General features: G+C 44.3%; 2 protein-coding genes across 14 annotated transcripts; both read left to right on the plus strand.

The window, feature by feature from the left end:
• The first annotated feature begins 318 nt into the window (after positions 1–318).
• Frmpd2 (FERM and PDZ domain containing 2) lies at positions 319–116303 on the plus strand. 3 transcript variants are annotated; one of them, XM_052733925.1, is made up of 31 exons: positions 319–421; positions 26792–26917; positions 28348–28505; positions 32819–32884; positions 34947–35138; positions 35382–35514; positions 36928–37012; positions 37921–38056; positions 39391–39462; positions 40788–40962; positions 44581–44728; positions 45305–45443; positions 50778–50933; positions 56547–56732; positions 62198–62354; positions 70638–70842; positions 76584–76678; positions 78471–78563; positions 79695–79802; positions 79894–80010; positions 83200–83351; positions 85813–85914; positions 89029–89122; positions 90095–90180; positions 91891–92032; positions 93995–94209; positions 97489–97587; positions 104100–104264; positions 104355–104443; positions 110149–110406; positions 115598–116303. In XM_052733925.1, exons 1-31 carry the CDS (start codon positions 400–402, stop codon positions 115599–115601), a joined length of 3975 nt encoding a protein of 1324 aa, XP_052589885.1. In that variant the 5' UTR covers positions 319–399; the 3' UTR covers positions 115602–116303. The 3 variants fall into 3 exon arrangements, with proteins under 3 accessions (XP_052589885.1, XP_052589884.1, XP_052589886.1); XM_052733924.1 differs by having other exon boundaries at positions 104100–104443; XM_052733926.1 differs by lacking the exon at positions 115598–116303 and having other exon boundaries at positions 104100–104443; positions 109185–110260.
• Positions 116304–128419: 12116 nt separating this feature from the next.
• On the plus strand, positions 128420–218390 carry Ptpn20 (protein tyrosine phosphatase non-receptor type 20). Of its 11 annotated transcripts, none has more exons than XM_052733932.1 (10): positions 128420–128518; positions 162757–162854; positions 169573–169609; positions 172595–172692; positions 195966–196114; positions 198956–199046; positions 207811–208145; positions 209830–210045; positions 215954–216016; positions 216837–218390. In XM_052733932.1, exons 2-10 carry the CDS (start codon positions 162824–162826, stop codon positions 216900–216902), a joined length of 1086 nt encoding a protein of 361 aa, XP_052589892.1. In that variant the 5' UTR covers positions 128420–128518; positions 162757–162823; the 3' UTR covers positions 216903–218390. The 11 variants fall into 11 exon arrangements, with proteins under 11 accessions (XP_052589892.1, XP_052589895.1, XP_052589898.1 ...); XM_052733927.1 differs by lacking the exon at positions 169573–169609 and adding an exon at positions 155670–155761 and having other exon boundaries at positions 128425–128649; XM_052733933.1 differs by lacking the exon at positions 128420–128518 and adding an exon at positions 128531–128649.
• Positions 218391–288358: the final 69968 nt, after the last annotated feature.

Raw genomic sequence — 288358 nt, forward strand, 5'->3', positions numbered from 1 at the left:
CCTGTCCCCTCCTCCTTGCGGGGATCTTTCTTTTATTGGACCAGGTGATAACGCAACGTCATGGTAAAAGCCTTCCTGAGCCGGCTCCCACAGCCTTCAGTCCTTCAGAGGCCCCTAATCCGGTTGAGCTCTTACTGTTCTCTGGGCCCACTGGCCTTGAGAAGACTGCTGGGTGGCTCTGCCTGTCACCCGTCAGAGAGGAGAGTGGCAGGAGAGTGGCTGGACCTTGTTGACTTACTCACTGGGCAGCCAGTGCTTAGTGACAAACAGTAAACAAAGGCAGCCTGGGCTGGGCTGGGGCTGTTCCTTCTGGAGAGAGACTTGCCGGCCATTGATCCTGTGTATTGCTGGGAAGTTTTGCTAAGCTGAAGGCCTAGATCAGTTTGCGGAGACATCTGGATGCAGCCCTTGAAGGACACAGGTACCGCTGGGCACGGCTCTCTCTTCCCCTATAAATCTGAATCAGGGAAAGTGTGACTCTATGGCAGAGGTGGCTGGGGGAGTTAGGGTGATACATCCGGGCCCAGGCCTGCATCAGTGATTCTGGGGGCATTATTTACTCCAGGCCTCTGCTAGGGCCTGGTAATATGGTATTTGTTTTCTAAGCAGAAAGGAAGAACTCAGAAAAGAAGACATGAACTGGAGTCAGGTTCTTCTTTCTTTGAGTTACTGCCTTGCTGCTTGGCCTGTCTGCAAATTGAAACAATGTTAAGTTTCCCAAGACTCAGTTTCCACATCTGCAAAGTGAGGACAACAGCAGCCACATTACAGCATTTAGTGTGTGCCCTCCCAGTAAGCAACGGCATTTCTGTTTCCCAGAAGTGACTGTTTCGGTTCTTGCTTTAAAACATACCTCTTTCACCTTCGTGTTCATGGATGAGAGTTTGGGTTGGCAGGAGCCAGAACAGTAGACCTGAGTGACAGCTTAAAGTGATAATATAACTTAGTTAATTAGAGGTTTCTATACTTTTTTTTTTCTGTAATGGATGTTTTTAACAGTCAGCTACCAAAACTCCTGGCATTTTGGGCTGTGGAGACAGATGACTCAGTTGGTTTGGTGCTTATACACGCATGAGTCCAAGTTTGGATCCACTCTACCACCCTAAGAAGCCAAGCATGGCAGGCAGCGTGTACCTACAATCCCAGCTAGAGGCAGGCACAAACAGTTGGATCCTTAAGGTTTGTTGGCCAGCCAGTCAGGCTGAATCAGCCATCTCTAGGTTCAATGAGAGATTCCACGTAAGACACAAAGATGGAGAGCAATAGACATCCGACACAGGCCTCTAGCCTCTACCTGCATGCATACACAAGTGTATGTTGCACACATGCGTGTGTACACACATAATCCTTCCTGGGGATAGAATGATTGGCTTCTACTGGTTCTTCAGGTTCCAAGGGACTTTTCCAAAGGTAGAAGACAGTGATGAGAAAGTGATGAACTGGGACAGGGAGGGGATGTGCAAGGGGAGATTCCGAATAACCTCTCTCTTTTAGGTCAATGATGTACCTCACCGAACAGCTGGATTCTTTGAAAAGCACACGACAAAAAGATGATTCTGAAATTAAAAGTAACCCAGGTGCTGAGACATGAAATCCTCTTAATTAGGAAGCCAAGGCAGGGGGATTGTGCATTTCAGGCCAGTCTGAATGGCAGAATGAGAACCCCTGTCAAAACAAAGAAAACCCAACAACAGTAACAACAAAAACAGGAAAGAAACACAAAAATAATAAGAAGAAATTAAATAGTAGAGGAAGTTGGTGGCTATTCTCTTGAAGAGAACTGATTGACCTTTCCCCCACCAGCAAATCCCTGGTAGGGGTAGGGAGAGGAGAGCTGAGACCAGCAAATCCCTGGTAGGGGTAGGGAGAGGAGAGTTGAGAGCATCTCTGAATTCTCCTCCTCTAGACCTCTGAGTCTGCCATACCATGCTTAGGACACATTACTTTCATGAACTGAAATACGCAGTCTCACAGGATTTCCCTCAGCTAATTAGTCAGCGTTCTTTCATCTTTACTGCTGGCTTTGCCCTCCTATAAAAATGAAGATATTGCACCTTCCTAAAATGTGTATTATATACCCAAAGCATATGTGCAAAGTGGTACAGACCTTCCTGGAGAGTCTAGGGCACTCTCTTGCCCTTTCTTCCCCTCCACCAGCTGTACGTCTTCATTTATGGTTACAGGAGCTGCAAAGTGGTTTGGTAGGCTAATGGAGTCTGGTCAGGCTCACAGTCTGCAGGGGAGCCTGTGTGGAAAAAGCTTTGAAGACTTCTCCCCTCCTCCCAGGTCTCTTTAGTCTCTGACCCTTTCAGCCACTCTCCCACCACATCATCTCCTTTTCTGCAGATCCATTCTAACCTCTGATGCGCATGGTCATATAAGCCCTCTCGATATTAGAAAGTTTGACTTGACTTCCGTCCTAACTTCCTTGTCTGATGAATCCTGTAAATTTCCCTCTTCTGACCTAAGAAAACAGTTTCCCAGGTTCTATAGACCACTGACTAGTCCTGGTTGTGAGTCTCCTTGAATACAGTACAGCAATCCTATCTCCAAATTCCAACTGGCTGCAGCTGGCTCTTCCTGGCTGGAACAGGTTCTTTCAAGCTCACCACTGGGACTTCAGAGATGTGCCACCCCGAACTTTTAATATGCAGACGAATCCCTAGACAGTTATGATTCAGGTTCTGACTAGCAGGCCTGGGACACCTAGCGTCTGAATTTCTAGCAAACATTAGATGATGCCACTGTGGCTGCTCTGAGTTGAAGGGACAAGGACAGGCAGCCTGTGGGGCCCAAGGCCACCTGCAGCCTTCTCTTGCGAAGCCATTTCTGGTCTCAAGCCATGGTTTTGCAGGTTTATACCTGTGCCGTTTTCTGTGCTCACCCATGCCCAGTGTTAATAACATAAGAAGATGGTGTTTGTCGAGAAATTAGCATACGCCCGACATGGTGACTTATTGTACAAAGAGAATACATAGCTTTCCTGAAGTGAAGCAGGGTCTCCTTCCATGCTGACCTCAGAGCTTAGCTAGCTACTCTGTTTAGCGATTCCCCGTTCCTTGTGAGTGTCCATGGCCTTGCGATTGCTCCGGCATAACGGCTTTCCTCTGCAGGTGTCTTCTCTGGGGACCGTCTGGAAACTTGGCCTTCATTTTACTCTTGGTTGTTTCCAGGTGTTATGAATTGTCTGCCCAGCTTTTCTTGCCTTGGCCATAGATCTCTTTATTCTTGTATCTCCAGGAGGTAAAGTGGTTGTGTTTTCCAGGGTTGTTGGAAATAGTGCAGTTGGTGAAGGGAAGTGAGTAGGAGGGGACAGAAGAAGGTAGGAAGTGCTTAGGGAGTGATGGAAAGGTCTAGTCCTGGTAGTCTGGCACCAACTAAATAGCAAGATTTTGAGACTCAGCTGTCAGAACTTGCTTTCCCACAAACAATGTGGTATAAAATAGTGTCTGAGCATTTCAAAAAGTACCATCTAAGCATTTCCTTCCTTCCTTCCACCGGCCCTTCCTCCCTCCTTCCTTCCCTTTTCCATTCCTCCTCCTAGGAGTTTTGATGGAATCTTATAGTCTAGGTTGGCTCCCGCCTCAGCCTCCTGTCAAGTCCTTGGATTACAGAATGAACCACAACATCAGGCTTTATTTATCTCATCATTTCTGGGTGAAATACATCCACAGCGTAGAAACAGCTCTCAACATCCTCAGCAATTTGCCCAGGGTTCAAGCTGGTGTAGCAAGGACAGGAAAGAAGTGCGTGTGAAGACAGAAAAGGTTGTGGTGACAAGGGAGACTGCTGGAAGGACGGGCCTGAGGTTCCTAAGCCTTTTTTCTGCAATGTTGATGTGAACAGATCCTGTAGAGAACAGACAGTAGCTGAAGGCCTGAACACGGAGGCTCATGAGGTTGGATTTGGGTTTCGGGAATCAAGGACTCTGCAGGATAGAGAAAAGATTGGAACATCAGCAAGACTGTGTTGAAAGAAACCATTTCGGAGGACTGCAGTGAGCACTCAGGGAAGTGCTCATGGCTGAGACTGCAGTGGTGCAGGAGGACTCCAGGGAGCACTCAGGGAGGTGCTCATGGCTGAGACTGCATTGGTGTAGGAGGACTGCAGGGAGCACTCAGGGAGGTGCTCATGGCTGAGACTGCAGTGGTGCAGGAGAACTCCAGGGAGCACTCAGGGAGGTGCTCATGGCTGAGACTGCAGTGGTGCAGGAGGACTGCAGGGAACACTCAGGGAGTGGTGCTCATGGCTGAGACTGCAGTGATGAGGAGGACTGCAGGGAGCACTCAGGGAGTGATGCTCATGGCTGAGACTGCAGTGGTGCAGGAGGACTCCAGGGAGCACTCAGGGAGGTGCTCATGGCTGAGACTGCAATGGTGCAGGAGGACTCCAGGGAACACTCAGGGAGGTGCTCATGGCTGAGACTGCAGTGGTGCAGGCTCTCAGTGCTTGAGGGAAAAATGGAATTTTAGAAAGATTTGAAAGTGGATGGGGAGTTGGGGATGGGAAGACAATAATGATGCCTGAAGGTTTGGCTTGGGTGCCTAGAGAGGCAGTTGTCTTGTTCTGTTTGTAATGCTGCAGAAGAATAAATGGAGACTGTGTAATATATAAAGAGCAGAACTGTGTTTTTAACAGCTCCACTGAGATGAAGTCCAAGGTGAAGACGCCAGTGGGCTGTCTGTCTGGTGATGGTCCAGTCTCTGTTTCCAAGATGACACCAGGAGCGCAGTGTCCTTTGAGGGGGAAGAATGCTGTGCCTTCAATTGTCAGAAGGTAGAAGGGCATGAAGTTCAAAGGGCACCTAATTCCATCCACGAGGGCAAAGTCCCCAAGGTGATACTTCCAAGTACTGCTCGGATCCTATTCCAACATGAAGGCTAGAGGGACAAGGACATTCAAGCCATAGCAGCGGGCACGCCATGTGTTTGGATAAGGAAGGACAGAGGAGGAGAGAAAGAGAGTTCACTCTTGAATAGCCAAGCAAGGATGCAGCAGCTGTAGACACAGGGGGAAGGCTGAGCTTGAGACAGAGCTGTGGACATGATGGGGTGACAGTTGATAACTTCAGAGCATGTGGAGTGATTCAAAAGGAGTTGCCAGGGCAGAACGTACCCCGAGGGCCACCAACATTTGGCTGTTTGTCCTTGGGACAGTGTCAAGGAAAATGTCTGTCCACACACTCCTTTGTCAATTACATCCGTAGCATAAATTCTCAGGAAGGGAGAATGCGATGGCAGATGTGGACAGTCCTTGGCACATGCTGCACACTGCCAAATTGCTGCATAGACTCCAAGAGGCCAGCATCTCAGGTCTCTGCGGGCAGCAGCCTCCGGGAAACTTCAGAGTGCTGAATGTCCATCGAGGAGCTCACTTGGTAAGCAGAGGAGCAACCTCATGGCGGTTTCTGCTTACATCTCTTTTGTTTCAGATAAGGGTGGACAATTCTCCATATTTTTAAATAATGCATTATAATTTCTTTATGCCTTCTCTTTTTTTTTTTTTTGGTTTTTCGAGACAGGGTTTCTCTGTGTAGCTTTGCGCCTTTCCTGGAACTCGCTTTGGAGACCAGGCTGGCCTTGAACTCACAGAGATCCGCCTGGCTCTGCCTCCCGAGTGCTGGGATTAAAGGCGTGCGCCACCACTGCCCGGCTTATGCCTTCTCTTTTTAAAAAAGGTGTCTGGAGGCTGGAGAGATGGCTCAGTGGATAACTGACTGCTCTTCCAGAGGACCCAGGTTCAAGTCCCAGCACCCACATGGCAGCTCACAGCTGTCTGTAATGCAGCTCCAAGTGATTTGACACCCTCATATAGACATAAACGCAGGCAAAACACCAATGCACATTAAAAAAAAGACGTGAGTGCTCCTGCATACGTGTGTGTGTGTGTGTGTATGTGTGTGTGTGTGTGTGTGTGTGTGTGTGTGTGTGTGTGTGTTTGAAGAAGATGTTGAATCTCCTGGAGCTGGAGGTACAGGCAGTTTTTAGCTGCCCCATGTGGATTTTGGGAACTGAAATTATATGAGCAGTGTAAGCTCTTTACTGCTGAGCTACCTCTCCAGCCGCAGAATGACTTTTCTTTAATCTCAATATCTTGCGTATTTATTGGTACTGGGACGCCCCACGGCCCTTTCATCTTTAGCTGCTCAAGTCGAAGTCACTTTCAAGCTTGGCCTTTATCCCTTACCTGATCCGGCTGTGTCTATGCACTGCAGTTTGCAGGTGCCGCAGGGAAAAGCAGCTTCCCAATTCCAGGACTGAAGAGGCCTGTCTTGGGGTGGGGGTGAAGCGCAGGAGACAGCCTAGCACCTTCTCTTCCAAAGCCTTACAGCATGGAATGCTGGGAAATGCCTCCGTGGCTCCCACTCTCTGCTCTCACACTGCCTGCCTGGGCAGAAGTGAGATCTTTTGCACCAGCGGAATACACACAGTTAAGCTCTTCTCTAGCCATGACTGTAATACTCTACTCTGGATGGGCAAGTTTGGCTGAGTGGGGTAAGTGCAGTTCTGGAAGAAGAGTTTAAAACAAGATTTGATTTGTGGGGTTTATGACGGGGCGAGAACTCACTTGAGCCTCTGTTCTGTCTGTGTCCCCTCAACCAGAGATTCACCCCTCAGCTGTTGCTGCAGAGGGAGGGGGGATTATGTTCTCTGTGGTGGGGGGTGTCTGCCAGAGCTGCCTGGCCCTGGCTTCTGCAGGAATCTGCCCTTCAGTATGTGTTTATCTTGCTTCTGGGCACTCTGCATCACATGTCAGTGACACCCTCCTCTTCATGTTGCTCTGTGTAACGTTTAGCAACGTTCTGTAGGTGATGATAAATCAATGATGGATTTGAAGGATTATATTTTAAATTTTAATATATCACTCTAAAAAGTCCAAATAAATTTAATTCCCAGATTAAATGGGAGTTTAATGAGAGGGCCCAGTCTGCAGCCCCCATCCCGCTAACACATTCTTTAACTTATTACACAATACGTGATCATTTGAAACTGGCATATTTCATTTGGCTCCATGTGATCCATCCACATTGCTACACATACCACTCGTTGATTTTTATTTTCCAGAAGTATTTATACCACAATATCCATTTACCAGACAAAGGATATTTCAGTTGTTAACAATTTTTTTTTTTTTTTGGTTTTTCGAGACAGGGTTTCTCTGTGTAGCTTTGCGCCTTTCCTGGGACTCACTTGGTAGCCCAAGCTGGCCTCGAACTCACAGAGATCCGCCTGGCTCTGCCTCCCGAGTGCTGGGATTAAAGGCGTGCGCCACCACCGCCCGGCCTTGTTAACAATTTTTTGATGTTACAAATTAAGTTTATATTATGAATAAAATCAGCAATTATGTATAGGTTTTTCAAAGTTTTGATGACTGAATAATATTTCGTTGTATGCACATTGTATATTTTGCTTTTCTATTTATTGGCTGATAAAACTATGGGTTGTTGGTTGTGTTTCTTTGTTGCTGTTGTTATTGTAATCATGCTGAGAAAATTCCTTTTTATTTCTGATTAGCTGAGAAATCATGTACGGGGCTTGGAGTTTACAAATGCCTTTTTTTGTATTATTGGGTATGATCAGATGATTCTTCTTTAGCTTGTGGAAGTGATGAGTTATATTAATAGATACTTTTGAATGTTGCGTAGCTGGATTAAACTTTGCTTGCTCATGGTGCACGTTTGTGCTTATAGATGGTGGTTGGATCTGATTTGCCAGTATTTCCTGAAGATTTTTCTTCTTCACTCCTGAAAGACATTAGTGATTTTACGTCATTGTCATCTTTTTCTGGTTTCCGTCTTAGGGTAATTCTAGCCTCAGAATATGTTACTGAACATTAGCTTGGCTTTCATTTCTGAGTGCCGAGAACGGATGTCATCTTTCTCTTCAGTGTCTGATAGGCCTCAACACTGAAACCGGGTTTGCCACTCTGTGTTTCATAAACGAAGGCTGGAACTCACCAAGTCACTTATTAAATGGATATAAGCTATATCTCTGTGTGAGCTGTGTATACACGTGTGTGTGAGAATGTGCACGTGTGTGTGTGTGTGTGTGTGTGTGTGTGTGTGTGTGTGTGTGTATGGGGGTGCATGTCCACGCGGAGGTCAGAGGTCCAAGCTCAGGTGTCACTTTTCCGGAGACACCCACCTTGTTTTCGAGACAGAGTCTCTCATTGGCCTGGAGCTAACCCCGTAGACTAGCTGGGCTGGCTAGCCGGTGGCTCCAGGGACCTGCCTGGCTCAGCTTCCCAGTGCTGGACTTCCGGTGTGCGTCACTCGGCCTGGCTTGGGGGACCAGCGCTTGTTTTTTTTTAATGTGGGTTCTGGGATTGAACTTGAGCCTTCATGCTTGTATGGCAAATATTTTACTGATTATGCTGTTTCCTCGGCCTTCTGTCAAGGGATCAATTTCAGCTGAGTTATTCAATTGTGGCTGCAAGCTTGTTCATATTATTCCTTTATCATTGAATAAGAAGTGACGGCTCTTCTTTCATTTTATGATTTGATTATTTGTATCTTCTCTTTTTTCTTGGCTTCTTTTGCCTATATATTCATCAATTTTATTTCTATTTGAAGTTACAAACTTTTGGTTTCTCTGTTGTTTCCCTGTTGTGATTATAATGACTTCTACCGATTTTGTGATTTATTCTCTTGTTCTCAAGTTCACGTTGCTCCTCTTGCTGTTGTATGCTACACGGAAGCTACAATATGGATTCAGATCTTTCTTCTTTTCCAGGCTGCGGATTCAGTGTTAGACCCTTCTGTGTAAGCACTGCTTTTATTGCATCACACACATTTTCATTTAATTAAAATACATTTTAGGGATGGATGGAGAGATGGCTCAGCAGTTAAGAGCACTGGCAGCTCTTCCAGGGGACCCAGGTTTGATTCCCAGAACTGACATGGCAGCTCACAACCATCTGTAATCCCAGTCCCAGGGAATCCATTGCTTTCTTCTGACATCTGTGGGTACCGGACACACACACACACACACACACACACACACACACACACACACACACACGGTACACAGAAGTACAGATAGGCAAAACACCCATACGCATAATAAGATATACAAAGAAATCATTTTAAATGTTTTAAAATTTTCTCTTGGGATTTCAGTTTTGCTCCATGAAAGACTTAATATTCAAATAGCTGAGGATTTTAAAGATATTTTTTGTGATTACAGCAAGTGTGTGTGTGTGTGTGTGTGTGTGTGTGTGTGTGTGTGTGTATGTGTGTGTGTGTGTATGTGTGTGTGTGTTTGTGATGTCTATGTGTGTATTATGTCTGTTGCATGTGTTGGGGCACGTTTTTGCATGTGCCTGTGGGGGATAGAGGCTGACTGAGTGTCTTTCTCAGTTACTCTCTATCTTGTATATTGAAGCAGGATCCTCACCTGAACTCAGAGCTCACCAATTTGGCTAGTCTAGCTGGAATTACAGGCAGACTGCCATGCCAGCTTGGTACTTACATGGTGCTGGGACTCTGAATCCCATCCCTCCTCCTTGTACAGAAAGTGATTTTACCTGCTGAACCATCTCTCCAGCTCCTCTGCCACTGACGTTCAGGTTAATTCCACTGTGAATGGATTTGTTTGTTTTCTGTAAATTTGTTCAAGTGTGTTTTATGGTGTACAGTTGTGGCAGATCTTGGCAAAAGTTCCATGTGAGCCTGAAAGGAATATATAGTCTGCTGGATAAGGTAGTCTACAGATGTCAGTTGGGTCCAGTTGACGGATGAGGCACTCAGTTTAACTACATCTTTATTGATTTTCTGCCTGCTGAATCTGTTAATTACTGGTAGAGACGTGTTGACATCTCCAGCTGCAGCAGGGCATTGTTTATTTCCCACTGCAGTTCTGCCAGTTTTTGCCTCATGTATGCACAAGTGTGTGTGTGTGTGTGTGTGTGTGTGTGTGTGTGTGTGTGTGTGTGTGTGTGTGTATTTAGCATACAAAGTAATGGGCTTCATTATGACATTTTCGTGCATGTGTATCACTGTTCTTTGCTCATATTCACCCCCTCTACTGTCCATTTTTATTCCTCCTTTTCCCTCCTGCTGGTCCCCTCCTGCCTCCTAGATAGTTTCCCTTCTGTCATATATAAAACTAGATTTTAAATATCACAGAAAACATACATATCTGTCTTTCTTTCCCTCGTTGCCCTATCGTCTTGCCCCTCTCATCCAGATTATTTTGCTTGACCTTATATATCTAGCTTCATCTACTTTCTTTCAAGTGACATCATTTCATTTTTATTTATGGCCCAGTAAAACTTCATTGTGTTTCTATACCACATTTTCTTTACTCATTTATCTGTTGATAGGCATCTGTACTGGCTTGATTTTGTGTGTCAACTTGACACAAGCTAGACTCATCAGAGAGGAAGGAGTCTCAGTTGAGGAAATGCCTCCATGAGATCCAGCTGTAAGGCATTTTCTCAATTAGTGATCAAAGGGGGAGGGTCCAGCTCATGGTGGGTGGTGCCATCCCTGGGCTGCTGGTCCTGATTCTATAAGAAAGCAGGCTGAGCAAGCCAGGGGAAGCAAGCCAGTAAGCAGCACCCCTCCACAGCCTCTGCATCAGCTCCTGCCTTCAGGATCCTGCCCTATTTGAGTTCCTGTTCTGACTTCCTTTGGTGATGAACAGTGATGTGGAAGTGTAAACTGAGTAAACCCTTTCCTCCCCAACTTGCTTTTGGTCATGATATTTTGTCGCATAAATAGAGACCCTAACTAAGACTGTATCTAAGTTGATTTCAAACCTTGGCTATTGGCTATTGCAACACTTAGCAATAAACATACGTGTGTCCATATCACTATGGTATGCTGACTGAGATGTCCTTGGGTGTACAGCCAGGTGTGGTATAGCTGTATCATACAGCAATTTTAATTTTAGTTTTTTTTAAAGGACCCTCCATATTGATTTCCATAATGGCTGCAGTAACTTATATTCTTCCCAGCAATGTACAAGGGTTCCTTTTGCTGTTTGTTTTCTGATGATGGTGTCTCAAATGCTTTGATGCTCTGCTGTCAAATGCATACAAAGTAGGATTTTTGTGCCTTGTTGGAGTACTGACCCCTGTCATTATGCAGCGTTCTTGACAGTTTTCCTTGCTCCGAAATAATGATTACTACAGCTTTCTTTTATTTGTGGCTAGCATGATGAGTTTTCATTCCTTTTCTCTTTTTTGATTTAGCTTTGTCATTTCTTTTGACTTGTTCTGCTATCTGTTCCTTTATGTTTGAAGTGTGTTTCTTATAGCCAGTATAGTTGGTTTTTTAAAAAAAGTCATTTGTCAGTTTCTCTCAGTCCTGATCAGACCGTTTATATTTGAAGTGACAATTTACACACTTGAATTAACAGTGACTGTGTTTATAACTTTGCTATCTCCTGTGCTTATCTTCTTAAATCTCCCATTTTTGTACCATTGCTAATTATACGTGTGCATTTTATAAGGTTCCATTTATAAGGTTCTATCCCCCCATATCAATTATATTTCTTTTTGCAAATGTTTCTAGTGGTTGTGCTAGAGTTTGCAGTAAAAATTTATGGTGTGTCTGAATCCACTTTTAAACAATAAAAGCGTAGTTGGGTGCCAATATCAGGTAATTTTAGCCTATCTTGATGACTGGCTATCACTCACTTCATTTATTCACAATGTATAATGAATGGCCAACCCTTTGTTGCCATTATCATTTGACCAGTTCATTTCACAGATCAACTGAGAATAACGGAAATAAAAAAGTTTAAGATCTGAGTTGTTGGCATTTATAATTTTCTTATTCTTTTTTTCTTTCATTTTTCTTTATTAAGAAATTTTCTACTCACTCCACATACTATCCCCAGATCCCCCTCCTCCCTCCCCCCAGCCCTCTTTCCCAAGCCGCCGCACATTCCCCCAAATCGAGGTCTCCCATGGGGAGTCAGCAGAGCCCGGCACACTGAGCCTAGGCAGGTTCAAGACCCTTCCCACTGCACCAAGGTTGTGCAAGGTGTCACACCACAGGCACCGGGTTCCAGAAGCCTGCCCATAGACCAGGGACAGATCCCGATCCCCACTGCCTGGGTGCCCCCCAAACAGTTCAAGTCAAACAACCGTCTTCTTTTAAGAACTTAAAAATTCCAAGGCAGATCTTCTGGGGATCAATTTTCTGTTTTTGCTTATCTGACAAATTTATCTTCTAACTTTTGAAAAATAATATTTTTGCGGGATACAGTGTTGTAGGTGGGTGGTCTTATTTCAGGACTTCAGATATTTCGATCTATTATCTTTTTGCTTGAGCATTTTTTTGTAGGGAACTCCAGTATAATTCTCATCCTTTCCATCGTAGGTAAGCTGTGATTTTTTTCCCTCTGGCATTTTCCAGGATTTTCTCGTATTGGTTTTCCAGTACTTTCTGTGTGACATTTCCATGTGTTAACTGTGTGTCCTGATGAATGTTCTTTGAGCTTCCGGGGCCTGTGTTTGGTATCTGTTACCAGTTTGGGAACTGCTCAGCTCTTCTATGTTAGTACCTTTGTTCTGCTATTGCCGTCTTCCTAAGAGAGCAGAGTTTCTGCTATTGTCCACAGTTCTTGGATAACCCGCTCCACATTTACATTTCCCCCTTTATCCTTGAGTTTCAGTCCAGGAAAGTCTGCTGATTCTTCCTCAGCACCATTGACTCTTTCTTCAGAACCCGGTCAGCCCACTGAACGCAATCTTCATTTCTCTCACAATGCTGCTGGTTGTTTTTTTCTTGTTTGTTTTTTGTTTTCGAGACAACATTTTACTACGTGTCCCAAGCTTTCTAGAACTCTCTATGAAGCTCAGAACAACCTTGAATTCCCAACTACCCCACCTCAGCCTCCTGAGTGCTGAAATTCTGGGTGTTGTACCACCGTGCCCGGTGCCACATTGCCGACAGCAAATATTTCTTCTTTATTTTTGCTTTTAGAATTTCTACCTTTCTGCTTATATTACTTAGACATAATATCCATGTTTTAAACGAGAGCCCTTAATATACTAGTCAATTTCTTTTATCTCTAGTATGGTAATTCGAAGACGTTTTCTACACCCTGCTCGTTGCTTGTATCGCTTGCTTTGTTTATTCCGACTGTGTATTTTCTCTTGTTGTTATACACAACTTGTACATTTTCATCGACAACCCTGCCTGATGTATTTGGTAATATGAAAGGAGATGAACAGGCCTTTAGTGTGGGCATTTATGTTTGTCTAGCTAGTCTTTATGCCGTTTGCTGTTTGCTGTAGTTTTAGGTATGCAGTTTGTTTGTTTTTTTAACTCTTTGAGGGCCCGCCACCCAGCTCCCAAATAAATACAGAGACTTATTCTTACTTACAAATGCCTGGCCTTAGCATAGCTTGTTTCCAGCCAGTTTTTCTAATTTAAATTATCCTGTTTCTCTTTAACTACGTTTTGGCTTTGGGGTTTTTTACCTTTCTTTATTCTATATACCTTTCTTTCCTTCTTACTCTGTGGCTGGCTGTGTGGCTGGCCCCTGGCGTCCTCCTCTACCTCTCTTTCTTGCTCCCCCCTTCCCTAGATTTCTCCTTCCTCTTATTTTCTCTTCCCACCAACTCCACCTATTTTTCTCTTCTGCCTTGCTATTGGCTGTTCAGCTTTTTATTAGGCCAGTCAGATGTTTTAGAGAGGCAAAGTAACACAGCTTTACAGAGTTAAACAAATGCAACATAAATGAATGCAACACATCTTTGCATCATTAAACAAATGTTTCACAGCATAAATAAATGTAACACATCTTAAACTAATATTCCACAACATAGGTACAACAGTTAATTTTGTGCATCAACTAGGTTGGGCCATTGATGATTAAACATCACTTGGGCTATGTATAAGGGTGTCTCCACTGGAGTCAGAGGACTCGGGGAAGCAGGTGGCCCTTCCCAGTATAGATGGGCCCCACCCTGTCAATTGAGGACCTGGATAGAAAGTATAGCAGGGGAAGAAGGAATTCAAACTCTTGCTGCCAAACTGCTTGAACTGGAAGATCCCACCCTCTGCTTCACGCAGGAAATGATATGATCCATTCTCTTGGTCCCCAGGCCTTTGTACTTGGACTGGATTACCACCACCAGGTTTCTGGTTTGTAGATGGCAGATCATGTGACTTCTCCAACCTTCACAACTGCGTGAACCAATTCCTCATAACAAATCAGTTTCACATATAGACACACAGAGACCCACGCGCGCGCGCGCACACACACACACACACACACACACACACACACACCATTGCCTGTTGGTTCTGTTTCTCTGAGGGCCAACTAATGTCTGAGGCTTCATTTTCTTTCATTGTTCTTATTCTTCTCCTTCCTGCTGTATTTAAGTTTCTCTAGAATTTCTCTCTCAAGTGGAATCTGAGCCTTGCTCTTTAGAGAGCAACGTTTCAACAGACATGAATCAGCTGAACTTTAATCAAAAACCAGATGTCATGGTTCTTTTCACATAAATCACTAGATGGGTGGAGCACAGTGTTTTGACGCTTAACTCAAAGGCTCAATCCACAACCACTTTTTAACTCACAACTAAATAAAGTGGTTGGCAACTTAATCGGGGGTAGCTCGAGCTAGTCTTGTTAGCTAGTTTATCTCTCCCTCTTAGAGCCATGCGACTTTTGTAACTATACAGCGATTAAATCTCACTTTCCTTGTCTGGAGAAGGGACCATTTTTTGCCTTGCTTGGTTTAAAGTGTTTTCACGGAAACTGCAAAAGTTTAAGAAAACTCTGAAAGCTGTCAAGTACTGTATTCCCCACAACTCATTACCGTAAAGTGTGACAGCCCAGGGTTCAGCCAGCTCATGCCGAGGACGCGGGAGGAGTCCCGCAAGGCTTCGGAAAGGCTGAAGGGGCGCCTCTAGATGGGCAGGCAGGACCGTTTGTGCGCAGGTGGAACAGAAGCGGTATTCATAATCTTGAGTTACATTTTTGACATTTTACTTTAAATTTTTCAGATAATGTCAGGAAGACAGTATGCTTAGAACCAAAGGCTTTTCCCATTTCTCAACCTAATTGCTCCTTTCAAAAGAAAAGACCAGACCCCAGGCTCAGCGTCTCCGGAGTATATTACCTGTCATGAATTCAATACATTAAAAAAATGGTTATAATTTCCTTCTCATTACGTCGAATAATACGAGTTTCTCATTACAATAGTAACAAATGGTTTCTTCAGGAAATAAATGCATTAACATGGGAGAGACTTCTTCTTAAGTGAATGAGACTATAACAAATACAGGAGAGAGTATGTAAGAGACTTGGGGATGGGAGACATGCCACCTCAGATGGCTTTAGATTGTACCTCTGGATGGATGCCATTGGCTACGGTACAGGTGAGGGGCCATCCACCTTGGTGCAGCAAGTGAAGGGGGGACTTGGGCATCACTGGCTGCCATTCTCACCTGAGCTAACTCCATTTGTCAGGTCAACCTGCGACATAGGGACTGTCGTCTTGGCCTTACGGATGGGGCGATATGAGTTCAAGAGTGTCCGTGCTCAAAGTCACGTGATAACAGCGCTGTCTCCACAATGTGGATGGGTCATGGGGTTTGGGGCTTGGAGGGCAGAAAAGAAAAGATACACGTGGAGAAGCAGCAGTGATGCAATTTCAGGCACTATATACTTTTTATAATATGAATCTGGAATGTTCTCCAAAGGCTCATGTCTTGAGGTCTCATTCACTGACGGGTGGGGTTGTCTCAGAAGGGTATGGAACCTTTAGGAAGTAGGGTTTGGCTGGCCTAACTAGGCCACCAATAGCAGGCCTTTGAAGGTCATGCCTGTCCCTGGCTCCACCTCTCACTCTGCTTCCTGTCTGGCCATTGTCTTAGTCAATGTTCTATTTCTGTGACGAGATGCCATGACCATAGCAACTCTTATAAAAGAAAGCATTTAATTGGGACTTGATTACTGTTTCAGAGATTTAGTCGATTATTGTTATGGTGGGAAGCATGGTGGCAAGCCGACAGATATGGTGCTGGAGAAGTTGAGAGTTCTGTATTCAGATCTGTAGGCAGCAGGAAGAGAGAGAAATTCACTGGGCTTGTGTGGTGGTTTGTGTGGTGGCTTCTGAAACCCCAAATCCCACCCCCCATAGCATAATTCCTTCAACAAGGCCATACCTACTCAAGTAGAACCACTCCTTAATGACTAAGCATTCAAATGTATGAGCCCATGGAGGCCATTCCTATTCAAACCACCACAGCCACCATGGGAAGAACTGCCATCCTCACCATGATGGAGAGTGTCATTGAAACCAAGATGAAGGAAATCTCACCTTCTGTAAGTCATTCCTGTCATGTGTTTGGTCACAGTAATGCAGAAGTCACTGCAGAGAGTTCTGGAAAAGCAGAGCCCTGGTGTCTTTAGTTTTTTGAACACAGGCATGAATGGAACAGAAGACTCTTTTCCTTCTCAGAGTGGGGACACAGCTTGTCTTGTGACAATCTGCACTCAGATCTTGATTTGATGTGGATGGATGGTTTCCAATGACTCTCCAAAGGCACAAGTTGGGAGGTGAGGTGGTGTTGGTTACGGAACAAAGAATGGGGACAAGATTGTTCTGCAAGCTGTAATTCCTTGGGATCCCTACACCCTCCCTGGTTCCTTCTGGGGTGTCTATTTAGGGGGCCTTGAGATTGTTGAAGCATTTCACTAAGGTTGAAATGGGATGTTTATATAGCATGTCAGTCCTGGCAGACAGATGGAAACAATTAATACTGTATCTTCAAAGTCATGGAAGCTGCTCACAGTCCTGATGCCACAGTCTCCTGATGCTTAAAAGCCCTGTCTGGAGGGTTGCAGCAGAGACGGAAAAAGACAGGAGTTAAGAAGAGCTTGGCTCCTTTTCTATTCTGAGTGCTTTAATATATTCTCAACAGGTCTACCGTACAGCAGCTGTTGAGCCTAGTCTTCAGATAACAAAACTGGGGCTCCGAGAGGTTAAGCATACGCCAATGCACAAGGTCACACAGCCACAGGGTCAGAAAGCTGGGGAGTCAATGTCTAAAGCTCAAGTCACTTCTTTTTCAGAGAGAGAGAGAGTATCGAATGAAAGCAGGGCCTGAGAAGGCCTGAACACCCCTCCACAAACTAAAAATAGGGAGATCCACACGCTCAGTTTGGAAATCTGTGACTGTTACCTTATATGGCAGGAGAGACCATAGATGCAGTTGAATGACAGCATCTGAGATGGGAGCGCATTCTAGGTTATCTAAGTGGATCTTAAACATCTTTGTTCTCACAAGATGGGGGCAGGTAGAAGAGAAAACTGTGACTCTAGAACAGATCCAGGAATGCTGACAGTCATCAGAAACTGGAAGAAGCGGGGAATAGATCCCCTTAGAGCTTTGGGAGGGAATGAGGCTCTCACTCTGATTTCAGCCCCCCGAAACTGATTTCAGACTTTCGACCCCTGAAACTATATGACATTGAATTTCTGTTGTTTTAAGTCACTGAGCTTGTGGCAATTTGTTATGACAGTCATAACAAAATAATAGAGAAAATAAATGAAAAAATTTTATTTAAAAAAAAAAGAAAATAATATAGGGCCTGAGAGCGCATCCTGAAGGCCGATGCTTCAGAGGATGTGAGAGGCATCACAGATGCCGAGAAAGTTAGGAGGAGAGGGAGCCAGAAGGAACAGAAAACATCTCGAGGAAAGAGTAGGTCTGGCCACCTGTCCCCGTGAGACCAGGTGGTAGGTGCACGTTTGGCTGCATGTTTACGCCTTTATTTTGTGGGCATGGGTACCCTGAACCCCAGAGACAAGAAAAGGCCCTAGAAACCCGGGTCCAACTTCCCTCCCAAGGCATTCCAGAGGGGTGCTTACTTCTCTAGAAGCCATGGGCCAAGGTCAGAGTCCTCGATGAAGTTGGAGAGGGGACTGGGAAGTTCTCAGAGTTTCACTGTTCAGGCCCATTACTCAGTCAAAAGACACTTGGGGCCAGCAGAGACTGTCACCTCTTGAGAAGCCAGCACCTGGCAAACACTGCCCAATAGCTTGACAGCAAACACACATGGAATTTGCCGGGGTAGGTGGCCTCAGTCACAAGCAGCCACCCAGTGATCATCACTCAGCGGCTGTCTAGCACACGGGGATCAGGGTTCTTCCTGGGGGCGGGGCAGAGGCAGATGCGAGCCTCGTCAGTGATGAAAACCATGCACTCACATGACTGGTGAGGCCCAGATGTCAGACTGACACGTGTTTGAGTGCTGAACTTCCCTCAGTCATTCGGCCGCGGGCCTGGGCACAGCCGCCTCAGTCAGCCTTTGCTCCAAGTACGCTGCACTTGCTGTACGCTAGCAGCTAGTAACCGGCCAAGCTTCCCGGGGCTGCCAGGCAAGAACGCGCACTGTTCCTGCTCATCTCTGTGACTGCCTCCAGACTCTGCCTTCTGTTCCCTCATCACCTTCACCATGCAGGGCTTTCGCGTTCGTTTGTGAGCTCTGTGAAGCCCGAGGGTATTTGCTCCTTGCCTGAATTCCTCGCCCTTGAGATCTTTCCCAACCTCCGAGACTCAGCTTGAATGCCACCTCCCGAGATTCCTTTCCTGATATTCTGCTAAAGTGCCCCCTCCCTCACCGTAACTGTATGCTGGAGCACATCAGCTTGCCTCGTTTTCTCTGCAGCCTGTCATCCTAGGGGGATGGTGTTATTTGATTTGCTTCCCATGCCTGTCCCCAACCCTCACAAAGGCAGGGTGTTATGCTGGCCACTTATCTACTCAGAGAGCTTGAAATATACCACGCCCTTAATAAATATCTGTTAAATAAAGGATGGCTCCTATGATAGCAGTACCAGGACAGCCTCACAGGTGACGTTCTAGCTTCTGTCTCTATGGCCCATGTGAGAAGCACTAAAGGCCACAGAAAGCAGAATATGTTAGCTTGAGCCAAACTAGGTTGAGGGCTGCTGGAGGCTGGAGGTTAACCAAAATTAATCTTGGCAGGCAGGATGAGCAACAACCTGGAAATGCACAGGGTTGGGAGTATGTGAATGCATATAAGGAGCCTAGGAAGGAAGGAAGAATCTGAGGTTTTGAGGGGACTCCAGAAGTCCTCAGATAATAAGGTCCATGGAGACAAGATACAGGGAGGTTGTGTGTGTAGGCCAAAGCAGCCCCCACTGGCTTCATGCTTTTCCAGAAAATTTCCACCGGCTGACTGACCAGACTGATCTGTGTAATGTGATCCTGCGTTCTTTTAATAGTTAACAGTACCCCATTTAGTTCATCGCACAGCAGTACCTTGCCCACCAGACCATTTAGAGAAACTTGGAGAGAAGCCCAGAGGCATCATGGTGTGATGAAAGGCTGAGGACTGTTTTCCAGCTCCAGACTGCCACTCTCTAAGGTGCTTCATGCCATCTCCACAGCCAGCAGAGTGTGGAAGAAAAGTGCATTGCCCTGGAGATCAGGAATGTGAACCCAAACCCAAGCCACGTGACACTATCGGGCCAAGTCGTTCTGTCTCTGCCCCTCACTCCCCACATCTGTAAAATGGGCCAGGCAGCAGCACCATTTATATTCTGTAGTGAGGCTAAATGGTTGACTCAGTTAACACACTGAACCCTGGTTGACATCTGGTAAGCATGAGGGAAGTGTGATCTTGTTCAGAGGAAGTGTCAAGTTGCTCAGAAACCACATTTAAAAGAAAGGTAACCCTGACTTCAGGTTGTTCTTGAGGCCTGGCCTGGGGTGGTGTCTGTGAAGTAGACACACCAGGGCTACTATTGTCCCCACAAGCAGCCCATATGGATCGTGGCTAAGGGCTGCCAGGGAATACAGGACTCTGGATGGTTCTAGGCACCAGCATTCTCCTCTGGCTCCCACACACCCTTAGGGCAGGTCATAACACACTACTGCAGCCCTGGAGCCAGTCAGACAGGGAGTTCGCACAGAAAAGTGGAATGTGCCCATTCCTTCCTGCAGAGCCATCATGGCTTTGGAACAGGTATTGGAGGTGGGCACAGGGCTTGCATTCAGTGTGGATGCTGTGATATTGACACTTTTTATAAGAAGACCACAGCTGCAGGTCTCAAGGGCCTCTTAGCCTCAACAACAAGAGAGGTGCTTGTTGGACACATAAAACATGTGTGTGGTCCTCTTCAGGTTGGATGCTGTTCTTCTTTTTAAATCAAGGGTTGTGATTGACCGTTCATGTTACCTTTACTGGGGTTCTTATTTCTCATGTGGATCTGCACCACTGTCCAGTGTCTGATCATCTCAGTCTGAAGACCCCTTCAGTTGTTCTTGGAGGGCAAACCTACCAACAACAAGTTAATGTTTTTGTTTATGTGGGGATGCCTTGATTTCCCTTTGAGTTTCCTTTTTAGACTTATTTATTTGTTTTATTTGTGTGTATGTGTGTCTGCTTGCCTGAGTTTATGTGCACTGCATGTGTGCAGAAGCCCGTGGAGGCAGCAGAGGGTGTGCTAGGTCTCCTGAAACTGGAGTTACAGGTGGTTGTGAGCTGTCATGTGGGTGACGGGAACCAGACATGGGTCTTCTGCAAGAGCATCAAATGCTCTTGACCGTTAAGACATCTCCCCAGCCTCCCTCCTTTAATTTTGAAGGGCTGCTTGTTGGGTACAGGATTCTTGACAGCTTTTTCTTTCCCTGCACTTTGAATATGTCACGCAGTTACCGCCCTGCACCAGAATGGGTTTAAATGGCAAACCAGCTGTGTGTATCTTACTGAGGATTGGCTGGCTGTTCCTCTTTACCTTTTTGCTGCTTTCAGTGTCCTTTAGTTTGTTATCCAGTGCTTAGTTAAGGTGGTAGGTAAGCTGTGGATCGGGCTGAGCAAGCCATGGATCTGGCTGAGCTGATCCTCCTCGGTCTTCGCCAAGCTTCTTAGACATGTAGCTTAGTGTTTTCCTTACGTTCAGGGTGATTCTGCGCATCACTCACCCTGCTCCTCTTCCTCCTCTCCCAGGAAGTTAGTGAAGCTGACAGTGTCTACAGATAACTGAGCGGTTGCTCAGCTTTCTTCATTATTTATTTCTTCTCTTTCCCTAGGCCCATCATCTCCATCCCCCTGTTTGTGAGTCCCTACTGTTGACGACATCAGCTGTTGGGGTCCTCTTCTGAGTTTCTGTCTCGTCACTGCTGTTCTCTGCTTCGTGAGGGATCTTTCCTCTGCTTTCCCTCAGTTGTTGGTGTTCTTCCTCCTCCTCTCCCTCTTCTTCCTCTTCCCCCCTCTTCTCCTTCCTCCACCTCTTTCTCCTTCTTCTTGGACACAAGGTCTCTCTATATAGCCCTGACTGTCCCGGAACTCACTTTGTAGACCAAGTTGGCTTTGAACTCATATAGACCCACCCACCTCTGCCCCACAAGTGCTGGGATTAAAGGTGTGCACCACCATGCCCAGTTTTCCTTCTGCTCTTTAGACACAGTTTATGTTGACAGTGTGAATGCTTTTTAAACAGTTAATAAAAAGTCTTTGTCTAGGAGGTCCAATATCTGGGTTGCCTTAGGAATAATGACTTGTCTATTTTTTGTTCTGTTTATGGGCTGCTTAATAAAAGATTTATTTATTTGTATTTTATGTGTATGAGTGTGTTATCTGAATGTGTGTTTGTGTACCAGATGAGTATAGTGCCAGTGGAGTACAAAATATCCCCTGGAACTGGAATTACAGATACTTGTGAGCTACCAGGTGGGTGCTGGGAGCTGAATTCTGGTCCCCCACAAGAGCAGCAAGTGCTCTTAACCTCTGAGCCTTCTCTTTAGCCGCTATGGGAAACTTTTCTTGTTTCTTTGTAGGGATCGTAGTTTTCTAGGGTGGATTGAAAATAAGCTTTTGAATAATATGGTATAATGAGCACTTCTGGACAACTGTCCTCCTGCTTTTCTCCAGGGCTACCACAGTTCTTCCTCATCGTTCCTACTTGTATCTTCAACTACTTTCCAGAACTTCCTGTCCAATCTCTGCGTTCTCTGTCATGTGTGGCCACTGAGGCCTCCACTCAGCTTAGTTGTCACTTAAGGTTGGGGAGGGATGTCTTTAAATGCCTGGGTCTTATATATCTTCCTAGCCTTTGCTGAGGGTCTTTGTAGAGGTCTCTGTAAATATCAGGGCCATCAGAGTGTTGACCTGAGTGAGGCAAGAAGGAAATCCATGGGGCTCAGCATGACTCAGTAGCTGGTGTTGGTTCAAACTTCTAAAGTCAGACACCAGGCAGTTTATTTTAGGCATATTTAAATACAGTATAATTTGGAAAAAAGTTTCCTGGTGTAACACAATCCCCTGTGCACAAGCACTCACAATTACACCAGAACTCTTCTCAAAGCACCTGTCACTTCTCCCATGAAGATGTATTCTAGAGATAGGCTTCATGTATTATCTTAAGGGCCTAGGGGAGGCTCTGGTGTGGTCTCAGTCATGCAAATAGCATAGAGGTCATTTGGATTATTAGCCATCTCCAGTCCTGGTTATGGGAGCTTGGAGGAGGCCCTGGTTATAAAGATAACACAAAGGTCACTTAGATGAGTAAGTATCTCCAGTCCTGGCTGTGGGAGCTTGGGGGAGCCCCTGACCATACAGATAATGCAAAGGTCACCTAGGCTCTTAGCCACCTCCAGCCCTGCTAGTGGGAGGTTGGTATGGCCTGGTCCTACAGATAGTACAAATCTCCAGGTTATTAACCACCTCCATTCTTAGCCTTCTGTTTGGGAAAACAGGTTATACAAATCTCTCGTTGAAGGAACAGTCCTGCAGGTTTGACATTCCTGGTTTCCTTCATGCCTATCTTTGAGCACAAGGACCTTTGTGCTCCCAACAGGTCTTTGAGTGATGCAAAGACATGCCTTTATCCATCTGCTGAGAAGCCCACAAATCTGGCTTAGCCTCTACTTCCTACTTGTTCAGTGTCTAATGGGGAGCAAGAGGTAAATATTTAGAGCCTTTGTAAGTATTCCAGAGCACATGCACCATCCTGAACTTGGACATAGTTCTACAAATAAAAGTGACTTTCCAGCTTCTTGGAGATGTTTAAAGATTTTCCACATTGGCTTTTGTCTTCTTACTCACCAGCCTTTCTGTGGGTTCTTGATTCACTTGTTATCTGTACAAACATTATCATAATCACAGACAGCTGCAATGTTAAATAATTGATACTGATTATTTTTTAAAAATGCCTCCATAGAAATATCTGTTGTCACTGGAGGAACTCTGAATTGGGCCAATATAGACAATAATTTGTTTGAAGCTAGTTTCAGAATTTTATTTTTTTTAAAATTATGTGTTCTTTTCAAGAACAGTATATACTCTTAACTGCCAGGCTATCTCTCTAGCCCCAGTACAAATAATTCTTGTGAGAGATTTCCAGGGATGACAATGCCAAAGAATGGGATTAGAAAGAGCCACAGCTGTGGTCTCAGCCTGTGTCTGAGGGAGCTGCCCATTTTGTCACTGCTTTTCTGGATGGGAAAGTTTGGGAAGGTTCTTACTTAGGCATTCCCTCCCTCCCTTTGCTCTCTGTATATCACGTCTTTGTTGAGGACCCCAGTTGTTCGACCTACACATTCCCCATTTTGGATTTTGCAATTGCATTTCTGACAAAGTTCAATGTGCCTCTTGGGTGGCACCGTGGCCTTTGTGCAGGGATGCAGTGTTAGGAACTGTACGCAGTGGGATCCCCCAGATGCAGCGACAGACTGGTGGGTGGCCCAGTCCATGTGGGCACGGCGGCGGGGCGGCAGGTAGAGATACACAACCCAGATGCTGCATCTGCACGGAAATGGTTTATTATAATAGAGAGATGAAGAGGCAGGAAGGCAGAAAGAGGGAGACACACACACACACACACACACACACACACACACACACACACACACACAGAGAGAGAGAGAGAGAGAGAGAGAGAGGTTTGAGAAGTGCACACCTTGTGGGAGGAAAGCAGAAGAGAGAAGAGAGAGGAAGGGGTGGAGTTTTCCCTTAAGAATAGGCTTCTACATCAGGGCATAGGGTGGCACCAAGGGGCAGGATCAGAATATTAACATGCAGTGTTTGAATTTTGAGATTGTCTCAGGCCATATATGTGTATGCATGTACACACACATTGTGTCTGGGGCCACCAACTCCAATGAGTGCCCTTGAGCAGAGTATCCACACTTAGGATGGTACCCAATTGTGTGTGAGCATGTGTGTTTACATGGATATTCAGATTTACCTGTTCATGCTAACTGTTTTTCCAAGGTGGCTTGTTGAGCCAACTCACAGGTGGGTTTTTGTGGGCATGAATTTCTCTTGTTCTTTTATTAAATGTACAGGAGTGCTGTTGCTGGGTCATATAGCAACGGCATGTTTAATTTTGTAAGATACTAACAAACTGTTTTCCAGTTTGTGGACCTGTCCACTTCACAGTCTCACTGGCAGGATGAGGGATCTGGCGTCTATGCATACTCACCAGCATTTGGGGTTGTGACAAATGTTTATCTTAGTAATTCCAATGGGTATGCAGTATCATGTCATTGTGGCTTTAATTTGTATTTCTCTAATATCTAATGATGTTTAATATATTTTCATGGGTTTAATTTGGTATCTGTGTAAATATCTTTGGGGAAATGCCTATGTCATTTTCTAATTATACTGTTTATTTTCTTGTGGGTGTTTATATATCTGAGCAAGTGCTCATGTGGGTGAGTGTGGGCATGCACTTACCCTGGCATGTGCAAATAGGTCAGAAGATGACTTTAGCAGTGGTCCTCAACTTCCTCCTTTTTGAGGTAGGGTCCACACCACCCCAGACGGTGCCGCCTCCCTACACCAGGCTAGTTGTTAATTTTAACTCGCGGGTATTTGTCTGTCTGTACCTCTCATCAGGCTACAAGTGATCGTAGACTCGTGTGTTACAGTCAGCTTTTACACGTGTTCTGAGGATCTGAACTCAGGGCTTCATGCTTGGGCAGCAAGAACTTTTGGCTGCCAAACTCTCTCTGAATCTGTTTTCTTATTGATGAGTTCGGAGGGTTTAAAAATAGACACCCTAAATATGTGTGTCTTTTCTGATACGTGATTTTAAAATATTTTATCTTAGTATAATTTGCTTTTTTCATACTCTTCATGAGATTTTTTCTCAGAGCAAAAAAAAATCAATTTCAATGATGTCCTACTAATTAATCACTTACACATCCTTTCGTAGAGCATGCTCTTTGCATCAGGTTCACAAAACCTTTGCCCAGTCTTAGTCCCTGCATTTTCTCCTTTGCTTCCCTGAAAGTGTATCGTTTTGTGCACTATGTGAAATCTACGAGCCACTTTGAACTAAGTTTTGGAAAGATGTGAGATTCAGGCCATTGCTCAGGGCTCCTAGGAAGGACCCATGGCTCTTTGCTGAAAGCTGTCCTTTCTCCTCAGAATTGCTGCAGCCAAGAGAAGGTCTCAAAGAGCCGCGACCTGCAGAGCAGGCTCACACTGCAGTTGTTTTTCTTCTTCTTCTAGTCTTGGCTCCCTCTGGGATTTTGAGGTTTTCTGTCTGAGAATCAGGGTATTTCTCCCTTTTCTTTGATAAAAATCATTCACTGTGATTACAGAGTTAGAAACATATGGCTAAACGGGAATCTTTAGTCCACAGTTCTATGACACTTTTAAAAGGAGAAAAGGCAAAAGAAAGAGAAAATAATGGAGCAGAGAGGAAAAGAAAAAAGGGAGGAGAGGGCCTGGGCTGAGTCCTAATTAATCTCCAGGAAATTTTAACGGATACATTTAATTATAAATACGGGTACGGTGCGATTCTGATGAACGCAGACAGCATGTGTTATCAACTGAGCATAACCAGAACACCTCAGATATTCACCTGGCTGCTGGGACTGCTTTCTTGTCCGTGACTGGAGACCTCAGTTGCCCTCACAGACTCCTTGTGACAGATCACAGCTCGCAGGTCAAATGTCTTTAGGAGCCAGGTGTCCAGGTGAAAGAATCAGGAGTCTGCCTCCATGCCCCAGTGCTGAGCCGCTGGTGAGGAGATAGCTTTGCTTAGCACCAGGGGAGTGGGGGTGCCTGTGGGCTCCCTACTCAACCCACCTGGTACACCTACCTTCCAGGCTCTGGCTGTAGAAAAAGCTCTGCAGCCATAAACAGATTAGGAAAAGCTGCAGCCTGGACCTTCCAGCTGCCTCCAGCAGGGCTTGGGAGATTAGTGAGGGCATCTTTGTGTGTGTGTGGGGGGGGGTGTGGGGGGGGGGTGTGGGGGGGGTGGGTTGAAATGTCAGCTTTGGTTTAAAGGATCCTTCTAGAAGGAAAGAGAGCCACTCTCCTGGCGGTGGCACCTCCTCCAGCTTCCCTGTGTGTCCTTCCTGCTCTGAAATTCAGGCTCTTGTTCTCTTTGGGGGGATTCTCACTTGTTCTGCAAGAACTGACAGAAGGGCCTGCCCTGGTATTGCAGCCAGCTCCGTGGTGGCAGCTAATGACTAAAGGCATACTCGTGTGTCTCAGGCTAAAATGGTTGTCCATCTGGTTTACCAGACAGAGATGAAGAGCAGGCATTGAACATTCCCTGGTGTAGTGAGCTCTCCTGGAGGAGGGGTACTTGCTATGTGCCACTTGTCTTTCATCCATTTCTTCAGCTTTTCATCTGATAGCCGATAGATGGATCCATTTATTTGCTCATCTACTGAGAAGCCACTGGCCTGCCTGGCTAGGTGCAGGGAACACTTCTAATTCTCCTATCTGCTTGTCCTGTGCTTTGGAGGTGCAGGCAATGGGAGCAGCGTGAACACGCGCTACCATGTAGCCGGAGAGACGGGGCACTGCAGAACTCTGTCTTCACAGGCATGAATTCGGCTTCTGTGACACTTGCCAGCGCCCTGCAGGTCCGGGGTGAAGCTCTGTCTGAAGAGGAAATCTGGTCCCTCTTGTCACTGGCTGCTGAGCGGCTCCTGGAAGACCTCCGTAATGGTAAGAGGACAACTGTCCTGGGAAATTGAAAGTAAAGTTTCTTAAACAAACTTCCTTCTGGCAGCTTCTTGGTCTGTGATCAATCCTAAGCTTTTAGAACAAAAGAACAAATGGTCCCCACCAGGCGGCTACCGAGGGGTGGCCCGTCTCCAAGGCCTATGCCATGCAACCAAGTTGAAAGGCTGTGCTTCTGCTTTGGGCTTGCATGGTGCTTACAGAGAGACCAGTGACATCCATCCCTGGGATGTCCCCACACTCCGTCAGTCAGATGCTCTACTATTCTGTCCCATCCGAAGGCAGCACCTACACTGTGGTCTAAACAAGGGACGTTAGCTTGAAAATCACTAAACTGTAATTTGGAGATAATGAAGATGTAAGAAAATCCTATATGGACCCCTAGCCGAGGACAGGTCCCCAGTGAGGGACAAATCACTCCTTGGGTTGGGTTTTGTCCTCATGGAGGAGCTGTGTGTGTAGCTCATGATGATGAAGGTCTCTAGATGACCTGGCCAGAGGTAGTCTACAGTCATGGCCCAGCAATGAGGCAATTGTCAGGTGATGGCTCAGAGGACCTGGAAGTCAGGAGTGATCCTTTGGAATGTGAGCACGCGCAAGTGAACAGGCTGATGGTGTGTGGGCAGGAAGACTGGAGCCTGCAGCTCTATGTGGACAGGTCCATGAGAAAGTGGTCACGGGGTGAGGCCAGGACTTGAGGTATCCAAGGGCTTTCATGTCCTGTGGCTGAGTCCAGGACAGAGGTGCCCCTGCCTGGTCTTTTTGTGTTCATACCACTGGCTCCCAGACAGGGCAGGAGAGGCCCTGCTTCCTGCAAGGTCTCTGCAGTGCCTCTTCTGAGAAGAATGTTCTAGTGCTGACAACAGAGATGCTTAAAGGAGCTGGGATGGAAAGGCAATTTGGAGCTGTGAGGTGTTCTGTCGGCAGGTGAAGTAAACACAGAGAGTCTACACTTAGGTCTTGACTTAGCAGCTGCAGTCAGGGCATGTGAGAGCACGTAGGCTCCCCTGGGTGCCGGGTCCCAGCGTCAGCCAGTGGAGGCAGGCTGCACACCTGTGCCTTAGCTTCTCTTCCTCCTGAGCCCCCACTCCTGTCCCCTGCTTTGGGGGATCTGAACTACTGTAGAGCCGTGCCCTGACCCAGCTGCAATGAACTCAATTCTGCACCCGTTTCCAGCTGGTCTTGACCTTTCTTGATCTTTTACTTTAAAGTTCTTGGTCCTTGAAAGATCCAGACGCAGGTGCTAAATTCTTGTCCACAGTTACAACTATCTTTTGCAATACACATTTCTATGTGCTGGGTGGAATTTATTCTGCTCTGTGCCGCTATAGGCCTTGGTCAGAATCAGTCCTCGAAGCAAGTGCCTTCTGGCACAGTGGCCCTGTTCTTATGCTCCATCATTGCCTCATTTCCAGATTCCTCGGACTATGTGGTCTGCCCCTGGTCACTCCTGCTTTCTGCAGCTGGAAGTCTTTCTTTCCAAGACCACGTTTCTCACATAGAGGCTGCGCCATTCAAGGCTCCTGAACTGCTACGGGGACCAAATGAGGACGAGCAGCCCGAAGCATCCCAGGTAGAATGCGTAGCATCCCGCCTCCAGTACCCTGGGGAAAGCCTTTCCTGGGGGAGGCACCCCGAACTCCCTGCCCAGCGCCAGTTCTGAGGCTTAAAGCACGTTCTTTGCAGGCTTTCTTGCCAGCAATTTACCAGCTCTTGGATAAGGCAGTTCGATTTCCCTGAGCCCAAGTTTCTCAGTCAGTTAAGCGAAACAAATATAATTTTGTGGATCAAGCTTTAGCAGCACTAAACACAGTGTTGGGGGCTGGGGAGATGGCTCAGTGGTTAGAGTGCCTGCATGTAAGCTGCAGAAAGCCAGGGGTGGGGAGTGCATACCTATAATCCCAGTGCTGAAAGCCGGAGAGAGGAAGAGTCCAGGGCCTAGCTAGCCAACTAGTTTAGTCAACTGGCAAGCTCCAGGTCCAGGAAGAGATCTCAAAAAATAAAGTGGGCATGATAAAGAAAGGCACCCAGCGGTCAGTCTTTGGCCTCCACGTGTGAGTGTGTGTGTGTGTGTGTGTGTGTGTGTGTGTGTGTGTGTGTGTGTGTGCATGTGCACCACTGACACATGTATGTATACATACCACACACACAGAGAAACATAAAGAGAGGTGTTGGGGAACACTGTGGGCAAACGGTCTTCATAATGTGGCCACTGGCAACATGAAGCAAGAGCCTTCCAAAGGCCCCAGGCAGCCCTCCATAGGCGTTTATCCTCAGGCGGGCTCAGGTGGCTTTAGCTGCAGAGGTTCTTGGTAGTGTACTGTTGACGTCATCCGTGAACTAAAACAAAATGGATGGCAGTGAAGTGTGGACAGGAGAAAAGATGGCACTCATGTGAGATGCCGAAGTTTGTTTAGTGATGTGTGTGTGTGTGTGTGTGTGTGTGTGTGTGTGTGTGTGTGTGAGAGAGAGAGAGAGAGAGAGAGAGAGAGAGAGAGAGAGAGAGAGAGAGAGAGAGAGAGAGAGATCATAAAACACATATAATACATAGTGCCCTATGCTGAATGGCAGCATCAGTGGAGACTTTGGGATTTCCTCAGTGGAAAAATGCTTTCCTTCTAAACAGCAACATGTTCCAGTATTTTCAGTTAAAAGAAGAAGAACTCAAATGTCAGAGTGCTTCAAGGCAGCTGCACAGTGCTGGGTGGGCACAACCCTTCTTCCTTGGCCTTTCATGGGGAACCTGCAGATCTAGGGTGCTACTCTTCCCAGGATGACCCTGGAATGCTGCCGCTTTCCTTTGGGCTCTGAGAAGAGTCTGGGGCCTCTAAGGTTCCAGGTTTGGTTCATCAGGGTCCGTGTAGCTCCAAATGCTGCCGTAGCAATGGAAACATGGAGTACCCACTGCAATGGCTTCTGTCCTCTGGGCCTGCAACCCTCCGCAGCCGTGAGATCCCCGGATGAGCCACCGGGTCTCTGGATGGGATAGACATGGCTGCTTCTCAGACTCCTATCTGGATCTCTAGCTTCATGCCCCACCTGTCATGTTCTGGACTCACTGAACATGTCACACTGACTCTAAGCTCTGGCTTTCTACAAGGACACACCAGTGTGATATGCAAACTCAAGGGAGCAGAAAAGGGCTAGTTGCCTATAGAGAGAAGCCCCAGCCAGCAGTGGGCAAGAGGGAGGGACTGAGAGGGTAAATCCTAGCTCCTCTTTCCCCTTATGGGTGGAGTCAAAATGTGCGGTCTCTGCACACCTACTGGAGATCCCTTCTGAGATCTAGGGAGCTATGTCAGCCGTCCATCCTGTTGGGCTGTGTCGCAGCATGGTGGCTTTGTGTGCCACATTCGTCCTTGCTTTCTTTCCCCCTTTCTCCTAACTCTCGTTGCCCTGGGCTTGTAGCTTCTAAATGGAGTGTTGGCACCTAATCCTTGCCTCCGGCTCTGCTTTTTAGAGGCCTCGAGCTGAGATAGATAGTGAGTGCTGCTGGGGACTTTCCCGGGGTCCTCCAGCACTTGCTGAGAAGGCTTTACCCTCCCCAGGGTAGTTTGACTTCCATTAGTGCCTTGGGGGAGGTCTGGCCAGTCCTTTGCCTTAGCATCCAGAGCTCCCGGAGACAACCCAGCTCCCCCTGTTTACTCCTCCAGTAGAAGGGTCAGGGCCTAGGGAATTTTAGGGCTAGAAGAGGCTGAGCCCAGAGCTGGGCATATGTGCTGCTGAGAGGCTAGGTAGGAAAGAGTGAGACAGTGGTCTGGGTCACAGAGAGCCAGTGCGGGGCCGGGCTGAGTCTGATCCAAGTCTGACACTGGTTGGCTGCTTAACCCTCTATTCTGGCTGGCCTCTGAGTGCCTCCAGGAGGGGCTGAAGGCAGTGTCCTCAGCCCCTTCGGAAGAAGTGGGCAGAGTCACTTGGCCTCTTGATCTGCTACATCTGAACAGCTCTGATGACCACAGCTCTCTTCCATTCACCACACCAATTCTCCCTTCATCCAACTTGGCAGAAGGTTGTGCGGGAGATCTGGGAAGTTAGGAGCGTGAAGGTCCCAGCAGGGGCTGTACTTAGGACCCTCCCCAGCCCTGGCTGCATTCTGAGACTAACATCTTACTCCAACCAGTGCACTCAGCACCATACCCAAGGCTAGACCAGGCGCAGGGGGCAGGTGTGGGCAAGTCTCCAGCTGGGAGTCCCTTGAGCAGCCTTGCCTCAACTTATCCTCCAAGCAGGCTGTTGATATTCTTGCTCAGAGAGCCAGCAGCTGCCTTCAGAAACCTTCTTAGCCCTTTGCTTTTAGGAAGATGAATTTAGGATTTGGAATGGAGCCTACTGGGCTCAGCTTGCCTCCTAGAACATTTTTGGACAGAGCCTTGAAATCCATGAAGAGTTTTGAGAGTGAGTGGTGCCTCTGGCTGTGCCCGGGATCCCACTTCTGCTCAGGTCACTGCAGCTGTGCCCGGGATCCCACTTCTGCTCAGGGTCACTGTTGTGAAGATGCAGCTTGGGAACTTTCCCACACTGGGTCTAGGGGTGGGGCTGGATTATAGGGGTGCAATTTCAGGTAAATAAAGAGAATGATTTACAGGCACAGGTGATATTGGACTCCTCATCCCCATGATGTGGGACCTCAGACCACCTGTGTTAGTCTAACGTGGGGGGAGTTGGGTTGACTCTAGCTCTGGATGCTAAGGCAAAGGACTGGCCAGACCTCCCCCAAGGCACTCTCTGAAAGCCAGACTACTCTGGGGAGGGTGAAGCCTGGGGAGGACACTGGAAAGTCCTCAGCAGCACTCAGTAACCAGGGGTTTAACACACAGTTTGTTACTTCAGGGGCTTCTCTTGCACAGTTCTCAAAGTATTTTCCTGAGAAGGATCTTCAAAAATTTGTCTCCTACAATGAAAGCCCCCCCGGCATCAACAAAAGACTTTAATTCATCTGAAGGCCATAGCTATGGGGCTCAGGGCACCAGCTCTAGGGCTTAGATTCAATCTCATGTTTGGGTCTTATTTAGGCAAATTCTGTAGTTTCTCCCTTTCTTTGCTCTGGTTTCCTCTTATCTAAAATGGGGACAATTACAATCCTGCCTCAGAGGGTTGTTGTGAAGACCAAATACATTCAAATAAGCAAAAGGCTTACCATAGGGCTTGGCCTGATGATAATGACCACCCCCAAGTGCTTTTGTACTCCATCTTTAGGAGGGTTTGGGCAGAGGACTCACTTTTAAAATCCTGGAGCTTCAGAGAAGTCGGACCACGCTCTTCCTGTTGCACGGTGTCATTTTCTGACAAGATACAGGGCTTTGCAGTAAGACTGACCCAGAGGGTGGAGTGGCTGGCTGGCTCTGGTTACAGGAAACAGAAAGTCTGAGCTACAACAGCCAGAGCCACAGGTAGTCATTAGTTACTTAGGGAGCAATTTAGCTATGGGTAGTAGCAGCACCTCAATGATATCAGCAAGGATTCAGGGTATATATTTCTATTCTAGTCCCTGTGCTTATCTCCGCAGGGTTGCAAGATGGCTGCTGTGACTCCACATGCCATATGGTATTGCAGGTAGAAACAGCAGGGCAAGTGTGGGCCCAGTCACATGCTTTTGTTTTTGTTTTAATAAAGCAAAAGTTTCATTTTGTTTTGTTTTGTTTTTTTCTTCCAGAAGCACCCTAACAGATGTTCCTTCTTATTTTTCACCAAACTGGGAGTCATAGTTACAGCTAGAAAACGAATTTCTAGCCTGCAGCGTGGGAGGCAGTGAGGGTTAAGGAGGTGCAGATGGTGCCGGGCTAGCCGGATATCCACCCCTTGCTTGCGGAGACTGTGCTGGGCTTCGCGTGCAGGGCTGTGGAGTCACATGCCTGACTTCTAACCATGTGCTTTTCTCTTGGGCAGATGCATGTCTATTCCCTAGGGATGACTCTCTACTGGTCAGCAGGGTTTCGTGTTCCACCAAACCAGGTCTGTAACAAGAATGCCTCACAAATTACCAGGTCATCCCTCTGGATTAGCTTAGGAGCTCTCCCTTAGGCTGGACCACATTCATTAAGTGTGGCTGTCACCACCCTTCTGTGCAAAGCTTTCTACAGGTTTTGCCAGCCGATTGCACAGCTCCTTTCCCCGAGTCCATGAACAACTGCAGCGTCTCCTTAAACACTCCGAGCAGACGCAAGTGGAAACGGGCAGTGAAGATTCACTTGTCCTCTCTGACCACAGGAAGTGGCAAACTAGAGGACTTCATATACAACCAAGACAGTTATTTGTGTATTCTCCCAAATGTTTTTAGAATTGGCCCTCCCTGAAGTGAACTGCTGCCCTGAGAAAGGGGTTCTGTGCTCAGTAATTGAGATCAAATGCACCCTGCAATGTCTCCTCAGGAAGAGGTTCACACTAGCTTGTTCCTGACTATGGCAAGCCTCAAGACACAGAAGCTTTATGGAGCAAAGCATGTTGCACAGTTCGACTGATGAGCGTATGCACTGTGTGAATGCACACATTCGTATATATGCCTGTGTGTGTGTGTGTGCATGCACACACATGCGCGTGCATCTATGTATGTGTGTGACTGCATATTTTCATCTGACATCATAAGAATCCTTTAAACACTGGGGCTATAAGAAGCATTGCTGAACCTGGCCATGAAACCCTCCCCTGCCTCACCAAGCCCCTCTCTTTCTCCCTGCCTCCCTTCCTCACTTTCTCCCCATCTCTTAAGCAGAAAACTATTTACAACTCACCCTGCTTGAGGTGAGACCCCCACTGCTACCTACTGCCCATGGTTATATTCGAGCATCTCACCAGGACACACGGATTCCAGAATTTGGCCCCTGCTGCTGTCGGCTGGGTCTCTGACATCCCAGGGCTTGTCTTAGGGGTGTGTGACTTGCAATCCTGTGCCTGACTTAATGCTCTGTCATCCTCATCTTGTACCCAGTACTTTGGGGCCCCACACTGTCGTTCTGTCACGGCCCCTTCTGTAGCCCTTTCCTTTCAGACTCACACACCAGCTCTCTTCTCCCAGCTCACCGGCACCTCTTCCTCTGTGCACATGCACAGCACAAGCTCATTCTGTCTTCCCAAACCCCTGCTGCTGTTTGAGGTCGGCCTGGGTCAGGCTTTTGTCTGTATACTTGTGGGGTCCCATGCTTGCTGAGGTCAAGTCCTTGCCATCTTTAAGGCAATGAGGATGAAGAGCAGCTGTGCTGGACACAACCCTTAGTGAGCTGTGAAAATAGTCGACACAGTGGCCTGGCTGCTGTGAAGACAGGCTCCTGAGAGCATGAAGAGACTGCTTGTACAAGACTACTTTTCCTTTGGCCTGGTGTCTGTGTGGTGTAGAGTTCTACCAAGAGTGACTGTGACTGAGCCCTTGCCTGCTGCTCATGGCTCTGCATGAAAGGCCACTTCAATTTACAGGTCTGATTCCCTTGCACTCATGTTCCAGGGGGAAGTCCTCATGAGATAATTGCCCCCCCCCCCCCCAATCAGGTAAGTATAGGAAGCACTAGGCTACCAGGTCAATGTAATGGTGTGTGTGTGTGTGTGTGTGTGTGTGTGTGTGTGTGTGTGTGTGTGTTCTAGTGGTGATGAGTGTGTTTCCTGGAGTCTCTGGGGCATGTGGGTCTTGGTGCCCTGTCTTGTTAGGGTTTCTATTGCTGTAAAGAGACATCATGACCATGGCCACTCTTATAAAGGAAACATTTAATTGTGGTGGCTCACTTACAATTCAGAGGTCCAGTCCATCATGGCAGGGAGCATGGTGACATGCGGGCAGGCATGGTGATGGAGAAATAGCTGAGTGTCCTACATCTTGCAGGCAACAGGAAGTCAACTATGATACCTAGGAAAACTCGAGAAAAAGAAACCTCAAGGCCCGCCTCCACAGTGAACACACTTCCTCCAATAAGGTCACACCTATTCCAACAAAGCCACCCCTCCTCATAGTGCCACTCCCTTTGGGGGCCGTATTCTTTCAGACCCCCACAGTGCCCGGCAGCGCTTCTCACCAGTGTGTGCTCTGCAGCCCCTGCAGCTTCGAGAACCCGTACACGCCCTCCTGCTGGCCATGTGTGAAGACCAACCTCGAAGACGGCGGCCACTGCAGGCCATTCTGGAAGCCTGCCGGGTTCGTCAGGAAGAAGTGGCGGTGTACCCAGCCCCTGCCAGTCTCCACGTCAGCCGGCTGGTGGGCTTGGTGCTGGGCACCATCTCCGAGGTCAGTTATAGAACCCATCTTTCCCGCTGGGGAGCCACCAGCCGTGTGTAGCTATTGGAATTTAAATCAGCCAAATTTTAATTAAAAGGAAATTCAATAAAAAATTCAGGGGCTCCGTGTTAGATGTCTGGCAGATGCCCATGAGGAGTTAGTTAGCCTGGCAGGTAGCTTGCTTGTGTTGGTATCAATGTACCTGTCTGACCTGGTTGCTAATACGCGTTTCCATCAATCTCTTCTACCCAGGTGGAGAGAAGAGTTGTAGAGGAAGGTGCCTGTGAGCAGCAGAGCAGAAGCTACTTTCTCAGGAGCAAGCTGCATCGGGCTGGCAGTGAGAGCCCTGGTGCTCGGGCCTCTGATGGTCTGCAGCCTCGAAGAAGTGAGTGAAGGCTCGGAGCAGTCCCGTTCAGGCAGAGGGTACTCAGAGTGACCATTCCATTGTCTCCTGCTCTGAGTGTGGACATCCCTGCTGTGTACACAGAGAGCTCCCATGCAAGTGCTACTCTCCCAGGAAGTGCTAAGGGCCCTGGCTATGGCCACTGTGCCTAGTAAAGTTTCAACAGTTGAATAGAGTTAATTATATTAAATACCAGCTGTTTAAATTGGAGTCTAGTTTATCCAAATTGATGAGAACAAGTTAGAAAAAGCAAGAAAAAAGTTTTATTTTATTTTATGCATGAGTGTTTTATCTGTTTACCATGTGCATACCTGATGCCTGTGGAGGCCAGAAGAATGCATCCGATCCCCTGTAACTGGGGTTTCAGATGGTTATGAACCCCCATGTAGGTGCTGGGAACTCAACTCGGGGCCCCCAGAAGAGCAGCCAGTGCTCTTAACCACTGAGCCATCTCTCCAGCCCCCAAACAGAAAAAGGTTTTAAAAATAACCTTCTAAGTGGAACGACACACAAATAAGTCATAAAGAGCTGTTTTGTTTGTTTGTTTTTACTCGAAGTGTGCTGAGAGAGTGGCTTTTCCATTAACCTTTATGTGCCTTTATCTGCTTCTCAGCTATCTGAACTTGAGTTAGTTGTACTTCCTTTTCTTGTTGTGATGAGGAAAAAAACAGACAAAAGCACCCGGAGGAGGCAGGGTTCGGTTGTGTTCACAGTTTGAGGACATAGTCCACGATGTAGGAAGGCATGGCGGGAGGAGTGACAGGCAGCTGGTCACAGGGCATCCGCAGTCAGGAAGCAGAGAGCATTGGATGCTGGTTCTCGGCTCGCTCTCTTCTTTTCATTCGTCTGGGAACCCAGCCCGTAGAATGGTGTGACTCATAGTTAGGGCTGATCTTCCCATCTCAATTACACCGACAGCAGAAAGTCTCTTAAGACATGCCCAGAGGTTTCATTCCAGATCTCGTCAAGCTGATCAATATTTACCATTGTACCCTATTTATTTACTTATTCATTTTGAAACAGAATCTCGTAATACAGCCTAGAACTCTTGATCCTCCTGTCTCAACCTCTGAGGACTGAGATCACAGGTGTGCACCACCAAGCCTAATTTTATGTGTTTGTTTTTCCTGAAAGTTGCTCATTGTTCCTAAATCAAGGAACTACTTAGCCTTTTGTCGTTAGGCTTACCCCCACCCCCAACACTCTTCTCACCTCCCTACTTTTGGGATTGTCATTTCCATTTGCACTGTGAGAATACAGACTCAGAGATGGTTAGTGATTTCACCAAGGGCGCACAGCTGATGAGTTGTGGCGGTATCCACACTCCGGGCTGCTTACCCTCCAAAGCCAAGCTGTTTGTTTGCACTTCCCCTACCCACCATACTGTTTGGTTAGTTTCAGAGAGAAGCACAGAGACACAGAGCTCCTCGGAGCGACGCGGGAGCACCACAGCACACAGTCGGTGCAGCTTCGTTAATGGGTGAGTCTCCTGCTCTCGAGCACTGTGAACTTGGTGTGGGAGTCTACACACCCTGACTCTTTGCTGATTAGTGATGAGAAGCCCATTTGTCAGAAAATGACATTAGTGAAAAGCCAAGGTATGCGTTGTTTGCTGGCAACAGTCTGGTCAGGAACCCCATATCTCCCGGGAATCCCGTTCCGGCCCAGAGATGGAACAACCCGGGCACTGGTATTTTAGCCGCGATCCCTAGGCACACCCTGCCTGCTACACAGCAAACAACCCCAAAGCACAGTGGCTACGGGCCACAGTCACCCAGAGCTCATGCCTGGGGCTTGCTGATTTCATCAGGGATTAGTCAGAATTCCTGGCCTCTCTGGTCATCTTCTGCATCTGTGACCAGCTGAGTCACTGACTGTGGAGGCTTCACTCCTGGGGAGTGGGTTTGTTACCCCAGCATCCCCATGAGTCCCTGACATGCTGTGCACGCTGTGATGACTTCAGCCTCTCTAGGTGGCTGGAGTTTGCTAGCTTCATTGTGTCACAGGACCCCTGTTGCACACACAGTTGGTCTGCTGTTGGCCAAAGCACCAGTAGGTGGTACGTGGACTGTTTATTGTCAAAACAGTTTGAATATCTCAAATTTCAAAAACAAAGTCAGAGCCATGATCTATTTAGGGAATATTGGGACCTTGGAGTCAGGGTGAACACAGAGGCAGAATCCTGGGGTGGCAGAGGAGGGGTATGTGTGGTCTTATACCTTAAGAAGTTCCCCAGCCTGTGGTTGTATAGTCTTAACCTCTGCGGGTCTCAGCTTCAACAGTGGAAGATGCTGTGTTCTCTCTCATGATGTGGGAAATAACAGGAGGTGGCAGCTGAGTCCGACGGCTACATCATCAAGTGCTTTATCCTTCCTCACTCTTGGCCAGTGCTTTTGCAGGTGCGGGTCCCTGTGACTGTGAGGAAGGCCTGCAGTGTGGCTCAGGGCCTATACTCTTGGCGGAAGCAGAAAGCTCACAGCCAGCAACATCTTCTCCAAGGAATTTCCTACAAAGAAAGGGAAAGGTGAGCAAGGAGGTCCGGAGCTGGGGGACACTGTCAAGAGTGGTCCCAGCTGGGACCTGTAACACAGAGGGAGGATACAGGCAGGGGCTTCAGTGCTCAGAGACCCTGGGCTGGGGCTCATAGACCTGTGCTGACAGAAACCTGAACCTGGCCAACTGAAGCTGGGTATCATCCATCCCTCTCCCTGACCCCTGGACTGGCTGTACAGTAGATGCTGTTTAGGATGTGAGGTCTGTTTCAGGCCGACCTCTCCTGAAGTTTGAGGCTCTGTGTGTGGAACAATAGCCCGGTGTGGCATGTAAGAGAGATGACCAGACAGAGTGCACTTGTGAGAGGCCTTTTGGACAGACAAAATGCAGGGGCATGTCTGGGATTGCAAAGTGGCTTAGCTAGGAAGAAGTTCTCCTTTCTTGTTGGCAAGTGTGTGTGTGTGTGTGTGTGTGTGTGTGTGTGTGTGTGTGTGTGTGTGTGTGTGTGTGTGTTTGTTAGGATTGGAAAAATCTGGAGGACTGGAGACCAGAGAGCAACCACACCAACTCACCCAGCCTTGAAGGCCCAGTTAACAGGACATACAGACAGGGAGTGGCCCCTGTGGTCTATTTATACCTCCTGTGGATTTTTCATAGGCAGATAGAAGAACTCTGCTGAGGTCAGTTCTAGGTTCATATTCAATTGCTCACCACCTTTTTTTTTTTTTTTTTTTGAGGCAGGGTCTCTCATCGGACCTGGAACTCACCAAATTCCGTTAGACTGCCCCTGTCCTCATCTCCCCAGTGCTGGGATTATAGGTGTAACTCCACTGTGCCTGGCTTGTACACGAGCTCTGGGGGATTGAACTCAGGTCCTCATGCTTGCCCTTGGCACTTTACCGACTGAAGATCTCCTCAGTCCTCGATTTCTTTTAAGTTTTTGTTGTTGTTGTTGTTTTGTTTTATTTTTGGTTTTTGTTTTTGAGATAGGGTCTTACTCTGTAGCTCATCACATTTCCGATGCTCCTCCCTCAACCTCCTGAGTACCGAGGTTACAGGCGTGTTTGCCTCTAGACCCAGCTTGTTTTAGGCTTTTGATACACATGAATAGTATGTACAGCTGGGTAAATGTTAACCTCTAACGACACATCCAGGTAGAGCCAGCATGCTGTCAGTCTCCTACACCTCTCGGCTGAGGTGGACAGCAGCAGGGGTCTCTGCTCGTCATCTCTGTCTTGCCGAAAGCTGACAAGGGCTTTTTTGAGGGGTACCGGGCGGCAGAGGGCTGCGGAAGGCGGAGATGAGCTCCAAAGCCTGGGACCCCTTCTTTCTTCCATCTTTGGTTATTCTGGATGTTTTTCTCAGTTCTCCAGACCAGAGTTCATTCTGTTGGCTGGCGAGGCCCCGGTGACCCTACATTTGCCTGGATCCATTGTGGTAACTACGGCTTAGCCTGGGTGGGATGGGAAGGAATCCTCAAGTCGAACAAACTCAGGCTGACTGGGTCTTTCCAGGGGACGTCTTGGTAGTCTCCCTGCTCTAGGTCCTTCTCCCATGAGCCCTCATGTCTCTCTCCCTCTCTTCCTCCTATTTCTGCTCATGCTGCCTTCTCAAAGCTGATTAAAGATTAGCGTTCTCCTTTCCATCCACTTCGGCTTCTCCATCTCTCCCGTCCCTTCAGACCCCTGCCAGGGCGTGGCCACGCTACTCCTGCCTCTCCTTCTCCACTCCGAGAGGAGCTCCTTGTGGCCTCCAGTTCTGTCCTCACCCCTAATCTCAGCTCAGCCCCCATCTCCTCCCTCAGCACAAATGCCAGAAGCATCTCCACGGACTAGGTGCTCTGCCAGGTCCCACTCTATGCTTGGGTGAACAAAGTCCTTTCGTGTGAGGCCTACGGTCTGGCAGGAGGAGGAAAAGAGAGACAAAAGCATAACAGAAAAGCAGGCCAGGTAGCGCTTTGTGCTTTGAAAACATTGAGAAGACATGTAAGGATGGAGGAGGGTAGAAGATGACAGGTGAGGATGGGGACGGGACTCCAAGGAGACAGGAATGGAGGGAGAGAGACAGGGGGATTGTAGGAAAAGGGTCTGGCAGAGGGAGAGCACTATCTGGGGGTGCTACCCAGCTCAGCCAAACACATGGCCTCATGCTTCATGCCCAGCTTGGGGGCGTGAGGTTCTCAGCTAATGTTGAGCATTTGGGAAGACGACCTTCCCATTTTTCCATGCTCCTAGAGCCAAGAGGCCTGTCTGGCCAACCCTGTCTGGCTGGGCTGCCTTTTGGCTTTAGGTCTTTTGGAGGCAGGGCTGTGGGAAGCCTGGGCTGGTGTCTTTCTTTTCCCAGGTTCCTATGCCATCCCTATGCCTGTCTTCTCTGTAGCTCAGAGCAATGTAAATAAACACTAGAAAACCCCCTCTGGCTCAGTCAGGGGTGCATGACTCATGGATGAATCTGAAGGAAAATTGGGGAAAGATATGGATCTTATCTCCCCACATTGCAGACCTCATAGGTTCTTCAGAGAGCTCAGACTTGGGTCTGGCTTCTCCCTCTTACCAACTGTGCAACCCTGGGAAGGCCCCTCATTGTCTCTAAGCCTCAGTTTCTCATCTGATAATGGGAAGCAAAACTATACTCCTTTCCTAGTAGGTAGACAATTAAATGAGGTAATCCATGGGACATGCTTAGCCTAGTTAAGACCAACCCAGGTTAAAGACTCATAGTCTTATCTTAATTGTGGTCATTGGTACTATTATTGTTTTCAGACCAAAAAAGGGAAATCCTACTTGGCTCTCAGAGACCTCTGTGTGGTCTTGCTGAGTGGACAGTGTCTGGAGGTGAAGTGTGACATGGAGTCCACAGCAGGAGTTGTCTTCAATGCTGTCATGTCCTTCATCAACCTTGAAGAGACCACCTACTTCGGTTTGGCTTATGTGAAAGGTAGGCGTTTGCTGGGGACATTATTGACATGAACTTCTGGGAACCCAGGCACATGGGTACCTGGTCTCTGTTCCTCCTGAAAAATTACTTGATCCTGGGACGCCTAACCTTGTTTACCTCAGCACAAGTTATCACAGAGGGTGCTCTGGGTACCTGTGTGAAAAGCGTCAAGTGAGCACAGATTGCCATGAAAGCGTCGGGGTAGGATATGGGTTTGTGGTTTACTGATCAGTTATATCGCTCTGAAGTTAGACAAACAAATATTAAAAACATTTGTAAATTATCTGAGGTGCTGCTGGCATTGTGCACCTTGGCCTCCAAGAACCCAAGTTAATCGTTCCCCAGAGAATGGTTTTCAAACATTTTTTTCCCAAGTTTCTCTTTCCATGAAAGGCCTTTCCCCCTCCTCTCCTGCAAGTACTCCTGTATGGTAGATGGAGTCCCTCAACCTCAGTGTAGAGTGCAGAATGAAGAGGCTGAGAAGATTTCATGGGACTTCAATCTGAGCTCCAGGCCTCATCTGGGAGGTATTAGAGTCTTGGTGTTCCTCATTCTCCATTTTCTAAAGAGGGGCTTGTGAGCTCTTAGTGTGTCACAGTGGGGCTGGTGGCAGTGTCCTTGTTTCCACAGAGTTCTCATCAGACCCCACCCCCCACCGCCACAAGGACACCACTTCCAAATAGAAAGAACAGCCATTCTGTATTGTGATGTAGGTCATAATCAGTGGAGTTTAAATTTTGTAACATACAAATGGAAGCACTTTTTAGGAAGAATTTTATTCTTTTTAAGTGCCTGCTGAGTACCAAAAACTATTCAAATCACTTTATTTAAAAAATGCATTTTAATTAAAATATAGTTATATCACTTTTCCCCTCCCACTCCTCCCTCCAACCCCTCCCATGCCCCGTCTCTCAAATTTATGACCTCTTATTCATTAATTATTATTGTCACATGCACATGCTTGCACCCCCCCCACACACACACATAACCTGCTGAGTCTGTTAGTATTTAGTGTTGCTTGTATGTATATGTTTTCAGGGATGACACTTGGTATTGGATAACTAATTAGAGTGCTCATCTCTGGGGAAAACTAATTGTCCCTTCTCTCTCAATAGTCATTAGTTGCCTGTAGCTTTTCGTCTAGGGTTAGAGCCCTGTGAAATTTCCCCTATCCATGTTGGTATGCCAATTGGCATTGCCACTATTCTAATCTTATTTAGTCAGCTATACTATTTAGATTTCATGGGCGTGGCTTTCCTGCCGTATCCAGAAGACATAACCTTACTGCAGACTTTCTGATCTCCTGGCTCTCACAGTCCTTCTGCTCCCTCCTCTACCATGATCCTGGAGCTTTAGGTGCAGGAGTTGTGTTGTAGACATACCAGTTGGGGTTGAGTGCTCCATGGTCAGTTGTTCTCTGCATTTGGACCAGTAGTGGCTTTCTGGAATGGTCTCTGTCTTCTGTAAAAGAAGCAGTCTTTGATGAGGGTGCAAGCTGCACTTTCTGCCTGGGTAGCCCACAGAAGACGTGGCATTTTATTTATTTGCAATGTATAATCCAAGTAAAAGTCAGGCTTGAGAGACAGCTCAATTGGGAAAGTGCCTGTCTTGTAAGCAGGACGACTTGAGTTTGATTCCCAGGACTCATGTACAAAGGAAATCTGAGTGTAATGGTGTCTCATTGTAATCCCAGTGCTGGGGAGGCAGAGACGGGCAGATCTCTGGGGCTTGCTGGCCTGCCAGTATAACCTACCTGGGGAGTTACAGGCCAGCTAGAGTCCCTGTCTCAATAAAAAAAAATGGTGGGTGGTGTTGGAGTAATGGCATCCAAGATCGTCCTCTGGTCTCCACAGGCACATGTATGTGAATGCTCTCATATATACGCCAACGTGTACATATATGCTCAAAACTCTAAATGGACAAATAAGTAAAATCTAGGTGAGCACAACCTCTACCCTCCAATCAAGGAGATACTTGTAAACCCTTCTCATGGGAATGATTCTTGGATTTCTGGAGCTGCTTAGGGAGGGGCCTCCTGGAGAAATCATGAATCTAGATAGAGACCATCTTGGGAGGGTTTGCCAGCCAGATTGTGTTGGGAACTCATCCACCCCTTGGAGAGAATCCATCTTAAGGGAAAGTCAGTATGGTGTGGGGAGCCAAATTCAGCAGCAAGGGTGGAGGGCTGGGGGTGTTGGGTGATGGCCATTAGAAGTACCTGGACACCTACCTACCTTTGCACACATACCTCCCCAGGCAGCAAAGGCTGGATGCTAATTTTAAAGCCCTGCCTTGTAACTGTGGTGGGAGCTCACTCTAGACAAGTCACTGTCCTACACACTGAAGTGGGAGGGTGGAGCACAGGAGCAGACAGCTTAGGATATGCAGAGTGTCAGAGAGGGGCAGACCTGCAGAAATCCCGGGAGTAGCCTATGATGCTCAGTCTGGTTGAGAACAGCTTTCAAGGGAGCAGAGGGATGGGGGCAGTGTATTCAGAGGTTCCGACTGATCTAACCTTCTCCTAGATGGGCTGGAGGATCAACTCTGCAAGAGTTGAAGACCCGAGCTTGCAAATGAGATAGTTATTATCAAGGACTTGGTCCTTTCGGGCTGTCACTACCAAGTGCTGTAGCTGGGTGGCTTAAACAGTCGCCTTTCCACCCTCAAAGTTGGAATCTTCAAGTCTAAGATCAAAGTGTCAGCTGTTTTATTCTTGGTATAGGGATCTGCCTTCTGTCTCACAGAGGAAATCCTTCTCCCTGAATCCTCACATGGCAGAGAGAAAGAATGAAGAAGGGGGGAAAGGAGAGCCAGATACACACATAGCAAGGGAGAGGAGGAGGAGGAGCAGCAAGGGAGGGAGAGGAAGAGAGAAATTCAGTTATAAACACCATTGCACTGCATGTTTGGGTTCACTGGGTGAGGGAGGAGCATGCACACATTTAGTAGGTAATGTGTCTGTGACTGGGAGGAGCAAGACGGTTCAATCGATGCAGAAAGACCTGACATGTGGCAGGGACTCCATTCCTTTGTCATATGATGACAGCAGGAAAGCAGATGCTAAGTGACAGCTCTTCATCATAAATGCAGTTGTCACTCAGCATCCACGGGAATCGGATTCTAGGACCCCAGCAGACACCCAAGTCCACAGAAGTGCATATATATATATATATATATATATATATATATATATATATATATATATAAAACGAGGCGGTGTATGCATGCACTTTGTGCACTCTCTTGTGTGTCTCCAGAGTACTCAAATCAGTGTGAACGCTATCTACACGGGTGCCACACTGTATCGTAGAGGGGACACTGACAGAAAGGTCTGTACATATTTAGTACATGTAAAGTAAGTATTTCAATATGTGGTTGGTTGAATCTGCAGACACAGACTGTGCATATGGAGAGCTAGCTGGCTGTGACTATGTTTCTTCTTGATCATTTTCCTTTGTCTCCTCTCAGCTCCTATGGCCTGTGCAGGAGTCCCTTGTTACCAGATACTGAAGGGACCAATGCAGCTTGCACCCCACCCCTCTGGGGAGAGCCCAAGGGATGAGTCTGAGGGTGGGGCACTCCCTATCATTCTTCCTCCAAACTCTATTTCCATCTCAGGTGAAGAGTTCTTTTTCCTGGACAAGGACACCAGATTGTGCAAAGTCGCCCCAGAAGGCTGGAGAGAACAGCACCCGAAAGGTTCCATGGATACTTTGACTCTCTTCCTGAGGATAAAGTTCTTTGTCAGTCACTATGGGCTGCTCCGGTGAGTGCCGCAGCCTGTTCCTAGGATCATTAAAGGTAACTGGCATTATGGGTAGGGGATAGGTAGAGTCCTGGAGAATGATATATTGCATATAAAGGTCAATTTCTGTCCATGGGGTTCTGATGAATCAAGAGGAAAACTAGTCTTTTAGGGTGGGCCCTGATCAAAATGAGAAGTCATTCCCTGTATTTCAAACATAGTCCACTCAACATCAGGTTCTCTTTTCCCTAAATCCCTGCCAGGTACAGCTCCACAGCTCAGGGTTCCAGGGGAATGCATTGGCTTTGAAGTCAGCTCACCATCTCTGTTTTCTGCTGCTTACTAGTGACACCACCTAACTGAACATCAGTTTCATGTCTTGAACTACATCCCTATGGGTGTTAGGTGAAGTATCTGGTATAGAGAAGCCCCGTCAGGAGGAAGGGGCATGGTGTGGGTGGAGGAGCCCACACTAGTCTCTCTGGTTCTATTCTCTGGGTTCTGCTGGGTTGTATCCATTTCCCCAGACTGCGAAGCCCTCCAGTGTAGCCCTCTCCCGACTCTCAAGCTGTCCTTATTCCTGTGTTTCTCTGCTAGGCACAGCCTGACAAGGCATCAGTTTTACCTGCAGCTTCGGAAAGACGTTTTAGAGGAGCGGCTGTACTGCAGTGAGGAGACACTGCTGCAGCTGGGGGTGCTTGCCCTGCAGGCTGAGTTCGGCAGTGCTCCTAAGGAGGTAGGGGTGCTACCTGGGCTCGTAAGGAGGTAGGGGTGCTACCTGGGGTCTTTGGGTGGGATCACTGGAAAGACGACTTTGGGAGGAGGAGGTTGTTAGGAGTAGAGAGAGAGGCTTTGCTTCTGAAGTGTCGTTAGCATCTATCACTGAGATTGGGGTAAACTGTATCCATCCATCCACCCACCTACCCATCTACCTACCCCGCCATTTATTAAACAAGCATTCATTGAATACTTTTCCTATGTTCTGGGGTATATATATATATATATATATATATATATATATATATATATATATATATATATATATATATATATATACTAAGTTCAGACATTGTAATGTAATTCCAATCCAGCACACCCCTCTTTATATCAGTCAGTTTGTGCTACTACAATGAAATACCCAACACAGTTAATTTACGAAAGAGAAAAGGTTGTAGGTTTAGAAGCTCAAAGTTCAAGATTGGGCCACCCCATTGGTTTGGCCTCTGATGAGGGTGCTAGGTAGCAATTACCTCACAGTGGGAATACATGTTGGGGGGAACTCATGATGCCAAATAGGAATTCAGAGGGAGAGAGGATAAGATCCCATGGTCCCTCCTGAAGGAAAGCCTCCAATGATTTAAGGACCCCCATTAGCTCTTCCATGAGAACTCCATCATTTTCCAATAGAACCACACTTGAGATCAAGGCTATGTACACTGGACCCTTTGGGGATCACTCAGACCAGAGCGAAACCATAGTAATGTACACACTTACTGAGTTTTTATCACCACCAACACCAATATCAATAACCAATCTTTATTAAGAGATCACTCTATCTGCCATCGACCAAAACATCTAGCTCACATAAACATTGCAAAGTTAACATCACTTCTTCTAGACAGACAATCTGTAAAGGTATGGATTTAAAGGGCAGATGAGGTAGTGGAGGGGGATTTGGGAGGAGTTAGGGGAGGGAAACTGTAATCAGAATATATTGTATGAAAAAAATCTATCTTCAATAAAAAGATGTCAATAAACTTTATTTTTAAGGGCAGTGTTAGCTTTACAGTAAGATTAAGTGAAAGATACAGAGATTTCTTGTCTCCTATTTATAGTCTCCCCCCACAAACAATATAACCCTCCTGCTATATTTGTTACACTCAACTGACCTGTCCTATCATCTAGACTGACACACTGCTATCATCTAGAATCCATCGTTGCGCTTGATTTTCTGTGCATGGGCACTTCAGACAGTGTTAGGGGAGTGCACTAGATTTCCATCACTGTAACAAAATACCTGTGGCCATCAACTTATGAGGAGGAAAGATCTATTTGGCTCACGGCTTCAGAGGTTCTCATCCATGGTCATTGGCTCTGTCACTTTGGGATGTGGTGGCACCGTAAATCATGATAGAAGGGAAGACAAAGGCTGCTCACCACAAGGCAAACAGGAGGGATAGGAGAGGAGACTGGGGTCCCAATCTCTCAAGGGAGTGCCTTTAGTGACTCAACTTCTCTCATGTGGCTACCTCTTAAAGGTCCTATTTCCGTCTAATATTACCAAGGGCTTTGAAGTCACAAGGCCTTCAGCAGATATTTAACATTCTAACTACAGTCAGGAGGCTTCCAAAGGGACAGCCCTCTCTGTGTTGTTAGTGGGCAGGAGGAAGAGGCTTCAGGTGTGTCATGGGGTGATGAGGCTGGGTAGGTGGTACGTGTCACACTTGGGAGAACTTAGTATGCCTTGCTAAGGGGCTTGGATTTTGTTTGAGACGTGCTTCTGGTGGTGGAGGAAGAACTGAAAAGCACTGCTGTGAAAGATGGGAGCCCCTGCAAAATTCTGAGCAGGGAAGTAACATGATTACATTTGCATTTTAAAGACGGAGACAAAGGCAATTTGGTATAAAAATAAATCTCCTTAATCGCACCATCACAGCAGAACAATATTCCATGGGCACAGACTCTTCCAGCCTGATCACATGTGGAGATTTTATAGTCGTAGATATGGCTGCACTCCATCTGGCACTCTCTCTTGTCATGACCTGTGGCCTTCCTGAGGATGCCATGGAGCTGGAGTGCTTGCATGTTATGACTCCATGGGACTGGCACTTCCTTCACATGTCCCATCCCTTCTGCTGGGCATTCCCTGATAGTGCCATGTAAGTGATAATTATGATTATTGTCACACCAGTTACACCTAAGCGTTCTCTTTTACAAATGCCACATAGATAAAAAAAAAAGTTCTTGTGCCTGGACCTTTCTAGGTCTGTGTTGACTTCTTCTCTTAGGTATGTTCTTAGCAAGAAATGCCAGGATAAAGATCCTATATGCCCCTTTTCCCTCCCTAAATGTTTCAGTAAACTTTGTTTTTCAGGACACCCATTAGTCAACTTTCTGTCACTGTGACAGAATACCCTAGATAATCCACTTAAAGGAGGGAAGCTTCATTTTGACTTCACAGGTCTTGGCGCATGTTTGCAGACTCCCTCATGTTAGGTAGGCCGAGTTGAGGCGGCAAACCTCAGGAGTAGAGCAGAGCAAAACTCATGGTGGATCATGGTAGCCAGGAAGCAAAACAGCAGAATGAGAGGACGGGGCTTGGGTCCCAGCAGCAACATTAAGGAAAGAACTCAACTCACTCCCTTCCACTGGATCCCACTTCCTGAGGGTTCTCCAAACAGTGCCACTTGCTCATGACAGCCTTTAGCATATGGACCTTTGGGGGACTTACGATCCAAACCACAACAGAGCAGTTAGGTTTACAGCAAAGCTGAACGTCAGGTGGGAAGGTGAGAGATTTGCTGTGTCCCTCACCTCACAGTGTCCCCTGGTGAACAATATAATCTCATACCAGAAGGGCCATTTGTTACAACTGATGATTCGATGATCGTCGTCCCCAGAGTACTTGGTTAACGGAGGGGTTCACTCCTGGTGTCATATAGTCTATGGGTTTTGACAAATATGTGATGACATGAATCACTATATATAATGTCACACAGAGTGGTCTCATTGCTCTAGAAATCATCAGCACTCCCCTCATCAGTGTTCTGCCTGTCTGTCCCCTGGCAACCCCTCATCTCTTCACCATGTCTGTAGCAGGAGAGCTCATATTTGGAGATGGTAGGCAACCTTTCATATAGGTTTATGCCACTTAGTAACATAGACTTAAGCACCGTCACATCTTTTCCTTGTTGGCTCATTTAGTTTTTAGTGCTGACTAGTCCGCCATTGGCCAGATGTACCATTGTTTTTTCCACTCACTCCCTGCACAGCTTTTGCTTCTAAGGTTTGGCAATTAGGAGGAAAGCCGCTATTAACAACCATGTGCAGTGACTGATTTATTTTCAGTGCTGGCCATCTAACCCAGGGCCTCCTACAAGCTAGGCAAGCACTCTTCCCTGAGCTACATTCTCGGCTCCATGGTAGGTTTTTCTGCAGGCATGGGTCTTCAAGTCTTTGGGGTTGATTGCCAGGTTCTCGGTTAGAGTCTGTTTAATTCTATACGAGGTTGGCCAACTGTCTTCCGAAGTGGCTGTATCATTTTCCACTCCCACCCACAATGAATGTGAGTTCCTGTTGCTTCTGTTCCCAGCGGTACTTGGTGTTGTCGGTGTTCTGAATTTTGGCCAAGCTAGCATTTTTTTTTTTAAATGCACTAGATTGCTGAGAAGTTTCTTTCTCTTTGGGCCTCTGATCTGAACCCTGACTCAGCCTGGGTCACCTGGAGAATTCTGGGATTCTCAGTCTGTGATGATGTGTAGATAGGCCTGTGCCATGGCATGAATGTGGGGTGTAGTGGACACAGTGGTGTGCCCTTCTGAACCCCATCAGACTGACTCACCTACCCTCTGAATAGGGGTCAGATTCACCCAGCCCTCAGCTGCCTTCTTTGGGGTAACTACCATCTGAAAGACCCTAACCCTTCAGGCTTTACACCCCCAAGCCCCAGGAAATAAGGAACTAAAAAGAAAACTAGTCCAAGGGCCACCTGACTCAGCCACTACTCAATCACCCCTGTAACAATGTAACAATGTAAAAGGATTTCTGTTAAGAGATGTGCTCAACTGTGACTGGGATAGTTGCAGGTGTTCCAGGAAGGACCACTGTGACCTTTGTGTAAACTCCACTCCCGCCCTGGTACCCCCCTTGAGGTTTCAGGAAGAATGTACATGCGGACGTGACTGTACCCACTCTGTGATCAGACCATGATCTTGTGAAACAAAATTGTATGGGAATTGTAATCTTATGGCTTTTGTGGGTTTTCCCTTTAAAAGCCCCCATGGGGCTGCAGTAAGATGTGACTCTTGCTCTTTGGAGCAGAGTTTGCCTGACTATACAGCCGCAATAAACCTCTTGCTATTGCATCAACTGGACCGGAGTCTGGGTTCTTGGGGTGCCCACTCGAGAAGATAGTACCCTGGGTCTGGGGTCTATCACATCAAAGTTGGGGGGACAATGATTTGCCCCAAGGGTAGTGTAGTAGTACTTTCTCATAGGGACCATCAGCCAGAAATAATGACATTGAGACTTATTATTAATTATGAAAGCTTGGCCTTTAGCTTGGGCTTGTTTCCAACTAGCTCTTATAACTTAATTAACCCAGGTTTTAAAATCTACCCTCTGCCACGTGGCTCTTTACCTTCCTCAGTACAGCTTGTCAGACTTGCTCTGAGTCTGCCGGTGAAATCCACAGCCTAGATTCCTCCTCCCAGTTCCTCTCTCTGCCCGGAAGTCCTGCCTATCCTCTCCTGCCTAGCTATTGGCCATTTATCTTTTTATTAAACCAATCAGAAGGTGACTTAGGCTGAGACACATCTTTACAGTGTACAAAAAGATTATTCCACAACAGGATAGGCAGGCAGGGGTGCCTCAAGATCGGGATAGACTGAATCAGAAATACAGATGTAGGGCAAACTCCCTGCTACCCCATCCTTCCTTCCTCATTTTTTTGCAGTGGATCTGCAGATTGTACCTTCATGAACTTCACCATACTTCTGTTTGTCCCCAGGTCTGTGTTGAGGAAACCCAGTACTAGGCAACACTGATCAGCCTCTCCTGAGGGGCTGCAGCCTCAGCTTCCTAAGCAGCAGACCAGTTGAGATCTGGGTGGGGACGAGGGATCTGGTCTCCTCAGACATGGTCTTATAGAGGGATAATGTCATATCTGAGACTTCCTTGTTATTTGGTTCCACTTCTGATACCGAACACAGCACTATGTCCCAGAGGCACCTCAAGGGAGTATCCTTGTCCTGGGGCCTGCTAGGAGTATGATTCCACACACATTTTTCTTCTATTCAGAACTGGCTGGAAGGCTTCCTGGATAAACTCTTCCTCGACATGTTCTTTCCAGCAGGTGGAGAGTAAAGCATATTTCCGAATTCAAGATTACATCCCAGCAAGGCTTATTGAGCAAATGACAGCAATCCGGGCCCAAGTAGAAATCTCCGAGATGCACCGGCTCAGTTCTGCACCTTGGGGAGAAGATGCTGAGCTGGAGTTCTTAGAGGTGAGGCCTCTGGGGTCCTGAGAGAGGTGTCAGAGTCCAGGAAATGTAGTCAGGGTTCTCTCTGCAGCCGGATCTAGGGACTAGAAGGGATTAAAGTTGCAAGAAGGTGTAGGCAAGGGATTAACCCACAAAAGGAAGAATCTTTCATCACCCTGAGCAACATGGAGAGGCTTCTGGTAATAGGTGTGGCATTAGAAATGACGCTTCAAAGGGATAGGATCTATTGGGCTAGGCTGGGTGTTGCAGGGCCTTGTTTTGACCTTAGAGAGACATCTCTGATACTTTCCTGTGGGCAGGGAGACTTCATAGACGATGCAGAGGACACCTGAGGTAGAGAACTGGGCTACAAGCTGGGCAGATCTATCGGGAGGTGTGCAGCCTCTGAGCAACTGTCAGCACAGCTGTAGAGGAAGTTCTCTCTTCTCTCCTCACCTCAAAGCAGCAGTGTTTCAGTCTCACACGCCAAGAGCACCCACGGTGATGAGTGTGTTGCTCACTTCGTTACCCCCCCTCACGGTCGGCTAGGTGCTGTGGGGAATGGAGACAAGGAGCATGTGTTCCCTGTCCTTGGTGGGTCCTAGATCTCTGAATGACAACTGTTTATCTAGAGGTGGGCACGCTGTGACAGAGAGACCAGGACCAAAGCCAGTGACTGGTGGGATGGGGCAAGAGCAGCCTCTTTTCTTTGCAGGTACATGAACAGGGTGTGTGTGAATGGGGAGGATCTTCTAGAAAAGGTCCGTGTGGCTGGACCTCCAGACTTGGGGAACAGTTTCCAAAGGAAATGTGGGAATGTGCGCATTTCTCTGTATCTAATTCTCTTAACTTGGGTCAACATATTCTGCCCACATGTTTGTTTGTTTGTTTGTTTGTTTTTGCCTTTAAGGAGATGAGCGCTTGAGAGGAGAACTGGGAAAGTGAGGTTTTGCCTTTTCTTTTTGGCCAGTCATCTAGGAAAATAATCCCAACACCCAGCATGGGGGCAGTCTGTGAGCATTTCATCCTCTACGTCCCACCAGAAACACTTCCTGAGTTCTCTAGCCCAGTCTCACACACATTCCCTGCCCTGGATGAGGGCCATGTGGAGAACTCAAGGCTATGGGATAATGAGTGGCCGTAGAGCTAGAGACCCGAGTTGAGATCAAGGACTTCACCCTGCAGGCCCCTCCTATGGGATGAGTGCTGCCTGCAGCCTGTCCCCAGCCTTGCTCTGTGTGCTGGGCTCTGTCCTGTCTCTCCTTCCACTGCAGAACTATGAAAAAGTGACTATAAAAATAGCTACCGTCTTAGAAGCAAAAGACAGAAGGCTATTTTTTTGTCTTCCTGTCTTTCACAAAAAGCATCAGGCAGATTTTGTTTCATTTGCATGCAATGTTCATTCATCTTAAGACATACTCTGTCTCCTACCCTTCCCTTTGGTGGCCTTACCACAGTGACTAATGCTGTAGGCTGCATGTTCTTGGTACAGAGAGTTGACAACAGAATGAGCTTTGCACCCCCAGAACTCTCTGAGAGCATCCCTGTCACTGTGTGAGTTGTTAAAGTCTTTTCCTTTCCCAAATATGAAAGAAAACATTTCCACACCATGCTGCCTCAGAGAACAAGCACACTCACATTTTGATATATTCACCCTTCTATAGGAATTTATATGTATATATGCATATGCATTTATAAGTGGGCATATATTATATAAGTACTCCTATGTATTCATATAACAAAGCATTGCAAAAAATTTGAAAACTTACTTTGAATCAATACACGCTCCCCTTCAACACTGTATTCTTTGCCATATAAATAGTCCCAATATGCAACACTAAATTTAATATTTTCCTATATCCATCATTGGCTGTATTTCTGCTTCATTTATTAAGGGTGAGAATCTCATGAGTGGAGTCACACAGCTGGGTGGCAGTGCTCCGTTCAACCACTGGTGCTACATATTGTTGAGGCATCTCATCTCCCACTCACCTCTGGAAATTCCTTGTCCCTCTAACCAGGATGTCAATACCATCAGTGCCCTGGATGCACAGAGCCCACTGCAAGCTGGTATACCACAAATAATCACTAGACATTTAATTATAGCTCCTTTGGGCTCTTCTTTTTCATAAAAAGAGGAAATCATTCCCAGGTGGCTGCCTGCTGGCTTGGTTCACGGATGCTGTACTCTGCCAATTCATTTCCTCCCACTGGCAGCCGGCTTGGCAGCAGTCCAGTGTGGGTGCCACTGAATGCCACCCTTGGTCTGGAAGATTCACAGCTGTGTGAGTGTATGAATCCCTGAACAACCTATTCAAGGTTAGCTCTCTGTTTCCCAGACATCCTCAATGCTCGACCTGCTCCCACTCAACTAGGGACTATGATGTGATATGAAAACAATTCCAGTTGCCTGTTGAAATCATATTAGTTATATTCTGTATTTTTCTCTCTCCTTAGCATTCTGATGAATGCACTCCCTGGGTGTTACAAGCATTTTGTCCTTCACTGCCTGGGAGATAGGCTCCCTTAACCTATTCCTGCAAGTCTGCACCAAATTAGAAATAGAATTATGAGAAGTATTTGTCTTGGTTATGTAGCACATTTTCCTGGAGTACATTCTCAGAGATGGAATTATAGGGCCAAAGCATACAAATTGCTGAGAATTAGGAAGAAGAATCCATTTGTGACCCGCAGTTTTCAGTACAGCAAGGGGCAGTCAGGACTGCTTGGTTTCAATTTCACTTTGCTATCTGCTGCTGGAAGAATAGGGAACCGTGGAGGATGGATGAGGAAAAGAACCACGGAAGGCAGGAGACAGACAACATTATTTTGCTTTTAACAGATTGAAGGTATCCCAGAAGACATTATGCTTGTTTATATATGTTCCCAGTCTTCAGGAATTCTCTGAATTTTAGTTGTTGAGAGTGATTTCTTGGAATCAGACAGACCCCTTTACTGAGATTCCCACTCCTGCCTCCAAGGAATCTAGGCATGTTATTTGGATCTGTTGAGTGATTTGTCTCTCAGATATGGAGAATTTATTTCACGATTTTTTCCTAAGCTTACTGAGCCAAAAGTTTGAACATCATATCCAATAACAGAAAATTGTTCTGATATATGTAGTAAAAAGAAATTGAAACTATTATTTCCAAATTGAGCCACATAAGCATAGCCACATAGACTCCAGTGTATTGCCACAAACTGTTCTTATAGCCCTGTACCTTGTTTTATATTTGTTCCAACAGGGCTCGATATTTTAGACATTTATATCAAGAGGGACAGAAAACAGAAGTTGGGATCACATGGGTAACCTGAGCATATTGGAAACAAATGGGAGGCTGAATGTCCTTAGCCACAGCTGTGAATCTGTATAAATGTGGACCCAGGCTGAACTATGAACTTCAAAACAGGCAATGAAGTCTGGGCAGAGCAGCCACTGATAATGTTCCAATAACCCATGGCTCCTTAATGGAGACTAGCTATGCAATCAAAATCCTTATATCCCTCACCTGAGCATGGTCCTAATGATGCTTGGCTGTGTGGCCAAACAGGACTTGTCAACTGGCAAGTAATGACAGGGAGCATCAAGCCTTTTCAGGTGCTGTGGTTATTTGTTATATGCTTTTTGAAAGCAATTATAAATTTAAAATACAGGAAATGATAGAATTCTTGTAATGTCAGTAGTGTTTTCTTTGTGTGTGTGGTGTTATGTTGTTTTTGAGTCAGAGTCTCTCACTAGGGCCGGGCTTGCCAATTACTCTAGGCAAGTTGGCCAGGGATCTTCCTACCTCTGCCTCCCCAGGGATCCTCCTACCTCTGCCTCCCCAGGGATCCTCCTGCCTCTGCCTCCCCAGTGCTTGCATTACAAGCACCCACTACATCCAGCTTTTTACATAAGTCCTGGGGATGCAACTCAGGTCTAAGCCATCTTTCCAGCCCCAACAGCTACTTTCTTTGTGACGTCCTTAGACTATAAGAACAGAAGAGGAAAGATGCTAATTAAAATGTTGGATTTTGTGAAAAATAACAACAACAAAAAGTTTCTTTTCATTTGAAGAATGTGAAGAACGTGGCTTGCAGAGACAAAAAAAAAGTTTAATTGACTCAAATTCAACTGACCCAATTACTTAGCCCTTCTGTGCCTCCATTTTCTCCTTTGGAAAAAGACAGCTTCACCTTTGTCTTATGATTGCTATGAAAACAAACAATACCCGGCTGTGCTTGGCTGCATGTGTTACCAGTATTCAAGTATCGTGACCCTTTCAGAGTAATTAAAAAATTAAAAAATGAAAAGTTAATGCTAAACAGTTTAAAAAAGTTTAGGAAAAAAAAAAAAGCAAGTTTAGAAAAGGCATCTTTATTTTCCTGGTGGCCATTTATGTCGATGCTTTAAAACAGTGTTCATCAAATTCCTTAACAATGTATAATGCTGTCTTGGGCAGCCTCTCTTTGTCATACTTTAATCAATGTCCTGCTTGGCCATGGATATTTCAATACAAATACTCCGTGTTTTTATTGGGTGACAGTGGTGATGATGATGATGATGATGATGATGATGATGATGGTAACAATGATGACAGTGTCTCTTCCAAGCTAAAAGCAGGAGGCTCAGCACCCCGACATTTAATCACAATCTCATAGAGAGCCAGGGTGTTTGCAGGCTCGATTACTCATCAACAGGAGAGAGGTCAGCAATGACCTTGAGAATAACAAACACAATTTCTAATTGGTTTCCCTCTATGACTATGCCTGGGGATGAGGAAGTTCATATAAATAGGGCATATCTTCTGTCTGCTGAGGACAGAGACATGGACCAGAGCTCACGAGTGAAGCCCATCTGAGAGGCTCTCAGATGTCCAGCCCAGGAAGCCCTTCCTGCAGATCCATGTGCATCATCCTTCTGATGAGGACTTCTGGGCCATGTGATGACTCTTCAGACATTTGTGTTGAGTTCATGCTTGAAATTCTCTTGAGAATTCAATTGGCCTGATATAGCTACCAGCTTTGATTGACCCTTGGTCTCTTGCAAAATTCAATCCCTTAGCTTGGTAAACTGAGGCAAGAGCTGGGGCTGTGGGGATCCTACAGAGGCATTGCTGAGTGGAAAGGCATGTTGGAGTGACAGACATTTCCCCTGCAGATTGTTCTTGGCTCAGTTTGCTTTGACAGCCTTGATAATGACCTGAACGCTGCTTTTGCAAGTGGAACATGAAAAGATGAGACCAGATGATTGACACAACTGGGGAAGGGAGCCCCTAACCTTGAGATGTACCAAGAGTCTGAATCATAAGAAACACTTGTTCCCCATCTTTTCATCCTAGTGTCTTATATTTGTAAGAATGTATCCCAAACATTCTTTTCGGTATCCTACAAATAAGAGTTCTTTAGGTTAGAAAGAAAGGAAAGAAGAAAGGAAGGAAGGAAGGATGGAAGAAAGAAAGAAAAGAAAAGAAAGAAAGAAAGAGGTCATCGTATTAGAGGTGTATATACATTCCAGAGTGAGAAAAAAACTGTCTAGCTGAATGTTTCTTCATCTTGTTTGGCAACAATGGACCTTTTCCACAGAAGGGGTTGAGGGTCATGATTCTGAAGCAGTTCAACTCATGGGTCCTAAGGTGACTTTTTCCTTCCTCCCAGGTTGTTCAGCAACTCCCAGAATATGGAGTCCTGGTTCATCGAGTTTTTCCAGAGAAGAAGAGACCAGAAGGGAAAATGGCCTTGGGGGTCTGTGCCAAAGGTATCATAGTCTACGAGGTGAAGAGCAGCCGCAGGATCGCGATATCACAGTTTCCATGGAGAGAAACTGGGATGATTTCAACTCATGTGAGTGAAGCTCAGCTGCCAGCCTCCCATGCTCCCTTTCCTTTGAACTGTGGCCCTTTTAAGTGGCAGTGGCTATGTGAATTCCTCTTGACATATTCACATACAGCCTGTCACACATTAACCTGTATTCTGGTGCATTGACATATTTGGGAGGACCAAATAAACCAAATACTTCAGGGGTGGGGTCTGGGTGATCCCCAGGAAACCCCCCCCCCACTTTTTTCATGTTCTCTTGCCAGCTTGCTCACAAGCCTCCATAGACAGCCTGTAGCCTAAAGTGCTACATTTCCCTTCATGCATGCATTCTCCTTCACCTTCCCTCCATGCATGCATTCTCCTTCACCTTCCCTCCATGCATGCATTCTCCTTCACCTTCCCTCCATGCATGCATTCTCCTTCACCTTCCCTCCATGCATTCTCCTTCACCTTCCCTCCATGCATGCATTCTCCTTCACCTTCCCTCCATGCATGCATTCTCCTTCACCTTCCCTCCATGCATGCATTCTCCTTAACTTGAGGAGCCCATCTGTGGCCAAAGCAAGGTCAAGTGGGATCCATAGGAAGAGAATGGAGTGAGGGTTGAGTGGAGTCTGCAAGCTTTTTGAAACATCTGCCCTCAGCTCGTATCTCCTCTGTACACAGTGCTCAGGCACCTGGTGTGTCTTGAGTGGACTGCAGGTACCCTGGCAGAGTGAGTGTGGAACGGCCACTGAAAAAAACCCCTGAAGAGCCAACTCACTGTACAACCCAAATCATATTAAAATGCCCTGTTTACTGTTCAGTTCCCAAATTTAGTTTCTATCAGCTCGGCACTGGGACCCGGTAGCTGCCTGTCCCTGCCTGTCCCGGGGTCATCCAGGTCAGTATTTATGCTTCACTGAAGACCCTTCTCAAGACAAAGTTCTTTGCCTTTTGGCCCATGCACATTTTAGTTTTTCTTCTAATTACTTTTCTCCTATTGTTTAAATTTTTCTACTAGTTAGATCACTTTTATTATCTGATATTAGCATTTCCTAGGTAAAACATAATGGTTTTCATTCAATATTTGAATGTTTCTTTTGTGGTGTTTTATCTTGATTTTTGAAATTAACATTGTCAATATATTATATATAATAGAATCATATATATACATATTATAGATATACAATTGAATTCATAAAACTTCAGAATTTTAATTACTTTTAATTTAGTTGAAAGATATTTAAAGAATTCAAATTATTGAATCAAAGTCAAATCAACACTATTACATTGTTTCTTAGACTCTTCACCACATATTTAACTAATCAAAGATTTCAATGTGACTTGTCTAAATGCAGATTCTCTAAGTAGTAATTTTGAAACATGGAAAATTTTGAGGCCACAAAAACAACAGTCCCCTAAAATTTATTTTTACACACACACACACACACACACACACACACACCCCAAAACAAAAAAAAAACCCAAAACAAAACAAAAACTATATATTTAATTTTATTGTTTTTTCATTACCGGGCCAAAAAAATTAATTAAAAAAAAGTTAAATCTGGGAAGTCATCAAGTTCGCAAGCTCAAAGCAACTATTTAATTAGGATTTCCACACTCTGATGTTCAACTTCCTCCTTGGCAGGAATAGACTATTTTGCTGGAAAAGTCATCCTGTGCAGGAATATCACCAGCTGCTTCTGGCCAGTTAAGCATCTCCCACAGAAAATGACTCTGTGCTTCTCCAAGTAGCCTGAGTAGCCTGAGGTCATTCAGGGAAGCTAGCTTCAGTTTTGTTTGCCAATAGCTGGAGCCAAGATGCTTAATCTCACCTCATTCTTCCTTTCACCCTGCAGGGAAGTAGCCAGGCAAGAAGGATGTTGTTTTCAAAGAAGGCAGTCCCTGGATGCCTTGGCATCTATGTATGCTTGATTATTCAACCCAAAACCGTTCCTTCTAGAACAAGGAGTCTAACGGTGCTGGAACTGTAGTAAATTTCAAGCATTAGTTCTATTAGCTGGAGATAAATGCATGGAGCAGAACAGACTATACAGGACTATATGTGGCCCTCTTTAAAGCAAAAGATACAAAATTGCAAATAGGAGCTACTTCAGGAAACGGAATGTTGTTTAGAATAAGAAAAGAAACCCCTTAAGTTGAAGATTTAAAAAACCAGAGGACATACCTTTTAAATAGTGCAAATGCCAGAAAAACACTCCATTAATTAACTTCCTGGCAAAGCCTGTAATGCTCTCTCTTTTCAAATTTAGGGTGGCATATTCTTTTCTTGTTTTTCATATTTCATAATGTCATTTTATCTAGAGAGAACTGAAATACAGTTTAATGTATCTTTTAGTATGGCTGAGGTAGGCTAGATAAAGCATACAGTTTGCACAGAGAAACACTTGCTCATTGTGAGTTGTTAGTTTCTCTACTGCAAATGCAGGGATTATTTATGTGTTGGTGTGTGTTTGTGTCCTGGAGATGATGCTAAAGCCGAACATATGGTAGGGAGTGTTCGACCATTGGCAATCTAACAAATTTCGTCTTATTTGATTCCTATAAAAAAATAAATGTGGCATGATCGGGTGTTCTTGAGAACTAAATTCTAGTTTTTAATTTATGATGACTGTGGAAGTTTGCCTCAGAGCAGCCCCTGGCTCTGTGCATTTCTGCCTGTCTCCTGGGAGCTCAGTATCATCATAGCACATGGTTAGTTTCAAGTGGCTGCCTGTCCTTGTGCTGAGACCTGCGTGGTTTTGCCCAATGGGAGTGCATTCTGAGATGCCTGACCACAAAGTAGCCCTTGTAAAAGATAGCTGCAAGTGGCGTAAAACTCAGATGATTCTGAATCTGAGGCTGCTTCCATTCATTCCATTTTGTCTTTCCTTAGAAGGGTCCGCTCCCAAACCACCGGGGACTACCCAGTGGGAGGGTCAAATTAGGAAAGAGAGCGTGGTTTTCTCCTCTCACTACTTACAATAAATGTCTAGGTAATTAGCTCATAAATGCAGAAGATTTATTCTGGCTCATAGTCGCATGTGGCTGCTCAGTTGTGCTGCTTTGAGCTAGTGGTGAGGTAGCACAGCATGGCCAGAGAGCTGGGTGGGACAAAACCACTTACGTAACATGGCCTGAGAGCAAATACATCAAGAGAGAGACTGGGGTCCCAGCATCATCTTCAAGGGCATGTCCTAATGACCCAACTTCCTCCCATGAGGCTCCACCTACTAAAGGCTCATCTTCTAATTGTGCCACTCTGGGGACCACACTTTTACTTAACACATGCACCTTTGATGGATCCTGATTAGAACGGAAGGCCGGTCAAAGGAGAAAAATGGGTTAGTGGCTTTAACCAACCGTGGTGGAAACATGTTACTTTCCAATATTACCAGAACATGTATACACACGGCCAGGACTGCTCCCAGGAAAGTGTGGGGCCAGGCGAGGGTGCTGGAGTTTCAGGTTCCTGAGCTTGGTTCGTGGGCAAATCTGTCCATGTCTGGAAGGATGTAATTGCAAAGATGTAGGAAAACAAACAGGTGAGCCAGCAAATGGACTGTGATTGAAACAGCAATAGCAATAAAACTTCTGTGTATAAACTGTTCCAGAATGGGAAAATGGTGCTAAGACAGTGTTGTGGAAGCACCTAGACTGTTCACACCACAACGACAGGGGGCTTAAGAAAAGATTTCCAGGTTTGTGCTAAAAACCCTGAGGTTGGAATTATAGACCCTTACTGTATCCTTATTCGAGGAGCAGCTTGCCCTGGGCAAATTTGCTGTGGGAATGAATTCCATTAAGTGAGGTTTTCAGAGTGATGATAAACAGACATGAACTCCAATCCACTGCCATCGAGAGCATCATCAGACCCAGGAAGAGAGTGGGCATTTCACTTTCTCTCAAATCCCTTTGGACCAGTCCCATTCTGCTGCTGCTGCGATGAAACACCACCGCCAAAAGCAATTTATAAAAGTAAAAGTTTATTTGGGCTTAGAGGTTCCAGGGGGAAAATCTATAACGTCAAGGAAATCATGGCGTAGTGGTGGAGCAGGAAGCTGGGTGATCACAGCTTTCATCCACATACAGGAAGCAGCTGAGAGTGAACAGGAAATGGGGTAAAGCTATGAAACTCCAAAGCCCATTCCCAGTGATGTACTTCCTCCGGTAAGGCTTTACCTTCTAAAGGTTCCACAAACCTCCCAAACAGCACTACCAATAGGGAGACCAACCATTCAAATACACCAGACTCTGGGACGTTTTTCATTCAAACCACCACACTCTTGGAGCTCTGGCATCCAATGGGAGAGTTTGGTTAATAGTTAATAAATTGAAAGAAGCTGTGTGTGTGTGTGTGTGTGTGTGTGTGTGTGTGTGTGTGTGTGTGTGTGTTTCTCCCTTTTCAGATTTATTTGAGAATAGTTATCAGACTTTATTTATTTTACTGATCGATTGATTGAGACAGGGTCTCATTATGTAGCCCTGGCTGGAGGGGAGATCCACCTGCCTCTGCCTCTTGAGTGCTGGGATTAAAGGAGCGTGACACCACACCTAGCATGCAGTGCATTCTGAGGATTCTAGATCTGTTTCTAGAGTCCGGAATTTCTAGATTGTGTTTCAGATAGAGAATGATGATTCCTCATTCTGTAGCCAGGAAGACAAGATGTATAAATGCTCACACAGTTCTTAGAATAATTTTAACCTGCGCATCTTTTGTTGGGGGGGTTTTGTCTTGGCTATGACAGAAATTAAAACAAGTGAAAGTTTATTACAGAATAGAAGCACAGACCTCCCATAGGCAGAGGAGCCAGAAACAAAGATTCAGGTTGCAATTCCTGGAGAAGAGTTTCTGTTTTCATGCTTTTTCCAGACAAGGGAGGAGGCTTCTAGTGTGCATGCAGCACTTTGCACACTGCTCAAAACACTCCTGTATTTTTGTTCTATCTCTCCCTTGGGGAGCTTTCCCTATGCTAATGTAGTATAATGAGGCATAATGAGGATCTGCGTCAGGTTCCCTGTCAGTTTCTTTGCTGCTGTGGTGGTGGCTGGTCCTGACCACAGCTCAGTTCCTCTGCTTGCTTGCTACAATGCAGCTGCCTGCTTGTTTTCTGCTGGCTCCCTGTCTCTTCAGAGCAGGAAGCTTGGCGCTTGCAGAATAAAAACAATGGGGATGCTTGCTGGCCATTTCTCAATGCACTTGTGAAGACTGACTGTCGCTGGCTCATTTCGTGTTCTTTCCACCCAGCACACTCCTTGACAATAGCAATTAAGTGATTTACATTTGGCTCACAAAATGAAGGAGAAAATAGATAGAAGGATTTTGTTTAGCCATTGTCTAAGAAAAGGAACTGGGCCTTTGTCAGACATTATCTGCCCTGCACTTCCAGAACTGTGTTGATGTTGAATTGAGGAGCTGGTCTTTTATTGCTGCTTACATACATGTACTTCCAAGTGGCGGGTGGGGATGGTCAGGGTTCTAAGTCTGTGCTTACTTCCTCCAGAAAAAAAAGCTCACCCTCACCAGCAGCATCACTGGGAAAAAGTACACCTTTTTCACCGACTCAGCCAAGACCTGTAAATATTTGCTGAGCCTCTGCTCTGCCCAGCACTGGTTTAATGCACAGATGAGCTCCGGGCAGCCTCCTCATCTTTTAAGTGGTGAGTATATACTGTATTAGCAACACACAAGCAGCCAGACTTGCTCTCTCATAAAATAATTTGTATGAAAAGATATAGTTGACACCCAAATAGCTGAAAAGTCTAAAATCATCACCAGCAATGGCAGAAACACAATAAAAATGAAGTATAGATTTTATTCTCAGATAGATAAAAAGTGGAAATAACACTACGAGGGAAAATTGATACAATCTTCCCAGAATGCAACTGGAGACTCCCCCCCTTCCCCCTCCCTCTCTCTCTCTCTCTCCCTCCCTCCCCCTGTCTGTCCATCTAACTTTGTAAAAGCTGAAAGGAGACCTATATCCCTTTGAACTCACAATTTTACTGCAGACAGTTGTCCTGAGGTAATAAATTCAGACGTGGATGGTAAGTGGAACTGTCCATGGTACAGTGCTGAGTGAGAAGGACAGGAGAGGAGCCCTGAGTGCAGTATTGTAATGGGACATCTCCATCCTTCAGAGCGGGTGGGGCGCCAGCCAGTCGTACTACTGAGCAGTTAAATCATAACAGGAGCAACCTAGAAATTAAACCTGTCATTTTGCTTAAGTTTTAGTGATGTATGTTTAAATTTGAATGGATAGTTTATGTATATTCATGTAGTTAACACTCACATGTTATAAAACAAGAAATAATACAGAAATAAGCAAAATCAAAATATTTTTAAATTAATTTTTTCATATATTCTACATACCAACCACAGTTTCCCCTCCCTCCTTTCCTCCCCCTTCCTCCCCGCACCTCCTATCTACCCCCACCCATCCACTCTTCCTCATTCTCCATTCAGGGACAGGCCTCCCATGGGACTCAAACAAAGCATGGCACATCAAGTTGAGGCAGGACCAACTGCATCAAGGCTGGGCGAGGCAACCCAGCATGGGGAATAGGTTCCCAAAAGCCAGTTCAAGCACCAGGGACAGGTCCTGATCCCACACTAGGATCTCCACAAACAGACCAAGCCACACAACTGTCACACACATGCAGACTCCACAGCTGTTGGTCTAGAGTCTGTGAGCTCCCACGAGCCAGGTCAGCTGTCTGTTCCCCTGTCATGACCTTGACCCACCCCCACCCCCACCCCCCGCCTTGTACAATCACTCCTCCCTCTCTTCAACGGGACTCCCTGAGCTTGGCCCAGTGCTCAGCTGTGGGTCTCTGATTCTCTTCCGTCAGGTACTGGATAAAGGTTCTCTGATGACAATTAGGGTAGTCACCAATCTGATCACAGGAGAAGGCCAGTTTGGGCACCCTCTCTACTATTGTTAGGAGTCTTAGCTGGGGTCATCCTTGTGGATTCCTTGGGGTTTCCCTGGTACCAGCAAAACCAAAATCTTACTACCTTAAGGAGTTATACATGCAAACATGGCTATTTTCTTCATATTTCTCAGTATTAAACTTTACCAATGAGCATGAATTACTGATATAATAAAGAGATTGATGGCTTTAGTGAGGCCATACAGTCACATGACACTAGTTAGTGTTTATTGAGCATGTGCTGTGGAGCCACATGCTCCTTTCCTTGTGATAATCACTTCAAAGACGACCTCATTTTGAGGGCTGGAGAGATGACTCAGTGGTCAAGAGAATTGACTGCTCCTTCAGAGGACCTGGGTTTGATTCCCAGCACCCACATAGCAGCTCACAACTGTCTGTAACTCTAGTTTCAGGGGATCCCAAGCCCTCTTCTGACCTCTGAGGGCACCAGACATACATGTAGTGGACAGACATATATGCAAGCAAAACACGCCTCCTGGCACACATAAAGATTTCATTTATGATCACAGCATGCACATTGTTTTCTAACTGTGCTAGTCAAGTCAGTCTATGAGGCTAGACCTGCATCACTGTGAGGGGTAAACCAGGTGTGAAGTGAAGCCATGTGCCAGCTGCCTGGTGGTGGGGCCGATCCTTAAACCTGGAGCTTCCAGAGCCCAGAGCCTGTTTGCTTCATCCCCCTGCCTCTGCTTTTCACCATTCATCAAGCATAGCCTTTAGTGGCTGAGACTTTGCTTTAGTGCCAACCTCATCATGGTTGCCTTTGGCATCTAAGTGTATTTCTATTCCTACTTATAAAAGGAAACGATTAGCTACAATGATGCCCTGAACACCTCTGAGATGCTAGGGATGTGGAAACTCAGGACCCGCCCCACATCTATTGAACCAGAATGCACATGTGCAAAAGAACCTATGGATTTCAACCAAGTACAAGGCAGTGAAGCCTTGGCTGAGGAGGCAGGCTGAAGAGTCCCTGAGACTCCGCTGAGTGCCACCTAGCAGCTGTGTGGCTTTGGGTAGCTCACCTCGCCCCTCTCTGAGTCTTGGTGTCCTCATGAGAGCACACTGACCATCTCAGGTCTGTGCTGTGCTCCAGTGGGGCAGCACGTCACATTTCTAGCTCCCTGCCCAGTGCTCAGTGTACTGTGACAATGATGACAGCAGCCTCTACTTCTGGGTTTTGTTTCTGTTCCGGCCAGTATACACAGAAGTCTGGACACTGGGCTTCAGGGGCCAGTCCATGGTCCGAATGAACTGGAGAACAGGATCAGAGTTTTCAAAAGCAGAACCAAACACAGGGACTAAAAGTAACTCAGGGTCTGTAACAGAACAAACCTGTGCATAAGTCTCTGCAACCATGGACTGGCTGGTTTCAGATCTCCAGGGATCTAAGATGATAAGTGCAAATTAATTGTACCTGACTTTCCTGCTGTTGCTGAGACACTGTGTGTGAAGCACTACCAATACTGTTTTCATTGCCTGATTTCAGTGACTGTAAAATATTTATATAGACTTTTTGAGCTCACTTGTGAAATTGGTCCTTCCAGGCCTATTTCACTCCTAATACACTATTTTCTCAAACATCAAATTCTGTCATATATAGTAGTTTCCAGGACTCTAACATTTTATTTACATTAAAATGGCTCACTTAATCAATCCCCTTTTGCCTTTTAAGAATCTCTTTGAGAAATTCTCTGCAGATACCATTCTTCACCCACTCCAACCCCGTGTGTGTGTGTGTGTGTGTGTGTGTGTGTGTGTGTGTGTGTGTGTTATGTGTGTGCATGCACATGTGTGTAAATGCATATGGAAGCCAGGGGACAAGCTCAGATGTCTTTCCTCAGGAGCTGTCTACCTTGTTTTTTGAGACAGGATTGCCCATGACTACCTGGGGCTGTTGACTGGGTAAGGTTGTCTGGCCATGGAGCTCTAGGGATCTGTCTGTTAACCCCCACCTCCCACCCCTCCCCAGCACTGGGGTCACAAACATGTGCCTCTGTGCTAGTTCTGAGGCTCAGACTCAGGTCCCGGTGCTTGCAGGACTGAGAAATCTCTCCAGATCCCAGACATCACTTTCAATGCTGCATGGAGGGAAAACTGACCACCTCTATCAGTCCCCAGACTCTTCCACAGCAGATCTCTTCTATCCCCTTCCCTTGGATGTGATCTTTATCTTGTTCAAATGGGACCATTCAACACTCACCCAAGAAACTGAAATCTAGGCTAAGACCTTCCTTTCCTACTCCACTCATCACTACATACGCTCAGATAGGCATCTGCCCGGGGATGCATCCTGTTGACTGGCCTTTCAGCCTTTGGAGTGGCTTTTCAAATGGACCGGGCCAGTTATGTTTTCCCTGCTAAAGCTTGTTCACAGTTCCACACTGGACACAGAGACAAGCCCCAAGTTCTGAGGGGACTCTTCCCAGTCTGGCCCCAGCCTTGACTTCTTTCTTGTCCTGATACTTCTCTTTGCTTTCTAACTGTCCTGCATGCCATGATGATGGCTGTGGAAAACCAGGTCCCAGTCTTCTGTGTTTTGGTGCTCAGTGGTTGTGATGGTTAATATTTATCATCAGTTTGACAGGATCTAGAAATGCCTAGGTGACAAGCCTCCAGGAATACCCACAAAGGAATATCCAGATTAGGTTAACTGAGTGGAAAGATCCACTTTAACTGTAGATGGCCCTCCATGGGCTGGAGTCCTGGATAAAACAGGAGAAAGAAAGCTGAGTGTCCTCATTCATTGCTCTTTGCTTTCTGCTTGTGGAAGCAATGTGATTAGCGGCCTCATGCTTCCGCCACCATGCCTTCCCCGTCATGACACACAAAATAAACATTTCCTCCCGTAAGGTGCTTCGGTCAGGTATTTGGTCACAGCAAAGAGAAAAGTAATGACAATACAGTGGCCTCCACTGTGATGCTTTCCCTAACCCTCCTGGGATCAGGCTACCAAGCTAAGCTTGCTTCTCCTAAAGTAAGTTAAAGGTAACCTCCATCTTGAAGCCTCTCCTGGTTGGCTCCTCCCAGCTGATTCCTTCCCAGGGGAGTGGATAGCAGCCTCCTCCTTTTGCAGACTCTGTTCTTTCACCCGTGATGTCTGCTGTGTTCAATTGTGCATACATCTGTGATAGATAAGGAATTTCTTGAAGCTAGGGATGATATCTCACAGCCTTCTCAGCTCCAGCCTGGAACAGAGTTGTGACAAATAAGAAGGGATATATATATATATATACATATATATATATACACTTTTTATTTATATATTTATTGATTAACTGATTAATTTAGAGATAGTCTTGCTGTGTAGCCCAGAGTAGGTTTAAACTTAGGGTCTTCCAGTCTTAGCCTTCCAGGTGCTGGATTATAGGCATATGCTACAGAGTCTACCTCAAATACCTTTTTCTTGTATGGATGGAAGGATGGACAGATGGGTGGATGGAGGGATGATTTATAATTAATCATTTCCTTTTGATACATATTTTTCCATATTGCAAGTGCAACTGTGATAAACATCATTAGAAAAATATTTTTCTGGCTTCCATGTCATTCCTTAACCTCAGAAGTATAACTTCGGGTACCAAGCCAGGGAATTTTTAAGGCCCTGCTGTGTCTCTGAATGTCATGCTAGAATGCTGGAGATTCTTGTCATTCTGACTTTATTTTTTCATTCTCAAAGAGTAGATGTCATTGTATTTTGTGTGTTCATTTGACAGGTAAAAAGATCTCTCACTGTGGCTTTGTTTTGCTTCTTTGATGGGTGAAAAGTTGAACATTTTCCAAATGTCTCTTAGTCATCTTTCTGTGGATTGTCTCAACAGGCATTTTATTTCATAGTTATATTTGGATCCCTGGGGAGAAATAAAAATCACCAGCTCCTATAAGTGTACAGTTCCAGGATAGAATCAGGCGAGGTCTGTCATCACTACCCAGGGGCCGAAACCTTTTCTCAGTCTTTTTCCTGGAAGTGTCCTGGGCTGTGGGAGTGTCCTGGGCTGTGGGAGTGTCCTGGGCTGTGGGATGTCCCGGGCTGTGGGATGTCCCGGGCTGTGGGAGTGTCCCGGGCTGTGGGAGTGTCCCGGGCTGTGGGAGTGTCCCGGGCTGTGGGAGTGTCCCGGGCTGTGGGATGTTCCGGGCTGTGGGAGTGTCCCGGGCTGTGGGATGTCCCGGGCTGTGGGAGTGTCCTAGGCTGTGGGATGTCCCGGGCTGTGGGAGTGTCCTGGGCTGTGGGAGTGTCCTGGGCTGTGGGAGTGTCCTGGGCTGTGGGAGTGTCCTGGGTTGTGGGTGTGTCCCGGGCTGTGGGAGTATCCTGGGCTGTGGGAGTGTCCCGGGCTGTGGGAGTATCCTGGGCTGTGGGAGTGTCCCGGGCTGTGGGATGTCCTGGGCTGTGGGAGTGTCCTGGGCTGTGGGATGTCCTGGGTCCTTTTCTGAACCTATGCTTGTAGGACTTCTCCGGTGCTGCCCAGGGTCTCACACTCCTGTTTTCTTATGGCCCTAACTCAGGATGCCTCTTGGGCATTTGGGATGCTATAACTAACTTATAACCACCAGACAGAGCTAGACATTTGTCAGCTACTTTACTGGTATCAAAATTATATTGTGGAGTCACTCACAGCCAGCAGACAGACACTGCCCTCTTAGCATGCCAGTGGCTTTGGAAAATTCTCGGGAACCCTTCCTTCTAGTCCTGGAAGACAGTACTGGCACTATCAGCTTTCCTGCTTACCTGTAGGTATGTTCTAGTAGAGCACCACGGGGCGTAGGCCTGCTGACACTGGTACCCCTGTTCCTGATGACTCTGTCACCTTGCTGTCTGGTCTCTGTCCTGTGCATGGAACATGCCTGATGACATCGGTGCCCTACTCTTGCAGTGTGTCATGCTGAGTGTTAGCCTCTGTGATCTCCGTCCCTCACCTTGACTTGTGGCCTCTGTCCTGTACACTATGCCCCGCTCAATTCCCAGCACTCCCATAGCTCCTAAAGAACCAGGCGTGTGGTGATTTCACTTCTCTGCTCCCTTCTGTGAGTCCCCTTCCCTAGGGGACAGCTGCTTCCTGGAATGCCAGTCTCTGTCCAGTCCAGTTTCAAGCCACTGAGCCTCTCTGGGCTAAGGCTGGCCACCCCCATCTCTGCCTAGAAAATCCCTTTTAGGTGTTAAGTGTTCCATCCACCATGGTTAAGTACAAGGTCACTGTTCCTTCAGGACTTGGTAATGAGAAGGCTGAGAGTACTTATGTGAATCGTTGGTGCTACTGTCTGTGGCTCAGTGTCTGGACCACTCCCGCTAGCCAGTGCGCACTGTGGAGCCAGTAGACTAAGTGTGAAACTGCTCTATTAACTGACCAACCTTCGGACCAGGAGAAAACTATCCCTTCTCAAATCGTCTTATCTGTAAAATGGGTATGCTATCCGCCCCAGAGAGTGATGGCGAGGAATGAGTGAGACCGTGGAAGTCACGATGCTTGCCACTGATTCTGTCACACAGGACATGCTTAGTCAGAACTAGCTGCCGCTATTACCTTGTTCCTGGCAGGCCCGAGCTCTGGGGCAAGACTATAAAGTCTATGCAAAAGCGACAGGTCATATTCAAATTCCTTACATACCCCCATCCTTTCTTGCTTACTCTATGTAAAGAGTGATACCACAGTCCTCTTATACTCCCGAAATTTCAAGAAGTAATTCTTTTTAGGGGCTAGCTTGTTCAGGGGAACAGCCCTGGCAACAAACCAGAAAAGAGAAGGTCTGCTTAAGTACTTAAATGTTCCTCACTCTCTCCTTGCAGAGGTGTGTTACTGAGCATGCACACAGGCATTCACACACGTCATAACACAGATATAAACACTTCTACCTCCGATAGCCATGCCACATATGCACATACCACATGCATACAAATACACCAGAAAACATGCATATGATGCACGTCCCCATCCGTATACACTTCTACCCACATGCACATACAGATACCGCATACTTATATATACATGAACACTATACATACACAAAGAATGGGGGGCATGGGTACTGGTTGTGCTGATGCTGTTAGACTCTTTCCTTCCTGGTTTCAGTCCGGAGCAGATGGCCCAAAGACAGTCAACATTTTCCTTTCTCCAAATACAAATGCAAGCTAGGTGTGGTGGCTCACTCCTGTAATCCCAGCACTTGGGAGGTGGAGGTAGATGAATCAGGAGTTCAACGTCGTCACCCTTGACTGTAAAGAGAGTTCCAGACTAGCCTAGACTACAGGAGACCCTATCTCAACAACAAAACAACAAAGTGAACAAATAAAAACCCGAACAATGGCACACTAGATGCAGTTCTGAGCAAGGCCTTGTTACCCTAAGAGATCTTTTAATAAAATCTCAATTTTCTATGAATAATGCAAACAGTAAAGCCGGGCATCCCTCATGATCATAGTCTCATCTCTGGGGTCATTTATTAGGCCCTATAGAAGGGGGAAAGGAATGCATCAGAGCTGAGGGCCCACACTCCTAATTTGTGTTTATATGTCTGGCAGGGGACTCTTACATGGACTAATCCTGCCAGGGCAAAGTAAACTGTGTAGAGATTAAAGATTATATTCCACAGGGAAGAACCTGATGTGGGACCCCAGGTGCTTTGATACAGGACTGTTTGCAAGGGCAGATCTGTGAGGGTGAATGCAGAATGAGATGTGACCCTGCTGGAGCCGTGAGTGGCACCAGGTAGAACAGGTTCCTGGCTGCCACTCTATCAGCTACAGGGACCGTCTTGCCTCTCTTCTTAGGCTTCCGAAGTGTCTTTCATCAGAAAGTACTGATTAGAAGGACTTACATTTTCAGGGCTAGGCACAAGGACTCCCCAAGTTAGCAGGGGGCAGAATGTCAGGTCTCTCAGTGCAGAAAAAGAACTGGGTAAGGAGAGTCATGGTGAGGAGTGTATGGTTGTATCAAAAGCAATTACTGAACCAGTGTAATCTTGTGTGTATGTCTGTCTTTTCCTCCCCCAACTCAGATCAGTTTAAGTTTGTACAAATAGCCAACTTGAATTCTGCACACCAGACACAGACTGACCCTCTCACTTGGGTTCAGAAACTGTCATCCTCGGAAAACGAGCTGTGTGTGCCCAGGTTGCAGAATGCCATGGGAGGCCGACTGAGCACATCCGTGGAGAGCATGCAAGGCAGCAAGAAGATCGGGATGGAGGGAATCAGAAACAGGTAGGTTTTGTTTTTTTTTCAGAGCCAAGACTACTAGGTGTGTGGTGCACTGGAGCAGGTTTAAAGTCAATGGACTTTAATGCCAAAGGATCATGTATGTTCACTGTGTTGCTTTTAACTTGATCCAGAGATCGACTGTAGACCACTACAATGACTGACTAAGCTGATTGCCATCGGGCCAGGTCTCACTCCCATATCCTTCTGTTCATATTTTCTGGTACAGAAAAAGCTAGGTGGTAACAGGAAGTTGAAGAAGGTAAAATTAGCAAATGCCAATAATCACCTTTGGACTATCATAAGCTGGGTACTGCTCTTGGAGCTTGTTCTGCAACCCACACAACTCTGTGAAGTTGGTTTTATCATTATCTCTATTTTCCAGAAGGGAAGCTGAAGGGCTAGGACTTAAAGACAGCTGCCCATCCTGGAGGCTGTCCTGGTAACCCTGACATGCTGCTACTTTCCAGGCTGACGGCTTGCCATTTAAATTCGAATGTGAAAGCAGCGAGCTCAGAAATGCCGTGTTCATTGTAAAACAATGATCCATACGTTTAAAAATAGCCCAGAACTTGGATTACACTTACAAGGCAAGTTACATAAATAGCACCGATTCCCAGGCTGTGTGCTGAGGAGGGGGTGGGGCGGCAGGATCCGCTTTTGGGGGAAGATGAGTTAGTTATACATCTGCTTCAGCAGGAGAGAATGGATGGTTTCAGTTCAAATAACTGAAATACATGCGTTGCTGTGGGATGGTCTGTATAGCAAATGTGTTGCTGATTGGTCAATAAATAAAACACTGACTGGCCATTGGCTAGGCAGGAAGTGTAGGTGGGACAAGGAGGAGAATAAAGCTGGGAAGTGGAAGGCTGAGTCAGAGAGACCCTGCCAGCCGCCACGATGGCAAACAGCATGTGAAGATGCCGGTAAGCCACGAGCCATGTGGCAAGGTATAGATTAATGGAAATGGATTAATTTAAGCTGTAAGAACAGTTAGCAAGAAGCCTGCCACGGCCATACAGTTTGTAACCAGTATAAGTCTCTGTGTTTACTTGGTCGGGTCTGAGTGGCTGTGGGACTGGCAGGTGAGAGAGATTTGTCCTGACTGTGGGCCAGGCAGGAAAACTCTAGCTACAATGAGTATACACAGAAACCTTAAAGTAATACTTAGAAAATTATTGCTCCAATTCTACTGATGCAAATGTACCTCACTCTGCAGTACAAAAATCAATCAATAACGAGGAAGCAAAACTCATTCTGGGTCTCCACGGCAAACCACCCCAAGAACAGTGGCATAGCCCAGCAGTCATCTTATTCTGCTTCACAACTTTGCGGGTTAGAAAAGGAGGCAGGACTTTGCTTTGTGTGATAAAGAGAGTATCTTGACGGTCATCAGCAGGTACCCCTGTATAGAGGTGGCTGGGATAGGCTGCGTGCTGGCACCCTCTCACCCCATACAGCCTCAGGAGGCCCTATCCATATAGTGGCTCCAGCAAGAGTCTCCACTGTTGCTCTGGGCTCTCAGAACTTGGGGAGGGCTTGCCAGTGATCATACCGTGTAGCCCAGAGACCAGCACACATCTGTCATCACTCCTGGGTTCATACAAATTCAAAGGGACTAGAAATGGGTCTGTCTCAGTGTGTGAGCGTCAATGGATTTGTGGCCTCTTTTACCTGTCACCCATTGGTTTAGAGGACTTTATAGCACTTCATTGTTTACCAGCAGAAGCAGGACAGTGAAGAGTCAGCAGCCAGGGGTGATTGCTGCCGTGCCTAACAACCCAAGTTCTGTTCCTGGTGCCCACACAGTGGAAGGAGGAAACCAACTCCTGAAAGTTGTCCTCTGACCTTTACACACACTGTAGCATGTGTGTGCTCCAACACACACACACACACACACACACACACACACACACACACACACACACACACACACTCACAATTTTAAATGTAAAGAAAAATAGAAAATGCAGAAGTAACTATGACTTATTCCAGGCCATTGTGCTAGCTTCCTGTTGCTGTAACAAAATACCTCAGGTAATAACTTTCAAAAGAGGTAAGGTTGATTCTGGCTCAGTTTCAGTCCAAAACTAACTGGCCCCACTGGTTTTGACCTGTTATAAGGCAGCACACCATGGCAGGAGTATGTGGTAAGAGAAGCCCATTTGTTTCTTGTGGGTAGCAAAGAAAAGATAGCAAGAGGAAGGAACTGGGGGTCTACTATCTTGTTCCTCTAAAGACCTCTGTTAAAGTTTGGATAGGAAGTGTCTTTCAAAAAAATCTCATATGCTGAAAACTTGCTTCCTGCCTGGTGACACTATTTTAGGAAATGCTGGAAACTTTAAGGGATGCGTTTAGCTAGAAGTAGGTCACTGGGGGACAGGTCCTTAGGAGTATATTGTCCCCATCTGTCTCTCTCCATTTCCTGTCTGCATGAGGTGAGCAGCCTCTGCCACATGCTTCCATGATGCTCTCCTTGGCTTGAAACCCTTACTGTGGGCCACAGTGAATCCCCCTCCCTTGCGTTGCTTCTAGCAGACATCTCAGTAACACAGTCTGTCTAAGATAATCTCTTTCCAAGCCTTACCTCTAAAGGTTCTACTTCCCAATAGACCCACAGCAGGGGCCCAAGCCCTTAACTACACACAGGTGCTGGAGGACACTTATTGAAATCATAGCCACCACAGAAGAAATGTCTTGACAGCATGGCAGCCATGAGAACAGTAGGGCTTGGAGTGTCTTCCCATGTAGGAGCTTTACAGCACTGTCTGGCAGTCTGCCCTCTGACAGGAAGCTGAATGGAGCCTCCCGCCAAGCCCACTCCTTACACTCCTTCTTTACGTCTTTGCTTTTTAAATGACCAGCTTTCACAGTTCCTAACAACTCACGTCACAGGAGGTTACTGGTGACCTTTAGGCAAAGCGGGAAACCCCAGGACTTGTCTGAGTCTTTGGCCATCTGGTAGTCCACCAAGAAACACAACAGGAACCCATGACTTGGGGAAGGTGGGGCTTATGAGGGGGAAGGAGTGAGTAAGAGAAGGGGGAGCGTTAGGTCGTGAAAGAGCTACTGGGGGTGACCAGGGCTCAGCTCCACCTGGTGTTGGAGCACTTGCCCTGAACTCTAGGGGAGGGTGGTAGGAACCTGTCCCTTTTTATGGTGGTCAGGATGGGTTTAAGGCCTAAGTCAGGCATAGGTACAGTGGAGTGTGTGTGTGTGTGTGTGTGTGTGTGTGTGTGTGTGTGTGTGTGTGTGACATCAAGCCTTAATCGGCAGGTAAGATTGTGTTTAATTACCCAGAGGGGAGGATTGACATGGACAAGCCTGTCTGTCTAACTAGAGTAGTTTCTTCAGCATCTGTCCTGGGTGGGTGCTGAGGATTTGGTATTCACGGCACAGACTCGGTCCATGTTGTTTACACAGAGCTCTGAGTACAGAGATGTTGGCTACCTTCCCTTCATCACCTCTCTGAAGCCTTTTCTGGCTGCCCAGGGAAGGGCTGGCTCCTCCGCTGCACTGGTTCCATTTAGGACAGCCCCCCCCCCCCCGTGTGTGCCCACCCCAACAAGCACATGCTTTCATCCGTCTGCTCTCAGCACAGAGACTCCCAAGAATAGCAATGCACCAGTTGTATCCTCAGCTCTGAAGCCAGAATGTGGAAGTTTTCAGTAAATGGATTTTGAGAGGTTGGCATTTTGAGAAAGAGAGAGAGAGGGGGGGGGGGGAAGTACTCTTTAATTGTGGCAAAATACACAAAGCATAACCATTTTATGCTTTCTATTTTATTGTTTCCAAGGCAGTGAGTGGCACTGGGCACATTCCCATTGTTGTTGGGCCTCACCATCCTTCACGGGGTCTTCATCTTCCCACGTGGAAACCACCTTCCCTCAGCACTTCCTCCCACCCAGGCTAACCCTACCCCAGCCTTTGGTCCCCACTATCTACTTTCTGTCTGTGAGTGTGACTCCTCTAAGTTCCTCATATAACAACTCCCTCGCACACCATTTGTCTTTTTGTGGCCAACAGGAAATGGATTTTGAACAATTGAGAGCTGGTTCTCCGGGTAGCCCAGATCACGTGAGCCACAGAAACCCAGGCCAGATGAGCCCTTGCTGTTCTTCAAAGGGCACCCAGTGACACTGCCCAAGCCCCTCTCAGGTCCTCCCTGGGTGTTGGGATTTTTCCTTCCCTTGAACCTGTGGGATGCTGCCAGTGTCTCTCCCTGTGCACTTAGGTGGGCTTGGAAGCCCAGTACCCCATAAACCTTCCAGAGGGCTGACCCATCTCTGACTCACATACCTTGCGAGTCCAGGCCTGGCCCCTTAGTGGGTTTTCGTCAAATTGGGTTGGACTTGCCGTAGGACCAGAGGCAAAGGTGAGTAGATGCAGAATGAGGCTCCGCCCTGCTGTGAAAGAGCTGTTGTGGTCCGCCTCTGCTCCCACCACAAGCTCCACCTCCCAATCCTGGGGACTCTGAGAGGGTCCATGGACAGCTGCCTGCACCAACATCCCCTGCAGCAGTCCAGTTGTCCAGTCAGTGTGGTAAGGGTAGCCTCCTTGGTGTTGGGACAGACTGAGTGATGTTGATCTGGTGGTTGACTGTCCCCAGAGCTCTGAGCACACACGTATTGGCATCTGTTCTTACATTCTGCACTCTGCTCCTTCCTGAGTGTGTTTTTGAGGTGGCCCTGGGTCACTTGATTCATTATCAATCTGCTGTCTAGAACAGACTTTGCTTACTGGAATATTAATTGTATGCACTAGTCTGTTTTCTGTTGCTATAAAAATGTTGCACAAGGCTGGGTACTTTAAAGGGAGAAGGGGGTTTAGGTAGCTTACATTTTGAAAACTGAAAATCCAGACAGCATGGTGCTGGTTCTGCTGGGCCCTCGACTCCCACCCTAGCTGCTTTATCTCATAGCAGATGACTTTGTGGGAATGCATATTAGAGAGACTCAGTGGAGAGCCGGGGTCAGGGGCCAAGCCAATCTTGCCTTTTTAGAACTCTATCTCAGAGAACTAACAGGGGGTCCCAAAGGAACTAATTAATCCCTTCCAAGGAGGGCATCCCCCGTGACCTAATCATATCCCACTAGGCCCCTCTTCTTAAAAATCCAACCACCTCCCAACAGCACCTCCTGGAGGACCAAACTTTCAACAGTTGAACCCTTGAACCTTGGGGAACAAATGACATCCAAACCATGCCACTGCACATTTAATCAGTGGAACACCTGCACAGTAACTCCCAGTGTGACGAGGGGACATCCAACTCCCACGCACTGAGAGATGGACGAGCATGGAGTTCTCAAGGGGCACAGCACATGTGGGGTCGCCTGGTCCTTCTGGGGACTTTTAGCTGAAAGCAAGAACAAACCATCAAGGGTCAGGAGAGCCGCCACAGCTCTGCACTGCTTGGGTTTGGTGATGTCGTGAGCCTGGGAAACTGGAAGATCACTCCTATTTTATTGCCAAGGAACTGGGGTTCTAGAGCTGTTGCATAAACAAACTAAGGGGGACAGTGGGAGTCCATGTGAGGTGTGGGTGACTATGATGAGCCCTCTAGGACAGAGACCCAATGCCATTCCTGTTCATGTTGTCTTCCTCACTGACCCAGCCTGTGGGGGAATTGGTCTAAGGATCTGCTGAGTTGCTTGGTACAAAGCTGCCTTCTTCAGGCCACACTAACAAATGGCCAAGAAGATCCCTTCCAGGAGCATCTGATCTTACATTTGCATCTTTCCCCTCAGCCCTTACATTGGCCAAGAGCAGCTGAACAGCGTCAGTTTGATCCAAAAGCCAACTCAGAATCTCTCTGGGACAGCTGTTCAGAGCATGCGCACAGGTACAGACCAAACCATGGGCAGGTGTAGGGAAGGGGGCCTTCCAGGTGTCACTGCTTCTCAAACCACCTCTTCAGTTTGTTTCCCAAGGAAAGTTCGCAGTCATTTTGCTTTAAAGATTCTTCTCAAAACCTTTTGGAGTTGGGAAGACCTCTCATAGTCAACATCTGGCCGTGGGTGTTGCGTGAATCTGGAAGGGGATAGTTTTGAGGAGGTGGTTCCCAAAACTGTGGTCGAGTACGAGGAATATCAGCTCTGCTGCTTCTCATGGGCTCACAGTATCTCTCAGTGCTCCCCAGAAAGCATGCACATGGAGAGCAGCATGCTTTTCTCTACAAGTTCCCAGTCAAAAAACAAAGACAGAGTGCTAAGAAGAGTACTGGTCCTTGAAGGATGTTAATCCAGAAGCCAGATCTGAATACAGTCACATCTCTCTTCTGTTAACTAAACTGCCAGACTCAGGCAGTTTCCTGGGGGAGGAAAGATGTGAATTGATTGTGGTGGTCAGTCACCAGTGGGGGATTTTCCCACCGGAACTAGGATAGAAATCGTGTCTGACCCAAAGACTCCAGCTTTTCAGGAACAGCTTTAGGCTTCTGCTTTGGGTCTCCTTCAGACACAAATGGGAAATATTCCAGGACATGGAAGCTGGACCATCAGCCCCTGCACTTTGGTGAGTGGTGGAGACCCAGTTAGCTTTCCTTTATTAGAACACATTTCCGAGAGAAGTCAATTTTAAAAAAGGAAAGGCAGGAAGACAGAGGCAAGGCCATCTCTGTGAGTTGAGGCAAGCCTGACTTACATATCAAGTTCTGGCCCTGCCAGGGCTACATAGTAAGACCCTGTCTTAAAACAAAAATAAAGGAAAGGAAAGGTTTATTTTTACCCATGACTTCAGAGGTATCAGTCCAGGTTGCTGGGCCCTGCTGCTTCGGGCCTGTGACAGCAGAGTGTATCATAGTGAGAATGGGTGATGGGTGAGGCCTGTTCACTGATGAGTCAGGAAGCAGAAAGAGCGACCAAGAGACTGTTGTTGAGTACTCCCTTCAAGAGCACACATGCAATGACTCAATTTCTATACACCTTTAAGGCACCTTCTCTTAAAGGTTGCATTCCCTCCAGTAGCAACACACAGTAGCAACAAAGCTTTCAACTCATGGTCCTTTGGGGGAACATTCAAGATCCAAGCTATTGCAAGACTCAGAGGGGAAGACTTTGCTGTCTCATCTCTGTGTTTAGTTTCAGTTGTCACTGACAGGCAGTACAGCCCCCACTTACCCTTCATCTTGTCTCAAGACCAGTGCAGGAAAAAAGTTAAGTGAGCATAGAGGCTCATGCTTATAATCCAAGTGCCTCAAACACGGAGGCAGGGTGATCAAGCGTTTGAAGCCAGTGTTGGATTCATAGTGAGTTGGAGGCTAGCATGAGTGACATAGAGAGATCATGTCTAAAAAAAATGACAAGGACTAGAGGTTTAGCTCAGGGATAGGACACTTGCTTAACATGTACAAGATCCTAGGCTCCATCTCTAACCCAATGGGGAGGGCTTCTGGTGAATTACTCAGAAAACAGACCCCGTCCATTGGCCATCCTGCCATGGTCTCCACTCTTGCAGCCCGGTGTTGACCAACAGTGACCCAGTTGTGTTTCAGTCAAATACGTGCTCAGCGATCTGTTCCCAGGCCGATGGGAGATTTGCTGTGAGCTGATCTTGCTTGAATGTGTGTGCTTTTTGTTGGGTTCCAACTGATTTGGGAGGAAAACCCAAATATGGTGCTTTGATTCTGCCTCCAGAGTCACAGAATAGCTGGAGGAAGAACTATGCGGAAGAACCCAACCCAGACATCGTGTGTGTGACATTGAAGCGTGATCCACATCGTGGTTTTGGTAAGAGGGTTCCTTGAAGGGGAGGCCCAGGCTCTGCTCTGCAGAGGGCAGATGAGCACCGTTCATCCCCCGAATCTGGCCTCTTCCCTTCTACCTTGCATTTTTCAATAATCCCTTCCATTTTTTCCTTCCTTTCAGTGCCCGCAAAGAATACAAAGACTTTTGGGATGAAGGATTCCTTGCAAGTGCTGATGTATTTTCAGGGTTCATCTAAGCATGAGATAAAAATAAAATCCTCTCTCCCCACACACTCATGCTGACCTTTCTCCAGTATAAATAGGTTCTTAGTGATGTAGAGGAGTAGGCAATCTTTTGTATCTTCAATTATCAGTCACATTTAAAAATACTCAAAACCACGTAAGAAAAAAAAAACGACACTGAGACAGGGTATTTGGTTAGAAATCATCTTTTCTGGGAATGGGGAGATGGCTCCGTTGATGAAACGTTTGCCATGCAAATGTGACAACAGAGTTCCAATCCCCAGCACCCACATCAAAAAGTTGGGTGTGTATGATATTATGCCTGTAATCCTGGCACTCAGGAGGCTGAGCCAGGGATTCCTCCAGCAAGCTGACTAACGAGACCAGCTGAGTCAGTGAGCTTTGTGTTCAGCGAGAGACTGCCTCGATAAAGTGGAGGGGCTGAAGCCCCCGTGACAGCTCACAAACGTCACTTCAGTCTCAAAGGGTATGACACCTTATTCTGGCCTCCACAGGCATTACACACACGTGGTACAGAGACAGACATGGAAGTAAAACACCCATAAACATACAAGAAAAAGAACTTATACAGTAATTAACAATCCAGGAAGACATCCAGAGTCAAACTCTGGGGCTCCCCATGCACACACATGCGCGCGCGCGCACACACACACACACACACACACGCATGTGAACTTGCACACATGGAAAACACACACACAGATGGGTGCGGGCAACCTCATCTCCTGCCACAAAGTCGGCTGTGTTGGTGGGCTGCATTTCCAGCTTCAGCTGTGGGTGGTAAAGGGAGCAGTCCGCTTTCTCCGGGTGTCTCACTCAGATACAGTTATCAGCCGTGCCACTTGGTAGCTGTGTGAGCCACGGAGTCATTAAACATCATCTTATTGTTAAATGTCATCTTGGATTACAGGTTTTGTCATTAACGAGGGAGAAGATGCAGACCAAGCAAAGCCAGGCATTTTCATATCTTCCCTTATACCTGGGGGACCAGCAGAAAAGGCTAAAAAGATCAAACCAGGTATACCTTAAGTTAAATGGCCAGAGATGTTTTAAGTTACCACCTTTCTTATTTCCTTACTGGGGTTATTGAGGCTTTTTTTTTTCTCCAGGAGGGAAGATACTAGCCTTGAATCACATCAGCCTGGAGGGCTTCACATTCAACATGGCTGTTAGAATGATCCAGAATTCTCCTGACAACATAGAATTAATCATCTCTCAGTCAAAAGGTACATTTCATCTCACTTTCCGCAACGGAACAGCCTCCTCTGTTACCACGATGGGCACAAAACACAAAGCTCCTTGTAGGTCTTTTGTGTAGCTCTCGGCAAGCATGGCCCTGGCTTGCAAGGAGGCAACCCAGTGGCACAAATCAGTACGCTGGGCAGTCTCAGGGCTAGAGCGAGGTCCCGTGATTACACGTCTTTCTGGAAGGCAGCAGCCTCCTCATTAGGTATGGCTGGATACACCCAGTGTATATGTGTTCCTGCCCACTCTCCTTGGATGACAGGGAGGGAATTCTTATTGACACTCAAGTCCAAGATTTCTGCCATTGGGCTCAGGTGGAGCAGTCAGCTGTGCAGCTGGGAAGGAGAGGGAGATTGTCTTCAGTCCGCATCTGCACAGCAAGCACAGTGTTCTTGCTGGTGTAGCGCCAGCTCAAGCTGTAAAGTCCCTGTTGTGGAAGGGTTGTTTCCTTCATCCTTTGACTTGAGAACAACAGCTAAGCAACAAACACTTAGGCCAAAGAACAATATTATGCTTGTTTGGGGGCGTTTTGATGGGGTTCTTGATAGAGGGACTGGAGGGAGGCTGACATCCTCTCACCCTGGTTACTAAGGACCACTGATGCTTTTTTGGCGTGGTGATCTGGTAAATTACGCGAGGTGGCCTGCAGACTCAGGCTCATCTCTAACTGCAGACATCTCACCTTCTGTGCCCTTGGAAAACCAGTGTCACACTTGTGCATGCTGTCACCGGGCGGCTTTCTCTCACCCTCACTGCGGGCAGCTGCACTAGGGTCTTCCACAATGCCTCCGGGGCCAGCCCCAGCAACCCCATCACGCTAGCCTCAAGATCACTGTCTCTGTTGGAGGTTACAGCGCTGACCCCTCTTTCTGAGGCAGGTCTGTAATCTTTGGATTTTTCTTCACACTCTCCACAATGAGGGCATTCAGTTCACTTCTTGTGTTGTCAGGCAATAACACCAGACGATCAAATCACAATTCAGCATAGTCCAAGGACAGATGTTAAAAACTGGTATCCAAAATCTACAGTGTTCTCACCACAGTCTTGTATTAGAATTCCAGACAACAGGTATGCCCACTGTCTGGGGGTTACATGCCATCTCCCTGTGGTGGCCCAGTTACTTGTCAGGAACATGATTTGCTATAGTTGGTATTTCTACTGAGCTGGTCTGTTGCTGGGGGATGAGGTCTAATGATGGTCTCCTGTTAAGGCAGTTGTTCTGGACTGGATATCAGGAGCCAGCAACTAACAGCCCATCATGAGCAGCTATGAGAGTCGATTATAAACTGAGTTGTCATCACCCACAGAAGGTCAGGGTCCTCTAGAGCAGTGGGACCGATAGAATGACTATTTAGTATAAAAGGGGACCTTTTTAGACTGGCTTAAATGATGTAGGCCAGCAACAGTGGCTGTCTGCACCCTGGAGAGGATGAGGACAGTGGCTGCTTAGTCCAGGAGGCTGGGTGCCTCCACTGTCCCATTTGGCACTGAAGGCCTGGAAGATTCCTGGGAAGCTGCTGGTCTTCAGTTCACACTGCAAGGCTAAGGATGGATACTCAGAAGCAAGAAGAGAAGGTCCAGAAAGTAAGCAATGCCACTTTCCCTTGGGTCTCTACATCTGGGCCAAGGTCAGAAGGTGCTGCCCACTCTGAGGAAAGGCTTAGCCCTCAGTTAATCATTCCTGGAAATGCCCTCACTGACCTGCACAACAACTCTTAGCTGATTCTGGATCCTATCAAATTGCCAATCACAATTAACCAACATGACTCCTAGCTTACACTTTTACTGTTAGCTGCTGGCTCCTGATACCCAGTCCAGAACAGCTGCCTTAACTGGAGACCATCACTAGACCTCTTCCCCCAGCAACAGACCTGCTCAGTAGGCTGACTGGGATAGGCTGGCTTTTCAGGTCTAAAGTCCCATCCTCTGCTCCCATGAAGGCTATAGTAGAAAGTGAACAGATGTTTGCAATACTGCCCAAAGGACAGTGACAGTGGACTTCGAGAAAAATGATTAGGAACATGGCATTACAGACTGGCATCCCTTCCCCCGACACTCCATATCAAAGAGATTTGGATAAAGACCAAATTTATTAAATTGAACTCATTGGATATATGAGCTTGTACATTTCCTGGGTGCTAGTAAGCTGTACCAAAGCTGGAAATCTACCTGTGCATTCCCACCTCCAGGTCTGAATGAACTCTGTTAGCCTTTCTCCAACATGCATCTGCCAAGCCACTAATATTGTATTAGCACAATATCAGTAAATACATTTGCTGATTTATATATGCCAATTTGTGTGTGAAGTATACATATGTATGCACATACACATTTATATACACATACAAATCCTCAGTCTATGAATAATCTCTCTTCTACTAATCCTGCAATGTTATGCTAGTGACATATCTATTTTAGATATAAAATCAAAGGCCAGAAATGTTAGTTATCTCACTCCAGGGCTTACCTATTGATCCCTATCTCATGTTTTTTCCTTTGTTCTATGACAGTTAGAGTAAGCGGGAATCCATGCCCAGCCTTCTCTTAGAGGAGCCCAGGGCCTGGCATTACCGAGGATACTGCATGTGGGTCTTTTTGTCACGTGCTGGTAGCAGCTGTGCTCCCCATAGCTTTGCAGAAGGTCAGGGTTTAGAGAAGCCCCGCGTGTTCAATGTGGGATTCAGGACAAACTAGTTCATTCTTTTGATTCTGTTTTAATTCATTCATTAAATAATTAATCTGGTTCTAATTAAACTGAGGTGACACCTTCCTGGTAGCCTGTTGAGAAGATGAAAAGATCTCATCACCCTCTCTTCTCTCCTCCTTTGATCTCCTCCTCCCCTCTCCTCTCCTTCCCTCATCTCTTTTCTTCTCATATCCCTTCCCATCACAAGAATGACAAGAGTTTAATAAAGAGGGGCTGGCATTCTTCACTATCCTTGCTTCCATGTTTTAATAACTGAGTCATGCAAGTGACTTCTATTTACATTTTTGATCACTTCTAGAATCTTCCGTTCATTCTAGATGCAACATTCTTCATGAAATGCTGAATTTATAGCATCCTCTGCAACTATAAAAGCTCTCATCGCTCAAGGAAAATTCTGTGTCTCATAGGATGCTACCAATATGCCAGCCTCTCCAAGCATTGACTTCTTGGCTTGTTTTTATAGGTGTTTGTGGAAATAGCTCCAGTGAAGAAAAGAACAGCACAACAAGTTCTGGCATGTTCTGTACAGACATCCTGAGCAATGGGCACCAGGAAAGAGAGTCAGCACACACATATGACCAGGACAGAAATGTCAGAGGACCGGAATTGGCTCAGGTGCAAAGCTCATCACCCAGGCAGGGGCCTCCACCCTCCCCTCTGTCATTACAGATGCTTATCCTCTTGGTCCACATCCTAGAATACAGAAGCAAGAGAATAGGCTGTGGAGTCCAGGGGAGTGCCCATGTCCTATGCTGTCCTGTGCTCTTGATGGGCCATGTCAAGCAGCTACACATTGCTTAACCTCTTCCTGGCATGGGAAGCAGGTAGAGCTACTCACAGAGGGGGTCAGGGCTCAGGTGGAGCCTCTGGAGTTCCTACTCATTTATTAGAACTGTTTCTGATAATGACAACATGAGGGAATTGATTGATGCTGTAATCACAGCCTTTGGGAGGCTGAGATCAGAGGATTGCTAGAAATATGAGGTCAGCCTGGTCTATGTAGCAAGTTCAAGTCTAGTAAGGTTTACATAGTGAGAGTTTGCCTTAGTCCCCCTTCACTCCCCAAAAAGGAGCTGGACATAGAGTCAGAGAGAATAATAATGATAGCAATAGTCGTCGGCTTATGTGTCTAGCAATATCTTGGGCACTTTATGTGAGCAATCTCACAAAAGCTTGATGACAGTTATATGAGGCAGTTATGACTGTCAACCCCTCCTGTAGTATTTTTACCCAGGGCACAAAAAGAAATGGATTGTGCTAAAGCCTTCAGGGAATTAGTGGTAGATCTGAGCCTGAAATTCATGGTGTTGGACTCCAGAGCAGAAACCATGCTCCAGGCTGCCCTTTAGAAGACTCTCTTCTGCGGGAAACAGCAGAAGGCTCTGTGTGGTGGGAAACCTGCAAACTGGTTTTAGGGGCAGTTGGGAGGGGACTAGTTTAGGAGCACCTGTAGAACCTATATCCTCGGGCTCCTTTGGATCATGTGTCCAGCTTTGTGTCCAGGTAACCAGAGGTGTAGTGGATATTACATAGCCACTTTGGATCTCATCCATGGCAGTTGTTTCATACCTCAAGATTCAACGGTTAGTCCAAACATCTTGCCAAATCAAGGGGTGTGGAGTCTTTGGAAGAGCTGGCACTTCCTTAGTTATATACCAAACTCTTCAGAAACTCTTCTGCTGAAATGATGATTTTCAGTTTACTCAACTCATTTATTTTCCTGTGAGTTAATAGTATTTTCCAACATAGAGTGGGAATCTCAAAGCAAAGAGTGCATGGGGCAGTGGAGTGTGGACAAGGGGAGCATTTTCTGTCTGGAAGTAATGGTCAGCAAGCTTAGCACACCTTGTGGAAACTCCAGGTGTGCCCTTGAGTTTATGTTTCAGCTGGACCTGGCTTTGCATTTCAGTTTTTCCCCACACTAGCTACATCTCTGAGCATCCAGGTAATAACACTCCCTTTATCATATCCACAGGAACTTATTATCACAAAAGTTATTGGTTGTCAGATTGGGAATCTCCTTGCTAAAAGCCTCAAGCCCCTTAGACAGCAATTCAGCATGGGTAGGTGGGTCTCATCACTGTCTCTAGCCACTTGCATTTTAGTGCCAGGTCCTTATTCCCCTTCCTGTTGCCATAATAGAATGGGTAAATTACAAACAAGGGTTTATTTGGATAATGATGTGGCAGCTGGGAAGTCCCAGATCGAGGAGCCACATCTGGTGAAGGTTATTGTGTTATGTCTTGGTGTGGTGGGAGGCATGACATGGGGGAGAGTATGCATGAGTGTCAGAAATAGACAATGGGGACAAATTTCTCCTTTTTATACACAGCCTACTCCCATAGCAATGCATTCATGAGGCTTGTGGCTTCATGACCTAATCACTCTGAAAGTTTCATTTCTTAGTATTGTATTAATGGTAGTTAAATTTAAGGGTGATTGTGGAGGAGATGTTCAAACCGCAGAATAACCCTGGACATAATAGGTATCCAACAAATGTCTTTTGAATAGTTGAATGGATGAACAAGTCATGTAGTTATTGTCACAAGTACCAAGGAAGTTGCCTGGTACATGGTATGATCTTTTTCGTAAATTTCAGCTACTGAAAAATCAACCATAACATGGCCAGTCTTGGTAAGAACGGTCAGAGTCCTGAGGTTTGCTTTTGCCTTGAGGAGTTACTGTGTGTCTGGTAGCCAGCATGCTGTACTTGGCTGCCATCATGTGTTGAATGGTGCAGGAACTACTTGGACAGCTTCAGTTCTAACATGGATGTTTGCCAAGTGAGTACAGAAAGGAGGAATCTACATTTATTCAGGCCCTGCTGTGTGCCAGCACAATCACAGTCACAGTTAGAAGGCGCTCTCAGAGTTATACGGATTAGGAAATGGAGGCCAGACTCAGACAGAGTCCTGCAAGGTCACATGTGAAGGAACTGATAAAGCTGGAGGTGTCTCTCTAGGCTCACGCTTTTTCTGGGTGCATTGCTGCCAGCTCTTAGTAGTGATGAGAGTTGGGTATCTGCAGAAACAGGGCAGGTGCCTCATGGCTCTGTTTTTCTGTTTGTTTGGGGCAGGCCGCTGGTTATTGTCCTCCATCACCTCTAGAAACCAACGCTGGTGAAATCTACTTCGTGGAGCTCGTTAAAGAAGATGGAACACTTGGATTCAGCGTGACTGTAAGACTTGTTAGGGAGCTTGGGAAACAGTAGAATGGTATCCAGGGCATTCCTCTCCTCTCCGATAATGTGCTCATTGTGATTAAGTGCACATTGTACGTAGGGGTACACTGGGCTTTCTGTGGAGAATGAGCATTTGAAGATCAGCGGGGAGATACAGAGCAGCTGGAGGTTGTGCTGTGGGCAGGTTCTAAGGAAGAGCACTAGAAGAAGGAGGTAACGTGAGAGAAACCCGGGTGAAGCAGTCTGGCTCCAAGCTTAAGCTGGACAGTGAGAAAAGGCAGTAAGGTAGAGCTTCATGGATGGAAACCGAAGGGCAGTGGGTGACTCACTGTCATCCCAAGGAGGAAATAAACTTGTGCTACATCGTCCCGGGGCCAGGGCAAAGTTCAGCCTTTGAGGTCTTCACCATGTCTGGCATTTTGCATCTGGCTTTTGATCTCTATTGGCAGATGTCTAAGAAGGGAGATTCCCCATGTAACGAATCACCAATGGGTATGGGAAATGGTGCCCACAAAGGTGGTGCACATAAATTCAGAGGTCCAGGTTGGGGAGGCACTGTTTGTATTAGTGAACACTGAATATGACCCAGTACTTAAGATCTTAGATAGAGCTAGACTTTATTGATGACACTGTTGGAGTCAAAGAAACAGAGTGGAAATTCCCAGCACATAAGGAAATGTCAAAGGCAGTGAAACATTTCACAGGTAACCCAAGTGATGAGTGAGGAGAGCATGCTTTGTTTCCCCTGTGGATCTACAGCAAGGATCTTTGAATTACTTAACTGCCAACACATAAAAGCACTAATTATGAGCCTCTATTTTGTACAACCAGGACATAAGGCTCATAAGTCCATAGTGCTTGAACAGGTTGGGACTAAAATGGTCAATTTGTTCTTGGCTTGATAAAACAATCCTATCATAAGACACCAAACACAGCAATTTCTCATCTAAAAAACTTGCTAAAATTTAGATTATTTAGATATATGCAAATGCATATGCCAAGAGGAGATTGGTGATTTCTTTGGGCTAGCAAAAACACTGATTGTCTTTGGAGAATTTCCATTTCAAAAATAATTACTGAAATGTCTCCCTTAAATCCAAATGACCATTAAACAAATAAAAGACATTCAAACCCAATAAAAGCTACTGGAGTATACAAGCAAGTTAACGGGAAACTTTAGCATTTATAACTGTCAGCTTGGCCAAATATAGCTGGTGTGATACAGAAAAGGGTACTGTCACACTGAGCTGGTGGAAATGTGAATAATTACACGCACATTCACGTTAAGATGCAAGCTGGCAAAATCTACTGTAATGAAAAAAATGCACATATCCCTGGGCCCACAGACATAGAAATGTGAATCCCACTTAGTAAGACTGTGCATGTGGAGGTGTTGAATGCTGTGTTGCTAACAGCGACAAGTGCGTTGAAGAAACTGAGTATGGATCAATCGAGCAAATGTTGCTTGCACTCTGGCACACATGCATAGAATCCCAGCTAATGTCCCCAAGAAAAATGAATCAGGACTAGCTCTGCCCACATGGAAAGGTTTCCACCAGGTACTCACTGAGAAGAAAGCCATATGGACAACACTGACTATGAACCTCTATTTTGTACAACCTAGCTGAGTTGGATTGGTTTGTGTTTGTTAATAAGACACAAAAACTACTAAATAGTATGAAATTAACTTCAGTCTGTTTCCTTAGGATGGGAGAACTGCACTGTTCATGTACAAGTTCAGTATGCTTTTCCAAGCTAGCTGAGGAGCTGGAGAGGTAGAGGACCAAGAGCCTGGAGTTCAGCAAGGAAGGCTAGGCTATGTGAGCTCACAGCAGTGGCCAGATTGTGGGTGGATCATAGGACCTTTCCTGGTGCTTGGCCACTTTGAAGTTTTGTGTTAGCATTGCTAGGAACAGAGTTTCAGGGGACTCTTGAGTCTTGCATAGAATTCCATTAGACCATAGTGTCTGTTAATTACCTTTCCACCACTATAACAAATAACAGAGATACAATCAAATTACAAAGGGAAGAGGTTCATTATGGCCTGCAGTTGTAGAGGTTTCAATCCATGACTGGCTGGCTCTGTTGCTTTGGGACTGTGGTAGCATATCCTGGTGGAAGGATGGGGTGGATAAATCACTCCCTCATGGCCAGGAAGTGAAGGAAAGAGGAAGAATGGGGTCTCATTAGCCTCTTCAAGTGCTCACCCTTGTAACCCAAAGAATTCCCACTCGGCTCCACTCTTTCAGGTTCTACTGATTTCCAGCCAGGAGCTAAGCATTAACACGAGACCTATGAGGGACATTCAAGATCCCAACTAAAACAGAGTGTTCAGCTGACTGGCTTGGCTGTCCATTTTGACTTCTATATGATTATATCAGTATGGAGAACAGTAAAGGGAGGTGTATGAACACACAGTCATCATCATTGTATTGTTAGTAGTGGAGTGGGAAGAACAGACAGGGAAGTATCATTGATAAAATATCCATCTACATGTGTGTTTACATTTATAAAGTAAATCGGAATAGAGAAGCAGCCTCGGGCCTTGATCTTCTGACCTAGGTTCATGCTCTATTGTTAAGTTAAAAAACGAAAAACAAGTTGCAGAGCCAGGCACAGTGGTACATGCCTGTAACTCCACAATCTCAGAGGCAGGAGAGGACCTGGGTTCAATGCCAGAGTTGGCTGAAAAGAAAAAAGAATTGCAAGACACTGGGTAGTTTCAACTTATTTTTCCTCCTGAATTTGTGTTCACAAACAAACATGCAAACATACAAGGTGTGCCAAACACAAGTCCTCAGTCCTTAGGGCAAGCCTGCCTATGCTACCTATTACCTACACAGATTTTGTGCACCATACACAACTCTGGTTACAGAACACCTGCCATGTGCCAACTAGGGCTTGGCTGGGCTTAGTTTTGTCACTTAGCCTGTATTGTTATGGTCTGTGTAAACCTGACCTTCTTGCTCACTGGGGAAGAGAGTTTGTCTGGGTGGATGCAGAAGACTGTCAGAGTGGGCTGTAGTTGGGAAAGGTGGGTTCTCTTGTGAGGAAGATTGGAAGGCACCCAGAGGGGACAGGTGCGTTTTGAGTATTGCCTTTTTTCCATAGGGTGGCATTAATACAAGTGTACCTCATGGAGGAATCTTCGTGAAATCCATCATTCCCGGAGGCCCGGCTGCCAAGGAAGGACAGATCCGACAGGGTGAGGGCCACGTCCTGCTGGGAGTTCTGCTCTCTGTGGTTTTGAACCCTGGCTGAGAGAGACAGCTCAGGCCTTGCTCATGTCAGTTCTGGAGCCCCCTGTCTCTCCAGGGCCTGATTTCTCTGCCTGGGAAGGGGAGGAAGATTTCATCTGCTCCACCCGCCTGATCAGTTGGCAGTGGTCTAAAGTTCATAATAAAAGCTGAGTGGGAAATTTAAGAGAAGCTTGCTGCTGGGGGAGAGCATTGCTTCCTTAGGCAGACAGGGCCGATACTGGCGACCCCACTTTAGCATGGGGAACACCGTGAGCTGTGAGCTTCCTCTCTGCCCTCCCCCAGAAAAAAAGAACTAGGATTGGTAACTCCACTTCAGGTGGGGGATATTGTGAGCTGCCCTCCCCTGGAAAGCAGACTTGGTGCTGGTGACCCCACTTTAGCATAGTGGCACTGTGAGCTTTTTCTCTGCCCTGAATCCTTTCTCATTGCTCTGAAGGAAAGGAGTGATTTTTATTCTTCAAAACTGCCCAACAGAACCAGAAAAAGACACTAAAGATATTATTTATTTCTGTTTCTCCTTGAGTTCCAGTATTTCTAACATCAACTATTGTCTTCCCGACCTTTTTTGAAATAGAAAACATCCTGGGGATATAAATATTACCCCCGAGTGAGTTGAAAATGTTTTAAAAAATAGTTTCACAGGAAAGCAGAAGGAAAGATAAGGGTGACCAGACCTGGCTTGGCCATTCTGTGAGCCAATAATAAATAGACAGGCTTTCATGTCCTTGCTCTGTTGTGTGCCCCAGGAAAGGGCACAGGGCGTGCAGAGAGGCAGCTGATGCTCAGGCTCATGCAGGCTCCCACTGAGCCCAGGGCCACCAGGCAGCTCTGCTTCCGGCCCCATAGGCAGGAGTCTGACAGAGAGTTGTTCTGGCACCCCTGGGGGGCAGGGCACGTGACCGGCATTCCTTCCCCAGGTGACCGGCTCCTGCAGGTGGATGGAGTGAGTCTAAGTGGCCTCACTCACAAGCAGGCTGTGCAGTATCTCAAGGGTCCTGGGCAGGTGAGTACGTCATGACTGGGGACCTTTTCTTACTTCCAGAGCTTTCCAGAAGTCACGGTTGCCTCCAGGTAGGAGTGAGGCAGCCAAGAGTCAAAACAGGACTTTTTTAGTCTACTTTTTTCCTTTCTCACTCTTCATCTTCACACCATTTTTCTATGAGAATGTGAAAACCAGGAGGTAGCAGACAGATGTTCTAAAGTAGAAAACCTCACACCCTTTAAATAGATTTGGAAAGTCGATAGTTGCTTGCTTTGATTTGGGTCTCAGACAGCAGAGCAGAACTGAGAGAGAACACAGGCTCCTGAAGGCTGGCTCTGGCTGTACCCCTGCCTGTGCCAACCCCACTGACCAGGGCCTCCACCTGCACTCAGGCCCTGTCTCTTTTCACACTTTGCCCACAATGACCCCCTTCTCCCTGTTCACGCCCTTGTCTGTCGCCCTGTGCTTACACCCACCAGGACCTGAGCTGGGTTGTTCTGGGTTTCTGTTCACTGCAGTGAGGTAGTGATTCAGTGATGCCGAGAGCTAGAGGTGCTCAGTGTGCCCTCCAGTCCATGTGATGCCCAGGTAGAGCCCCAGGACCGCTGCAGGGCTCTGTCCTCTGCCTCACATTGGAGCCCTTTAATTGTTCCAGCATCCCAAGCCACATATTCCTATGGCTTTCTCTTGGTGGTAAAGGAGTTAACAGGGAGAGAAAAGATTTCAAGGGTCTTCTACCCAACTGCCAGGTACAGTTGCGGTCCCGCCTCACATCTTGAGAAGGAGTCATAATTAATTAACAATGTTTATTAGGCCTTCACTAGTGCACAAGGCTAGAGAAACTATGTTTGGACACTGGCACAAGGACAAGTAGGAATTGCCACTGTGGGGTCATAAGCCTGGTGCTGAATGACGATTGCCGCAGAAGGATGGGGCCAGGGTCAAGTGCCCCAGATGGAAGCTTGGCATTTCTAATAAGCTGCCTGGTGCTGTCCACTCACTGCATTTTGAACCATTTGGGGTGATGAGAGCACGAGATGCTGTGGGGGAAGGATAAGAAAGCAAGCCAGGAAAAATGGAGGAGGGTCGATCAGCATGGGCCTGGGACGCCATTCCGTGGTTTTGGGATCCAGGTGATGGGAGCTATTGGGGCCTTTTAACTGATCATTGCAAGTTCAGCTTTGTGCCTTAGACCAGTGCAGTTGTAGCCATGCTGGGAGTGGACCAAAGAAATGGAAATGGGCCAGCAAGGTAGGTTAGAGCTTGCTGCAGTGTTCCTGGCAGTGGAGAGGGAGTAGAGATGTTCTGAGAGAGTTACTTTTGCTGGAGAACTCATAAGCCTTCAAACCAAATGCGCATGGAGGTGGAAGGGGGAGAGCTGGATGACTCCAAATGTGACCCCTGAGAAGCTAATAGGGGCTGACTCCAAGGCCTGAAGGAGCATATACAAAGGGAAGGATACCTTAAACAGAATGAGGAGGGGAGGGGAGAGTGAGTGCAGGGGGAGGGGGACAAGCTACTGAATGTGCTGACACCGAGGTACACACGTTACGCCCAGTGGCACTTGTCCAGTTACAGTTGGATCTGCCAATCTATATCCCACAAAGAGCTAGACTAGAGATTTGGATTTGAGAATCAAATGAAGCAGCTTATTGAAAGCAGCAGAAAATTAAGAAGCATCTGCGGTTAGCACATGAAGTATAAATTGAGTTTGTCCACTCATCTTTCTAGGTGGCACGGCTGGTCTTAGAGAGGAGAGGCCCCAGGGCTGCACCACAGTGTCCTTCTGATGATGACAGGATGGGAGATGAGCACATGGCTGTTTCCCTGGTAACAGCCAGGTCTGGCAGACCTGTCATTTCAGTGACGGATGGTAAGAGGAGAGAGAATTGAGTGTTACTATTGTCATCATTATATACTTCTTTAGAGGTGTCAAGTCAAAGGAGAAAGGCAGGGGGGCTTCCTCCGGGTTAAATGAAATGTGTGGCTCATGATCATCATCCAAGCCGGTGGAAAACGGTCTTTGAAAAATCAAAATACATTGTGCCCAAATGACTACCATCAGTGATTCTGCTCCCAAGCCTTGTGCGGTTTCCTGATCACCCGCCTAAATATTAATGTTTGTACATGAATATTTAGGGATGAAATGGATATGAAAGGGTCAGGTGTTTTCAGATACAATTAGTTCTACATTCCAGCCAGGCACTTGCAACAGAGATATCCTAGGACTGACTGGGCAGACTGGGAGACAAGGCGGTCAGGAACCTAGCCTTGTTAGCGGCATCCTTTAAAAGGTCACAGCTGTGGCCAGCCTAGAGGGACATACTGCATACTGTGTGATTTTTGTTTCCTGCCAGGAAAGTCCTGTTTCCATAAAACATTATGGGTTGGAGCTTAACCGTATCTCACTCCTTCCATGGGGATAGTTATGGTCATGCTCCAGGAGCTGTGAGGCAGGTTGGAGGCATGGTGATGCTATCATCCTTAAACCAAGGCTGCCCCTTCTCCCCTCAACTCCTCTGTGTACTGCAAGTGGAACCTTTGAACAATGAGCTAAACACTGAGCAGCTGAGGCCAGTGTGCCAATGCAGACGTGCTCAAGCCACAGACCTCACTAAACACTGAGCAGCTGAGGCCAGTGTGCCAATGCAGACATGCTCAAGTCACAGACCTCACTCTCTGCTTCAGCTGTTTTTGTCCTTGCTCCAGTGAAAATTTACAATTCCAGGCTCTGTCACTCTGCTCACTGGTTACCTTCTGAATTAGTGAAGACAAACCAGGAGAAGCCTGGAGGCTCCTGTTGGTTACTAGACTCCCTAGATGCCCAAGGCTGTGTCCATCTCTGGCAGACCAGAAGTGACGGGTCTTATGGTCAGTGTACGTGGCCTAACAAAATGACAGGGAGAACATTCTTCAGAGTTGACTGTCATTGCCCCCGTGATCTGTTTACATTAAACTTCATGCTGCATATACCAAAACACGATTAAGATCCCACATCACAACGTATATGTAATACAAACCTTACTGGATGCTATACGCAGACAGGTGTATGTCTAAAGCTCCATCCTTACATATACATCTAGTTGTTTATATTTAAACACTTAGTATGGCAGCCATGTGTGACTGACTGTTGAGCATTTACAATGTGGCAATCCAAATGGATGGAGGGAACTAGAGTGCAAAGATTTAGTCTACCAGAAGAATGAAGAGGAGCTCGGTCATCTTTTGTGTGGACTCCATACCGATGAGGCAGTAGTTCAGATATGCAGACAGTCTCTAACACAGCATGATGAGGGTGTGAGAGTCACACACATTCCAAAGAGAGCATGCTTTGAGCCTGAGTCTCTCATTAAGATGCTGGGAAGTGGTGGTGAGATGGGGCTTCGTTGCACAGTTGCCAGGGGAAACTGCCCTGGGCTGTGTTGCTAAAGTAGGATGCTGGGGAGGTTAGGTTCATTCAGTGCACTCTTAACACAGTCTTCCCTATAGGCTTTACCAGGATGAAATCCCCTTGCAAACTGAGGAGCACCTGTATTGAGTTAAATACAATATATAATTTAACCTTATTTTACCTGTTTCCTTTTACTTTTAAAACATGTAGCTACCGGAGAGCTTTGAAAGAACCTTTATGGTTTGCATTTACAACTTAGATTCTTTCTGTGGGCAACACTGATCTGTCATGTGTGTGATGGACTCCATCATCCAAGTTAGCACATGAAATACTTCCCTGCAAGACAGAAACCATTCATCTCCTTGACACGACTCGACTCACAGGTCAAGGCCAGCCAGTTGCCACGCACCGAAGGGTCTATTTTCATGAACTCCCGTGTTACAGGTCCTAAGTTTGAAGTCAAACTGAAGAAGAATAGCAGTGGTTTGGGGTTCAGTTTCGTGAAGATGGAGAGAGGAAACTGCGGCCACCTCAAGAGCGATCTTGTGAGGATTAAGAGGCTCTTTCCCGGGCAGCCAGCTGAAGAGCACGGAGCCATTGCAGCTGGTGACATTATCCTGGCAGTGAATGGAAAGTCCATAGAAGGCCTCGCCTTCCAGGTGCTCAGAGCCATGAGGGTGGGGAGTACAGCTCTGGATGTGAGCTGGGGGTGGGGGGTAGAGATCTGGATGTGAGCTGGGGGTGGGGGGGTAGAGATCTGGATGTGAGCTGGGGTGGGGAGTAGAGGTCTGGATGTGAGCTGGGGGTGGGGGGTAGAGATCTGGATGTGAGCTGGGGGTGGGGAGTACAGTTCTGGATGTGAGCTGGGGGTGGGGAGTACAGTTCTGGATGTGAGCTGGGGGTGGGGAGTACAGTTCTGGATGTGAGCTGGGGGTGGGGAGTACAGATCTAGATGTGAGCTGGGGGTGGGGAGTAGAGATCTGGATGTGAGCTGGGGGTGGGGAGTACAGCTCTGGATGTGAGCTGGGGGTGGGGGGTAGAGATCTGGATGTGAGCTAGGGGTGGAGGGTAGAGATCTGGATGTGAGCTGGGGGTGGGGAGTACAGCTCTGGGGATGGGGGGTACAGATCTGGATGTGAGCTGGGGGTGGGGAGTACAGATCTGGATGTGAGCTGGGGGTGGGGGAGTAGAGATCTGGATGTGAGCTGGGGGTGGGGAGTACAGATCTGGATGTGAGCTGGGGGTGGGGAGTACAGATCTGGATGTGAGCTGGGGGTGGGGGGTAGAGATCTGGATGTGGCCTGGGGGTGGGAGGTAGAGATCTGGATGCCTGCTGATGTAAGTCATGTTTCTTTGAGGACCATCCCCACAGAGAATACTTTGGGTTCTTGGAATTTCCACCTGAATCTGGACTTGGAGCCCACAGAAAGCAATTGACAGGATGTGCCCACATGTATTTTCTGTCTCAGTTTTAAAATATCTGACCTTGAGTAAGCATTGCTCTCCAGTAGTCCCCTCAGTGAACCTGGACCTAAAACCCGGCTTGTGTGCTAGCTAAAGGTCTCTACGTTCTAGGAGGTGAGGTGAAGCTGGAGGGACTAAGGACAGTCCCTTTCCACTCTCCCTGAGATTCATGGACTGAATATGGAGCTTTGCATGCACAGTGTAGCATAGACTGTCCCACCTGTGGTCAGAAATGTGAGGGGCTGGAGAGATGGCTCAGTGGGTAAGAGCACGTACTGTTTCACAGAGCGCCTGAGTTTGGTTCTCAGCACCTGTGTCCAGGAGCTCACAAATTCCTGTAATTCCAGCTCCAGGGGATCTGATCCTTTTTATTTTAAAATCTCTGCAGGCACATGCATTCACATGTACATACTCACACAGAGACACACAGGTGTAAATATAGTTAAAAATAAAAACAATATGATAGTGAAGGTGTGAGAGAGAGACTTGTAATACAAAATGCCAAGGAAATGTCTGTGTTAGTTGGAATATTGGCAGAAAATAGTCATTTGAAGAGACTTTAATAATGGTGTGAGCATATTGTTGGGAAGTTAGAGGTGAGTATGGTGATGTGGAGTACAGCTATCCACCTTTCCCAACTCCAAAGGGGATGGGAAGGAGCAGCTACCCAACCTCAGAGTCAGAATGGGTGACAAGGGTTCACTGGCATGGCCCCAGGCCTTCACTGAGGGACGTAATCATCCTGTGATGACTCAACAAAGGGAGCCAGGAGCAACACCACTTCCCTCTCTTCTCTGTCCCTCGCTCCAGCCCAGCCCATGCAGCTGCTTTATGCAGCCCACACAGGGCATGCCAAAGCAGGGTGTTCAAAGGTAGGAAGCAGCTTGAGTGGGATGGGGGGGTCTGTGCAGTTCCCGGAACCACATGAGTTTAGATGAGAAGGCCTGTCTTCGGATGTTTGAGTGACCCAAGTGCAGATCTCTAAGCCACTTCTGGGCAACTGCAGTCCCAAGGACTGTAGATATGAGGGGCAGTGAGGAGACTGCACATCCTCAGGGGTCCTGATGGGGTGAGAAAGATAGGAAAACCACAGACGCTACAGAGGATGAACCATGAAAGAAGAGCCCAGGCTTTTGTGTACATACCCAGGTGCCAGGCTGTGAGTTTTCTGCCACTGTGACAAAATGCCCGAGAAAACTGACTTGAAAAAGGGAAGTTTGGCTTTGTCTCATAGTTTCAGGGGTTTTAGTCCGTGATTGTTTGGTTCCACTGGCTCAGGGTCTCTGGTGAAGCAGATTTTATGGTGGGGAGTGTGTGGCAAAGTGAAGCTTCTCTCCTCATGGCAGCTGAGGTGGAAAGAAAGAGGGAGGGAGGGAGGAAGGGAGAGAGAGAAAGAGAGAGAGAAGAGAGACAGAAAGAAGAGACAGAGAGGAGACAGAGACAGACAGAAATAGAGATAGAGACAGAGAGACAGAGAAAAAGAAAGACACAGAGAGAGACCCAATATCCCCTTCAAAGGTACACCCCAACTAGGCCCCACTTCCTGTAGATCTCATCACCTCCCAACAGCACCATGAGTTGGGGACCAAACCTTTGTCACATGAGCCATTGGAGGACATTCCAGATATAAACTTGAAGAATATAATCAATGGCAAACCTGGGCAACTGAGGGGACATTGTGGAGCATCTGGATCAGAGGTTCTCCAGGAGGCTAGATGTTGCCTCTTGTGGGACATTTGGTGAATCCTGAGACAATTATGGTTGTTACAACTGATCGGTGCTGCTGTCATCTTGTGGGTAGAGACTAGTGATGCTGCCGAACACCCTTTGACACACAGGGCATGGGTCCCAACAAAGAATTATCTAGCCCCAAATGTGGAGAAGGCGGGGAGGTTGAACGATCCTGGTGTGGATAGGAAATGGAAACTGGAAAGGCACTGTGTGCTCCGGCAGAGAGAGGGTGGCTTGAACACAGGTTCGGGACTGGGGAAGCTTAGGCTGTGTGACAAAAATGAGCAGCGGGAGAGAGCAGTTTGAAGGCAGTGGTAGGCAAATGCAGGTTCTGTGATCTGTGTGGTTGGGGTGAGGAGGGAGGCGGCTCAGCAGGAGAGTGGTTTGGAAAGATTACCCCTGGGTCATGTAGAAGGAAGCAGGCAGGGTCATGAGAGAAGGCAAGGATCAGAGATGACATCATTGCAGTTCCACAGGGGAGCAGCTCTAGGGCCTCAGTCTCATTAGGAAGAGATTCCCAAAGGCCTCTATGTATTGCTGCTGTGAGGTCCCAAGATGTTGTTGGTGGCTCTTGGCTCCTGGGTGTTTGGGGAGTTAAGCTTACAACGGTGTTTTCCCAAGTTCTCTGGAGCCAAGCTATAGGTCAAGGCAGGGGAGGTGGTTTCCTGGGAGCAGTGAATAGCACAAAGCAGCAGCTCCCAATGAGGCCACCCCAGACTTGACTGTGACTGGGTTTCTTGTAGGAAGTGCTCCATTTACTGCGTGGGGCTCCAGAGGAAGTGACTCTCCTCCTCTGCCGACCCCCTCCTGGGACACTACCTGAGTTGGAGCAGGGATGGCAGGTAAGACATGGGTCCTTATCTCTCCTCACTTATCAGCCACTCACTTTGCAGCCTGGTGGTCCCGAAAGGGCCATCACTACTTTTTTTTGGGGGGGAGGGGGGTGGAACAACACCAGCCCTTTCCACTGGGGCAGGAAAGCATCTGCCCCTCGAACCTTAGTGCATCTATTTCTCTCCCTGTTCCCATTGCTCCCCCCAATGGGGCCTCCTTATAGATGTGTAGGAAGTGGTTAGACTTTGGTCATCGAAGTTCTAAGCTGTGTCCTCTGGCATCCTGAGCACAGAACTAAGGCAAAAGAATTTCCTGGAGGAGTTTCCACACTGAGGAATAAAATGTATACCCACCTACCTAAAGCCTGAAACAGACAAGTAGGACTGGGGCAGAGGTCAGAGCCACAGGGACTACAGAAATGTGGGGGCTTTACCTGGATGTGTGTATTAGTCTGGTTCTCCAGAGAAACAGAACAAAGAGAAAGATAAACGATGGATGGATGGATGGATGGATGGATGGATGGATGGATGGATGGATGGATGGATGGGTGGGTGGGTGGGTGGGTGGGTGGATGGATGGACAGACGGACAGACAGACAGATAGGATACTTAGTGTAAGGAATGAACATATAGTTCTGAGGTTGGCCAGTGTGAACTCTACAAGGCCAACCAGCACGCTGGAGACCTGGGAAGTTCAGAGTGGCGCAGAGAAGGGCAGGTGGGGCAGAGCAGCTGTGAAGGTGGCAGTTCGTGAACACAGGTTCTGGTGGTGAGCTGTGTGGTGTAGGCAGGGTGGTAGTCTGGAGGTGGGATTCCCTCTTTCTGGGTGAAAACTATTCTTCATTCCCCAAGACTTCTGCTGATTGGGTAATGTTTACTGGCGACTACCTTCTTGGTCTCTGGGAAATTGACTCTTTGACAGAGATTTGAGGACAGGGAGCCTATGGGCCTGACCCACTGGAGCATCACCTGTGTGGGTCAGGGAGCTGTCCTCAGCAGAGGAGAAGGTCAGTGTACAGACCTAACAGGGGCCTTGGCTGACTCTACAGGGAGCTCTGGAGCTGAGATGGCCCCTGGCACCTGTCTAGAATAGCACACTCACATTGGAGTATGCACTGGTGTTAGGGGTGAACCCTAACTTTACTGAAGCATCTCCCTTAAGCTGAATGCAGCTCCTGGGTGGTGAGAAAGTATGGCCATGAGCCACCAGCTGCTTTCCCTGAGCACATGGAGGAGAAGCGATAGTTCCTGATACCACAGAAAACGGAGATGCTTTTAGTACAGAAGTCTATCAAGAAGCTGTTTGTGAAGAACAAGTATGAGGTCCAGGCTAGAAAAAATGAGTACATAGACTTATATAAAGGCATGGAATGGTGGAGTCCATCCTCTCCTTGGAATGTGAAGAACTATAAAAGCATGGAATGGTCGAGTCCATCCCCTCCTTGGAACATGAAGAACTCAGCACTGAGAGGTCTGGTATACAGGGCTGGGGCTGAGGAGAGGGGCATGAGAAGAGGTTGGACCAGGCAGCAGTGGGCATTTCGTACACAGAGTGTGAGTGAGGGTGCTTCCATTAAGCAGGATGTACCAGTCTGAAGGCTGTTCCTGAAGGCTAGAGAGGGAAAAGGGCAGAGAAGTGCCCTGGGGATTCAGGAAAGAAATTACTGGAGACATTCCCCTCCAAGTTTGCCACAAGGTAGAGCAAAGGAGTGGATGGCAGGTAGGTGAGAGGTGAGTGGGGTCCGGGGTACAGGCTGACCAGTAAGAGTGTGTGGGAGAGGGAGGGTTCTTATCTAATGGGTTGCTGTGAAGTCAGGGGGTAGTGGGAGAAAGTTGGTGGGGACTTGAGAAAATGGAAGATCATCTGTAGGAAACAGAACTGATGCTGAGAAAGGTTATTTGGAAGCCTTGCATGAGCACGGGCATCTGCAGCCACATCTCTGGCATTCCTAGGGCCAGAGGCCTGGCAGCAGCTGGGAGGGCCGCACAGGTTCACTGGGAACTGGGCAGAACTTGCACTGTGTGCAAGTAACAGAGGTGGAAGCTGAGGAGTGCAGGGGGAAGGTGGGGAGCTTCTTTGAGAGAGAAAGAGTGATGCTGGGGAGGAGGCAGAGTCCCCGGGGAAGTGAGGATGTAAGTGTTGGGAAAACAAAAGGCATTGGTGATCACAGGAAGCTTTGACTGACAGCTGCAGGAGGGTGTCTGGGGTGAAGAGAGAGCAAGAGCTTGAAGGGAGATTCATCGGAAACCGCTCTGTCTCTTTATTTTTTAAAATCTCCATTTCAGATTTTTATTTTCCTTATACCCTTTATACGAGGCACAGTCTACCAGCGAGGGACTGGTTTTGATTTATAATTCAAATGTGTGTCTTTAGGGGTATTCCTTTCTCTTGGAAGGGGTGTGGGGGGATATGCTACCACAAATGCTCACCCAAGGGAGGATCCTTGGTGGGGGATGCGAAGCTTTCTCTGCTCAATGGACCGGGGCTGGGAGTTCAGCCCTGTGCTCTGTGATGGAAGGGAGTTGGTTGTAGGGTGTGAATGCTGACCTAATTTTCAGGAAAATGTAAAATCCTAATTTCCATACAGTTATAAATATTAACACATGTGTAACCCATTCAAAGAGGGAACCAGGCAGATGTAAAAATGGTTCAAAAGAGATGTCAAAGACCAGCATGTTCATTTATGGAGTTGAAAAAAGTTTCCACATCACTAGGTTTCCAGCTCCCCAAATGCTCCCCACCCCCACAATTCCGGCCATCCTTTCCTGCATTCTCTCTCTTCACTCCATCTCCCTCAAGCCTGATCCCCACTCCCCAAGTCCACCCATAAAATATATTCTATTTCCTCCTCCCTGGGAGATCCCTGTATCCTCTCTAGACCCCTCCTTTTTACCTAACCTCTTTGGGTCTACTGATCATAGCTTGGTTATCATTTACTTAACTGGCAATATCCCCTTATAAGTGAATATATACCATATTTATCTCTCTGGGTCTGAATTACCTCACTCAGGATAATTTTTTTCTAGTTCTATCCATTTATCTATAAATTTCATGATGTCTTTTTTTAAAAGCTGACCAATATTGCAATACTTCATTATGTAAATATACCACATTTTCTTCATCCATTCTTCTGTTGAGGAACATCCAGATTGTTTCCAGTTTTTGGCTTTTTTTTTTTTTTTTTTCTGAGACAGGATTTCTCTGTGTAGCTTTGGAGCCTGTCCTGGAACTTGTTCTGTATACCAGGCTGGCCTTAAACCTCACAGAGATCCACCTACCTCTGCCTCCTGAGTGCTGGGATTAAAGGCGTGCACCACCACCACGTGACAGTTTTTGGCTATTATGAATAAAGCGGCAATGAATATGGTTGAGTAAGTGTTCTTGTGGTATGACTGAGCATCCTTTGGGTATATGCCCAAGAGTGGTATAGCTGGGTCTTGAGGTAGATTGATTCCCAACTTTCTGAGGAACCACTGTATTGATTTTTATAGTGGCTGTATAAGTTTGCACTCCCACCAGCAATAGAGGAGTGTTCCCCTTGTTCCACATCCTCTCCAGCACAAGCTATCACTTGTGGTTTTGATCTTAGTCATTCTGACAGGTGTAAGATGGAATCACGGAGCTATTTTGATTTGCATTTCCCTGATGGCTAAGGATGTTAAACATAAGTGTTTCTCAGCCATTTAAAATTTGTCTATTGAAAATTCTCTGTTTAGATTTCTTTCCCACTTTAAAAAAAAAGATTTATTTATTTATTATGTATACAGTGTTCTGTCTGCATGTATGCCTGCACACCAGAAGAGGGCACCAGATCTCATTATAGGTGGTTGTGAGCCACCATGTGGTTGCTGGAAATTGAACTCAGGACTTCTGGATGAGCAACCAGTGTGCCCTTAACTTCTGAGCCATCTCTCCAGCCATGTTTCCCACTTTTTTAATTGGATTTTTTTTTGACATCTAGTTCTTTATATATTTTGAATATTAGTCTTCTATCAGAAGTAGAGTTGAAATAAGTCTTTTCCCATTCTATAGGCTTCGTTTTGTCTTATTGACAGTGTCCTTTACCTTACAGAACCTTTTAAGTTTCAGGAGGTCCCATTTATTAATTGTTAGTCTTATTGGTGTTCTGTTCAGAAAGTTGTCTCCTGTGCCAATGTGTTCAAGGTGTTCATATGTGTGTGGATTTATGTCTGGGTCTTCAGTTCGATTCCATTGATCAACGCGTCTGCTTTTATGCCAATACCATGCAGTTTTCATTACTATAGATTGTAGTATAACTCAAAACCAGGAATGGTGGGACATCCAGCAGTACTTTTATTTTTCAGGACTGTTTTTGCTATCCTGGGTCTTTTGTTTTTCCATATGAAGTTGAGAATTGTCCTTTCAAGGTCTGTGAAGAATTGTGTTGGAATTTTGATAGAGATTGCATTGAATCTGTAGATTGCTTTTGGTAGGATGGTCATTTTTACTATGTTAATCCTACTGATCCATGAGCCTGGGAGATCTTTCCATTTTCTCACATCATCTTCTATTTCTTTCTTCACAGACTTGAAGTTTTTAATCATATAAGTCTTTCCCTTGCTTGAGCAGAGTTATCCAAGATATTTTATATTATTTGAGGCTATTGTAAAAGGAGTTGTTTCCCTGATTTCTTTCTTTTCTTTCCTTTTTTCTGTTTTTAGTTTTTTGAGACAAGTTTCTTTGTGTAGCTTTGGCTGTTCTGAAACTAGCTCTGTAGACCAGGCTGGCCTCGAACTCACAGAGATCCCCCTGCCTTTGCCTCCCAAGTGCTGCAATCAAAGGCGTGTGCCACCAATACACAGCCTTCCCTAATATCTTTTTCTGTGTTTGTCATTTGTATATGAAAGGGCTACTGATTTTTTTTTTCGTGTTAAACTTGTATCTAACCACTTTGCTGAAAGTATTTATCAGCTGTAGGAGTTTCCTGGTAGAATTTTTGGGGTCACTTATGTATACTATCATATCATCTGCAAATAAAGATACTTTGACTTCCTCCTTTCCAATTTGTATCCCCTTGATCTCCTTCAGTGGGATTATTGCTTTAACTAAGATTTCAAGTACTATATGCCTCATGGCATTGCCAGGTTGACTCCACAGAACTATTCTGGTTTCCATGTTCTTTCTTTGCATCACTTTCTTGCATTTTGGGGACATTAGTAATTAAAATGAACCCAAGCACCGCAGTACTATATAGCTGATTCAGCCCGAGAAAAAGTAGTTGGTGATATGGGCAGGTAGTGTACACAGCATGGAAGCACTGGACAAAAGGGAGGGCCCATGTACCGAGCAGGATGTAGCAAGAGGACAGTTTGAGGGTTTGTCATGCTGCTCAGAGCAATGTGCAGTTTTTAAAATTATGTATTAATGATTTCTAGACTTTTCTGCTTTAACACTTTTGACTCCAGTAAGTGAAATCTTGGAGAACAAAATTAGGGGTAAGAGCAGCTACCATATATATATTTCCATTAAAAACAGTGCTCAGATTCACAGCTCTCAAACTAGGGTACTTAAAGACAAGGATCCGTATGTTGCCCAGGGAACAGTCACAGTATGGAGACCCTGACTGTAGAGAGGCTGATTGCAAAGTCTCTATTTATAGCTCAGACCTAAGAGCACCTGGAAAAATTAATGATTTTTTTTCCAAAAAATTGTTTTAATTTTAAAAACTATATGCATGTGCATATGTCTGCCTGTGGGTAAGTGCGTATGAGTGCAAGTGCCTGCAGGTCAGAAAAGGCCATCAGATCCCCTGGATCTGGAGTTACAGGCCATTGTTAGCTGCCTGATGTGGATTCTGAGAAACGAATCCTGGTCCTCTGCAAGACTAGCATATGCTGTTAGCCAATGTGCCAAACTTTTTTCTTTCTTTTTTTGCTTTTAGAGACAGGCTTTCTCTGTGTAGCCCTGGCTGTCCTGGAACTCTGTAGATAAGGCTGACCTCAGACTCAAAGATCTGCCTGTCTCTGCCTCCCGGATACTGGAATTAAAGGTGTGCGCCACTACCACCCAGTGCAGCCTGTTGCTAGAGTTTTTCTGCCTGGCCCACAGTCAGGGCAAATCTCTCTCACCCGCCAGTCCCAAGCCGCTCAAACCCGATCAAGTAAACACAGAGACTTATTTTGGTTACAAACTGTATGGCCGTGGCAGGCTTCTTGCTAACTGTTCTTACAGATTAAATTAATCCATTTCTATTAATCTATACCTTGCCACGTGGCTTGTGGCTTACCGGTACTTTACATCTTCCTTGTCCTGATGGCGGCTGGCAGTGTCTCCCCTCCCAGCTTCCTGTTCTCTCAATTTTCCTCTCTGTTAGTCCCGCCTATACTTCCTGCCTGGCCACTGCCAATCAGTGATTTATTCATTGACCAATCAGCAACACATTTGACATACAGACCATCCCACAGCAGCAGCCCCCAACTTTTTATTTCCTAAATGTTGTTTAGAGTTTCTTCCATGTGTGAGATTAGCATTGATAACCATTCGTGTATTTCTTTAATAGACCCCTGAACTATCAGCAGACCAAAGATTCGCCATGGCAACGTGCACTGAATCAGAGCAGAGCCCCGGCCTAGATCAAGAGGACAGCTGGAGGGACCTTGCTTCCCTGGACACGGGGGAAGGCCTGGCTCCCAGGCCAGCGTCTTCCTACAAGGCTCTCAGAGAGGTGAAAGGGGACCAAGAGAGGCAGGGAGCCTGGGCCAGGTCCTTGATGCACCCCATGGAATCCCATCCTCACGTGTGCAAACTCCACCAGGAAGCAGAGGCCCCAGCGTTGGCTACCTCTTTGGAAAAGGATATGAGACAGAACTGCTATTCTGTGTGTGATATCAGGAGACTGGAAAGGTAAGATTTGCCTTACGTACACACATTTTGTAAGCTGTGTGTATTGTATTGCCAGCTGATTACAATAGCAGATACCTACTATAGAGAGGATTATTGTGCCCAGCACCATTCCAGACATTTGAGGGGAGTAAGAAGTCTGTGGCTTAAGTTGCTACAACCTGGAAACTTTGGGAAAAGGCAAACTCCATCCAGATGACAATCATCCCCAGTGTGTCCTAGAGATTGTTGATGGCAGGCCTTGTGCACTCTCCCGGCACCCAGTGTGTATCCTGCACTCCCATGGCTTCTGTAGTTGCTTGTGTTTTGTGCCATCACCCAGTGTGTATCCTGCACTCCCACGGCCTCTGTAGTTGTCGTGTTTTGTGCCATCACCCAGTGTGTGTCCTGCACTCCCACGGCCTCTGTAGTTGCTGTGTATTGTGCCATCACCCAGTGTGTGTCCTGCATTCCACGGCCTCTGTAGTTGCTGTGTATTGTGCCATCACCCAGTGTGTGTCCTGCACTCCCATGGCCTCTGTAGTTGCTGTGGTACGTGAGAACTTGTGCACATGCTCATCTCTATTGATGATATAAACCTTTATTATCAACACTACCTGGAAATAGATTTCTACCCCCCAAACCAAGTTGAAACCTCCATTTCAATTACTACTTTTTTTATTTAGTTTGTAATTCCGTGCCTACCCACTCTTAAGTATTTCTAGTTTTGATTCCTATTCTCACGAAACAAACTTTTCAATTCAGTTTGAAGGCTATTTATTACATACGTATACCTTGAACCTTGTTAGGGAGCAGAGATGGAGAAGGAGAAAGAGAAGCTCAGGGGGAGGCAGGCTGTGTTTCTGCTGCTAGGCATTTGTAAGCATGCATGGACATGAACAGGCGACAGCCAGGAGTAGTAATTTGTGTTTGAAACTATATAAAGCATTTGGGATTCTGTGACTCTCTTTTCTGGTCATTGTAACAGAGTGGTAAGAGTAGACCCACAGGGACTGATAGGTAGCATGATGCACTCAACCCTCTGTGTCTATAGGTTCTGTATTTGTATGTCCAGCCAACCCTAGATTGAAGAGATTAGAAAATGCACTGGTACTGCACACATATAGATGTTTTGGTTGTTATTTTCTAAGCAATATAGCATAACAGCTATTTATAAACCATTTTTATTGTACTAGTTACTATAAATGATCTAGAAACGAGTAAGTATTTACAACAGGATGTCTGTAGCTGATACACAAGCATGTACTTCATTTATATAGGGGGTTCCAGCATCTCGGGATCCTGGTATCTGTGTGTGTGTGTGTGTGTGTGTGTGTGTGTGTGTGTGTGTGTGTGTGTGTTTGTCAATCTCAGATGTATAGTGAGCAACCATTGTATGCTGCAGAAGTCAGGATGGCACAGCTGGGCTCTGGGAGAACTGTAGCAAACAGAGGCCAGGTTTACAGTACCTAAAGGCATCCAGATACACCTTTTTAAAGAATGCTATGCAAGCTAAACAGAAACCAACTGCTTTGCCACATAGAAACAGCATGGGCAAGCACATCCATCCGTAACGTTCATTCTCATCATCTAATAATTAACGTATGCTCCTTACAATGTTACAGTTACAGGTTTTTTGTTGTTTGTTTGTTTTGAATCCTGGGCACCATATGATAAGCTTGGTGAAGTGATAAAGGGAACAACTTAGAGACGTAGCCAGACATTAGCAAGCTTCTGTGGGACATAGGAGAATTCTCCTTTCCTGTTGGCACAAGGCCATTTGTTTAGGTTTCTAAAGGTTTTAAAAACATGCTTGTACATTGTGTGTGTGTGTGTGTGTGTATGTGTGTGTGTGTGTGTGTGTGTGTGTGTGTAATGAAAAAAACCACAGAGCATGTATAGAAGACACAAGACCACTTGGGAGAGTTAGCTCTTTTCTTACACTCAAACTCAGGTCATAACATTTGGCAGCAAGCCCCTTTATCCACTGAACCATCTCACCAGCCCCGATGTCTAAAAGTTTCATTACCAGAAAGTTTATAAAGGAATCACTGATAAATGGATTAAAAGTTCTTCTGGTTTTAAGTGCAAATCTAGTTAGATCTAGATTTACCTCTGGATTAAAAGTATCTCTGGGTTTAAGTGCAAGTCTAGTTAGATCTATATTACCATATGGCTTTAACTCAATATAGCCAATAGTTAATAAAAACATTTAAAACTTCTAATTAGCCCAGGCCGTCAGTACCGCGGTATCACAGCATATCAGATTTCATATAAAACATGGTCAGCTCCAGCCTCATACTCCACATGAGAGTACACACTGCAGCTTCCTGCAGAAAGGGATGCCTGCTCTTCCCTGAATGTTTCCAGGACGCACAACTTGCTCCTGCGTGAGGAGTCATTTGTCACCACATCCTTGTTGGTCAGACCATGCTCCTTTACATCCTGGTGAAATTTACCTTTTCATATTTTTTACTTGCAAGTCCTGACCCCCATCTCCTCTGATCTTATTGTTATTCCCTTTTAGAAAAACATGTTTGTATTTGTTCTTTGAAAATTTCATGCCATGTATTTTGATCATATCCACTCCCCTCCCCCAACTCCTGCCAGATCCTCCCCCACTGCCCTACCAACACAGCTTCATTCCTCACCTCTTAAAAACAAACAACCAACCCCCCCAAGTCTGGTTTGTGTTGGCTGACTACTCCTGGGTGTGTGGCCAGCTCTGGGTTGTGATCAGTATACTAAGTTTTATTCCATTAAAGAAAACTGACTTTCCTTCACCTAGCAGCAATTAAATGCCAACAGCTTCTTGGCAAAGGGTGGGACATTTTTTTTTTTTTTTACAAGAGAATCACTTATTTTTTATTTCCTAAATCAGATTAAATTTGGCTTATTTGCAAGAGTACACCATATGTCCCAAACCTGTCATTCTTGAAGGGTGTTCCCTTTTGAGGGTCACTTAGAGTCCTTTAGGTTTGTCCAGAACATTCTAGTGAAGCTTCTGATCCTCAGTTGCTATGGTTACCACCTCATTTTTTTTTTTCCTTCCTAAGCTCCTGTGGCCATCAATAGCTAGCTAGCTATAAACCCCTCTGGACCCATACACTTCTTTGCACTGCTTCCGTGGTGGTCCTGGGAATGACAGCCTTCTTCCTCCCCTCATCTCCTGGTTTTACTTTCACCTCATTTTCTTCTTCCATTTAAGAATTTTTCTTCACTTTGAAATCAGGACACCAAGCATGGCAGCTCCTCCTGCACAAGATAGTCCTTAGCTGCCATTTATGCACTCAGAGCAACGATTTCCAAAGAAAGGAAAGTGTAGTGAATACCCAGAAATCACTGAAAGAAGGGTCCCCAACTTGCAAATAGGGTCCTAGTTAGTATTCCAAAGTGAGACTGTGGTTATCTACAGGCTCCTTAGCAGCATCTGCAGGTCTGAGGTGGCTGTCCCAGCCAAAATGCCCCTTTGATTTCTGGCCTCTCCGGGTCAAACGTTCTGCAGTTAGGGACCAAAGGCATTAACCTGTGGGGCATGTGGTTTAGAGTCAGCATTACCATTTGTTAGTATGTGTGCCCGGAGAGCTGTCTTCCCTTAGCTGAGGGCTACCCAGTTGTGAAGTAGCACCAGGGTGCCCAGGCCACCATGCAAGCCAGAAGAAACAAGACAATATGGTGTCTGGCACATAGTAGGAACTCGGCGCTAGTCTGTATCCTACTCTTTCTTGGGCAATTTCTTGTTAAAAAACAAGCCGTATCAATTGAAATTTCCAGCCAACTGCTAGAACTTACTATCTGGCAGGTGGCTCCGTCTTAACACCAGATGGCTGCCAACACCCCAGCAAAATCAGTGTGTGTTCAGATTAGATTTCACTTATCCTTCCTCATTCTCATCTGTATCCTCCATCCGGAGCTTATGAAGCTCCCATGGTACATCGTCATGGGAGAGCTGGATTTCATACCTAATGAAAGAGGAGGGACTGGCTGAGGATACTTTTTATACAAGGCTACTTGCTAAAGTTTGGGCCTAAGGTGACAATCAATTCAAGTCTCATTATGCTTGGGCATCACTGTAGGATGTCCAACGTCATCTGTGATTTTGGTGTAGGAGCAGATCACTTTCTCTTTGGCTACGTCTCACATCAAAGCTGGAGGTTCTCCTTGAAAGGGTGGAGGGGGATGATGGTGAAGAAGATGCAGCGTAGACAGCCAGGCAGCTGCACTGGCCTGCAGGCAGCTGTGCTCTGCACCCTCAGGGCCTCCTGTTTCTGCCTGGGCAGTGCATGGCTTTTCTTGCTTTGTGTCATAACTACCCATGGTTCCCTCCCTACGTTTAAAAGAAAACATAATTTATTCACATTTGATCAAGTTTATTACATTGCTAAACCAAATTTCCTCCCAAGTACTTGACAACTTCTAAATTGTTTTGTAGTCTTGGTAAAATCCTTTCTTTTTATACACAAACCTGCATATACTCACATGTACTTGCATACACATCCTGTAGCTAGCTTTCAGGACTGGAAATGATGTCCCTTCACAGCAACACTCAGGCTGGGGTACATACTGTCTGGTGTTTGTGGGTTTACAGCTATTGAGGTATTCTAGAGTTGATTTTTAAGAGAAAGGGTCGTTATGGTAAAGGGAGCAAGGATGGGACCGTGTAAGGAAACTAACTCATTGACCTGGGTGTGGGGAGGGAGGTTGAGGAATGAGGATCCCTGTATTTAGTTAAAACAACAACTAAATCTCTGTGCTTTTCTCTTAGATTTTCCTTCTCATCTTCTTTAACCAGATTAGCAACAGATATTTTCTGAGTGGCTCTCTGCATGTCTGCAGTGCTGTCGAAACACCCTGCTGTCTGCAGTACTGCTCTGTCTCATCCAAGGCGTGTGTGGCTATCCTGGGTCCTCCCTGGAAGGCTGAATCTCTCTTTCACATCTGTGTGTGCATCGCCAGATAATGAGCCTCACCGGTCCTCTGCCTCCTGTGTCCTTCTTTTGACATGGGGACTAAATGTCACTCCAGCAGGCTGCCTATCTAAACAGAGACTTTATCAGTGCTTAGAAAAGGACCCGATGTTTGCACAAAGTGCTTTGAAGGTTGCTCCTAGCTAGCCTCCATGGGCTCTTTCCTCTAATCTGGCTGCTGAAATAGTTCAAACCATCGGAGTCAAAATAACAGCATCTCACTGATGGCAAACTCACCCCATGCCAGGAGTCCTGGAAGGCGTATAATGTATAGCAATCATTTAATTAAAACATTCTAACAATCCTAATGATTTCTCAACCTTCCAGTGTTTCAGATTAAAAAAAAAAAAAAAAAACAAACTAAGATTGCAGACAAGTAGTAAACCTACCCAGGGTCTCAGTGTAAAAAGCAGGTCCTAGAAGTGACCCCAGCTCACAGCTTCGCCTGCACTGCTGTGCCTTCCAGCAGCTCCCCAACGGGAGCTCCTGGGTTTCATATGCTGAGCTGCCTCGGCTTGCTGCTCGGGCTGTATTATTTCTGTGCTGCTCTTGTTCTCATTAGCTTGAGAGGTTCACCAGCTCAGGGACCATGTTATGTGCCGTTTGCATCCTGATGCCCTGGGCATCTTCTGGGCAAGAGCTGTTTGAACCTGGCTGGGTCTTAGGTGATGAACTAGGATGAGGATTTTGAGAGGCAAGGAGAAGGGGAGGGCAGGGATTTTTTGATGGAGGCTGCACGACACACAAGTTTCTGTTTTTTAGTCCTGGATTGGACACATGTTTTCTGCACGAAACCTCTTCCCTCACCTCGGACGATGAAGAATACCTGACCCTCAACTCCACGTTCTCAGGCCAGCTGCCCTGTGAAGAATGTCTAGAGGCTGATTCAGAGACTATTCCTCTGCCGCAGTTCTGTTCCTGGGGTGCTCTCGCAGAGTCCTCACTTCCGGAAGGATGCCATGGGAGTGAGAGTGACTGGGAGGATCTGGAGGAGTCTGTGGCTATGGATGGCACCCTCAGGTGGGTATCACACTCTGTGTGGGATGAGGCTTTGCAGAGCTCACTTGGGCTGGAGTGATGGTCCCCATGGGTATCATCTGGAAGCCGTTTCTGCTGAGTGCTTACTGGGGTCCTTTTTCCATAATGACCACCTTACGAACTGGGGACTTGTTTTATATGCTACATGAGATGCTTCTCCAGGGCTCTACAGTGACTAAAGCCCAGAGGCAGAGTTCAAGCCTTTCTCTCCCTGCTCCTCTGCCCACATGTTGAGTGCCCACTCTGCCGCCTCCAGCGCATGCGTGGACACACCTTCTCACCCCAGGTTTAGATCTTTGGAGATCAGCATGTCAAGGGCTAGTTTCAGTCTTGTCTGCACCTGCCTGCCCCTCAGCTCCATATGCTTCAGAGAACATTCCAGGCGTCATGTTACTGGAGGCTGCTTATAGAGCCATGGTGCACATGTCCAGATCAGAACACCAGGCGTGGTGGCACACAATGGTAATTTTGTAATTTGGGAAACAAAGACAGGAGAATCAGAAAAGCAAGGGCATCCTTAGGTACATAAAAAGTCCAAGGCCAGCCTGGGATACACGAGGCCCTATCTGAACAAAAATCAGAGTATTAATGCAAGCTCCTCCCCCTGAAGCTGGGAGTGGGGCTTAAGGCTGGGGCAGAGCACGCACCAAAGATAAGGGAAGAATGATTACAGCATAAACGGTCAGACTGGGAGTAGGGGAGGTTAAGTTTCTACAGGTGGGTAACCAATCAATACCTTTGTAATGTTCTACCATGTGTATAGATCCAATGTAAACAAACAAACAAACCAAAACAAATACAGAATATTCATGAAACTTTCCTATCAGCCTATTTCCAAGATACACTAAAAGCTACCAGGCATTCACTTAGGAAGATTCTGGTATAGTTAAGACTACACTGCTCACTTTGATCCCACTGCGTCCCAGCCATTTTCCTGGCTGTATAAAAGGATGTTCTGCCACCACAGGTGCCTGGACTGGACCCTCAAAGGACAATGGCAGGCAAGATGGGTGTTTGAGATTTGAATATGATGCTAAGAGTCCCATTCTTACATGAAATAGCCAGCAAGTTACTAGGAGGATTCTGAGGCTTCAGGAGCAGCTCACATACATTTGTGGGGAATCTGACATCCTGACATGGAGGGAAGACACATAAGGATTTGCAGAACTGTGAAGCAGCATGGTGAGGCTTTTATATGAAGAGCACAGTTCTAGTTGAGCTCCATGTGTCAGGAGAGCTGAAAGAAGGCTGAGTAATCTACGGGCACCCATAGGGATCAACTAAGAACTCCAAGTTAATGTGCATATGGAATGCCCCACCGAGAGCCACAGCACCAGGCTGCCTGGAGAAAGAGAGCGGTGGGGAAAGGCCATTCCAGTGGTACCACCCGGTACCACCATTCACTGCAGGAGGCAATGAAGCCCACCTGAGGCTGTCATTGCAAGGCTGAGGTGCCAATGCCAAATGTATAATGTGCTCTTGGTAACAACGAGCTGTTGTCTTCATAGACTTCAGGGGGATGATGCAAGCTTTTGAACGTACCTAATTCTGTTGTTTTTCCACATAGAGGACTAAGCAGATAGGCTTGGGCCCTGATATCAGGTTGGGGCAGGGAGAAGTACTCATCTATGGTTGAGGGTGAATAGATGACCTGGTTGGCCCTCAGCTATATAGATAGTGATTTGTGGTGTAGCTGGGATGAACCATGTCATTTTCTCAAATCCTATCCAAAAAGGAGAACAGGTCTCACCCTCTGCTGATAGAGGGTGGCAGTGAGGTGTTGAATGCTCATGGTGCCAGCCTGGGCCTAGGCTCTGTGGTTCACATATATGCTCCGTAGCACCCAGGGCTACCCATCCCTAGACAGTGTGATTCTTTTGGGAAAAGCACCATCAATATCCCTTAAATTCTCTAAAGGGTCAAGTCATCCAGGTTAAGTACTTCTGCAGATTATTGTTGTTTGTCCCAGAAGTTGGGAGGGAGGGATACAAAGAGGACTTTGCTTATGGCTGAGTAGTGCATCCTTTACAGCTATATTCAAAATTGTGTTTGCTCTATCTGGATATAAATGATTGTAAAAATTATTTTTTGATGCTGGAGAGATGAATCCATAGTTAATAGCACTTCCAGAAGATCCTGTTCATTTCCAGCACCTACACCAGGCCGCTCACAACCACCTGTAATTCAGTTCCTGGGGATTTGACTCTGGCTTCTAGCTTCTACAGATACAAGCACACAGGTGGCACACACACACACACACACACACACACACACACACACACACACACACACTTTAAAAACCTTTAAAAAAAGGTATTTCTGGGCTGGAGAGATGGCTCAGAGGTTAAGAGCACTGGCTGTTCTTCCTGAGGTCCTGAGTTCAATTCCCAGCAACCACATGGGGGCTCGCAACCATCAATAATGAGATCTGTTGCCCTCTTCTGGCCTACAGGTGTAAACGCAGGCAGAACATTGTATACATAATAAATAAATCTAAAAAAAAAAAAAGGTATTTCCTATAAACCTTACAATAAATAAATTTAACCTTTGTGGTATTCTTATTTCTCTTCTACCAATAGGCTTAGTTGTTTTATTTAATTTGTCCAGGATCACACACTGTGTGGCATACTTACAACTGTCACGATCAGCTTTTGATGCATTTTCACATTTTCACAGAATGCATTTTTCCACATGAACCACAACACACACATCCTTCCATCAGGTAGCAAGAGGACAACTTTTTTTTAGGGACTCAGGAACACAAAAGTTTATTTAGTTATTATTTTTTTCATGCAGTAAACCCCTTTATCCATACATCTTTACATGCAGACATTCATCAAAAAGAATCATTGGTGTGGTTTGAGGCCCCTGGTCTCTGCTACATTATCGACACTGGGCCCTCACTGGCACTCTTCCTGGACATCCCATTGCTGCTCTGTGTCGTGGAGATCCTGTAGTCCTTGATCTGCAGGATCCCCTCCTCCCCCTGCAGCAGATCACAGATGGGGTGGATGTTGGGGTGGGTCAACACTTAACCCTGGTTCTGGGCCTGTGTAGTTGTAGGGTTGGTTAGCCTGCCAGCTCTCCCCTATCTTCACCACCAGAGTAAGCTCTCCAGCATTGCCTTGGCGAGTTCACCCTTTGCAGGGATAAGCCAGGTGTGGGTCCAGTTCTGCTGCTTTCACACCCTCAGGGTCAGTCCTGCCACACCGACACCTTCAGGGCCAGCTCTACCATGTTGTCCAGGTGAGGTGTAGTGGCCACTTTCCCGAGTGCTGCAGCTGATGAGGGGCAGGGACAGCTCTCCAGCTCTTATGACCTCAGGGCCAGCTCTGCCACTGGATGGGATTGGGCGGGGGAAAGATGCTCTCCCCTGCCCATGCTGCTGCATGACAGATGAATAATGAGGACAGCTCTCCCTTATTCACAACTTGGGGGCTGGCTCACTCACATCTCTGCCAACAGGGTTGACTCTATTGTGCTGCCCAGGGAAGGTGCAGGGCCTGCTCTCCTGAGTGTTGCAGCTGGTGGGGGGCAGGGGCATCTTTCCTGCTCTTATGACCTCAGGGCAAACTCTCCCACTTGGCTCAGATGTTGATGGGAGAGAGGGCATCTCTCGCCTGCCCATGCTTCACATGACAGACGAGTAATGGGGACAGCTCTCCCATACTCACAACTTCAGGACTGGCTCACCCACACCTCTGCTGTCAGGATCAGCTCTACTGTGCTGCCCAGGCAAGAAACAGGGCCCACTGTCCCAAGTGCTGCAGCTGGTAGTGGAGAGCCTCAGCTCCCTCATCTGTTACAGGCAGTGAGGAGTGAGGGGTAAGAGGGGTATCTCTCCCTGCCCACACCACTGCATGACAGACGAGTAGTGGGGACAGCTCTCCCACACTCACAACTTCAGGGCTGGCTCACCCATACTTCCACCAACAGGGTTGGCTCTATTGTGCTGTCCAGGCAAAGTGCATGGCCTGTTCTCCCGAGTGTTAGAGCTGGTGGGGGACAGGAGCAGCTCTCCTGCTCCTATGACCTCAGAGTCAGTTCTCCCACCCACCCCAGATGTTGATGGGAACTGGGGGAGGGCATCTCTTTCTATCCTATGTCACCATATGGCAGATGAGGGATGGGGCCAGGTCTCCCACACTCACGTTTTCGGGCCCAGCTCACCTGTGTCCTTGTCAACAGGGTCAGCTCTGCTGTGCTGCCCAGACAAGGTGCAGGGCCTGCTTTCCTGGGTGTTGCAGCTGGTAAAGGGGTCAGCTCCCTTGCCTGCCTGAGGCAGTAGGGGAATGGGGGGGGCATCTTTCCCTCACCCATGCTACCACATAGCAGACAAGAGGGGTGTGACCTGCTCTCCCAATCTCATACCCTCAGGGTCAGCTCACTTATGCTCCTGCAAACAGTGTCAGCTCTGCTATGCTGCCCAGGTGAGGTGTAGGACCCTCTCTCCTGAGTGCTTCAGCCAGTGAGGGGCAGAACCAGCTCTGTACAGCCAGTGAGGGGTGGAGCCAACTCTGCATAGCCCTATCCTCTTAGCCTTTGGTGACATCAAGGACATCAAACATGAACACAGACCTTGGCTGCGTCAGGGCCATGAACCTAGGCATGGGCCCTGGCAGCAGCCCAGGCTGAGACATCACCATGTCACTGAGTGGCAATCAAGCCACCCACTTCAACCCACTCCTCACTGCTTTCACTTCTTAGGATATGCCTCTGTCCATGGGAAATGAACCATTCTGTCTCTGTCTCTGTCCATGGGAAATGAACCATTCTGTCTCTGTCTTGTCTCTGTCTCTCTCCAATAACACACTGTACATTTTCTCGTCATAACAGTGCCCCATCTGCCCGGTGCCTTGTGGTGCTAGGGAGGCCTATGTTTTCTCCTTGAAGCATGGTGTGGGCCTGCATGTGGATCTCTGTCCTGCTCAGTCTGCCATGGCACTGGCTGGGTAGGAACATGCTTGTTCACAACTTAAAAAACAAAACAACAAAAAGCAAGCTTTTTTTTTTTTTTTTTTGGCAAAGCCAAAACAACAATAACAAAAACCAGTAAAAATAAAATCACCAAACCACAGTTTGGGGGATTGTAAGAACAGGGTTGAATTATGTGACTTAGAGAGGTTTCTGCCCAAACAACGAGCCCCCTCCTAACAGTTGCTTGCTCTCTTAGGTGAACACACTGAGCGAGACATCTCCTGGGACAGAACCTGAAGGTTTCTGCGTGGGCATCCTTTTGGTGGAAGATCCCTCAGCTGACTTTGGTCCAGAGAATGTACCTACTTTCTCTACTACCATGAAGGAAGCATCCCCAGGGGGACGGGCTGGGACGGATTCCTGCCCAGCTGTTAAGTGCTAACTTCTAAGAGCTCGTGCCTGATATTTCTGAGGCTAATCATCATTAGTAGCCATGACTTCCTCTTCGGTCCTGGGGTTTAAATCAAGCAAATCTTTGTGTGTATGGGGTGGGGTTCCCCTCATGAGAGGAGCTGGGAACTTATTTCTTAAGTAAGGTAAACGAGGGCAGGGGAAAGTTCTGGTTGCCACACTGGCACACCATTTTCCAAGATGTACGATGCCACATTCCGGTTTGCACCATTGAGTTGTCAAAGGACGCTGTGCTTATCAAAGTGTCCCCAGTGGACTGGACGGGATCTGCCACGGGGCCGGGCTCAAGGGCCACGGGGGAAATAACTGTCTGTGTTCTTCTGTTTTGGTTTTTCTATGTCTCCCTTTTAGCTTTAGTCATGTGTTCTTTTTAAATGATTTTTCCCTTTTGGTCTTAATGCTTGATTCTCATTATATGAAAAATAAACTATAGCAGAGCTAACACTTCTTGATGTTGATGTTGTAGATGCCACAATAAAAAATAAAACTTATGGAATTTGCAAATACATAAAAGAAATAGACCTGGTGGGCCACAGTGTAAGCCATTGGTGTGACACTGTATAACGGGGACCATATAGCAGAGACAAGGTCTCACATCAGGGAAATGAACACAATCTAATAATATGATGAGGGTTTGTGTTTATTGAAGGTCATGGCTTGTTCTACTGCTTATGGAAAAGAATTTTTCAGTAATTTGAATCATCTTGTTTCAGACTCTGTTACAGCTTCACATGTTGCTGCACAGTTTTGTAGGCCTCAAGTTTGGAGAATTAATTAACTATGAAATAGAATGACTAAATAACAACATTTTCCAGTCATCTGAACTCTGGTTGCTTCTTCCATACTTGGACTAAATGGGCAGATACACAACCAAGAAAACACAGTCTTCCTCCCTGCAGGACAGGGCGCTTTCTGCTCAGGCACAGTGTTCAGGCTGAGACACTTTTCATGAAAACATGTTAATTTGCCTTAAGGGCTGGATTGCAGCCGCCACTTACTTGATGTCGGGGGAGTATGAGGAGGAGTGGTTCAGTCCTATGATGTCGGGGGAGTATGAGGAGGAGTGGTTCAGTCCTATGAATTCGTGAGTGAGCCCTGGCACTTGGCACTCAGCTGCAGACTTTCAAACTTGCCGATGCTTGGTGGTCTGAAGACACAGACTCACTGGCCTTACTCTTAGAAATTCTGAATCACTAGAGCTGGGTGATGCCAAAGGTCCATACTATCACCTAGCTCAGCAGATTATTGTCTATATTGCCAGCTTTGGGGACAACTGACCAGAATCATTGAGGTTTCTCAGTGACTTCTCAACCCTCTCATCCTCATTCCTTGCCAAAAAATTTCAAGCTCTCATATATGCTGGATGTTGCTGAAATATATGCACATCTAGCCCTAAATGCAATGTAAAGTTGGCTAACTCATTCAAAGCAGTAAAGATATCAAAGTCTCCCCAAATTATTTGTATGTCTACTGCAGTTCCTATCATAATCCTGGCATAATAATTTGGAGCTGTAGAAAACTCTATTCTGCAATCAAAATTCTGTTTTATGTTTATAATATAGTTATATGAAGAAAATGTATTCTGAAATTTACATTAAAGGTGCAAGCTCTAGAATAGATAAAGTATCTTTTAAAAAGAAAATAAGGTGGAAGAAATCACTGTACCCCAAATTAAAGCTTGCTATATAGTGATGTAGATATAAACAGAACCATGGAACAGAATGCAGAACCCAGAAATATGTTCACATACACATCCTCAATTGATTTTTTTGACAGAAGTACAGAAGAAATTCAATGGAGAAAGAATATTTTTTAATAAATAGTATGGGGATGGCAATGAACAATTATCTAAACCTCACACTTTGTATAAAACAAGTAATAGACTTAAATGTAACTGTAAAAGGGTAAGTATTGGAATTTTCCCAGGGGCCTGCCCTGAGAAAATCCTTCCCAGAGTCCTGGGGAAGATGCTATGTCTTGCGTGAGTTATCTGAGGGAAAAGAATATGTACACCATGCTCTTTTGTCCATTTACTTTATTTCTCTAGGACAAAATTCTGTCTATACAGCTTCAGTTCCATCCTGACAATCAGTTCCTCTCTGTCCCTTCTTTTTCAGTCCTGTAATAACGAAGCTCTTACGCTTTCGATCTCATCTTCGTCCCCTGTCCCTTCGTCCTCCACCTTTCCTCCCTCTTCTCCTCTCCTGACCTGATTCAAATCCACCTACAGTCTGCAAAAATTTTCCTTGCTCCTCGTTCCCCGTTCCCCGGCCTGAGCCAGTCTCTACAAACACTCTGCCTTCCTCCTCTCTCCTCCAGCCATGCGACTCTGCTTGGCCCAGGATTCTGCCCCTCTTTCACTTGTACCTGGATATGCAAAAAAAAAAAAAAAAAAAAAAACCCTTGTTCTGAGTCAAATGCTCTGGAATGCCATGTGTCCTGGGGAAGGAAAGTCTGAACTTCATTTGCACGAGAAACAAAGCTTTGCATCTACAGTCCACCTGTCTCCTAGGCTCTGTAGGGGTGTTACCTAGTAAGTAGATCAGCAGAAGATCTGAGAAGCTTACACTGTTTGCCATATGGCCTAGTAGTGTATGGGCACACAGAAATTCATAGCAAGAAACAGCTGAATATTAAAAGCTGAATAACACCAAATATTCCTTGATAATGGCTTCCCTCTAGAAAAGATTCCTTGATCTTTCTAGTTATAGCTTTAATATATATATATATATATAGATGAATCTCTATAATATATTCTTTCAGTTTGCAGCAGGTAAGACTTTTAGAAAAGGAAAAAAATCTTTGCAACTTATGATTAGACAAAGAGATATTAGACTTGATGATTCATAATGAAACAACTGACATTTTTTTCCCTGTAAAGACTTTGGTAAAGGATTGAAGATAAACTTCAAAATGAAAGAAGGTAGCTATAAATCCAACAAAGAAGTAGTACCCAGTATATAAATAGAACTCTCAAAGCTCAATAGCAAAAAAGAAATCCAAATAGAAAATTGACAAATTATTAGTAGACATTTCTCTGCAGATGTTATACAGATTCATATAAACAATCCAAAGATGCTGAATTTCATGAGCCACCAGGGAAATGTAGACTAAATTTACAATATTTTTACATGTCTCTACACGGTAAAATAAAGTCATGCAGACAATACCTAAGGCCAGTGAGAATGTGGGGAGACTGCACTGTCTCTACGTTGCTGCTGAGAATGTAAACTAGAGCATCTGATCCAGAAACACACAATTAACCACAAGATCAAGAAGTTGAACACTGAAAGTTTACCCCAGAGAAATTAAAGTTTATGTTTATACAAATATTCATTGTGACTTTATTTGTAATAGCACTGAACCAGAAAAAGCCAAGTATCTTTCGACAAATGAATGGCTAAACAAAGGACAATAATTCATATAAAAATGGGTCATTAATACATACAACCAGGTAGGGTGGAACTCCAAAGAATTACACTGAGAAAAAAGCAGTCCAAAAGACAGCACAAACCTGATTCCATTTGTATAATGTTCTTTTTTCCCCTATTTTTTTTAAATTGTTTTTCTCTCATACAATATATCTTGATTGCAACCTCCCCTTCCCCCGTCTCCTAGCCCCCGTCCCCCAATCCACTGCTCCTCCATTTCCCTTGAGAAAAGAGCAGTTAATATCAACCAAACATGGCATAACAAGATACAATGAGACTAGGCACAAACCCTCATATCAAGGCTGGATAAAGCAGCCCAGTAGGAGAAAAAAGATCCCGTGAACAGGCAAAAGAGTCAGAGACACCCCCCCACTCTCATTTTTAGGAGGCCCACAAAACACCCCAGCTACAAAAACCACAGCATGTATTCAGAGGACCTAGAATAGACTCATGAGGGCTCTGTGACTACTGCTTCAGGCTCCGTGAGCCCCTAGGAGCCCTGCTTAGTCGATTCTGTGGGCCATGTTCTCCTGGTGTCCTCCATCCTCTCTGACTCCTTCAGTCCTTCCTCCCCAACTCCTGTGGGGTTCTCTGAGCTCTGCCTAATGTTTGGCTGTGGGTCTCTGTCTCTACTCCCATGAGCTGCAGAAGGAAGCCTCTCTGATGATGATTTGGCTAGGCATGGATCTATGAGTACAGCAGAATATTATTAGGAATTATTTTATCAGCTTTTTTTTTTGTTGTTAGTTGTGTTTGGTTCTACCCTAGATCTCAGAGCCGTCCAGCTTCCAGATCCTGGCCATCTAGGCAGTGTCAGGTGTGGGCTCCCTCTCTGGCTTGGGCCTGAAGTTAGACCAGTCTTTGGCCACTCCCACCAGCTCTGATCCACCATTGCACTGGCATTGCATAACATTTTTAAAATGACGAAGTTCTATAAAAGGTGGATAGATGAGAAGCTAAGGAGGATAGAGAGGAGAGTAGGTACAGTGGGAGAGAGCGTGTTATGAGATGTGAGGCATCAGCCCCAGGATGATGTACTACCCTGTAATATTGATTTTTAGTACAGTGAGTGTGGAATTCAGCACATGAATAAAAAAAATCAGAGACCTGATCAAGATAGACTGATCACTATCATGATTATGGTATTGTCCCAGTTTTGTAAGATGCTACCATTTGGGCAAACTGGGTAGAGAGGATTCTCTGTATTGTTTCTTTTAATTGCTTGTGAAAATACAACCATTTAAAACAAAAAAGTTTAATTAAAAATGGTGGGATTCCCACCTCTACTTGAACTACTCCATGGCTGCCCCGCATATTGTCAGAATGGGTTCTACAGAAAGCTACAGATCTATAGACCGAGGGCAAAGATGGAAAGCCTCAAAGGCTGACTGCATCTGAGTTGCCCACGACTGCTCACCAGCCTGCCTGAATAGAGCCATCACTGTGGGACTTGTAGTAATTTTTAACAAATTAAAATAATCTAAAGCATTTCTTTCTCCTAGTTACATAAGCTCTGTTGCAGAATGCAACCACAGAGACAAAAAGGAACCGAAAGAATATTGGAAAAGCAGTATCTATGTGCTCCATTTCATCTTGATATATACTTATTGAGCCCTCACCACATAGCTAGGCCATGAGGATGGAGATGAATGTGGATGTGTATTGTCTATGGGGCTCCTGCTTCCTAGGGAGGAGCTCAAATGCAAACACATGAGATAGCACTGTAATCATTGGGACTGGTGCCAGACTGATGGTACAGAAACCACCATCTAAACAACAGATATCTTTTCAACCTCAAAAGAAAGATTAACCTTGTCAGAGAGACAGACCTTGAATGAGAAGAGAGGTATATTACAGGACACTGCATGTCGGGCATGGGGTGGTGGCAAGTTGAGGTAGAGGAGGAGCCAAGGGCTGGGTGGATTGTGAATGAAGAGGCTTGGCTTCTCAGTTATGTTTGTTAGAGAATTCGTGTTGGAGAGATTAATCTGGTCTGTGGGGTAGGGCAACAATTGACTCAAGGAAGACAGGCCCACATGCAACCGGACCAAACAACAATAGACTGACACCATTCAAACTGAGTCTAAATAAACATTTCCTCTTTTTTAAGGCTGATAATCTCAGCTATTTTGTCACAGCAGCAGCAAGCTGACTTACACAGGGACTATTGAGGATAATCTATTTGGCAATGTTTGGTTTTGCTCATATAGAATTTGAGATTTCTCAAGATATAGAGGATCACAGAAAGACTTTTTTTTTTTAATAAGCTGAGATTGTATTGTACTCTTCTGCAGAGGATGCAGTTGCTAAGACCTCAAAGCAACATGAGCCATGGCTTTCTCTACCAGAAACTGTGTAGAAAGGACTCTAGAAATAGATGTGCTACACACACTGATAAACTGTGAGATCAACAGTAGGAGAGTGTGGGTGTGTGTATAAGTAGCCACAGTTGAGGGCTATCAGAGGCAAAGGAGAGGAAATGACGGAAGCTGTGGATCCTCTGCTCTGTTTTATCACGGTCATCCTTGGCTGACTGACCCGATGACCCTCCCCTTTGATAAGAGTTTGCTCAAGATCAACAGGCTCCAAATCTCTTTCTGACTCCACTCTGAACACAGTCCTGTGCACTCTCAGTGGGCACAAGAAAATCTGTGGTCGGCTTTTTCAGCATCCTGCCATCCTCCTTCCTGCCTGGGTATGCCTGCCTGGCTGGCTTCAGAGAAATGCCCCTTTGGTAGTGAAAGAATGGACCTTTGTATTTAATTCAGGGGACACATAGATATTTGGGGGTGTGTCTGTCCCTGCATCTATCAAGGAAATTCACAAGTAGTTATTTATGCACTTCACTGGGCAGATTCCGACGGCCTTTCCAGGACTCAAAGAGTAGAACCAATCTTAAGATTCTGCCAAATGAAGTCAGTGTTAGGGATGCCAGAGCAGGAAGATGGAGGGACCCTGGGTCTTTGGTGCTATATAACTGAGTGTAGCTCAAATCCTAATTGGTCTTAGAATAAAAACCTGGAGCCAGATATTAGGTTAAAAGCTGAAAGATTAGAGAATCAGAATAGCCAGCCACTAGTTCTTACCTCTGTGAGTCCTCAGCCTGAAAGGGGGCCTGATCTCCTGTCTCCTCCCGCCTTATATTCCTTCCTCAGCCCAGCCATATCACTTCCTGTCTCAACGTCTCTAGGGCTGGGATTAATGGCGTGTGTGCCTCCCAAGTACTGGGAGCAAAGACATGAGATCTCAAGTTCTAGGATTAAAGGTGTGTGCCACCACTGCCTGGCTTCTATGGCTAACTAGTGGCTTAGCTCCACACTCTGATCTTCAGGCAAGCTTTACTTGTCAGAACACAAACAAAATATCACCACAACTGAGCTTCTGAGCCAGTATGTACGAGTCCTGCCCTGCAGTGGGTGCTGGAGATCTCATGGGGACAACTCTGCAAGGGTTAATTACCACAGTGGGTGGAGGTTAGGTGCCATCACACAGGCTGTGAAGTTGGATGGGAAATCTCTGAGAAACAACAAGCATCTTTCACCCAGCTCAAAATACCTGCCTGGACAGTTCTTTGCTGAGAAGGCCAACTGCAGAGGTGCCATAGCTTGAGTTTGGTGGGTGGGGCATGTGTGTAAAGCTGGGTGAGAAAGGAGAAGACATTCGCGCTCTCTCTCTCTCCTGTCAGGCATACAGAATGGGGACCAGCAATTAGGTAAGCCAGAGTGAGCCTTTTACAGAAGTGGGACTGTCCTGGGTGCTTCACATTGTGAACTGGCCCAAGATTTCACACGTGAGAGCCCAGTGAAAGAAGACACTAGGGCAAGTGTGAATGACACTGGAAGGACACAAAGGAGTTGCACTCTATTAAGTTCCATTAATAAGACACAATAACATGGCAACGTCTGTATTCCTTCTACAAAGCTCAAGACTTGGCATTGACCAAGTAGTGACACCTAGGACCGAAAGCTCCGAGTCCAGCCTGTCTCTTAGAACCTGGAAGTCCACACTGAGCGTCCTGCCACATCATGATTTTATAGTTAATAAGTAGAACTGAGTGTGGATGTGCAAGAGTTTGTGGCAGGCCCTCACACCAGCTTAGCAGCTATCAAGAGGCAAAGGCTGCAGCCTCTCTCCCCGAGGTGTCACTTGCAGGGCAATGGGTACATCTAAGCTGTAGATGAGCTAGCAGCCTCCTAATGGAACAATCATTTTATATTTGTGGGGTATCTGCCATCTGTCAGGCTCCGGGACTGGGCATTTATTATGAAGTAAGTGCATGTCCTTCTGAAGCTCTTGAAATAAAATGGTTTTCAGTCTCCACTGGGACATTTATTGGGATTGGGCTTTGCTCAATTTATTTTTATAGAGTCTTTTATGGCAAGTGTCTCAAAGTCGGGCAGAAAGAAAGCAGCACACAGAGAGGCCACACAGCTTCTTTCAAGTTCATGGTTCTCATCAACTCATATTTAATTCTGGCTGTGAAAAATTCCATCCCAAAATAAACCGAGCAGCCAAGCAGAGGCCTGCAGCAGGGGTGCTGTGGGGGGAAATGTCACTCAAGGGATTAGTCTGTTTCTGTCACTGTTTTTCTTTTTTCTTTTCCTTTGACGGGCTCCCACACTGGTCTGGAATTCATTATATAGCCTGGTCGACCTTGAACTCTCTCTCTCTCTCTCTCTCTCTCTCTCTCTCTCTCTCTCTCTCTCTCTCTCCTTCTCTGGGCATGTGTGTGTGTTGTATTGTGAGGGGTGTGTGTGTGTGTGTGTGTGTGTGTGTGTGTGTGTGTGTGTGTGGTATATGTCATATGTGACTGTTAATGTGGGTTTCTAGTGTGGGTGGCTTTTTGTGAACATGTGTGCACACATATAGAAGGCAGATATAGACGTCAATCATTCTCCGTATGTATGTATGTATGTGTGTATGTATGTATGTATGTATGAATTTTTGAGACCAGGTCTCTTACTAAACCTGAAGCTTATCTACTGGGTGAGGCTGGATGGAAAGAACTTCAGGGATCTATCAGTTTCCACAGCCCTCTCCTAGTGTTAGTGTTACAGTCATGTGCCACTGTGCCGAAATTTTCACTTGGGTTCTGGGGATCTGAGCTCAGGTCCTCACACTTATGGCATGTATTTTACCAACTGAGCCACTTCTCCAGCTTGGCTACAAACTCTTGATCCTCTTGTCTGGGATTCCTGAATGCTGGGGTTCGAGTTGTGTATTACTGTGTTTAGGTTTCTGTCAGTATTTCTGTTTTTTTGTTTTGTTTTGTTTTTAAATCTGCTTTTCCAGGCTCCAAGCCTTGATGGAAAGCTCTGAACTTGAGCTTAAGCCTGGGCCTTGGAGACTATGAAGAAGTAACTTTGCCAGTTACTTCTTCTGGACTTTTGGCCCAGTTAATGGTGGTACCAGGCATGGGGTTTCATCTTGTGATACAGGCTTTAAATCCAATCTGAAACTAATTCTATTGTTCTGCTGAATGGACAAAGTAATAAACCGATCCTTGAGTTCTTATCTTTATAACCACAGATTAGTGTGCATCTCTCAGTCCTCATCAGAGAAAGTCCTTACTGTAGTAGATGGCAATGCAGAGACCCATAACTGGTCACATGCAGAGAATAAGAGACCGCAGAGTGCTCAGTTCTAAACGGGACATCATTCTCCCTGGCACCAAGGCTTAGGGATCACCCAGGAAGGGAGAGGTCAAAGATTCTAAGAGGAGGAGGATTCCAATAGCAAAACAGCATTTTCTGGATATGACAGTGAAGTTGTGAACATAAACTCACAGAGGTTGTGACTGAGTGTGCAAGATCCGCACAAGATCAAGCCAGCCAAGTGAGATGAGACTCAGGAAGGAGCTATTAGCAACTTATGGTTGCCTTGGGGGGTGCAGTCAATTTTCTTCAAGAATGGGGACCCTCAGAGACGGCTTATGCTCCCAGTATATGGTTCTATACCCATGTACATACAAGCAGCACTGAATGGACTCAGAAATAAGAGTGAGTACACAAAGTTGGAAAGGAAAAGTGATGGCAAGGATAAAGGAGAAATTGCTGGGGAGGAAAATGGAGTAGATTCATAACTATATGTCTGTGTGAATATTAAATAAAATATTTTAAAGGCAAAATAAAAATAACTTAGGATCCTGAGGTACTGGCTCTTGGTACCCACTAGGGTCCTTTCTAACCCATAGCTTGGAATGAGAGCCTGAATACCTCCTCAGCAGACAGTAGACATTGCTTAGTCCTTAGAGGCCATCCCCCGAAAGGGATGATTCGGGTACCCAGATTAGGGGCAGGGATGGCAAAGCCTGTGAGATTCCAGAGACAGTATTGCCTCCTTGGCCTGATCACTGCTGTCTTCTAGCTCAACTTCCCTTCTGTTATGGTTTGGAAATTTGTTCCCAACCAACTCACCAACCAATAAACCCACTGACACACTTACCAACCAACCAACCAACCAACCAACCAACCACTAACCCACAAACCCACCAACCCACCCACCCACCCACCAACCAACCAACCACCAAACTAGCACACACACCAACCCACTCACCAACTAACCCACCAATCAATAAACCCACTGACACACTCACCAACCAACCAATCAACCAAACAACCAAACAACCAACCATTAACCAACAAACCCACTCCACCCACCAACCAACCAACCACCCACTACCTAGCACACTCACCAACCCACCCACCAACTAACCCACCAACCAATAAACCCACTGACACACTCACCAACCAACCAACCACTAACCAACAAACTCACCAACCCACCCACCAACCAACCAACCAACCACCAACTAGCACAAACACCAATCTACCCACCAACTAACCCACCAACCAACCATCAACCAACCCACCCACCCACCAACCCACCCACCCACCAACCCACCCACCAACCAACCAACCAATGAACCAACCAACCAACCAACCAACCAACCAACCAACCAACCAATCAGCCCACCCACCCACCAACCAACCAAGCAAGCAAACAATCAACTAATCAACCTACCTACCAACCAACCCACCCACCCACCAACTAACCAACCAATTTACCCACCAAGGAAACAAGCAACCAAACCACCCACCAACCCACCCACCCACCCACCCACCAACCAACCAACACACCAAAATCCCTTAAAACATGGACCCTCATGCTGGAATTTGAGTGCCATTGGGCCTTGGACTCTGCCCTCATGGGTAGGATTGATGGCACTATAAAATGTATGGCGGTTGCCCCCTTTCCTTCTTTATCTTTTTGTCTTCTGACAGATAATGAAACAGTGCTTATCCTTTCTGGAAGACACAGCACAAAGGTCCTTGCCAGGTCCTGGCTCCCTGATTTTGGACTTCCCATTTTCTAGAACTGTAAGAAATAATTGGCATTCTTTATAAGTTACATAAGCTCCCCATTATCTACAGTTTTGATTTTTTTTAAGGTTTTAGTTACCTGTGATCAACTGTGGTTAAAAAAATTAATGAAAAAATCTCCCCAAATAATGTATCGGTTTAGCATTAAAATTCTCAGTATGGTAGAAGCACAACCTCTTCTGCTTCATGTGACTGAACCATGAATCATTCCTTTGTCTAGCATATCCATGTAGTATATGCTGCCCACCCATTGGCCAAATAATAGCCTTCTTGGTTTTCAGATTGACTGCCATGATATCTCAGTACTTTGTTATAATAACTCTTATTTAATAATAGCCACAGAGTGTAAGAGTAGTGATGGTGATAGTCTTATAATAAATTTTTACAATTTTTCTACTTTACTATGAATATTGTCAGCTATGTCTTACTGTGTTTCATTTATAAATTAAGCTTTGTAATATTTATGTTATGTAGAAAGAAGAGTATATATGGGTCTGGTACCTTCTATGATTTCAGGCATCTATGGTGGTTCTTGTTAAGTATTCCCATGGACGGAGTCTACTGTACTCAGCCTTGGGTGTTTTCTTATAGCACCAAAAATAATAGGGTATGTATCCGAGGAATATCCGGCCAAAGATCAGCAGAGACATTTGTCTGTCAGGTTGAAGGGGGACGTAGAAGAACGGACCCACACAGGCAAAGCCGAGACCTGGGCTGGTAGACTAGAACCTCATCTGCAGTGGGGAGCAAGGGTGTGGGAATGCGGTGGGAAGCCCTGAGGTTAAGGTCTGTCAATGAAAAGGGGGACCTTAGTGACTAGGTTTTTGGCCTCTGTTTTGGGATCACTGTCTGGTTCTCGAGGGGATCCAGCCCTACTTTCAGAAGGGCCAAGGGGAGATAACAGTGAGTTGTTATTTAGAGAGTAACAGAAAGAGAAGCTGGGGATGTGAGCACAAAAGAACTCTGGCCGGGCACTGGGGCTGAATGCTTCTGTCTGATGTCTCAACAAACACCCATAAAACTCTGTCTTGTTTTTAAAAACTGAAACAAAAGTTGGAAAGTTTCTCCGGGGAACCTGTTCTCTGGAAGCAAAGTCATCACTTTGCTTATGGTAGGGCCTTCAAGATGCTTCTCACTACTGGTGGAACACAGGTTTAGAAAGTGAAGAGAGGATATCTCCCAGCCCTGGAGCCCGGAACAGGAAACTCACCGCTCTGTACCAGGACAAAGGGTAGCTCTTGCTACTGAGCTACACAGCAGCTCAGACGTGTGGCTTTCTTCTGGGACAAGCATGAAAAGCTGGGGCTAAGGGCAACACACATATCTTGTCATATTTTCAAGGGAACTGGACCAAATGGACAGATATACTCGTCAAGACGGAAGGATTCTGGCTTCACATTTTCAGGCAATGTCTACTCCTTGAGTTCCTCTAATAGGACCACTCTAGCTGAAACTGTCTCAACTGATGCAGTCAACTGACTCCCTATTCTGGCAAAGACTAGGGAACTTCTTTTGCCCTAATCTGTCTGCCTTGCTCTGATCTTAAAATATAAAGGGCCTCCTCATCTCACCCCCCCCCCCCCCCCCCGGGACTCAGTAGGCGGCTTAGAGACTACTCCCACAGAAGGTGGGGATGCTTCACACAACAGTTGACTTTATGAGCCTGGCCTGAGGGAAATAAAATACCCAACACAGGCTACAGGCAACACCCAGGGCGCTGCAGTACCTAGAATGACCAGCAGGGGGGAACCCTGCCCGCTCTGACCAGGCTCACACTGGCCCAGCCTAAGACTGCAGTGCGCAGGCTCGTGGGGGGTCTCCGGGATAGGAGGCGTCGAGGCTCTGGCGCGAACCTCCTGGTGGGCGGTTGGGGCCGCGGGCCGACAGGCCCAGGTGAGGAGAGGTCGGCCAGGTCAGGTGGCGCTCAGGCATGAAGGGGCATCCTTCTCCTGACTCACAGGGAAGCGAAGGAACTGTGGATGCGCAGAGGCCTGGAGCGCAGGCTGGACTCGGAGGGCCCCCTGGTCTGTGGAGGGAGCCTGACCATGGGGGCGGGAGAGGGGGGCAGGAGAGGGGGGCAGGCCTCGGGCTAGCCTCAGGGCGACGGGTGACGACGGGGTGACCGGCTGGGCCTGCCAGCCCTGGCTGTGTGGTGGGGGAAGGTTTGGGGGTGCGGTGGAGGAGCATGCTCCTGTTGATGGGTTTGGTGACAAGCCGCTCTGGGCCTCTGAGACCTGGCTTTGCGGACCAGGGAGGTTTGGAGGCCTGGGGTGCCATGGGCACTCAAGAGCCAGTGAAGGTTGGGGTGTCTAGAGAGAACACCAGTGAACCAGCAACTGCTGGGGAGAAGTCTCCTGTGTGCCCGGCACTGTTCTAGAAGCTAGGCGTAGAGGAAAGGAGTAAGCGAGGTCCCCAGTCAAGGTTGGCTCTGAGTCCAGGAAAGCTGGGGGAGAGGAGGAGGTTTTCTGTTTGGAAGTTGTTTTTGACGTTGGGTTTAGATACCTTTGTGTAGAGCGCACAAATGATGTACTTGGGAAGAGCTCTACAGTGAACTCCGCACCCACCATGTTGTTTTTTCATATTATAGTCATTTGTTCCAAACCATCTATCAGTCACCAAGTAGATTTTTGTTGTGACAAAACACAGTATAAATCACCTAGTGAATTTTTAAATTGACATCAGATTTAATTCGAAGTCAAATGGGCCGGTGTAAATTTGGTTCTAAAGCCCTGGAGGGTGTTAGGGCTAGAGTTACCTACCCTTTGTAGCCATTACCTTATATTTAAGGAACTGAGTGAAATTGAGAGTTCCATGAAGAAGAGGGGGGGCATCATATAAATGAGGGAAAAACTGGTGGTCACTGTGTTGGATGATGTTCTGTAAGATGTTTGTGAGGGAGGCTGAGACAAGATTGTCTCAGGCTAGCCTGCCTTAAAACAACCCCAAACTAAAAACCAAGGCCAAATGGAAACAAAATTCACCCCCAAATGTTTTTGACAACTATGAAGATTTTAATCATTTTAATAAGCACAGCTTTAGCACATAAGAAAGAGGGACCTTTTGGTCAAATTGTTTTTTTTTTTTTTTTTTAAATAAGAGAAACTAGAATTTGTCCATATGCTAATGTAGTTGAGATCATAGGAAGAGAGAAATGATACAGATAAAGGAGGAGAACTTTGCCTGAGGGAGTCCTTGAAAATCTGAGAGGAGAGTTACAACAGACTGTTCTACATTTTAAAACCAGCTACAAGCTGGAAGGGGAACTGAGGCAAGAGGTGCAGATGGTGTTGGTAACCGAGGAAGGCGTGTCTGTCGGCAGTCAGGGCAGTGTGGGACAGATAAAGCGTCGCTGGAGGAGAACTCTGTGACATAGTCCTGAAGAGTGGGAGAGGAGGCCGAGGCGGTGGAACTGAATTGCCACTGTGTTAAGACCTGTCTGTAGTCATGAATTTGTAAGGCCAGCCAGTATGGTCTTATGATTTTTCTGTAGGTGTATTCAACACTGGGAAGGTTTTGCAAAGATTAAATTAGTTAGATTTGTGAAAAGCATCTAATTCATTGCCAGGCACATTATAATATAACCTCTGTTTGAGTTCTTATTTTGTTTCTTTTTCTGTTTTTACAAATGTGCCTAAGAGGGTGACATTTACCACTGAATAGGATCTTCTCCTTTGGTGCATTCTTCAGTGAGACCCGATTCAGCTGACATTTGCAGCTGCCTTAGCCATCTGGCCTTGATATGGTTATGGTCATCTGGCTTGGTGACTCAGCTGCTTGTATTTTGGAACTGTTACCCTGGATGGGTTGGGAGTTTGTCACAGCGACAATTATTAAGTTTTTGTGAAAAAAAAATTTTTTTTTTTTGATTTTTCGAGACAGGGTTTCTCTGTGTAGCTTTTGAGCCTTTCCTGGAACTCATTCTGTAGCCCAGGCTGGCCTCGAACTCACAGAGATCCACCTGCCTCTGCCTCCCGAGTGCTGGGATTAAAGGCGTGCGCCACCACCGCCTGGCATGTGAAAATATTTTTTTATTACTATATTTCCTACTGGATCTAATTTACCCATAGTTATAAAATGTACAGCTCTAATATGACCAAGGGGAAAATTCAGTTTAATAGGCTATTATCCCTCCCTGGCTACTTGGGCTGTATTAAATACAAATATAATAATGGCTGATATTGAGTGAGCTCCAGTTCCTGGCTTTGTTGTAGACTTTATATCTTTTTTCAGCTGCTTGGCCATAACTCTCTATAACTTCAGTGGAATATGTACAAAGATTTGACTCTAAAGCCAGATCAGCTGTATCCTATACTGCCTTATTATGTGACGTTGGGCAAATCATTTAACTACTGTGTTTCTTTCTTTTTTCTTATTCATGTTGTGGGAATAATAATAGTTGCTTACTGAGGTTATTGTAAGGATCAAAGGAGTTAATGTGCTGACACTAGAGAAGTATTTTTACTGGTTGATTAGTTCCATTAAAATCATCTAGCCATTGTGTTTAGTTAGAGTCTAGGCACTGTATTATTTCTTCTGCCTTGGGGCTTGCTTACTTTTTATGGCTGCATTGTCTGCATGGGGAAACTAAATAGATATGAGTTTGCTTAAAAAATAACTTACTTCTTCTGGATTTATGTAGGTCATCAACAGGGTATATATATTTTTTTAGTGCTGGCATTGCCTTCCACAAGGACTTGGGAAGTGAGTCCATTTTTTTTGGTCCCAAACTGGCAGACCACTGAAGATACTTGGTTAGAAAGATCAGTAATCTACATGGCCAGTGGTGGGTACAGTGCATGGTAAATGATGTAGGCTATTTGGCGCCACATAAGAGACTAGAAAAAAAAATCTATAAGGTGAGAGGGTTACTATGATTGGAGGCATTTGTTACTGATTGGAAGCAACTGACCAGGCTTAGCATTTGAGACCAGTAGAAATTCCAAATGATCTTTGCTGATACACAGTGACAGGGAGAGTAAATGTATGCTGTAAAGTAGTGACCCAGAAAGTATATAGTGAGAGTTGTATGAAAATTTGCAGAATGATGTGCTCCATTTTCACAGATTCAGAATCAGCAAGTCATAGTAAGGTTCTGGAATCCATCAATTTTTAAAGAATTCTATGAATGACTTAGATGTTCAGTTCGTTTGGGATCTCATTAGTGCACAAAACAGTACTTTTCAGCTCTCGTTCTGTTTCATAACCATCTTTTAATCGGCTTTTAAAAAACTATCAGTGGTCTGGTGCCACCCCCAGGAATTCAGATTTAATTGGCTTGGGTAGAGTCTAGACATTGGTACTTTAAAAATGTCCTCTGGTGATTCTCCTGTGCTGCTGGGTTTGAAGATCACTGTCATAGTCAGCCAGATTTCCTTCCATAGAAAGAATTTAAAAAGAGGCATAGCTTCAGGTGGCATATTATTAGGAAAGTGAAAGAATAGCATTTCTGAACTCCTCAGCACAAATATTCAATCTAATAATCAAATGACTGAAAATGGGAATTGATGATTGAATTGGCGTTTTTCACACTTAGTAATGGAGATTTATCAGGCTCACCCTGGGAAAGAGAATTAACATTTATCAAGAACTTTATGTATAATCTCAGTCTTACAGCAACTCTGGGAGATTGTATATTCCTTCCATAATTTAGATGACCATTCTGAGGCTGAGGGAGGGTTAAGTTAACTTGTATATATTTTTATGTCTAGGTATAGATGGTTACAAGTCTAGATTGATTTTTTTCAGTGCTTCTCAAATTGGAGCTCACCTTGGGGTAACCTGAGAGAACTTAACAAACAACCCAAGTGTTGGGATCTCATTCTCATAAATACTGATTTTGTTATTCTGGGGTGGCCAGGCATTGGCATTTTGCAAAACTCTTCAGCTAATTTTAGTATGCACATGAGACTGGCAGTCAGGATGTGCATGAAAGCTTTTATTTATTAATATTGTGGGGAGTTATATGTACACATGCCATGGCACATGTGTGGGTGCCAGAGGACAATTTTGTGGGACCGGTTGTCTACTTCCACCTTTACCCGGGTTCTGAGAATTGAACTCAGGTCACCAGATTTGACGGACATGCATCTTCACCCACTGCGCCATCCACCAGTCTACTGTGCACTCTTGTAATGGCTTAATTCTATTTATACTGGCTTATTGTCCTGCCAGGTTCCCTGCCTCCATACAGTCACTCAGTTTTCTCAGTGTTCATTTTCCCCACCTTCTTGCCTTTTGGTAAATATGCATTAAGTGTCCACTTTGTACCAGACACTCTTTGTACTGGGTGACACAATGGTGACAAGAAAGACCAAGTCACCAGCATTACAAATTCACATTGAGGGACATAGACAGTAGATAGAAGCATTTTCATATATGAGGAAATTTCAGAGTAATGAAAGTGCTTTCAAGAAAAACAAAGCAGTGGAGATGGAGAGATGGCTCAGTCAGCAAAGAGCTTGCTGTGCAAGCAGGAGGACCCGAGTTCGAGCCCCAGCACCCAAATAGCAAGCTGCATGTGGTATCTGGAACCCCAGGCTGGGAAGGTGGAGACAGGGGGATCCCTGAGGCTCCCGGCTAGTCAGTCTAAGGTGGAAGTCATCGAGGAAGACACGTGGTGCTGATGTCTGACCTACACACACACACACACACACACACACACACACACACACACACACAGATAAAAAGAAGGGCAATGATTAGTGATCCCAGCAGCAGTACATCAAGAGTTGCACTTGCTTCCCATCCTCTCTAGAGCTACTTTGTTGTGTTGTGTGTGAATGTGGCTATTCAGTGACATGCAGTGGGATCTCATGAATTTTTTCTTCATCTTTCTGTTGACCAACTGTGACAAGCACATTTCTATGTTTGTATTTGCCATCTGTATTTCTTTGGTCATGTGCTTGCTCAAATATTTTCTGAGTCGTAAGAGTCTACATATATAGGGTACAGGTCTTTTTCCAGTAAACATTTTTTAAGTATCTTCTGTCCTGGTCTAGGACTTAGCATTGTGTGTGTGTGTGTGTGTGTTGTCAAAGAATAGATGTCTTAATTTTTATAAAGTCTACATTTGAATAGTTTTCTTTTGTGGTTTGCATTCTTCATGTTGCAGAAAAGTTTTACCTGATTCAGTGTCATAGGTTTCTCCCCTATGCTGTGGTTTTTGTTGTTGTCCAGACTGGTCTTGAACTCATGGTCTTCCTGCCTCCATCTCTCAGGTGCTGGGATTCACAGACAGGTCTGTGCCATACTGCTCAGCTTCCCCTACTTTTCACCCAGCAGCTTTATGGGTTTAGGTTTGGTATGTGATCTATCTATTTTTAGTTAATATCTGTGCATAGTATGAGAATTGGGTAATATCTGTAATTTTGCATACAGATGTCCGTTTTTTTCACCACTATTTGTTGAAAATAATGTCCTGTCTCCACTGTCTTGATACCTTTCCCACAAATCAATTGATCCATGTCAATTATTTCTACCTTTTTGTTCTTTCCTGCTTAGGTGTTGTATTTCTTTTTTTTTTTTCTTTTTCTTTTCTTTTTTTTTTTTTTTTTGGTTTTTCGAGACAGGGTTTCTCTGTGTAGCTTTGCGCCTTTCCTGGAACTCACTTGGTAGCCCATGCTGGCCTCGAACTTACAGAGATCCACCTGGCTCTGCCTCCCGAGTGCTGGGATTAAAGGCGTGCGCCACCACTTTCTTACACCTAATTGTTCTTATACCAATGTCATGGATCTGGATGTTTCACCATTTCTAGTCATTGTAAAGAGGTCCTTACAGTGGACAAATATAAGTTCCCATATGAAACATCTAGTCCTTCTAGATGTTTAGAAATGTACAAAGTATGTTAAAAGTAGATGCAGTAGATAATACATATTGCAGATACTCTTATTAGAACTCAGAGTGAAATGTTGTCTTTTGGAAATGAGATGATGAAACTGCTTTTATACAATACAGACTTTTGCTGGCTTGAGGAGGGAGGAAGAATGAAAAAGTATGAAGGGCCTAATGCTATATAAGCTTTTGGTAAAGCAAAAAGGTGAAACAGATATAAAAGTATACAAATTTTTAAAAAGACATGAAAATGTATTTGTGGACATGATTATATAGGAAATTCCAAGGAATCTATAAAAAGCTATTAGAAATAGTGACTTTAGCAGAGACACAAGACATGAGGTCTGTATGCAGAAATCAGTGGTATTTTTTATTGTGGCAGTGGACGACTAAAAATTAAAACAATTATCATTTACAATGGCATAAAGAATTACAGACAGGTTTAATGTAGTTCTGCAATATTTGAATGCTTGAAACTATAAAATACTTATGAAGGAAATTAAAGAAAACAAAATGAATAGAGCAATATATTTGGTGCTATTTTGTTGAATACTTTTTACATCTGTATTCTTGATAGATACTGGCTTGTAAAGATATGTCATTGATTTTGATATCAAGGTTGATGGTGGTCTCATAAAATTGTTATTGTTTCCTCTTTTACTTTGTGGGTCATTTGGTGTAAATTGTTACTCAAGGTTTGATAGTGTTGAGTTGTTTTCCATGTGGATTGTGTGCTGTGGCTCATTCCCCTTCACAGAGCCTGTGCAGGGTCTGTGTGTCTGTTCTCGTGAGGGAGCATCAGGACTCTGTCTTCCTGGAAAGAGTCCTTGCTATCTGTGTTATGGATCCGGGACACAGCAGTCTTAATATATGCGATTGTCTAGGTTACACTGAGACGGTCATTTCCTTTCTGGTTTGTTTGTTTCCTCACTCTTCCCCTCATCCTCCTCATGTTCTCCTTCCCCTTCTCCCTTCTGTCACTCCCTCCCCACCCATTTTCACTTTCAGTATGTAAGTGCAATCTTTTATCCAAAGATTGCCACCAGCCACACAGTTATTTAGGTGTAAGTTAATTTACATTGAATTAAATAAAAATGAAATTTCTCAGTCACACTGATCCCATTTTAAGTGATTAGTAGTCAAAAGTAGTTAACTGTTTTGTACTGTGCAGTTACAGGATGCTTTTACCACCATACAAGGCTCTGCTGGGCAGTGCTGGTCTAGAAGATACGAGTTTTCTTGATTTTTTTTGGATATATTTCTGAAATTATTGGTATTTCTTTTATTTGTCAGCTTTGTTATTAATTTCTGTGCTTTATTTCATTCTTTTGCTTGCTTTGAGCTTCATTTCTTTTTAAAATTTCTTAGGCCACAACACAATCATCAACTTGGGATTGTTATTTCCCAATGTAAATATCCAGTACTGTACATTTAGAAGCACAATTTCAATTGTGTGTCTAAAGTTTTTTGATGTTCCATCTTTATTTATATTCAATTAAAATAATTCATTATTTTCTTTGTCACTGATTTGAGATGACAGTTATTTAGAAATGAGGTTTTTTTTTTAAAAACTACCCCCAATTTGAGGACTTTAGTTTTGATTTCTTTTTTTAACTTCAATCTTGTATTCCAGCATAAGATTTTTTAAATTGGATTTATTTATTTATTTATTTAATGTGTATGATCCATCTATGTACGTGCATTGCATGCATGCCTGGTACCCATGGAGGTAAGAAGAGGGTGTTGGATCCCCTGGAACTGGAATTACAAGTGGCTGTGAGCCACCATGTAGGTGCTAGAAACTGAACCCAGGTCCTCTGCAAGAGCAGCCAGTGTTCTTAACCACTGAGCCATCTCTCTAGCACCTCAGCATAGATTTTTAATTTTTTGGGGGGGTGGGATGGGAATCAGAATAATGACCACTTTGTAGAAGCCCTTTATCCACTTAAAGATAATGTTTATTTCTTTTGAGTGAGGTGTCCTTGAAACTTAGGTCAAATTAGTTCATGGTATTATTCATGTTTTCTGCATCCTCACTGGTTTTCTCTTTGCTTTTTTCCACCTATTCTGTGCATTTTCCTTTTCCTTGTTTTATGTTTTAAAGAAGATTTATTTTTTAAAAACTGTATATGTATGAGTATTGCCTGAATGAATGTATGTAATGTATATGTATCACACATGTGCCTAATACTGATAGAGGCCAGAAGAGGGCATTGAATCCCCTAGAACTGGAGTTATAGAAAGTTGTAAGCCGCCATGTGTGGGCTGGGAACAGAACCCAGGTCCTCTGCAGGAGCTGAAAGTGCTCTTAACCATTGAGCCATCTCTTCAGCCCCCATTTATGACTTTTTGAAGCAATGATCCTTTGATAAATATACTTTGAAGTGGCTGTATGTTTTTATTAGGTAATGCATGTCTTTATGGAACATTAAAAAATTGGAATTTGTGCAGTCTGATGCTTACATTTACCTTTCTTTTTATCAGCATTTGCATGGGTTATCTTTTCCGTTCTTTTTTCAAAACCTTTATATTTAAAGTGGGCTTCTTGCAGACTGTATATAATTAGATTTTACTTTTTCAATCTTACCATTTTTTTCTTCTTGATTTGTATGATACGATCATGAACATTTAATGTAATGGTTGGTATGGCTGGATGCTTATCTGCAATCTTGCCAGTTTTGTTCGTCTGATTTAGTCTTTAACCCTACTGTTTTCTTTCTCATCCTCTTTTTATTGAAATAGGGACATTTAATTAATCCCTTTAATCTCTCCTTGACATTCACTGCCGCATTTCCTCCTTTCTGCCTCTTTCTCCTCTTCTTGGTTCTTTTTGTCAACAGTTGTTATAGACTTCCACTGTATCACAGTCTATTTTTAATAATGTCTCATTTCACATAGAAAGTAATGAGTTTATATCAGTGTGCTACCATGGCATCTCACACATACTTTGAGGTATGCTTGTTATACATTTTATTGTATAGATGTTATACATTCGACAGTGTAATTATTGTTATTGCTTTAGTTATCATAAAATTCCTGGTCTCCTGTTTAAACAAGACTTTTAAAAAAGAATTTTAAATGTATAGAAAAACTGAACAACAATACAGAGTGCTCATATATTTCTTCATTCCACATGCTCTCCTATTATCTTTTACTACTTTGGTACATTGTTACTTAGTGAATCACTGTGCATTATTACCAGCAAAAGGCTCTACTTGGCCCTAAGGTTTACTCTTTGCATAGCACATTCCTCTAGAATTTGAAAAAATATCATCTTTCTACAATTACAGTATTATTTCTTTAAAAATCCCTGCTGCTCTATTGATACATTCTTGTATTTACTCTTCAAAACCCCTGCCAGCCACTGGTCCTCCTTTTCATAGCGTCACTGTTTTTACAGTGTTCAGCAAATCATCAAATTTGTTTCTTTCTCTTAGTAGCGTTCATTAAAATTGCTCCAAAGCTTATATGGCTTGATAGCTCATTTGTTTGTTATTCAGTAATATTCCGTTGATGGGAATATCACAGTGTATCCATTCAAATACTGAAACATATCTTAGTTGCTTCTAGATGTTGACGATTGTGAATAAGATAGCTACAAATATTGAGTGCTGCAGTGAATGATTGCTGGATCTCGTGGTAGATAATACTGTGTTTAGCTCTGTAAGGATCTGCTAAAACTGCCTACCACAGCGGCTATACCATAATCCCTTCCCACCAGCAATGACTTACTCCTGATGTTCTGCATTCTCACTAGTATTTGGTATTGTTAATTAGCCACTATAACAAATAACAGATAAAAGCAGCAGCTGGTTTTGATTAGTAATTTTCTAATAATGTAGAATGTGAAACATTTTTACATGATTACTTATCTGTTTATTTCTTTGGTGAGTTATCAGTTCATTTATTTATTTTAAATTGGTTTTCTTGCTGAATGTTCAGAGTTCTTTATATTTTGGGTTACAAATGATCAGATATCTGATTTGTAAATATTTTCTTCAGGTCTTTTTTATCTCCTTATTCTCAACAATATCTTTTGCACAACAGAAGGTTTTTTTAAATTTTAATAGAATAGAAAAACTTATTGCCAGCTGAGTGTGGTGGCAATGTCTATAATGTTAGCACTTTGGGAGAGTGCTGAAGGAGGGGCACCGCAGTTTAATTCCAGTCTGATCTACATATGGCCTCCCAGGGCATCAGAGTGCCTGTCGTGAGACTTTGTCTAAAACCAAGCAAGCAAGCAAATATAAAAACAATAGAAAACAAAACAAAACAAAGTTTGCCAAAACTTAAGTTAACTAGATTTTATCCTTGTAATTGTCTTGTTTTGAAGTTTTGACTTCCCCAAAGATAAAGTTCTAACCCTGCCACTTGATGCTATGACCTAATTTAGAACTAAGGCCTTTGCAGAAGTGAATAAATGAAATTAAAACCCCAACCAATAATTCGTGTTCTTGTGGGACAAGAGAAATTTGAACATAGGCACACAGGGAGACTATAGTATCACAGTAGAGGCAGAAATTGAAGTGTTGTGCCTCCACACCAAGGACACCAAAGACTGCTAGTGGATAGCATATGCTAGAAGAAAGCAAGACTCCTTCCTTCAAGGTCTCTGAGGCGGGGAATGGCTTTGCTGACACTTGAACTTCATTCTTCTATTTCCAGAACTGTGAAACGATACATTTTTCACTTTTTAAAATGCCATCCAGCTTGTGGTGTAGCACTTTGTTTTGGAAGCCCCCGGAAACTAATACATATCCTGGCATAGGTTTTGGAATTGGGTAGCAGGTGGGTAGACACAGAAAGAATCTTGAGGCACATGACATAAAAGCTCTAGTCAAGTTTGACAAGACTTGGGTAGCAATATGGATGTTATTCTGGAAAAGGCTCACAAGAGAAGGGAATTGTGCAGAACATGTTTGTTTTAGAGAATACACGTATCATCATGAACAGAACTGTATTTGAAACATGGACTTCCAAGGAGCTTCTTGTGTGATTTTTAAAGGAGTGACGGCTACAATCCCTGGCACTGAGGGAAGGTTATTCTTGTCAAGAGTGCCAGCAACTTGCCTGGATTGTGCTCAACAGCTGGGTGAAAGAAGAACTTACAAAAAATGAGTTTGCACGTTTGGCTGAGGACATTTTAAAGCAATTATTGTGGGACCATAATTTATCTTTATTGTTGATAATTAAAATGCAAAGGGGGAGGAACTAAGTTAAGGAGAAACTTCTTAAGCAAATATCAATATGGCTTGAAAAAATTTCAACCTATCCAGGAAATCTGCTTTGGAAACAGGACCAAAGTGTGGCTTTGAGATAGATTAGGCAGACCCACCTTATTGCGACACAGAGTAGATGTTGAGCATTGTTAAAGTACTGCTAGAAGTCAGTATTGGGCCGGGCAGTGGTAGCGCATGCCTTTAATCCCAGCACTCAGGAGGCAGAGCCAGGTGGATCTCCGTGAGTTCGAAGCCAGCCTGGTCTCCAGAGTGAGATCCAGGACAGGCACCAAAACTATGCAGAGAAACCCTGTCTCAAAAAACAAAAACAAAAAAAAAGTCAGTATTGGTTAATGTTAATACATTTTTTAAGCTTTATATTCCTGTGTGTATGAGCATGAACGCATGCCATGGCACTTGGTAGATGACTTGTGGAGTTGGTATTCTCCTTCAACTTTTACGTGGGTTCAGGGATTGAACTCAGGTAGCTGGGCTTGTGTGGCATCTGCCTTTATCCACTGAGCTGTCTTACTGCTCAATAATGGCACTCCATCTGATGTTTATTATTCTATAAATAAAGCTGTGGGGGATGGGACAGTCTGCTGCTTAGTGGAGAGCTGTCAGACTCTTTCCTGGTGTCCTGACTGCCTTGTGCAGTGACTATATGCAGAAGCTAGGTGCGTGACCCCATGCCAGCACCATCTTAAGGAGGTCACATAATGATCACAACTGCTTGCTCCAAGTCCCAACGGTGAAGAAGTCACAGCCACAGTTGTTTCAAACAGCTTTCACTGGGCTTCCCTGTAACCCTTCCTGTGTAGGCCAGAGGGGGCACTTCTGTTGGCACACAGAGGGTCTGTTGTGATGGGAACAAAAACCAAAACACCCCCCAATAACATCTACAGTTATGACTGCATGGGTGTTTGCTGTGACTGATGCAAACGGCCATTTTATGGCTGTGTAACCAAGTAGGTCAGTTTTGTGCTGTGACTTGGAGACGCCTTCTGTGCTACTTTGCTTGATGTTGGCAACATAGGCTCAGTAAGAGGCTTTTCTCAAGTGGACCTTTCTTGCCTATGTTTGAAATCCACTAGTAGAGCATACTGTGCTGTTAAAGAAAAAGTAGCCAAATATAGCTCTGTCTGCCTATAATCCTAGCAGTTGGCAGGTGGTTCAGGAATTCAAGGACAACCTGGGTTACATAGTTTGAGATCAGCCTGAGCAACATGGTCAAGACAAACATTAGGGGGTTGAAGAGATGGCTCAGCAGTTCAGAGCACTTCTTGCTTTTGCAATGGACTTCAGGTTCGGTTCTCAGCACCCACATAGCAGTTTACAACCACCTGTATTTCCACTTCCAGGGGATCCAGCACCCTTTTCTGGCCTCTGCAGGCACTAATCACACACACACAGTACACATACATACGTTCAAGAGAAACACTCATAAAAATAAATCTTAGAGCAACACATAGCAACAACGACAAAGAAACACAGAAAAGATGGTGATAACAGCAGCGTGGCTTCAGTGCAAACACATTGAGCAGCTGGCAGGCTAAACGTCAAAGTGGTGCAATCAGAGAGTGGCCAGTGGCTTACAGCTGAAGAAGAAGCTCAGCAATGGAGAGTGACAGACAGACTGAGCCACAGAAGTGACACGGTGAGTGGCCGAGGCTCTAACAGCGGCAGGAGAGAGCCGTGGGAACTGCTGGAGGCCTTAGCAGCAGCAGCAGTGGAGTTGCGAGAGTGACCAAAACCGGAAGTAGCAAAACCGTGGCAGTGACAGGAGCCAACAGTAGAGCTGTAGCAGAGATGGCTATGACATCAGTGATTACAGAGGTAGACATGGCCTTATGGGTGATGATGGCTAATCTTGATTGCCAAGTACATCTGGAATCAACTGAAGCGCATCCAGCTGGGCATACCTGTGATTTTTCTTGATTGGATCCTTTGCGGTGGGAAGATCCACCCCAAATCTGGGCCATACCTTCTGATGGCAGCCTGTATAAAAGGACATAGAAGAAGAAAGCTTTGCATTTTACTGACTTGCCTTCACTTGTGCTGGCAAGTTAATCTGTCCTGTTGCTGAGACATTCCTTCACTGGTATTAGAAGCTACTAATCAGGATTCTAACATAGACTGAAGCCCAGCAGCTTTCTAGGACTCCAGCACCAGACTGAGACTCCTGAGATATCCAGTTTCATGGAATAAATGACTGCTGGATCCTTGGTCTTTCTGTTGGAAGACATCTATTTTTGGACTTCTTGAACCATAGCTTGTAAGCCACCCTAATAAGTACATGCTCACACTTTTTTTTTTTTTTAAAAAAAAATCAGTTCTGTTCCTTTAGAGAACCCTGACTAATACATGGACCAAGGGTATTAAGACATTCTAGGCCTTAGCACTATAACACTAGCCAGTATCAAGAACTGGAGAATCCTGACTTCCTAGGCCCACACAAAAGCTGTAACACTTGTCACCATAAGGCTAAGCATCCCAGCACCTGCCCAAGGCTCTCATCAGAGTTGTGACACTAAAGGCACTACCTGCTGCTGCCTCAAGCTATCTGCTGTTGACGCTTACAGCTGTCTAATGCCGAGGAGTTCAGAAGCTTCCCGTGAGGAGCACGAGAAGCACTAGCTTTACCTTTCCTGCCTGCAATTTCTATCTGGGTAGAGGAAAACTACTGCAGCCACCTGACTGTTACTGAAGAGATTAGGTAGGCGAGTGACTCATGGATCCATAGCCCTTCTGTTGCTTTGTTGAAGGTACTGGCTGCTCTCTACTCCCACCACTTCTTAAGCTTGACTGTTAACACCCCAAAAACCTTTTTAGGCAGATTATTCTGGAGAGAAGAATGAAGGCTGTAAGACTTCGATATTCTGCAAGTTGGAAACAGGTTGGATGGTAGGATGGGTCACGACTCCTGGAAATGATGACATGGGGTATGTGTTTTAAAAGCCCAAGGTAAGTATTTGTGACTTTGGGAGGTTGGAAAGCAAGCTTTTGTGGTTTTAATTGTGCCACCAAGTTGAAGCATGCTTCCAAGGATTTCTGGGATCCAGCAAAGAGTAAGAAGAAACAGGGAAGAATCTTTGTGTTGAGCTTAATAGAGAGCATGCCCTGCTGATGCCTGGTGTTCAGAACAGTGAGAGAACACAGTTCTTTTATGGCACAATTTAAGCACAGTGGGAGCCTGCGAGTATCTCCTAGGAGTTATAGCTTTGTGCTTTACACTTAGGACTGTGATCCATTTTGAATTGTGAGAGGTACAATGCTTATGTCTAGATTTCTTGTATGTGAATGTCCAATTAGTCTAGCACCATTTTTTGAAAAATAATATTTCTTCCACTGAATTGCTTTGCTGCTTATCAGTGGTTACTTGACTCCATTTGTGTGGGTTGATTTATTGGCATCTCTGTCCCATCGATCTGTTTGTCCATGCTTTCAGTAGTCCTATGTAATGTTGATTATTCAAACCTTATGGTAAGTCTTGAAATCCCACATCAGTCTTCTAACTTTGTTCTTTAGGATTTTTGGCAATTCTGGCTGTTCTCTCCATAGCCTTAGAAGGGGTGTATTGCTGTTCACAAAACAACTTGCTAGGATTCTCATTGGGATTACAGGTCCTGTAAATAAAACTGGGAAGAATTGAGATCGTAACAATAGTGAGTCTGTGCATGAACATAAAAACATCCAGTTATTTAGATCTGTGGGAGTCCAGCTCTCACCTTTTGAAGGGTTCTTAGGTGGAGGAGAGAGGGATAAGAAAATATCAGATAAAAAGAGAGACCTAGACAACGAGAAGAAAGACAGAGATATGGGATAGCTTTGGGAGGGCCTGGGTCAATACCCAACAGCCACTTTATTTATTCAAAAGAGCTTTTCATAATATGCCAAGGGGAGAGGCAAAAGACCTCACCTTTGCAAGATCAAAGTACACCATACAGCCAAGTGCAGACCCTTCCAAATACCTGGTAAACACATCCATGGCCAAATCATCTCCTTACACAGCCCTGCTGGGTAAAGCTAGCTCAGATTCTCTGACCCTAAGTTCTCACTAGAAAGTCTCTCTGGGTCTCCACATAGATATTTTTTTTTTACCAGAGTTTTGAAGAGTTACTACTGCTATTTTGCAAAGGAGTTGGGTTTTATACATTAGCTTAGTATTCTTTGGATGTTAAAGAGTTTTGTTACCTTTATGTTGCTGAGGCTTCAATCCAGAATGCTACGTTCTGTTCTAATATGAATTTATCTTTCTTCTAGTGTCCTAATGCACATGCTCTCTTGTCTGTTGGTGATACTGATTTTTTAGGGGGTTTCTGTAAAAAGGATTTTTACTGTTGCTTATTCTTTGATGTATTTTATATAGGTAATCTGCCATCTAAGAAGCCAGAGTTTCTCTTTTCCACAGCTATTTATCTCTGTACTTTTTCTTGTCTTGTTGTTTTATAGTATCTAGGATTTCTCATCATTAGGTTACATATATTTTATATAATTAAAACACTTAAAATTTCATATATGTATACTGTATTTACATTATTTTCCCCCTCTCTCCAACTCCTCTTTGGGCTTTCCAACTCCCTCTTAAATTTATAACCTCTTTTCTTTAATTATTACACACACACACACACACACACACACACACACACACACACACACATGAATTTAACCTCACAAAATCCTTGTATACTTTTGTAAATATTCTTTAACAATTTGAGAGAAGTTCTCATCTGGTCTTAGTTTTCTGATCATTATCAAGAGTGAATTTTGATTTTGTCAAGTGCCTTTTCCTGAATCTGTTGATATCATATGAGTTGTCAAAAATCAGTGAGTTACTTTGCTGTTAGGCACTGGACATCCTCTCTGTAAGAAATTAATAAGTGAAAATTGGCCTTCTAGTACCCATGGTCAGCTTGTGTTTGATGGTGGCTAGATAAAATAATAAAATTGAGATGTGGAGCTTTGTGAGACCTCCTGAGAGACAGGGAGGTGGGGCAGAGGGGAGGTAGGAAGGGAGAGAGGAAAAGAGGGAGGGGGGATGTGTGTGTGTGTGTGTGTGTGTGTGTGTGTGTGTGTGTGTGTGTGGTGGGGTTGTATGTGTATATGGGCACTCCTGTGTAGGCCAGAGATCAATGTCAGGTATCTTCTTCTCATGCTCTGCACTCTAGTTTTTGAGACAGGGTCTCTCACTGAACTGAGTTTACGGTCTCAGCTAGACTGACTGGCAGCAAGCCTGAGGGTCTCCCTATAGAAGTACACACAATTTGTAGTATATGCAGCCATGCCTGGGTTTTATGTGGTCCTAGAGACCTGAGCACAGGTCCTAATGCTTGTGTAGCAAGCACTTTCCTGACTGACCTTTCTCTCGGAATAAAACAGATTGACCGAGGCTAAGGGCTTGTTTTCTGCTCTTCATCTTCCATTTTCTTTGTTCCTGAATTAATTCAGGGGCAACTTTAGTTACTTCCTAATATTCAAACCCTTCAAAGCCCAAGTCCATTTGAACTCACTGTGTAGACCAGGCTGCCCTCAAACTCGTAGAGCTCTTCCAGCCTCTGCTTCTGACTGCCATGCCCAGCTAGGATATTCTTTACGAGGAGATTTGTCTCCAGAAATGGGTTGTCCCTCTGTCACTCCCTCCTCTCAGCAGTGGCTGTTAAGAGACCATAGAGAAGGAAGAACGGTTCCCTGGGGAGTGGGCTAGAGAGAACTCGCCTTTTTTATCTTTAAACCAGTCTATGGAAGTGTTGGGCCTACACCTTTAACTGACAGCTTAGGCAGAGGTTGGCTTTTCTCTTCTCCCTATTAATTTCTCACAGACAGGATGTCTAATGAGGACTGAGGTGCACAGCTTGCCTTTGCTTTATTTTTCTGTCAGAGCATGTCAGTCAGAGAAGAATATTGTGGGCATAACAAAGATTTTCAGTATCTTAAGGCCAGGCTTTATGAACCTTAAAATTGCATATGGAAAAGGCCCTCATTACTAGTTGCCTGTCTGAATCATTTGTGTGATATATTAGATTGGGGCTTCTTAAGCCTTTTGCTCTTGTGGCCCCTCTTCCTCTCTCCCTTCCCACCTCCCCTCCGCCCCACCTCCCTGTCTCTCAGGAGGTCTCACAAAGCTCCACATCTCAATTTTATTATTTTATCTAGCCACCATCAAACACAAGCTGACCATGGGTACTAGAAGGCCAATTTTCACTTATTAATTTCTTACAGAGAGGATGTCCAGGATTTTTTATGTGATCTTCAGTATAAGTATATACAAAATAGGTAGATAAATAAATTACTTACTGATAATCATGAAAAGCATTTCAAACAATTATTTGGTAAACATAAAATTTGACCATTTAAGATGAGATCAAACTTGCATACTAATAAGATATCTGTGCATGTGCATTTTTGTGTAGAGAGCTAAATCTTTCTGATATTCAGTATTGCAGAGTGCAGAGAATCTTTAGCATTTTTCAGAGTTGGTTGATACTGTGATTTTATTATTGTTAATGCTGAGAATACCACTACACATAAATATGTAACACAAAATGGCAGAAGTATAGTTGGGCCTTTATAGAAATAGTTGGAAATTCTGGCATAATCCCAAGCCAAACTTCATTAACTAGTATTTAAGAAAATGAAGTTAGCAACTAAACAAAGCAGTTTTACAAACCAAACATCCTGACACTATACATTGCAGAAACCTATTAATGCTTTAATACTTACGTGCCAAGGAAGGGTGGTGGGAAGGTCGGAAGTCTTTGTCCTGCGGTTAAGCCATTGTCTGTCTCTAAGAGCAGAGCACGAGCACTGCAGGTGGAACACACAGCGCTTTCAGTTAAGCCATTGTCTGTCTCTAAGAGCAGAGCACGAGTACTGCAGGGTGGAACACACAGCGCTTTCAGTTAAGCCATTGTCTGTCTCTAAGAGCAGAGCACGAGCACTGCAGGTGGAACACACAGCGCTTTCAGTTAAGCCATTGTCTGTCTCTAAGAGCAGAGCACGAGTACTGCAGGGTGGAACACACAGCGCTTTCAGTTAAGCCATTGTCTGTCTCTAAGAGCAGAGCACGAGCACTGCAGGTGGAACACACAGCGCTTTCAGTCTGAGATGAGGCGTTTCGGGCAGTGTTCACTGGCCTCGCATAGTCTGAAGGCATGAGCGGTAAGAAGGGCACGTGTTACATATTCAGAACCAAGGATGCAGTGAATTCCTCCAGCTCAGGTGGCCTCTGATTCATTATGATTTGATTTTGAATTACTTTTTAGTCATTGCTTGCTCAGAAACTTTTGGTGTTACCAGTTTTTCATAGCTCACCCATGCACCCCATATTGGGTAACAATCCAGCTTAGGAAGCTAAAGATTAATAATGTTGCTAGCCTTGAGGGGTGTGTGGACAAAGTGACTATGGCCAGCAAGTGCTCACTTTCACTTTTGTCTTACTCATGCACAAGCTTGTACTTGAGGTGACTTGCTCATATTTATTTAGTTTTAGGAGACTGTAGTGAGAAGGCTTATATTTTAAAAAAGAGTCAAAGTCTTAGAGAATAGGCATGACAGACACAGTACAGGAAGAGTCTGAGTATTCCTAAAACATTTATATGAGAACATCAGCAATAATAAATTTCAAAAAAGGCTGGGTGTGGTGGCTCACACTTTTAATCCCAGCACTTGAGAGGCAGAGGCATGCAGATCTCTATGAGTTTGAGACCATCTTGGTTAGGGATACATAATGAATCCCTTTCTCAAAAACAAAACAAGAGAAAAACAAAAAGATGTTTTAAGTGACCATTTTTAGTTATGCTATCCTAATCAACTAGAAAAGTTCAGAGTCTGGCTCATATCTATTAGTTCCCTGATTGCAACTCAAATAAGCATTGTTGACATAGGATTCTAATGCTTTAGGAATCTTAAATTGTTCACTGTTCAAAAGGATGGTCACAGTACTTCCCAATAAACTTACTATTGACACAGGGATAGCAATTTGCTTTCATATCTGTAATTGGGTCATAACTCTTTAAAAATGCTTTTCATTAGTAACTTGACAGTTGTTTTTATGCACTTGTTTCTATTTATTTGACCACAATTTTATTGAAATATATTTATTGCATTAAAATACACCTTTTTTACAGTATAATCACACACAAAAACTTAGTCCTGTAAATAAATGTGATATTCTTACTTACTTTCTAATTTGAATTGTTTCCTTTCTCCTTCTTATATTTTTTCCCTGATAGTATAAGACAGAGTGTTGATGCTTAGAAGGTAGTGCCTCCCCCTTTACTTCCCCTGTGCTTCCCTGGTAACCCTCAACACTCACACACTTGCACTACAGAATAATTAATAGCCTGCTAAATGCAGTATACCCATGGGACATTTACTTTCACTGTGAATATTGGTTATCTTTTTTTTTTTTTTGAGGCAGGGTCTAATGTAGCCCAGATGGGCTTTGAACTCACTATGTAGCCCTAGGATGACCTTGAAGTTCTATTCACGCTGTCTCTAACTTCCTGAGTACTGAGGGTGTGAGTGTACCATCACACCTGTCTTATGTGGTGCTAGGGACTGAACTCGGGGCTTTGTGCAGACTTGGCAGATACCCTGACAACTAAGCTACATCCCTAGCCCTGGTTATTTTTGTAACTAGATAAGGCAATATCATTTACTTTTAAAAGAACTCCAACTAAAATAAAAACAATTTTTAAGATATAATTCATATCAAGTAATACAGCTTAAGAATTTTTTTTTAAAGAAAGAACATATCTTCGGGTGACTGTAGAACATCCAGAGTCCATCAGTTTTGAGTTTTTGGGGTTCCTTTCATCCTCTTCTTTCCTGGCAAGTATAGGTTTCTGAGAATAGGGCATTTTAGTAGTCGTGTTCCAAGCAACATCAGCCCCAGAAGTAACTGCCAGGGCAATTTGCTGAGTAGGTCATTTTAAGTAGTAGTTGGCATCTTTGACCCAGACTAAAATCCATGATGCAGAATTGGTCTTTCCATTGGAAGAGTGAGCTGGGGTGAAGACAGCACCTCAGCTGAAGATCTTTGTGGGCAGAGCATCTCCATGGATGAACTGGATTCTGTCCCCCTGAAGGCATTCTATACCATAGAGGAAACGGCAGTGACCTCTGTTGGAAACAGCTTACCTTCCTGTTTCTTCTCAAGGGCACAATACTGTCAGTGCACTGAGCTGCACGAAGTCAAAGCTGCTTGTAAAAGGAAATCTCTTCAGGGGCTTCACAACCTGAAGAAGCACTGTTTTACACAACATGCAGTAATGTAAGAGTAGGCATAGCTTGATCTCAACATTGTTGAGTTATACATCCTGTTCATTACCAAAGCTGCCGCTCAAAAACTGAATTAAATGTTCATCAGCTTTATATTAAATTTTTGTTTTTCATCCAGTTTGATTCTTGTTTTCTATAGGATTATCTCTGACTCACTGCACTCGAGTTTGGGAAAATATTAGAAATGTGTGTGCTTTTTTAAAATGGAATGTACCAGCAGTAACTTTATTTTCAGTATGAATATTGGTTATCTTAATAATTAGAAAAACAAAATTTATTAAAAAAACCTCCCAGCTATGTTAGAAAAAATTTTTAAATTTTTAGTTATTTATTTTATGTTCCAACCGCAGTTTCTCCTCCCTCCTCTCCTCCCAGTCCCTCCCCCGTACCACCCCTCTACCCCTCCAATCCTCTCCTCCTCCATTTCTATTCAGAAAAGGGCAGACCTTCCATGGATATCAACAAAACACAGCATATCAAGTTGCATTAAGACTAAGTATCTCACCTTGTATTAAGGCTGAGCAAGGCAACCCAGTATGAAGAATAGGGTCCCAAAAGCCAGCAAAAGTCAAAGACAGCCCCTATCTCACTGTTAGGAGTCCCACAAGAAGACCAAGCTACACAACTGTCCCATATATGCAGAGGGCTTAGATCAGTCCCAGGCAGGCTCCCTGGTGGGTGGCTCAGTCTCTGTGAGCCCCTATGAGCCCAGGTTAGTTGATTCTGTAGGTTTTCTAGTGACATTCTTGACCCCTCTCTCCTACAGTCTTTCTCCCTCTCTTCAGCAGGATTCCCTGAGCTCGGTCTAATGCTTGCCTGTGGGTCTCTGCATCTGTAGAAATAATTTTTTTTTTTTTTTTGGTTTTTTCGAGACAGGGTTTCTCTGTGTAGCTTTGTGCCTTTCCTGGGACTCACTTGGTAGCCCAGGCTGGCCTCGAACTCACAGAGATCCGCCTGGCTCTGCCTCCCGAGTGCTGGGATTAAAGGCGTGCGCCACTACCGCCCGGCCTAGAAATAATTTTTAAAAGGCATAAAATATTGTCTGATGTATGTTGACTTTTATAGATTTGGAACTAGTGATTATTGGATATAGATTAGTAAAGATTTCATTCTACTTATTTGTGTTCTAGAGAGATCCACTTTATGTATATTTATATAAAAAGAATAAGTCATTGCATTTGAGTTTTTCACACATTTAAGTTGTCAGGTATGGTGTATTTAAACCCTGATACTTAAATAAGAAATTATGTCTCTGCTTACCAAGGAATGGTTAGAACTTAACTGACCAAATTCTAAGGGAAATTAGCTTTGGCTTTAATTAAAAACAAGCTTTTGAACATATTTTTCAAGTATGTAGTTGGAAGGATGAAGGACTGATGTCATTCCTAGAGGTTCTTAGCACACAGTCATAGTGCCTCGGCACTCCTATGGGAGTGCTCCTCAGGTTTGTCCTTTGCCTCAGTACCAGCTGCAAGGCTTCTGTCAGCTTCCTTCAAAATACTTTCTTTTTCTATATTAAAGTAGAATTTCCAAGAAATTAAAAATGCAACTCATGTAAACTAGAAATCACACCTAGGATCTTAAACTTGTTAATTACTGAAGGAAGCAGGAAGGTAACAAAGGTTGTTCTGAGACAGCTGGAATATCTAGATTCTCATTGAACTGAGTTTGAACTAAGGTTCAAGTCAGTACTAGTTACATTTAAAACACTGCTTTCACAGCCTTGATGCAGGGGGAGGGCCTTGGACCTGCCTTATCTGCAATGTGCTAGGCTTTGCTTTTTCCCCATGGGAGGCCTACCTTTTCAGAGGAGGGGATGGGGAGTGGGCTGTGGAGGAAGGCTGGGGAGAGGGCAGGAAGAGTGATGAAGGAGGGATCTGTTGTTGATATGTGGGATGAATGAAAAATTTCTTAATAAAACAAACAAACAAAAAACCAAAACTCCCCACTGGTTAAGGATTAACACAACAGTAAATTCTTTCTTGGGTGTTATCTTCTCTATCAGAAAGAAAGCACTTGTATCACACCTAAACAGAAGTGCACAGGTTACTATATAAGTTCAACAAGTCTAGAAAACTTAGTAGTAAACAACTGAACAGATTATAATTTTCTTGAATAAATAATCATTGGAGTAGTTTGATATCATAAGACATTGGAAGAACATTTCACCTGTCTTTTTGCCTTATCAAATTTTAAGTAATTTTTTTAATATCTTATCTCTCCCTTTAAAAATATTTCTTTATCAAGACATTTACTTTAAATTCAGATTAATTTATTTTCAGGTAGCTAATAAAAAAGTATCTCCATGCTTTAAATCCCAGAATTTGAGAGGCTGAGGCAGGAGCTTTACTTTAGGTTCAAGGCCAGCCTGGGTTACATACTGAATTTTATGGAAGCCTTAGTTATAGAATGAGACTCTGTCTCAAAACCAAGAAACACACACACATGTTTTAGCTGATATAAACAATGAAAAATGATATTGTGGGGCAATCTCATGGCAAAGATTAGAAGATTAAAAAGTATTCATGTGAGGACTTTTGTAGATTGAATGAACTTGAACACCTCGATGGCAGGCTTTGCATCTGATTCTTTTTATTCCATGTTGAATTCCCAGTGCCTAATTTAGCACTGAAATGCATTTAAAGAACTGAGTGTCCTTTGAGTGACAATGACTGAATTAATAGTTCAAATGGAAAAATCCTCAAAATTACTACTGCAATTGCCTGGATTTGGCAATTCTCTGCCTCAGCCTCCCAAGTGCTGGGATTATGGATGTGTGGCACTATACCTAGCCTTGGCCATCATTTTTAGTGTTCTTCTCTTTATTCCTTCTGTATCCAACTTAACTCCTATTTCCTTTTCTGTCCTTCCATCCTTTTGGGGATTCCCCTGTCCAGCGTTATTGTATATTATGAGATAACCACTACAATCAAGCTGATAACATACCCAGCACTTTATATAACTAGCTGTCTTAGTGTTTGTATTGCTGTGATGAAACACCATGACTAAAAGGGAAGTTGGGAAGGAAATGGTTTATTTGGCTTACACTTCCATATTACTGTTGATCATCGAAGGAAGTCAGGACAGGAACTCAACCAAGGCTGGAATCTGGAGACAGGATCTGATGTGGAAGCCAAAGAGGAGTGCTGCTTACCGGCTTTCTTCCCCTGGCTTGCTCAGCTTGCTTTCTTATAGAACTCAGGACCACCAGCCAAGAGATGACATCACCCACCATCGGCTAGGCCCTCCCTCATTGATCACTAGTTGAGAAAATGCCTTACATCTGGCTCTCATGGAAGCATTTCCTTAACTGAGGCTCCTTTTCTCTGGTGACTCCAGCTTGTGTCAAGTTGACACACAAAACCAGCTAGTGCATTTTTATTTTTTGGTGTGTAGTAAGAACACTGAAAGTCTGCACTTGTAGCAGATTTCAAGTTATGATGGCAGTATCATTAAATATAGGAATGGTGCTGTACCTTCAGGATTTATTCATTTTGTGTAAGTAATACTTTATATCTTTTACCAACAACACCCTACTTGCCTTTGGTAATCACCATTCTCTTGTCTATTTCAATGCATGTGATTTTGAATTTCATTTGTATTTGAGATAAATACAGTTTTGTCTTTCTGTGTCTGGCTTACTTCACTGCCGCATGATTCTCAACAGACAAGATAATGGAACCAACCTACATGCCTGTCAAAGAAGAAATGGATAAATAAAATATTGTTAACATAAATATAATGCAGTAGTCACCATAATAAGAAGGAAATTCTGTCATTTATAACATAGATAAACCTATCTATGATCATGGAATGCATATGTTCTTTCTAGATATTTATTTCATTAACTTTGAGTGCAGTAGACCTAGCAGTTGGGATTTCTGGGCTTTATGATAATTCTAAGTTTTGTATGGAGACGCCGTACTGTTTTCTATAACAGTATGTATCCTCGCTAACAGCTAACAGCATTTAACTAGAGCTTTCTCAGCATCCTCGTCAACACTTGTTATCTTCTGCTTTTTAGTGGTAGTACTCTTTTTTCTTCTTTTTTTTTTTTTTTTTTTTTTTTTTTTGGTTTTTCGAGACAGGGTTTCTCTGCATAGTTTTGGTGCCTGTCCTGGATCTTGCTCTGTAGACCAGGCTGGCCTCGAACCTACAAAGATCTGTCTGGCTCTGCCTCCCGAGTGCTGGGATTAAAGGCGTGCGCCACCACTGCCCGGCGGTAGTACTCTTAACAGGTGTGTTGTCACACTCATGGTGCTTTTGACTTTCATTTTCCTACGTATCACTGATTTGAGCACCTTTTCATACATCTGGTCATTAGTTTTATTTCTTCTTTTGTCTAAGTGTCTAAATGTCTAAATTTAGCCTTCTACCCATTTTAGCATCAGGTTCTTTGTCTTCTTTCTTGTTGAGTTCTTAATTCCTTATATACTTCCAATAGCTCCTCATTCTCTAGGTTTCCTTTTCATTCTGGGTTTCGCTTTTTGGGTACTCTAGCTTGTTTATTTTTGCTTTTGTTACTTTTACTTTTGGTGTAATATCAAAAACCCATTACTCAAACCATTTTCAAGAATTGTTTCCCTCTAGTAGTTTTATAGTTTTGGTCTTATATTTTGAGATTTAATATAAATCTGTATTTATAAATTTTGACTTGACTTGCTTTTAGTTTGGGTTAGGGGTAGATTGTTATTTTTCTGCATGTGGATCCCCATTTTCCTAATACCACTTATTAAAGAGATTAGCCTTTTCTTTAAATTTAATTATTATGTTTTTACAATTTTATACATGAGTACTGTATATTATTTCCACCCCTACCTTTCCCAGTTCCAGCTCTTCCTGTGTCTGCTCTCCCTCTCAAATTCATGACCTTACACACACACACACACACACACACACACACACACACACACACACACGGAGCCCATTTAGTACTGTTCTTATGTATATGTGTTTAGAAATGACCATTTGGGATTAGGTAATCTATCAGGGAGCTCATTCCTGGAGAAAACTGATTCTCCTTTTCTCAACAGCCATTGATTGCTCATAGCCCTTGATCTAAGGGTGGGACCTTCATTATGCCAGTTTTATGTTGGCAACTATGTTGTTGTTGAGATTTCATAAATGTAGCTTTACTGACTTGACTATCATGTCTGGAAGACACTATCTAGCACAAACCATCCTAGTTATCTGTTCCTTACAATCAGCTCCCTCTTCAGTAACATTCTCTGAGCCTTAGGTATACAGGTTGTATTATGTCAATTAGAGCTAGGCACCCTGAGCTCACTTATTCTTTGCAATATAACCAGTTGTTGATTTCTTTAGTAGCTTCTATCTGCTGCAAAAAGAAGCTTCTTTGGTGAGAGGTGAGAGCTCCCTTACCTGTGGTTTTAAAATAAGTATTCAGATATTAAGTTAAATATTTATTATTTAGGAAAATAGCAGTAGTAGCTTCTCTTCTAGAGTCTTTGGCCTCTCTAGTCATGGGTGGTTGACTAGGTGTACAGTACCCGGCATGAGAGACTACCTTTTTCTTTATTGTGTATTCTTGGCCTCCTAGACAAAGATCAGTTGACAGTAAAAATGAGGATTTATATCTGTATTGAATATTACGTTTCATTAGTCCATGTGTATGTTTTTATGCTGGCACCATACTATTTTGATTATCACAGCTATAGCTCTGGAAAATCATTGAAATGAGGAAGTGTAATGGCTTTAGCTTTTTATTCTTGCTGAGGTTGCTTGGACTTTTCAGGATCTTTTGTAATGACTGCCTTGGAGGTATAAGCTATAGAGGTATGGGTAGTCATTTCCTGACTTTGCAGCTCCAACTCTAGAAGTCCTTCTGGTCCTCTATACTTGGACAGTCCAGGAAGCCTCTTTCACCCTCTTAGCACATGTATTATTCTTAGCTTTTCTCTTTTACTATAGACATGCTTAGCACATGTATTATTCTCAGCTTTTAATATAGATATGATATGACCCACATATTGATAATTATAACTTATTTTTGATTGAATTACTGTTTTAGAATATGCAGGATTTGAAAACTAAACATAGTGGGTCTGGATGTTGTTTTCACCTGCCATATCATTTTCCAGAACAGGCTATAAGCACTTTACCACAGCGTGCCACTTAACACTGTAAAACCCACCATCATTTGTGGAATCATGGCAAAAATAAATGTTACTAATTTGTTGTAAAATCACCACCTTGTGTTACTTTTGGTTTTCATTTCCCAAACGCCTATGATAATTTTTTCAGTTTGTTTTAGCTCAACTTTTTGAGACATGGTTTCTCTATCATGTAGTCCTGATTGTCTTGTGTAGAACTCTCTGTGTAGACCAGGCTGGCTGTAACTCACAGATATCCTCCTGTTTCATGGGCTCTGAAATACAGAATAATTTTATTTTATAGTTCTCAATGCATAGGTCCTATATACTTAAATTTTACTTGAAGAATATTTTCTTGACTAATATTGCAATTAAGAAAAAAGGAATTACCTAGAAATAAGCTTCTTAAATATAATATTAAGAAGCAAAATGTTCTTTGACATTGGTTTTTCAAAGCAGGGGGAAGAAATGATAAAAGATAAAGATGAGATTATTTGAAAAGTAGTTCCTTTTCTCTCATATAGCTTGACTTCTCTCAGTAAAATTTTACCTTCTCTTAGTGCTTCTCATATGATCAAGTCTTTGCTTCTCTTTGTTCAGGAAGAGGTAATGATGATGAATCTGATTTAGACGACCTGAATTTCCAGAAGTCTTTGCCTTCATCAAGTCAGAGAAAGACACCTACAAAAAAGGTATAACTGCAAGGGGAGCATTCTCTGCTAACTAATGGTGGTGGTAGTTAGATCATTGGCTTCACTCTTGTAGGAATTAGGAATAGGTGTTTATTTAGTTTTTCTCACAACACTTATGTCCTATTTAAAAAGAATACTTCTGATACTAAAAGTGACCAAAATAGAGATTGAGAAGACTGGCGGTTGTAGCCAGAGTTTCCTGTGTCCTTCTGGCTCCTGAAGTCACTCAGACCCAATCAAACACACAGAGACTTATATTACTTATAAACTGTATGGCCTAATGGCTCAGGCTTCTTGCTAGCTAGATCTTATATCTTAAATTAACCCATTTCTATAAATCTATACTTTGCCATGTGGCTGGTGGCTTACCGGTATCTTTACCTCTTACTTCTCATGGCGGTGGCGGCTGGCAGCATTTCCTGACTCAGCCTTCCACTTCCCAGCATTCTCTTCTCTCCTTATCCCACCAATACTGTACTTCCTGCCTGGCTATTGTTCAATCAGCATTTTATTTATCAATCAATCAGAGCAACACATTCACAGCATACAGAAAAACATTCCCAGCACTTCCCCTTTTCTTTTTTTTCAAAAAGTAAGGTTTTAACTTTAACATAGTAAAATTACATATAACAAAACAATTATAGTTACAATATCTAGTCTATTTATAATATCTAGTCTATTTGTATTTGGGAAATTTAAAGAAGATATCCTATCTATCCTATATTTGTGAGTCTAAAGTTTTATATCTACCTTATTTCTTATCATAACCAAGAAAAGCCATAATTATAACAGTCTAGTCTTCAACTACATCAAAGGCCTCAAAAGGATATAATATTACCTGAGAAATGGGAGATGGATGCAAGCAATTTTCGGGAGTCTTGTGAGAGTAGACAGAGACAGCTGGCAGCTTGGACAGTCATCCGAAGTTCCTCTGTAAAGTTGGGGCATCTGTCTTCAGCCCACAGGCCTAGAGTCTCTCAGTCCTATCTGTGTACTGTAGAATGTCTGGCAGTTTCCTCTGTGAATCAGGAACCTGAAGGACCATTTCGCTAAGCAAAGTTCAGTGGTCATCTTCCTATGGGTCCTGCATGTCCGGTCAATCAAGCAGTCGAGGCAAGAACAGTTTCTTGCTCAAATGGCTATTTTTGCCAAGAAGAAGATAAACTCCATATAGAGTGTCTTCAATGCCCATCCTCCTCTCTGAAGTAAATCGGTGCAGCCAGGAGCAGACATGTCTCACTGTACAGAAAGTCTAAATTTTTAAAACATTTAAATTATATCTATGTATACCTAGAAAACTTAACGTGACTATAAGTTTGACTATCATAGAAGACTAATCATTAATCTATATTTCTTAATTATCCATTACAATTTCAAATGAGCTGTACAAACATAATACCTTAAACAAGAGTAGAAATATACATACAGTATAACAAAATTAAGTTTAAACTTGTATCAATAAACTAAAATCTATACCAATGCAAAATATTTTAAACAAGTTGCTCTTTAAAAGTAGGTTCAATAATCTACCCTTTTATCCTCTCATATCTATATCATATCCCCTTTTCTTCTTTAGAAAGAGATTCCATTTATAATCAACCTGCTTTAAATAAAAATATAAGTTTTTCTCTGTCTGATACCAGAGGGCTCTTCAGATATGGGACACAAGAATCTCTCAATCTTTTTTTTTTTTTTTAAAGGAATATGCTTGGGTTTAGAGAAGGAGTTGAGCCAATTCTGTCTCCAAAGCCAGCTTGGTATATTTGGGAATTTGGGCGTAGTTTCTCATATTACTTCCTGCTGGATGAGGGTGCTGTATTCTCATGGGGACATAAAGAAAATTTTAGACTTATGGCGTAGTCCGTGAGGCTGTATTGTCTGAGCCAGTTGCCTTGAAACCATTCTGGATGTTGGGTATTCTGGGCCGTGGTGTCATTGGAGACCTTTCAGGGGGTCTTGGTTAGTCAAACCTGATGTATCTTAATCTGGAACAAATCTATAGCATCTTGCTTTCTGTGGAAACAAAAGCAGGGTCTCTTTTCCAAAGCAACATATCCTTAGATCCAAATTTTGAAATCAAGATACCTTTAAAATATACATATTGGTTTAACTCAGCAGTCTTTACAATCAAATGTCTTTCTGCAATTAAAACTCCCAAAGACAACACAATCCAGATTCTCTGTGTGATATCCATCTTTACATGGCTTATTTTTTTATATTACTTTTATTTTCTCTTTAAAGACTTTATTTTTTAAAACTATCTATTTCTTTATATAACTGTATATATTACTTTTTGTCTCTCTTTCAAGCCTACATACAGTTTTATACACATTGTAAATTATTCCATCTGAATCTGTCTTATTGTGAACCTCTTGCTTTAACTGCAGCATTTCTAAGACTAAAACGGCAGCAGTGGCTGCTGGCTCCACCCAGGTGGGCCTAGCTTTCCAACGTCGCGGAACTATGTTTACGCCAGCTTTGGGGGAACCATGTTCACTACTGGACTCTGGGAGGCAGTGGGTCTATGCCTCTATCAAAGCAGCGTGTAGCCCAGAAACCTTTTTTTCCCCCCTATACTAGCAAAGGCTAAATCTACCACAAAGTATAATGTGTGGCTTGCAGATGCCTCATTCCTGCCATGCTATAGGTCAAGCCCACACGCATGAACCCACCATAGAGTAGCTCAAGCCTGCAGGCTGCTGCTAACTTGAGAGTGACAACTAGGAAGCTGTTTTTAGCTCCTTTTAGAATCTTCTTTCTCAGGTTTTAGGTGGAAATTCGTGCTCCGTGTTGGACGCCATTTGTAGCTGGAGTTTCCTGTGTCTACCCGGCTCCTGCAGCTGCTCAGACCCAATTAAACACACAGAGACTTATATTACTTATAAACTGTATGGCCTAATGGCTCAGGCTTCTTGCTAGCTAGAACTTATATCTTAAACTAATCCATTTCTATAAATCTATACCTTGCCATGTGGCTGGTGGCATCTCCTGACTCAGCCTTCCACTTCCCAGCATTATCCTCTCTCCTTATCTTGCCTGTATTTCCTGCCTGGCTACTGGCTAATCAGCATTTTATTTATCAATCAATCAGAGCAACACTTTCACAGCATGCAGAAAGACATCCCCAGCAGGAGGGTTTTGTTTTTGCCAATCTAAAGAAAACTGCTTTCATTGTTGCCCTGGAAATTTTACTTGTTTTGACATTCACACCATTTTGTGTTACTACGAGGTACAAAATAAAAATGAAATATGAAGCACACTTAGATACATTGATGTTAAATTTTTATTAATAGGAACAATATGGTATATTATCTTCAAATTTTAGAAAGACAATGTTACAAAGAATCTAGCAAGATCAGTATTCTTAGCATACTGTCTTCCTTGGGGAGCTGCTGCCAGGCTTAGCACAAAGAGGGAAGTGTATTTTAAGCTTATAGAGTCTTGCTAGAGAATTAAGACTTGTGTCTATATATCCTCCTCCCTCACTGTGCAAGCCGCTTTTTCTTTTTCTCTTATCCAATCAACTGGAGCTTGGGGACTTTGATGATGGTGCTGCCCCCTCTTTCATCTCCTAAAGTTCCAGCAGAAATAGAAAGATCTGTACCATGAGCAAGTACTTCTCTTCACACTTCCCATCCATTTCTTTCACACTTCTGCTTCTACCTCAGGCTGACAAGAGTGCTGCTTTAAAGAGTGATGCAGCTTGGTTGCAGTCTGTAGTGTTGTCTACCCTTCCATTATATGTGAGGTAGATACATCAAGGTCATCATCACATCTGGCTTGGAATCTCTATCTTAGTGTAGTGTTTCCTCTAGCAAGCCTCCATGTCCTAATTGTTCCATAACTTCCCCAATCAGCACCACCAACTGGGGACCAAGTGTTCAGATACATGAGCCTGTGAGGACATTTCTCATTCAAGCTACCATACCAGCAACCATTTAACTACCTATAGATCCTCATGGAGGGGTGGGACCTTGTGAAGCTCATGCCCCTAGTTTAAGTTAACTGCCTAAAATCCTCAGGGAGGGGCTGGAGAGATAGCTCAGAGTTAAGAGTCCTGATTGCTTTTACAGAGGACCTGGGTTCAATTCCCAGCACCCACATGGCAACTCACGGCTGCCTGTAACTCCAGTTCCAGGGGACCTGACACCCATGGCAAAACACTAATGCACATAAAATAAAAATAAATAAATTAAAAAATCAACCCCCCTTAAAATCTTCAGGGCAGGTGAACCTTGTTGTAACTTCCTCTCCCATGACAGGATGCTGAGTGTCCACTCTTGTGCAGGTTATTATAGTTGCTGTGAGTTCAAAAGTGCCATGTCTGTGTCATGCCCAGGAGACAGCGCTCTACATGGATTACTCTTATCTTCTGGTTCTTTCTGTCCTGTCTGCTACAATGTTTCACTCCCCAAGTGTTAGAGAATATTGTGATATAAAATTCCCATTTATGGTTAAACATTCAACAGTCACTTACTCTTAGCACTTTGGCCAGTTATGAGTCTCTGCTATTTTTACTGCTCATTGCAAAAAATGAAGCTTCTCTGACCAAATACAACAGCAACAATAATATATGGGAAGAAACACAATTATTGAGAAGATAATTTGATGAATACATTGTAGACACTTATCAAAGCAGTAGCTGTAGCTTCCTTAGTAGGGTCTATGACTTCCTCAGCCACAGGCTTTTGACCAGGTTTATGAAAATAGAATTGTTCCTATGGAGTAGGCTTTAGTCCTAATTAGTAAGGGGTTAGCTGCCCCAGAACAGACTTGCCACTGCTGTACCAGTGGACACATCTTGACTGACCGGTCAGAAGAATAGCATGTGGTGTCTGTGGCTCAGCAAGATTATTGATGGTATCCCTCCCCAGCATGCTCATTATACTTTTCTAGCATTGGGAGGGCTAACCAGCAGGTAGCTTCCATCTCAGCTTGATTTCTGTCTGTCTTAAAACCAGAGCATTACTTTCTTAGCAAGAGACTCTAGTGTCTTCTACTGTCTAGTTGCAGTGAGCAACCAGCCACAGTGGCGATCGCCTGTATTGTTTTAGGGTCTCAGGAACGTCCCTTAACAACAGCTTGTAGGGAAGTAGTCCAGCCCTGGCACTGGCATCATTCAATAACTGTGGTTTCTGGGATCAATTTTAGCCATCCATACAGGATACTTCTGTTCAAACTCTTGCTGTTGTTTTTTTAAAATTTTTGTTTTAAAAATTAGCTTTATATAACTTTGATTCCTGTGTACATTTTTGTTTTGAAACAGGGTCTCCCTATGTAGCATAGGCTGGCTTTGAACTCATGATTCTCATTGCTTCCCATCTCCTATATGCTAGAATTATAGGCATGTACCACCATGTCAAACTTGGTTCTTTCTAAAATGGAATATATTTTGTGACTCAATTTTTGTTTATCTTGTCAAATTTTATGGCATTGTTTACCTAAGAAGAGTTTTGATATGTTTCCTACTTCTAAGTAATATCTCATAACATTCCTGGATGGCTTTTGGAATATATAAGGGGAGATTAACTAATTTTAACAGAATTTACTTAACTTATATTTCATAAGACAATTTGATATTGTAATTACTTGCTTTCTTTTTTAATATGATGTCTCTTAGAAATTTTGTTTTTTATAGACTTGTAAATTTAATACTAGAAGATGGTTAAATATTTGTGTATACTCATTTTAGTTATGAAGAAATTGACACTTACAAGATGAAGTAATTGGGTTGTGACTATATGGCTCTTCAGGAGCAGAGAAAAGACCCTGCCTCCTAAGATTACTATTTTCACTATATTTTGTCCAGCAAGGATATCCTTGTTGTATACAGTGTAGAAAAACTTAGGCCCTTCAGAAAAAATTACCCAACCCTTTCTTTAATTTGCTATTAATTTATTCACTGAGCAATTGCCCAAAGACCTGGCATCTTAATGATGTATTGTGTTTCTTCTTGTTTTGGTATTGTTAGCTAATCTCATTTCATTCAACCAGAGACATGATAGAGCCTTCAGCTTGAATTTCAGTTATCTAGAATAGTTTGCTTTAAAATAGTTTTAAAAGATTTATTTATTTTGTTTTATGCATAAGAGTGTTTTGTCTGCATGTATGTGTGTGACCCATATTCATGATTGTATCCATGGATGTTAGAAGAGGTATTGAATCACGTAGAATGGAACTGGAGTTGCAGAGGTTGTGAGCTCCCACATGGGTACTGGGAACTGAACCTGGGTTCTTTGAAAGAACAACAGGTGTTCTTAACCCCTGAGCCATCTCACCAGCCTCTAGAATAGTTTACTTCTTTAAAAATGTTATTGTATTGATTTTAAAATATGATTTGAAAAGAATCTTTATATGATTTTTTATCCCTCTAATTAAATTCAGTGTTTGCAACCAATGAGCCATATACAATACAGAATGTTACAAGTATATGAAAGAAGAATAACAATTTTCCCTTAGGCAGTGCAAGATTTCATGGTGAAGACACATGTAGAGTTGTTGAATTTAAATTGTGAAAGTACTAAAGTAAAGCTATAATGTTAAGAATTTTATATTCACAGTAAATAGAATGTCAAAAGTACTTACATGAATTTCTTTTAGCCTGTTGTAATAACCAATTTTTTCAAATGAAGCTAATTTTTATTAGCTTTAGGCAGTTAAATATCCAATGAATATTATTTATATTTAATGTAATAAATATTAATTTAAATTATTAAAATTAAAATATTCACATATAAAGAAAATATATAATTAATAAGTATTAATTATATAATGATATTAATAATCTGCACTCTATTTTGGAAAATTGGGGACTATTTACTAAGTTCGTGTACATTTGAAGTGATTTTTCAGAGAGTTAAATAATACTGCGTGGTTACTATTTTAATTACATCATTAGAGATCTTACTATTTTTAAGACTATAGCAACAATATTTCTTTTAACTATATTTTCCTAAAATTGTGTCTATAATTTGTTTCCTTTTTTATGCCTTTAGGTTTTTGAGAATAAAGTTAAATCAGAGACGGTGAAATCCTCTCCTCTGACATTCTCAAGTAAGAATTATGAGTATCTTTTTCAAGAGCCTTCAGAAAGGTAAAAAAAAAATATTTTTTGAGTTTTCTATTTATTGTCTTCATATTTATGTTGGCCCTCTAAATGGAGGTGGTGATCAAGAACCCTTAATATCTGATCATTTTTCACAATGCAGTTCTTTTTAAACCCAATTTATCTTTCTTAGAAATAAGATTTTTATCACATCATAAATGTAATATTAACAATAAAAAGAAGTTCTCAAAAGATTTAGTATCTGTATTATCTCAGTAGGTACAAAGTGTAGACTGAAGTTTCTCAGTCCCACCTGGGCAGCAGCCATTTTTATAAAATAATCATTCAGAGGCTTAATTTTAATTACAGACTGTTTGGCCTATATCTCAGGTTTATTGCTAGCTAGCTAGCTATTACATCTTACATTAATCTGTTACTTTTTTAATACTTTTTTATTTAAAAAATTTTCCTTTCCTTTTACATACGACCCCAGTTCCCCCTCCCTTCCCTTCTCCTGCTCCCCCCCCAACTTACTCCCATCCCACCCCTGTTCCCTCCTCATAAAGACCGGCCTCCCTTGGGTAGTCAACACAGGCTGGCATAACAAGTTGGGGCTGGACCTAGCCCCTCCCCACTGCATCAAGGCTGAGTAAGGCATTGCACTATAGGGAATGGGCTCTAAAAAGCCAGTGCGTGTACCCAGGATAAGTCCTGGTCCCATTGCCAGGGGACCCAAAAACACATTAAGCCACACAACTTTCACCCACATTCAGAGGGCCTAGTTCGGTCCCATGCAGGCTCCACAGCTGTCATTCCAGAGTCCATGAGCTCCTACTAGCTTAGGTCAGCTATCTCTGTGGTTTACCCCATCGTGATCCTGACCCCCCCTTGCTCTTATAATCCTTCCTACCTCTCTTCAACTGAACTCCAGGATCTTGGCCAAGTGCTTGGCTGTGGGTCTCTGCACACACAGTCACTGAATGTAGGTTATATGATGACAATTAGGGTAGACACCAATCACCAAATTAGCAGGGGAAGGCTAGTTCAAGCACCTTCTCCACCATTGCTGAGACTTAGCTGGGGATAATCTTGTGAGTTCCTAGGGTTTTCTCTAGCTGCAGATTTGACCCCATCCCCTTAATGGTACACTGTCAAGACATCTGTTTCAGTGCTCTCCCCCACCTCTGTCTCCCTCCAAACTTGGCCATCTCTAGACCTCATGTTCCCACCTCCCATCCCCTCCCCTCTATTCCCCTTTCCCAGTTTACCCAGGAGATGTTAACCTTTCCCTTCCTGGGGTGATCCATGTGTGTTCCTCTTAGTGTCCTCCTCTTTACCTAGCTTTTCTGGTGTTGTGGATTGTAGCCTGGTTATCCCTTTGTTTTGCGAGTATATACCATGTTTGTCTTTCTGGGTCTGTATTACCTTACTCAGGATTATTTTTTTCTAGTTCTATCCATTTGCCTGCAAACTTCATGATGACATTGATTTTATCACTGCGTAATACTCCCTTGTGTAAATGTACCACATTTTCTTTATCCATTCTTCGGTTGAGGGGCACCTAGGTTGTTTCCAGGTTCTGGCTATTACGAATAATGCTGCTATGAACATAGTTGAGAAGATGTCCTTGTGGTATGGTTGAGCATCTTTTGGGTATATGCCCAGGAGAAGTGGGTCTTGAGGTAGGTTGATTCCCAATTTTCTGAGATACCACCATACTGATTTCCAGAGTGGCTGTACAAGATTGCATTCCCACCAGCAGTGGAGGAGTGTTTTCCTTTCTCCACATGCTCTTCAACATAAGCTGTCATCTGTGTTTTTGATCTTAACCATTCTGACAGGTGTAAGATGGTATCTTAGAGTCATTTTGATTTGCATTTCCCTGATGGCTAAGGATGTTGAACATTTCCTTACATGTCTTTCGGCCATTTGAAATTTTTGTGTTGAGAATTCTCTGTTTAGCTTTGTAGCCCATTTTTTAATTGGATTATTGATACTTTTCTGTCTAATTTCTTGAGTTCTTCATATATTTTTGGAGATCAACTCTCTATCAGATGTGGGGTTGGTAAAGATCTTTTCCCATTCTGTAGGCTGCCTTTTTGTCTTGTTGACAGTGTCCTTTGCCTTACAGAAACTTCTCAGTTTTAGGAAGTCCCATTTATTAATTGTTGCTCTCAGTGTCTGTGCTACTGGTGTTATATTTTGGAAGTGGCCTCCTGTGCCAGTGTGTTCAAGGTTACTTCCCACTTTCTCTTCTATGAAGTTCAATGTAACTGGATTTATGTGAGGTCTTTGATCCATTTGGACTTGAGTTTTGTACATGGCAATAGATAAGTATCTATTTTCATTCTTCTACAATGTAGATATTCAGTTATGCCAGCACCATTTGTTGAAGATGTTGTCTTTTTTCCATTGTATAATTTTTTTCTTCTTTGTCAAAAATCAGGTGTTTGTAGGTGTGTGGATTAATGTCAGGGTCTTTGATTCGATTCCATTGATCCATGTATCTGTTTTTGTGCCAGTACCAAGCTGTTTTTATTATTATAGCTCTATAGTAGAGCTTCAAGTCAGGGATGATGATGGCTCTGGAAGTTCCTTTATTGTTTTGGCTATCCTGGGTTTTTTGTTTTTCCATATGGAGTTGAATATTGTTCTTTTAAGGTCTGTGAAGAATTGCATTGGGATTTTGATGGGGATTGCATTGAATCTGTAGATTGCTTTTGATAAGATTGCCATTTTTACTATGTTGGTCCTACCTATCCATGAGCATGGGAGATCTTTCCATTTTCTGATATCTTCTTCAATTTCTTTCTTCAAAGACTTAAAGTTCTTGTCAAATAGATCTTTGACTTTTTTGGTTAGAGTTACCCCAAGATATTTTATGTTATTTGTGGCTATTGTAAAAGTTGATATTTCTCTAATTTCTCTCTCAGCCCATTTATCATTTGTATATAGGAGGGCTACTGAGTTTTTTGAGTTAATCTTGTATCATACCACATTACTGAAGGTGTTTATCAGCTGTAGGAGTTCCTGGTAGAATTTTTGGGGATACTTATGTATACTATCATATCATCTGCAAATAGTAAAAGTTTGACTTCTTCCTTCCCAATTTGTATTCCCTTGATCTCCGTTTGTTGTCTTATTACTCTAGTTAGAACTTCGAGTACTATATTAAATAGGTATTCAGAGAGTGGACAACCTTGTCTTGTTCCAGATTTTAGTGGGATCACTTTGAGTTTCTTGCCATTTAGTTTGGTGTTGGCTGTTGACTTGCTGTATATTGCCTTTATTATGTTTAGGTATGTTCCTTGTATCCCTGATCTCTCTAAGACCTTTATCATGAAGGGGTATTGGATTTTGTCAAAGGCTTTCCTAGCATCTAATGAGATGATCATGTGTGTTTTTTTTCTTTAAAGTTTGTTTCTATGGTAGATTACATTGACAGATTTTTGTATGTTGAGCCATCCCTGCATCTCTGGAATGAAGCCTAATTGATCATGGTGAATTGTAGCTTGAGTTTTCCTGCCTGGCCCACAGTCAGGACAAATCTCTCTCACCCGCCAGTCCCACAGTCGCTCAAACCCGATCAAGTAAACACAGACACTTATATTGGTTTTAAACTGTATGGCCGTGGCAGGCTTCTTGTTAACTGTTCTTACAGTTTAAATTAATCCATTTTTATTAATCTATACCTTGTCATGTGGCTTGTGACTTACCGGTACTTTACATCTTTCTTGTCCTGATGGCGGCTGGCAGTGTCTTTCTCACCAGCTTCTTGTTTTTTCAATTTTTTTCTCTGTTAGTCTCGCCTATACTTCCTGCCTGGCCATTGCCAATCAGTGATTTATTTATTGACCAATCAGTAACACATTTGACATACAGACCATCCCACAGCAGTGAATGATTTTTTTTTATGCATTCTTGGATTTTGTTTGCTAGTATTTTATTGAGAATTTTTGCATCAATGTTCATGAGTTGATTGGTCTGTAATTCTCTTTCTTTGTTGCATCTTTATGTCATTTGGGTATCAGGGTAACTGTAGCCTCGTAAAAGGAGTTTGGCAATTTTCCTTCTGTTTCTATTGTGTGGAACAATTTCAGGAGTATTGGCATTAGCTCTTCTTTGAAATTCTGATAGAATTCTGTGCCGAAACCATCTGGCCCTGGGCTTTTTTTGGTTGGGAGACTTTTGATGACTGCTTCTATTTCCTTAGGGGTTATGGGTCTATTTAAATTGTTTATATGATCTTGATTTAATTTTGGTATGTGGTATCTATCCAAAAAATTGTCCATTTCTTTCACATTTTCTGATTTTGTGGAGTACAGGTTTTCGAAGTATTACTCAATGATTCTCTGGATTTCCTCAGTGTCTGTTATTATGTCTCCCTTTTCATTTCTGATTTTGTTAATTTGGATATTCTCTCTCTGCTTTTTGGTTAGTTTGGATAAGGGTTTGTCTATCTTGTTGATTTTCTCAAAGAACCAACCCTTTGTTTCACTGATTCTTTGTATTGTTTTCTTTGTTTTGATTTTATTGATTTTAGCCCTCAGTTTGATTATTTCCTACCATCTGCTCTTCCTAGGTGAGTTTGCTTCTTTTTGTTCTAGAGCTTTCATGTGTGCTGTTAAGTCACTAGTGTGAGATTTCTCCAAATTCCTTATGTAGGCATTTAGCACTATGAACTTTCCTCTTAGCACTGCTTTCATAGTGTCACATAAGTTTTGGTATATTGTGTATTCATTTTCATTGAATTCTAGAAAGTATTTAATTTCTTTCTTTTTTTCCTCCTTGACCCAGTGGTGATTCCATTGAGCATTGTTCAGTTTCCATGAGTTTGTAGACTTTCAGGATTTTGTGTTGTTGAATTCTGTCTTTAAGCCATGGTGATCTGATAAAATACAGGGGAGTTTCCAATTTTTTTGTATCTGTTGAGATTTGTTTTGTTACCGAGTATGTGGTCAGTTTTGGAGAAGGTTCCATGTGGTGCTGAAAAGAATGTATATTCTTTTGTGTTTGGGTGAAATGTTCTATAGATGTCTGTTAGGTCCATTTGAGTCATAACATGTAAGTTCCCTTATTTCTCTGTTAAGTTTCTGTCTGGCAGACCTGTCCAGTGGTGAGAAAGGGGTGTTGAAGTCTCCCACTATTTGTGTGTAGGGTTTGATGTGTGATTTGAGCTTTAGCAATTTCTTTTACAAATGTAGGTGCCCTTGTATGTGGATTATAAATGTTCAGAATTTAGATTTCATCTTGATGGATTTTTCCTTTGATGAATATGGAATGTCCTTCTTTATCTCTTTTGATTGATTTTAGTTTGAAGTATATTTTGTTGGATATTAGGATAGCTACACCAGCTTGTTTCTTAGGTCCATTTGATTGGAAAGTTTTTTCCCAGTTCTTTATTCTGAGGTAATGTCTGTCTTCTAGGTTGAGGTGTGTTTCTTGTATGCAGCAGCAGGATGGATCCTGTTTTTGTATCCATTCTGTTCACCTGTGTCTTTTTATAGGTGAATTGAGTCCATTGATGTTAAGGGATATTAATGACCAATGATTGTTAATTCCTGTCATTTTTTTGGTGGTTTTGTGTGTGTGTGTGTGTGTGTGTGTGTGTGTGTGTGTGTGTGTGTGTGTGTGTGTTTTCCTTCTTTGGGATTTGCTGGTGTGAGGTTATCTATTGCCTATGTTTTGGTGGTTGCAGCTAACTTCCTTGGGTTGGAGTTTTCTTTCTAGTACTTTCTGTAGGGCTGGATTTGTGGATATGTAATGTTTAAATTTGGTTTTATCATGGAATATCTTGTTTTCTCCATCTATGGTGATTAAAAACTTTGCTGGTTATAGTAGTCTGGGCTGGCATCATGGTCTTTTAGTATCTGAGGAACATCTGTCCAGGACCTTCTGGCATTCAGAGTTTCCATTGAGAAGTCAGGTATAATTCTGATAGGTCTGCCTTTATATGTTACTTGACCTTTTTCCTTTGCTGCTCTTAATATTCTTTCTTTATTCTATATGTTTGGTGTTTTTACTCTTATGTGGTGAGGGGACTTTTTTTTGTGGTCCAGTCTATTTGATGTTCTGTATGCTTCTTGTCCTTTCATAGACATGTCTTTCTTTAGCTTGTGAAAGTTTTCTTCTATAATTTTGTTGAATATATTTTCTGTGCCTTTGAGCTGGAATTCTTTTCCTTCTTCTATCCCTTTTATTCTTAGGTGTGGTCTTTTCATGGTGTTCCAGATTTCCTGGATATTTTGTGTTAAAAATTGCTGGATTTAACGTTTTCTTTGACCAATGAATCTATTTCCTCTATTGTATCCTCAATGCCTGAGATTCTGTCTTCTATTTCTTGTATTTTGTTAGTTATTCTTGTCTCTGTAGTTTCTGTTCATTTCCTCAGATTTTCCTTTTCCTGAATTTGTTTGTATTTTCTTTATTGCCTCTATTTCAAATTTTCAAGTCTTGAACTGTTTCCTTCACCTCTTTGATTGTTTCTCTTGGGTTTCTTGACTTTCTTTAAGAGATTTCTTGATTTCCTCCATTTTTTTTGTTTGTCTTTTCCTCCATTTCTTTAAGGGAATTTTTCATTTCCTGTTTTAGGGCCTCTATCATCTTCACGTAGTTGTTTTTAGTGTTGTTTTCTTCTGGATCATCTGCTTTGGGACGTTCAGGACTTCCTGTTGTATCACTAGGTTCTGGTGGTGCTGTATCTCTTTATGTTGTTTAATGTGTTCTTACACTGTCATCTACCCATTTCTTCCTTTAATCCCAACAGGTAGAGCTCCAGGTTGCTCTTCTTCCAATTGGTGCAGGTGGGACCTCTTGCTCCTATGGTTGCTCTTCTTCCCCATCAGTCCAGGAGTGGGTATGGCTCTGGTGGTCGCTGGTGCAGCAGGGGATGGTTGGCAAGGGGATGGGGTTGGGGGGAGGCTGCTGCCTAGTCTCTGGGGCTGCACTGGTTGTGGGGGAGGGGCACGGAATGTGCTCCCAGGGCCTAGGGGCTAGAGAACTGGGCTGACCAGTCCAGAGATAGGAGCCTTACCTGTTCCCAAACAGTGCAGGGTGGGTGAGTCACATTAACCCATTTCTATTAATCTATGTATCGCCACGTATCTGCTGGCATTACCTGTATTCTCTTATATCTTGCTCCCCTACTGGCTCTCAGTGGCTCCCTCGACTCCACCTTTCTTCTTCCTGTATCTTTGCTTGGATTTCCTGCCAGGCTGTAACCTGTCTTGCTATAGGCCAAAGCAGCTTCTTTATTAACCAATGGTAGCAACACCTATTCACAGCATACAGAAAGACCATCCCATAGCATATAAAGTGTTTGAAAATGTGTATAGTGCTCCTGGAGGGGAGAGTGTCCTTGAAGTAGCATAAAACTCAGGGCATATTCAGATTTGTTAAATAGTTGATCTGTTTTCAGAAAGAAAATTATATTTTTTAATCAATGGTACAACTAGAATGGTGAATTCTTAGTACTGTGTCTGAAAAAATTTGAAGAACCAGAAAGAAGGAAATTTCTATTTCAAAAACAAAACTAAAGAAAGACATGGGAGTTTTTGTTGTTGTTGTTGTTTGTTTGTTTGTTTTTCAAGGCAGACTTTCACCTGTGTACTATCCCTGGTTGTCTTGGAATTTGATTTGTAGACCAGGCTGGCCTTAAACTCACAGAGATCTGCCTTCCTCTGCCTCCCTAGTACTGGGATTAAAGGTGTGTGTCACTACACCTGGCCATAAGAATGAGAGTTTTTATGTTTATAAATGTCCAATTTTAGGTACTAAATATTAAATCAAAATCTGTTTGATTGGACTATGTTTCCAGAGAAATTTATCAATAACATTAACTGTACTCACCGGAATAGTATTGTATAATAATGTAAATATTTTTATACGTGTGTATCTGTGCAAAATGTGTGTAATATTCAGAAGTTCATTAAAGGAACAAAAAAATAAAGTTAGTTCTAAGTATTTTTAGACCCTATTGTCTGGTGAGTTCTATACTCCAATACGAAATACCACCTTTGCCACTCAGATCATAGCTTAAGTAGGCAAATAGATGTAGAAATGCAAGTGGTTGCATAGTGAGTATTACATAGTCAAAATCCAAAGACTGTGCTGCAGAAGGCTTACAGCTATTTATAGGGAGGAGTTTTTCACAAACTTTACAAAAAGGATATATTTAGCTTTTAATTATGTATATGTGTGTGCATCTGTGTACGTGTGTACAGGTGCCCATGGAGACCGTAGGTGTCGGGTCCTTTGGAGGTGAAGGTAGAGGTGGTTGTGGGTACTAAGAAATAAACTCGGGTTCCCTACAAAAGCAGTGTACACTTTTAACTGCCGAGCCATCTCTCCAGCTCCTCACAAGCATTTTGAAAAATATATAACTATTATTGGATTTAGAATTTAGGTAAATAGAAAAGCTAGCAGGCGAAAGGGGGGATTTCAAGATGAGAGACTTTTGAGAAAAGTAAGGGCTTACAAAAATATCTTACTAATGGTGAGGAGGATATGTCAAGATGAGATGATGTATGTGGGTTGGGATGACAGCAAGCTAGAGAGAGGAGAATTAAAACTAAAAATATAGTTCTGACTGGAGTTAGGGAACTCAGTGTGTATGAAGCTAAGCATATATTTATTTTGGTTTATTAAAATTAAAATGAAGCAAGTTAGATTTCTAGTTTCATTCCTCTGACTGTCTGCCCATCCATCCATCTGTATTTTCTACCCCCTCTGCCAGCCTTGAAAGGAAACATGAGGATAGCTTAGAGTGCTAGGGAATGAACATTAATAACATGTTTACAGGGGTTCCAACAAGTGAGGAAAAATAGTAAAAATATCAAATGTTTCCACAGAACCAAAGAAAAAGACATGGTTCAAGCAGAAAGTACATGTGAAAAAACAGTAGAAATCATGATGGAAAATAAGCAGCTGCAATAGTTTATGTGTGCAACCAAGAGTCTTTATTTTGAAGTGGCCTTGTCATCATAATTTTAGGGAGAATGTTTGCTAGACATTGAAGATTAAGTCCAGACAGCAAATGGGGAGAGCTTTCTAAGTGAGGCTGCAAATGAGAGGGCAAGAGCCAGGTACATAGTCTAAGTAAACTGAGTAGTAAGATGTCAGCAAGGGAACAAGAAGTCAGTACAGCAAGTTAAAAAAACCTAGAGGAATTATTAACTAGACAGATGAGGGAAAATGGAATATTTCAGGATATGGAAGAATATATAGATAATGAGTTGTTGAAAAACAGACAAGTCATAGTTGATTAATTCTGAACAGGGAACAAGTAAGGAGTGATGAGGAAGGTTGATAATCTAAGTACTTGTTTTCAGAGAGTTAAGTTCTGGTTTATATTTTCTAGGAGTGGTTATTGCTTTTCAGGAAGGAAGAGAATGAGCTAAGGACTACATGAGGGGAATGGCTGCAGTGAGCTGTAGTGAATGGATGGTAGAAATCGTCTAAGAACATAGAAATGGCTTCTCAGTTGGTGTTCAGAATCCCAGTTGTTCCTATCCTTCTGCCTAGCTAAGAGAGAAGAGAGGATGATTGGTGGATTGGCCAAAGGGTTTGCAAGCCCAGTGTGAGGGGAGAGGAAGTTTGTGATAAGGTTTGGAAGTTTAGAATTACCTGAGAAGGGAGTCAGTTACAGGTGATGAGAGTAGGGATACTAGGAATACATGGCTGAACTGAAATGAAGGTGGCTATCTATTGAACAATGAGGTTAGTATAGGTTCTTTATTAAATGTACACGTTACATGCTTTTCTAAATCTCGTGTGTGTTTCTTTTCTAGTGAGAGTGATGTCAGTGAGTTCTCGAATAGAGACAGGTGGGACAGTGTGGACACAGAGCCTGCAGGGCCGTCAAATACTGTCTCCCCAAGGCATCCTGGTACGGTATTACACCATTGGTGGTAGTAAGTTCTCAAAGGGTATGCACAAAGATGTTTTTAACAAGAAAGAAAGAAAGAGCTGCGGTAGATTTTTAATGTGAAAATAATTTTTTAAAGATTTTAGTTTTTGTTTTCTTATATAAACTGCTTTTATTTTCAATTAAGTTTTTAAAGTTTGGATTCAAAAATGGATTTAATTAAGGCATTCTCATAATATATTGTTTTTATATCACCCTCCCTGTTGCCCTCTCCTCTTCCCTTGACCCCGTCTTGCTGGTCCCTTCCTCCTTCACCAGTAGTCCTGCTTTGGTTCTCATGCCGTATCTGTCCTGTTACCTCATCTGCCCCTCACGATCTCTTCTTCCCCTTTCCAGTTTCATGACCCATACATACATACATACTTTAAAAATAAAAACACTAGCACCTCATATTTATGAGAACATTTTCTACCCTTCAATCCATTTGTATTTCCGTGTGTGTGTGTGAGATACTGCACCTTCTCATAGCATCCCTCTCTGCCTAGTGTCTTTGGCAATTCTGTGGGAGAAGGTTTCCTGTCCCCACTCAGTAAAGAGATTTGTAGCAGTACTGGCCTGTTTAACAGTGGGCCCAGCACTGCTTCGTTTCTATCTGCTTGGAGTACAGCTTTGGTTGGGTTCTTTTCTCCTACCTGCAGTAGGTCTTCACTTTGCTACAATAAGATTGGCTGTATTTCTGTACATAGTTAAAACTTTTGTTCTGGGGAGCTAGATCCTACTCAGGCATTATGCATTTTCCACAGGGTAGTATCTCCCTCTCCCAAGCCTGAAACTTGGGAAATGACCCTTTCCAATCCCTGCTGTACTCCCAGGCCTTCTAATGAGTGCTTGTTGGAACTCTGTGGAGTTGAGTCCATGAGTGTGTGCAGACTCTTTGTGCCCTTGACTTCTTGGGATTCTGTATTGTCGCACTGCCCTCTCATGTTGGCAGTACACTGCTTGTGACCGAGTGCTTGCTTCCCAGACATGCAGTTCTCCGTTTCTCTCCTTCTCACGAGCCACCCCAAGTGAAGTAGTGTTCCAAATCCTGTCATTCTGTAGAGGACTCAGTGTTGCCTTAGACTTCTGATTCTTCAGCTGCCCTGGTCTCAGCCATCGGATAAGTTCAACAAAAGGATAATTCAGTGGGTTTAGCAAATTGCATATATTATTAGGACACAAATGAGGCTCATCATAGCTTTCTATATATTAGGCAAAAATAGAATTTGTTATATAAGTATGTTTATAAGATATGAATAAATTCCTTTGTAAACCTATCTTTTTCAAAACAAATAGCTATGCATATCACAGTTTCTTTTCAGGATAATTAATGATACTCCGTTGTATGACTGTACCGTAATCTATATCATTGATTTCTTGCTGGATATGTAGATGTTGTGGTAAATATCCTTGGGGCTGAGTCTTTAGTAATACTCTTAGATTGAATTTTCAAGCAAACAAACACCCTTAGATCTGCACTACTCTAACAATAGCACATGTCCACAAGCTCGGTTCAGCGGTTTTAAAAGAAAGGGAAGGAGTTGTGAGCCATAGAAAAATCCCACGCTTACCTCCTCTGTATCTGGAGCTATTGTTTTTAGCTCTGCCAGCACTCAGACATGACTTGTTTTGTTTTATTGTGAACTCGGAGTAACAATTCATGTTTGTGTGGCATGAAATTTATTTATTTCCACCGAGGACTGTTGTGACCTAACTGTTATAGCAAGGTAAATTCTCAATATAGCAAGAGACCTTCCAGAGAAGTGAGTCATTTCTAGGTGCTCTCCTCAATTTCAGTGTAGATGAGATTAGACTACTCCAAGAGTTGACTAGCAGAGCTATCATGACAAAAGGTTAATGCCCTTAAGATATGGAGAACTCTGTATTGACAAGTAAAGGACCACCAATAGAAAAATGGGCTAAAGACATTGATAGGCACATCACAGAAGAGAAAAAATGAAAACATGTTTCAATCTAACTGTAAATCAGGAAAATAAAAATTCAATAACATTGAAATAATTGTATGAACTGTATGAACAGTATAAACTGATTGGTTGTTTTAAAATGTAAAATGTATAAACATGATAAACATGTCTCATGATGGAAATAATTTTCAATTGTACACAGGGCATTTATATTCTTTGCCCAGAAGAGGAAATAATTCTACCTCCTTGCTCTTCTCTAACTTACTGTTCCTTTATTATCTTGTAAAAGAGAAAGGTGATTTATTTTATCTTACATTCACATTGAAGAGGGAGAAAATCTCATAGCTGTTATATTCATTTGTGCTGTATCTGCTCTCAATAATGACTCTCTTTTCTTTCAAACAAAGCTTTTCACTTATGTGAGTACCTAATTTGATTGTGGGTTTTTTGTTTATGGGTTTTTTTTTTTTTTTGTCTGATAAAATGATCACAGCATTCATTCCTCAATATCTGAGCAATTAGCAGTTCTGCTTAAATTGGATGGCTGTGGTTTTCTTTATTTTTAAGATTTGTTTATTTTTTTATGTATAGTGTTTTGCCTGCATGTATGCCTGCATGCTAGAAGAGGGCACCAGATCTCATTCTAGGTAGTTGTGAGCCGTCATGTGGTTGCTGGGAACTGAACTCAGGACCTCTGGAAGAGCAGGCAGTGCTCTTAACCCCGGAGTCATCTCTCCATCCACATGGCTGTGGTTTTCTGTTGCCTTCAGTTGTGTTCCGCACACCCTAGAGGGTCATTGACCATGCTGCTTTTTCCCATTGCGTAAGGGTATCCCCATTTTCCCTTGATAATTACAATCTATCACATCAGGCAATATAATAATCTTCTTTTACTTGTTAGTTGTATACAAGGAGCACAGAGGGCCTGGCGGCATTGTCAACTTCCAGTTCAATAATCATTATTTCCCCCAACAGACTCATTTCTCAGTCTTCTTAGATCTACATTGATTTCTTTCATCAGGTTTTAGTTGTTCTGAAATTTTATCGTACAGATTATATACATTCTTTTTAGGTCTGTATCTTAAATAGTTCATGTTTTGGTGCTATTATAAATGGGACTTGTGTGATTTTTTTTTTTTTTTTTTGGTTTTTTGAGACAGCGTTTCTCTGTTTAACAATCCTGGCTGTTCTGGTACTTGCTTTGTAGACCAGGCTGGCCTCGAGCTCACTGAGATCCACCTGCCTCGGCCTCCCAACTTCATAGATCATTCACTGCTAGTATGTAAAAATATGACTGACTTGTAAATTGCCCTTGTAGTTTTTAATGACTTTCTTGAACTCATTAATTCTGGGATATGTATGTGTATATATACTGTGGTGTAGCTGAAAGTTTTCCTGTGTCGCACAGATCCAAGTAAACACAGAGGCTTATATTAATTAAAACTGCTCAGCCATTAGCTCAGGCTTCCTACTGACTAGCTCTTAAACTAACCCGTTTCTGTTAATCTATATACCTATTTCTGTTAATCTATATATTGCCACGTGTTCCCTGGCTTTACCTTCATGCCATTACATGCTGCTCCCTGGATGGTGGACTGGCATCTCCTGACTCAGCCTTCCTCTTCCCAGAATTATCCTTGTCTGTTTATCCCACCTATACTTCCTGCCTGGCTACTGGCCAATCAACATTTTATTTATCAACCAATCAGAGCAACACATTCACAGCATACAGAGCAATATCCACAGCACTAATTCAATTAGGTAGGTAATCTTCAAACACTTCAAAGACCTGCAGAATATGGCAGTTAAAATGTTTTAAAAACTTAGACTTTCTAGACAATGAGACATATTTGCTCCTGGCAGCACCGATTTACTTCAAAGAGAAAGATGGGCATCGAAGACACTCCATATGGAGTTTATCTTCTTCTTGGCAAAAATAGCCATTTGGGCAAGAAACTGTTCTTGCCTGGACTGCTTGACAAAATGTTGTATCAACTGGACAGGCAGGACCCATAGGAAGGTGACCACTGAACTTTGCAAGATGAGATGTCCTTCAGGTTCCTGCTTTGGAGAAGAAACTGCCAGATATTCTACAGGACACAGAGAGGAACAACTGAGAGACTCTAGGCCTGTTGGCTGAAGAGTGGATGCCCTAATGTTATAGAAGAACTTAAGAACTTTGGATAACCGTCCAAGCAGGCAGCTGTCTCTGTCATTCTGAATTTTTGGAAGTTGCTTACAATGCTCTTCCTGTTTACTTAGGTAATATTGTATCCTTCTGGGGTCTTTGATGTAGTTGAAGACTAGATAGTTATAATTTTCCTTGGTTATGATGAAAGATAAATTGAATATGAGACTTTAGACTCACAAATATAAGATAAATAGAATACTTTCTTTGAATTTGCCAAATATAAATAAACTGGATATTATAACTGTAATTCTTGCTTGATAACTGTTTTGTTATATGTAATTTTGCTATGTTGGAGTTGAAACCTTCCTTTTTGGAGAAAAAGGAAAGGGGGATGTGCAGTGGACATTGCTCTGTATGCTGTGAATATGTTGCTCTGATTGGTTGATAAGTAAAACTCTGATTAGCCAGTAGCCAGGCAGGAAGTATAGGCAGGATAAACAGACAAGGAGAATTCTGGGAAGAAGAAGGCTGAGTCAGGAGACACCAGTCTGCCATCCAAGGAGCAGCATGTAATGACACACAAGTAAAGCCACGGAACATGTGATGACATATAGATGAACAGAAATGGGTTAGTTTAAGTGTAAGAGCTAGTCAGTAGGAAGCCTGAGCTAATGGCCGAGCAGTTATAATTAATATAAGCCTCTGTGTGTTTACTTGGGTCTGTGGGACACAGGAAAACTTTCAGCTACACTGTGGTGGTTTGAAAGAAAATGGCCCCCAAAGGGAATGGCACTATTAGGAGGTGTGGCTTTGTTGGAGTAGGTATGACCTTGTTGGAGGAAGTATGTGGTGATATATTATTTGTGTTTTAACAAATAAAACTTATCTGGGGATCAGAGGACAGAGCCAGCCACTAGATTAGACATAGAGGCCAGATGTGGTGGCACATACCCTTAATCCTATTACTCAGGAGTCAGAGATCTGTCTGGATCTCTGTGAGTTCAAGCCACACTGGAAACAGGGCCAGGCATGGTGGCACACATTTTTAATCCCAGGACTTGAGATCTCATGTCTTTGCTTGGGAAGCACACATGCCTTTAATCCCAGGAAGTGATGGCAGGAAGCAGAAAGGTATATAAGGCATGAGGACTAGGAACTAGAGGCTTTTAAGCACTTCAACTGAGACTCTCAGTTGTAAGAGTCTTTAAGTTAAAATCTTAAAAAAATTATATGCAGCCAGGCACAGGAATGCTTATCTTTAATCTCAGCACTCAGGAGGCAGAGTCAGGCAGATCTCTGAGTTCAAGCCAGCCAGTACAACATACTGAAACCCTGTCTCAAAAAAGCCTCAAAGCATATGTGAATGTGCATATATGTATATATGTATATATCTTAGTGTTTCTATTGCTGTGAAGAGACATCGTGATCACGGCAACTCTCATAAAGGAAAACATTTAATTGTGGTGCTTACATTTTCAGAGGTTTAGTCCATTATCATCATGGTGTGACATGGTGGTGTGCAGGCAGACATGGTGCTGGAGAAGTAGCCGAATGTCCTATATCTTGACTTGTAGACAACAGGAAGTGGTCTTTCAGTCTGAGGATTTGTGGAAACAGGATCAGCTGAGGAGTTGTTGAAGTGAGGTTGGCTGTGGCTTGTTCTGCTTCTCTGATCTTTCAGTTTTCACCCTAATATCTGGTTCCAGGTGTCTTTTATTTATAGACCTTTTAAGATTCGTGTTACAGAAGTGCATTACTGTGGAGGCAGGCTTTGAGGTCTCTTATATGCTCCAGCCACACCAGTGTTTCAGACAACTTCCAGCCATGGCATATCAGGTTGCAGTAAGACTAGGCACCTCCTCACCTATTAAGGCTGGACGAGGTGACCCAGTAGGACGAAAGGGTCCCAAAAGTAGGTAACAGAGTCAGAGACAGCTCCTGCTCCCACTGTTAGAAGTCCCACAAGAAGACCAAGCTACACAACTGTAACATATGTACAGAGGGCCTAGGTCAGTCCCATGCAAGCTCTCTTGTTGGCAGTTCAGTCTATGAGCCCAAGTTAGTTGATTCTGTGGGTTTTCTTGTTATATTCTTGACTGCTCAGGCTCCCATAATCCTTTCTCCTTTTCTTCCTTGGGATTCCCTGAGGTCTACCTAATGTTTGGCTGTGGGTCTCTGCATCTATTTCCACCAGTTGCTTGGTGAAGCCTCTCTGATGAATGACAATTGGGCTAGGCAATGGTCTATGAGTATAGCAGAATATCATTAGGAGTCATTTCATTGACTTTTTTTTTAATTGCCAGTCATGTTTGGTTCTATCCCAGGTCTCTGGTCTGTCCCGCCTCTGGGTTCTGGCATCCTGGGAGTTTCAGGGGTGGGCTCCCTCTCATGGTATGAGTCTCAAACTGGACCAGTCATTGATTGGCCACTCCCATAATTTCTAAGCCACCTTTACCCCAGCATATCTTGTAGGCAGGATAAATTGTAGGCCAAAGGTTATGTGGCTGGGTTGAGGTCCCAATCCCTCCACTGGATGTCTTGCCTGAATTACAGGACCTGTCCAGTTCACTCTCTCTATCTCCCATTGCTAGGAATCTTAGCGTCAATCTCCCTCATAGGTTCCTGGGAGTTTCCATTGCACTATGTTTCTAGCTCACCCCACAGCTAGATTCCAGTTGTCTTTCCCACTACTCCTAACCCTCCACCTGATCCCTACTATTCCTATGCCTGCCCCCCATCCAGACCCCTCCCACCATCAGCCTGTGTTGTCTGTTCTATTTCCCTTTCACAGTGAGATTCATGTGTCCCCCCTTGAGCCCTCCTTGTTACCTAGCTTCTTTGGATCTGTGGATTATAGCATGGTTATCCTTTACTTTATGGCTGATATCCACCTATAAGTGAGTGTATACCATGTTTGTCTTTCTGGGTCTGAATTACCTCGCTTAGGATGATCTTTTCTAATTCCATCCATTTGCTAGGAAATTTCATGATTCCATTGTTTTCAACAGCTGAGTAATACTCCATTGTGTAAATATACCACACTTTCTTTATCCATTCTTTGGTTGATGAGCATCTAAGTTGTTTTCAGTTTCTGATTATTACAAATAATGCTACTGTGAACATAGTTGAGCAAGTGTCCTTGTGGTATGGTAGAGCATCCCCTATGGGTATGTGCCCAGGAGTGGCATAGCTGGGCCTTGAGATCTTGAGGGAGTGTTAGCTGGCTGTGGGCAGTTTCTTACCTTGGGACCTTAGAATTGGCCTAGCCTCTGGTAAAGCAAAAGTCTGCCAAAGTTGTGGGCTGGAATATGGAGCCTGGAGAGGGGGTACAGCCTGGGGTTATTGGGAGAGCTTTAAGGCTAGCTAAGGCTTTTAAAAAAAGTTTTATTTATTTTATGTATGAGTGCTCTATGTGCATGTACAACTTTATGCCAGAAGAGCATCAGATCCCACTATAGATAGTTTTGAGCCATCGGGTGGTTGCTGGGAATTAAACTCAGGACCTCTGGAAGAGCAGTCAGTGCTCTTAACCATCTTGAGCCATCTCTCCAGCCCCTAAGGCATTCTTAAGAAGAAAGTTTATATCTGTAAGTACACACACACACACACACACACACACACACACACACACACACACTAGAGTTCTTGAGATAGTTCAGTGGATTTCCTAGTTTGCTTTATCGTTGTTGTGATAAACATCACAACCAAAAGCAATACAGGAGGAAAGGGTTTAGGCCATAGTCCATCACTGAGGGAAGCTAGGAAGGAGCCCAAGGAAGGAACTCTGAGGCAAGAACTGAAGCTGAAACCATGGAAGAATGCTGCTTCCTCAGCTCCCTCCCTTAGATAAATAACCCAGGGCCATTGCCCTGGGGTAATACTGCTTATAATGGCCTAGGCCCTCTTTCGTTGAATAAAACAAAGGGAAAATACTTCAGAACATAGATATATGCAACAGATTTCTGAATAGAATCTTAACATCACAAGAACATCCCCCAAGTTGACAAATAAGATTACATGAAGTTAAAAAAGCTTCTGATAACAGAATACACAGCCTACAGAATGGTAGAAAATCTTTGCCAGCTGTACTTCAGACAAGGTGTTAATATCTGAAATATATAAAGCACTGCAAAATATTAAACACCAGAGAAACAAAGCTGCCAGTTCATATATGGGCAAATGATCTGCACATATTTTAAAAACCGTTTAAGGGGTGTCCAGCCCCAGCTGGTGTATCTGCAACGCACCCCTGCCCTGAAGACTCAGGGAGCATTACAGAAGTGGAGGCAGAGAGAGTATGAGAGCAGAGGACCAGGATGCCTGCTGCTAGATAGCTCCCTGGACACGCAGGGAAATCACCACGAGCTCTTAGCAATGCAGTTGCTTGAACGAGACATGTTGACACCACCAGGTGATAGACCGACATAGATGAGGGAATTCCACGAGGTCCCGTTTCTAGATGAGAGGCTCAGATGGTCAGTGGCTGCAGAGAGACAGAGACCAAATTTCCTCCAGAGACAAGCTTCCATGCAGGTTGCTCAATCACAAGTGGTCAGTCCTAGACACATGTACATAAGAGCAACATTGAGTGGACTCAATGGGTTATATATGTGTAAAAATAATAAAGAAGAGGTCATGAATTTGGGAAAGAAGCAGGGCATGGGAGGAGCTGGAGGGGGAAGGAGTGGTGGTAATATAGACCCAAAACTTATGTCTCAAGTTCTCAAAAACTGTTTAAAACTATTAAACATCTGTAACAATTAGAGAAATGCAAAGTAAAGCAACTTTGCATTTCTATCTCATCCCTGGGAGAATGGCCACTGTCAAGTAAACAAATGATAATGAATGCTAGCGAATTGAGGATAGAGAACCCTTATACACTATTAGTGGGAGTTTAAGGTAGAGCATCCACTGTAGAAATTAGTGTGGAGGCTTTTTTAAAAAGTACTAACATATGATCCATTTTTCCCTCCAGTTCATATACCCAAAAGACTCTACATTCCACTACAAAGGTGCTTATACATCCAGATCACTTTTGCTCTTTTCACAGTAGTAAGAAAATGGATCTGCCTAGATGGTCATCAACAGATGGATCATGAAAATGTGGTATATAGGAAGAAAATTACAAAATTTTCAAGAAAATGAGTGGAATTTGTTTTTAGGTGAGGCAGTCTAGGTTTAGAAAGACAAACACCATTTGTTTTCTTGTTTGTAACCTCAAGCTATAAAATCATGCATATCCAGGTAGGAATAAATATGGGTGAAGGCCAGGAAACTAGAAAGAGACCTGTGTGTCAGGGGAAAAGGAAGTTTTAAGGGGATGGTAGTGAAAGGGTGAAGCCTGGAAGGGAGAGCAGGAAGGTGAAGGGAGAGTTGGAAGAACAAACAAAAACAGATTTGAAACCCCCAAAGGAAACCTATTTGTAAGTTAGTCTAAAAAACCAGCCATTGGGGATGTCTGGAAGATTTAAAATACTTTCTGTAATATTTTTCTTTTGTCTGTTAGCAAGGTTGGCCACTTAGGATGATTTTTAAAATGCTTAACTTGATTGCATTCCTAAGATGAGACCAACTTGGTCATGCTCTGTTACTGTTATTCTCTGTTCCTTGATTTGACAGCATTTTTGTGAGGCTCTACCCTTTACTATCATGCTAGACAGTGTGATGTATACTGTACTGATGAACTGTCCTGTGCCATTTGAGCTGACGAGAAGCTGGCTCTAGTGTAACGGTAAACGCCCGCATTACCGTCACCATTCACCATGTCCAAGCGAGGGGCTGCAGATTAAAAAATAAGGGACAAGAGACAGCGAGTCATTCGCCATGGCTGAATGCCAAATGCCATTTATTGAAAAAGGGAGGAAACCTTAAATACAGGCTTACAGCACAATGGCAGATCCCCAGAGGGCAGAAGTTCGCTACATTTTTGCATCTAAGCTGTTTACACCAAATGCAGGATACAGGAACAAAGAACCTCAGGTTTATCAGTTAGGTGAGAAGGAAATCGGCAGGGAATCTGAATAGGGAGGACATCTGGTCAAGGTCAGCAAGCAAGGCAGTGGCCACTCACAGTGGGGGGCCAGGGCCCACACTCTAGAAGTGAGGTTGCCCCAATCCACTCTTCAGACTCAAGCATGTTTGTCTTAGAGTGTGTCCCCTGAGAACTCTTGTCTGGATGAGCTGCACCGCACACCCATGACAGTGGGGAGGAGAACAGCAAAACAGCCCAAGCAAAAACAATGTAACCTTGAGAGCAGCTAGAATATGAACCATTTCCTGTAGATGTTTTATCTCATGATGTGAAAGTGACTGCAGTAGGGAAGAGAAACCATGAGAAATTCAGCAATGGGACGATCAGCCCTGGAGAGAGCTCAGTGGGGGACTTGAGCTATCTCACTTTCCATAGTTTCTGTTGATTGTGAGCCCTGGTTTGATGTTTTCTCTACCTGTTGTTATTTATTCTTTTACAAGGGGACACTGCTTTGCCCAGCATTCCTTTTTTTTTTTTTTAAATATAATAGTTTCTATTTCCTCCCTTCTTTTCCAGTTCAGAAATAGATGATAGATTTCCTCAAGAGAAAGAAATAGCATGTGTTATACAGTTCTTCCCCAGGTTTCAACAAAGGCAGATGCCATGAACATCAGTTAGGAGCGAGATGGCATCTTGTATTGGGGTTTTATCATTGTGACATACATCCTGTTAACTCCTGTTGAATATGTGTGGGTAGATAGCCCAGTAATTTAATAGATTGCCTTGTTATAGACTTGCAGAGTGACTAGGTTACATTGGACCGAGTTGCCCAGCATTCCTAATGGGGAACTACAGCTGTCTGTATATTGGGCTTTCCCAGTCAATTTCTGTGGGATGTGCCTGACTTGATTATGTTTCTCCATCTCTGTCTTTCTCGTGCACACACATGTGCACTATTTACTCTTTTACCTTAGCCAGCTGTATGTGGAATAAATCCATTCCAAACCAAAAGTATGGATGTCTTTGATAGTCTCTGAACTTTACAGAACAAATATTTATCTCTTCATGTTTGATGATGTCTTTGTCTGGATTTAGTTAGGGTACTGTTATCCTCGATGAGATGAGAAGCTTTCTCTTCACTTCTGTTTTCTTGAGCAGTCTATATAAAATTGCCATCAATTGCTTCCTTAAAGACTTGGTAGAATTTGCCAGTGAAGTCATTCGGGCCTAGAGTTCTTGCGAGGTTTAAAATATATATGGGTGTTATTATTTTTCTATAGTTTCAATGGCAAAAAATCCTATAGTAGCTGGCTTGGTCAATAGACATTTATGTCTTTACAGGTCAGGGAACTAAAGTCTCACAATCAAGGTGTCAGCATGACCTGTTTATCTCGAGGCTTCTCTGTTGCTTGTAGAGGACTGTCTTCAAATGCCTTCTCTTTATTGTCTTCATCCTCATCTCTTCTTACAAGGGTATAGCCATGTTGGATTGTGGAACACCCTGATATTCTTATTTTAATTTATTTGCCTATTTAGAGATCCTGTTTCCAAATATAGTAACATTCTGAAGTTCTGAAAGTTAAGGCATTAACATGTAATTTTTAGGTAAGTTTTTCTACTTCTGTGAAAGAAGTATGACATATGTATAGAATGAGAATTTCTTTCTTACGTTCCATTAAGCCAAGATGGTATACATCTGTAATTCCAATCCAGAGGAGGTAAAGACAGGAGGATCAGTAGTTCAAGGTCATCTTTAGTTACATATTGAGTTAAGGGCCAGCCTGAGCTACGTGAAACTACCTCAAAACAAATAAGCAAGTAAAAAAATTACATCAAATCTGTAAATCACTCAGTATCCTTCCAAAGTTGAGTTTTTCCATCATATCACATATCTTAATAGAATTTTCTTCTTAGATTGTTATTAATGTATAGAACTGCAACTGATTTTATGTGTCTAATTTCTATGTTGCTACTTCACTGTATCTATTAGTTCTAACAGGTTTTGGGGGCTGTGCATGTGTGTTTGTGTAGTCTTTGAAATTTTTGATACATGGTTATATTGTTCATTAACAATGATAATTTCACTTTTTGTTTTCCAGTTTAGTTATTTCTATTTTTCTTCCTAGAATTTCTATTATTTTTGACAGGGCATCAAGTATTATGGTGAACAGAAGTGGCAAAGATATTACCTTTGCTAAATTTATAATTTCAGAGGAAAAGCTTGTAGTTTTTCACTATTTCTTGTGGTTTTTCTGTGGGTGTTTCATATATGACTTTAATATAATTATATTTTAAAGATACTCCTAGATTATTGAATTATTTGATGATGAAAGGTGTTTCATTTTGTTAAATGTTTGTTCTGTATAACTTTCAGTGATCATGCATTTTCTCTCCTTCATCCTGTTAATGTGTTGTATTACTTGAAGCATTTCTAATGGCAAATGATACTTAAATTCCAGTAATAAATCCAACTTAATTATCATCTTTTTAATGTGCTGTTGAGTAACTAATTGGCTACATTTTGTTGAGGATCTTCACATAAATGTTCATAGTGATATTTGTCAATGTTTTTCTTATAGTGTCTTTATCTGGCTTTGGATCATCAGGGTATTCTACCCTGCTTGAGGTTTTGGAATATTTTGAGGAAATTTGTTATTTCTTCTTTAACTATTGGGGACTATGGGGAATCTAGCCCCTCGATAGTCCCCTCCCAGGGTCCGGGAAGAATCTACAACCAGCTGATAATTAATCTTTGATATAAAGAAATGAATCTATGTACAGGAAACTCCTTAGTCCATATATTTTATTATTCTGTGTCAGTTACAAGCTTATATTCTGCTCTCATATTTAGCTCCTTTCTTGCCTGATTTCTCTCTACACTTATCTGCGGTCCCCTCTAGGTTCTACCTTAACTCCTTCATCTTAGTTCTGCCACTTCTAGGTTCTCATCCATCTTGTTCTTTCCCATATCATCTCCTCTCCCGTCTCAGTTTGTTCCTCTCAAGTTCTTACCCATCTAATTCATCCATTCTCTTTTCTCTTCTCTGTCCTCCAGTGCCCTGGAAGTCCTGGTAGATATACACTTACAAGGAGTAATCCCCTGGCAGTGCAAAGCCAGGCCTCCAGGGTCAAACGGAGGGGTGATAAGAATCACATAGGGAGGCAATAACCATTAATTATCATTTGCAACCCCAAAGGGAAGTGACCAATGGGGAAATGAATTAACTAAAGGCTAAATTCAGGTAATATCCAAGAAGAGGGCTCTTATGTGCTCAACTATAGTCTTAAACGTGATTAGTAGAAAGTGTTAAGAATCTATAAGTTGCTAGGTCAATGGGAGAAAATAAAACTGTCTTCATTTTTCCTGTGGCTCATATCTGTCCAAGCTATCTGCCATTTTTCTGCAGGGTGGGGGAATGTGTGCTCAGTCACTAGGCAACCTGTATACAGCTAGATGCCTCTGGTGATAGTTAAAGGAGATCTAGAACTAGAGGTAAGGTTTGGGAAAGGAGGAAGTTAAGCTTAATTGGCACATCCACCAGGCCTTCTCAAACAGGTAACCTGGATGGTTAAGTCTGTTCTTAGAGAGTACAGAGGTATCTTTGATAAGGTACTTTCCTCTGTCTGTGGATGGACCTGGCTGGATGCTGCCAATGATGATAATTACAAGGAGGCTTGAACTGGGGTTCTGGCTGAGCATAGCTGTCAGCGTAGAAGGTAATCTAAATATTCCTAGAAGTGGTTAGGTAAAGAGTTAGAGGTCTATAAAGTTAGTAAGGCTGTAAGAAAGGAGGGTCCGAGCTAAATTGTGTAAAGCTATTACTTAATGTCCATCTGACCTAGGTGGTGTCTCCTTGTGGAATTTATCTTAAATCAGGAGACTTGCATGTGGACTGTTATTACTGCTAGTCCTTGAAAGTGGCCAAGGGAGATATCTGATTCCAGAGAAAGCCTTTCCTGAGGCTGTTCTCCAAATACCTGGAATGTGTATGTCCAGAGAATGATCAGTCCACACTGTTAGCCCTTCTTAGGAAAGAGTCAACTGGGAAAGCTATGAAGGCACACATGATTTTCATAACAGAAGACAGCTTATATATAACAAGCCAAATAACACCATAAGCTCCTTGGAATTTGGCTTATTCTGGAGGAATTCCCTGATCCCTCCAGGTAGTGACTTTGCCATAACCAGCTGAGTTCTTATGATATATTCCTGAGGCCCGCAGCATTTAACTGTATGTTAAAATTTATTTGTGAAGTCACCAGGTCTAGGGCTTTACTTCGAAAAGTTTGAATACTAATTCAGTCCTATTATTAGCTATGAGTCTTTTCAGATAGTCTTCATCTTTGTGATTTTTTCCTTGGTAGGCATTGTATTTCTTAGGCATTTATCTGTGGTGGCCCACAGAGGCTCCCTTACTCAAGGTCAGAGAGTCTGAGTTTGCTTTGCCCAGCAGGGCTGCATAATGGGATGATTTGGCCACTGGCGTGGGTACCAGGTGTTTGGAAGGGTCTACACTTGGCTGTCTGTTGTTCTTTGATCTTGAAAGAGGGAGGTCTTTTGCCTCTCCCCTTGGTAGTATATAAAAAGCTTATTAGAATAAATCTTAGGCGCCTGGGCATTGTATTGACCCTGGGCCCTCCCGAAGCTTTCCTTTGTGTCTGTGTCTTTTCTCTCTGTCTTAGTCTATATTTCTATCTAATACTTCCTCATTCCTTTCTCCTCCCCACAAGAACAGGGAGCTGGACTCCATTTATCCATTTCCTTTAGGTTACCTATCTTCTTTGTGTGTATGTTTGAACACAATACTTTTAATTTCCTAGTAATTGGTGTTAATATTCTCACCTTTTCTCTTTGTCGGTCACTTGAATATGTTTCTGTGTCCATCTGTGTCTGTCAGATTTCCATTACTTTAACACAAGGTAATTTGTTCATAAAAAGAAAAGATTTATATCAACTCACAGCTTTGAGGTTCTTGTCCATGACTGGTTCACTATTAGTTTAGGCAGCACATTGTGGAATTTGTGTGTATATGGTAGAGCAAAGTTGGTACTCAGTGGACATGAGAGACAAGGGAAAGAGAATGTTTCCCCAGTGATCTGAAGGTATACCATTAGACCCCACCTATGGACATTTCCTCACTTCACAGTAGAGCAATGCTGGGAGACCAGACTTTTTACTACATGGCTCTTGGGCTACACATAAGAGCCATGTTATAATACCATCTAAATAAAAGTTACCCAATCTTGGTGTTATATTTTACAAGCATAGTTTGGTTTTATTGATTTTATCTCTGACACTTTATATTTTAAATGTTTCTGTTCGAATCCCTATTATATCTGCCTTTTTATTTAGTTCTTGCTTTTTTATGGGTCTCTTAAGTTATAAAGCTAGATAGTTGTTCTGAAATCTTTCTGATTTGTTAATATGCATTTGTAGCTATGAACTTCCTCCTTAGAACTTACTTTACTGTGTGGTAAGTTGTGATATGTTGTTTACTTTCATCTCTAAGTGTTTCTAATTTACCCAGTGGTTTGTTCTTTACCCCACTAATTTTTTGGTTTTCTAGTTTTCCTTGGTATTGAGTTCTAATTTCATTTTCTTTTGCTTAAAGCAAATAGTCTTCGTTATCTAAATCATTTAAGATCTCCTGATATTTAATTTGTGGCTTAGTTTATGGTCTTTTCTGGAAAACATCCCATGTTTACTTGAAGATTATGTATTTTGTTATTACTTAAAGCATTCTGTGTATGTTAAGCTATTTTAATTTATGTCCTCTGTTTTCTTCCTTGTCTTTTGCATGGTTGTTCTATTTATTGGTTATTGAACTGGTGTGGAGTGAAGCTATAGACTTAGAGAAACTGTACTGCTGTAAGCAGAGTTTAACAGGCCTTTCTGATGGGAGCTTAGAAGACCAAAATGTGGACAGAATTTAGACAGTGGAGTCTGGTATATGAGGCTATGGAGGAGAACAAGGACTGTTTGGGGACTTACCTAGAAGCTATTATTACATTCTAACAGAATTTAATCTGCATTGTGCCCATGTACTAAAAATTGGAGTGAGAATAAATTTGAAAGTAGTGGACCAAGTCGTTTGGCTGAGGGAATTTGAAGACTGCATTGCATTCAGCTGTGATGTGGTTACTACTCACTGCTTTTAGGCAGTTCTCCATTGAGATAGAGAGCGGAAAGATATAAAAAATGTGCAATTTGGTAAAGAAAAGGACTGTGAATGAGTTTAAAGTTTCAGATAAGGGGTTATAGAAAGAGCAGCTATAGTCTTTTTAAAAAAAGATTGCTGTTGGTGACTGGAGAGATGGCTCAGAGGTTAAGAGCAATGGCTGCTCTTCCAGAGGTCCTGAGTTCAACTACCAGCAACCACATGGTGGCTCACAAATATTGATGATGAGATGTGGTGTCCTCTTCTGGCATGCAGGCAGAACATTGTACACATAATAAGTAATTACAGTCTTAAAGAAAAACCAGATTGCTGTCATAAAAAGAAACCTCATAATCATCCATGGAAAAAAATGCATGCCCTGAGAATATGACTCCACCCATTAAGGGCTCATAATTGTGAAAACGAAAATTAATTTGAAAGAAATAAGACTGATTGAAAGGCTGGAAGTGTCCTTGGATAAAAACAGCCACCTAGGAAAGTGTTTTCCCAGGTTCAGCCACCAAGGTGAGCAGAAGCCATTCGACTGTGATAGGAAGGGACAGACTACATCTTGAGCTGGCAGCAGAACTTGGCAGTGTCATCACATGGTGCCACCTTTACAAGGTTGCAAAATGCAAGATTTCCAGAGCTATGAATGTTTGCATCAATATAACAGAAAGCTGAAGAGGTCAAGTTCTTATGGGATATTACTAACTGGGCAAAGATGTGTTATACTTGTTTATGCTGAGGAATATTACTTTAACTATGTGAAAGTGTGTTACATTTGTTTCTGCTGCCTTTGTTAATGATGTAAAGATGTGTTACATGTGTTTAATGCTGCATTTGTTTAATTATGTAAAGATGTGTTCCTGTTTCACCTTGCCTGCCTAAGACACCTGATTGGTCTAATAAAAAGTTGAATGTCCAGTAGCTAGGCAGGACAGGGATAGGTAGGGCTGGTAGGCAGAGTGAATAAATAGGAGAAATCTAGGCTTGAGTGGAATAAGAAGAGAGGAGAGAATGAGGGAGAAAGAAAGGGAGATGCCTGGGGCCAGCCAGATGTCTGCCAGCCAGAAGACACAGAAAGAAAGGTAAAAAGCCGTGGAGCAAAAGGTAGATAAAGAGAAACAGGTTAATTTAAGTTAAAAAAGCTAGCCAGAAACAAGTCTAAACTAGGCCAAGTATGCATAACTAGTAATAAGTCTCCATGTCAGGATTTAGGAGTTGGTTGGTGGCCCAAGAGAAAAAGCCTGGTAGCCCAAGAAATGTGTTTAAGAGTTGAATTCTCTGTAGGAGGCTCTGACAAGCTATTGTCCAAAGAAGCTGTGAAGGTGGAGCCCAGTTGTACTGGAGTCCTCAGGTGTTTGAAGATGTCAGGACATCCACTAAAGCAAAGCGTGAGTCGTGCAATGGGGGATAAGCAGAGAGAGAGAGAGAGAGAGAGAGAGAGAGAGAGAGAGAGAGAGAGAGAGACAGAGAGAGAGAGACAGAGAGACAGAGAGACAGAGAGACAGAGAGACAGGAGGGAGGAACACTGGAAGGGCAAGGCTACCCAAGGTTATTGCAGCTGACAGTACCCCAGGAGCCCCATTTCTGGACATGGATCTGACGACGTTTGCCTGCCAGGCTTGCGTTTTACCTTGGCCCAGTTTTTCCTTGCTATGCTCCCATTCCTCCATTTTGAAATGAGACACCTTTTGTCGTATTCTTGAAAATTTTCTTTGAGAATTTCATATGATGTATTCTGATCATATTCACCTCCCTCTGGCAGCTCCTCTGAGATCTACCTTTCTTCCTTATACACTTAACATTGTGTCCTCTGCATTTTTTTTTTAAACTAAGTCCAATTTATGCTATCCATATACTCATTTTTTTTGGTGTTTTGAGACAGGGCTTCTCTGTATAGCTTTGGAGTCTGTCCTGGAACTCACTCTGTAGCCCAGACTGGCCTCAAACTCACAGAGATCTGCCTGCCTCTGCCTCCCGAGTGCTGGTATTAAAGGTGTGCACCACCACCACCTGGCGCTACCCATATACTCTTGGATGTGTGGTTTTAGATCTACCAGGGGCCACACTATTAGAGAAAACCGACTCCCTCTCCCAGCAGCTACAGTTGCAAATAGATACTCGGCTAGGGGTGGGACTTCATGCCTACCCGCCCCGCTCCATGATGGTCTTTATCTGGCGTGAGCTTGCACAGATCTGTGTGTGCTGTCACACCACTATGAGCTCATATGTGCAGTTGCCCTCTGTGTCTGGAAAACACAGTTTCCTTGGAGTCCTCCACCACTTTGTGCTCTTACTATCTTTCTGTCCCCTTTTCCACAAGCCCTGAGAAGAGGGAATGCAATATATCTGCCCTGTTGGAGCTAAGATTCCAAAGTCTCTTTTCTCTTCTGGTAGCCCACACAACACCTTTCAACACTATGAATGCTAGTCAGTATGGATGAAGCTTCCAGGTGAGGACCAGATTGATTTCTCCATGTCCTATGTCCAAACTGTGTGGCATCTTCAGCAATAGGGTCTTAACTGTCGTGTTCTGAAAGGTAACCAAGAACAATGGCAATAGACTGTAATAGAAGGTAATGTTTGAGGATCTGTGTAACCTCACTGGCCAACAAGTCCAAAAGAGGTAACCCATTCCTGGCACAAGGCTTTTTGTTTGTTCCTCCTCCCTTTGCTCTTATTTTCTTCAATTGCTTTGTCTGTCTGTCTGTCTATCTATCATCTGTCTATCATCTATCATCCATCTTTATCTATCTGTCTATCATACATCTTTATCTACCTACCTACCTATCATCAATCATCTATCTATCTCTATCTAATCTATTATCTATATGTCATCTATCTATCTTCTATCTATCCATCTGTCTGTCTACCTATCTGTTATCCATCTTTACATATAAAGTAGCAGGTTTCCTTATGGCATTTTTATGCCTACTAGTCTTTGGTCATCTTCCCTTTACCCTCTTCAGCATCTCCTCCCTCCTTCCATATCTAAACACACCCTTTCACCCTAAGTAGTCCTTCTTTTAGTATCGTATCACATATGTCCTCTGACTTTCCCTACTGCTCCTCCTTAACTCCCTTTTCCCGTTCTGGTCCTTGGCATGTATGGTCGCTCACTCACATGCACTATATATAAGTTAAAGCTGGGTGTGGTGGTGCATACCTTTAATCCCGGCACTTGAGAGGCAGAGGCAGGCAGGCTCATATTTCTATGAGTATGAGGCCAGCCTGGTCTACATAGAAAGTTCCAGGCCAGCCAGGGCTACATAGCAAGACCCTCAGAAAAGGAAATTAAGTTGAGATCCATAAATGAGAGGATGTGGTATTTGTCTTTCTAAGCCTGGGTTACCTTGTGTAATATAACGTTTTCCAGTTCCATACATTTTTCCTATAAATTGAATAATTTAATTTATACCTGAACAATTTTCCATTGTGTATTTGTATCACATTTGCATTATATGTTCATCTGTTGATGAACATCTCTGTTGGTTCTGCTTCCTTAATATTGAGAAGAGAACATCCATAAACATGGATAAATATCTCTTGTGTAGAGTCCTTTGGGTATACACCTAGAAGTGGTCTAGCTAGGTCATATGTTAGTAATATTTTTAGTTTTTGAGAAACTGCAGATTGCTGAATAGCTGCACCAGTTTACACTCCCATCAATGATGAATAAGGGCTCCTCTTTCCCCACATCCTCGCCAGCATTTTTTTTTTTTTTTATAATAGCCATTCTTACTGGGGAAAGATGGATTCTCAAAGTGGATTTGTGTTTCCTTGATGGCTAAGGATGTTGAACACTTTAAAAATACTTAGGACATTTCTATCTTCTTTTCAAAAGTATCTGGTCAGTTCACTGACCGGGCAGTTTTGTTTTAGGGAATTCATGTTTGCAGTTCTTTACATATTTTAGATATTAATACCTTGTCTGAAGTGTAGCTGGCAAATATTTTTCTCCTGTGCTGTAGGTTGTCTCTTTACTCTGGACCCCCTTTTTATATGCATAAGCCATTTAATTTTATTCAAACCTGTTTGTGAATTCTTGAGTCTGTTTTCTGTACTATTGGGGTTCTGTTCTCAAAGTTCTTAACAGTATCTATATCCCATGTTTTCTTCTAGTGGCTTCAACTTTTCAGGTTTTAAATTAAGGTTTTTAATCTAGTTTCATCTTTCTTTTGTGCAGGATGAGAAATAACAGACCTAATTTAGCAGTTCTGCATATCATCTTTTTGGAATCTTATCCAAAAAGTTGTTGTCTATATGAATTTCTTGAAACAGTTCTCCTATGCTTTTCTTGCAATAAGTAGTTTCTAATTTACAGTCATAGTTTTAAGCATTGGTCCATTTGGAGTTGATTTTTGCAGACAGTGGAAGATGCGTCTAGCTTCATTCTTCTGTATATGGATTTAGTTTTCTCAGCATTATGCATTAGAGAAATTATTTTCCAGTGTGTACTTTGGCACCTTTGTTGAGAATGATTTGTCCTTAGATATTACTGATTAATTTCTGTGATCTGTTTCATTGCTGTGTTGCGGAGACCCACAGAGGTTTCCTATTGAGAACTTACTCAGGGTCCTAGAATCTGAGCTTGCTTAACTCAGCAGTGCTGCATAAGGGGATGATTTGACTACAAGCGTGGTTACCAGGTGTTTGGAAGGGTCTACACTTGGCTGTGTGGTGTGCTTTGATCTAGCAAAGGGGAGGTCTTTTGCTCCACGCCTTGGTATTATAAAAAGCTCTTTTGAGTAAATGGAAAAGGCCATTGGGTATTGACCCAGGTCCTCCCGAAGCTATCCTGTGTTTCTGTCTTTCTCTTCTTCACTATCTTTCTATCTAATATTTTCTTATCCCTCTCTCCTCTTCATAAGAACCCTTGAAAAGAGGGGAGCTGGCCTCCCATACCATCTGTCCATTTTTGTGGCAGTATCATGCTTTGTTTACTATATAGCCTTGTAATATCTTAAGGTCAGCTATTCAAATTTTTTACAGCTTTGTTTTATTCAAGATTGATTAGCCAGTAGGCATCTTTTTTGCTTCCATGTGAATTTTAGATTTTTTCTATTTCTATATGCCATTGGCATTTTGCTAGGAATTATGTTTTATCTGTTCATCTGTAAATTGCTTTGTTTGGTATGGACATTTTAGCAATATTGGCTTGTCCAGTCTAAGGGTATAGGAGGTCTTTTCACTTTTCAATGTCCTGCTCATTTTCTTCATCAATATTTTGTAGTTTTATTGTGGAGATCATTCAGCTTCCTTGGTTATATATATCACTAGATATTTTACTCTAGCAGCCATGAATAGGCTTGTTTATTAATTTCTTGATCAACAGGTCTGTTGTTGTGTAAAATTATATTATTTTTGTCTGTTGATTTTGAATCCTGTAAATTTTGTAAATGTATCAGTTCTAACAAATTTTGTTTTAGGAGAAAAATTCATGGTTTTCTACATGTAAAAACATGCCATCTACTAATGGGTAACCTCTGGCTTCCACCTTACTTGTTTTACAAAGCCTTTTAGTCTTTTCACTGGATAAGATTTCCAATCCTATGTTGAATAGTAGTATGAAAATGGACATTATCTCATTCATGACCTCAGTAAACTCTTTTAGCTTTTCTTCATTCAAGATGTTTGCTGAGGGTTATAGTGTATAACTTTTATTGTGTTAAGGTACATTTCTTAAATTTTTAATTAATTGGTGTTTAAGTATTTAATTTTACCATGAAAGGATGTTGAGTTTTACTAAATGCTTTTCTTCAGCTGTCAAGATGATCATAATAAGGCTTTTGGATTTGATATGATATGTCACACAATTGGAATCTCTAAGGTTTTAATATTTTTATTTGTTTATTTTTGTTGTGGTTCAGAGGTGATCAAAATAGCCTCTGCTGTTGTGAAAATTACATCTCCTCTCATGGATTGCTTCTACTGCCTCTCACACTGTTTTTACAGACATTTATAAAGAATAGTAGGATTTCTCTGGCTGTCCATCCAACTGATAATCTCTTCCTCCTGCCCCTCTAAAGAGCTTCTGGAGATACTGTGGTTCCAAGAAATGATGACCTGCCCAAGGCTGTTGAGGTTCTTGGGAATGGTCATCTCCTTTTATTTAACTGATTTTTATGTATTATAGTAACTTAATTTTTTTCTTCACACTATTTTGTTGGAAAGAGATTTTGAGAACAATATTTTACCTTAAAATTGTGAAACTTGCCGGGCGGTGGTGGCGCACGCCTTTAATCCCAGCACTCGGGAGGCAGAGCCAGGCGGATCTCTGTGAGTTCGAGGCCAGCCTGGGCTACCAAGTGAGTTCCAGGAAAAGGCGCAAAGCTACACAGAGAAACCCTGTCTCGAAAAACCAAAAAAAAAAAAAAAAAAAAAAATTGTGAAACTTAAAAAGTATATTTTACTATAAACTTCTAGACTTACTGCATTTTTGACCTACAGATATTTGTAAAATTTCAGATACTTGGAATTTATACTGGTAGTGTGACCTAAAGGTCATTCTAAAATGATGGATTTCATATGTGTTATGTGATAAAGAACACACTCTTCTGTTGTTGTTATGTGTGCTGTATCTCTGCTATTCAGTCTTGTGAGTTATAATACTTAGACCGTCTTTGTCTTTTGATGTGTTTTGTGTTAGTAGAGTGAGACATGTGTTGGACTCTCTGCATCCTCTCGTTTAGACTCTAGGGACTTCTAAATACTCTAAATACTAAATCCATGGAGTGCAAAAAGCTTTGTCTTTGTCTTAGTTGGTCTTAGCATTCTTGCCTTGGTGTAGTTGACAATCTACACACCGCATTCATATTACATGACAGAATATGTATCAGTCTACTCTGTCTGTCATGGCACTGAATGGATTTTCTGTAACTTCAAGGTACATAACACACTTTTCCCTAAAACAATGGTAGTCTATTCAAAAGTGACAGATCTTCTGGAAAAGTCAACTTCTGTTGAAGTCTAAAGCTTTGTATTTAAAGAGGGAAAAAAATCTTAAGAAGCTATCCCTTAAGTATCTCATGGAATTTACAAGTGTGTTTGTTTCTGTTTCTCAGACATTGGCTTGACCGTCTCAGAGAAGGAGCTGGCTCAGCTGGCTCACATTCAACCATTAGTATTCAATTATTCTACACAAACTGTCATGAGGGGTTTTTTAAAAATGCTCCAGAAAAAAGAAGAATATGATATCATCCGTGAGTTTTTGGTAAATATGTTGTTCTAAAGAAAAGTTTATAATTTTCTTTTCTATACCACAACCAAAAGTTTTCTTTGCTTTTTTCTTCCTTATTATACTGAGTACTTTGCTTGTATTTGTAGATACCATATTTTTAAAATAATAGATGTACATGGTAAAAAGAATCAACTAGCACAAAAAGCTATAAAATATATAGAAATGCTCCTTTTTTCCTCCCCCATTTCCCTCTAGGGCCCCCTTTAACTGTTAGGCTTGCCTTTGTAAACTTGAAGTGTTGGGATGTTCTTTATTCACCAGTCTACCTCTTTAAAGAAGCTTTTCTATGACATAGATTTTCATTCATATTACCAGTCTGTGCAGCTGAACCTTTGAGTTAATTACATGGCAAGTATCTTCATTTCTTTAATAGGTCCAGGACATTTAGCTTGTTCCACTGCCTGTCTTTTAAACATCAATCATCCTTCATATGTGTATTATACATGTGTCCTTTTAAAGAACAAATTTCTAGAAAAGCAGTATTTTGGGCTGTCAAATTTTCAAATTTATCCATCATGACTTTTAGTTGATGATCTGTCATTTCTTTAATATAAGATACAGAATTATCTTTCCATGTTTTTAAGCATTGCATATTTACATGCAGTTCTTTACCCAAATTTTTTGCTTATTATTTTCATATTAATTACTCTTAATATAATGAATAAATTATTCCTTTGGTGTGTTTTATATATAATATATTTAAACACATAGATATGAACACATGTGTATGTGTAGTGTATTTATACACATAGATATGAACACATGTGTATGTATAGTGTATTTATACACATAGATAGGAACACATGCATATGTATAGTATATTTATACACATGGATGTGAACATATATGTATGTATCTGTTTATCATGAAGGAATAACTAATTTTTAGTAGTAAAATTTGGTGACCAAAGGACTTCTGGGTTTTTACATTTTTTAGTAATACCCATTTCAGTCTAAGAACATAATAATTATTTTATATTTTCTTGGTACTATTAAAATGGTTTTTAGTATCTTTTGAATCTTCCATTCAGTGTCTGGCTAGAATTTAACTCAACTTAGGTGTTTAGAAGGGGCCACTATTTTATATCTGTCCATTTGTCTTAAGACGCTGCTGAAAGATCTTTATTATTATTATTATTTTTGGTAATGAATGATACCATTTTATCTTAGATTCTTTAAAATTGACTTTATTATTCATGTACTGGTTCCAGATTTCTAGGCTTTTACCATGTATTAAGACTAACCTTCATTACTGTTATGTGATATTTTTTTTCTGGTTCTTCTTAAAGATTTCTTTCTGGGTTAGTTTTAGAATTGGCTTTCAGAAGGAGTAAAAACTGTCAGTCTGACCATAGTAGTACTATAGGGCTTGACACCTAGGTAAGCCCCTTCTTGTGATGGCAGCAGTTGTTGGCAATTATTTAAGCACTGGTGGATACACAAAAATTAGCAAAGAAAATTTAAAATGTACAGTCTCAGGCTTTATCCATATATATTAGAATAAAAAGGACCTGATACTTTCCAGTTTCTTTTGTACCATTGGCCCTCTGTGTCTGTGGACTCCACATTACTGGCCTCAAAGGACTGTAGATCAAAAATATTTGGCAACATATTGCATCTGTGTTGAACTGTACAGATGCCTATCCTGTCTTTATACCTTAAGCAAGGTAGTGTAACAACTGTGTATGTAGCATTTACATTGTTTTGAGTGGAAGTGTTCTGAAGATCATTTAAGTCTGAAAGAATTGCACAGTTCCTATGAAAACACTGTCCCTCATTTTATGTACAAGACTCTACATCCATAGATTTCTCTTTCTGTGGGAGTCCTGGAATGATGAAACAGGGTCTTTCCTAGCTTTGTTCTACCTCTGAGCTAGAGCATATGCTCTGTGCTCTTGCTACCTTGCTTATCCATCCTTCCTGAGCCCTTCCGCACACAGTACATTTCATATAGGCACTTCTGGTGGCTTATGAGGACCCAGGTTAAATGCTGCTTCCTTCCTGGGTGTTTTCTTATGTATCTTCAGGCACAATTAAATACTGTCATTATTCCGTAAGTCACATATTTAATTAAATATTTTTTATTCACTGCTTAAAGATTGGAAAAATTTCTACTTTGTCTTTGTATTCCAATATCTAGAACTAAATGCTTGATAAATTTTGGTGAATTCATAATTGTTTAAGAGTTTCTTTTGAGAGGAAGAGAATTCTTTAGTCAGTATCCCAGCATAATTTCTTTTTCTTTTTTTTTTAATTTTTTTGTTTGTTTGTTTTTTTGAGACAGAGTTTCTCTGTGTAGTTTTGGTGCCTGTCCTGAACTCACTCTGTAGACCAGGCTGGCCTCGAACTCACAGAGATCCACCTGGCTTTGCCTTCTGAGTGCTGGGATTAAAGGTGTGTGCCACTACAACCTGGCCCAGCATAATTTCTTTAAGGAGTAAATTTTAAGGATTCTTACAGCTTTCTAAAATATTTCTGTTATGGTTATTTTGTTTAGAAAATGATAGTGTTATGGTTAGATCCGAATAACTAAATACTCTATTTCATTTTTTATGAAAGGGTAAACAATAGTGTTCAGGGAGAAAAGTATCTTGAGGATTTTACTTTTATCAACCAACTCACTGATTCATTGTCTTAACTTAGGATATTCTATGCAGTCCTTACGGGATGAGATTCTAGTTTCTCTGGTTTGTTATATAACATCGAGTAGCAGGCCATCCCATATAGAGATGAAGGATAATAAATGCTAAACAAATGGAGATTTTCCTTCTTTTTAAATAGTAAATATGTGGCTTTTTTTTTTTAATCTTTGAAGGAGTTAGAACAAATGACTGTGCCTGATGACTTCAAGTCTGGGAATGAACTACTCAACAGAGACAAAAACAGATACCGAGATATTCTTCCATGTAAGCTGAGAGCTTTTTAAGTTACTTCCCTGTTAACGGTTGGGAAAAGGTAAAAACTGACTTTCTGCATGACAGACTTTGAACTTTCTCCTGACGAACTCTAGTAGCTAGCACTGGATCATCTGGGCACATGCTGGGACCTGAGGCATCTCTCCTGAGTACTGTTGTTGAGTTAGTTACACAACCCTGTAGCCTGATTACCATTTAGGCTGCTGTCTGTCACCTGGTAGCCGAAGCATGGCTACCTTCCCTGGCAGTTTGTCTAAACATTAAAACACAGCAGGGCTCTTTATGTCCTCTGCCCTAGATATTAATGCAGACTCATCAGTCTGCTGCCCATCAGCTTCTTTATTATATCCAGGACTCTACCTTCTGCTTCATGCATGGTGGGGGGGGGGGCTGTTTCCTGTTCTTCTCTTATTTCCTCACAGCATTTGTCAATCTCAACCATCCAAAGAACAGAAACAAAAATATGACAATGCAGTCTTAATGGAAATTTTATCCTATGATCATTTTTTCAAAATCAAAATTTTCTAAGTCAAATTTACCATTTTTCTACTAACTTGACCATCTTCCATTATTAACTGCTTTCTTAATATAATCATCCACTGTTCAAGCCAGAAAACTGAGTCCCTTGTTATATGCAAAATGTGCTTGCCAATTACTTCTTCTCCCTCTCTAGTGACTCCAGAACCTCCTCACACTTCTCTGGTGACATTGCTGCCAGCCCAGACTGAGTGCCTTTCACCTCTCAGCTGGTTTCTGTCTTCCTTCTGTCCCTGCCCATTCGCAAGAGCTGCTGAAGAGATTTCCTTAGGACACAGTCAGAACACCCTGCTTTCCTCTGCCATGACCCTGTGTTGCTGTCATGCTGGAGTTCTCCTCGGTGTTTGTCTGTCTGTCTGTCTGTCTATAGCTTCTGTGGGTTTCTGGAAGGCATTCTTTTTCTTCCCTCCATATGATTAATACTTCAGTCCATGCAAGAGCTACCTTCTTTTCCTGCTGTGGTCATCTCTGTCAATTTAGCTTTTCTTGTTTCCTCAAACGATTGGGTGATTTTCCAGGTGTCCTAGTATCTTGTTAGTGAGTACTCTGCTTTCATGATTTTGTTGTTTCTCTAGACAGATTTGAGGTAGCTCAGGTCAAAGTGCGACAGTGTTTGCCAAGATAAAATAGACATCTCTATGTCTAGTTAGCTCATTCAGGCTAAAATAACTGTGATGGTTAAAATGATGTATTCTGTTATCTTCTGTGAGACAACAGGAAATTCACTAGTGAGTATTTCTGAAAATCAGGTCAGTAACCTACCATGCAACATTTTAGTGGTACAAATGGTTTGGTGCTACTCTGAAAGGTCAAAGGTCTCATATGTTGACTTTTATCCCTACATGTGCAGTTACTCTTCAAGGAGACTGAAAGTAAAGTTTTTAAAAATGATTTTCTCAGGATTATAAGAAGTAAGAAGTGCATTTTAGGAGTAAAGTGTACATGTACTTGATTCTGCTTGAGTTCTGTCTTGGGCACAAAGGTTGACAAGGAGGTATATAGACACAAAAAAGTTCACTTGAATGATTAAAAAAAAGGAAATCATCCTAAAGTTTTTGCTTTACTTAAACTGTAATTCAACTAAGTTCTATTTTAAGATTTGCTCACTTCATAACACAGTCTAGTCTAATCTACATGTCAGCCTATGTGGGTGAGAACCATGAAGTGTCAGCCTCGGTGAAGCTTCATGAAGCTTCTCTGGTTTCTCTATCACACATACGGAGGAGTTTCAGATGACACACCAGGAAAGGCACAAGTCATTTATTGCCCTCTCTTCAGTTAGCCTTCAGCGTGCAGGGCCTGATGTACACACATACCGTTACCAATACAACATACTGTTAGGACTATTGAAACAGGGATCACACAGAGGTCCGTTGTCAATGTGTGTGAACCGTGAATAGTTGCACACGTAGCAAGTATGACTATTAACTCCTCAGTGTGCAGATTACTGTGTCAGGAAAAGATGGGCAGCATGCCAGGACTAACCTGACTTCTTTCAAAATCTGTTTGTGTTGTGTGAACAAACAGCAAAGCATGCGGTTGTGTTGCCCCTTTATCTCCCAGTGAGAAACTCACATGGTATTCTACAAACGGGATAATCAAGAGAGAGCTGACCAACAAAGACAGTTGTCATTGGCAGCAAAGGAGAGAAAAGTTATAATTCTGGGGCTACAATTAGGATTGAACACAAATAACCCTGTAGAGTAAATAGCTGACTGGAGCATGTGATCTTGTCACCAAGCAAGATTCTCTACTGCTGTACCCAGAAGGACTTGCTGAAGGGTGACTTACCAAAAAGCAGGAAGTGGTTGGGATGGCCAGGATGAAAAGCACCTAGAAGTGTGCTGACTAGAAGCTTGACATCACAGGAACTTCAGGATGGTTTCACAACAGTGGAAATAGAGAGGTCAATGAGAGGAACATATCCAAATACAGGAGGGAATATGACAACCAGGACAACAAGAACCTCACCCTAGGTTACACAATGAAAGGAAGGCGCAAACCCTGTCCAAACTACAAGTGCTTTAGTTCTCAGTGTTTCCAGTGTTTTAGATTCTTGTTCAAAGTAAATAGGAGTCTTGCTTCAATTTTTTTCTATATATTTATAAGCAACAGGAAAGTTTTTAAAACTTTAACAAAACTGTTAAGGGCCATGAAACAATCATATTTTCCTATTGATTATTAAGATATTTTGCAGTTTCACTTTACATAGTCATATTTATGGCCTTGTACCATCATGCAAAGCAAGCAAGGCTTTTCTGGTGGAAACACAATATATTGCATTTATTTAACACTTTACAACTTGCAAAACATTTTATTGACTGATAAGGGAAGTGAGAACACATTGTATACAAAGTCTTCAACTCCAGGCTGAATACCTTTTCTGTTACTTGTCTCTGGGTCAAGATGTAACCAAGACTAATAATGATAGTGTCTTAAATTTCTGTGTATTCTTTATAACACTGTGAGGAGGACAGGGGAGATGATAATATGTGAATTTAAAGATACCGAACAATGAGGAAAAGATACTCTTTCAACAAACAGTCTGGTCAACTTCATATTTATATAATAAAAAAATTCCTCTAATATTTACTTCATACTTTATATAAAAATGAATTCAAAATAGGTAACAAAACCAAATATAATAAAAAACATATTTGGGACTGGAGAGATGGCTCAGTGGTTAAGAATTCTTGCTGTTCTTCCAGAGGACCCAAGTTCAGTTCCCAGCACCCATGTCAGATGGCTCACAGCTGCCTGTAACTCCAGTTTCAGGGAGTCTGACATCTTCTTTTGTCCTCTGCACATGTGTGCACATACACAAGTGTGTCCACACACATACCACATGTGGCATAAACACACAGAGACAAGCACAAATACATATAAAATAGTATTTTAAATTAAAAACATAAAAGCATACAATTTCTTGGAAAAAAACAAAGAAAAAATTTAGCATCATCAAATTTAGTAAGAATTTTCTCAGCAGGACACAAAACTCTGAAACTATCAAAGGAAAAATTAGATTTCATGAAACTTAAAAAAAATTGCTCTTCCAATTATACCATTCTAAAAACAAAATTGCAAGAGGCAGGCTAGAAGAAAATTAAGTATAAAACATCTGCTTCACAAAGGATATGCATTTATAATACAGTAAGAATTTCTATAACTCAAAGAACAATATTCCTAGAATAAATAAGCAAAAGATTTGAGAAGTCACATTGAGGAGGTGTATGGACATCACTAGAAGTAGTTTGCTTTCAGTTGGCCAAGCTAGGAATTCACTTCACTGTCTGAACTCAGAGACAGACCAGCTTTTCAGTTCTGTCATAGTTGAGTTCAAAGGACTTTCAACTGTCTTTTCCTTCTGTAAGGTATCACACAAGCCACTATGGAGGAAACAGTAGCAAGTACTCTAGACTTGTTCACAACACATTTTCATACCAGAGAATGGAAAATACAACTAAAAGGAACTTTTGTGGTTGAAATTTCTAGGGGTCCAAGTTTGTAGGACATTTTGAAATACTCCCATCTACAAAGAAAGATAAATTACTATATCATGCTTCTCCAGGCAAAGGGGAGACACATGTCTTGCGAGCCTCTCTAGCCCCTGGGTGGCAACATATTCTTCTTTTAAATGAGAATTCTAAAGAAAAGACTCTGCCACAAATGTAAACCACTGTACAAGGCTCTGCCACAAATGTAGATCACTGTGTAAGGCTCTGCCACAAATGTAAACCACTGTGCAAGGCTCTGCCACAAATGTAGACCACTGTGTAAGACTCTGCCACAAATGTAGACCACTGTGTAAGGCTCTGCCACAAATGCAGACCACTGTGTAAGGCTCTACCACAAATGTAGACCACTGTGCAAGGCTCTGCTATTTGGATTCAGCAGATGTAATGGTCAGTGGCAGTCATGCTGTTTAGAACCTGCTGCAGTACTCCAAAGACTCAGGATTTTGAAGCAGTGCCCCACAATCCCTCTGTGAACCACTTTCCTTTGGAGAAGCAGGCTTTTAGCCTACTGTTACACCTTAGCAGAGACTGAATAGTAGAGAACTCAATCGAGATTGCTTCTCTGTGAATAACCAAGCCATTAAGCTGGGTATACACAACATCACTTGATTATCAGAAAGAATGGTAGATGTGAGTTTCTTCTTGAGTAGATCCTTGTCTTAGTTACTTGTCTATTGCTGTGACAAAGCACCATGACCAAGACAACTTATAAAAGAGAGCATTTAATTTGGGAGCTCATGATTCCAGAGGGCTAGAGTCTGTGGACACGGCACCAGGCAGACCAGCAGGCATTTGAACAGTAGCTGAGAGTTCACATCTGATCCACGAGCACGGGGCAAAGAGAGCGAACTGGGAAGTGGCATGGGCTTTTGAAACCTCAAAGCCTACCTGGTGGCGCACCTTCTCCAGTAAGGCCAGACCTCTTCATCCTTTGCAAACAGTCCCACCAACTGCAGGACAAACATTCAACTATATGAGCCTATGGGGGCCGTTCTCATTCAAACCACCATAACCCTGAAGGCACAAATAAGCTCTGTGAAAAAAATTGTCCGCATGTCCATGATCCTTATTGCTGGTACACTACCTTCTCTCCCTAGTGTGTACCTCTGTTCTTATGAGGAGTTCCCTGTGGTCAGTTGACAGGGAAACAGAGGGTTCTACATGGTCTGTGTTGTTGCCATGGATCGGCTGTGTCACCTGACAGTTGCTCTTTTTTGAGACATTTCTGAAGTGTAATGGTGAAGGGGTGTATACCTGCTGGGAGTACGTTGGCTTGGTGTACTTGGTTGTTCATTTCCCTGGAGAAATGGTTGGAGGGTCAGCTGAGGTGATAGCCAGTGCCTTCGCTAGATGGATGATCAAGGCCTTGGAAGAAATATAATTGAAAAGTTAGTAACAAAGGAGGTCTAGGGAAGAGGTATGTGGCTAGAACTTTATAAATGAGCAAAGCCCACACAGATCCTGATGTTCCATGTGAGTGCTCATGAAGAGTGACTTCAACAAAGGGCAGAAACCTTGTAGATGGATTGTTCTGTGGACAGGCTAATTTCCCCTAATTACCCTGCTGTTTTTCAGTAGCTCATGAAAAAACAGCCTATTTGGCACTGTTGGAGGGAATATATGGATTCAGCTTCAGAGACTTCTTGCCACTCACCAAGAGCAACCATTGCTGAGTATCTGGGCTTCCAGAATCTGGGCATGGAGTGGCACTGAGTCCCGGACATGAAACCATTCCCTGAGGTGGCAGGTTATGTCAAGCCACTTCTATCATGGAAGAAATAGTGAGGTTTTTTTCTAACAAAAGACAAATTTACTCTGAATATGGAGTTGCCTTTGCTAGACACAGTGCTTTTCCCAAATTTACCACCTGTAGACCTACAGAATGCCTTACACACCATCATGGTGTGCCACAACACAAAGAAACTCTCTTTGTGGCAAATGGCTCTTAGTGGCTTTTTCCTATGAGGTTTTTATCATAGTCTCCACCATTCTGAGGAGACTTACTTGATACAGTGGTTGAATATCCTCTTGAAGACAATTATAGTGATAAATGGATGACATTATCTTCCTGGGACAGTATTCTCTAGTAGACTGTACGTACACACAGTACCTGCTGTAGCCAGGATTCAGGGAGTAAGGGGTGCACACAGGAGCAACATCACCTTAATAACCCATCAACACAATTTTTGCTTCCTGAATGTGTGACTTTTGCCTTTTTTGTTGTTATGTTATTAAAAAATATGTTCATTAGTTCTTTGAGGATTTTGTACATGTTTTGATCATCTCCCCCTAAATCTTCCCAGATCCTTCCCCTTACCTTCCCATCCATCTTTGTGTCCTCCCCTTCCCCATGAAGACCAATATGGTCTGTCCAAACATTCTTGAATGTGTGGACCTTTTATTGGAGCATGGTCTACTTCTCAGGCACTACACTCTTAGAGGAAACTTCTCCCAGCAGCTATCAGGTGCCAGTAGCACACAGCTAGAGGTGGAACTTTGTACCCAACTTTCCTCTCCGTGCTGGCATTTGGCCAGGTTTGAGCTTTCACAGGTCTTAGATATGCTGTCACAACCTTTGTGAGTTCATAAATGCAACTTCCTGCTGTGTCCAGAAAGCACATTCCTATTGTCGTCTACCTTCTCTTACATTCTTATATACCCTCCTCTGCAATGGTGCCCAAGCTTTTGGAGGGAGGAGTGTGGTGTATAGGTTTCATTTAGGGCTGAACATCCTGCAGTCTGTTATTCTCATTTGGGCATTTTGCCCAATTGTGGGTCTCTGCATTGATCATTATCTACAATAAATGTAAGCTCCTCTGATGAGGATTGAGAGATACTTTAATATATTGGTATAATGATAGGTCAGTTGATTTAATACTGTGGCCTTTTAGCAGCATGATAGTAGTAGGTTTTCTCCTAGGGTCTTTACTGTCTAGCCACTGGTTCTTGGCCTGATAATGGTGTCCAGGATAGGTTTCATCTTGTGGAGTGTACCTTTAATCCAATCAGAAAGTAATTGTTTACTTCCATGATGTTGGCCTTAAGGTCTTAATAACTCTCTTCTTAATCTTATCCCAACTCAAGTGATGTCTTTCTGCAAACTTGAGTCTCTCTTGAGAGTCAATAAAGTATGTAATTATTTGGGGGATTTGTGAAGCCTAGAAGACTTCACAAGTAGGGACAAGTAGGACAGGAATTTGAATTGAGTAATTCTGGTTTATATCTCTAAGTTGGATTTTGTTAAATTATTTAACACTTCTAATCTCCCTTTTCAAAACTGAAAATGTTCATATAAAGTAACATTTGAGATGGAGAGATGGCTGTCAGTTAACAGCATGTACTTGCTCCTATTTGGAAATATTTGGTGTTTTTCTATATTTAGCAAATAGATATTCCTGTTCATCTTTATAAGAGAATTCTGTATACTATGTTGGAATTCAAGATGGACTCTGTCAGAAGCCCCAGACTTTGTTTGGTGACCATTAAGCCTAGCAGAGTTGCTAAATGACTACTAATGTCTCCCTGAGAACTAGGGAGAGGCAGTTGGTGAGAACACTGTGTGGCAGGGAAGGCCATGTGCTGAGTTCACTTCTGCTTTCTACATGGGAGCAGTGGTGGAACAGAGCTCCAGATGTCTGTGTGCAGTAAAACAAGAGCTCCTGAACGGTGGAGTTTATCATGGGCCAAAGGCCAGTTTACCTCACACTTGCTGGCAATATTAGACAAGTCACATGCTCTTTGAGCCAGGACTTTCAGTGCCATCTTTTTGCCACATACCTGTGTCTCAGTTAGGGTTTCTATTGCTGTGGAGAGACACCATGACCACAACAACTCTTATGAAGGAAAAATATTTCATTGGGGTGGCTTGTATTTTCAGAGGTTTAGTCCATTTTCATCATCATGGTGTGACAAAGATGCCTTGCAGGCAGACATGGTGCTGGAGAAGGAGCTGAGAGTCCTACATCTTGACCCACAGGCAACAAGAAGTGATCTGAGACACTAGGCATGGCTTGAGCATATATGAGACCTCAAAGCCCACCCTCACAGTGACACACTTCCTCCAACAAGGCCATACCTACTCCAACAAAGCCACACCTCCTAGTAGTGCCACGCCCTGTTGAGCTTATCCCCATAATTACATTCAAACTACCACACCTGTTTTGATTGACACATTACTACACCCAGTGGAAGCTGAGGAAGAATTGGAAAAGATGGCTGCCTGGCTGCAGTAAAGTCATTGGTAGAATCCCATTAATACTGGAATTTATCTCTAAATCATTATCAGGTTTATTTTGTAAAAACTCTGGTCTCCACTGCCCTATACTTACAGATTTCCCCAATTTTCAGGAGAATGCCATACACTATTCTCTCTGAAAGCTGCTTCTTTGCTGTATTCAGTTGCATAGCAGTGAACAGCAGATACCCCTTTGGTCTAACACTACTGTATCTCACAGGTGCTGGATGGTGGTGATGGCACTTGCTCTTAAAATCCTCCTAATTGTTTATTTCTCAAGTCTTGCAAATAGGTTTTATGGAGGAAATAATTTAAACTTGACTCTTGAAAAGAATTTCCTATGCCATTTTTTGAGGGGGAGGGTAAAGAAATACATGGATTTACCTATGTGGGATGCTTTTATGAAGTCTGGATATATTGTATACCCCATTCTTCCATTATTTTCACCATGTTTCTGTTTCTATAATAGATGATTCAACACGTGTTCCTCTTGGAAAACACAAGGACTACATCAATGCTAGTTATATTAGAATAGTAAATCATGACGAAGAGTATTTTTATATTGCTACTCAAGGACCACTGCCAGAAACTATAGAAGACTTTTGGCAAATGGTTATGGAAAATAACTGTAATGTTATTGCTATGATAACCAGAGAGATAGAAGGTGGAGTTATCAAGTGTCACAGTTACTGGCCCATTACTCTGAAGGAGCCATTGGAATTGAAGCAGTTTCGCATCCTTCTAGAGAACTGCCAGATAACTCAGTATTTCATCATTCGAATATTTCAAATTGTGAAGAAGTCCGTAAGTCTTAAAATGTCGCTAGTAGATGCATGTTTTACGATATAAGTTTGATGTATTCCACTAGAATGGAATACATACTAAGAGTATGCTGTGTTCAGTTGATGTCACTGGGAGGCCTGCTCTTTTCTGAAAGGAAATGGAGGAGCCATGAATCTGGGGGAGAGGGAAAGAGGGGTGTTGGGAGGAATGGAGGGAGAGGAGGCTGTGGGCAGGATGAAGAATAAAGAAAAAGAAAAAAAGTAACCTTTGCCAGTGGTAGTAGCACTTGCCTTTAATCCCACCACTTCAGGCACAGAAGTAGGAAGCTCTCTGTGACTTTGATGTTAGCCTGGTCTACAGAGAGAGTTCCAGGACAGCTAGCACTATATAGAGAGACCCTGTCTCTAAAAGAAAAATAAAAGTAACTTTTGTCTAGGAATGAAGCTATAAATTTCCACTTCTGCATAGCCAAACTTTGGAAAGAGAAGAAAACGGAAAGGGGAAAGCAGGGCGGGGGAGTGGTCCTAGATGTTTCTGGTCCTGGGATATGCTTTGGTGGCTTCTGTCAAGTGTGGCAGCCATGCACTGAGCTTGTCAAGAGTGCACACCACTGCTGCATTCCACTGCTACACAGTAAACAAGGAAATATCTGTATTCTCCCATCTTTGAGCTGTTGTGCTCAGCGCTAATGCCAAGATTCGCATGGGGTGCTTTGGGAGCAGAGATGGGAAATACTTAGCGTTATCTGGAGTTTGAGAAAAGGGTTACTGAAGGTAACATCACAACTGGATTGTGAGGGACCTAGCTGAGAAAGAAAGGAAGCAAGCAATTGAAAAAGAAATTGCCTTGGCCGTGTGTGTGTGTGTGTGTGTGTGTGTGTGTGTGTGTGTGTGTGTGTGTGTGTGTGTGTGTGAGAAATGCTCTGGAACATAAATTTGTTCATTATCGAAGAACAATGAAGGATAAAGTGTGGCTTAGACAGAAAGAAGGAACCAGCTAGAACATGAGATACCCTATTTCTGCAAAAGAACAAAATTTTATAAGTGGTAACTGGGATTAAACACTCACAGGTTGTTTTTGTTTTTTTAATAAAATTGCCAGACTTACCAGGTGCTTAGGACGTGTAACTTATGACACAAAGAGGGTTTTGAAACCATGCTGACCATGCAAGTTTGGCTACTGTACCAGAATGTGCAGACCCTTCTGAATGTGTCAGCCCATTTTTTACTTTTAAGTACTTTGAAATCTTGGTTTTTCTGCAGCCTCATGATTTAGAAGGCATACATTCAAATCCAAGCTCTAAATATGGAAGCCTTGTGACCTGGCATTTACCTCCCCATCCTGGTCTCTAAAAATGGAGACAAAATAGTGCTTTTATCTTAGGCTAATATAAAGATTTAATTAGATAACCCATGTGAAGCTCCTGCCACATTACCTGGTGGGGAACAAATGTTGGATTCCTGCCTCCTGGGGAGCATTCTTATTTTTATTGTTTTCATTATTATGTTCTTTTTTAAATGGAGAAAGCTAAGTCTGGCAACTTTCAGTTTCTGTAAACATCAAAATTAGGTTACCACACTCTGAATGCTCTATATACCAGTATTCACTACCTCCACCATCATCATCATTGTTGTTGGTGGTATATTAGAAATTGAAATGAGCTCTCTAATATAAATCAATAAACTTCTCTGTGTCTCTCCAACAGACAGGAATGAGTCACTGCGTAAAACACTTGCAGTTCACCAAATGGCCAGACCATGGCACTCCTGTCTCAGCAGACTTTTTCATAAAATATGTCCGTTATGTGAGGAAGAGCCACATTACAGGACCCCTGATTGTTCACTGCAGTGCTGGTGTAGGCCGGACGGGGGTGTTAATATGTGTGGATGTCGTGTTCTGTGCCATCGAGAAGAACTACTCAGTAAGTGTGTGATGAAGCCGATGAACTGATACTGTCTCTAAGCATGGTTCTTAACAGCCTGGTGTTATTGGAAGACTGATCTGGACCAGCGTAGCACATCAGTGGCTCAGTAGCTTGGGAGACCTCATTCTCACTCGGCTTGATGCAGGCTCCTGGGAATGGTAGTGAGGATTAAAGTGTATTATATACATAATTGGCTAGGATAGTATAGAAAGGAATGGACCCTCTGTAAGTATGTATTCGTTTCCTTGCTTTGTGTGCCACTTATGGCTTTAGTATTTTCCTAGGTAATTTCAGTGAAGTATGCTTGCTTTTAGTGAACAAATCTGGCATACATGCATGTTGAAAAAACGTTGAGCTCAGAGTTAATGAGAGGTCTCTAGGCTTAACTGCCGATTTTACTGTATGCTTTAGATTTGGATGACTTTATGTAAGTTGCTCATCCTCAACTTCAGCCCTCAAATCAGTTTTCTTAACATAAAATGAGGAGAGAAATATGCATGGATATGAGCCAAACATTAGCAATCCCTTACTTTTCTCCTAAACGGAGGTGTGAGAGACAGAGTTTGATATATGGTGGTTATGCTATCCTTTACTGTTACTAAGTGGATTGAGAATGTGATTTTAGATGTGTGGCACAATGGCTTACCTCCTGAACTATTCTGTGCTGCAGCACTGAGGAGAGGAACATACCTGCCTAGTGTGCAGGCACCGTAGAAGGCAGCTCTTACGCTGCCCATATGGAATATGACAGTCCTTGCCTCAGTCACAGGTTGACAGGTTGAGAGGCATTTGCCCTGGCAGGTGCATCCTGCAGTTATCTTCCTGTGGGACAAGGTAAAATACTGGAGTTCGGGCTTTGCACGGTCATACTCCAACAGAGTCAGGCCTCCCTGTGGTGGAAGATCAAGGAGGAGCCAGGCAAACAGTCCTTAGGGAAAGATGAGTCTTCTCCTATCTGCTAGCATTTCACTCTTCTGATTGTGTGTTAGTGTCTGAACCCTGAAGGATGGACCTTCAGGTTGTGCAAGTGAGGATGAGAATGGCAGCGTTGTCCGAAACAAACTCAGAACATCATTATGAATGATGAATATAAATTGGCTAGTCAAAAAAAAAAATAGCAAATGTCCTAAAATGCTGAAAGCTTAACTAGTAACTAATGTTTTATCCTTTAGCAGTCAATACGCTGGTATAATGCTGTTAGCACATGTATTATCTATCACAAGTTCTGAAGTGATTTACGCATATTTATCCTTGTTTCATATTCCTGTAGCAGCTGTAAAAGCTATGTATTTTTTGTCCAATCTAAGCAACACTGTTTCCCCCGCATAATAGCTTCTTTATACTTAAAATACCTGATCTTCTATGGTTTATTTGGTAGTTTTTCTTTCTTAGTGGTGCTTTGTCTGAGTTGAGGTTGTAGATCAGTAGTGGATGCTTGCCTAGCATGTTCAAGGTGTGATGTCCAACACTGAAAAAATGATGCTTCTAATTGATGAAATACTGTGGCTGACAATAAGAAGTGTAGGACTCCATAGTATTAGTAACTCATGTTCTTATTGATGCCATGGTCTACTCGCCTGAGAAATTATGTTCACTAGACCTTGTTTGTTGTCACCAGAGAGTTAAGTCTGTGGAAGGACTCAGGGTCCTTGGCATGTCCATGCCTGTGTCAACAGTATACATTTCCTCAAGACTCCACTCACACAGGGCTTCTTCCTCTGCTCCCTACAGATATAAAAATAAGAGTATTTTATTGTCTTTTTATTGTTATTTACAATCACTTAATCAAGCTAGGTTAAAACCCCTTAAAACGTTGAGAGCAAACTAGTTCTTGTCTGGAAGAAACATCAAGAGTTTGTCAAATATTCTCAGCAAAACTTTTTTTTCTTTTTTTCCATTGTGAGCATCTAGTAACTGTTAACCACCAGCTAATGTAATGAAGAGACCTGTGATGCAATGGGGAGAATAAGCCAAAATTAAACCCATTTTCCTTCTTGTCATTTAACTTATATGCAGCAATATTAACCATGGTCTCATCTGGAAGGTATTGGCTGTTACTTTTCGCTTTGTCAGTAGAGTGTGTTGACTTACCTTCTGATTTAAAGCCTTGAATCTTTTTTGTCATTGCAATTTAAATGCCTGAACTTCATTCTACAGAATATGAGCTGCAAGTCACATTTGTGCTGCAGTGCTTTGAGTTTATAGTTTAGAACTAGGTGCATTTGTCATCCATGCAAGCACAGCTTGACAAGAGTGAACCTCTCTCCTCTGTGGATCGTGCTCCTATCAACCATGCACCAACTGAATCCCTGTTGGTGTTTATGGTCGTGTTCAGCGGCATTGGTGTCACTCTGTCATTAGCTAGTTCCCAAATTTATCAGCCTAGAGCATCATTAGAAATAACTGTCTTCTGCCATCTGTTTACCAAAATTTCAAAGAAAGAAAGAAATCATTAGAGCAGTTTTAACCATTTTTTGACGACTATATATGTTTTTTTTACTGTTAGCAATTCAAATACTATTTTGTAGAAGCCTGCCCAGCATTGAAGTGGGAAATGCTGAATATCTGCTTTTGTTGGCTTTCTAATTTAATGTCTATAAAATAATTCTCTTGTTTTTGTATAAATGCTTCTTATTATGAATGGCATTAAGTTAATGGTCCCTTTGCCTTGTTAGCCAGCACATATTTGTGAACAATACAAGCATGGTTTTAGCACATACGAACAATAATGATTATAAAACTCAGTTATATGAGGAGCCTCAATTCCTGTAGAGTTTGTGTGAACTCTTTTAGTTCTCGTTTCCTCTCAGTCACTTCCGTCTTTTGTTGACCAGTACAACCACCCTAGGAAGACTGTGTCCTTTCTTGACAAGGTAATTCAGCAAAGCTTCTTTTGCCATCAATAAATTAAGGTTGAGGACTGTGGATTAATTACCATAATTTACCTAACACTAAGTTATAATTTAAAAGCTTCTAAATAGATAAATGTTTTAATTTTAATTACTTCGCCTTAGTTTTTCTTTTTGTGCATCAAGTTTCAAATATCAACTCTAGGAACCTAGATCCTGAGGAAATTTTCTACTGTTTTCCAAGAATTCAGGTTTTGTATTTTATACCTAAGTCCATACTCCATGTTGAGCATGTGAAGTATAGAGTTTTGGTTAAGATTTATTTAACTTATTTATTGGATATGGATAACCAGTTGTTCCAAGACCATTGTTGAGAAGATTATTCTTCCTATATAGAGTTGCCGGTATACCTTTATTTAAAATCATTTAGTATATTCCCATGGGGCTATTCTTGCTCTGTAGCCTCTTTCATTGATCTGTGTGTCTTATTTTGCTGCCAGTATCAACCTTTGGATCTCTGTAACTATGCAAAATATTTAATATTAGATAGAATCATTCCTTACACTTCATTCTTACATTTCAAAAGTGTCTTAGCCAGTTCAGGGTCTTTGTTTCCCAATATAAATTTTATGATTAGTTTGTGTCTTAGTTAGGATTTCTATTGCTGTGATAAAAAGAAGCTTGAGGAGAAAAGGGTTTATTTCAGCTTACAGCTCCACGTCACACAGTACATCACAGGTGGAAATCAGGGCGGGAACTCAAGGCAGGAGGAGTGCTGCTTACTAGCTTGCTTCCCGTGACCAACCTGCCCAGCGATGGCACAATGACAGCAGGCTAGGCCCTCCCATGTCCATCACCAACAAAGAAAGGACACCCCAGACTTGCCCACAGGCCAGTCTTATGGAAGCATTTGCTCAGTTAAGACTTCCTCTTCCCAGATATGTCTCTAACCTCTGTCAGGCTGACATAAAACTAGTCAGCACAGCTTGCCTGATGGGATTGTGGTAAAAATTACTTGAAGTCTATATATGACTGTATTGAATTCCTTGTATTTAATCAGCAAGTCAACATACTATATGGTTATTCACTTTTTAGGTCTTTTTTTGCATTCTTTTGTAAGTATTCCACAATTTTCTGAATATAGATTATGTATTTTGTTAAATTTATCCTATTTCATTTTCTTTGAGGAAATTGTAAGTTTACTATTTTAAGTTTGTAAGTTTTCACATACTTATTGCAATAAAAATGAAATGTAGATGCAAGTGACTTTTATGTTGATTTTATATCCTGTGACCTTGTCAAACTCATTTATTCTGGAGTCTTATTTATGGGTGAGTTACCATTTTCTACAAAGATGATTTGTGGCATCTGCAAATAGATTTATTGCTTTCTTTTCAATATGCATTCCTTTTTATTTTCCAGATTAATTCCTCTATAATTTGTTCTACAAAAGATCTTAGGGAGAAGATGAAAGGCAGGCTAAAGATTGGGAGAAAATATTTGGAAACTATGTATCCAAGAAATGCCATGCATCTTGAATGCATAAAGCGCCCTGAAAAACAATAGCTACAGTCACTAAAGTGCTTGCCATGTAGTCTTGAGGACCTGAGGTCAATCTTCCAGAACCCACATGATGTCACTCACTGTAATCCTAGCATTTAGGAGGCAGAGACAGGTAGATCCCTGAAGGTCATTGATGAACCAACCTAGCCAAATTGATGAGCCCCAGGTCCCAGAAGGAAACTGCCTCGAAAAATAAGGTGGACATTTCCCAAGGGATGAAACCTAAAGTTGACTTCTGGATTCTAAATGTACATGTACCTGCACATACATGAACACACACACACACACACACACACACACACACACACACACACACACACGATAAAATAAAAATATGCAAAATTATGGTTGAAAAGTCTTAAGATATTATGTTAGCATGACCATGTTAGTATGCCTGTACTGTTCTTGCACCATACCAACTTTCCTGATGAGTTGTCTGTGCCTGAGCTGGTCCATAGGCTATTCAGCTGGTCACTCTCAGCAGTGATTCACCACCAGAGTCCAGTGGCTAGAAGAGTTCCTAAATTCTTCAAGCATTTGGACTCATGTCGTTGTGGACTAATAGCAGACCCTTGTGACTTGCAGTCACTGGCCACCTCTAGTTGTGCAGGTGCACCACTGTTGTGTTTAGTGACTGTTGCCAAAAGTCTCTCTTTATATAGGAGACAGCATGCGCATGTAGCCCAGGAGGGTCTGCTGTGCTCACCCAGAACCCCACTGCTGCTTTCCACAAAGGGGCGGTTCCGTTGGGAGCATTCTTCTCATAAGTGATGGTTTCCCCCCTGCCCTTGTCTGCTTAAACAAGTCCTCTTCCATTAGACTGGACTTTAAAACGTGTATTGTTATAAATGGCTTCTGTCTCAAACAAACAAGGAAGAAACCGAACTTACCTGTTTTAATTACAGATAAACTCAGGCTCAGAAGTGGAGGCAGTATGCCGCTTACCCAGAAAACTACAGTGCTGTGCTTTCAAACATCTTCATAACAATCAAATTCATCAAGCAATTTTTTTTTTTTTTTTCGAGACAGGGTTTCTCTGTGTAGCTTTGTGCCTTTCCTGGATCTCACTCTGTAGACCAGGCTGGCCTCGAACTCACAAAGATCTGCCTGCCTCTGACTCCCAAGTGCTGGGATTAAAGGCGTGCGCCACCACCGCCCGGCTGCAATTTTTTATTATATTAAGTATTAATAAAAAGTTAATTCAAGATACATAAACCACTGGAATGAAAATTTTTATGCTGTGCTGTTTTATGACTTAGAAATATACTGAAAATGTTGTATTTCTAATTGTGTTTCAAACTGGATTTTTCTTTAAATTTAAAATAAAAAGCTAAAAAATAAAAAAATATATATTGTGACTGGAAAAGAGACCTTTCTGGTTACATCTCAACATCTCTTTTCACTAGAAAGAGGTATAGAGTACTCATTTGGCAGTCTGTGAGTCTGTGTTTCTCCACTGTCTGGATAATTCAGTTACTGCCATCTTATTTCAGTTCAACATTCTGAACATAGTGACCCAGATGAGAAAACAGCGTCAAGGCATGATCCAAACAAAGGTAGGTGCTCCTCTCATAACTCTAATAAGAGCAGTCAAGGTAAAGATAGCATACTGTAGCACTTACATTTCACAATGTTCTGTTTACCTTTGGGATTGCATTCATTCTTACTGTTCCAGGTGGACATTGGGGGAGTTGTTTTGTTCTGATAATCTTGATAAAGTGCATTAGGTTCCCATCAAGGGAATCTGTTTCATGGGGTTACTCAGAGAGCAAGGGAGAGGCCATGCTGCATAAGCAGTGTATCTAATTTTATTACTGAGTTTCTAGACAATAATTTGAAATGTGTACTTGCTTCTATCTGTCTGTCTGTCTATTGATTATTGGCATGTTATAAAAAGATATTTATTATTTCACAGATTAGTTTGTAATCACCAGGGAAAAATAAAGGGAATATTTATAATAAAAACAGTTGCCTCTGAACTGATATGTATACTATCTATAATGTGTATATCTAATTAGGGATATATTTGGTTAAATATTTATATAGCAATTGTATACATTTGAAATGTTATAATTACATGAGGGACTTAAAGAATTAGATTAGCTAGAGAAGACACAAGGAAATGGATGTTGACATTTCCCTTCTGTTTAGACACTTGCCTGTTAAAGAGTTCTAGATCAACACATTTCTTTGGATTATTTATGTTCTTCATATTTAAATATATACTTGCTTGAAGAAGTTCTCAAGTATTTGTAGATAAACATTTATTCTTTGAGAGGAATTTTCGTACGTGACTGAAAAAGATTCCAGATGTGTTCTCCCAAATGAGACATTGGTGTCTGCTTACTCACCGCTGTGTCCTTTGTGTGTGTACAGGAGCAGTATCACTTTTGTTATGAAATTGTGGTTGAAGTTCTTCAGAATCTTCTGACTCTGAGTTAAGAAAGAGTCTGCGCCTCTCACTTGAGATTACCAAGAAGCCTGTGCTGAAGGGTCTGCTGGCCATGCCGTTTGCTTCTGATTTTCTCTCTGAAGTCTCCCTGAAGGCAGCATCGTTGGCACGGAGTGAACTGTTTTCACTTGATCTTTCTGGACAATAGCAAATACCCTCCCATGTTTTCCAGTGGAACAAAAGTTCCGTGAAACAACGTCAGTTTAGCTGTTTGGTTTAAGGCATTAGAGAGTTCAAGAAAAGACTTCAGTGTATTCATTAAGATTTTATTTGGAAAGTGGCCAAAAGCCTCAAAAGATACGGTACAGCCTTACTCTGGGAGAACATGGAGCCAATGAACTTGAGGTTCATGTCTTGACCTCTCACGAGCATTTTGCAGACAGATATTTATCTGTGTTCTTTAAAGAAGCTAGAGTCCATACTCCCAGCTGGTAATTGAATAACTCAAAAGGACTCTAGGATGGATTGGCTTTTGATATACATTGGTTTTTGTGTCCTATACTTCCATGGTCCCAGAGTGCCCTAGGGATTTCCAAGGAAGAGCTACCTTCCTGGAGCAGTCAGGCCCTTGTCCTGCTGCCCTGGGAAACCCCTTGTGGGTGAATAGTCCCTCCTGTCCCTCCCATGAACACACACACTACTGAACAGCCCCAAACGAAAATACTCATCCATCTGTAGATTCAGTGGAAACGTTTGCCAGGCCCAGCTTCTTTCCTATCCTGCCCTAGCAGTTAACATACCATTCTGTCTGCTTTATCAGAAGCAAGTATTATGAGGTACTTGCCTCTTAATCTTTAGCTAACCAATAAACTTTAATGTAAGGATATTGCTCTGTAAGTTTGAGTCATTTTTGGTACCTGTTATACCAAGTGGTTTTTTTTTTTTTTTTTTAACTAAGATCTAAAAAGAAGGTTTTGTTTGTTTGTTTGCCTTTCTCTCTTTTTTTTTTCTCTAGAGGCCCATTAAGTTGTTTCTTTCTCTGCAGAAACATTTACATGCAGGACATTGGAACTAGATTTTGGAAAACCAAATTCATAGTTGTGAAAGTGAAAGCTTCTATATTCTTGTTAAAAACTCCTGGCCATTATTATATTCATCATACCGAGATTCTCCCTCAGACAGTTATAGTGATTCTTTGGTTAAGGGGTTTTGGTGATCAGTCATTCTTAATTATAAGCCACAAAGCAATTGATAAGTGTATTTGTACAGTGAATTCAGTAGTGATTACAGCTGTGAATCATATTGAAAATTCCTAAAATTATAAATACTATACTTTCAAGAGGTTATTGCTTTGGTTAAATGAATACTTGAATTGGTTGAATTAGAATCGATAAGTCTCACTTTAAAAATAATTATATGGCATATATTTGACATTAACTCAAGTTGATGATTATAGCTATTTATACTGTTAATATACAAAAGTCTATGCTGAACAATAATATCATTTTGTATGTTATTAAATGAAAATATTTACTATGTATTGCCTGAAGTATTTTTATTTATCAGGATCTTGTGATTTCTTGTGCAGAAACATTCCCCATGTCGTTGTGAGTGTGCCCCTTTTTAAATGTGTGTTATATTTTTACAGCTGGACTATTTTGAATTTTCCTGGGAATTTAAGTAAGTAAACATGGAAATACTAATTGCATTTGTTTTCATTTCGTTCTTGAAGGTGAACTTCAAGGTAAAAAGTTGGGATGAATTGAAATCCTAACTTCTATACCAGTAGTGAATCATTTTCCACCTGAATGGGAGTCTGCAGCTCTCATTGGTACCTTTGTGAAGCTGATTTAAAGAAAGTTTTAGCCGGGCGGTGGTGGCGCACGCCTTTAATCCCAGCACTTGGGAGGCAGAGCCAGGCGGATCTCTGTGAGTTCGAGGCCAGCCTGGGCTACCAAGTGAGTTCCAGGAAAGGCACACAGCTACACAGAGAAACCCTGTCTCGAAAAAAAAAAAAAAAAAAAAAAAAAAAAAGAAAGTTTTAAAATATTTATAAGTGAGCATAGATAATTATTAACTTTTAACTTCAAATACATATTTTAATGATGCTTAAGTGTTAGACCAAGGCTTTTCAGAAATAAGTACTACATATTTTATCCTCACACTACTTTTACTAATTTATTTTTCTTTCAATTTTTTCACTCTCAGTCTCTCTATAACATTCAACTTCCAATGAAGTTTACGTTTATGACTCAAAAGCCATTTCAATGATTTATTTTGTTGAAAAATCTCAAAGGAAAACACCTTGAAAAACTTAAAATGAAATTTCCATTTCCTACTTAGTTTTTTCTTAGTCCTAGAAAGAATTTTCTTCTGTGTTGTCTTGAGATTTGAAAAACTGAAAGAGAAGAGTTGGAATGTGTTCACTCGGCAAAAAACGGTTAGCGGACTCGGGAGGGAGGATGGATGGCTTAGAGCACTCAGTTAGTCTTTAACTATGATCCAAAAGTAGGAGTAATGACTTCATTATGAAACAGCCTGAAACTGAAGGTATTGTAAAAGCTATCCAAAACAGCTATCATCGCTGAGGGTTGACCATGATAAAGAATAATTTTTTAAAAATCACATTATATTTGAGGGTGGAAAAGTAGACTCCATTAACAAAGCCATCAGCACTATCACTAGGGAGTGAGCTGTGGATAGTGTAAGGATACAAAGTACAGTCATTGCTATTAATATTGGACAGTTAACATTACTTGTTTGCCTTCATAAAAATAAGTTTACTGAAAATAATATTAGAAAATATGTTACAAAGTCAGAATCCAAGGTGCCTTTGTAAAATGTGATCTTTCTCTATGGCTATTCAACTATCTTTTGATAGCACACCCTAGCTGGCTTGTATTTGTAATATTACAGGTTCATTCACTTATAATATCATCTGCAGATGCTTTTGTGATGCAATAGAAATGGCTGGATTATTCAAATTATCGGAGATTGTGTGGTTCTACAGCATTTACTGCCTGACATTTAAAGAGGGGTTTTGCCCCTTCTATATCACCACAGAGAGATAGAAACATTGAACAAAAAAAGTTGTATAAAATACTTTTGTCAGATGTAGGCATGGTGGAACATGCTTTCACCTCAGCACTCAAGAGGCGGAGGCAGGCAGATGTCTGTGAGTCCTGGTATGCATAGTGAGTTCCAGGCTAGCCAGGGCTACACAGTGAGACCCTCTTTCAAAAACCAAAACAATTTAAGATTAAACTTAATAAGAATTGAGCAGTTAATGATCATGTTCTAGATGACAATGAGTTCATTAAAGAGCCAAGATATTTTTTGAAAAAGAAAAGTTAATTGGGATGAAAGAAGAGTAATCAAATTGTGGTGGAAAAGCCAAAGTGATTTAAACACTGTGATTCTGGGCAGGACTGTACTCAGTGGGAGAGCCTTTGCCTAGCACATGTGAGGCTCTGAGTTTGATCCATAGCACTAGAAAAAAAAAAAGATAGAATGCAAGCAAGCAATTAGGGTGCAGAGATATGGATCAGTGGAACACAATAGAGTTGTCAATTGTAGAGTCAAACATTAAAATCTTTAAGCTGTTTGTGTGGATGAGTGTGTGTGCGTTTGCTTGGGGGATGTAATGCCACAGTGCACGTGGAGGTCAGAGGAGAGCTGGGAGGAGTCAGTTTTCTCCTTCCACTGTGTGGGGCCCAGGCCTTGAGCTCAGGTCATCAGCCTTGGCAGCCAGTGTGCCTGTAACCTCTGAGCTGCCTCACCAACCCACAATCATTTGTATTTTTTTAAAATTTTTATAAAGTCAGTGATAAGTTTTAGGCCTCCTGAAGGCCTCTCTGCCGTCACAACAAACCGAATCAGACCAAATTGGGAAGCCCAGGTTTAATGGGTAAAGCACTCCGGGTGATCCCCTGGCCCTGCAGAGAGAAGGGGACAAGACCGGAAGAACCATGAGTCTGTTTTTAGGGATGCCCCTTATATATCTCCTGTGGGAGTCGTCCTCTGGGGGAGGAGCTGTGTTTGGCGGGTTTGACTCCTACAACTCAAGTACTGTCTCCCACATGTCTTTTAAAGAATGGATGGAGCGAGGGTGGGGAAACTCTATGTACCACATAGCCAGGCTGGCGATGAGCCTGAGATTCTTTTGTAGATAAAGGAGTGGATTTGATTAACAGACCCCTTAGAGTACCCATGGCACTCTCTGTGGTATCTTTCTGCTAGGGCTTACTATTGAGATGTTGGCAATCAGTCTTTCTTTTTATCAACTCATTGTATAAAAAGTTCTTCAGAGGCCAAACACAAATGTGTATTGTGGCAGTGGTTCATTCTGCAGAATATCCATCTTTAGCAAAGCACATGCTCTTCCCAGGGCAAAGTGCTTATTTCCCAGGATTCTGCCTGTATGAAGCAGAAAATAAGGCAGAACATTAAAATAATTGTCAAGGTCAAATGAGGAAGGCTAAGCAGTGCTGGTCTCATACAACAAAGTAGTGCATTCACCCTTCAGTGACTGCTATAGCGGACTGCCACCAAGGATGGGCATGCTGGGACCTGCCAGGGATGCTAGGCTGGCATACCTGTTAACATTAGACTTCCAATGCCTCTGGAAAACAATTCCTGGGCCCCTTGGCTGCTCTCAGAGCTATGCAGAAACCGACTTACTGTAATACTTGAGCACAATGGCCAACCCCTAACCTCACAGTCAAATTCTATGGGAGATATTTGTTCAGAAGGTAGAGACCGCCAAGGCTTAACATAAGGTCTCTGCATAAGGGCTTTTTAAAGGAAGGTCCACCCTGGAGCAGGGTTGTTTCTGTTTATCCAAAACTAGACCCTTGGCTAGTGGGTCTGAAAGGTTTCAAATGTGGGGTTCAAGGGGAGCATGGAAGCAGATTGTTCTTTGAGCTAGGAGATGTATTAGAAGAGGTATCCATGGTAGCGACAAGCAGATAGCATCATGGCAGGACTCTGAGGAAAGTTCGGGTGCACAGGGCAGAGTTCAGGGGGCCCCTTGTAGGTTTCAGAGGATAGGAGCGGGAAGGAACTGAAGCTTTGAAGCTTTGTTTTGGCTAGAAGTTGGCTGTTATGAGGGGTAGCCTGAATGTGGGAAGTTAATGTGAGGGGATGGATAAGCACATCTCCTGGCCAGTTGTTACTGGGTCAATAGAGCCAGGAGGGCAGGAGTTTAGAGACCAAATTACTTAATTTTCAAGAATTGTCATAGTTGACCCCAAACCGGGCAGCTTTACAGTGGTCCTGCTAACAATGTCAAGTTGGGGAAGGGCAGGGATAAATGTAAAAGCGAAGGAAGGCGGCTACATGAATGCCTGGGGGTCCCAACTGCCTGGCTCCTTCTGGGTTTCAGTGAGAGAGAAGAGTGCATGACTCATCACTGAGGATGAGAACACAGGTGACTGTTGCTTACTGACTAGAAGCCAGATTGGCACCGTGACCTGAAGGTGTCCCAAGAGGCACTCAGAATCGGGGCCCACTGGCCAAGAGAGAAGCTGCTGTGGGAGGGAACGGGTAACTTCAGAATGGCTGTAACCCGAGAGTACCAGTAAGTGAGCAAAGGCTTGTGTATGGATGAGAAATTTGTGGTTTTGTTCTACCCTGGCTGGGCAGATGTCCTTAAACTGGTGACAGTTCTTCACCCAACAATACTGTTGAGCCTCGTCATCACCATCATCATCATCATCATCATCATCATCATCATCATTATCATCATCATCACTCTGTACTTTGAGTAGGTGGGATGCACTATATGATATTCACTCAAGATGTTGGGCAGCAGCAGCAGCAGCAGCCAGCACCCCTGGCCAGCCCTGTGATCATTAGGGAGAAACGTCTTCTACTCTGCAATGCTGTGGCACTAAGCTCTGGCGCTCAGTAAGTTAGGCTGATTCAATGCATTTTCCACCTGTGATGGGTTTACCAGGGTGTGACTCCATTCTGCACTGAGGATCGGGTGGGTGGTACCTTTTAGCCCCTGACATCTTCGTGCGCAGGCCTTTGTGCAGGTGTGGATCTTCTGGCCACGTTCCATGCACTGTACCCCACATCTGCCTTCTACACAGGGTAAGCAGTACCATGGCCACCATTCCTGTCATCAGTACTGTCCTGTCAAAGGTGAGGGAAGTTGGGAAAGATGGCAAATGTGTGAGGCATCGTGCATTGTGTCACTTTCCCTTAGAGTCTTGTGACTGGTTGGTTTGTGCCCCTGCTACAGAAAGCACATTACCTAGTTATTCATTTATGCCTTTCCCATGATCTTTTCAAAGACTCACCCATACTTGGCTTGGCTTTGAGTCACTTGCCCAGCATGATGAGTCCACAGTGGGTCTTCAGGTAGTGTTAGGTGAATCGAGGGAGAACTAGTAACTACTTACATACAAGTTTGTGGTCCTGGAGTCTTACGCCTAGTTTATATTTGTTTCTGACATGATTGTATGACCTTCATATGCCAGCGCCGAGGCATATTATACAGACCCAGTCCTATAGGACAGTCCAAAACAGAATGGCCCCATGATTGCAAGGGTTTGGGGAATACTTCATCATTTTTCTTGGTGTTGCTAGGTGTTAGTATCTTCACACCTGGAAAAGCAGGACTTACGAAGTGGTAAGTGTCAGGGCTCTTGGCTGGCGGCATGGAAATATGACTGTAGGAACAGGAATGAGCAGGTTAAACAGCTGAAGAACTCAACATATTTGGTTTTGTTTCTGAGGTCGGCATGATGCATGGCTTGGTTGATTGGAGCTCATCCTTCGGTAACTTTCTCAAAGTGGGCGCTTGAGCTGTGCCTTCCTTGGTTGCATGTAGGGACTGTCTTTGTGTGGGTGGCACTTTAGATCCCTGTCAAATTCATGTGTCAGTCTTTCCTCTGTTGGAGATTTCGAAACATTGTTCCCTTTTCTTTTAACATTGAATGTTGTTAAGCATTGAACACAAATGTCGTGCACATAGCACAGTTCATTGGCTCCTTCTGCTCAGGGGGCCAGCAGGAAGGCAAAAAAGTTGGCTTGGATAATAAACAAGAACACCTCCCCACCCCAATCCCCACCCAGTACACTGTCATCTTGCTACAGCTCCGTTTGTTACCCCCTTACCCCTCATCGAGGGCCTGTCTCTGTTCTGTCTTGGAGGCCTCAGTGTTGTTCCTGTCTGGAGAGCATCCTCAGCTGTGTGCTGTTGATTTCCGTTCTGCTGGGATCCCCGGGGCAGCTTTCCTGCTACTCTTTACCCATGGAACAGCAGCCCTTCTCTCTTCTAGCTAGTGCCCAGGGATGGTCCACCTGCAGTTCCACTTTGGGGCTGTTTTGTTTCTCTTTTACTTTTCTAGATAAGTGCTCCCCCTGCCAGAGTCACATCCCCAGTCGTCAGGGGCAGCTTGGATTTTGCTGTTATCTCTAAACATCCTCAGCGACAAGGGCCTCTACGCATTCCTGTCCCAAGTAGTTCATATTTCAAATGAGCAAAACTGCCAATGCAAAACATAGCTTTCATGTCAAAGGGAATAAGAGGAGGATTATTCTGAGCCACATATCATGGCCCAGGAGCATGGATTCGGGTTGCCCCCAAAAATGTATTCCAATGTGGAAGCAGTTTCACTCACTCATAGTCACTTAAGTCAAGGCATTTCCCAAATACGTAGATGGGGACATTAGTGAAGTGGGTCACAGCAAAGTGGTTTTCTGCTTTCTGACGACATTCTTAGCATTGGGGCTGGTAGACTCTAATGGCCTGTTACTACACCCCAAAGATTTTATCTGATAGTTGAAAGGATGTCAGGTTGGGCACACAGGTGGGCACGGAGTGACTGTTAGGAGACTAAAGATTATGTGAGATAGTTTGGCGCTGAACCTGTGACATTCAACTCTCCACAGTCAAAAAAGTCTAATGAGCCATTAGGCCTTATGGAAACTCTAACATGGGTGTGGCCATTACCCCACCACCACCAAGCTTCAGTTCACAGAACAAACACAGACCTATTTTCACCATGCCATTTCTTAAGGCACCACAATTCCTCCTTTGCCATTAAAACAGTCAAGCACCTCTCCAGCGCAAAGAATAAATAGAGCAATATTGTCACAAGAGGCCATGGGGGATTTCCTTTTATGTGGAATGGAAAGAGACACATTTGAATTTTCATTATGCAGTGCCAACCAGGATGGTTAAACAGACAGTTGACAGATGGGGCAGCACCTGGGTCCCAGTCCTTCCCAAGACATCTCTTTATAGAGACAAGCTCTCCATAATGAACGTGTAACAGGGTTGTATTTTACTCACTTTGGCATTCACACAGGCATTGGGAAATCTGTTAATTTAATCCTTCGAATTTTGGAATTCTTGTTTTGCTTAGCTCCTTCTGCTGCTAGAAGAGAGACGAAAGATTTGCTGGTTAAAATAAATCATCTGTAAGGGGATGCTGCCCTTTGTGTGATGGCTTCAGTACCACAAAGCCCCACCCCTGGTTTGTTTTCCATTGCTTTGCTAAACTCCACGACTAGAAGCAACTTGGGGAGGAAAGGTTTTATTGCATCTTATGCATCCAGGTCACAGTCCATCTTTGAGGGGAGTTAGACAAGAATGATGGAGGAATGCTTCTTACTGGCTTGTTCCCAGGCTCATGTTCAGCTACCTTTCTTACACAGCCCACACCCACTTGCCTAGGGATGATACCACCCACAGTGGGCTGAGCCAGCTACATTAATTAACAATCAAGAAAACGCCTCCCACACATGCCCATGGGTCAATCTGACAGAAGTGATTCCTCAGTTGAAGATCCCTCTTTCTAGATGTGTTAAGTTGACAATGAAATTTAGCCATCATATCTCCCTGCCTGGGACATCTCAGCAAGCCAGAAAAGGTGGTACCACATGACAAAAGTACAGAAGGAACTGTTCACTCTGGACAGTACCAGGGACAGCCCACTCACCAAAAACAACTGGAAGCAGAAAATTGGAGGAGGAGGAGAAGAGGTGGCCCCTTTATCAAAACAGTGGCTACACAGTATGTATGGTCCTTCCTCAATGCAACCTTGCGTCATTTAAGAACCAGGATTCATTCTTAGAACTGCACTATTGTGCAAACATCTCAGAGTCATACCCATGGCTAGATGGTACAGCCTAATATGCACTCAGGTTGAATGATACCACATATCGCTTCTAGGCAGCCCCCATATGCAGCACGGTACTGGATGAGTACCATAGGCAATTGTAACCTGATGGCAGCATTTCTGTTTCTAAGTATGGAAAAAATACAGCAAAAATGCTAAGAACTAGCTTTCCAACTCAGCTGGAATTTTCTGGGATCACTGTTGCATGTGTGACCCTCTTCCTAACAGCACTGCTGAGGTGAGGGAACTTTGACTCTTGTCTGGCTTGCTCTTATTGTGGTCTTGCCTTGGCCCTGTATAAAGCCCTTCTTAGCAGGTGTGGTTCAGAAGAGAGCTCCTCCATGTAGGACTGTGATTTCCTTAAGTTGAATGGCCTGTTTGTTTTCTTACAGACATTAGTAACAACCTATGGCAGGCTCGGTGACATGAATTTCTCTGACCAGTATTGTTCTGCCCCCAGCTAGACGCCACTCTTGTTAGGAAAAAGCCTTGGCCTCTTGCTGGCTGATGGGAAGGAAGGGTGAGGAGCCAGGGGAGCTGGCTTTCTGTGTCACAAGCATTCATCTTCCCCTTGGTCATGCACAGATGGTCCCATAATTACAATGATTGGAAGTCACAATTTCCAACTGCATGATGGTGTGAAAGTACCCAGAAAGCCCTTCTATTTGTCACGTTTATTACAACACTCAGTAAGTTATATGAGACACTCAGTTTGTCATTATACAATAAGCTTGTGTGAGATGGTCTTGTCTAACTATAGTCTTATGCATGGTGTTTAAGGTGGGCTAGGCTAAGCTATGATGGTTGAGTGATTCAATGCATTCAAGATTGATGATATAATTTGTATTGGGAAATGACGTCACCATAAGTCAAGGGGCATAATTTCTTATGAACAAACAGAGACCAGCACCCACTAGGGGTCAGACCAGGCAAACTAACCACCAGAACCTTTATTGTCTAATTACTCAGGTAGAACTTCCTCTTACGACCCGCCCCCAGAACAACAGACCACAATTTTACAATTTAATCATTGGATTAGTAATAAGCTTAATTCTTGGGTCAAGAATATTTTAAACTCTGGAACATTTATTCTGTATTTTTGCCACCTAGTGTATTTTCTGTACTCCGGACACATTTGTTATATAACTGAATAAATAAATGTTAATAAGAATGGGCAGCAGGGTAAGCTCAGATTAACTAAATATTAGCCTGTTCTCTGCATGACCTGTTAGAGAGAGCAGTGCTATCCTCCTGGGGTTTAAGGGTGTGCTTCCTGCAAAGAAGTAATGTTTTAGAGGCTCACAGCAGCCCTTCTCAGCCAGCATCTCTCAGGAAGCACATGGCAATCCTCAAGGGAGATTTGCTGGCCTTTGGAGGACTTAAGGCCTGGGAGGCTCAGTTACCCTGGCTGGCCAGAACTGGGTGTTGGTGTTCTATTTTCCTCCACCCGGAGCTCAGAGCTCAGGCTCTCCCAATGGGGTTAGACTGTCTCTAAGAACAGGCAAATACAGGCCATGGCTATTGGTGTATGGTGTGTATAGCAATCAAAGTGTCCTTCCTGGGGTCTTTTTCCATGTGGAGTTGGAAATAGTGGCAAACTGACTTCTGCTGACAGGAGCAGGACCAGGCACTTGCTGTGTGCACTTCCTGTTTGCCCACCATATTGTCCACATGACTTCCATAGCCCTGCCACAGGCAGTAGGAACAGTAGCCTCAGTCTACATCAGGGCCCTCATCCTCACTTTCCCAACCTACAGGAGGTACAGACATCCTCCAAGGTGAGGGGAGTCAGCAAGAAAGATTTTAACAGGCAGGCTATGTATGCATCATCACAGAAGGAGGGAGGGTTCTGGATGGGACCTTCTCTGAAGGATCTTCCCGCCACAGCAACACCCCCCACACACACCCACTCACCCCACCCCCACCCCCGCTCATTCATCCCTGCCACACACACATGCATCAGGCATCATTACACATTTACACATGCCCCTGACACAGCCGGCACTCACTGTACGTGCCTTCCAGGGTGGCCTGTTTCTCAGGTACACTCTTAAGGAAGAAACCATCCTCCAGAGCTTGGCAAGAGTCCCACCACAGGCAGCCCAAGCTAAGCCACTGCAAAGCCTACTTTCTTAGTTACAGCCTCCTGCCTTTTGTGAAAGGAAGCTCGGGTGGGCTGGGGTGAAGCTCCTGTGTAGATTAGGAGTGGGATGCTGACAAACAAAGGCTCATTGGAGGCCACCACCTGGCCCTGGTCCTGAGGAAGGGCAAGGCAAGGGCCGCTCACTTAGAGCATCACTGCTTGGACCTGGGGATCTCAAGGAATCCAGGCCTCCTCCTAACACATCTGTCTGAGTTAGGGTCACCACTGTTGCTGTGAAGAGACACCATGACCACGGCAACTCTTAAAAAGGAAACATTTAATTGTGGTGGCTCACTTCCAGTTCAGAGGTTCAGTCCATGATCACCATGACGGGGAGCATGGCAGCATGCAGGCAAGCATGGTGCTGGAGAAATAGCCTAGTGTCCTACAGTTTGTAGGCAACAGGAAGTCTACCGACTGTCACACTGAGTGAAGCTTAAGAAAAGAAACCTCAAAGCCTGCCCCCAGAGTGACACACTTCCTCTAACACGACCACACTTACTCCAACAAGGCCACAATAATGCCACTTCCGGGGGGGAGCGCATTTTCTTTCCCACCGCCACAACATCCTACAGCTCACTGGTGACAGGACACGGCGGGCTGCCAGCTCAACCAGCATGCATGAGTCAGGAGCCCACAGAGGATACACCTTGGCCTGGGAGCCATGGCTGTAGTCCCTGCAGGGCTGGGTACAGAGTCCTGGCAGTCCACTGGACTCCCAGGTCCTCTGGTGGAGCCAGTGGGCTGTTGGCACTCAGCAGGTCATAAATCTCCAACCCTGGAATGCCTTCAGCTGAGAGGACACCACAGCTGGAGGAACTCTCTCTTTCCCCCAAACTTAACACATCATAAAACATAGCCATTTGGGGGAATGAGAACAAGCAGGAGGTGTTTCTGCCTCCAGAGCTCTGCTTGGGAAAGCTTGGAAGGTGAGGTTTAGATTCTGCTGCAGCCATATACCCCACTCGGCCTCACTAGCAAGAACCCATGTGGACGAGGCACCTCCTGAGCCGGTTGATCAGTTGCTCCAGCCTAGTGCTCTTCATGGCCTGGGACAGAAAGTCATGGTTCCCTCTCAAGGTCTTGGGTTTGCAGTGTCTGGGCTTTCATAGACAAGTGTTTGTCACAGAATTCAATGTGGAACTCTTCTTGTCCCCTTCTGAATCCATAAGCACCTATTCCTGACCCAGATGTATGTGTGACACACTTCTTGTCTGTGACCCCAAAGGTGCCCAACAACTGCTTTCCGGTCTCAGTGAGGACAGCATTTTCCAGAGGCTCATTCTCCAAGGAGGAAACTCCATATTTGGTGTGAGCTGTAAATGGTCTTGGGGGGGGGGCACCACCAACTCCTTCCCCCTTAATGCATGAACACTGCTCTGATTTTGAGAAGTACAGTTTTTTCTGCCTGGGAGATGTGGACTTTGATGGGCCTTTATTGACAAACTGTGGGCAAGGTGATGGCTATAGACCAGGCTCAGGACTGGCAGCTTCTGCTTTCTCAGGAAAGCCACTGCCATGTGTACAGAGCACAGGCTAGATCAACTCCTGCTAACAGGCCACAAGGATGGATGCCTATGGTTAAAGTAGGAGGTGGTTGAGATCAGATGAGCTCACTGGTTAGAGGGCTTAGCACAAAGCCGGGTGTGTTGTGGCAACTGAACCATTGTTAATCTCCTATGCCCGTTGACTTGCCCATCCTAAGCCCATTCTTATTCTGGTGTGTCTCAAAGCCAAGGTCACAATCTTGGATCAAAGACACTTTGCTGCTGAAGACTGTGTGGCTCCAGGACACAGTATTTCTTCAGACAAAAGTGTGGATGCTGCACTTTAAATCTAGGCAACTTGTGGGCACAGCCCATATTGTAAGAATCTTCTGACCCTGTCAGAAGCCCTTCATCAGAAAACAAGAGGGAAGAGAAACATCATGTAACTTAAGGCTTACCCAGGGTAGACAAGGACACCCAGGCTGGATTCTGTGTAGGCACACTCATACCCTGTCAAGGAGAAATCATGTTGCAAAAGGATTCTGTTCCAGCTACTGCTTGAGAACAATATAGATGGAGCTCAACTCCTCCTAGAGCAAAGGCAGTTGAGAGTTGGAGCCAAAGGACATAAGGATGGATCAGCGGATAGGAAATCATTCAGAGGAACTCGGTTGATATCAAGGGTTGAGGGAAGTATCTATAGTTGAATTCAACAAGCCTCCCGGATAATTCAGCAAGGCCTCATTGGTAGAGCAGGATCCATTCAGGAAGCCTGAGGAGTCAGTCAAGAAAGGAATCTCCATAAAGTCACATATTTTACTGCTAATTAGAAAAGATTCTCCAATATGGATACTCCAAATTATCCATCCATCCATCCATCCATCCAGCCAGCCAGCCAGCCAGCCACCCACCCATCCATCCATGCATCCATCCATTCACCCATGCATCCATCCATCCATTAATCCATGCACCCATTCATTAATCCATGCATCCATCCATCCATCCATCCATCCATCCATCCATCCATCCATGCATCCATGCCTCCATCCATTCATCCTCCCACTCATCCATCCATCCATCCGTCTGTCTATCCATCCATCCATCCATCCATCCATCCATCCATCCATCCATCCATCCACACATCCATCCACTCATATATTCTCTCTTTGGGTTTTCCCCTCTTTTCTGGAGTAATCTCATAGGCGGAAGTCAATATAGCGTCTTCTATATATGTGGTATTCTCAAGCTCATAGAGAAGATTCAAATACACGTATTTTCAAAAACCGCCTGTCAGTATCTGGGAGGTAAATTCACGTGTGAGAAATTGCCTGATTCTTTTACTCAGAGAAGCACAAGCTGATTGGTTCAGTTGAAACTGGTGGGGATGGAGTGGGAGGAGGGGTCATGACCCACAAGAAGGAACAGGTGGGACATATTAGCATGGAAGAGCAATGGTCGTCATAATTTGGGGTTGGGGTAGTTGCACATTAGTGAAGTAGGTTATGGTCCCACAGGATGTTGAAGGTCCCACCTGTGTAAGAGAGCTTTAGCCTCCCCTAAAGCATTTCTGTGTTTCAAAACCACTAGTCCCATGAGTCTGAAGAAGAAAAAGAAGTAAGTAAATCACAAAAACAGATAAGCAAAACAAAACCACCAGCAATAACAATAACAACTCCTCAAAAACTGTGTGCCTTGTTTTCCTCCCTAGGGTGGATATCTTTACTGAAGGTCCTTCAAATGTAAACCAGTAGAAAGTTTTGCAGAGCAGCAAACCACCATTCCTTTAACTCTGAGTCTAACTTGCTCATTCTGTGTGCTGCTTCCTACTGCCTGGGAAGAGGGACTTCCCTATCACATGTTATGGCAATGCCAGGCTAAGACAGCATCCTTCTTAGATACCTCTGTTCACACTGAATTGTGCTACTGAAGAGTAATGAACTTGGATGGTAACAGACAGGCTACTTGGGGTGGGTGATAGCCTCACTCTAGAAGCATCTCTGTGTCCCCGCTACCCTGGTTAAGGGACTCACTGGCAATAAGGATGGAGGTGGGTGGATAGAGCTGAGGGAAGGCAGATTGGTAACTGGGACAGTGCACAAACTACTGCTAGGAAACTGGTGTGCAGTTGTGTGTATCACAGGCTGTGGCGGATAAGAACAAGGAAGGAAACTTTATACACAGCATTCGGGAGGTCTGGAGGGTCCAACCAATGGCACCTGAGGGCCAAGGGCAAATGGAAGACGTTCAAGGAGCAGCAAGTGCTGAATTTATTTTTCAATCTCATGGATAAACTTTGTTTTCATGAATTTTGTGGAAAAGAGATATGTCAAAATATAGACTTCTTTAACAAATGGTGCTGGGACACCTGAATATACACAGAAAAAGAATGAGATTGGGCTCTTCTTTCACACCTTAAGCAAAACCCAACTCCAAATACACTGAAGATTTAGACCTGAAGCACCTCGAAGAAGATGTAAAGAAAAATACTCACAACATTAGTCTTGGTGATGGCTTTTTGGACTTGAGATGAAAAACACTGGTAACAAGACTCTAATAGGAAAATGGAACTACACCAAATTGCGCTGTTTCTTCACAGAAAATGGAAAACACCAACAGAGTGAAGAGGCAGTCTATGGAACAGGAGAAAATACTTGCAAACTACCTACCTGATAAGAAGGTAATAACTAAAATGGATTTGAATCTACAGTTCAACAGCAAAACCCCAAATGGCCTCATTACAAATGAACAGGAGACTTGAAGAGACATTTTTTTCCGGTGAAGATGTACAAGCAAAACACAGGTCCAATCCGCAGTGAGATACCACCTGCCACCAGCTGGGATGACAACTACGAAAAGGCAAACGATTAAAAATTGCTGTTGAGTGTATGCGGGACACAGAACTGTTATGACTGGGACTGCAGTGGTACAGCCGCTATAATGTGTGAAATGCAAATGGAGCTACCATATGATCCAGCAATCCTGTTCCTAGATACTTCTCCAAAATAATTGAAATCGGGGTCTTGATGAGGTAGCTGCACCCATATACTCAGAATAATAGTAAGACAGGAAAACCTGACACAAGCCTCATCACTCCACCTCTTTATCTTGAAAAAAAAAAAAAAACATTGTCAGTAACTGACTTCATCACTCATATTTGCCCGATTCCATAACAGACATTATCCCATGGCTTTATCCACTGATAGATCAATGACAAAGGGAATATGTTGTAGCTGTGGCATGAATAAAGCTACAGAATATGATTTTAAGTGAAATAAGTCATGGATTCCTTGTGAGTCCATTTACATGAAGTATCTACAACAACCCACCATGTGAAAGCAGAGAATGAAAGGAGTGTTGCCGCCGTGGGCTCAAAGAAGGGGAAAATGGAAATTATTATTTTTTACTGGCATAAATTTCCTATTATGCAAGATGAGTTCTGGAGACCCACATGAACAACAGGCTGGTGTATGCTCCAAAACGTTACGAGGATAAATCTCACGTTGTGTTCCCACAGAAACAAAGAGCCACAGAAGAATGTTTTTGGAGGGGGATGAATGTGTTCATTTGGCTATGGTGACAGACCACAGGTGTACACATATGTCCAAACTCATGGAGATATCTACATCAGATGTGTGTAATATTTTCTACCTCGTAAGTGTGTATTAATAAAACTAAATATTAAACTTAACAGGAAGAAGCTATGAGACAGAGAAATGGAAGGAGGTCAGGAAGGAGAAGGATCTAGAGTCCAGAGGGGAAAGTTTGTCTTGAAAAGAGGAAGGATATTTCTCAGATAAAGATACACTGGGGGGAGATAGAGACATTCAGAGAAGGGGAGAGAAAGTGAGAACGTCACTATTGAATGAAGTTCTCAATAAATTATAATGCACATTCATCTGCTGTGAGTCCAGGAAGTGGGGTCTGGCTTGAGGGCTCCGGAAGAGGGGGAAGATTGGGAACAGCTGCTGTGGGGTCGGCTGGGGAAGCCAGCAAGGGATGGGGAAGAGAGCTGGTGAGCAGCGCTGGAGCCACAGAGGCCAGCGAGCGCTGCTTTGTCGGGGGCCCAGGCATAGCGTCGCATGGCAGCATAGCCAGGAGAGAAAGGCCGGCAGGTGGTGCCTGATCCAGGGCTGACGGGTGACAAGGTGGGACTAGAAAAATGTCAGGAGAGGAGTGTCAGGAGTTGGGGTTGAGCATGAGGACAGAGTTAAAATTGGTCTCAGGAGGAAGTTACAGGATGAAATGCCGCTCTGACCACGGCTGAAGAGGAGGCGTACGAGACCTGCAGAAAGATGGAAGGGCAGATTGGGACTAGCAGTGTGACAGCAGAGGACATGGGTTTGCAGCTGGAATGTCTCTGGGGGGATAGGGAAACAGGAGTTGGAAATGTATCACTGTGTGGCTGGAAAGGGTAGAACCAGTGGTCACCAGACGCATGGTGAGCAGAGTTCTAAATGACTGTCCCGCCTAGAGCCTGCTGTCCTGTCTATATCCTGTCCTGGTGGCTATTGGCAGAGACAGAGTGAAATTGAGGGCCAGGGATGCAGGCAGCATCCTCTGAGTTGAGGGAGCCTCCGGAGTGTGGTGGATCATGGGATGGCTGCAGCCGTGGAGGGCGTCTCAAAATGGGAGGTGAACTCTTTTTCCTTAGCCATGTTCCAAGTGTTGAAGTCATGTCATGGAACGGTGTGTGATGGGAACTGGTATATACGAGCAGTCAGGTCAATTATTAACAAAGCAGTAGGAATCCCCAATGTGGGGGCTGGGGGTGGTGGAAAGGTGTGGTTTGAGAAGGCTAACATCCAACGTGATGGGGAAGTATGAGGAGATGCCAAGACTGATACCACTGAGAGTGCCGAAGTGGTGAATGTTAGTCACCAGGTGGTGACTAAGATGGAAAGGAGGATGGAGACTTAGGAAGACAACTTAAGGACAGGAGAAGGATGAAGTAGAGGACCAGGCAGCCGTCATCTTGGCAGAGGTGTTGAAAAGCAAATTCTGAGAGTGAACCTTGGAGGGAGTTTAGAGCTAGAAGTGCCAAGTTCAGTGTCAACCAATATCCAAGAGGTCACAACAGCCATGAGACTAACAAAAATGTACTGGGATTGTGTGCATATGAACAGTTAAAAATCAAAGACTAATGCCAGGCATGGTGGCACACACCTTTAATCTCAACACTTGAGAGGCAGAGGCTGGTGGATCTCTGTGAGTTGAGGCCAGTCTGGCCTATTTAGTGAGTTCCAGGTCAGCCAGGGCTACATAGTGAGTCCCTGTCTCAATTTTAAAAAAATCAAAGATTTAGAACTTAGCAGTGGGAGAACATAAGAAAGCCCCAGCGAATGCAACTGAGCAGAGCTGCCCGTAAAGCAACAGAAACCTCAAGAGCTGTTGTAGGAGGGACGTCCAGGAAGAGGGGAGGGGACAGCAGTGTCTGATGTGTTTGGGGTGAAGAGAATGAGCACTGGGAATAGAAAAGGGAAAGCCTTGGGAAAGGTCTAATGTTAGTATCAACAGTGTTCCAGGAAGGGGGTGGTGGTGGAGGTAAGGCTTACAAAGTATTCCAAAGAACAGTGGTTGAGAACTTCCAAAATATGGAAAAAGACATAAATGTACAGATTCCCAAGCTGTATGAACTCCAAAACACAGAGCAAACAAACCCACAAGAAGATGCACAATAGCAAAACCCTGAAAACTAAAGACAACAACGTCTTGAAAGCAGACAGGGAGGAATGGTGCATTACCTAGATGGATGCCTGTGGCCTTATCATCTGAAGCTAGAGAACCAGAGGGAATTTGGGTGATGTGTTTTAGGTGTTGAGAGAAGAATTATCAACTTCAAATTCTAGACACTGTAAAAATATTTTTCAGATGTAAAGGGAAAGCCCTTGAGTCATGCATTGACCAAGGACTCGTACCTGGAATATGCAAAGACTTTCAAAATCCTTTGTCAAAAACAAACTGATTGGAGAATGGATTATACACATGTATGGTGTTGTCAAAGAATGATTTAATTTATAAAAAGCTGATTAGGAAATTGCAAAAAACTTAAAGAGACATTTTCCTGAAGAGGTCAGATTGTTGGCAAATAAACACTGGGAAGATACTCGTTGGGGAAAATGCAAAGAATGGTCATGATTCAAAACTGTGGGAAACACTGGCAAGGATGGAGGTACTGGACATCTCCAACTTTGCTGGTACAAACTTAAACTGTTCAGCCACTCCGAAAATAGTTTGGCAGCTTCTTATATAACTGAGCACACTGTAACCATGTGACCCAGATAACATTCCTGGGCATCTATTCGAGGTGAATGGAAATTCTTGCCCAAACATAAAATACATGTTCCTAGCAGTTATGTATGTAGAAGTACTAAATCAGATATGACCAAGTTCGCTAAAGAAATGAATGAATAAATAATTGTATACATAATACATACATACATACATACATTACATGTATACAGCCTTTAGGTGGGTGGAACAGCAGATTCTGTTCCTTGGCCAGAGATGCCAGGAGCACATGGAGTGACAACAGCAGAACACGCTTCAAAAACAATGGTTGCTTGACTTTCACATCAGACAAAGCTGAGAGGTAACAGTAAGAACAGAGGACTGCATAGACAGAGTCTGAAAGCTATCCCCCTCCGACCTTCAGTGAAAGAGCGAGACCCACATGCATGCTTGAGGAGTCCTTGCTTGGCACAGAGCAGGCACCATAGAAAACTGTGCAAGTCAGATCACAGGAAGCAATCCTAATCTACGAGGTTGCAACCCTTTAGGAAAACCTCTCAAAACTGTTTACAGGACACCAATGTCTTCTGTGGTTGGTTATAACTGGTATGGAGGAAAATAAGAGGCAGGGTAAAGCAGTATATTTATTACACTGTAATGTAAATGCTGAAAACGAAAGGCTTATTTAAGAAACCTGGAAAGAGTGGCTTAGTTTGCCTGACCAAACACTTTCCACTTCTTTACACTTCTTCTGCAAAACAATCCTGTAAAATGTCAGCCTGAGTCAAGGAGACAGCGCAGCTGCACACCTGTGGTGTGTGTCTACGTGTGATGCAAATAATGTGCTCAGTGGCCAATCCCTGAAGGGGTTTCAAAGAGGTGATAGGTCCCCAGTCACAACTTGTACTTTCTGTAATCACTTCCAGAAACCATGTCCTGGTACCTGCAGGCAGCCTGGTGCTGTGGGGAGACTGGCAGCGGTTGATGGAAGGAGTTACAGAAATGGGGTCTGTCAGAACCGTGCACCCAGGCTGCCTGCCTTTCCATAGGGCTTGAGAATGAACACTGAAGCTAAGGTGGGCATGGGATCCTAATGCAGACCATGTGTATAATTAGCTTTTGATTATAAAAGTTAAAGGCGGTAATTACATATACGTGTGTATGTAAAAACTAACCACGCAGAAACAGCACACTGCAGAGGGATGAAGAAGTGGTTGAAGTTTGGCAAAGTCCATGTTGCACTTGGAAGAAGAGTGGAAATAACAAATCACTGAAGTTTCCTGAGAGAAAGGATACAGTTCACTGTGTGGACTGGAAAAGTTCGGAACCAATTACCAGAAGAGAAAAAAAAAAGACATAATTTCAAAAGCAGAGAAGAAACAGAGACCGATTAACCCGAGAGGAAAGAGGAGAGGAGGAAGGAGAGAGAGGAAGAGAGAAGGAAGAGGAGAAAGAGGGGGGGAGAGACTCATAGGAAGCAAAAACGATACAATTAGAAACTTTTGCTTCTAATTTTGCTTCTAAGTGACACGATTAAAATAAACCACAGGAAAACTCAAGGGACAGGAAAACTGTACCAGACACACAAACCCAAACAGCAGAGTGGTGTCACTTTCCAGCAGGTGAGATAAAGTGAAGGCGAATAGCATTTAGAGGCAGCGAGGAGCAATGCGTTGTCGCAGAGGAAGCAAACTGCAGTTATGAAGTGTATAGATTTAGTAATGTGGCCCTGGAATGTAAAAATGGTATTGCCCTAGCTTGCATAAAGAACAGATTACCAGTACCAAAAAGCTTGCAAAACCAGTGGCCATGGGAGGTTTCTATTTAATGCCAAATAAATGGAAAATCCACGGTGATAAGACAATTAATAAGGAACCGACAATTAATAAGGAACCGGGGAACCAAACCACGTCTCTCTGCTTGATTTGATGATAAATATATAACCTTACACTTAATAAATAATTTTCCCTATAATGCGTGGTGTGCCTGGCTCTTGCCTCCTCTGAGGAGGTCATTACCAGTGGGCATGTGTCTAGTTTGCTTTTCTGTTGCGCAGTTGTGATGAAACACTCAGCCAAGAACAACTTGAGATGGGAAGGTTTCTTTAGCTTAAACTCCATCATTGAAGGAAGTCAGGCCGGGAATCCAAGGCAGAAACACGTAGGTGGAAACTGTGCAGAAAGGCTCTTCTTTGCCTTAATGGCTCATGTTTTCTTATTAGCCCAAGCACACCTGCCTAGGGATGTTGCTGCCCACAATGGGCTTGGACACTCCTGCGTCAACCTGCAATCAAGATCATCCCTCACAGATATGGTTGATAAGATCTGGGAATTCTCTGAGACTCTCTCAGATGACTCTAGGCTCTGTCAAGTTGGCATCTGAAGATTAAGGCACAGAGGACTTAAACAGAAGCTTCTGAGATGTGTGCTGACTAAAAAAATGCCCTACCTTTGTGTACTAATTGTTCCATTCTGTGCTTAAAGGGTCTCAGAATACTCAGACAATAAACAGGTATGGGAACTCCTGCACTGTCTGCCTTAGGTACATGCCAGGAGACTGTGAGCAGAGCAGGCAAGGGTCTATCTACAGTGTATTAGGTTCCATCCTTACACCTAACAAGGTGTATGACCTTACAAAGGACTTCTGTCAGAGTGTAGCTGGATTCAGAGGAGTTGAGAGATGAGCCAAGGCTGGAGGCAGACAGGGAGCAGGTTATATATCCTGTGGGCAGCAGTTTGGGACTGACTCCTTTAGCAGAGAGACTGGGAGAAAGAGTGAGTCTGCTACCGTCTGGAATTGATGGCATCAGTGGTGTCCGAGTGGAAGAGTCTAGCCGTTAAGCTCTGGCTTAGTCACTGTCACGGGACATCTGGAGTCTGATAATTGGGGATCAATAGGCTTCATGCTACCATCAATCAGACTTGGATTTCAGCCTTCCCACGAAGACTCTGCCAGGCGGTGGAGGTTTAGCCTGCAGACATTAAAGCCGTGCGAGTGGGTACAGTCCTTACTCCTGAGCCTGGCCCTGGGGCTTTCCCCAAGGCTGTGGACTCCCATCTTAGTCATTACTCAGGAAGTCTCTGATGAAAACCGGAAGGATGCTCCGGAGGAAGGACATCCACAGACAAGACGTCTACAGAATTCTGTCCTAGTGATTTTTTTTTGATACAATGAATTACACTTCAGCAACTTAAGACAATAGCTGTTTGTCACCTAGGGTTCTGCGGTCAGAGGTCTTGCTAGGCTCGACTAACATACCTACCTTGGCTCTCATGAGACTGAAATCAAGATAAACTGGACCAGGATCCTATCCAGGAACTCTGGACGTAGTCTGTGCCTCATTCACTCAGGAGTTAGGCAAATTCCTGATCCTTACAGTTGAGGACCATGCTTTCCTACTGGCTGACAGCTAGAGGTGTCTTTCCAGTGCTGGTCTCACGGTCCCCTATCTCTTAGGAAGAGAGAATTCTCTTCAAGTGTCCTGAGCCCCTCAGACTTCAAATATGATTGCTTGGTCTCTCATCATTAGGAAAAATGTTCTACAATTAAAAGCCTCCTGATCTGCCTGGAAAATCTCATCTTCAGGTCCACTGATTAGGACCCTTAACAATTTTTGCCAAGTCCTATTGACAAGTAGGTAACATAATCATGGGGGCAATGGCTTATCATTAACATAGATTCCATTGACCTTCGAGGGAAGAACAGTGGGCACAGAGTGCAACAGTTTAGATGTGGCTTTCCCCAAGAAAGAGTTCATGTGTCGGAGGCTTTGTCCCAGTGTGGTGTTATTCAGAGTAGATGGGACCTTTAAAAGGTGGAGCCTAATGGGAGGCGATTAAGTCATTGGGGGCATTGTCCCTGGAAGGGATTAATGTGGTTCTGAAGGAGGGTGTTAGTGAAGACCAGAACAGATCATCATAAAAGACTGAACCTGACTGCTAAATCCCTCTGGCTTTCTGTCTCATTATGTGACTTTTCCTTCCCAAACACACGCTCTACTATGATATCTGCCATGTTGAGATCCAGCCAAGAGGACTCTTCAATGGGGGACAAAGGGATGGGGCCACCCAACCTTAGACTTTTAGCCTCTCAAACTGCAAGCCAAATAAATATTCACCTTTGGAAATACTCAGACTCGGGGATTTTGTCATAGTACAGAAAACAGACTAATTGAAGAGTCATCCGTGGTCATCTTGAATGGCAACCCTTGCCCCTGGGACACAAACTGAAATGTAGTAAAGATGGGCCTGAAAGGATATCCTGGTGGAGGCTGAGCCTGGTGGGATGAATAGTCCAACTCCAGGGTGTTCTCAAAGCTGGACCGTCTCTATCAATCCTGACACGTCCCCCGGGTCAACTCCAGGAGAATCAGGAAGGCGGCTGTGGCTGAAAGCAGACATGAACTCTGATCTCAGCTCACGTGAACTCGGCTCGCCACCTTAAAATCTGCCCCAAACTAGTGTCTTAAGGTCATTTATTTAGTCATGAAACTGCAGTGTGAGTTGGCCTCAAGGGAAGGCCTGTCCGAGCTCCACTTGGTGCAGGGTGTGGGGCTGGAAGGACCAGCTTTGGGATGGTGCATAACATAACCCAGTGTAGTAGGTGTTGCTGCCTGTGTGACATGTGATTCCAGGTCAGGAATCTGGCTCTGAGAGACTGACCACATCACGTGTTGGTTAGGACTGTGTCGTCTCAAAGCTCCATGTAGGTGGCTCCTCTCCACACTCCCTCAGGGTTAAGGTGAGAATCATGATTCAGCTCCTTGCTGCCTGTTGGAATACCCGTCCCAAGCCCACAGGAATAAGGTGTTCAGTGGGATGACCAGCGATGAGAAATAAAGACAACAAAAACAATTGTTAGGACCAGGAGTCCTGGCTTGCATAGGCTGATGACTTATGCCAAGTAAGCTTATTAAGCAGCACAGCATCATATAGACTCTTTGCAGGGGTGCGGGCTGGGGGAGGGCAAGGTCAGCTGAGCTAAGACAGACGATGTTGGCAAAGAGAATACAGGATACCTCAGCTACAGCCGCCTAAGGACTGAGAACCACAGCCCAGGGGGGAGAGCTGGGTCCCCAGGAACTGCAGCAACTGTGACCCCCTTCACTGCCCTGGCTTCAGTATTGTCTTGCCATGTCTGCTCCTAGACAAGGACACAGAACTGAAGCCCCTTTGTCCTTCCATCGGGGCCTCTGAGGAAGTCTTCGGTTGGTCTGGCTCCCAACAAATGCCTCTCTCAGTTCTTTTCCAGCTAGGCTTTTTCACACCAGAGGGAAACCGCTAGGTTACATCTGAGCCGGTGAGGGAGAAAGCAAGATGGACACCGGATAGAAACCAAGACTCTACAGTGAGCTCACACCGTAGAGTACAGCCTCTAACCTTCGCTCTATTCTGTTCTTTAGAACTAGTCTTTAGGAGTGGCCCAGCTTCAAAGTGAGATACCAGGATGTGGCACACCCCGAGGCCAGAGGAAGAACTAGAATTTGACCTCATCTCTCATTGAATGCAGCAAATGCACACTACACACACACACACACACACACACACACACACACACACACACACCCCATATCACACTGTACACATACCACACGACACACTCTCCACATCACAGACGCATACCACACACATACACACACCACATCATACTGCACACACACCACACCACACACTGTCTGCACTACAGACACATACCACACACATACACACAGCACACTACATACTCTCCATATCACAGACACATACCACACACATACACCATACCACACCATACTGTACACCACACTACATACTCTTCACATCACACATACCACACACATACTCACACCACATCATACTGTACACACACCACAGTAAACACTCTTCACATTCACAAACAGACCCCACACACCACATCACATCATACTATACACCATATACCACATTACATACCACACCAAAAGCACATACCACAATGCACATATACTACATCACAAAATATTGTATAGCACACACCATTCTCCACACCACACACTCTCAACACCCCAGACATATACTATATAGGTACAAACACAACAACCACACCACACTATATTATCTACACCACAAACTCATATCACACAATGTATATAGCAATACATATCACACTGTATAAACACACCCACTACACACACCATACTATACACCATACAGAGAGAATACATACCATGTAACACATATCCTCACAAACATGCATTTATATACATACATATAAACATAGGACACTCACATGTGCATACATACACAAATGTACACACACACACACACACACACACACACACACACACACACACACACACAGCATCACCAGTAGGAGGCCAGGGTAGGTTTGAAAAAGGCTGCCGGGAGTTGGGGTTCAGTTGTCACATAATCTCCTTGGGGCCACAGCTAAAATTACAGACCAGTGTAATTCCATTTCAAATAGAATTTCAACTCAAGAAAGGAGCTTCAGGATCCAAACAAGCCGTTCTCAGAGACAGGCATCAGTAAAACTTGTAGGAACCTGGACACACCGCCATGCAGGCTGAGGTTGGCAGAGCCTCCTGCTACTGGGTGGGCTTGGGCAAGTGCCCTTACACCGCTGTGTGACGGTGACACCTACCTCATGGGCTGAAGCTTGGCACACACAACTGCCCCCTTAGTCAGTGTGAGCTCACCCATTTCCATTTCAGACCATCTGGCTGTCCCCACGCCGTCACCTAAATGAGCCTTCGGAAGGAGAAATAAGCGTGGCGTTGGAGTTGCCAATGATGCCAATGCCTGGATGAGTCACAAAGAGGGGGGCCGGGCATCAGCTGTGTGCATGTGCAAAGCATGGTAGGGCCCGGTTACCTTCCGGTGTGCAGACAGGTGTCGGGACCAGTGTGTATGTCTAGTGTGTGTGTGTGGGGGGGGGGGGGAGCAGCTGTGTGTATTTGGGTTAGCCTGGCATGTATGGTTGCAAAAATATCCACTAGGTGGCACTGCCTGCATGTGAGCTTTGCCAGAGACTAATCCTGGCAAAGTGGATCTCCCAGAACCTCCTTCTAACCACCCTCGGAGCTTGGTGCGTTCTCCACTCTGTTTGGGGGCACGCGTTCGTGTCTAGAAGATAAGCCTTGCTGAAAACAGCTGCCATTAGGCCTGAGTCATATTTGACTATGAACTTAAACACACCGGGCTTTGATTTCCTAGAGCAGCGCTTTGTGTTAATTTCGTGGAGGAAGAGAGCTGTCCTAGTTAGAGTTCTTACTGCTGCGGTGAAACACCACGACCGAAAGTAAGTTGGGGAGGAAAGGGTTCATTTGGTTTACACTTCCACATCACCATCACTGTCCATCATCAAAGGAAGTCAGGACAGGAACTCAAACAGGGCAGGGACCCGGAGGCAGGAGCATTTTTCACATGTTATTGCTTTGGGTCTTTCAAGCAGTTGTCAAGTATGGAAACTGAGGCTCAGTGAGGTTAAGTAACTGGAGTTACACAGTCGGGAGGTAAAGAGAGCCAGGCTTCACAGACCAAAGCTTGAATCCTGCCCGAGGAGATCCTAGAAAGCCCAGTGGGAGAAGGTGTCACAGAGAATCCCCTATGACAAGAGCTACATTGTCCCTGTTAGTTGTCTGCTGATCACCAAGACCAGTCTGGTCACCACATCTGTTGGCACACTGTTCCAGGACACAGTATTTCTTCAGACAGAAGTGTGGATGGGTGCTTGGAATGGGAAGGGCAGGTTGTTTCCTGTGTTTCTGGAACTCTGTATCCCCCAACTGAAAGCCCATCACACAAGTCACCACAAGCCCAGAAAACTCATTTCTTCTATGATTTCTAGGGTCAGCAAAGGTGGTCACTGAGCAATCACAAGTTCTTCTCCAAGCCAAGGCCAGGCAGAGGGTCAGGGAACACCCACAGAATACATGCTTCTGACTCGGGTCTTTGGAAAAACCTTTGCCCCAACACAGGATGGTACAGGGAAAGCCAATGGGCTCACACCATCAAGCTGATGGGCACCAGTCCCAGCTCCTTTCCTTGAGAAGGAATGACCAGGAGAAAGAGTGAGAACCTGGAGAAGGGGTGCTGGGACTCCTCAGCAGGATACTTCCTCAAGACCTGGCTGACTTAGTCAACAGCCGCAGTGTGGCACATCCCAAGTTTCTGACTCCAGCCCTCACTGCTGAAGCCTACTCACGTGTCCTCATGTCTGATGCCCCACTTTCTTCTCTTCAATGTGTCTACAAGGAAGCTCCCCTCCTCTCTGTCTATGCCTTCCCAGCATTCTGCATTCCCAAGGCTGTTCCAGAAGCCAGGAGACCCCTCCTCTATCCACCTTAGCCAGTCAGTCATGGTATTATACCTAGTTTGGGTTCTGAAACACACAGGGTCCATTCTCTCCCCTTCCTACTTTTCTATATAAATCGAGTCTCCCACATGACTGGGCCTCCTTCCTCTTTCCAATCTTCCTACCCCCAACTCCATCTAGTTCATTCAAGAAAAATTCAGTGAGAAGCTTTCCATATGGGCAGCGATGTGGCCTTGCTCCTCCATGCCACCCCTCCCGTCTCTCCATCTTTTGGAAGACAGAGCAGGGCCCCTCCATACCCCTCAGTGGGCCCTCCTGCCTCCAAGGCTCTGCCTTGGCACCCCAGAAGCAATCCGTGGAAGTACCTCTGGATCAGGACTATCTGAGCAGTGGGAGCAAGATGGGTGTCTGCAGGCCAGAGCACGTTCATCTGCCACAGTCCTGACAAAGAGGAACGTGCTGTTTGCCATATACACATTATCCTCAATGCATATATTGAATCCGACCTAAGGTGATAAGATTATGATGTGCGGTCTTTGGGAAATTTAGGTCATGGGGGTAGAGTTCTCATGAATGGAATCAGAGTCTTTTGAAAGTGTCCCCAGAGAGTTCTCTTGCCCTCTTTTTACCATGCAAGGATACAAGGAGGAGATGTCTGCTGTGAACCAGAAAGAGACTCTCATAGAAACTGTGGTCCATGCTCTAGCCATCAAAGCTATGAGAAACTCCTGTTGCTTATCAGCCACCCAACCATGATACTTTGTCATCTGGCCTGAATGGACTAAAGCAGGTGGCCATTGGGAAGACCAGGCACTTTCTTGGGGGACTGAGTTTCACCCCTTCTCATCTCTGACTTTCAGGGAGCAGTGCATGGATAGAAAATGTATTCTGTCATATGACCAGTGATCTACTCCACCATGGGTATATTATGAAACCCTGGAAGCCACGTGGATTGACAAATTCCTGGTGGTACACACACTACAAGAGCTCTTCTGTCTGGCTTAGTGCCTGTCCCATGCCTCCTCCTTTCCTGCATGTACAACAAACTTGTAGTGAGAAGATCCATTTGCTGAGTATTTTGAGTCAGTTTTGCAAATCATGAAACCCAAAGATGGTGGTCTGTGGAGATATTCAGACATGTAGTCAACCAGGCAGAACTGTGGTTAGTCTCCTTAGCAGAACTTACCCCTGTGCATGCTATCTTCCAGGACACTTCCAGGCTCACTGGGAGCCCACCCTGAGGCCAGGTAACTTCCAGAGCCCTCAAGGCAGAAGCAAGAAGAGAGCCAGAGGGGGCCTCCTGTAAAGAGTACCTTTGGGACAGTGTGGCAGGGCTCCAGGTGGGAGGAAATGTAGGAGACTGACGAAAGATCTGTCACAGCAATAGCTGCATCCTTGGGGACCAGCATCAGGATGTGCAGTACATCTTCCTGGGACATCAGAGCCTGAGGGACCAAGCTTCAGTGTTGGCATCTGGGACTGGGTAATGGCATTGAGAAGACAAACTCAGTCCTAGGGTCTAAGGCACACATCTGCATTAAAAAACAAAACAACAACAACAACAACAAAAAACTCATATGAGTGCCTGAGGTACTCAGAGAAATCTTTGGAGATGCCTCTAGTGGATGGAGCTGAGGGATACTCCCCTGTAGGAAGTGCATTCGACCATTCACAAGGCTCATTCTGTTTGGTTCTCTACCCTGCAGGCAGGACTACACTGGATGTATCTCCTGGGCATCTGTGAAGTTTGCCCAGATTGCCCCAAAACAATTACCCATGGGCTATGCAGCTTCTACCACCGGCCCTTAAGTTCTGTGGGCTAGAAGTCCAAGAGGAAGATGCCATCTCTCTCCTTCCAGATGGCCGGTTCTCTTGCTTTGGAGAAAGGGTCTCACTCTGGCTGGTCTAGAACTCTTGACGATCCTCTAGTATTTGCCTCCTGTACCTGGCTAGCACTGGGGTCTTTGTTATGTTCATTATGACCCTGTAGACTCATGAAGTCTCTGCCTGTACTACCACCCACTTCTAGGCAGCCTTGTGGAACTGGCATTTTCAAGATACCTCATACACTGGCTGTTTTTCATTTTCCAAGCCCCACCCATATGAGAAGGGACATGTTGTATGCATTTGAGAGCTCAGATGTGTGCTGGCATGTGTCAGTGGTGCTTGGCAGTGACTTGGGAACAGGACATGGTAGCAGGAATCAAGGCTCTTGGAAAAATCACAAAAACATGTGTTTTGACGATGTTGTAAACTCTCTAGTCTATAAAGAAATCCAAATGATGTAACGGGAATCCAGACAGAGGCCCAGGCCCAAGGCTTCTAATTCCCACCTCTGTGCCTGGGAAAGATGTTGATCCCTCAAGACATACAGCTGGGCACTAACCACAGACACAACCTGAGACAGGTCCATAGGACCATTGCTAGGCAGGATGTCACTTATCTCTTTTGACTTACTCCGAAATTCCACCCAAGACTGCTCACATGAGTGAAACTTGGTCAACAGACTCTAAAGGGCTAGATTCAAATTTCTGTTGGGTCCAAGTGTTTGCTACCTGTGCACTCAGTCATTCATCTGGTGCTTGCAGAGTCCTTTCTGAGTGCATCTATAGTGGAGATTCTTGTTGTACTCACCAGACCAGCAGCAGGAGCATCAGCAGCATTGAAAATGTGATCCCAGAGCTGGGCATGGGAGGTGCATGCCTGCGATTCCAGTACTCAAGAGGCCGAGACAGGAGGATCTTGAATTCAAGGCCAGCATGGGCTATGTAGTAAGATTATGTCTCTAAAAACCAAAACAAAACAAAAACCCAAATTAAAGAAAGACACTGTCAATGAAAGCCCCCTGGCCACAGCTGACTCAGTCATCAGCACCCAGAAAGGTCCTAGTACTCCATGCTTTATGAAATCTTCATAGCCGACTCTGAAGCACGCTCAGGCTTTAGAGCCATTGTTTTAGAGTGTCCCCAGGCCAGGGGAGGAAGAAGCATGCATCAGAATATGAGGGTCGGAGAGAAACGAGAGGAGTGGCCGGAGGTCAGGTGGGAAAGGCCACCAGCTGAGGGCACAGGATGAGCCAAGTTTTTAAACTCTGCAGCACTAGTGTTGAGTTTTCCTTGAAGTTCATGGGATCCTTTGAGAGACGTAGACTGGAATGGTGCAATGAAGTTGGACCTCCAGGAAGATCAACTTGAAGCTAGTGTTATAGGTGGATTGGAAATGGTCCAGCTGAGAAACAGAAAGACCAGTCAAGACTAGAGATATAGCTCAGTTGGCAGTTGCTTGCTTAGCATACTCAAGACCCTAGGTTGGATCTTCAGCACCACGTAATCTGGGCATGGTGGCTCACACTGTGATCTTGGCACTCAGGAGCCAGGGGCAAGAGGATCAGAAGTTCAAGGTCATCCTCTCTGGCTACATCTACTCTGGCTACACAAAATCTTGTGTCAAGAACAAAACAAAATGACACTCAGAGGCTGTTGTAGTTAAGTAGTCCAGACCAATGAAACACCCGACTCAGTGAAATAATAGAGGGTGAGGAGGGGATAGATAGGCTTTGGTTAGTTACCCTACTGTGCTAACTAATCATTGGATACAGATGATATTGATGGGTACCTCAAATAATTTCCAGGCTTCTAATTTTTAAATTACATTTATTCATTTTTGAGTTTGTATGTATGTGTACGGGCTCACATCCCAGGAATTTGGTTCTCTCCTTCCACCATGTTAGTCCTGGGGATTCAACTCAGGTCATCACACTTTACAGCAAGCACCTTTACCTGCCAAGCCATCTCACTGGCTCTGATTTCCAGGTTTCTGCTCTGGGGTCTGGTTGGTGTTGATGTCATTCTTTGGAGCACAAGATAGAGTCTGGAGGGATCTGTAGAGTTCAGTTTAGGACATGTTGAACGTGAACTTCCGAAGAACTCCTGGAAGGATCTGAAGGGCTGGGACTGTGGAGGCCAGGCTCAGGCACAGTGGGAGGTGTGCAGGGAGCATGGAGGGTAGGATGGGTGCAGCCCTGGCCCAGCCTTCCGTGAGACAGCCCTCACATCATTGCATTCCACTGAGTAACTCTGGCTTGAATAGGAGATGGAAAGGAATCAGGACATTATGTGCAGAGGGTCTCACGTGGCCAGGGTAAGTCAGTGTGGTCACAGCTGCCAGAAGTGTGTTCCTAGGGCCACTTTCACCAGTGAGAACAGAGCTGCCTGGATGGGATGTAAGGCCTCCTCTGTGAGGCTTGGATTCCACAAGGTCTCCTGGAGAGGAATGAATTATGGCTAAGCAGGAAAGAGCAGGCTGGGACCATAAGGGGCTCTTCTCCCGAGAGACTGGTGAAGGAACACACGCCCTGTTCTTTGGGGTAGCTCCCCTGCAGCTGGCCCAGCAGCTCTACTGGAAAGACCGTGGGCGGGGGTGTCTAGGAAGATGCCATAGGGTCTTCCTCACCTCAGAGCTGCTGCTCTCCACGGCAGCCCTCCTCTGAGGTGTCTTATGAAGTTAGGTCACAACTTTAGAGATAATAGAGAAATGCCCGGTTTTGGTCTTACGTGGTTTGGGGTGTTTTCCCCCTAAAAGAGAACCTCTGAATTTGTAAAGAATTGATGGTTCTGGTGACTAGGACACCCGAGAACATGTTGCTAATATCTGCTTGGCTTCTAGTGACAGCCCCACAGCAACAGGCAGGTGGATAGATACCTGCAAAATAGACAAAACACTAGAACAACAGGTTATCATGGTAACTAATCCAGTCCTGAAAGACAGGGCCTCACTGGGCACTGTGAGATTTAACCCCATCCCTCTGGAACGTACTGCCCCTTTAACAACCTGACAACCTCTCAGCAGCTCCCTAACTGCTATAATACAGGTGTTTTGGAGGAACAAGCCTCATTCAAACCTCAGCAGGACCCTCCCTACAGGGTCTGGTGGATGCTGGAGGGTTCCCTCAGTGCTGAGGTGGGGTTCCTCTGGACTCGGTGGAGTAGTCAGCGGAGTGGGCAATTCACAGCCTATCTCCACAAGACTTCACTCGACCGAAGACAAAGCCTGAGAGGGCACTCAGAGACAGCCTTCGCTGGACAACACATGGGAGGGCTTTTTCTTCTGTCTGTCATTTTGATAAGATGCTCTCTTTCTCCTCCTCCTCCTCTCTCCCCCCCACCCCCACCCCCCGCATGTTTCCAGGAGGCAATTTTAACATGTAATCACAAACTGGGCTTGAGAAGAGTGACTGCAGACACCGTCGGAGTCCTCCAAGATGCATCGAGGGGCTATTCTTGCTGATGAGTGGTAGCAAAGCATCCAGGGAGAGGCAGGCACCTCTTACGGGACCCCTGGAGGGACAGTTGGCATGCTGCTGTACAGGCTTCACCGTGTCTGAGAGAGTCCACTGCCACCTCGGAGTTCACTGGTGATGAGAGCCAGCTGCACATCTGCAGAGCATTTAGAGACGGCGGTGGTCCCCTGCTGTGGCTACACTCAGAGGCGCTCCGGACCCTGAGCACCAGCAGATGAAGAAGGGTGTTAAGGGTGTTAAGACATAGAGATGGTGGGCCATCGGGATGGGTTTAAGAAGGTTTTAGGGGTTCATACCATGCTGGAACAGCTGTGGAGAGCAAGAGTGATGAGAGACAGTTTAGGGCCAAGCATGAGCTGTAGAAACCTAGAGTGGTGTCCTGAGGGGCACTGCTCTGCTTGGGAGGGGACCAAAGCTCTTCCACATCTTTCTGCAGGAGGGTGGTGTCATGTGCACCCCAGAAGAGCTGCTCTGGTGGTAGGGGTGGTCTGCATGATGCACCCAGGCCAAGGGAGATGGATTGAGAGAGGAAGGGTAGATGGCCAGGGAGGCAGGGCAGCAGGAACTGAAAGGGAGACATGTTCAGTAAGCTCCATCATGGGTGTCTTAGATATGCTGGCTGCTTCTCTGACCATTTTTATATCCCCAAAGTGAAAATAAATGAGCTTTTTTTTTTAAAAAAAAAATTGCAGTTTATTGTACTTTTTTAAAGAGAAATGTAGAAAATTAAGTCACTATTTCTCAGGCCTCCAAGTTGCCGACAAATTCCTGTTGAAAACTTGGACAGGGGACTTGTAACATCCTTGTCAGCCGTCCTTATTAACTCAATATTTTATTTAAATTGCTCTTAGCACCTGCCTCCAATTACTCTGCTCTGGCAGAGACCAGCGCCCTGATTAAATGCTCCGCGCTGCTGTAGGAGGGCCTCACCCCAGGCGTGGGCCGTCATCTGTCTTCATCAAGCCAGCCTTAGCAGAGTGACAGAGCCATCCAGAGGGAACAAGGATGGCTAGTGCTGAGAGGCTGCTCCGCCCACTGCAGCCTCTGCGGAACTCAGGGAACCATTTGTATTCATTACTGCTCTTCTTAATCATTGTCCCAGGCCTTCTGGAACCCCTGGCTAGCAGGCACTGACAAGCGCGGGAGGCTGTAAGAGGGAAGAAGCGGGGAGGTTAATGATGATGCTGATGACAGTGACCATGAGCGGAGGCGGCAGCTGTTGATCTTGATGCTGATGAATCCTGCCATTTCGGGAGCACCTGCCATGGACAGGTCCTGTGCCCATCATGTGACCTAATTCGTCTTGTGCGTCATATGCCCCACAGCTCTAAGGTCAGGATCGTCAGGGGCTTCTTCCATGTTGCAGATAAGGAAACAGACACAGGCTCATGGCCATTGGCTTCGAGGACTAATCTGTGTCTTTGTGCTTTGAAAGCCACAACAGTTTGCCTGCCCACCTGCAGCTCCCATCCAATGCTTAGAAAGTCACACACACACACACACACACACACACACACACACACACACACACCCTGCTCTGAGGAGACAGTCTCCGGTCCAGCAGAGGTGACTTTATTGAGTCACAGGAAGGGTGACTTTATGGCCATAAGTCTTCACTTCCACCTCTACCACCAGGGATGGGGCTCTTGCTTCAGATGGCTCATTTTGGAGTACTTAAAATACAGACAGGCTAACAGGTGGGGAATCACATGTGTAAAGATGAATCGTTAGAAGTGGGACATGTGAGAACCTTAAGTGGAAACCTCACGATTTCACTGCCCATTGACCCCCTAGAAAGAACCACAGAGTCATCAGGATGAGCCTTAGCCACCCAGCTTGTCCATTGGTGCCTAATGCCTGGACCTGAGAGAGAGGCGCCAGTTGTCTGGGGGAGGGGCTTTGGGGAGATAACTGGGTGAATGTCTTTGGTCTTCTGGTTTTAACTAAGGTTTCGAAAGACAAAGTCAGGGTCTTGTCACTAGGCATCTTCCTGGTTCAGGAGAGAGTAAAGTCCCAGTGGCCTTGGCAGGTGGATGAAGGCAGTGATTCAGCCTCAGCTTGTTCTGATCTGACAAATGCTGAGAGTGCACTTCAGAAACAGAGATGTGGGTTCAAATCTCCCCTTCTCTCCCAAGAGCCCTGGGGTATGTAAGATTTTGCTAGGTCTTAGGAGATTCCCTTGAACAGAAACCAAAGTCAAACATGCAAAGATGTTATGGACATTGATGAACTAAAATTGTTTGTAAACCCCCTAGGAGACACAGACTTTCTGTGTAGAGTCGGATATTGAATGTTGGATGTTTTATTGTCTCTATCACAACCACTTACCCCTGTAATGATGATCCACAAACAGACAAACAATTTCTATAAAGATTTATTGACAGAAGGCTGGATGTTCAGAAAGCCTCCTGTAGAAAACAGTGTATCTGTTCTCCTATAGATAGTGTATCTCTATCAATGTGAAGGCCCACCTAACAGAAGAAGCTGGATTGAGTGACACATTGAGGAACATAGTCATCACAAGTTAGGCACAGAGAATGCAGAAGGAGAGGAGAAGGGAAGGACCTCCTAGGGGTTACTGGACTGTCCCTTAACACTTCTGCTCCTGGCATCCATGGGCCACAGATAGACCTGCCTCCAGTAACCCGCTCCTGAGAAAAGCTGAAGAGTGTCCTGGGATCCTAGAAGCGACTGACCATATGAGTGTGTTGAATGAGAGTGATACATAGTCTTGGGAAGTGACTGACCGTGGCCGCAAATTGGATGACATTGCTCTGTTGGGGGTCCCAACCAATGAGTCAGGGAGCATTTGGAGCTTTGTAGCCCTGCTAGTTCTGACAGTGGCCACCCTTGCTGGGGTGGGTAAGTGGAACACAGTAAGCTTTGGGATCCTTTCTTTCTCTCTCTCTTTTTTTTTTTTTTTTTGGTTTTTCGAGACAGGGTTTCTCTGTGTAGCTTTGCGCCTTTCCTGGAACTCACTCTGTAGCCCAGGCTGGCCTCGAACTCATAGAGATCCACTTGCCTCTGCCTCCCAAGTGCTGGGATTAAAGGCATGCGCCATCACTGCCCAGCTGGGGTCCATTCTTGAGTGCATGATGCTCTGTGTAGTGAGTGAGCTTTGCCATGTTCAACCAGGCTGCATCGGAACGTCCTGTCCTTGGGGATCACACATTAGGCTCAGGTCCCCAGGAGGAGTTCAGTGAAGTGAGGAGAAGGGAACACATTACCCAAACCTGGGGTGTTATCTCAGCCCATGTGCAGTGTGTGAGCATGGCCCTGCTACCCTGAGGGCCTGAGCAGGGATCACTACAGTGGAGCTGACACCTTGCCGAAGGCATTGCACTCACGAATTCACAACAGCTATGGTTAGCTGCACAGGACCGGCACAAGATCAAGCCAGTTAAAAAGTCCAGCATGGAGATGGCGGAGGTGCCTTAAGCCCCATCTTTAGCTGAGGAGCTATTGGCAGTTGCTGGCTGCTGGGGAAGGGAGAGTTACTTTTCTTTGGGAATGTGGCCCCTGGTAGGTTGCCCATGTCCCATGTATATAGGTTGCACTAATTGGACTTGGAAGTTTAAAAGATTCAATAAGTAATAGATAATTATAAAAGGAAAGTATGAAGTAAGGAGGGGGACATGATGGGAGGTTGTTGGGGGGTGTTGGAGGAGGGGAATGAGGCGTAGATATGATCAAAGTACATTATATACATGTATGAAATTTTCAGATAATAAAAAAGTTGAATTTACTATACAACTTTATTGAAATACAATGAAATAAAGGGAAATATTATTAAAACAGACTAACAATAGAAAGCTATAGATAGCTCAAGAGAGTGTGGCTCCTGACCTGCAACATTCTAATTCCCCAGAATCACAGACGTTCTAACTGGTCAGCCAATAGAATCTTTCTTCACAAGTGTGTCTCCTTTTTCTGGGAACTTCATTTTACAATCTGAGGGTTTCACAGCCCATGGATGCCCTTTGGGTCCCTGTCTCAAAGAAGATGCTACTGAAAATGGGTGTTTCCAAATGTGCTCCCCAACTTGTGGCCAGCTCAGCAGTGACAAGGTGGGCCCGTCCTGCCTCTCTTGGTGAAGCAAGTCCCACCAAGTCCCCATTTATCATGCTCTCATGGACTATTGGCAGCGACAGCTTTCTCAGCCTGTAGCCATGCGTGACCAGAGAGGTCTTGGGTGGGAAAAATCTGTGTCCTCCTCCTTGGACTTGACCCCAGAGTCTTTAATTAGCTCATGACACCAGTGATCCATGATTTCCGCCCCAGCCCTGCTTTGGCTTTTCCAGCACAAACACTGCCCGGGAGCACTGATAAGGCGCAGGGTTGGGGTGGGCTGACTGCAGAAGGCCTGGAGCTCTCAGCCTTGCATGGCCAATGTTGCTAATCCTTTAATGAGAGGTACAGCTGCCCGAGGAGGGCAGCGGCCAAAGGAAGCTCCGACTGCAGAAGCCTCAGGAATGCATTGCACTAACAAGCCGGCAGGGGCTGGGCAAATCCTCCCACCCAGCCCCAGGCTCCTAGAAATGTGCTAATTACAGACAGAGCACCATTCTCTGGAAAAAGACTTCTTTCTCCTTTTGTATCTCTTGGCCTCTGGCGATAATGCTGTAGAGCTGTGACATTAACATAAGCAATCCACAGTGAGTGGACAGGGTGAGAATGTGAAGCTTTGCACCACCATCCTACCCTCCCCCATGGGCCCCGCCTGCAGGGATGGCTGTTCAGTGGGCCCCATGCAGACCTGCACCTCAGCAGTTTAAAGTACTGTGTCTGACAGAAGCCATTTTCTGTCTACCCCCTATGGCTAGAGGCACTCACACTAGTCTTTGAGGTGCACATCCCTGTCCCCAATTTACAGATTGAGGTGCCTTCACTAAAAGTCATCCAGCCGACCGGGAACAAAAGCCACAGAGGCTAACACTGGTTCCCCAAACCCACACAGGGACTCCTGGCACAGCCCCTCACTTGGTATCCACTGAGGAGGGCTCATCCGGGATGGTGAACTAAACCCGTGGAGAAGGAGGGAGAAAAGGAGGGAGGGAAGGGAGAGGGAAGGAGGAAGGAAGAAAGGGTTTCTCCAAACTTGGGGGTGGTACACTGTCATCGGAGTGTGGTGCCATCAGACCCACACACCTGGGCTAACAGCATGGCTTAGGGAAGTGGGCACTGGCTGTCCAGGGACCACCAGGAGTGTGTGAGCAAACAGCTTTATGGGGCAGATGCTATCCCATTTTGCTAAGCAAGACACCAGGGCAGCGGGTGGCTTCCACAGGCCTACAGGCTCCTGGTAAACAGGTGCTGCCTTCAGCCACATGGTAAGCGTCTCTGCTACATGGAATATCTTACTTACGGTGTGGCTTTTTTTGAGAAGCATTGCTTTGCTGTTGGTGATGATAATGACGACGCCGATGATGATAGAAACATTAAAGCACAATTTAAAAATCTGAGCAGCACACCTTCCTCATGACATCGACTGGACATCCCACGAGCTTGCCCCTGACCTTGAAGCGGGGAAGGGAGCTACGATTACTTTCTCAGCTCAGCACTAGGGGACTGGCCAGTTCTCTCAGCTGGTTAGAGCCTGGTGCTGATAAACAGCAGTGGCAGGTTATTTGCTGAAAATACTTTTTATCAAGATGTTTTGGTCTTTAGTGGAGTGGACATGGACATGGTGTCCCAGGACCAGCTTCCTGCTAAAGGGATGTGTGAGGAATTTTCCTTTCCCATAAAGACAACATCTGGATCTCAAGTCCTCTATGGAGAGGACTCCTTCCTGCTGGTGACATCCTCTGAGGTCAGCTGGTGATGTATCAATGTGGATTAGTTCTCAACAGAGTCTTCAGCAGAGCAGTGGGTTTACACTGAAAAGCATCCTCACATTAGGAGCTGAGTATACAATGCCTTGAGTAAGGGAAGGTACCAAGAGAGTTGTCAAATTTCCCTTATTCTAAGGAGGATGGTGGGATTTTAAGCAATGAGCTTTGGACAGGGACACTTTTTGTTACTTGCCTTGTGCATAGCACAATACCAGTTAGCCTGGGGAACTGCAGCCACAACAGGCCTCCTGGAGATCAGGAGTGACATGGGCTTTGAACTTGGGTTCTTATTGTGGGACTCACTCCTGCCTCCCAGTGGAAACTGGTTTAGGAGCCCCAAAGGAAGACCACTGAGAAGTATGCGATTTCTGTGTGCTAAACAGTCTCGGAATTCCCACTCTAGAGCTGGAGATAACTGCAGTTCAGAGAATGTGGATCATTTCCCCACATCACACAGCTTCTGGGTGTGAGCACGGGATTCAGCCTGTTTGACTCCCTCCACTAACAACTTGGTATCTCTTTCATGAAGTCTCTGTGGAGGGCTTCACTTTTTTAGGATGTGCTGGGAAGGAGAGAGAACTCTGTGTAGAAGGACATTGTGTCAGGAAAGCAGTCCTGGCCCGGTGCTCGGTGCTCCCTGCATGTGCTGGGCCTGAAGGCCACCCTCTCTACTGGCTGCACATGCAGACACTAACACGGGTCAGGGAGCACACTGCCTTCACTGGTCCAAGGCATTTCTTACTCCGTGAGGGTCAAGTTCTAGCGGTCCACAACAAGAGTTCCACACTGTGCTGTGTAGATATGGGGTAGGGGTATTAAAATTCAGCGGAGGTGGTCTAAATGCATTTGTTCGAAAGGTATTTGCAAAGCCCTCATTACAGGTCACCATATTAATCTGTCCGAGACAGTGTAACTCAGAGATTCATTGCACAGATCCTGGCACTGCACAGGGCTGGGGTGGAGTCCTTGCTTTGCCACCAGCCAGCTGGTTGCCTTCAGCAGGCCATTTGGCACCTCTGGGCTGTAGTTTTTCTGCCTATAAAATGAGGATCAAAGAGCACACGCCTCCCAGGAGGTGCTGGATGAACCCAGGGAACTACTCACAAAAAGAATGTGGTGGCAGCAGGGACCGGGAAAACAACCTGTTGCCAGAGCAGAGGGCAGTGGAGCTTGGGTGGATGAAGCACACCCTGTGTCATAGCTGCAGGACCCTGTGGAGGAAAAGGAGAAGCAGGGAAGGGACCTGGGCATGGTGTGCGGCCTGGGGACTGTTAGGAGAGACCTCTGGGAGAGATGAGAGGGTAACTCCCACAGAGAGCTGCAGGAGGAGTGTCCCTGGAACCAGAGCACTCCCCCGTTCCTCCAGCTTCCACCTGATCCAACCTGCAGGTAAAGGGAGCAGAACCCAACCATTTGATTTTTCCGATTAAAAGAAAATAGAAGCCATGTCCTGCCCCAGGACCATTTTCTCCCTCAATGACAGGAGTTCTGAAGTGCTGCACCCCAGGGACTGTTCTGACCGGGTCTTCTCATTCTTTCCTCCACGGGTGGGCTGGCTAATGCCTCAGACATTCTCATAAGGTGGGGAACCTTTGAGGGTCTGCCCAGGGTCCCCATCTTTGCTTTGTACCCCACTGTGGTAGAGGACCTCCATGGTTTTCCACCAGAGGTGCCTAGTGTGTGGTCCTGCCCTTCTGCTGACACTAGCCTGCTGTAGAAGAAGCAGACTCCAGCCTACCATACAGACACCCCGGTGTGAGCAGTCTTTCATCCAAGTCTGACTTTATCATTCACCCTGGCACTTGGGCAGCAGGCTCTACACTGACTTAGGGAGGCCCAGTGGCTGTGGATGCTTTCTGTGTGCCCAGAAGCTCAAGGTTGTAGGAGCCAGGAGAAGTACCGAGTCCAGATCTGCCTTTCTGCTTCGTTATCCGTTCAGCACCCACGGTGGCTCGTACTGCCTGTGGCTCTCAGGATACTGTGCAGGCTGTAGCATGCCCTACATGCCACAATCAGGACTGGTCTTTAGAGACCCAAGATACATGTCTCCTTTTGATCTTGGAGTCTGCTGCGATTGGCACCATGCTCCTCTGTTATGTTCCACCCTGGGAGTTAGTGATGGGTGCCTGAGGGGTCCCTCCAGAACCCTCCACTAGCATCTCATGGAAAAGATCCATAAGAATCCATCCCCTCCCCAGAAGTGTGTGCAAAGGAAAGAGTCTTCATCCTCGATGTGAGCCAACTCTCTTCAGTTTGATTTGTCTCAGAAGAAGTGAGACGGAGCAGGGGTCCCCCAGGGTAGGAGTGCAGCATCATAGGGGCCTGGAAACTTGGCAAGGATGCCCTGGATCATAGTTCTGGCATGGGGCCCACTTGGCAGAGGAATGAAAAGAGGCTTCCAGTTGTCCCAACACAATTCCCTCCCTCAGTGAGGCAGACACAAACATGAGCCAAAGGGCTGCAGCCTCAGACAGGAATCACATCTACCAGTGGCCTGTGAAGCTTGATACTCCTCAAGTGGGTGAGCACTTACCAGTCTTTGCTGGACACCTACTGCATGCCACGTTCTCACAGAACACGTCTGCTTCATATTCCCAGGCCAAGAGGACAGTGAGAAGCACCCTTCCGTCCTTCCCAGAGCTTCCTATCCTGTGGGTACCACTGTGTACTGTAGAAATGATGCAGCTAAGTATACCCGCCCACAAGGACTGACTCTTCTTGATTTAGAGTCTGTGTGTCTATGTGTGATTTAGAAGCACTGTCCCTATGTGGCCCAAATGTTCGATACTGGGGAAATGGCCCACACAAGCCATTCCATACCGTTAACTGAGACATATCATGCAGTTTTTGTATTTGGGAGGAAATTGAAGTAGCTACTTACACTTCCATATCTAGTGCATGAGACTTCCGGTGCTTTCTGCAGGGCAAGGATTAGGGCCTGGAGACCCCAGGAGGTGTTCCCCATTTTGTCTGTCCACTGGTGACCCTCCCTTTTGTTGTCTGGTCTGTCCATAAGCGTGTAGGCTGATTACTTTCAAGTCATCATGACCACATATAGTGGTTTAAATGAGAATGCCCATCCCATAGGCTCATATTTGAATACTTATGCCCCAGTTAGTAGAATTCTTTCAAAAGGTTTAGGAGGTGTGGCCTTATTGGAGAAGGTACGTCTTGGGGTGGGGAGGTAGGCTTTGAGATTTCAAAAGACCACACCATTCCCGGTTAGCTCTCTCTCTGCCTTGTGTTTGTGGATCAGGATCAGAGTAAGCTCTCAGCTACTGCTCCAGGGCCATGCCTGCTTGCCTGCCTGCTGTCAGACTCGTTGGTGTGATGGTCATGGACCAGTTAAATACTGTTAAATACTGTCTTCCACAAGTTGCCTTGGACGTGGTATTTTGTCACTGCACTAAAGCAGTAATTAAGACACCACACAGTCTTAAGGTTGGAAAAGTTTCTTTTGGATCCCAGTTTCAGAGGGTTTCAGTGTGTCATGGAGATGACTGCAACTCACATCGTGACTGTGGGAGCATGGAACAGACACACAGGGGCCAGGAAGCAGAGTTCAAGGCAGAATCACAGTGATGGAAGGCAAGTGGAACCAAAGGCTCGTCTAGTGACCTACTTCTTCTTCCCAAAGTTCCTCGACCTCTCAAGACAGCGCCACCGGCTGGGGACAAACATTCAAACACAAGCTATAGAGAACATTTCCAACTCACAACCGCAGAGGCCAAAGCTGCAGTGTGTCTGAATGGTCTCAGGCTTCCAATGTGGAAGAAAGTGCTACTGGCCCCTAGGAAGCAATATCACATCCTCCTCCCTACTCCTCCAGATCCTGATCACCTAGGAATCTAGCTTTGCAGGGCTCACATTGCCTTTAGACAGCCACCTGAGCATACCCTGGGCACAGAACAGATGTGGACTAAGTTGTAAGTCAATGCAAACTCTACTCCAGCTCTCAGGGTTGAGTCCAGTAGGGAGCTGGGATGAAAAGAGGAATGCAAGCAGGAACAGAGGCACCTGAGAACCGCCGAGGAACACGGAGTCTGGTGTTTGGCCTCACTCATGTGGGAACAGGTGTGAGCCACATGGGTCTGTGCTTAGGCTCAAAGACCTTAGAAGCTGTCATGTGCACAAAGGCTCTGAAGACCATGGCATACATGGTCTGGGGGTGTAGGACATCTAGGGACTCAGGGCTTGGGACCTATGAGTACATGTGACAGAAGAGCAGGTTCTATCACGAGTAGGGGATAGTGTAGGAAGGTTACAGGAAAGGATGGAGGGGTTAGGGTGGGCTAGGAAGGGGTCTGAAAGACTGGAAGCCAGATTGAAGCAGGGCCTCTGCCCTCGGGCCTCTTTGGGAGAAGAGTCAACACATCTGCAACACAGTTCAACACATCTATCTCTCTATGTGCATGGAGGCCTGGTTGGAGCCCAGCCCTCCCCACAGACAGCCGACTATGGGTGGTGAGTGCCTTATACGGTATTATATTAGCGAGAGCCTGCATCCCCTCCTGTATCATTTTATCATCTCTAGATGACTTCTTTCACTAAATACAATGCACATGCCATGTGGATGGCTGTCAGCCTGTGATTGATGGAGGAATAACAGAAACACGTGCTCACTCAGTTACACAACTGTGTCTGCTAAATCTATGGATGAGAAACGTGGGGTGACAGAGGACAACCAGCCTGCGTCGCACAGGAGGCGTGGCTGGTGGGAGCCCAAAGGCAGGCAGCTCAAGGCTCAGCAGAGCAAACACTTGCGGGCTTTCACACAGCCAGACCCAGGAAGCTCAGTCTGGGCAAATGGTCCCTGGGCTGAGGGTGCTGCTGAGGATGCATTGAAAGGAATTCATCACTCAGTGGCCAGAGCTGCATTTGGGTTAGTGTGTGGGTTAGCGTGTGAACTTTCTCTCTTTATGGACGTATGGGTCCTTCGCACTTAAATTAGCAAGGAGATTTCAAGGAATCAAAGCTGCTGTCACTTACTTGGAGTCACGTAGTGTCTTGGAAGAAGTGCAGTCGTGTGGGCTTAGCAGAGGGGTCCCCCACCTGATATGGCTCCTGAGCGTCTCTGGGTACTGCTAAGGGGGCAGAACCAGACCCAGAGGGCTAACAGTTCTCACAGGAAAGGTCTCACTCAGTGAAGCCCAGCGTCCTCCGCTGCTCTCCTCCTCCCTCCCTGGGAGCCTCCCTTGTGCCCTGGCTGGACAGAATGCCAAGCAGAGGAGGCTGCAGTTGCTGTGGAGGCAGGAATGCCTGGGGCCCTGGCTAGAAGGTCATGTGGGAAACTTCTGCTTGAGGGGAGCCGCTCAAATGGGCCATTAGGAGTCTGTATCCCAGGCCTTGTTTTGCAGCTACCTCCTCCAATGGAGGAAAGGCTTGCCTGGCTTTGCTGTGGAGCAGGAACAATGGCTTCCTGGCTGCCCCATCTTGCCCCACAGGACGCATAGCCCTGGTGGCCAGTCACTGCCCTCCCGAGAACCAAAGCTACCCATGGGAATGTAACTCTTTTGAAAGGCTCCCCCTGGAGACCAGGCAAAGGATGCATTCTCTTTGCATCCTTCCTCTCCACTCAGAACCCCAAGAGCCTGCAGAAGATTGGGCCCTGGAAATTGTGGGGAGGGGAACACTCCCTGATGTGGGAGTCCTCTAGGGGGCTCTTCAGGGGATTCCTGTTTAGCAGGAAAGGGAACAAGAACCAGGTGACTGTGCGGGGATTTGGGGGGCTGTCAGGCAGAGGCACCTATGCTGGGAAGGAGAGCCGATGGGTAACCTGTGAGGCAGACACTGAGTGGTATATCCAGAGTTCACTGCTATTGGGGTGGGTGCAGTGGTTTGCCTGGGATAGGTATATCAGGGAGTTGGTGTCATTCCTTACCTCTCACGGCCCCGATGATGGGAAAAATCTTCCCGTTCGCTGCCATCTTGGCTTAACCAGTTCCTACCCTTCCAAAGCTAGTTCACAACAGGTCTGCACTGTTACAGCCAAGACTTACAGCCCAGGTCTAACTTTGAGGAACTATGAGTCTTTCTTGAGCAGATGTCCTTGGGGTTTGGACTGTGTAAGCTGTTTGGACAGGAGGGCTGAGTGCAAGGTGGTCAGCAGGGTTGATGGGTTCAGGAGAGAACAGAGACCAGTGCTTGCTAGGGGCCCTGGTCACATGTCCAGGAGACAGCAGCAAACGCCAGCTCCAAAGAGGTGGCGGACACTGGAGGTGGGACAGGAGGACTCTGACAACTTGAACACAGGAAACGGGACTCAGAGGCTCTCCAGGTGAGATAGTTTAGAGCCCTGTGAGCACACAGCAGGTGCTCAGGCATATGTGGGCTAACTACGTGACTGATCTGTTGAAACCTCCACACTGTGGGGAGCGGATTGTCAAGAGACGCCACTGTGGCATGAGAAATGGGGAGGGAGGGCCGAGGAAGTGATGCACGCATGCACACCCGCATCCTCCCTCTTCATCCAGGTCTTTGCAGCAGAGCCCCTTTGGCACTGTATTCTCAGCAAGACCAGCAGAGGGCAGTGTGCCTCTGAGAGGGCCAGGCTGCCCTTCCACAGCTGGAATACACATTTGTGCAGCTTTTGAGTGTGGGCCCACCTCTGGCATGACTTAGAGGGCAATCTAGCCCCAGCTCTAGCTGACAAACGGTCCTCACCTCATCACCTCCTGCGCTAATAATACCACAGGATGTCACACAGTGGGGGGTAAGGGAACAGTCAGGACTCTTGGACCCCTCAGCTCTGCTTGGCCCTGTGAAAGTCATGCACAATCCCCAGGAGGAAGGGATCTGGAGCTAAATGTGAAAATAAAACAAAAAAGAAGGGGGTGCCCGCCAGCGTAGGACAAGTATTCATCATAACAGGAAGGGTACCCCCAGCATGGCCCCTGAAGCCTCAGGGCCCATAGAAGGCTGTAGGTTATTTGGGAACCAGGAACTAAAACTCAGGATACGCTCAAAAGCAAGCAACAAAGCCCTCAGAACATCTGCTACAACTCCAAGATGACATAGGAACCCACAACAGCTGCTTCGCCTCTGTCCAGGGATGTGACATGACCATGGTGATGAACCCATGAGGTGTGAAGAGAACTCTGTTATTAAGGCAGTGAGTAGTGGAGGGGCCAGCTTTGTATGGCTCCAGGTCCACACATGCTGGACCCCAGGGCCAACAGCAGATTCAGTGGGGGAAAGAAGTCAGTCCAAGGACAAGGGAATTAGAAGGGCTAGAGGCCTCACACTGGGGGATAGGAGATCTCAACCAGGGTGGCCCCAAGCCCTGGCCTTGAATTTCTAGACTGGGCATGGACTCACATTTGGGCTCAGTGGTTATTGTCTGTGGAGCTTTGTATCTGTGTGTGACATAGACATGGTGTGGTGGGAACAGGACAAGAGGTGACCATGCCCCACAGGTAACTAAGAGGGCTAGGTAGAACAGTGCCTGCCAGCCTTTCACCAGGGGTCAGCAGTGCGGCCGTTATTACTCTGTTTCAGGGGCAGCAGGTGAGGGATTTCTATAACTTCATCTCCTTTTGGATATAGCATTTCTGTTTTAGAGGTGAAGAAAGGAGGGCCCACAGAGCTTAAGCTCCGGCCCAGCTCACATAGCCGATGAGAAGCAAAACTGGTTACTCTCACAGATATTTCTGTCCTTGGTCACCGAGGGTCCCCTAGGGAGCTCCTCAGGAGGCCATGGAGGAATACATCTGAGGCATGATGCCCCGGGCTGCCTGAGATGAGGCAGAAAGTAGCTGTGTGTGAGGCTCTCCAGTGACAGAAGACCAGGGACCGGAGCCCAAGAGAATACTCTAACAGTGTGTGTGTGTGTGTGTGTGTGTGTGTGTGTGTGTGTGTGTGTGTGAGGGGGGGGGTCCTTCAGTGGCTGCCTCGGAGTCTTCTAACTTGTTTATAACCAACTGTGCAGAGTGACCAAGGATCTGTGGGTTGAAAGCAGGCTGACAGTCCTGGAGTCTACACACAGTGTGGGTCATCTGAGTGTTGAGACAGCTCTGGAGACGGCTGAGCCCCAAGACTGTGGTAGAACTGGAGAGCAGTGTGTGGGAGGGGGAAGCCTCTTGCCAGCTCCCCAGGAGGTCCTGGGTGAGGGTAGGTGTTGGGGATACTTCATAGAGGTCATAACCATGGTCCACAGGCCATATTTGTTCTGTTGGTGTGTTTTATTTGGCTTGCAGAGTGCTCCTCAAAAAAATTGGATTGTGTCTTGACATTTTTGTAGAAAAAAAAAAATCCAGACCTGCAGTAGTTTGTCTTGAAATTTGGAGGTTGTGGCAGCACTGGGAGAGGTGGGTACGGCCATAGGGAGCCTGGAAGAGCCCCAGAGACCTGCTGTGCCCTGCAGCTCTCCTCTCTACCACAGTGCTTCCTGCCTGGCTCTCTCTGAGCTCCTGGGGGACCAAGTCCCTGAAATGGTACAGGTATCCTCTTAGTCCTCGGCCCTTTTCCATGACTACAATGTACTTGTGAGCCTCCAGTTTGGTCTCTTGTCCAAGTGGGACACATTGACAATCACCCAATGTCATTAGTACTCATAATGTGGTACTGAGTTTACGAACTGTCTGGTGCTCAGGGGCTTGATGTGACCATGGCTCCTGCTCTGTCTCCCAAGAAAGACCCTGGCTTGTCAGAGAGAGTGTGTGAGGGAGTGCCGGTAAAGGAGTGTGTGATAGAAGAGAGAGCCAGCCCACAGAGAGGCAGCCAGTGGCCTCAGCATCAGGAAGGCAGGTCTTTCTGAGCCTAGGTCTCAGTCTTGGTCCTATCACAGAGAGTCTTCCAGGCCCCAGACAGCCTCCAACAAGATACCACAGGGGCTTTGGGACTCACCGATGATAAAATCAGAACCACATTTTTCCTTGGAGGAAGGCAGAGCCGTGATAAATTTGGAAAGTAATAAATATCAGAGGCTTGCAAACCATTTCCCAGCATTTTCCAGCTGACTGACTTCTTGTGGCCAGGGTGGTGTGCCCCCAAGCATGTGGCCTAGACCTGGGGCTGCAGTGATCAGGGAAGGTGGAGATTTGGCCAGGCCATGGAGTCACTTCGTCAGAGGTGATGAGGCCCTTCCAAGTAGATGGTTTGGAAGCCCATGCACAGGCCATGCTAGGCAGAGCCAAGCCATGCTTATTCACGGTGTGTCCTTTTTAGCTATTTCCAAATCTGCCTTTGCCAACCGGAACTCTGCATGAGTTAACCCCCACCACTACCCCAGGGGCCTCAATACTAGCCATTCTTCTGTGATCTCTGAGTTTTCCAGAAGCAGCTACGAAGACTACCTATAGAAGATTCTGAGCCATCCTTAAAAATGAAAAGGCTTAAAGTCTGCATGGGCTCCCAGAGGACATCTGATCTCTCCCATTTTTTATGGCTAGTGATGACCTTGGCAGGCTATATACACCCCCCCCCCCCCACACACACACATACACTTAAACTCCTCTGATGAATTATGAAAACAGAACAACAAAAAGCACCTTTGGTGAACATGCCCAAGGCAAGAAGAGGTTAGAAAATGGGAGGTGCAGAGCTCTGGAGAGGCAGAGCGTAGGCTTCACTAGCTCAAGTACCACTTTGAGGCCCTTCTTCCTTGCCAGTTGCTTCTGAGGTGCCCTGTGCCCAGTTATCAGCACAACCTCTTGGCCCACCCCCAGAAGCTGTCTAGATGGTACACAGAATGAAGTCTCTAGTTTGTTTGCTCTGGGACCCCCTTTTCTCTCCAGTCAGTATACCCTGCTCCCCTTCCTGAGACTGGGCCTCAAGCAGGCTCCCTTGTGACATTAATTTCCACAGTGAGGTCCCCAAATAGAGACAGGCTAGGATGGGGATTGTCACCATGCTGCAGAGTGAAGGCATGCTCTATGAGGTGGTGGTGCCTGCCTGTTCCCTTCCTCTGTCCCCTGGAGCTCTGATGGGAAGGCCAAGCTCACAGACTTGTGCCGCCTGTACACAGGCTGCTGGATGCCACAAACCCAGATATAAACCACATGTGCAGAGGGTGCATAATGTTCTTTCCCTGATTCCTTCTCCATCATCTCTGCTTAAAACATGTTATCTGCAAAGGACATGGAGCTTCATCCTCACAGAACCCCAGCCTTGTTTCAGGAGGTTTTGGAAGGTCAGAGTGGGTCAGTTTGACGTTAGGATTTGATCAATCCATCCACGCTATTGTGGAGCGATGACAATCCCAGCAGATGGAGTGAGCGCCACCTTATCATCCTTCACACCACACACCACACCAGGTGGCTCTCCTTCACGGAGATGTAGATATGGATGAACAGGAGAGGACTCACCGACTGCTCAGAGAGCTCTTTCCCATTTTATAGATGAGAAGACCAAGGACATTCAGAGGGGTGTGAATTCGTGCACATGGGCTGCTGTGTTTGGCATCTGCACTGTGACTCTTACCAAATACTAAGGGACTCTCTGGCATTGCCAGGTTAGCCACCTGGCTATGCACCTCTGGACTGTGGTAGAAGTGGAATGATTCCATGGCCACCCCTACATTAGAACACAAGGGCTCTACAAGGGACTGTTCTGTGTTTGGGAACATGGGGAATAGCTGGATCAATACGTCTGAGCAAAGGCTCTAGGTTCTTGGCGAAATAAAGAAAGAGGGGATTTGTTTTTACTCCACGTGGTCATTTATTGTAAAGACTGATGAATACCAAAGACATTTCTACCTGAGGAGTGGGCACGTCAGCCTCCCAGTGCGGGAATCTCACCAACTTCCTTCTGCTAGGTCATTTCAAAAGTGCACTTTCTTCTGATTGTTGCGGTTGTACACACACACACACACACACACACACACACACACAGAGGAAAAATCCACTGACTCAAACTGTACCACTCAGAAGTGAGTGCGTGCAGTGACTTCCTGCTGGTTCAAACAACCGACAATGAGGAGGACGAAGTTGTCAATGCAACCTTCAGTTCATCCTCTTTGTGCCGGGTAGTGCTATGGAGCCCCGCTCGTTTTTCCATCTGCTTTTCTTGTTATTTCTTTGAATAGATTCCTGGAAGGAGAAATGACAGGCCCAATTGTATGTGAATGCTCTGAAGGTTACTAACTTATTTGTTGCTAGAATGTTTGGATTACTTTATTGGCTCTCTTGAAGGCTGGCAGTGCCCACTATCAGTCTTCAAGAAAAGACTCCGAGCTCGCCGGGCAGTGGTGGCGCACGCCTTTAATCCCAGCACTCGGGAGGCAGAGCCAGGCAGATCTCTGTGAGTTTGAAGCCAGCCTGGTCTCCAAAGTGAGTTCCAGGAAAGGCGCAAAGCTACACAGAGACACCCTGTCTCGAAAAAACCAAAAAAAAAAAAAAAAGAAAAGACTCCGAGCTCAAAGGGAACAGAAGTCAGTCTGGTGAGTGGGCATGAAATAACCAGATGCTGTAGTAATCCCTTTTGTTGGGACTGCCAGCCTGCAAATAACAACAGGGAGACTTGCTATTAATTATGAAAGTTTGGCCCTTAGCTTAGGCTGGCCCCAACTAGCTCTTATAACTTAAGTTAACCTGTTTCTATTAATCCATGTTCTGCCATGTGACTCAGTTTCCTTTCCTCTGTCCACTACGTCCATCTTGTCCTCCATTGGTGACTCCCACGTGTGCCTGGATTCAACCCTCTGACTTCCTCTCTCTCTGCCAGACATCCCGCCTATCCTCTCCTGCCTAGCTGTTGGCCATTCAGCTCTTTATTACACCAACCACAGCAACACATCTTCACACAGTGTACAACTAGCCCACAACAAGATGCCAGTGCAATTCTCATTGGTAGCAGCGTCCCCTGGCAAGGGCCTCTCAGCTTCAGTGGGAGCTTCCAAAGCAGGGAGCTGGACGGGCTCATTTCTGCAGGCTGTTCGGTGGCTCTGGGTTTTCAGGCCACCAGAAAGCTTCCCACCTGAGGCCATGTGTCACCGTGTCAGTTAATGCCCATTCTCCTATTTTGTATTCAACTTTGGGGACTTCTTTGACAAAAATAATACAAGATTCAGGATACAAATCTGGGTTAACATTTATTTAAACGTCATCGAAGTTATAATGAATGACACTTTAGAAAAGCTGATAGATATCAACAATGTCACCAAATTCTTCTGAGACATACTGACTTCAGACAAAGTTCAGTGGCACTTTCCCTCTCACATTTTTGCTTATGACCTTTGATTCTCTTTCAGTTTCCAGAGTCAGAATAGACAAGTTATTCAGTTCTTCCTCTGATAGGGCTGGTCAAACCACTCTGACGTAAGAAACAAAACAAGCCGGGTGGCAGTGGCGCACACCTTTAATCCCAGTATGCAGGAGACAGAGGCAGGCAGATCTCTGTGAGTTTGAGGTCAGCCTGCTCTACAGAGTAAGATCCAGGACAGGCACCAAAACTACCCAGAGAAATCCTGTCTCGAACAAAACAAAAACAAAACAAAACAAAACAAAAACAAAACAAAAAAATCCCAAACAATAACAACAAAAAGAAACAAAACAAAACCCTTGTCATAATGAAGTTTCTTTCAACTGCATATTGAATTGTAAATGCCATGTAAACTACACGGTCTTACTGATGAATTTGAGGCACATTTATTCCATGTTTCTACCTTGGCTGAGATGTATAATACTAGGTGCCTAGGGTTCTGCATGACCATTTACCTTACACCGTCTCTGAAGGATGGAGTTCATACATACAGACATGTTGTAATGAAGCTTGCCAATGTTGTCCTTTGTTACTTCCAGGTTGGTTATTTTGGTGAGAAATTTAAATACTTTCCCAATATTTTCATAAGACACACTTCTCTTAGCTAATTATACCATTAAATATTCCAGCAGCCTGCTTATTGTTTTTATTAGCAATATATCTCTTCCTGTCCATGGTGAAATCCCAACATTTGGAAATATAATTTGTTCCATAGTTGTTTTTGTTGACTCCATGGCTCATTTCTAGGACTAACACTTCCCAAATCTCTATCCGGATTTATTTTCTGTTTTTTAATTGAACACTTAAGTATGATGGAATCCCATCTCCATCCAAAATGAAAGGCTAGAGCTCACATGTTCTATGGCAATGTTTCAAAACACTTTCCTAACTTGTGCATGAAGAAGAAAGCTCCTGATGAGGTTTCTCTGCCTCCAGGTGGCTGAGAACACTCAAACACCAAGTGATGAGGCCAGAGGCTGTGGTGGTTTGAATGAGAAACGTTGTCCATAGGTTCATATATTTGACAACTTGGCTCCCAGTTGGTGATACTGTTTAGGTATCTAAAGGTAGAGCCTTACTAGAGAAAATATATCATTGGGGACAGGCTTGGAGGGGTTATAGCCTCATTCACTTCCTGTTCTCCCTCTGTGCCTCCTAGGTACGGATGAAAATGTAATTGGCCGACTTCCTGTCCCTGACTTCCTGTCCCTGCCACAGCGTCTTCCCCGCCATTATGGAATTTATCCCTCTGGAATTGTGAGCCAAAATTAACCATTCCTTCCCTAGGTTGCTTTTGGTAGCGGTATTTTATTACAGCAACAGAAAAGTAACTAATACCAAATATCATAAAAAGATGAGGGGAAAAGCTAAGACTCCTAGCAATAGTGGGGAGGGTGCCTGAACTGGCCTTCTCCTGTAATCAGATTGGTGACTACCCTAACTGTCAACAGAGAACCTTCACCCAGTGACTTATGGAAGTAGATGCAGATTCACAGCCAAGCACTGGGCCGAGCTCCTGGAGTCCTGCAGAAGAAAGGGAGGAGGGAGTGTATGACCCGGGGGAAGGTCATGATGGGGACCCCACGGAGACAGCTGACCTGAGCTAGTGCGAGCACATGGACTCTGGACCGACAGCTAGGGAGCCTGCATAGGACCAACCTAGGCCCTCTGCATGTGTGTAACAGTTGTGTAGCTTGGTCTGTTTGTGAGGCTCCTAGCAATGAGGTCAGGACCTGTCCCTGGAGCTTAGCTGGCTTTTGGGAGCCTGTTCCCCATGCTGGATTACCTAGCCCAGCCTTGATGCAGGGGGAGGAGCTCGGGTCCTACCTCAACTTGATGTGCCATGCTTTGTTCAAGCCCATGGGAGGCCTGCCCCTTTCTGAATGAAGATAGAGGAGGAGTGGATGGGGAGGGGGGTAGATGAGAAGGGGCGGGGGAGGGAACAGGAGGAGAGGAGGGAGGGGAAACTGTAGTCAGTATGTAAAATAATAGGGAAAAAAACTGAGAGGCAGTTCCAATAAAGAAAGAAAGAGAAAGCCCTCATATTACTTGAACCTCTCCTGGGGCTTTCAAAAGGGATCCCATAACAGTGGCTAGTCCTGGCCACATCACTGACCTCAAGGTAAACCTGTCTGACATCAGTCCTGGGTGACCTCCTCCCGTGTGTGGGGCTCTCAGCCTGATCTCACCTCTGCTGCGTTCTGAGGAGCAGTCTACAGGTACAGGGTGAGGAGAAGCTCTGCTCCAAAACAGATCACAGGCAGTTGCTGGAGATGAAACTCGTACTGTTTTGCACAGATGGGCTTTGGTGCCCAGCCTTTACCCTGAACCCTGACTGTATTTCCTTCCTTTCTCAATTCCTAGAGGGTCAATTCTTCGTCATCTTGAAATTGGCCTTCAGTACTGTTGCCATACCATGTCCTTGGGCCCCTCAGGGAACTCAGAGGTTGCCAAAATCACGAGCCCTGATGGCCTGACAAGGTATGCTCACTGAACAATGGTGGCATGAATGTTATGGGAGTAACCAACCACTTTCTGATTGGATTTAAGGTTGATCCACAGATGGTGTTCATGCATGGTACCAGTAACTGGGATAACTAGGACCCAGAGGAGATCCTAATGTTATTCTGCAAAATGGACACATTAACAACTGTTCCCTATGTTCTTATCTTTATATACATAATATGTGTATATATGCATGATATATACTTAACCCTAATCACAAAAAAAAAAACAACTTTTGCAGTAGATGGTGATTAATAAGGAGACCCACACTGGTCAATATGAAGGTCATAAGAGACTGTGGAGTGCTCAGCTCTACATGGAACATCTTCATCACAGTCCCACAACTCCCAAACTGAGGAATCATTGAGGAAGAGAGATAATCGACAGCAACACAGTATTCGCCCAGCATGGCAGGCTCATTGTGCACATGGAATCGCAGCAGATGGGATTGCTTACACAATATGACCTGCATACAATTAAGCTGGTCAAAATCCCAGCCTGAATGGAAGAGGGGTTCACAAAATCCCTTATCTGAGCAGCTACCGGCAATTGATGGCTGCTAAGAGATGGAGAGCCAGTTTTCTTAAGCAATGTTGTCCAGAGACGCTGCCCACACTCTAGTAGATGGCCCTATATCCATGCACATCCAGGCAGCACTGGATGGACTGACTTAGTGGTTTTAAAGATGAGCTCATGAAGTTGGGAGGGAAAAGTGCTAATGGCAGATTAGGGAGTTATTGGAGGGAAGGGAATGGAGGCTGGGTTTGATAAAATACATCATGCGCACGCATGAAATTCTCAAACAATAACAAATTGAAGGAAAAACAATAAATGGCGTGGAAGATAAGGAGAGAAGGGAGAAAGAAGTTTTACGCACTGCTAGTAGAAATAACTGCTCAGTTACCATGGAAATCAATATGGTGTTCCTCGAAATCTGAAAATGAGAGTACCAGGAGGCCTGGCTATCACAATGCTACACATCTGGGGAGATCTCTGTCAGCAAAGTCTGGCTATTGCAACCCCACACATCTGGGGGAATCTCTTTCATCAGAGCACAGGCATACCTACACACCCATGCTTCCTGTTTCACTTTGCATAATATCCGAGATACAGAGTCATCCTCAAAATCCGTGAGTTCATGAAGAAACAATGGAGTCTTAACCATAAAGGAAAACAAAATTATGTCACTTGCAGGAAAACAACAGAACTAGAGATCATCTTTTTTTTAATTAATTAAGCAATTTCTTTTACATCCCTACTTCAGCCTACCCTCCTTCCTCTCCTTCCACTCCCTTCTCCCCTCTCCTCCCTCTCAATCCATTCTTCCTCCGTAATCATTCAGAAAGGGGCAGGCCTCCCATGGGCAGCAGCAAAGCATGCCATATCAAGCTGCCCTAAGACCAAGCACCTCCCCCTGTATTCAAGCTGGGCAAGGCAAAGTACCAGCGATAGCCCTGTTTCCATTGCCAGGAGTCCCACAAATAGACGAAGCTACACAACTGTCACATATGTGCAGAGGGCCTAGGTTGGTCCCATGCAGGTTCCCTGGTTGTCAGTTCAGACTCTGTGAGTTCCCATGAACCAGGCTAGCCATTTCTGTGGGTTTTCCTCCAATGTCCCTGACCCCCCTGACTCCTATAATCCCTCCTCCCTCTTCTCAGCAGGAACCTTTGCAGTCATCCAATAATGATCCACGAGAGTGAGTAGAGACTCCAGGCTTGTGTGAAGTAAAAGTAGCCCTGAGAGGGAGCCAGTCCAGCAGAGGGAATGGAGAAGCCAGGCCCAAGACACCAGAGGCAAGGTTAGCATGGGAAGGGGTGAGACACTATGAGGGACTTCTGGAAAAGTCTGTGGCAGCAGGGATCAGTCCTGCAAGCCTGATTTCTCTCCACCTGTGGCAGGGAGATGCAAAGCACTTTAAGCAAAAGAGTGAGCTACCAGCTTTGTATTTGAAGACATTGTGCTTTCTAGTAGACAGAGTGGGTTTGGTGGGCATGTGCGTGGAAATAAATGACTAGTTGTGGGGTCGTCAAAGCAACCCTGGCAAGAAATCACATCAGCCTGAGAAGAGGCCCTGATTGAGCTAGTGACATTTCTGTGCTATCCCTGTAAGACTTGGGTCAGGGTTAGATGAGGGAGTTGAGAGAGGAGGCGCATGTCCACAGACAACAAGGTGTTCTATCCTGAGACAGAGGATCTGGGAGGAACAGCAAGCAGCTCAGGGACAGCAGATGAGGCCCAGGTTAGCATGGACCTGCTGAAGTTTAGAGGGAGAGGGAAGTGCGCGGGGGTTAGATGTGTGCATCTGGAGTCAGGGACATAAATCTGAGACAGTAATTGGAGCCATGCAGCAATGAGATCATATACGGGGAACGTGTGGGCTGAGGAGAGCAAGAAGCAGGGCCATGGCCACCACGCATCTGCGGCCATGGGGAGACAGCCAAGACCCTTCCTGTGACTACAGCTTGTGATCAAGATGGTCTAGAGCCCACGTTTTCTTATGCTCTCCAGTTGGGCAAGACCCTAGGGATTCTCCAACCCCCAGCCAGTGACCTGAGAACAAGTTCCCTCCTACCCAGGGGGCTTTGCATTTAAGGGACGGAGATTGACATGGGAAGTCCAGAGAGCCGGGCTTAGACTCACAGGCTGATTATCATAACCTCAGGGAATTGTGGTGATCAAATGTCACGGCACATTTACAGAGCACCAGGCATGGCGCCTGCCACATGGCTGCTGAGGCTTTAAGGGACTCATAAATAACACCCCATTATTCACCTCTTCCACTCACATCTAGCTGAGCAACAAGGCACTGGAGATCAATGGAGTCTGTGTGGAGGGGGAGGGCAGGGCACAGCCTTGCCGGGTGTCCTGGCTAGTTTTATGTCAACTTGACATAAGCTAGACTCATCTAAAAAGAAGGGACCTCTATTAAGAAAATGCCTCCATCAGATGGGGTTCTAGGCAAGCCTATAAGGCAGTTTCTTGATTAATGATTGATGGGGGAGGGTTCAGCAATTGTGTATGTGGGGTGTCTTAGGGTTTCTATTGCTGTAACACATGACCACAGCAGCTTATAAAGGGAAACATTTATTTGGGGCTGGCTTACAGTTTCAGAGGTTTAGTCCATTGTCATCATGGCAGGAAGCAAGGCAGCATGCAGGCAGACATGGTGCTGCAGAGGTAGCTGAGAGTTCTACATCTTTTTTTTGGGGGGGGGTTGGTTTTTTTGAGACAGGGTTTCTCTGTATCTTTGGTGGCTGTCCTGGATCTCACTCTGTAGACCAGGCTGTCCTTGAATTCACAGAGATCCACCTGGTTCTGCCTCCCAAGTGCTGGGATTCAAGGCATGTGACACCACCGCCCGGCTGAGAGTTCTACATCTTGATCTGCAAATAACAGAAAGTGAACTGTGTCCCATACTAGGCATAACTTGAGCACATGAGGCCTCAAAGCCTGCCCCCACATGACACGCTTCCTCCAAAGAGGCCACACCTACTTCAAAACCATACATATCTCCTAATAGTGCCACTCCCTATAGGCCAAGCATTCAAACACATGAGTCTATGGGGGCCATACCTATCCAAACCTCCACCTGGACTGGTGGGTCCTGGATTCTGTAGGAAAGTAGGTGAGCAAGTCATGAGAAGCAAGCCAGTAAGCAGTAACCCTCCACGGCCTCTGTATCAACTCCTGTCTCCAGGTTTCTGTCCTGTTTGAGTTCCTGTCCTGACTTCTTTTGATAATGAACAATAATATGAAACCATAAGCCAAACAAATACTTTCCTCCCCAAGTTTCCATGGTCACAGTGTTTCATCATAGCAATAATAGCCCTAAGACAGACATTGTCACCAAGAGTGGGGTTTTGCTGTGACAGCCCTGACCATGCTGTTATTTGAAGGAATATGTGAAACTTTAGGACTTTGGACTAGAAAAAATGTTGAACACTTTAAGTGGGCCTTAATGGGCCATGCTAAGAAGCATGGACAATAGGGCTGAGGGCAATGTGAGCTATGGGGCCCAGCTCCAGAGGTTTCAGAGGGGAAGAATATTAGTAAGTAGCTTAAAGACTGTTGTGATATTTTGGCAAAGAATTTGACTACTTTTTGTCCTTGTCCTAAAAATCTGCCTGAGGCTAAACTGAAGTTTTAGATTAATGTCTTTGGCAGAGGGGATTTCAAGACAGCCTAATATTGACTGTGCCATGTGGTTATTAGTGATCTCATGTAAGTGGAAGTTTCTCTCCCACCTGCCTGTTCCCAAATACCCAGCAGCCACTTCCCACATAATTGACTTGGAGGCTTAATATTACTTATAAATGCTTAGCCGGTAGCTCAGGCTTAATTCTAACTAGCTCTTACTCTTAAATTAACCCATAATTCTTACCTATGTTTAGCCATGTAGCTTGATATCTTTTCTCAATTTGACATTCTCTTCTTGCTTCCTCTGCATCTGGCTGGCAACTCCTTACTCTGCTCTTCCTCTTCCCAGGATTCTCCTAGTCTGGTGGCCCCACTTCTACTTCCTGCCTGGCTTCTGACCAATCAGCATTTTATTAAACCAATAGAAGTGACAAATCTTCGCAATGTACAAGAGCATTCTTCCACAGCAATCTCTCTCATGCAGATCTGTAAGGAAAAGGAGCAAGTTGGACAAAGAGAAACATAAAACGTACAATTTGAGGAGAAAAGGAGCACCAGGAAATATAATGGAGCTAATTCCTGTGCTCTAGGAGACAAAAAGTTTAAAAGATAAGCCTGATGCTGAATGGAATTAAGGGCAGGCAAGTGGTGACCTCAAGGCAAGACCCCACCCCGCTAAACTTCCAGCTTGTGAAAGGGGATTAAAGGAAAGCTTAAATAGCAACGCAATCCATCAACAACGGAAAGCTGATGCAAATGTAATACAAGGAGTGGCCCAGGCTCCGTGGCTCTGGCTTTACAGTCAAGAAAACATGAGAGGAGATGGTGGAATCTCCCACTAAGGATAAGGTAAGCCACAGAAGCCAGGCATGTGGTAGGGCAGTCCCCAAATGGAGACCTATAGAGGCCATTATGTGAAGCTGTGAAGGTGAGACCTGGATTGTTTCAGAGACTCCAAGATGTTAGAGAGCCACAGTTGTGGAATACCTGCCATGGAAAGCTGTAGATGGGTGTGGAACCAGTCCAGGAGAGAAGTGTGTTGCAGTCAATGAAACTAAAAGGAATTGGAGATCTGAAGAGTGCTTTAAAAATCAGACATGGAGATGCAGAGTTTGGAGTTTGTTCTGCTGGATTTAGGCCTGTCTTTGGTCTGGTATTTCTAACTATGATCCCATTTCTTCCTTTTGGAATGCTAATGTATAGTCTATACCACTGTATATTGGAAATATGTGATCTGCTTTTTGATTTTTGATTTTACAGGGGATTTCAGTTAAGACATTGCCTTGAGTCTCAGAAGAGACTGGACTTGGATTTTTAAAAGTCTGTGAAAGACTATGGGAACTTTGGAAGTTGGGCTAAACACATTCTATGTCATGAGCTGGGCATGAGCAGGGGACCCCTATGGGAGCCAGGGAGTAGAATGTGGTGGTTTGAATAAGAATGGCCACCATAGGCTCACATATTTAAATGCTTAGACACCAGGGAGTAGAATTGTTTGAAAGGATTAGAAAGATTATGAGGTGTGGCCCTGTTGGAGGAAGTATGTCAATGGACTGGGGATGGGCTTCGAGATTTCAAAAGAATACACCAGGCCCAGGCTCTCTCTCTCTCTCTCTCTTTCTCTCTCTCTCTCTCTCTCTCTCTCTCTCTCTCTCTCTCTCTCTCTCTCTCTGTGTGTGTGTGTACACACGTGTGCATGTGCACGCACACGCGCACACCCATGCACCTGCAGATCAGGATGTAGCTCTCAGCTACTGCTCCAACTCCATGTGTGCCGCCATGATGATAATGGACTAACCCTCTGAAACTGTAAGCCAGCCTCAATTAAATGCTTCCATTTATAAGAATTGCCTTGATCATGTGTAGCACAAATCTTAAAGGGTCTTATTAACAAAAACAAACCTAGAGCCAGGTATTGGGGTAAACACTGAAAGATCAAAGAAGCAGAACAAGCCACAGCTACCTCACCTCGCCAGTTCCTCAGTTGATCCTGTTTCCTCAGACTGGAAGCCTTTGTGTCCTCATCCGAATGTGTCTCAGCTGAACTGCTGCTCAAAAGCCTAAAATCTTAACCAGCATCTAGTTCCTCATCCTCACGCCTTAAATACCTTTCTGCTTCCTGCCATCACTTCCTGGGATTAAAGGCGTGAGTCGCCATGCCTAGCTGTTTCCAGTGTGGCCTTGAACTCACAGAGATCCAGGCGGATCTCTGCCTCTGGAATGCTAGGATTAAAGGCATGTGTGCCACTATTTTCTGGCCTCTATATCTAGTGGCTGTTCTGTTCTCTGACCCCAGATAAGTTTATTAGGTTGCATGATATTTTGGGGAGCACAATACCACCACAATTATGGTGTCTCTTCACAGCAGTAGAACACTGACTAGACACTGTGGTATTGACTATGGTTATATGACTTCATCCTGTTTCATCCTCCATAACACTGAGAACAGCCCACTTGAAAATGTTGGAATTGGCAGCTCAAGTTCACCAAGAAAAGAGAGAGAAAGCCATAAGAAGTGAGTCTCAGAGATGAGGAACCACTCAAAGCAGTACTAAAACCAGAACAGTGACATACCATTGCTGAGGGTAGGGGGACAAGATGACAGGGAGTGTCATTCTGATGGACATGACATCAAAAAGCTAGGGAGAAGTATTCACCTACAACCAACCATCTCCCAACACCAGGTAATTAAAAATACAAACTCCCTTTCCCTTAGTACATATAGCTGCAATGGGAGGAAAAGAGGGGACCCGTGAATAAGAAGCACATTGAGAGTTTCTACCCAGCGCTTCTGACACCAGGTCAAGCTGTAGGCACCCACAGTATCAACAGCTGCTGACTTGGTTTGGTGACCACTTCTTCTATAATTTCCTACACTTGTGTAGCACGAATCTTAAAGAGTTATTAATAAAAACAAACCCGGAGCCAGGTATTGGGGTGAATGCTGAAAGATCAGAGAAACAGAACAAGCCACAGCCAGCCTCACCTTGCCAATTCCTCAGCTGATCCTGTTTCCTCAAACTGAAAGCTTCTGAGTCCTTACCCAAATGAATCTCAGCTGAACTGCTGCTAAAAGCCTAAAAGCTTAAATAAAAAAGGATCTAGTTCCTGGTCCTCATGCCTTTTATACTTTTCTGCTTCCTGCCATCACTTCCTGGGATTAAAGGCATATGTCACCATGCCTGGCTGTTTCCAGTGTGGCTTTGAACTCACAGAGATCCAGACAGATCTCTGCCTCCTGAATAATAGGATTAAAGGTGTGTGATACCACTGCCTAAACCTATGTTTAATATAGTAGCTGTTCTGTTCTCTGTCCCCCAGATAAGTTTATTAGGGTGCACAATATATCAATCACACCCTTGTGTCTTGGTCCTAAGGGCTTGTGTGAGCTGGCGTAGTGTGGAGGACAATATGTCTCCTGGCTTAGCATGCTTACCCTGGGAGCTCATCCTGCCCTCTGCTGTGGGTCTCAGCTCCCAGCCACCTCTCTCCACTCTACTCCAAGCAAGGATGTCAGATCCCTCACTGCTCATGCCCATCAGACCCTAGAGATTTTCCCTTCTTTGTGGTATCTGGGTCCCTTGGTCAGGGCCATATGTATGCTTAGGACACGATGCTTGAATATTTTGGTGACTGCACTTAGCCATGCTGGTTTGTCTGAAGCTGGATGGAAGTCTATGAGGTCCAGTCAGCCTCTGTCATAGAAATCCCCGAGGCCTATGATGTATGTGCCCTCCTCTCCTCTCCACCCTCTTCTCTATCAGAGGAACTGGCTTTTGCCAATCCCTCACTGGGACTGCACATTTCACTCAGTGCAAGTTGGAACTGCAGGCTCTGGAATCAGCTATGTAGAGTAAGAGATGCAAACACAGAAGACATTGTATTGGTGTTGGTGTCAGGACATGGGAACTGTATGGGGAGCACCCAACTGGAACTCCCCACACTGGCCTGAGCTTAGCCTGGGACTGAAGCATTTCTCACCTGCCTGGAAACCATCTAAGCCAAAGAGTCACCTCACTAGAAGCAACGCACGGTGCATTCAAAGCAGAGACAAGAGTGACTTGGGTACAGGAGATCAATATGCTCCCCAGAAACTGTTGGCTTTGTTTCTATGCGTCTGGACAGAGTTGCATCTCTGTAATCATGGAGACTCCCTTTGCATCCTGGTTTAGGAAAAACCCCTGGGTCATTAGCACAGCAAATAAGTCCTGTATTGCACCTGTCAAGACTATGATGCCAAGGGCCCTGCCTGCATGGGCTCCTAAGGCTGGGGCCCCTGTGTGTCTGTACTATCACAGCTACCTATGTGAGATTGGGAGACCCTATTTCTTCCCCACAGAAGCCTTCGGAATAACAAAAATCAGCAATGGGTATATCTGGGCAACTTCTCTCCACCCTGTTGCAATCAGGAGAGAGGGAACAGTGCAGGGGCTTCAATCATCTCTCGACCAGAGTGGGGCATTGAGGGAACCTACTAGAGACACACTGGTAACATCTGCCCATCTTGCTTGGTTCTGCCAAGTATGACTCCATTGCTTTCCCTTAGTCATTTTTGTCAGATTTTAAAATTTGTTTTTACATGCATGAATGTTTTAGCTGCATGTACATCTATGTGCCACATGCAGTCCAGAAGAGGGCATCAGATATCCTGGAACTAGAGTTACAGACAGCGGTGAGGCACCATGTGGGTGCTAGGAATCAAACCTGGGTCCTCTGCAAGGGCAACAGGTCCACACACTCTCCATCTCTCCTGCCATAATCTCCATATCTTCACCTGGACATTGACCCTCTAGGTAAACTTTGTCCATTACTCACTGTAAAATAATAAACAACGAAGAAGATCACTGCATCTTCTTGTGTGCTTCCTTATTTTGTTTTCAGGCAGACTTTTACTACATAGCCCAGGTTGCCCTTGAACTTTCAATCCTGCTTCCCAGGTCTCTAGGTGCTGGAATTGAGGCATATGCCACCCCTCCTGGCTTAAAACACAGCGTATTGTTGAAACCTCTTGTTTAGAGAAACTTCCTGAAATGTCTGCTTGCTTGCTCAGAGCACAGATTGTCACTGACTCCAGGGCTTGCCTGGGCTGGAGACAGGTGGAGGTCTCACCTGGGCTGGAGATGGGAGGGGGCTTGCCTGGGCTGGAGATGGGTGGGGGGCTCACCTGGGCTGGAGATGGGAGGGGGCTCACCTGGGCTGGAGATGGGAGGGGGGCTCACCTGGGCTGGAGATGGGTGGGGGGCTCACCTGGGCTAGAGATGGGAGAGGGGCTCACCTGGGCTGGAGATGGGAGGGGGGCTCACCTGGGCTGGAGATGGGAGGGGGGCTCACCTGGGCTGGAGATGGGAAGGGGGCTAGCTCCTGAGTTCTTTAGAACCAGCTATTCTACTTTCTTTTGCTGCTGTGAAGAGACTGTTACTCTCCCTGCTTCTAAGGCATGTTTCCCCCATCCTGGACTCCAGTCTTCTCCCCACCCCTCACAGCCGTGTCTGCCTTGGGTTTCTGCTGGTAGGACCTCCATCTTCTACTGGTGGGACCCCAGCTTCTACTGATCATGCCCCAGCTTCTACTTATGGAACCCCATCTTCTACTAGTGGAACCCCACCTTCTACTGGTGGGGCTCAGCTTCTACTGGTGGAACCCTCATCTTCTACTGGTGGACCCCCATTTTCTACTAGTGGAACCCCACCTTCTACTGATGGAACCCCATATTCTACTGGTGGAGAATCCCATCTTGGCCTCATGCTGGGGCTCATTTCTTCGGGTTTCTAGTACTCAGTTGTGAGATGTCAGACCTGGACTCTGAGGTAAACAGACGAGACCAGGGGCTTTTGCAGTGCTTGCCCTGAGCAACTGAAAGACCACGCGGTGTTTAACCCTATCCCCCTCGATTAAATCCTTCTGATGTCCACTGGATCTTACTGGACTAAAAGAATGAATGTCTGTCTCATCCAGGCCTTGTGTGTGACTGAAGAAAAAGAAGAAAGAAAAATCAGCAACAACAAAGAACCATCTGCATGTATTGTAGAACAATCATACATTCAATGAAGGAGCGCGAACAGTATGAATCTAAAGATAAAAAAGCAAGATTTCAAAGCACGTTGTTGTGGATAGTTTTTGGTCTGGGCCCCGAGTGCCCAAGTCACTACTCACTTGTTGGAAACAAATTGGTCTGACAATCAGAACCATGCTCACTTCACCAACTTAATTTTTCCCTTGTTGTTTCTTTGGTAGTGTTCAGAACTATATGTTTATCAAAGTTGTACATGGTTCCGTGAGGCTTATAATGCAAACCAGCACTCCCCTTCCAACGGAGCCCCTCTGCGGAGGCAGCTGCTAAGAATGCTTGCTGGGTTGTTTTTTTTTTTATGATACTCCCTTCCTCACTTGAAAATAGCCTGCTTAGACTGTCATTTCTTGATTTTCCAGTTTCTATGCTAGTTAATGAATTCCTAGAATGGAAGGAGGATTCCGCCCTGTAAGCCTCCTTTCCTGGCCCTTATGCACGCTCTCCTCTCCACTCAACCTCGTCATGGTAGTTAGAGGATAATGTTTGGCTACATCAATATTCACTATTTACATAGTTATGACTATGTTCACATTATTCACAGCTAAGCCGTGGGGTGCACGTTTCCTATTTTGTACAACTCTTCGCTTTCCCTTTGTTTAGTGTTCTCTTACTATTTGGCCCCAGGCTTTGGGCTGCAAGGGGGCTCTCCTTGCAGCCTATGCAAATGCTGCTGCTGTTGGCTGGGCTTTCTCTCCTGGTGACATCTGTCCAGGGCCTGCCTGCTCCGGTGCAAACAGGCTGCTCTCCACTAGGCTGCTCGACTGATGTCTCAGGGTCTGGGAGGCCCCTTGAATTTCCATGCACTGAGTCCCTAGTTGAGGACTCACCGGTCACTTCTTGGTTTTTTTCCCAGCTTCGGTGAAGCGTTTTCTCCCACAGCTTCCTGAGAACTGTGTTGTTCTAGGACAATGTTTTGAGAGCATGCGCTTGCACACACGAGTTAGTCCATGCTTGCGTGGCATCAGAAGCTTGGATCAAGCAGGCTGGGGCGATGTCCATGCTGTGCAAGCAGGAGGACCGGAGTTCAGATCACCAGCCTTCACATAAAAAGCTAGGTGTAAGGGCATGTGTCTGTAATCCCAGTGCTGGGCCAATCGGGCAGCGAGCACTCGGAGAGGAGGAGCCAGCCAGTCCAGTGAAAACACCAAGCTCCAGGTTCAACGGTGAACTCTGTCCCCCTAAAATACTGTGGATGGTAATAGAGGATAGACATGTGACGTCAGTCTGACCTCCACACGCACAGCATGGATAAGTACACACAACACACATGTGTGTGCACATGGCAGGAGATGGGGAGCATGGATTTTTGACCAGACTTCCAGCCACCTCTCAGTACCTTCTGACTGATGGGGCTGCTGTCCGGGGCCTGGGAGTCATTTTGAGCCCATTTCTGCATGGTAAGAAAACAGCACTCAGATTTCCCCTTGTATCCTTGGAGTTCACAGTGCGGGTCTCGTTCCATAGGCTGTTTGCTGTGATTTTTCTTTCCTCCTCCCCCTCCTCCTCCATCACATCCTCCTCCTTGACTTCCTCTTTTTTTTCTTTCACTGCTCACTGCTAGGATCAAACCCAGTGCCTTGTGCATGCTCAGCAAGCTCTCCACCACTGAGGCTGATCTCCAGCCCTGGGTTTTGTTCAGAGAAAACCCTGAGTGTAGACCAGGCTATCTGAATTTGTGAGCCTTCTGCTTCGTGTCCCAGAGGCTACAAAGACTACAGGCGTACAGCACTACACCAGGCTCAGTAGGGTTTTGTTTTGTTTTTTTTTCAAATGAGGTCATGAGCCTCACAATTTGGTAAATATCCTTTAATTATTTTATTTAATTATTGACTCCCTTCTACAGATTTTCCTGTTCTCTTTTGTGAAACTGCTTCTCCACTCGGGGCCCCCAGGGCCGAGCCGCTGATTTTTATAGCCCGTCTCTCCCAGGCGCCCTCTCTTTGTTTGTGTTCTATCTTTTGGAAGATTTCCCCTGGTCTTCGAGTTGACTTTGCTTTAATGCTATTGTTTTGGATGTTTGCCATTTTAATTTCCCTGAGCACTTTTGAAATTCAGAAGGATCCTTTTAACGTTTATTTTATGGCTGTTTTAACAGCAACCCGTTCTTACTTCACAGAGGCAGTGTCCCCTTAGTTCCTGGAGATTTGCTGGCCGTTTATTTTCCATTGTTTCCCCCTTGCTCTTCGAGATGTCCCAGCCTCCTCCGAATGAATCCTTTTTCTCTCTTTGATAGTTTCCATTTCTGGCTTTATGCGAAAATCAACACATTCACACTCTCTGCGTGTCTGGCTAGGGCTCTGCTGGAGGATGGCGGGGCTGAGCCATTTTCCTGGGGTCTCCCACAGCCTTTGTGTACATGAATCTTATTGAGCTGTCAACGTCCTCAGAGAAGAAACACTCACTGCCGGCCTTAAGGGCTGTAAGCAGAGCCCCTGCGTCTCTGACAAGGGCTTCCCGTCTCATCATGTGTGGGGTGATTTTCATATCGCATCCATTTTCACCCTGGAGTCCTGGCCTGTATCTGTGGCCCTTCTTCGTGGGTCCATAAGCTTGGTTTCTTCTCAATAGAGTGTATTGAGGCATATTTCAGGCATATTTCCCTTTTACCCCCACCTGCTCTTTGCCCTCCTGTCTCTGAAAGATCGGGATGTGATCCTTGTACACTAGGTGGCCAGAGTAAAGCATGAGGAATAAACTCTACCCACTCAGTCCCACACCCGCTCACTCCCTCCTGCCCTCCACGGCCCAGGCACAGCTCAGCTCCTGCCCTGGTCTTCAGTCCCACACCCGCTCACTCCCTCCTGCCCTCCACGGCCCAGGCACAGCTCAGCTCCTGCCCTGGTCTTCTCGCCTGCACGGTTCCTGTAGCAGCCCAGTGCTTCTCCTCCCAGATTTTCCCTTCATCCAACCCATTTTCCACACTAATCTTTCTCTTTTTGAAGTTTCTCTCACCTTTACTAACTTTTATCACACAAATGTACACATCGTCATCACAGAAGATGCAAACAACACTAACCCTTCTGAGAGCACATGACAATCCTTCTTCAGCAAACCTCTTCTTCCAGGCACCCACGGCCTCTCCAGATAGAACATTCGACTGTTCTCTAATTTACTTTCTCCATATTTAATTATGTGTGTACAAATGCCCAAATATATGTATATACATACATCACTGACTTTAATGTAAATAATATTCTATATTAGATACAATTCTATGGTTTGCTTTTTTTTTTTAAACTTAACTCTGCCTTAGGAGTTTTTTCCATAACCACAGCTAAGGACTTTTGAAAACCAGCTTTGTACTATTCTACATGTGGATGTACTAATAATGAGCTTCATACGGATCACTGAGTGTTAAAATCATACGGGTAGCACTGGACTAAAATGGCCCCATACTTCTGGGTACTTCATAAGCAAACTGAGGCCAGTGTAAACAGCAGAATCAAACTAGAGACTCCCTAATCAGAAGCTTCCAGCTCGTGTCCGAGGAGGGACTGTTGACTGCAAGGTTGCCAAGCCGGCTTTCTTTGTCCCCTTCCTCTGCGTTTGTCACAGTGGAGTTCTCTGCATGACCTGATGCACGGATTGTATTGTTTCTTTGCTCTCCATAAAGTCCACTACGTTTATTTTGCCTAAATCACACTCTTTTAGCAATGAGAACTGGGCTTCTAAACTTTCTCTTTTCTAATGAAGTGTGTGTATATCTTCACATCCAGGCTTGTATATAACAGAATCTTAGAACATATTTCTAGAAGTGGAATTTTAAGTAGTGTATTTTTAAAAATGTCGGCAGAGGAGCAATTTGCTTTCCAGGAGGATGACTTCCATGCCAGCCCTCAGAAATGGCTGGGCATCCCTCTATGCTCCTCCTGACTTCTCTGATAGGCTTGTTTGCTCCCCTGGAGGCAGGACAACATCCTTTGGATTGGTGTTTCGATGATTGTTAATATAGGGGGATCCCTTCACACACGTCAGGCAAGATCCCTGAGGACCAAATGGAGATGAGCTCACTGCTCCTTGTGACTGTCCACTCACATCCAGTCAGGTTCCTACAGCGGTTTCCAGCTGTTGTTTACAGTCTAACCTCACACAGCCCACAGCGTAAACATAAAGCCTTGGGTTCTAATCCTAGCAAAGCGTCCCCATCCCTCTATGTGACTCTTCTACCCACAGAGTGGATGCCATCAACCAAGCTTCTAGAAAAAGAGGGAGCTAGGAACTGAGGCCACACAGTTGTAGAATTTGAGACTCTTGGGTTGCTGGGTTGCTGTGATGTGGTTTCAGAGGAAGCCCACATTTGTGATTTTTCTCCTAATGAGGGGAGGACCTCTCATGCTGTGGGAGTAACTGTAGTGCCCTCACAGGGCTATCCTCTGCTTGCCTTGTGCCCTACTAAGCAGATGTAGCCACATTCTGTCATGTTTGGTTTCAGGTCAGGAGTCATTCTCCTGGGCCTATCTTGAGGTTCTGCTCACATGTGGTTCCCTGGGCTGATAGGCATGCATGTGCAGGCATGGGTATGGGCCCGTGTGTCTCAGAAAGTGCTCAGACTACAATCTGCCCTCCTGAGGATTCCTGGAGCGCCCCTGCTCTCACAGAGCTGGGAGACATGGAGGGCCAGCCAGTCCTTTAGGCAGGGCCCACATGAGGCCCAGTGCCCAGACCTGCTGTTCTAACCTTGCGGTCTCAGGCCAAGCAAAGCAGGGAAGTCATAGCATCTGGCATCAACCCATCTCCACCCACTTTTTCTATCACGTGCTCTCTTATTTCTGATTTGCAAGAGTTATTATGGGCTTTGGATCCTTTGTCAGAAAATTTCACATGTTTCTTGTTTTCTAATTTTTATTATGTGTTTTGGTCTGCGGAAGTGTTTAATTTTCATGAGATTGGCCTCTCAGCTGTTTCCTTTATGGCTTCTGGGTGTTGGATCTTCCTTCCGTGGGAAGGGATTCCCCACCCTAAAGTTGTAAAAATAATAGATTTAAAACTTTTATGATTTTATTTTTTCCACTTAGCTCTTCTAAATCCTTATTTTTATTACAAAATATATCCTAACATGCCAAAAAAAGACAACCCAGAACACGTGACCAGACAGTAGAAAGGCCCCCTTTCTGCTTTGTTCCAGCCTCCTCAGGAAGCTGTTTCCAGCTCTTTCTAGTTCACTTTTCTATGGACACATCCGACTCTGTTTCCAGAGTTGATTTGATTTCATTTCACCAAGTAGTAAGATGATGTCTAAGTGCTCTGAAAGCATTTTTGTTACTTTATTGTGGATTTTATAGGGGTGCCCTTGAAATGTTAAAATTTACCTCACTTCAATCTGAGGTAAAATGGGGCTGTAAAAGGTAACACAGAGAGATCCTGTGTACCTTTACATAGTTTCTTCCGACAGAATCAGATTACACAATTGTCACACAGTGTTATAGCTAGTCTATCAACTTCAGTACCCCAGTGTGTGAGCGTGTATGTATGTGTGTGAATATGTGTGTATATATGTGTGTATGTATGTGTGTGAATATGTGTGAGTGTGTATGTATGTGAATGTGTGTGAGCATGTATTTATGTGTGTGTGTGTGTATGTGAGTGTGTGTGTGTGTGTGTTTGTGTGTGTGTAGAGAGAGACAGAGGCAGAGATAGTCCTGTTCAGCACTGTTCCTTGTTCCTAGGAGAGCACCATGTCTAAACAGTGAAGAAGGGAGAAGCCTGGGAGAAGAGATCTTCAACCTGGGCATGGACAGGCCAGGTGAGTGTTATAGATCATTGGTTCTTTACCCACCAAGATTTAGTAAGTGGGTTAGCATTGGTTTGTTTTTATTTTTCCATATGAAAGAAAAATCATGGAAATTTTCCTTCTGCTTTACAGCATCTCATAAGCTTGGGGGCGATGTGTGGGAGGATGATGTGTGACATTTACATTGGGTTTGAGGAAGGTGTTTATTTTTATAAATCCATCCAGTTGTCCATGGTCTCAACGGACGTGCCTGGGTTCCCGGTCCTGCTCTAACCAAACGCCATGGCTTCTCATCTTGGTGAGTACAAAGTCAAAACAAGCAAGGCAGAGATGTCAGAGAGCAGAAAACTTTAGTACCTGCAGCAGGTGAGGAGAGCATGGGAGTTATTTGCAAAGCTGTGCCCTCCTCCAACAAACGAAGCGTGGGGATTTTATTCAGTGCAGAGGGAAGACAGAGTCACACAGCAAAGCACTCATATCCTGAGCATGCTCAATTTAAGAAGCACCCTACAGAACATGCTCTGTTTAAGGTCATAGTTCAGGAAAGGAAGAAAGCAGACAGCAATGCTTTTGGAACACTTGATTACCTTTTCCAGAAAGGGTTTAGCTACAGCCAAAGGAAAGGACGCCCTGAAGGTGTATTAACGTAAGAGTTTGTTTCTTAGGGCTCCTGCCTCACTGAGCTAACAGCTTAACCACAAGATAACCTCAGGTCAAGGCAAGGGAAGTGAACTAGCTACTGACCACCATTGCTAGGAGACAGGAGAGCATGTTTAGTTCCTAAGATCGAAGATGCGTTTCAGCTGCTAGCCCTCTGGAAGTTCGGTACAGTCAGTGAGCTCACTAAGAGCCTGTGGGGTTACCATCTAAGGTAAGAGGACCACCGGGGTGGGAGCTGCTTAACTCGTAGTAGAAAGCATGATGTATCTGTTTGCTGGGTGCTGATGGAAGGTGTGGGGATTAAAAGGAATGTATCTCGATATAATAAAGGCTATACATACCTAACCTATGGCCAATACTATCCGGAACCGGGAACAAAACTGAAGCATCTCCTCTAAGTCAGAAATGCTAATTCGGCTCCTCTTACTCAATACAGTGTTAAAAGTCTCAGCCTTAGCCGTAGGGCAGGAGAGGGAAACAAAACAGATACAAGCGGAAAGGAAGTCATCAAATTACCCCATCTACAGATGACAAGTACAATTCACAAAGGGCCCTAAGGACTCCTGCAGAAAGCGTGGTCTAATAAGCACTCTCCACAGAGTAACAGGACACAATCCCACGTAAAAAGAATAGATTGTCCACGAGCTAGTGACAGACAAGATGTCAGGGAAAAAACAAAACATTCACAGTAACTTCCAAAGTTAAAATGCTCAGGAATGTATGTAGCCAAGGAGAGGAAACACCTTTACAATAAAAACTTTGAAACACTGAAAAAGGACATTGAAGCAGATGCCAGAAGCTGGAAAGGCCTCCCATGTTCATATTGGCAGAATATATTCAATACTGTGAAGCTGACTGTGCCCCTGACTGCGAGGTAGGCAGTAGAGTAATGTAATGTAAGTCTTCACAGGCCTAGAAACACAGCCCTAAAGTTCATAGGAAAGCTCAAGCGACCTCCAGCAGGCACAAGAATCCTGAGCGAATGAGTCATGCAGGAGAGATCATAACATCCGATTTCAAATTATACCAGAGACCATCCTTACAAAAAAAGTACAGTTATTAGCACAAAAATAGATGTGGAATTGGACAGGAGATCCAGAAGTAGACACATCACCCCAGCCATCTGATTCTTTTTTTTAATTAAAAGACAAAATATTCTGTTTCCATAATTTCATTTTACATAATCTTTCATCCACTACCTGTTTCTCTCATCACAGCAGAAAGGGCCTGTACATTTCAACACCCCCCACTCCCCCCAAAAAAAGTTTAAGACATAAAGTTGATCCATTGCAAGTTTTTTATTTCCTTGAGCATTTTAGGATGTGGGAGAATGACAGGAGAGGGGAGATGGTGCCTTAGTGAGGCTACAATTGCCTTCCTTAGGTTGGTGGTATATTTTATGTTTTATCCTCCAAACAGGTACAAAGCAAGTTCATGTGCTCTTTGTGGATATTTGATGTACAATAAAATACTTTTATTTATTCCCAGGACTTCCAGCCAGTGTTTGTCTACATACACTGAAATATATAAAAGAGTCTAATTATGCAAAATCCCCCAGATAGCCACAGACAGGGAGGAAGCACATCTCCCAGAAACACTAAATAGTTATTGCAACTATATCCACAGAATTTAGACTTGTCAAGTAACAATGAAGAATATGACGTGGAAAGAATTTAAAACATAACAACATTTGAGTATGAGATATGGATTGTCAAGATTAGAGGGTCTCTTAGGAAGGACAGTGAAATGAGCATCATGGAAAGAAAGAGGATGGAAATGAGGCTTAGC

The sequence above is a fragment of the Peromyscus californicus genome, unplaced genomic scaffold, assembly GCF_007827085.1.
Source record: "Peromyscus californicus insignis strain IS unplaced genomic scaffold, ASM782708v3 Scaffold_12__1_contigs__length_115047231, whole genome shotgun sequence".
In the NCBI taxonomy this organism is placed as follows: Eukaryota; Metazoa; Chordata; class Mammalia; order Rodentia; family Cricetidae; genus Peromyscus; species Peromyscus californicus.

What these genes read in the sequence shown, in the direction of transcription:
- Ptpn20 (XM_052733927.1), top strand. Translation starts at nt 128,556, where the DNA reads ATGAAGGGGCATCCTTCTCCTGACTCACAGGGAAGCGAAGGAACTGTG. An exon ending in GAAAGACACCTACAAAAAAG is followed by an intron (nt 155,762 to 162,756) that starts GTATAACTGCAA and finishes TTATGCCTTTAG; the next exon opens with GTTTTTGAGAATAAAGTTAA. An exon ending in TTCAAATTGTGAAGAAGTCC is followed by an intron (nt 208,146 to 209,829) that starts GTAAGTCTTAAA and finishes TCTCTCCAACAG; the next exon opens with ACAGGAATGAGTCACTGCGT.
- Frmpd2 (XM_052733924.1), top strand. Translation starts at nt 400, where the DNA reads ATGCAGCCCTTGAAGGACACAG. An exon ending in AATCATCTCTCAGTCAAAAG is followed by an intron (nt 80,011 to 83,199) that starts GTACATTTCATC and finishes TTGTTTTTATAG; the next exon opens with GTGTTTGTGGAAATAGCTCC. An exon ending in ATCTCAAGGGTCCTGGGCAG is followed by an intron (nt 90,181 to 91,890) that starts GTGAGTACGTCA and finishes TCATCTTTCTAG; the next exon opens with GTGGCACGGCTGGTCTTAGA.